Below are 253,147 nucleotides of genomic sequence, written 5' to 3' on the forward strand. Positions count from 1 at the left end.
ATTTAGTGACTAGCTGGTAAACATAGAGGAGCATTTAGCAGCTAAATGAAACGTCCCTCAGGAGTTGGTGGCGAGAAAAACAGAGCTAAAAGGAGAGATACTTTTGGACTTAGATCCGTCAGGTGGACAGAAGCAAAACTCCATCTGAACGCTAATGTTGCTCCGTGTCTGCTGGATGTGTAAATATCGACTTAAAATCGGATAATATGTCAGCGTCGTCTTGTTTCTGCTGTCAAAAAAAAAAAAAGAAATCAGTTATTGCACGTTTAACATAGCAAAGAACACAGGAACTCACATTTTTACGCAACCAAACAACCATCACCAACAAAGACTTTCAGGGTACCACAGCTGTTGGGGAAAGGGATGCACACTTGATCTTCACCTCCTTCTATTAGTCGTCCATCAACCAACCAATGGAAATTTTTCACAGCAGACAGTTTATCATGTTAACTGCTGACACTCAACAAGCCTCTCTATAGCCTCAGCTAACATGATCAGAATTAACCAGAAGGTAACTGAAAAATTAAGTACTAAAATTACAAACTATCCCCCTAACAGTTAACTGAATGGTCCACTTACTTTCTGTCATCTACATACACAACAGATAAGGTTGACTTTGATAAGGTCCTTTCAAAACGACTGACTGTGTGTCTGCTGCGTGACACAGGGGATTTTTCCAGCCTGTCAGGGCTGGCGTTGCTATGGTGATTATTTGGCTCTAAAAGGAGACTTTTCTACACATTCACCAGGTCGACATTAAAATAGGCGTGGCATTAAAATTTTGCTGCATTCATGCAATGTCGGGAGAGTGGGAAGAACAGGAAAAACACCCCTTATTCCTACTTTGGGGTGTTCACGCATTCTTCCAAAGTGGTTAGCCCTAGTGCTAACCTTGTAGTCACACCCAGTCAACAGCCTAAATTACCTTATTTTGTTACGTATTTGTAGCAGTTCGTTACCAAGTGAAACCAGATACTAACAGTGTGTACTTCCCAGGAAATTTGCTCAATCAATTGTATTAGTGTTAATACTGAATTTTATTTGGATGTAACTCTCAGCTTTGATGCATTTGTTGAAATTCTGCCAACAGGTTTGTTGACATGTCTATAGTTCTTTCCACCAAGCGGGAGATACCATCAGTCAGTACGTTTACGAGCACACTACTATTCCCGTATTATTTCGACAATATTATTATCATGACAGTATTTGGAATTGGATATGGGTCATGTAAACAGCATACTCCATTTGTATATTTTTCCGAATTTAGCATTTTCCTATTAAGATGTGGGATATGCCAATATTATTTGGGTTTTAGGAACATTCTTTGGACAGTTTGGGAAACATGGCCTCTTGCCTTAAGATCAGCTCTGTGCGTTGTACACAAACCAGCGACAACAGTTTGCAAGACTGGGGTAGAGATCCATACCCAAAAGGAAAGCACACATAAGGAGAACCAAACCTATTTTTAAACATTATGAGAGACTTGGATATCAACTGGTTTTTGGATATTTGCAAATAAATCAAAGCTGACCTTTTCAATACCTGCAAAGAACAATGAACTTTAAAAAAAAAAAGCATAGCCATAGGATGTACGTCATGGGCGAGGTTTACATTAATCGAGTATTCACAGCTGCGTTTAAATGGGAATTCTAGGGGAATATTAATTTTCATTGCACTGGGCTGCTTGTAATTAAGCTTTAAACAATATGCGTTTGTTTATTTTTAGAATGTATAATCCCTCTTCTAATTATTTGTTACTAAACATCCACTTGAGTAGTTTTTCCTCTTTGAAATTACTGTCATGAATTTTGATTCTGATTGTTATGTTACTTAATTCTAATTGATGTGTGGACATACCTATAATAACAGTGTGTTCCTTTAGTACTCACTCATATTAATAAAATTACTGAGAAGCTATTTTCATGGACTTTAACACTGAATAAATTAATGAGTTACTCCGAAAATTAACACTCAAAAACTTCTAAGTTTTAAATTTTTTAAATATGGTACCAGTTAAGTAGCATCGAAAATCAAGTACATCGCCGTTAATCATGATTTTATATTGATTTCCAGTCATCTTAAAGGGAAAAATGACCCAATCTCTAATAGAATGACGAGAATGCAAAGCAGTCACAAGGCACGCTGCATTTGAGGAAGGTCATGATCAGACTGTGGGAAAGTGGGTGCACCAAACGAGACAAAATAACACAACACATACACAGGAGTTTAAGGACTGGAATTCTTTGGCATTTTCTCCATCATCGCAGCTCTGCAACATTCATCCAGAACTTGAGTCTCTCTCATCCAGCCTCGCACATCCAGTTACACACAGCACTTACATCCTCTCTCCATTATCGCCTCCTGTCTGCCCGCCACCCAACCCCTTCTCCATTGTGTGAACGTCGATTCTCCTCTCTCTCCCATGGTGCCTGGCGTTACACAAAGAGGAAGCTGCCCTTCCACTTCCTTCTTCACTAGTGAGAACAATTCATGCCTCTTCTCTCACCCCCGTCTCTCTCTTTCTCGCAGGCCCAGACTACATTAAGCTGCCAGGTTAGCTTGTTTCCTGTTGCAGGCCCTGGTCATTCAAAACTGCAGAGGAATCTAATAACAGGCCTCAAACTGTCTGTGACATATACATCCACTATGACTCCAGAAAATAAAAATTGTAATGGGAAAGTGTATACAAATTGTTAACTACAGCAGCTTTAATACAAATAAAGTAAAATATAACACAAGGTTGTAATCTGTGAGACCAACATCTTTGTACAGGTGTTTTTGGCTTTTTTTTTGCCTGGTGGCATATGCAAACTAATAAATAAACTAATGATTACAACAAACTTTATTTATAAAGCACTTTTGTGAGCAAGAGTAACAAAGAAAATTACATTACTTTACATCATAAAAATATAAAAACAGACAACAATAGTATAATGAAATACAGACTCAAAACATAACAATCTTCAAAACAAAGGCAGTTAGAAATGGCTGGCTGAAAATGTGTAAAATATGTGAATCAAAATTAAAATAAGAGTAAGTTATACAATGAGTGATTTAAAACAGGGAGCTGAAGTACGGTATTGTAGCTACAGTAGGTACCAGTTCATGCAGTGCTATGTAAGTAAGCAATAAAAATTTAAAATGAATTTGAAAATGAAAAGGCAGCCAGTGTAGAGTGCATAAAACAGGTGTAGTGTTAGCAGTTGCTAAGGCCCCCTCATCCCCCTAAAGGGTCCTCCAAACTAATCTAAAATGTGAACTCTCGTTGGGTGTCTATTTTTTTTTTTTTAGTTAAAATTAAGCATTTTAAGACACAATTTGGTATTGTGCTTGGAAGTGCCTCTAAATCTCAATGTCATGCTGGACACACTGGGCATAGTGACTTTTTTGGAAACGGGGCCACCATCTTAAATTTTGGGATCGTAGCAAATTGCAGGTGGGAATAAAACAGTCAACTCTTTTCTTCATTATTTATGAGTGTAATGCACAAGAACCTCAAAACTGACACATACTTAGTTAGTTAAATCCTTTTTCACAGCACTGTACATGACAGAGACCGCTAATGTCAGACATCAGACCACACACAGGTGGCAGCAATACACAAGCACTGAATTTGTTAGTCAGAAAGATAATCTGGTGGTTTAGCAACAACAGGATCAGGGAATAGAATTAAATTAAAAAGAATTTCACAATGAAAGCATAAATAAAAAAACAACATGCACAAAATATACCAATGGTTTTTAACTTACGACCCTTACAGCCATGCAATGCCCACTGGTGAACACGTGTCACATGTTGCATAGTGAACAAACTGAGCAAAGTTGTTGTTTACAGGATAACCCTCTTTAGATGCATCAGTGTTGGCCCTGACAAGTGATTCATTGCATAAGTCACCAACTATTGGCTGTTGCATGTATCACTGAATGAGTGACAAAAAAAGCCCATTACAAATAAAAAACTCATATGTTTATGAGCTGTGAGCAGTTCAACCTAAGAGCCCCAGATAGGTTAAGCTCCCCAGTATTTCACAAGACAGACGCATTTTTTTTTCATATTCTTTGCTAACTTGTTAATCATTTCCTGTGCTCTGAGATTTACCTTGTGACCCTTTTGGGGGTCCTGGCCCCAGGTTGGGAGTGACTAGTATACTGTATACAATGAAGTTTTAGACCCTTTGTGGATCTCAATACAATCTCAATACAAATAAAACCATGAATCAAACCATTTAGTGTGAGAGTAATCAACCACTTCAAAAGGGTCCTCTCTGAAAAAATCATTTTTCTCCATTCTCATTACATCCGGGCATGTCGGCCACCTCTGTGTGCATGAACTTGAGAGCATCATGTCATGTTGATGCTTGATTTTGTGTCTGTGTTTGTGAATAGCTCACTTACACTAACAAATCCCTGTTTTCATGCTCTCTTAGTTTTACCAACAGAAATAAAAATACATTAAATTATAACAAAATGACTGGAAATTTTTTGAATTCAGGGATGCTTCATAAATGTTTAGGTTAATATACTAAACTGTTGGATTTAGGGAGATTAGGACAAAAAAAACAACAATGGGGGATGCTGTACTAGATTTTGGCATGAGGGGCTGCTTTCACCAAATTATGCACTTTAACGTACCTTTTCCCCAAACAGGCACTCTTTAAGTTCTACCAGTCTTTTTCTAATAATTTGAAGTTAATGTTTGGCAGTCACATTTGACAGGCTATCCAATCTTCCTTATATGTTTACCAAATTTCAATGGTGGCACATCACAAGCATTTGAGATCGGAACGCCAGAGTCATCGACCCAAACGTATGCACAAGACAATAATGGCCTTTAACGACCGGATCCCCTCACAGACACAGGAGGGTGGTGTGCGCTGGTGTTGTAACAGGACATGGAAGGGGAAACTTTTAGCACAAATGCAGGTAGTGAGTCCAAACAGTCCAATCTTCTCACCATTTAAACACACTGCTCTCTTTTGTAATCTTATCAACCATCAATCTGTATTTAACTCTCCAACAAACTGTCATACAATAGCCGGTGAAAAATATTTACGGAGGAACAAACTATAATTTTTAAGCGTTACTTTTCCTTCATAGTGACGCATTTTTATTTCTTAGGTCTCAAATTTGTATGTATTTGAGTGTTTTTACATGCCAATTCCTGTAGTAAAGCGCTGGTTATGTATTTTCAGGCTCTAAATGACCCTGTCCCATGAGACTATCGTCTGTGTGAGCAATTGAACACATGAAGGACAGTGGGCTGGTCCAAATTCAACAAATCTGACCTCCCAAACACAATGGTAGAACCCAAGTCCAGCTGGGTGACAAGAACTTAGCCCTGAAAAACACAATGCTATGGCCCAGGACCAGATGTGACACATGTTGTAGGGCCTGTGGGTGTGTGTGCATTCACGTAGCTTATAGACTGTATGTGTGTGTGCCTTTGTATGTGTGTGTGTGAGTGCATACGAGCTTGTATTCAAATTCAGTCCGACTAACTGGCATACATTTCTGTCTCAGTTTTAAGATCAAGGGGTCAAGCCTCTAGACTGCAGCTTTTTCAGTCCTCTCACCAGTTTCCACTGGCTAATACTGAAGCGAGTGGCTGCAGTGTCAGTGTTGTTTACTCAGCGAATTCTGGATGCCTTTGTGAATGGTTTCAAACTTTCTCACCATTACAGGAAAGAAATGACTGCCTGGTTCTCAGAGGAAATGAGAAACTGTCAGGGGAAGAATGTTCACACTGGAAAGTGCAGAGAAAAAGGTGTGTGTGTAAAAGTGGCTGCAAAACAAAGAAAACTGCTGATAAATTGTTGGTCTTTTGATGTATAATACCTCCATTCAAAACAGAAGAAGTGGGACGATTCATGGAAAAAAAAAAACGTACAAAGAAAAACTAAGGCTTTGTCACTGAGGTAGTAGGTCACTAAAACACAAAGAGGAATGATGAAACTCACACATACGGACACAAATATGTATGGATTTATGTTTACACACTAAACAAACAAATGTGTAGAAACAAGTCTATCTCTGTCTTTAAGCATAAGCCATGTACCATTGAGGTCTTAGTGTTGTGCAATGTCATGGGACTCATCACTGCCCCCAGGTCAAGTTGTATCAGTGAAGGGCATCGCTGAAACCATCTCTTTAAATCCACTGTGAATGCCCGTTTCTGTGTATGTGACGTTCATGTGAATAAAAGAAGTGGGTGAGCAAAAGATACAGAAAGATCACGAGCTTATATGAAATTTGAGGTTTTCCCTCATACTGGGAGGTCAACCCAGTTTTGAAGACAATAATTACAATTCCCTGACAAACTAGACTGCCACTCGGCAGAGCCAATACCTCCGCCGAGGCGAAAAATTAAAAAATTCCTGGATCTGTCCCTTTAACCAAAGCCGCACCAAAATTTAATGGGTTCTTCCCAGGCCCAGGTCCAAGTTTGGTGCAAATCGGTTTTGCACGTTTTGCATAATCCTGCTGAAAAATAAACAAACAAACACACACAGTTGAAAACATAACCTCCTTGGAGGCAGTAATTATTTGAAAGCTTTTATAATATAATATAATACAATACAATACAATACAATACAATACAATACAATACAATACAATACAATACAATATAATATAATATAATATAATATAATTTTACTCATGTAAAAATCACAATACTTCAATAAAAAAGCACTGTATTACAATTAAAAGTACTACATTCAAAATTTTAATTAAAGGTTCAAAAGTATAGTATGAATTACCAACAATCAGTTACCTTTGATAGCAAGCCCACGGAGCTGACTGCATTAATTTAAGCTTACAAACTGTCGGACTGTGATTTTAGCTTAATTATGGCTTTAATGACTTGTATATATGTACTTCTTTCTTCTGTTATTTCAACTTAATTTGTAATTTTATTTTTCCTCTTAAGAATTATGTCTTTGCGAGACCAATGGTGCGTTTACTGTAAAGGAATATTACAGAGTGCATATTTTTCAAATCTGCTTCAAATAAGAAACAAATAAGTTTTCAAAAGCATGAAAAGTAATTATCATGACTGGCATTTAACTGTGTAAGATGAATTCTAATCTTTTACCTTGTCTTGGTGAAGCTAATCTTAACTACTTTATCTGCTGTTGGGAGGCTTTGGTATCATATTTTATTTACAAGCTGATCAAATCTTTTGTTTGTATAATCTTGATCTTGAAAGAGCTACAGTGGTCAAATAAATATAATGGACTATAACAAGTAAAATATTTTCCTCTGAAATGTTGTGACGTAGCAAGCATAAAATGGAAATACTAATCTTAAAATTTTCCTTAAGTGCAGCATTTGAGTAACTGTACTTTCTACCTGTTATAATAGAATAGAGAGATAATATGATTGGTAATTTTCATCTATTAAATATACATAAAATGCAGCAGCTCAGGCATCAAATCTACCATTATAATAATCATAATATTCAGTTTTGATTGGTACTATTAATTCAACTATATGCTTGATATATCTTTTGAGGTTGTAGTTTGCCGGGGTGTTGAAGTGGGCTGCATTGCATTGAGATATGTTGCTTATGTTTTGCCCACAAACATGAGGGAGGCAGAATATTAGAAGCATACTTCACTATTTTGCAGCCCAATACAACACCAACCCTAACAACAACCTTCTGAGAGGTGTTGAGTTAACACCTCTCAGAAGGTTTTATCGAAAACTGGCCATTATACGTTTTGTAAGGGTAGAATATGTGGCAGAGCTGTTGTACTGGATTGATTTAGATTGAATAGGTGTACTTAATAAAGTGACTGCGGAGTGTGTGTGAGTGTCCTATAGTCTAATACATACTTGCTGCACAAAATGCAAAACATTTACTTTGCAAAGTTACTAGGAAAGCAAGACTCAGATAAATAAGAAAGTAAAAAGTGATTATTGTGTGTGATGGATCACATGTTTGGTGCATCACTTCTTTGCTGGCAGCTCTGCTTAGAGGATGACAGTGAATACAAACTTAAACGAAGGGCAAGGAATCACTCTGACTTCAGTAATCTCAGTCTATTCATCTGATGTTTACAGCTAATATTAACTCATGTTGAGAAGGTTCAAAATAATTGCTTGAAGTGTCTGAACCTCCTTTGCATTTCTGGACAGGCTCAAATCTGCTGGTTATATGTCCTCTGCTGAGTAAAGGTTGCCCCCTGTCGGCTTCAATAGATTATTCAAATAAAGTTTAAAGTGTGTAATACATGAAGACAGCTGCATCTTATGCCCTCAGCACCCTCAGAAGCAGATTTGTACATTAAAGAATAAGACTGGCGTTGCTCTCTATTTTCCTTATTGCCAGCAAATGCCATGAACACGAGAGTACCCATGAAAAAATCAAAACTAACAATATGTTAGTCTGGTTCTCAGTACTTTCTGACCTTCCGACCCTATCTGTAGAAATCTGCCCCCAGCCCATTAGTTCTGACTGAGACTGGAAATCTTTAAAAAAAAATCTTCTTCTTGTAAAAACAATTCATTACTTCTGCTTCAGAAGGCGCTGGATGAATAAAGTTTGCATGCTTGCTTGCTGTTTGCAACCACTTCCCCCTATAATGCAGTTCTTGTTGCTGATAACTCCCGCTGTTTACCTGAAAAGAAAAGTTGCAGCTAGGCCAGCCGTGTGCTGTCACAAGGACATGTTCCCTTTATGGGGCCGATACCAAGGACACAAAACCCCTAAACTATCGGAAACTACTTTCTGCTGGATCAAAAAGTACGCCTTTAGTTCAGATGAGCACCTATTATCAGTACATCTGTAAGAAAAAAAGGTTATTTTGAGTACAACAATATGCTGTTTTTCCTCAGGGGGTGGTGGGAGATGTTCATTGTGTAAGAGGAAACCACGAGGCCAAATCAAACCAAACCCCTGCCAACATGTTAGAATTACACAATACATATTGTTTGATGAAATACACGTCTTAAATTGCATCACATTGATAAGGTCGTTACAAAAGTAAGATTTCAGTTACTTCCTGACTTTCAAAGGCCCTGCGAGCAGGAAGCGCGTGGTACCATCGCGCCGTAGGCAGATCGCCATACGATACGTTTGTTAGCGTGTTAGCATTCTGATTAACAGCCAGTTGGTGCCCTGCTTCGGTGGTCTAATCTGGCCTCACGCCTCACTGCACGTGCTCAATAGAGTCTGCACCCTGCATCATGACATCATGTCTTTGTGTGAAATCCCAGTGCCATTCACGGGCCCAACCGTAGGGCTTAGCGTGCAAGCGTCCACTATACCAACACGCAGCTCTTTAAAGGGTGTCCCCTGGTCCCCCAGATCAGTGGATACACCCTGATGCCTCCACAGAGCTCTGAACATGGCTTCTGTCCTCTGACACGACGGGCTGAGCCCGTTTGCCATCCAGGGCCCAGATGTTTTTGCTTTGGGACATTTTTATATGAGAAGATATCATTGCTCCTGGATGTACGGAGAGTGGTTTTAGCTATCCAGTCAGCTAACATATGCACTGATGGTCCTGGACTCAATGTCATTCATAGAGAAACTTCAGCAAATGATTTGGGGACATTCAACACGGCAAGATAGTTCCTCACTCAGGCTTTTGCTCTAACATTACATCATCCATTTTAAAAAGTTATGGGCTCAGTGGTGCTAAGTTTGGAGGCCAAATCTGCCACTAACCAGCAGATCAGAAACAGACATCAAGAGGTGGACTTTCTAGTTTACCAGCCCAGTGATGTCACCTAGGACTATGAATGCTATTGGTTGAGAGACGGTAAGGGAGTGTCATAATGATATGGGCAGAGAGGAGATGCATCCATCTAGGGAGCCAAATCTAATTACAAATATATCTACATATATATATAAATGTATACACACACACACACACACAGATATATATATATATATATAGTATATATAATTGTAATTATACTGCAAGGCCGTCTCTTATATGTGGCCTTGTAGTGAAAATGAATGGAAAAAAAATAATGATATAATGTGTTTCTCCTTTTTTTTATATATATTAAAATGGTCCCTATTTTCTGTAAATTAATTCATACTTTAAAGGCTGTAATTAATCAGGCAGTTTCTCAAAAACTGAACGGGTCATACCGCCTTAAAAAAAAAAGCAAACCCTTAAATACTTTCATTGGTGTCACTGGAAAATTTTTAGGTCCCATGATGGTTTGAGTGCAGATTCACATGATTTCGCATTCAGATTAAAAAAAAATTCGGAATAAATAACAAATCATCTATTGATACATATTTTTTAGATTAAACATAAATATGTTTAATATGAGCATTATATATATGATTTACAGATAGTTCCATCGCAGAAATATTAGTAAGGTACGCATATTAGCCTTCAAAGAAAAAGCCATTGTTCAAATCTTTTTCAGTACATGACAAAATCCTTGGTGGAACTCGGATATTAGGATGTGCAAAGGGAAATGACTAGTTGAACTGTAAATAAACTGTCTGTTTCTGACTGCCATGTAATTGTTGAGTTCTTTCCTTTAATTTGTGCATCAGTGGTGTACCAGGAGAACAAGTTTTCAATATTTATAAAACAGACAAACAAAAGCTGTCTTCAAATAAAATGTTTAAAAGTCCACACATGGTTTAAAATGAAAGTGTTAAATGTTGGCACAGAGAAATGACATTGCTGATACACAGCAGGGCTTAGTTTTTCATGATGGCGAAGTTCAGCATTTCAACACAATGTGCTGTGTTCACTGACTGTGACAGACTCTTATTGAAACATTAGGACGGAGGAAATCCTTTGCCGAATGTTAATAATGCAACATTTTTCGTGTCAAAACAATTAAAACCATCAGCTTAAAAAAGGTGACTCTAAGTTGTCAGTCCCATTTTCCCAGTTTGACAAAAAAGCCACAACAACCAGTGAGCAATGAAACAGCAGCTGTGAAACTCCAATACTCAAACACATGTCTAAATTATTTTCAAAAATGACTAGCAGTGGTTTGTTTTCACTTGTCAAATTCTACAAGAGCATTGAGCTTAATTTTCTATCATTATTCTGTTTTAGCTGGGGAAAACTGTATTGTATATATTAGATAACAATTATTAATTTATAACTTCTCTCATCTTTTAAGTTGGTATATTGAGCTATTTAAAAAAAAAATTTAAAACATTTTTCAATCAGTCAATATGAGAGTGAATTCTTGTAAAGAAAGACATGAGAGCAACTCAAACTTACAGAAAACTAAATACAATTAATTAAAGTTTGAAAAAAAATCAGTTATAAGTTCAAGAGGTTAACATAAAACAGTCGCAGTTGTTACTTATAACAAGTTAAGTAGTGCTTATTAATTTTGCTAAAACACCTTATAACAAATATAAATTGTGATTATAATAAGCCAAATCAATTGAAACTTCATGAAAAAAATTACATCCTTCTAAAGTCATCGAGTGCATATGTCTTCACACGCACAAAACTATGTATTTAAAGGATACATTTAAATGTATTTGTCAGGTGATGCATCGTGAAGCTGTACATTTCCAGTCAAATTCAAGAATCAGAGCCACAGAGTCAGGATCAGAGGTCACATTTGTCATTTCACATTTTGTGGTTTCTGTTTGCAGTTGTAGAGCCCGTATTTTAAAGTTATTTAACGTAGCTGTGCAAACCTGGAGCTTATTTCATAATGATAATTCAAGAGATTTAGACAGTGGAAACAAGCCTCTTTGGGCGCAGCGGTAGCTTTCCCTCTCTTCAAAGATTGCCGCTGAATGTTTTTCTTTCCTGAGCCAGGAAAGGTTTGACTAACGTCCCTCATAGAGACATTTCAGCATGTCCTTTTGCTCAGTGGTACAAAATTCTTCACATTCCAGCTATGTGACACAGATATGATGATACGCGCACACAGACAAACACATAGAGGTGGACTTAGTTATCTACTGTGTGAATACTCACGTTTGATAGCACTTCGATTTTCAAGCGAAGCTTTACTGAAAAATTGTTTTTGTTTTTACATCAACGAAAGATCACAATGAATAACAAAAAGCAAAAATAAGCACACACAAACAAAATGTGTAAATGTGATTTCCGTCCTGAAAACTAAACTAAGGACGTACATGCACATTAAACAACAGTTTGGCAGTCCATCTTTAGTTACACAGTCAAGAACTGGTATTCTTCTTTTGGCCATGGAGGTTTGCAGACTCAAAAATATTGCTGAGTCAAAACAGAATAATGTGAGCTGAGTGATTTGGGAGAACTGGAGAGTGAGCCCCATTTTCTTTTGCCCTTGCACAAATTATCAAGAATGTAGATTTGCCATGAAATGGCTCAACAACACCCTGAAATATTCAGGTGAACAGATGATCAGGAATTTGAATTGTAAATTTTGTGGTGGTTAAGTTCATTAAATTTGTCTCAAATACCCGGAAAGGAAGCTGAGACGGACTATTTAGTTAGTATTTACTCTGATTTCTCCAGTACTGTATTATAAATGCCTTTGTTAGTGATTTATGAATTTTGCTGTAAACATAAAGGTCTGAATATTTTATTGTGAAAAAATTAGAATTGGATTAGACTTTGTTTGAAAAAGCATATATGGCATTCTGGATGTAGCTTATATTTATTTGTGGTGTCTTGTAAAGCCAATGCCGGCTGGCTATAGCTGTGGCACTTTAATGAAAACTTTATTTATTCATCCATTCATAATATTAACAAAAAGAGAAAGAACTGGCCATCACCTCTTCTGGACAAAATAAAAAAAAAAATTTCCAAGGTTCGACATGAGAGTATTTATCTTTTTTAAATCTTTAATATTTGTTGGAATTAACTCACTGCTGCCTCGACTGTTAATGCATGAGGACATGAACTCTCCTTCATCTCTGCCTGAGCCGATAGTTTGTCACTGACCTGCCTCTCTGCTCTAATGTTGGGCATGGCAGTACAGCTGGAGGCACATCAGCTGCTGTTGTTGTTTCATCTCCTGTATCTGTGCTTGTACATACAGCACATGTGTGTGAGGAAGTTGCATGCGTGGAGCTGGACTGCTCTGCTGTGGACCCGGTTGCCCCGGCTGTACAGTGTCCATGCTGGTGTGGGAGCCTGAGGCCTGCTCCCATACATCCCTGCTCGGGCTCTGTTGATCCTATTGTCTCCTGCGTCACCACACGTCGCCCGGCAAATAAAGGCCGTCTGGCTCCAAGCTTAAATATTGCAGCAAACTAAAAACCAACCATCAGAGCCGATTCATTCACATCTGCTCAGTGGGGCGACAAGGACAGGGCTTTAGGTGGGAAAGAGGGCAGAAAAAAGTTCACTTTTCCCTGCCGGGTGCCAAGAGAACGGGACAGGACTCAACTTCGCCGGAGCCGCAGCTGTGGCAAGTTGCCCATTTGATCACATTTAACCTGTATCATACCTTACAGAAGAGGGGACTAAATATTACTTATTGATCTCTCTTTGTTGGTTTTTATTCGTGAGTTGCTGTGCGGAATTTTTTTCGGAGCTAGAGCAAAAGTTTTTTTGGTTGCACCTTTGTTAATGTTCACATAGTTAATAATGTTTACATTTAGAACAAGCAGCCTTCACTACAGCTAAATTGTTGTCTCGTTAAAAGTTTTAATTTAATATTTGAGAGACAGCTTTTTATCTTCTTCCAATGGAAACAGAATGGAGTCAAAAGCCTGGATTTCAGCTCCTAAAAAGTTTCAAATTCTCGAGGTTTTCTGATAGAAATATGCAGTAGCATGTTATTAGGGCTTAGGTTTGATTTTTGACTTTTTCAAGTTTTCATCTCCTACATTTTCTTACTTTTCGTAATCTCTGTTCCCCTCCCCCCGTCTGTCCTGCCTGCCCCACCCTCTCTGTCTGTCTGCACCCTCCATGTCCCTCCCTACCCCACCCTTCATTCTGCAGTGCTACGGACCGATCATGGGTGACTGGAGCTTTCTGGGTAATATTTTAGAGGAAGTTAACGAGCACTCTACGGTGATCGGCCGAGTGTGGCTCACGGTGCTCTTCATCTTCCGTATCCTCATCCTGGGAACAGCGGCGGAGTTCGTGTGGGGCGATGAGCAGTCTGACTATGTCTGCAACACACAGCAACCTGGATGTGAGAATGTGTGCTATGATGAGGCCTTCCCCATCTCTCACATTCGCCTCTGGGTGCTGCAGATCATCTTTGTGTCCACACCTTCTCTGGTATACGTGGGCCATGCTGTGCACCATGTCCACATGGAGGAGAAACGTAAAGAGCGCGAGGAGGCAGAACTTAGCCGGCAGCAGGAGCTGAGTGAGGAGCGTCTCCCTCTGGCACCCGACCAGGGAAGTGTCCGCACCACTAAGGAGACCAGTACAAAAGGAAGCAAGAAGTTCCGTCTGGAGGGCACCCTGCTGAGGACCTACATCTGCCACATCATCTTCAAGACACTGTTTGAGGTGGGTTTCGTGGTGGGCCAGTACTTCCTTTACGGCTTCCGCATCCTGCCGCTGTACAAATGCAGCCGCTGGCCCTGCCCCAACACGGTGGACTGCTTTGTGTCCCGCCCCACGGAGAAGACCGTCTTCATCATCTTCATGTTGGCTGTGGCCTGTGTCTCACTCTTCCTCAACTTTGTGGAGATCAGTCACCTCGGCCTTAAGAAGATTCGCTTTGTCTTTCGTAAGCCAGCCCCAGCCCCAGCCCCAGCCCAAGGTGAGGGGTCGGCCCCCTTGCCGCCACAAGGGAAGAGCCTGCCCCCCCTGGCTGTGCCCTCACTGCAGAGAGTGAAAGGTTACAGGCTGCTGGAGGAGGAGAAAGCTTCCCCTGTACCTCACCTCTACCCACTGGCTGAGGTGGGTATGGAGGCTGGCAGAGGGGCCCCACCCTTCCAGGAACTGGAGGAGAAGGCGGAGGAGGTGCTGCCCATGGAGGACATCTCTAAGGTGTATGACGAGACTCTGCCGTCTTACGCCCAGACCACCGAGTCACCGGGGGTGACATTACACGAGGAGGCAGAGGAGATGCAGCCAGTAGAGGCGGAGGCAGAGAGGGTGGAGGAGGCTGTGGATGAGGAGGTGGAGGTAGAGGAGGCAGTGAACAGGGAGAGTGTAACTCCAGTGGAGGCAGTGATGGAGGCCACAGATACAATAGAAGACACCAGACCGCTGAGCCGACTGAGCAAAGCCAGCAGCAGGGCCAGGTCAGACGATCTCACCGTATGAACCTGTGAGAGAGAGCGCATGTACACCTGCACATGCAAAATGTTCAACACAAGAGAGAGCACACACACACCTAACTCAACGACAACGCACACTCTTGAACAGGCAGGTCAAAAACGAAGTGGATGAAAAACCAAATCAACAGGGATAGATTAAAACCTTTAAGACACGGGCAACAATTCTACCAATCAACAAAAAATCTGAGTGTTTGTGATAAAAAATAAATATCATAAAAAGTAGAAGTTAAAGAGGGGAGGAGTAGGTTTTTTATTAAGCGTGTTCTTATATTTAAAAATGTGGAAAGGACACATGCAGGTGGGAAATGTTTTTACTTGATGAAAATCCATGTTCAATTTTTAGAAACATCTTTTTCTATTGAAAGAGTTTTAATCATATACAATGGAGGATTACACATTTTTACATGGGGTTTGAGCGGACAGGGAAAAGAGAGTTATAATATACTTGTGTGTCTGCAAATCAGTAATTTCGCTGTAGTTAGGCACTGACTTTCATTCCCATTCAGACAGTGACATACTGCAAATGCGGCATGTGGCTGCAAATGTTGCAGGTGAGAGGGCTCTCGCATAGACAAATCACACAATAAAGAGCCGCTACATTTACAGATATAAAGCTCTTTGAGAAAGAATAAGAAAAGTCCATTTTCAGGTTGAGAAGAGCATAGCTTTTTTTTTTTGTTTTTTTGTTTTTGCACAATCAGAGGTTTAGACTCTGTGCAAGGCCTTTAACTCTCATGACACCTCATCTATGCATCCATTTACACTGGATTCTTTCAAGTGAAGAGAGATGTGCATGAATTTCAGAGCATTTCTCTCCTTTTCATGTTTATATACCACGTAGCGCAGCCAGAGCTGAGTTAGTGAGAAAAAAAAAAAATGAAAAAAAAAAGACCACATGTTGAATGTCTTTTTCAATGTGAATCTGCATCTCTTCATTTTAGATTTGCTTATGTTTTATAGCTTTTAATTAGAACTGTGTACTGTGATATCAGTTGTCCACGGAAGAGCGCAGGGCTCATTTTGCCCTATCAGAGAATGAACTATAGTAGCAACCTCAGGCCAAATCCTCTCTTTGCGTGCTGTACAAACAGGCGTCCGGGTGATAAAGATCATGCACCATCAGCACAAAGTATTGTTGGAGGCGAGACAATAAAAGAAACCACGCTCATCAATGAAAACAAGCATCCTTGATCTGGCTGTGAAAAAATCTTTCTACTTGATTTTATGTGACCGTAGTAGGTCCTTACCCCACGAGAAAACACAATAGTTGTGATATGCTTTCAAATTCAGAGAGAAACAAACAACTAGGGGCAACTCCCCCTGTACATAATGCCCTATCTAATGTCTAATAATGTACATAATGTGCAAAACAGCTCTTTTTAGTTGTTTCACTGTCTAGAGGAATCACACAAGTTATAACTGTGATCACAAGATTAATTTAATTTCATAAACTCATAAGAGTAAAGACAGAAAATGCCCATGCTGTGGTATCGCGCATCTATCTGAGTAAAGAGGATGAATTTCTTTGCAAATCATTAGCAAGTGTTTTAATAAAAAGTGCATTAAGCCTTAAAGTATGCCTTAGGTTTATCGGAAATCTTCCTCTCACATTCTCTGGCTGTATTTATTCAAACAGCTGCCACTGTATGATTTCCTGTGCCTTATCTGTAAATGTAAGTTATCAAATGTTGTAAGATTGTAGCAAGTGCTTATATTGCTCTGGGACCTATGTGAACCTGATGTATTATTTGCTATTTTTTAAATCTGAGTTTCATTTGTGTATGCAGCCCCGCAGCACACACACAAACCCACCCACACACACATAGAAACATGTCTCTATTATGCAGCTCAAATATTTAAATAACAAGTATTAAAAGTATTTCCATCATAATTTAATGAAGTTAAGAAGATACTATTGAATAAAGTTGCATGTTTGCGGGCATAAACGCTCACACACACACACGCACACACGCACGCACACACGCACGCACACACACACGCACACACACACACACACACACAGACACACACGCACACACACACACACACACACACACACACACACACACACACACACACACACACACACACACACAGAGTGTTGGTTGTGGGGCATGATCAAATGGCTCTAGAGAAACTCTGAGAGAGAAGGCAGCTTTTACCCCTTTGTGACCCCCAGCCATCCCTTCGCCTCCCATAATCCAATGCTATGTAATCTGAATCAAAGAGCGCCTTCAATGAATCAGAAATTTGTTGAGTACATTAAAGCATTTAACAGTGTTTCAATCAAAGCATGATGCTGGTCCTTGTGTACATCGATATGACTGGTAATGTATGTTTTTTTTGTATTTTAATAATATTGCATTGCCTGTATGTTTGTAAGAAGACAAGATTAATCTTTGGAAAGAAAAAAAATCCTTTTTACTAACTTGTAGTCTTCTTTGCTGATAGATGTGTGGCAGTATCTTCATTTGGAATGTGAACCAACGCAATAAAAAGTCACGTGGTCTAGAAGTGTTGTGTCAGTGTTTCTCTGCAAAACAGGCGCCCACAACCACACGCCCCTGCAATCACACACTAACAAAATAACAAACTGACAAAATGACTCAAAGTTAAACTATAACACTGAATTTTATTGAAAAAAAAAATGAACAGACAGACATGTTCTGTATAAATACATGAAATTAATACAAATTTTAAACCAGTCTTGAACTTTGGCTAAACCTCTGGTACAGAGATTTTTTAGCTCTCTAATAATGCTGCAATCAACATTTTTAGTTTTAGGAACTCTTGTTCTGCCTGAGTAACACCACACTGATAAGATTTAGACGAAAGAAAAAGAAAGGGATATATAAAATACTAGCAGTGCCTATGTAAATTTTTGTTACTTTGGATATAACCATCTCTTTATGTGCTCACGCAGGGGAGTTTGAACCTATGCTAGCCCACTGGCGAAGATGCAGGGTACTACACAAGTCTGTCAAAAGCCTGACACACAAAGACAAGCAATCACATTCACATCTATGGGCAATAAATGTACATCTTACCCAGTATCCATGTCTTTTGACTGTGGGAGGCAAACATCAGCATTTAAAAGTCTTAAAAACATTCCATGCATAGGGGTTTACTCAGTTGACTTGAGTGAAACCTGTTTGGTTACAACAGGATCTGTTAGAACAAATAGGGTTTATTCACAAAGTATTATGATTGATTCTTGAAGAATGATGAAAGGTTGAGCTATGACTATGTTAAATCACCACTAAGGGGCAGTATTGTAAAAGGCATTCTTTTTAATTCCCGGACCCATGCGGCCACACCTCTCTTTGTTCACAGAAATGCTTCTAACAAAAAAAATGCAGATCACAAGGGAAAAGTAACTGAGAACTGAGCTTATATCTATAATCAGTTTGGTTTTATTTTAAATCTGGTAATTTGATATTATTTGATATTATTTCAACATTCGTACAATATTACAGAGACATTCCTTATCAAAAAATATCTCATTTATGGAAAAAGGAGAAATCAGCTTTGCATGTAAAAGTTGTAAATTCTCAAATGACGAGATGATAATTTTTGTGTTTCTGCAGTGGAAGACTGATCGCTATTTGTGTAAAGGAGGGGGACATTTTGTTTACACTGAAGCAATACCAGGTCATTAGACATACATCTTTATGAGCCTAGAGTCATGTGTTAATGAATGACCGGAAGCAAAGCAACTTACTTTACACATCGATTGTAGGTTCTTCGCAGAATGGACAGAGTAAATATAAAGATCAGGCAGCACACACAAGGAACAGTAGCTACCACAGCAACCGTTAACTTATTCCAGTTTTCAGCTTCCTCGTAGTCTGGGGGAAAAAAAAGTTTGTAACTAATTTCACTACAGGTGTGTTATGCAGTTATATTAAGCCCACAGTCACATAAAGGCTGTTTATTCTTGTGTATGTAAGATGACTGTTTTATAAAGGAAGCCGTGGTGGTGCGCTCATGTCCTGTGGTCTCCCCAAGCACTAACATTGTATGTCATAATGGTATCATGTGTAGTTATACTATAATATCCAAACTTGAACCTTAACCATCTTTCTTTTAAACCAACATATGTGTAATGACCTTGTATTGCTTCAGTATAAACAAAATGTCACCCTCCTTTACACAAATAGCGATCAGTCTCCCACTGCAGAAAAGGTAAACACAAAAATTATCATCTCGTCATTTTAACTTTTACACAATCTATAAATTTATAAGGAGTTTTCTGAACTTTTTTTTAAAAGTTGCATTCAATTACCAACAATGTGAATTAAAAGCAATCTCTAGTAGGATCTGTTTTGCAAAGAGACTGAGCTCAAACCGTAGCTGACTGTAGTAACTGTAAAGTGTGATGTTCAGTTTCATTTTTGCTCTGTTCCTGTTTTTTTCAATGTTAGGAACGAAAAGAGGATATTTATGAGAACTGCCTGGAAAGGAATGTTAATCAACACTGATTCTATTGTCAGCATCACCATTACAAGGCCAGAGTTCACTGATATATAGTGAAATCCAAAAACTGAAGAGGAAAACTTTCTTTTTTATATTATTTTTTATATTATTTTATATGCTTTCTCCAGAAATGTATTATATGTAATGAATAGCATACTCATCACTTAAAGCTGCATTAAATGTTTTTCTTTTTTTTTTTTCTGGCCACTTAGAGAAAGCTGAGAAAGCTGAAAATACACCACATCACCTTTGAAAGTGGTTATGGTAAATGTGTTATCAAACAGTTGCATGGGTCCATGGAACATAGAGCATGTATCAGTTGTTATGTGAAGTGTCATAGATGCCTGAGATTATTTTATAAAAATAACCAGAACTCACTCAAGATAACCATCTGCATAAGTTGCACTGATGCCGGTGGCAACCAAACTTCATCGGCCATCTTAAGACTTTTAGTCTAGTTTAGATCCACTGATGTGAAATGTAATTTCTTTGTTTGTTATTTGTTATGTTCAAAGTCACAGAGGTGGCTTTGGTTGCAGGAGGGAGAGCGGGTTGTCCACTAACCGGAAGGTTGGTGGTTCGATCCCCAGCACCTCCAGCATGTCTAAGTTTCCTTGGGCGAGATACTGAACCCCAAATTGCCCCCAATGTATCATCGGTGTATGTGTGTAAAGCATTTTGGTCGATAAGACTAGAAAACCTCTACAGCTGCGGGCCATGTAAAGAGTATGCTGCTGCAAGTTAACTCATTCGGTCGGAAAAAAATAAAGTCATTCTTTTCTGACTGACACAGAGGATTTTTTTGTTTTCACGAGAATAGCCATAATTGCATAATAGCTGTAATTTCTGTTCAACATGGTCAAAACTGAGCCACGAAACTGCTATTTTGTATTATTTTGCATCTGCTATTTTGTCTGCTATTGTCGCTGTATTTTTATTAAGTCAATAAAGTTGCCACTATAAGGCAAGACAAAACACTGAATCCCTGAAATACTGTGTGTGATACAGGGAAAACTATTCTAGTACTGTTAAACTTACCAAAACTGCAGATTATGTTGTGTGTACAGTACACACTGTAAACAAAGACAGACAGACATTTGTAATGTTTAACTTGCTTTATTTATACTGGCAAAAAAGTTCAACAGTGCTCCCTTCAGCAGAAGCTTTTCATTTTAAAATGAAAAGCCACACAACTTTAAAAAAAAAAAAAAATGTACACATCAGTGTGGGAAGTAACGCATCTCCTAGGTCTGTTCTGTTCTAAAAACTTAAATAAAAAACTACATGAATAACTAAACACACAACACACTTCATTAATGATTAAAGGAGTTTAAATTTTAAAAAAAAGAAACAAAAAAAACCCCAACTGTTTGCTCCTACATGAACTATAGTGCAACTCAACTTCCAACAGTTCAGTCAGAAATTTGAAATCTCTTCAGATGTAGTTAGTATAAATTTTACATGGCATATAAAGCACTTTGTGTTTCTTTTATGGTGTGTAGTATATTAATAAGTTGGCCTTGAATTGGTTTGCATAGGTGAAAGGAAACCAGCTGATGACCTAATTGTTAGACCTGCAAATTTACAGCTTCAGCGAGAATAGGCACACGTCATCTAAATAATTATGTGATCATGTGATAACCAATAAACTGAGATATTCATTATTCGAACAATATAGAAAATTGGCTGTGTGATGCCACTTTAATGCGTACTGTGTGTGTCTGTGAGTGAGTGTGAGTGTGAGTGTGAGAAAGAGAGGGGCAATAAGGCATATTTGATTTATTGTTCTGCCCTGTCAAATTTTTTTCACCTTGAACTTGCACTTTATCTCAATTTCTGTTTATCTTCCTTATTTATATGGTTTGATTAAAGTTTCCGTGTAGAGTTTTTGACCACATGCAGTGCTATAGTGGTAAGTTAGGACAAGTTTTATTGGGGAAATTGGGGAAAAAGATACAGATTTTCTAACTCAACGCTTCAATAGCTCAGTGAAATATCACCTCTGCTCCATGGATTGACATCAATTTTGGTGTAGCCATTCATGGTCCCTATATGGTATACCCTAATAACTTTAGTGCTCCCCTAATTTTTTCCCTAGTACTATTAACAGGCTGATATTTTTGATTCAGAGTGAATTGTCTTAATTAGATTGATTACAAATTGAATATAACTTGTTCACCCTAAGTAACCACTCATTTTTAAGGATTCTGTAAGGATTGCAATCTTGGCTAGTCGAACACACTGCTTTGTGACTTGGTAATTATCTAATGTTAGCTTGCTAACCAACTAAGGTAACGTTGTCAACATTGTAAACATTACTTGCTAAGCTTTAGCAAATTTACATTGTGAGATTGAGTATGTTAGCATGCTTTTATTAGTTTTAAGTTAAAAGTAATGCTGTGCCTACGTATAGGCTAGCATGGCTATACTCGAGTTGACTACTCACTAGCTCTAACAAATACAGGTTATGCACATGTCCACTATTGACCTGGAAGCGTGCTTCTTTCTCAGATCAATCAGCAAAGTTATTGGAACAGGCACAAGACGGATTAACGGATTATCATAGAAAAGAATTCTGCATTGATTGCAACAGAACTTAATTTTGACCTTCAATGAACTTGAACATGTAATAAAATCCTTTTCTTGCTGACTTCAGTCTGTCTTCATATCAGTGTGTATACTCGTAACTGAGGAGCTCAAAATAGAATAGGTACCAGACTTATCGGAAAGATAAAAGCCTGCTTCACACAGGGTTTTATCGACCTAGTTATTAAAAAAAAATAACTACTAAAACATAACCACATGTGGTAGACACACTTTTTTTTGGCAATTTTTGCAGTTTTCCCTTTATATGATACCACGCAATAGATGGTACGAGTAGAATATCTCAAAAAATGCTTTGCCGTTTCAGAAGCAGCTCAAAGCACTGAGTAAGTACGTTCAGTGTGATCATACCTTCAGAGCACAGACATCTACTTTAATAGATAAATAGAGATGTTTAAGTTAAGTGTTATTATAAATAAAATCGGTTGGGGACCAGGCAAAGTAATACACCGATCAGCCACATCATTAAAACCACCTGCCGATATTGTGTAGATCCCCTCATCTGATTTCTAAAAGAGTCATGTAGATTTTGGTAACTGAGGTAAGGATTAGAAGGAATAGCTAGATTCTCCTGTGATTTCATGTATACATACAGTATAACCAAGTTTCTAGTCATAACAAATAATCGCCAAGGAAAATATTGCTGTGACAGGTGTGGGGAGAAATCTGAATAGTTACCTGCTGCATGGATACTCTGATTTACAGTGTATGTAAACAATTAAGTGTCCAATTTCGAACCTGGTTTCTTGTGTACATGGGAACCTGCTGCGAGGTCCCTGGATACTTTTTTATCAACAGTTAATCGGGGGGGGTATGTAAAGCAGCCAAGTACCATTAGCTCTGTCTAAGGACAGACCGTTGAAACCACATCCTACATAAAAAAAGCAATGGCTTCAACAGTGAGAGTCAGTTAACTTTCCCTTCTAGTCAAACTATAACGTCAAGTTCTTCTTGACAAGTTCTTCTGCTGTATACTAGCACTTTATAGATTTGTGCCAACTGCACCAAATAGACATCAGTAGACATTACTGAAGTATTGACCCATGACCACAGCAGGACAAAAACTCCAAAATTAAAATGTACACTAGGATAAAATAAGCAATATAAAGCCAAACATATAAACAGATAAACAGCACCTGGACTGTTGTACTTGTTCACTAACCAGCTGACTCAGGAATGACACATGTTTCATGGTGGAGCCTGTAAATTGCCTGCGGATGATCTTCTTGCTTCCAAGGATGTCAAAGAGATCTCTATGACAAACAATTCAAAACAATTGATTAAAACAACATTTAATATCAAATGAGTTTTTAAAGCGTTTTGGGGTATCTGCAGATTTCTCAAAGAACATTTAAAAATAGAGAATACTTTAAAAAAAAACAAAACAAAAAAAAACTGCTGTAATATTTTAAACAAAGGTTGTAAGAAGAAAGATTATTAGTTTAACTGTTTAACTGTCCAGTCTGTCCAGAAAAGTAGACATAATGAAATGTGCTGTACTACTACGCAACTCAAACTACAGCACACAGATTTTGAGGGAAATTAAAGAGCCACAATGTAATGCACCAAAGTAAATATTTTACCGCTTCTTCTTCTTCTACTGTTTCTTGTTCTTCTACTCTCTGTGCCTTTTCAAAGCCACTGGAAGTTTTGCAGACCCTCTGCATCTGCTCACGTGATCCCTTTAATGCCCTAGATAATGAATCATCAATTAGTATACCACAAAAGACTTAACAGTAGATACAATATCCAGTACTACTGTACTTGGTACCTGGGAGACATCCTAGATTTAGGAAGATACCATACTGCAGCAGCAACACCAATGACAATCAGGGAAAGCAAAATACTAAATAGCGTCCAACAAGCGGTGCATGTTCCTGCAGGGAAACAGAACACAATGAAAAAAAATTAAGAGGAAATAACAAGTATAAACAACTATAAATCGATATTTTTATAGTAACAATGTATCAAATGACTATATGAAAATAATGTTAAAATGTGAAAGGGGTCGCTTGAATTGAACCTACAGCGAATTATCACCTGAATCTTCAGCTCCCTTCGGCATTGCAAAGCTTTCCTGTATATCAAGTTTCAGCTCATGGTTTAGCTGTCCAGCCTGCAACTTTACTGTTTTGGTTCACTCTCAGTGCACTTAGTGTCATTTTTTTGGCCGCAGCAGTCAGCTGTGTATGTGGAAAAGCTCTAAAACGCCGCTGTACCATACCTGCTCAGCACCAAACAGCAGAGTAGCGACTAGCTGGTGATAACAGTGGAGCATTTAACAGCTAAAAGTTTTCCTCAGGAGTTGGTTGAGACCAAAACAGAGCTAAAAGAGAGTGAAAATTGGACTTCTATTTGCCAGGTGGCCAGAAACACAGCTCCAAATGAAGGATAATGTTGCTCTTTAACTATTGGATGTGTAAATATACAATTTTTTGCTAAAAAGTTCATCATATTGACTTAAAAGATGAAGAATGCTGTCATTTTTATTGTCATTCATCCATTACACCTGTGCTTATCCTGCTATGACATGCCAAAATTTCTTCTATGAAGGTCATTTACAAATGAAAGCAGGTTCCCTGTGTTTTTGTTTTCTTTCATCAATCTATATGGTACAATGTTGTACTGACACGTACAGTTGTTTAGTGTATTTAATATTTGATGTATGTTTTGTCTGTTTCATAGCATTTAGTGTTATATTTATATATATATATATGACAGTGAGCATCAAAAAAATTTGTAAAAAGGTTTTCTGAGTTACTAAGGGAACCAGTATGTGAAATGACCATAACCGGGACACAGAACATTTCACAAGACAGGACGAGCAACATTTAAGTTGTAAGTAGCTGTATTCATAGACTTGAATCATTCCCTGTAGTACAGTGGGTGGAGTACTGCATGGGCAGTAAGTCATCCATCCATCCATCCATCCATTCATTCATTCATTCATTCATTCATTTTCTTCTACTTGTCTGGGTTGTAATGGCAAAAGGTTGAAGGAGCTCCAAGCCATTACTCGGGCAAAATGGGATATATGATACTGAGTGTCCTGGATTGCCGTTTCAGTTGGACATGGCTAGAATACCTCCACAGGGAGCGTTCAGGAGGAATCCTGACCAAATACATGCCAGGAGTTCTAGTCCAGACCTAGATGTCTGAACTTATCATTTCTTTAGGGATGAGTCTATATTACTTACTACCAAACTTCATTTGGACTCCAACCTTTTGTCTTTTCTTAAATTAAAACACACACACACACACACACACACAAAACATGACAACCGAATGAAAAAAAAATTCTCAATGGACTCAAAACATAAAACAAACAAACAAAAAAAAACTCCCACATCAACACTGGTTTTTGACAAAAACCTCCACCAACAGACCAAACCTGACCTCACCTGAAGTCACATGCACATAGAGGTAACCATGGTCCTTTCCATATAGGTTAGATGCTTCACACTGGTAGAGGCCATTCAGGTCAGAGCTCATGCTCAGAAACTGCAGCGTTGATCCCTCAACTCTGACGGCAGACTGAGGCCAAGACTGGCCAGATCTGAAGCAGACATACACGTCTGAACATGAAATATGCAGCTAAATAAAGACTTACAGCCAAAGGGCAGAAAAACATTGCGAACTGTAGAGGGATGTGGTACAAGTCCAATGAATTTAAATTATTAGTTCTCAGTTTGTGTTCTGAAAGGATAGGCTCTGTGTTGTTCTGACTCAGAACTTAATGAATTGCTGCTTCACTTAAAGGTAGAGTAAGCAATTCAAACCTGATACACCTTTTGACAAATTCAGTGAATATCTCCTCATGGCTTGCTAGCTGACCGTTCTGTGTGGGTGCTGAAAAAAAGTCTGGTGTTCCTACAGACGCCTGGCTCTGTAAATATGGGATTTGTCCTGTACTGGATTCATGTCACTCTGCTTTACATTAAGACTAATAGTTATGTTCATTTATCTAAAAATTGTCTGTTATGTATATTATATAGCTTGCCACTGAAAGGGCATTTCCCCTTAATGTAGTAAAAACATCCATTAGAATAATTATAACACAAAGATCCTGTTTTTGACAACCAAAAAAGGTGCTTTTCAATAACAGTCTCTCAGATAAATTTGAAAATGCCAGCTGTGTGTTTTACCTGTTGTCTTATTACCTACCTTTCCACTGCGCTAACTTCATCATGGTAAATGGACTGCACTTACATAGTGCTTTACTAGTCTTAATCAACCATTCAAAGCGCTTTAAACTACATGCTACATTCACCCATTCGCACACACATTCATACATCGCATTCACACACGCACATTCATTCTCACACATACTGATGGCATAGCCATACGGGCAATTTGGGTATCTTACCCAGGGACACTTGGACATGCAGACTGGAGGAGCCGGGGATCGAACCAGAGACCTTCTGGTTAGCAGGACAACCTGCTCCAGCTCCTGAGCCACAGCCACCCACATCGGTACAACAGAGTCATGTTACACTAACAACTCTGCTGTACTCAGTTTCTCTTTTTAAAATGAGCATTTTCTCAATTTGAAGAGACAATCATTTGACAGGAAGGCCACTTTGGAGCTACTTTGTACTTTGAGTCAGCCCAAAGGCCACATGCAAGACCGCTCACCACGACTTAGATAAAATTTGAATATACGTGCGTAGGGACTAAATCCAACAATAACCTTCATTGTGGGTTGCATTTTTTTATTGACAGAAAAGAAACAACCATGACTCAACCAAAAACATATGTTAAAGACACATGGCAAGTTTATTTTTTTCAAACTACAAAAATTAGGGGTCTCTGAGGATTTTATAATTTTAAACAGTGCATTCTAGGAAGTCTGCTAATATGCTGATAATGGTTCTTTAAAAACTTTAAAAATACAGTGAGCTGAGTAGACTCTCATCGCTCTATCCATTCAGCTTATCAATTGTAAGTCAAAAGACTTCACTTCATAAGAATTCATGTTTATAAGCTCTGAAGTCAACCGAAAATAAAAACTATACATTTTAAGTTGAATTGACTTGAAATTACTAAAACTTGTATCTTTACCTTAAGTTAATGAAAAAGATTAGTTGATTCCATTTGATTCATGTATGGTGTTTTACAATGCAGTTTTGTTGTTTGCTGACTAAATAAGGACAAAGAAGAGGAGATTTAGCCATTTTCCTACTGTTCAGGGAATTTCACTGTACAATCAGATATTTACAAAAACATCCAGAAAATGTTAGTGCGCTCATCCAAGTTGTGTCTGAGTTAATTTTATGGCGTGGAGTTTATTTTTCGTAATTCACTCTCAATGTTATTAAACTTGATTTGTGTTATATGTCCTTCAAAATTGCAAATAATTCATAAAAATAGTCATAATTACAAGCTCTCAGACCTTTTAATCAGTGAAACATTGGAGCAGTTAGAAATGGTTCATTGCAATTACAACTATAATCCAAAATTCAGTTTCAGAATATAAAATTCAAATGCAGTGATAAAATTATCTTGTTTGGTTAAGAAAATTTTCACTAAAACCAGTTCATTCTATCTACTGTACCTTCTCCAGGTAAAGTTGGCCTTTGGGTTGGCTTCAGTCACACACTGCAGTGAGTCTTTGGATCTTTCACCTATGTTCACTTCCATGGGTGAAACTGCAAGAAACAAAGAGAGAGGGAATCAGCTGTGTTATTGCTGTAGCTGAGAAAGTCATGACATCAAAAAAAAAAAAAAAAAAAAAATCAACATAATAATGAACACACTGTTTTGATCCCACCTAATGTGAACTGATACAGGGTTATCTAGCTTAGTATCTGCATTTTTGTTTCAAGGTCATTTTAGATCAGCAAACTTGAAAAATAATTTTTTGGTCACATGTTGACACTGCTCAGTATTGGACATTAGCAGCATAACTGCTGCTATAGAAATAGCAGTTTTGGGTGCTTCTCAAAAAAAATGATAAATGTCTATCCATGATCCATACATTAAAAAAAAAAAAAAAAAATCTTTTAAAGCTTGTGTTTCTCATATTGACAAACACCTACCATTCACAAGGATCTTAAACATTAAAGCTGGCAAGAGCTCAGAGTCCACGTTGACAGTGAATTAGCTGCATTCGCAAGAATGCATTTGTCTGAGTTTTCAACATGAGCTGCTGTTTCTCAGCACTCTGACCAGGTAAGTAAATCAAGGTCAAGGTTAGATGTCACACAGGTATGTTTCAACAACAAATGGTTGGTGAAACTGGATCTGTTCTTCTTTCAAGATGAGGCCTGGAGACAGTGTTATTACTGAGTCAGCTTCGTAAGTCTCAAGGCAAACTTGTTGGAAAATTGGAGTGGTTAGTGTGTAATTTGAGATGGGGGGAGGGTTCAACAGCCTCTATGCCCACAGCTATGCCTGTGGCTATGGAAACACGACAGGTGCTCTCTACATTTGCCTGCTATTTAGGCTGCTGGACAGCTGTTATCTGTGTTCCTCCCCGTTTTTCTCTGTTCTGCTTATCAACGGTTTGTTTCATTTTGGTCAATTGTCAATGGTTTCACACCCCCTTTGCAGATGCCTCAGCATTGTGGTTCTCTGCCAGAAGTGGTCAAAATTGACCTTTAAATCCATTTTTAAGCCACATCGCTGCGACACACTTCTTAGATCGTGGTTGTCTTTAACTATATATTTGAATCGGATGAAGGATTTTAGTCATCAGGGTTCTGGACCTTAAGTTATCAGAGAAACAAGCTGAGCAAATGTTAGCGGTAGCTCGGCAGCCCCTCTGAGACGTCCTGTCTGACGAACAGCAACAGAGAAACACTGGTTTTTAATGTGAAACTGTTTTATTCAGTGTTTTTACCGGTTTTAATGACCTGGTCTGTTTGTTTCGGATAGGAGGAGACCTCTCTGGATAAAAACAAAGTAAAAACCTCCTGAACGATTAACTGGAGGCATCCTAACCATGAGAAACAGAGTGCCGTGATGGCAATGGTGGTGAAGACAACAAATCCCCCCCTGTCTTTTGTTAATGTTTTGATTGAGAGACTAGCGGCAGAAAATTACATATTGTGCGTTTAAATAACTACATTTATAAGATATTACAATTTATTTATCTCCAGCCTTCCTATGACTCCTGATTGATGACTCTGAACACTCAGTTGAAGATGTTGCTGGATACTTGTTATCACTTAAGTGGCATAATGACACCCCAGCTCAGATTAATGAAACTCATGTGCTGTAACACAACTGTAACCACAAGACAGGGACTCAAATGCACAACTCAGAGACAAAAGGGGTTCCAAAATCTCAAGGTCTTGACCTAGAAGAATGGTTCGGTAAACAGGCAGGCAATCGGGACCAGGCAGACAAATCCAGAGGGCTAGGCAAGGCGAGGTCAAAACACTAGAAAGATGTCAACAGGAGAACACTAACACTACGAAAAGGCCTAAACGCTTGTCACAGAGACCGGAGATGAACTGGCACAGAGGGAAGGGAGCACATGGATTAAATACACTAGGAGAGGGGAGTCAATGAGACAGAGGTGCAACAAATCAGTATGTATCAATTTAGGCCTGCGAATGTAAAAATATACTTCAGTAGGACTGATAATGTCAAGGACTGATATGAACCTTCTCAAGTATGACATTCCACGCTTCCCAGAATTATGCATCAATATTAATGAGAGAAGCAACTAAATTTTACCACTTTTGCATAAACTGCACATTTTTGTTGTGCAGTTGTGTTGTCGATGACATACTGCAGTAATGACCTTTCCTCCAAAATGAGTGAAGAAACACACATGCATCTGGGCAGAAGGGCACTACTTGCCTCTAGACTCTAGATTGCCAAATACCACACAATAGCCATACAAATTCCTCCACTGTTGTCCTATGGGACAACTGCTGCTTTGCTGCATGTGCCATGTTGTTAGCTGACCTGGAATGGCATTGCTCTGCAACTTCCTGGCGTGACGGCGCCCATTCACAGCCTGTCTGTGCAATTATTAAGCAACAGTACTTGAGAGAACACAGCCATGAGACCAGTGGAGAGGGCATTACAGCAGGGATAATGTCACAGTCCCATTGAGGAAGGGATATTAAATAAATCTGTGGTTTAAAGTCAGTGCGGAGACATTACTCTTTTTATAAAAAAACTAACTTTAGCTTTAAATGACCAAAGTGTGCATCCTCTTCTGCCCCCTAAGATCACCATAATAAATTTGGTATCTCAATTTCATCTCTTATGCACAAAGAAAATAAAAGTTATCAGTTAAATAAACACAAACGCCACAAAAGAGTCCATTTGTAATCAGATGAGTCTATACAAACAATTTTTACCCTTGCATTTCAGGGTAAAAAAAAGAATTTTAAAGAACTCTCCAGAACAATTAGACCAGCAATCTCTCACTATATGTTCACACATACCAGCTACATGGATAATTGAAATAACCAGTAAAACGCTTTCTGCATCATATGTGAGCAAATTACTTGGAGTAAAATGAGCCCCAGTCTTTTTATTCTAAGCTTGTGCAGTCTGATTGTTTAAAATGGGCAGCAGAGTTTAGTCATGGATTGCACGGAGTTCTTTTTAAAGCAATCCCAAGCACAGCTTCGACCTATAACCTGAGCAGAGCAGAGATCGAATATGCCAGTTGAAAATAAGTATGCAGGACCTTTAATAGATTTAATCATGATACAAAGTCTCTCTTTCAAAACCAATCTTTTTTCAAATAATTAATGAAATTAACTAATTAATCGAGAAATTCTTCAATTGATAATGCAAATGAAAAAGAAAGATGAACTTCATGAGTAACTGATGTAGGGAAGTATTTGTATACCCACAGTAGACCTGTATGGTGAAGGGCACTGTTTCCTCTTTCGACAGGGCGGGACTGGTGAAGACACACTGGACCAAATGATGGTTGATTTCTCTGGAAGGTACTCCGAGCAGCGAGCTGACTGTGGTAGTCGTACCGTTGGCATGCTGGATCGAGCTGGTTGTTGCCCTCACTTTATCCGCCAGGGTACCAGTGAGCCACCTCACCTCTGCAGGAGGCCTCGAACTAGCAGCCGTGCAGGTAGCGAGGGAAACTTCATCGTCACCCAAAATAGGAAGATTATCCTCCACATGTGTGACTGGAGGCACTACGAGTTACCATACACAAAACAGTCAGCGTGCAAACAAGAAGGCATAAACAAGACTCTCACTCCCTCTCTTTCTCTCACAGACACACACACCCGCGCACACACACACTAAAGCCAGAGCATTTTTACCTGCCGCGACAGTGTGGCTGGTATTGTGTGTGTCATCATGGCAAAATGTGGTCCTGGAGACAACTACTGTACCAGGATTTACCACAGAGGCAGTTTTGAATAATTTGGCAGGTGTTTATCCTGCCTGCCTGGAAAGATTTTGTCACCACGATAGCATCACAACCGTTCAAGATGCTGTCATGAAACTTTACTGGTGTGCAGTTGAGATCAAAATGAAGGCTGAGTTCGAAGATGGGTGTGCTTGGACCTATGAGTACTGAGTACTTGTGTAACAATGTAGTAACGACTACTGAATACTCATGGGTGGGAACGTCAACATGTCATGGGTGTCACGGCTGGTGTGATCCAACGTAGCATGGTCTCTAGTTTAACACAATGTTTCACATCACAATGTTTCAATTTACCTAGTACGTTTAGAGGTATCTCAGTCTTGTAATTTCCACTGGGGAACAAAGTGAAGATGCACGTGTAGATGCCTTCATCCAGCAATGTGATATCAGCTAGCTGGAGAGATCCATTCTTGTCATCAAAGCTCCCAATAAATTCAAATCGCTTATCGTGTCCATTGACAAACTGTGGTCCATCTGACATGATCGTAAAGAAGTCGTCATTCTGGAGTTTTTCTCTAGTTTTCCTCTGCCATGAAATCTGGGTGAGGGATTCCGTGGTGTCAGTGAGTTTGCAGGGTAAGACAATGGTCCCCCCTTGCACCATCGTAATGTTTCCTCCGATCAACTGGACAGCTGTAAGATGCATAAAATCTCATCAGGCTATTGGAAAGCACAAACAGAAGTAAAAACCCACATCCAAGAATTCGCACCGGGTCTGAGCAGAGTATCTGAGAAAATAACCCCAATGATGTCATCAGCATTACCTAAGCTTTGGAAAAAATTTTCAGATTACGTACTGTCTGTATAAGGCAGACATTATTTTTAATGGTATCATTATAAAGATGATAATGACAGAGGACATTTTTATCTGAAATCTTATCTTGAATGCTACATTTTATAAAGATGAAACGATTATTTGGTCAATTGATAAGTCGACTGATAGAAAATTTAAAACAAAAACAAACTATTTTGATAATTTAGTTGTTTAAATAATTTTGTACCAAAAATGTAAAAAAAATAAAATAAATAAAGATTCCAGGTTCTCAATGTGAATATTTTTTGGGATTCTGACTTTTACAATAAAAAAAAATTAATATATTTGGGTTTTGGAATGTTTGTCGGACAAAATAAAAGAATCTGTATCAGGAAATCTGCTGACATTTTATGGGACAAACGGTTCAATAAAATGCCTTGAAAACCTGTATGTATAATCACATTTTTTTTGATTTAACCTCAACTTTGTATGAACAATTTACTCTGCTGCTTTGCTCAGCACAGGAGAGTGGAGAGTTTGTGGGGGTTTGTTACTGACAAACAGCAATTTGTGTGACTTGTGTATGCAATTTGAGGGAGGACAGAAACGGTTCTAACTTGTGTAGGTTTCTGTTCAGAGGTCAAAACAAGCAAGTTCCCTCCCCTGATCTTGTGACTCCCGCACTACTTCACTCCTTCACAGCTAATCATATGTCCTTAGTTTATAAGATTCACATATCGCATGTTGTGTGCATCTTCTTCTTAGTAATGGACACATTTTTCTTAGTCAACGGTGGCAGACTTAGAGTTTATTTTTCAGTAACCAAACGTGATCTGATCTGATTACCAAAGACCTACAGGCTACAATGTGAGGGGATCTCAGCTGTGGAATAGGTACCATCATCTTGCAGCAGAATCTTCTCTCTCAAAAGCTTAGAGTTTATTTGATGAGACAAACGTTTGTATGTTGTGACCAAATTTCTCCAGGTATCTTTTCTACAAGTTGTACAGTATGCTATACTTGTTATTAGCAACTGACATGTGTGTCTTGTGTTTATTTTAATTGTTGGCATATACACTCACCGAGCACTTTATTAGGAACACCTGTACACCTGTCTATTTATGCAATTATCCAATCAGCCAATCGTGTGGCAGCAGTGTAATGTATACAAATCATGCAGATACGGGTCAGGAGCCTCAGCTAATGTTCATATCACATCACTATACTATACGAAGCAAGGTCAACACACACAAGATATCTTTTCGTTATCTGCCTTCACTGAGCATAACAGTTTCCTAGAAAACCTGTATCACTAGGCTGCTTAGCTGGCTCTGGATCAGTTACTCGGGGGTTTCCGGTCAGGCTGTGACCGGAAACCCCCTGCGACGGGGTCGTTCATTAAAATACAGATTAGAAAAATATCTACTGACCTTTAATGTCAATTTATTGTCAATTTATTCTAAACTGTTCTGTCAATATGTCAGGATCCTGTAGTAAAGATGACTCTGGTTTTCCAGTGATGTGACTGGTCAGTATTTAGACAAAACGCAAACTCATGTGCCCGCTACCTCCTTGTTAATGTCCGCTTACAGGGGTTTTTTTGTTTGTTTGTTTGTTTTTTTTTTTCCAATATAAGGACTGCGGCTGCTGTTAAAATGCTGTTTCCGTTGCAGTATTTAGAAATTAAATCCCACTGGACACTAAATGCGATACAATACCAGGGTCTCTGGGGAAAATCAACTTGGTCCTACCGTTGGAAAAGGTGCTCAGGAGGAACGCTGGCATAAGCACTACCCTGGCGAAGCCCACGGAGAAACGGGACGGTGATGGCTGGCCGTAAAGGTTTCCGCCAGGGGACACGAAAACAGGGTGCGTCTCCATTCATCCCTCGTTTCCTCTCCTCGAGAAGAGATCAACGGAGTGCAGCAGTTCACATCTGCAGAAACAACTCGCTTCTTCGACTGTGCGCCTGCAGCCCAGCATGCCAGGAATTACGTAAGAGGTCATTTTCAAAGTAAAACTGAATCGACTGCATTAATTCAGTCTTCAATAATGAACGGACGAATAAATAATCAAATATATAAATAAAAATAATCAATTAATTACGTAAAATGAATTGATATTAAATAATAAATCAAATTAATATTTATATATATTTTTTAAAATAACTACCACTTACGTTTTTAACCTGAAATACCAGTGAATAATGACAACGTTAAGGTATTTTTGAATGGGATTTTAAAGGGATAATTAATAGATAAATGAATGCATTGTAAGGTATTTAAATGCATTTTATCAACAGTTCAGTGGGTTACAAGGAGTAAAAACTCTATGATCTATTATGAAATGAGTGAATATAATCCAGTTAAAACACCTTTATATTACAAATAATTACTTTAGTCATTAATTATCCCATTTTGGGATCAAACCCTTTGCCACTGAACTGAAAAATTAAGGTGTTTTGTTCAAGGGGAAGGAAAGTTATAGTTTTATCATTCATATAAAAAGATATTAGTGTTTTTTTTTGTTTTGTTTTTACCCTGGTACATTTTGATTTATGGATTTTCTGGAAGAAAAATTAGGTTTATCATCTAATCTCTTGCCTAATGTCTGTATACCAAAAATTAAATTTCCAACTATTTTCAACACAAATGCAAAGTGATGTCTGTGCCTGTTTTCCAGAACCTCTCCATATAGTAATGATGAGATCAAAGTAATCACAATAATCACAGTACTACAGTACTATTCCCAGTACCATACAAGTGAACTTCAATATGAAGGTCACCAAGGAACAATAATGACCAAAAACAATATCAGTTATTACAGCATAACAAACTATCACTCTATGTCATTAAATGTTGACGAACTTATAGTTTAGCAAATCATACACAACATACCCATGTCAAACACGTAAAGCCTAAAAACAGGTCTGGCTTTTGTCTTTAAAAAGAAATTAGATTTTAAACATCATCCTTAGGTGGCACTGTGGATTTGCCCTGAAAATTTGCAATAAAACTTTGCCACCATCTGCTGGCTACTTAACACACTTACATATATAATATATTAGCACAAAAATTTCAGCCAAATGTCATCATTTTTAAATTTTAAATCATATGTTTAACGTGTAGGCTGAATTTGACCATCAGAAAAAGAAACATGGATTTTACCTTTAGTGCCAGTGTCTTAAGATGATGATTCTGAATGAAAAGGACATGGCATCATTGTAATGACAGCTGTAGGTCAAAGTAAAACTTATTAAGTTATTGTTAAATCTGCGTATATACACTGTATATTTGAGCACCCATGAATTCATCTGAATTGTAGAAATCGGATGTCATTTTAAGTTTGGCCTTTTTGAAAAACAAAACAAACAAACAAACGAAAAAAAACATTTGAAAATGTTTTTAACAGCAGAATCATATTAATATTAAATGCGTAGAAAATCTGCAAAGTCCAGTGCTAAACACATTTTAGTCTGTGACAGCGTAGATGGCGGTGTTTTACGTGATATATGTACTATCTGCTGAGTAGGTTTTAAGAATTTCAATTTCAGTCTCGTGCCATGAAGGAGAAGCGATCAGGAGAAATAATGCAAAACAAACCAAGAGTTTTGCATGTGATTTCGTCATGGAAAAGATGTGATCCTTGTATCATAAAGTAGAATTGTACAACAGGGATCAGCTAGACAGCTGTAAACAAAAGTTGTGACCCTACATTCAGATATTAGATGTTGAAATTGTGATAACTGTGATAGCACAAATTTTAGTCTTTAGATCTGTCTCTAGAGCACTAATCCTTCACCTGAAAATATTTAGTGAACACCTCAGTCTCAGTTGATCCTCTAGCGTTTTTAAAAATGAAAGAAAAAAGAAAAGGAGTTCTAACCAATTTAAGTCTCACATTTCCACTGTAGCTGGACGGGAAATAGTCATGCTTCAATACAAGATTGATGATGTTTAAATGCTTTAATGCATCCCTCCTACACCAGCACTAACAAGGGGATTGTTTCTTTGGTTTTTTTTTTTAACTGAAAGGAGGATTACCAATATTATGCTGTGTTAAATATATTCAGTAATTGCAGAAAATACAGAAATGATTAACAATGCATTGAGCTCACCCCACGGTCACACGATGACAACAAATGGGGCGGGGTGGAAGAAGTCATTGAAATCAACGATGAAGACAAGGCACACAAATTACTTTTAACTGTTTAAAACTAAAGCACATGCAAGATGTAACTTTTGTACTTACAACAATCTTCACACATAGTTCAAAATTGCTACAAATCATCTACCGAGTGGGCTTTCTGGTGAGATTATATTAACTGTTTCCAGGGTCAAGAGGGAACTTTCAGTTTTAATTAAATCAATGCTAGGAGCCCAACAAAGAAAGTTCCGATTGCATATTTTTTATTGGGGTGGAAGCAAAATTGCCGAAATTTCAAAACCAGGACATAATACACCAAGATGGAAAGACATCCCTTGGAATAAGTCAATAATGTCAGTAATGATTTGTTTGCAATTTGGGTAAACTAACCCTTTAAATGTGGACCCACTATCTATGATTGAGCTTTATGGTGAAATCAGCCTTAGTTCCCTGTACCTTCAACTACTCTGCACCGGAACAGAGAAGAGTAAATGAAGTGAGGTGAATTTGTTCATAGTTAAAATTTGAAAGCTAAAAGGTGTTACTCACCTGCAGAGGCAGAAAGCTGGAGTGATGCCACACAGAAGCAATCCAATTACAGGCGTGAGAGTGTATAGAAAATACCACGACTGGAACGATTGGGTGATTTCTGCAAAAAATTAGATGAGAATTAACTCAATTAGCGTGCAGTTGGAGCTCCGAAGTGCACTGCTTTGTGCTCTACCTACCTTCAGGTTTCTCAGCCACGGTTAAATTCCACTCGGTACACTTTGTGCCTTTTCTGTCAATTACATCACATTTATAGAGTCCTGCATCATCATACTGAACATTAAAAATATTCAGTTCAGAAGATAAGCCAAAGTCTATTCTCACTTTGTGAGAGGAAAAATTGGAACTTGTCTTATTCTGTACAGCTGAATAAGCAAAACGAAATCTGCCTTTGGTCCAGTTGATTTGTGATGCATACCTAACATAGGAGGAAACAATCAATCCATACACAATGAAACCAGGATTTTAGGTCACAAGTCTGTTATATTGTGTATAATTTTTGTTTGCCAGCCTGAAGTGCTGAATGCTGTTTCAGTGCCTGCTCCACACTTCCAGGTAAAAAATAATGGTTGAGATATATTGATTCTCTTTCATGGATTGGTATCAAATCTCAATACTTGAGCACCGATCAAATATAAAAAGCGTCGGGTATCAAAATTCAGTATTAAATTCTTTGTCAGATTTTAGGCTTTTTGACTTATTCTTTGATTAGATGTTCCCGGATTCATGTAAGGAATTTGACTAACTTTAAATTTTATTTTATTCTATTTAGGAAAATTTCTATATTTTCATAATACAGTGAGCAATTTGAAATATTTTGTTAAATTAAGAGGAAAGGGTCAAAACATGTTTGTATTCCAGAGGGTAAGCTGTGCGTTTGGACTGATATCGATGCCCTTATGTTTTTTATTGATAATTTGCTGGCGTAAATTTGTCCTGTCTTATTTAAGAAGTCTAAACGTACAGGACTGGAAAAAAAAACACACCATGAGTACGTTTTTTAGCTTTAGGACCCCAGGTTGCCACAAATACCAAACAAAAACACAAAGAACATGACCACGGTGACAACAAGGATAGCTGTGGCCCTAACCCCATTTTCATTGGCAGCATTTTTTGTATTTCCTCCCAACATTGTACCCTCCAGTGTGCAGAAAAAAATGCTTGACCAAAGGACAAGGCACATTTCAAGGTCAATAAATTACTTGTAGCTGGTTGTGTCATTTTTTTGTACAGCCATGAAAATAGAGCCATAAACAGTTGATTCACCCAATGCAGATGAACGAGGCTTTGTTTGAAGTGATCACAGCATTGAAAATAGGTATGAGGAATATTATTTATCAATTGATAAAACAATCTCACCACAAGGCCCATTTAGTTGCTGTTCTGGAGCTTTTGATAGGATGCTTAAAGTGAGAATTGTAACCGTAAAGATGAAATAAAACCTTTTTCTTCTTTGAAATGAAAAGTTAAATAAAATGTTAAACACTCCTTTTAATGTCAGCTAATGTTCTCTGGGTAGACATGTCTGTTTAATTGACTTTCCTGAGTCAGTTCATTGACCTTCTGACTCTGCTTTACTTGTGCTATTCTTACACTATATTTTGGCATTTAACATTATCTCATAATTGTAACTTGTCAATATTTTGCAGATGTTACATACTTTTGCTTTAAAGAGCTCAGAAAAAATAATAATGTGAACATCCAGGATAGCTGGGCAACTTGGTCAAGAACTACAAAACATCTAACGAGTGGGCTCTACATCTACTTCTGGTGAGCTTATATTGTTAACTGTTTCCAGGGTCAAGAGGGAACTTTCAGTTTTAATTAAATCAATGCTATGAGCACCGCAAAGAAAGTTCGATTGCATTTTTTTTTTATTGGGGTGGAAGCAAAATTGCAGAAATTTCAAAACCAGGACATATTACACCAATATGGAAAGACATCCCTTGGAATAAGTCAATAGGGTCAATAATGATTTGTTTGCAATTTGGGCAAACTAACCCTTTAAATGTGGACCCACTATCTATGATTGAGCTTTATGGTGAAATCAGCCTTAGTTCATTGTACTGACAACTACTCTGCACTGGAACAGAGAAGAGTAAATGAAGTGAGGTGAATTTGGTCATAGTTAAAATTTGAAAGCTAAAAGGTGTTACTCACCTGCAGAGGCATAAAGCTGGAGTGATGCCACACAGAAGCAATCCAATTACAGGTGTGAGAGTGTATAGAAAATACCACGACTGGAACGATTGGGTGATTTCTGCAAAAAATTAGATGAGAATTAACTCAATTAGCGTGCAGTTGGAGCTCCGAAGTGCACTGCTTTGTGCTCTACCTACCTTCAGGTTTCTCAGCCACGGTTAAATTCCACTCGGTACACTTTGTGCCTTTTCTGTCAATTACATCACATTTATAGAGTACTGCATCATCATTCTGAACATTAAAAATATTCAGTTCAGAAGATAAGCCAAAGTCTATTCTCACTTTGTGAGAGGAAAAATTGGAACTTGTCTTATTCTGTACAGCTGAATAAGCAAAACGAAATCTGCCTTTGGTCCAGTTGATTTGTGATGCATTTGTCACGGACGTGTTGCAAGTGAGCATGACAGAGTCTCCCCTCGACACCACTTTACTCCAGTGATTAACTTGATTGATACCTAACATAGGAGGAAACAATCAATCAATACACAATGAAATCTGTAATTAAATCCAGAGAAAAAAAAAACACACATCATGAACGCAGATCTCCACCGTACCTGCAAGGATATGAGACGTAACTGCTAGTTGAATGGAGAGCAGAGCTGCTTGGTTTAGGTGAAACATGTTGGCCATCAGACGGCGAAAAACCGACTGGAGCTACGCAGTCGGCCTTTATATGTCTTTGTGGAGGAGGCACAGAGAAAAGGAAGTGGTTTGCTTCTGTTAAACTAAGCTAAGAACTAAGATATGTGTCACACCTTTGACTGAACATAACGTTAAGTCATGTAGTACTCATATACATAATAATTCATGCTCGGTCTTTCTTGAAAATAAACTGGGAATGTGATTATTTTACAAATCATTTTTCCAGTTCATTTTAGTTACTCATGTAATGAATTGCACCATAAAATGCACATTTGACATGTGCAATGTTCAACTGCAGGAAAAATACCTCTGCATATTCCTCTACACATATTGACCACAGAGTGTGAACCTACAGCAGCTAAGAACTAACATATGTGCAACAAGTTCAATGGAACTTGGCTTTATGTAAGAACCAGAAATACAATTATTTAATTAAAATCACAATATTGAGAATTTAAACTCTGTCCTTTTTGAAAATAAACTGAAAATGGCTTCATTAGCAATAACATGATAAACAATGCACATAATAGACATGCTCGACTGCAGGAAAAACACATCTGCATGATGCTAAAGACACGCTAGCCACGAAGTATGACCCTACTGCTGCGTGTGGTTTCAGAGCATGTCAGAGACTTTTTGATGCTTATAAGAAACATAATAACCAGGTCATGAAAGACTTTCTTGTCGTGCTCAGTGAATTCTCAATACGTTTCACCAGAGGAGTCAACAGCTTCTACTTTGGAATAGTTCAATGTTAGTAGTTCACAAACCTCTTAACTTACAGTTACAAAATGGCCTATCTCTCTGCAGAGGTCCTTACAATAAGTCCCCTGATGACATATAGTGCCTAACCCTGACCCTATACTGAACACTTGCACTATGAAGACATTCTCACCAACTCATTTTATACTGTTTTGTGTGCCAGCATAATTAGACTATAAATCTGTTGTGTCCATTGAGTAATAGTGGAATGATTGAATATAAAACTTTATTTGACTTTAGTCTTTGAAACTTGATTTTTTTTAATTGAAAAAACTAGTTAAGGACTTGCCTTGGTGAAGCTCATAGTGTAGAACAGACAGGACAACATTCAACACAGCATGGTAATAATAAAACCATCATATACATAAAAACATATTAAAATACACAGTACCAAGAATATAAAAGATTAGATAAAACAATATTCCTTAAAGTGAAGGCCCAGGTTTTATTGCATGAATGATAGATATGCTAAAGACAACAGTGGGCCAGTTTTCCTCGCTGGAAGCACCTGGTTTGAAACTGAAAAAAAACTTCAGTGTCTCTTGTTTAAGTTTCATTTGAATGGCCTATCAGCTCAGTAGAGACCATAGATTGAATTGAGCCTCTCCTTGTACTGACTCCTCTGGTTGTTATTTGTTCTACTGTCTGTGCCAGCTTGCGGTTGAGGGAGGACCACCTGTAGAGACAAAATGGTTAAGTAAAATCCAATGATTTCTCAGAGAAAGAAAAGAAGAGCACAGAAATGTGACAGTGTGAAGATGACACAGTTCCTCTGACCTCTCCTCCTGACTGAAGATGAAACTGGTCCTGGAGTGGTTCCTGATTTGGTCTTCTGGTCCTGAGTTTTCTGTAGAGATCAAGCCCTGACATATAAAGATACCCATCCCATTCTAGGTGTTGCAGGTATTTTATATATTATTAAATGAGAGTTCACACATGGGACAATGGAGAATAAACCCAAAGAAACTAGTAAAGAAGTAAAGCAAATAGAAATCTTGTAATAACAATAGGCTGAGCTGAAACGAATAGCTGATGAATCGATTAGTCCATTGACAGAAAATTAATCAGAGACTGTTTTGATTATTGATTAATCATCCTAATCATTTTTCAAGAAAAAAGACCAGGAGTTCCCTAGTTGTAGCCCTCCATGGTAATGATTTGCGGCTTTCCTCTGTTTTATATCATTGTACATTGAATATCTTTGGGTGTTTTTCGGATGCAACAAGATGTCTGAAGACATCACCGTGTACTCTTGGAAACCATGATGAAACCATTTTTTTTTGCTATTTTCTGACATTTCACAGACTGAACAAGAAATTAATTGATCGAAAAAGTAATTAGACGATCAGTCAATGATGAAAGTAATTATTAGTTACAGCCCCTTATTAAAAAAGCACAGAGGCTACTATTCCAGGTGATATTGTGTGTTACAACATAATGTTGCTTGCGCACAAATACACACAAATGCAAACTGGCAAATTATGGCAAATTAAACAGAAAAAAAATGATGTGCCTTATCAAAGTCAATTTACATTTGCAAAGATATTCTGGCCATTTCTTTTGACTTTTTTTTAAGTATTGTAACACAATGATCCATGTGTTCAAGTACAGTTAGTGAATCCTGTAAATTTTGTCAAATACAGTTTTTTTTGATATGGTGATGACAGTAGTGGGGTTACATTTACTACTATTTGGTTATGTTTACTTTTTGACAGTAATGCATTTGCTAGCACAACTTAAAGTTTGGCAATAGTTTGTCTAAGCCCATTGCATGGCTGTCAATTCTTTACAGGAAATCTGTTTGCATGACTTTACAATTAAATCCAAGTATCCATCAATGCTCTGTGCATGTAGCTACACTGTAGCTGCATACGACACACGCTCATGCATGTAACCACAGTGTAGCGACATGCTACATGCATTAGCTCTGTAGCAGCCATCGCCAGGGCCAAAGCCAGGATTTTAGGTCACAAGTCTGTTATATTGTGTATAATTTTTGTTTGCCAGCCTGAAGTGCTGAATGCTGTTTCAGTGCCTGCTCCACACTTCCAGGTAAAAAATAATGGTTGAGATATATTGATTCTCTTTCATGGATTGGTATCAAATCTCAATACTTGAGCACCGATCAAATATAAAAAGCGTCGGGTATCAAAATTCAGTATTAAATTCTTTGTCAGATTTTAGGCTTTTTGACTTATTCTTTGATTAGATGTTCCCGGATTCATGTAAGGGAATTTGACTAACTTTAAATTTTATTTTATTCTATTTAGGAAAATTTCTATATTTTACGCAATACAGTGAGCAATTTGAAATATTTTGTTAAATTAAAAGGAAAGGGTCAAAACATGTTTGTATTCCAGAGGGTAAGCTGTGCGTTTGGACTGATATCGATGCCCTTATGTTTTTTATTGATAATTTGCTGGCGTAAATTTGTCCTGTCTTATTTAAGAAGTCTAAACGTACAGGACTGGAAAAAAAAACACACCATGAGTACGTTTTTTAGCTTTAGGACCCCAGGTTGCCACAAATACCAAACAAAAACACAAAGAACATGACCACGGTGACAACAAGGATAGCTGTGGCCCTAACCCCATTTTCATTGGCAGCATTTTTTGTATTTCCTCCCAACATTGTACCCTCCAGTGTGCAGAAAAAAATGCTTGACCAAAGGACAAGGCACATTTCAAGGTCAATAAATTACTTGTAGCTGGTTGTGTCATTTTTTTGTACAGCCATGAAAATAGAGCCATAAACAGTTGATTCACCCAATGCAGATGAACGAGGCTTTGTTTGAAGTGATCACAGCATTGAAAATAGGTATGAGGAATATTATTTATCAATTGATAAAACAATCTCACCACAAGGCCCATTTAGTTGCTGTTCTGGAGCTTTTGATAGGATGCTTAAAGTGAGAATTGTAACTTCGTAAAGATGAAATAAAACCTTTTTCTTCTTTGAAATGAAAAGTTAAATAAAATGTTAAACACTCCTTTTAATGTCAGCTAATGTTCTCTGGGTAGACATGTCTGTTTAATTGACTTTCCTGAGTCAGTTCATTGACCTTCTGACTCTGCTTTACTTGTGCTATTCTTACACTATATTTTGGCATTTAACATTATCTCATAATTGTAACTTGTCAATATTTTGCAGATGTTACATACTTTTGCTTTAAAGAGCTCAGAAAAAATAATAATGTGAACATCCAGGATAGCTGGGCAACTTGGTCAAGAACTACAAAACATCTAACGAGTGGGCTCTACATCTACTTCTGGTGAGCTTATATTGTTAACTGTTTCCAGGGTCAAGAGGGAACTTTCAGTTTTAATTAAATCAATGCTATGAGCACCGCAAAGAAAGTTCCGATTGCATTTTTTTTTTATTGGGGTGGAAGCAAAATTGCAGAAATTTCAAAACCAGGACATATTACACCAATATGGAAAGACATCCCTTGGAATAAGTCAATAGGGTCAATAATGATTTGTTTGCAATTTGGGCAAACTAACCCTTTAAATGTGGACCCACTATCTATGATTGAGCTTTATGGTGAAATCAGCCTTAGTTCATTGTACTGACAACTACTCTGCACTGGAACAGAGAAGAGTAAATGAAGTGAGGTGAATTTGGTCATAGTTAAAATTTGAAAGCTAAAAGGTGTTACTCACCTGCAGAGGCATAAAGCTGGAGTGATGCCACACAGAAGCAATCCAATTACAGGCGTGAGAGTGTATAGAAAATACCACGACTGGAACGATTGGGTGATTTCTGCAAAAAATTAGATGAGAATTAACTCAATTAGCGTGCAGTTGGAGATCCGAAGTGCACTGCTTTGTGCTCTACCTACCTTCAGGTTTCTCAGCCACGGTTAAATTCCACTCGGTACACTTTGTGCCTTTTCTGTCAATTACATCACATTTATAGAGTCCTGCATCATCATTCTGAACATTAAAAATATTCAGTTCAGAAGATAAGCCAAAGTCTATTCTCACTTTGTGAGAGGAAAAATTGGAACTTGTCTTATTCTGTACAGCTGAATAAGCAAAACGAAATCTGCCTTTGGTCCAGTTGATTTGTGATGCATTTGTCACGGACGTGTTGCAAGTGAGCATGACAGAGTCTCCCCTCGACACCACTTTACTCCAGTGATTAACTTGATTGATACCTAACATAGGAGGAAACAATCAATCAATACACAATGAAATCTGTAATTAAATCCAGAGAAAAAAAAAACACACATCATGAACGCAGATCTCCACCGTACCTGCAAGGATATGAGACGTAACTGCTAGTTGAATGGAGAGCAGAGCTGCTTGGTTTAGGTGAAACATGTTGGCCATCAGACGGCGAAAAACCGACTGGAGCTACGCAGTCGGCCTTTATATGTCTTTGTGGAGGAGGCACAGAGAAAAGGAAGTGGTTTGCTTCTGTTAAACTAAGCTAAGAACTAAGATATGTGTCACACCTTTGACTGAACATAACGTTAAGTCATGTAGTACTTATATACATAATAATTCATGCTCGGTCTTTCTTGAAAATAAACTGGGAATGTGATTATTTTACAAATCATTTTTCCAGTTCATTTTAGTTACTCATGTAATGAATTGCACCATAAAATGCACATTTGACATGTGCAATGTTCAACTGCAGGAAAAATACCTCTGCATATTCCTCTACACATATTGACCACAGAGTGTGAACCTACAGCAGCTAAGAACTAACATATGTGCAACAAGTTCAATGGAACTTGGCTTTATGTAAGAACCAGAAATACAATTATTTAATTAAAATCACAATATTGAGAATTTAAACTCTGTCCTTTTTGAAAATAAACTGAAAATGGCTTCATTAGCAATAACATGATAAACAATGCACATAATAGACATGCTCGACTGCAGGAAAAACACATCTGCATGATGCTAAAGACACGCTAGCCACGAAGTATGACCCTACTGCTGCGTGTGGTTTCAGAGCATGTCAGAGACTTTTTGATGCTTATAAGAAACATAATAACCAGGTCTTGAATGACTTTCCTGTCGTGCTCAGTGAATTCTCAATACGTTTCACCAGAGGAGTCAACAGCTTCTACTTTGGAAAAGTTCACTGTTTTGACCACAGAGTGTGAACCTACAGCAGTAGTCACACTTCGCAGTTGCTCAACATGTTGCATGCTTTATGATGCTTACAGCAAGTCACATCGACCAGGTCTTGGCAATAATCCTCTTTTGTTTATCAGTGCACAAAAGAAACAACAAAAAACAAAAAAACAAAAAACAAAACAGATTTCTTCAGCAACCAAATTGTTGAACCCACCAATCCCAAGCATCAGTATTCAGTGCTCATCCATCACAGTGGTCCCAAATTATGGCTTGCCTTTACAATAACTTTATGTCAGTGAAGTATAATTTCATTCATATAAATGAAACATATGCACAGAATTCAAATCTCTTGGGTCTTTCTTCGAGGATATCAACATATCTTGGTGAGGGAAGCACATAGAAAACTTTGACCTTTTTTAAAATCTTTTTTGAGAATGGCCCCTCTCTCTCTCTGCCAATTTCATGCACTGACCATAGCCCTACATCCTTGAACTCTAGTAGCTACGGTATATGTTTTAATGAAGCAGTTGCAGAAGAAGTACGATATCTCTTTATAAAAGGAAATATATTTGCTCCCACAGTATACAGTAAAACTAAAAAATAACACTCTAGTAAAATAAATTAACTCATAAAAAAAGATTGTAAAAAGGCAGAATTTGTATTTTGTTTTATTTGATCATAAATAAATTTGACCTTTTCACCTGGTGTAACTTACATTCTTGGTGCTAATGCATTGATAACTTCATTGAGTCTGTATGTACTTTGTCAGATTCAGCACAAGTAGTTCATAAACTTGTCATGAACCTACATCTTCTCTTCATTTTATCTGTATATATTTAACCTATTGGAAACTGGCTGTACTAACTGTATATACTAACCAAGAACTTTATTAGGAAAACCTGTATACCTGCTTATTCATACAATAAGCCAATCAGCCAATCATGTGGCAGCAGTGTAATGTATAAAATCAGGCAGATACAGGTCAGGAGCTTCAGCTAATGTTCCAACATCAAACATCAGAATGGGGAAAAAATGTGAACTCAATGTTTCAAACTGGTGTCATGAACATAACTAGTTGTTCAATAGAACACCTTTTGGATGTGGTAGAATGGATCCACTACAGATAAAACAGATCTACTTATTCAAGCAAAATGTGTTCCAACAAGTCATTTAGTTCACTTGTCATGAAATGTCGTGGTCTGTTAGCCTGTAGATCCCATACGGTTCATCTGTTTAACAAATAAGAAAATATGTAATATGAGTAAGGCTATAGCTTAGCTGACACAAGGTGTTATCCCAAACGTACATGAAGGCTCTGACAGAATACAGGCTGACTCTTGTTTCCTTTATTTCTACCCATATACACATCGAGGGACTCAGACTCTGCTCTCAGAAAAGTACAAGAACAGGAAACTCACTTTTCAAATCTGTCAGAGACAAACATGTGGCATGTGATCTACAGTACACTTCGCATAGATACATAGGATTTGTAAAGCCTCTGGATTGATCACAGGTGTGTAAATGTATGTAAAAGAGGTAACAAACACAGCATGTATGATACGAGAACTAATGTGAATTGCAGGACACATTGATCATTGATACTTCGAACGCACCTTGCGGCCCCGGGTTCCTACGCCTGTCTGAGGGTCGCTTCTCCATCAATCGGAAACGTCCCGCGTTTCCGCGGCTGGGGGCAGTCGCAGGCGGCCTTCCCGCCGCCTTCGTCCCCCTAAGTGCAGACTTTTCTCTCTGGGATTTGTTTGTTACCTCTTTGGGACCTTTTCCGTTACAAACACTAACCTTGCCAGGACCAGTAGTCCTCATGGGGACCAATCCCAGTCCAAGTGAAGCAAAATGTCATTTCTCTGGTCCTGGTAAAGGTTAGGGTTAGGGTATCCACAATAAATGGAAGTCATTGAAATGTACTAACAAAGATAGCTGTGCAAAGTTCTATCTCTCTCTTTCTCTCTTTCTCTCTTTCTCTGTCTGTGTGTGTGTGTGTGTGTGTGTTTGTCTGCGTTTGTGTGTGCGTGTGTGTGTGTGTGCATGTGTGTCTGTCATAGGCTGGTGGTGGTAGTTTATTACAAGGTTGTTTTATTAAACTGTATTAGTTTTAACTATGTGTACCTAATAAACTGGCAATCAAGTGTAATTGATTTCTCCTTTCCTACAAAATGCCTTTTTTTTCTTCCGTTGTACCTGCATTCAACCAGTAAGTATTTTTTCTGTATTTTTTTCCCCTTCCTTTCTCGCTCTCTCGCTCTCTCTCTCTCTCTAATGCAGGACTGATGGAGCAGAATTTGATTATAGGCTGAAGATCTATTTAAGGGGTAGAGGATGACAAAAGGTCTGCAGATGGCTGGAGCTGCCAGAAGAAAAAAAAAAAGGCAAGCTTCTTCAATTTATTTGAATGATGGGAGAGACACGTTTTAAATGTGTGTCTCATATATTTGTGTGTGTGTGTATTTGTGTGTTAAGGGGTATCAGTGCTTTGTAGATTTTATATGTCTGATGTGATACACTTTCTTGTTTGGATGCTAGCCCCCTCCCACTCTGTATGACTTGTTGAGTGTATTTCCTTGTTGTTACTGTATGTTTTTGTATATGCAAATGTGTCTGTGTGTGTGTGTCTGTGTGTGTGTGTGTGTGTGTGTGTGTGTGTGTGTCTGTGTGTGTGTGTGTGTGTGTGTGTGTGTGTGTGTGTGTGTGTGTGTGTGTGTGTGTGTGTGTGTGTGTGTGTGTGTGTGTGTTTTGTTTTGTTTTTCCCCAAATGCCAGGTTAATGAATGAGGCCTTTGGTAATGGTAGTCTGCAGGCGCCCTTGGCCATATGCACCAGAAACTGAGTGAGAAGAGGCTGCAAAGAGAGAGAACACTGCTTTTCACCAACAACATGTGAACTTTTCAGCATCATCTCATTTGTTTCCATTAGGACAGAAAAACCTCTCCAAACCATCTGTCTTAACACAACCATGAGTAGCACTGACTAACTGTTTTGACTGCATTCATTATCTCTCCTTCCCTCTCCTCAATACGCGCAACCGGGAAATTATGACGGCAGAGTGATACCGTGCACAAAAGATTGAAGTAGGAGTCCTGATCATATTTTCAGATTCTGAAGGGTCCTCCCACACACAAATGCACCTAGTACAGGAAGCCTGGACCCTCAACCCTTTACCACACACTTTCGCACTTATTTTTAATCAAGACTTTAAGAGCTCTTGAGGTTTACACACACACACACACACACACACACACACGCGCGCGCACACACACACACACACACAGGCTGCCTCTGAATCACACTTCAGTAGGCCTTAAGAAAAAGACATGATAGAAAAAACGTGATTAAAGAAAACTCCAGGAGCAAAAAAGTGTGTGTGTGTGTCTGTGTGTACTTTTTCTTACTCTGAGTGTTTCTGTGAGAGTGATTCGGTGTGACCATGGCTGGTCTGACCCTTTCAGGCATTGATGGATGTTTGTGAATATTTGAGATGCCTCTCGGAAAGCCCCTGGAAGAACACAGAGAGACATCAGAGGAGCTAATACCTCTGTTCTCCATCCTGAATACTGCATGGTTTGCCCCTATGTACGTGCACAGTGCTTGAATTTAATCTCAGTGGTAGCAGAACACAGTTTTGATGGCTTGGAGAGGGAGTATGTAATGTTTGTTGGACGTTGCAGCAATAAGAGAGATTAAACAGTTTATCTGATTAAGTATTCATTTTCCCCCATCTGACTACAGAACGTGGTGAAAGTCAATTCGTTGTAAATGTGTTTCCTTTTCTGAGCCGGTGCTTAAGATTTCACACATATCTGTGGGTGTGTGTGCAGAATAACAAGAAACAGATGGCAAAAACTGATAAAGCAGATGACAGAATGAACTGTCTGTCAGCTTTTGCATTACATATTAATTAAGCTTCTCATAGAAACATTCTGTTTCCATTTTTTCTATTAATTTTAGCATTATTATTATTTGTTGTAAGAGGTGGACATAAATAGGGGAAATAACATACATATATTAAAGGCCTGTAACACTGGAGAGGGTGTATCGGGGATTAGGAACAGAAATGCCAACTGTTGATTTCAATTAATCTTTATATGAAAATAAACATGTGCTGATGCTGTTTTCACGTCTATCAGAAAATGTTCATATATAACTAATTTCTTCCGAAAACTAGGTCTAGGCCAGGGTTGACATCCTGAGTTGCACACGTGAGCATCTGACCAAAACCATGAAAAACACTTTGCATGCTTCAATGGATATTGTATTGCAAGAATGGAGATTAAAAGGAAAACAAATATACGAAAACGAAGATACATTGTCAGCGTACAGTGAATGCTTTGTTATAATGTCAAAAGAGTACTCTATAGAGTTATGATGGCACTCACAAGGGATAATTTTTTTATATTATCAAAATTGATGCAGCAGAGCCAGAAATGTTGTTTTTTTTATTCCACACATTCTTTTTCTTTTCAAAACCTGGTGTCTACATTACCCCCAATTCCCAGGTTTCGTGTCGCTCTCCCTACAGCAACAGAAGACTTTGTACAATTTTACATATGCAGTAGTACTCCCCAAGATCTGTAAACAAACTTCGATAAAATGGGTGGTTTTCCCCTTTAAGGATTAAAGGATAATTCTGGTATTTTTAAACCTGGGCCCCATTTTCCCATCTTTTTGGGTCTAAATGTTATTAGGGACAAAAAATTTTGGAATCAGTCCAATATTGAGCAACAGCGCTATAAGCGGATGCCGGACAAATGCCCCTTTTGGTTACATTGTTTCATGGTAAAGACAGTTTGGAGTCCAGGTTGGTTGCCAAAAAGTCATAACACTGAAAAGTTAAGTAGCAGTTTAGTTCAGTCATCTTACCAACATCAAATTTGTCTCTGTTGCATTGTAGCCTCGCTTCACAGTTGAAGATTTGTTTCGTAACTCCCACAGGGAAGCACAAAAAAGAAAGAAAAAAGAGAACACGTTTCCTCTTCTTTTTCACAGCTTCCTGCATGCCAGCAAAACAGGGAGGTAATATGGAAAAATATCCATCAACAGTAATATGCAGGAAAACTAACTTTTTCAAACAAAAAGCTGCAATGTTTTCATGTTTTTCCCTGCTTTATATTCAACATCAATGCAGGTAGAATGAGAAACACCAGAACACACACACACAAACACACATGCCCACACACACACACACTCTCAAATAACACAAACACACACTCAACAGCGAGCCCCAGGGTGTCGAATAATCACAGCATCTATTTAAACAGGTATGTTTCCACAGAGGGGGATGAAGTTATATATAATTGATGGCTTGCAGTGGGAAAAAATCATTCATCCTCTTCTTTCTATTCAAAATTCAGTGTGCTGCGGTGTTCAGTGCCTTAGCCTGTCGTTCTTAATCACTCTTTAATTACTCCTCACTGGAGCATGCACACCAGCAGTGGGTTTTAATCCTGAAATACTGAAATCATAAGAACCTTTGAACAATAATCTTTCAGCACATGGGGAAAAGGGTCTCTCCATGCAGGACCTCTGTGGATGTGGGTCTGATTGAAGGACACAGCCAGAAAGGGACATCGTGTGAAATTGTTTGAATTGCCTTGTAGATCAATGATGTGACAGTCGGCTGAAATAGGATATCACATGGAAATTGTAATAATAAGAAATATGATGGGTATACAACCAAAACTTTGCATACCACATGGAACTACTCAAAGATTTGGCATTTGTTGAGGCTTTAGACAGAGATGTCTGATCAGACTCTTTCTATTTTTTGCTTGTGTTGGAAGTCGCGGCAGTTCATTGTAAAACGTCAGAATTTACTGAGATCTAAGCATGTACAAAAGAACTCAAATAAAGCCAGTTTGCTGATGAAATGTTATTGTGTCTAAAAACAAGGCAGAGAAGTGTACTGATGAATGAATGAATGAATTATCACAAATTAGTAAAAATGTTATATTTCATTTTATATGTAAATAATAGAATAGTAAATTTGTGGTGCTTTGACTCGAAGAATTTGTGAAGAAAAAAGAAATTTTTGATTTTATCCGTGGTTACTAAGAAATGTGTTATTATGGTCAAGTTTAATTATCAAAAGCACAAAAGCAATGTGAATATTAAGGTCTGCATATGTTTCTTGTTCTCTTGATGTTCCGTGTTACATTAGTCAAAATTCAGATACTATACAAATTAATTTAACTGTGTTAAATCCCTGTTTGAAAAAAAAAAAACGGAGTTATTCCAAATAATAGAACAAATGGCTGGCTGAATAAAATATTTAGACGTTTTCAGTTTCTACTTAAACTGAACTTCTCAGCTGACAAAAGCGCTGGTACTGTAAAATATATTTTAAAAAGACACTTTGTTTAATTAAAAATAAATAATAACAACTGCTTCATGATGCCCAGATGAGAATAGAGATTTACGAGATTAATAGGGATTTCGACACAGTTTCCAAGTGTCTGTAGATAAACAGTATTGCGAAAAGAGAAGTAGATCTAATGGGAACTTTTGTTGTTTTTTTCTTATCCCCTGTAAATTTAATGTTGTACCACGTCTGCTGGTTGTATAAAGGGAAATACTTGCACTTGACCCATAATAATTTTATTCCGTCAGCTTGGTTCGGAGTTCTTCTGCCCCTAGTGGCCAAAAATGAACTAATACAGCTTTAACAAACTGGATAGACCAACTGGACCATTGGTGACTTTAACTGTAAACAACCTTTTAAAAGTAGCTGATGATCATAATAAGGGTCGCTAATGTATCATTTGGGTCCGATCATAGAAAATGACTACAGGAGGCAGACGAAATCATCCTATGTAAGACCAGGGTGGCTGATAATGTGTCGGTGACCGACACACACACAGTGCCAGTCAAAATAATCCAGGCACCCATAAGGTTTCTTGCAAAATGCATTTGGAGGAACCATTCAGTAATACATGAACGTGATTTTTAGGAGACCGTGGTTGCACACACTTTCTCCGGTGCCCTCCCTCCTCCACTCTTCTCCAAACGTCCCCTAAGACTCCAGACGTTTTCATTGGCCGCGGCGGTGAGAGAGGAGGAGGAGAGGCTGACGGACTGGCACGAATTCCTCAGCGCTCCTCAAATTTCTTGAAATCGCGGACCTCCTGCTAGACTCCGTCCCGACAAACATCCAGACCAGCTCCCACCCTCCGAACAGATTTCCCGAGCGGAGCAGCTTCTCCAAAATGGTAACGTAGAACACCGAAAGTAGGATTTTCCACAAGTTTCCTCAGCCTGCTAAGGAGCTGGTGCGGAAACGGATGGAGATGTTCTTTCTTTACTAAACCTTACTTTCTCCCTTTTTATGTCCAGATGTTGCGAAGTGTCGCTGTGCTCCTTCTGCTGTCCCTGGCTCTCTGTAACGCCGAGGTAAGTTGGGCTCAGGCGGCTTCATTTCTGCTCTTATAGTGAAATCCTTTTTGTTGTGCGGTTTGAAAATCGCACCCAATGTTTCCTCACATGTGTACTAAACGCTGTACTGTGCGCCTGGAGTGACATTAACGCACAGCAGCTTTGTTCACAAAGCCAAACCAGCTAGAGCACATCTGGAACCAGTCAGTCTATTATCTGACACAACACGGTGCTGTGGTGAAAACGAGCCATTTACAGCTTGGGTTTTCAGGACTGTACAGAGTCTATAGCTTGTTATGGTATTTATCTTATTAAGGAGAACCAATTATACCATTATTGTTGGCACTCTGCCATATTATGAGCTTCATTATGGAGACAATCAAGCTCACAGTTGAACTAAATTGCCATCGGGAGAGTTCCTTTCAACAGGGACATCATTCTGATAGCTAAAAATCCTTTTTTGTTTTGTGGTCTGTGAAGTGAAACAAACACCAACATTTGCATCCTTGCTGGACCACACACAAAGAAATACTCCTCATAGTTCCTAGTCTCAGTTTTTTTTTTTTTGTAGAGTTGAGAAGTTAACAGCACAGCAAAAGCTTTGGAGGAGAGTGACAGACAGCTGTGAAAAGAAAAGAAGGGAGGGCTAGTGTCTGTGTATACCCCACAAGCCCTACAGGCCTTTAGGGGTTTGATGGCCCTCATCACCAATATTGTTGAATGCTCTGGTGCAAAACTCTCCGCCAACTGGCGTCCGCTCTAATGGCATACAAACACCATGTTTGGATGGCCAGTCAGAGAGCATGTGTGTTTGTCTGTGTGCTCAGGGGTGGTGAGTGTGCTCAAGGGTTGGGAGAATACTCACCTTATGGGTCTCACACTGCAGCGCTAAGTAGTCCAACCTCTGAGTAAACACAGAGATAATGTGCTGTTCAGTTAGCTGGTCTCATGGCACACGGGGATGACCAACTCAAATAACACAGAATACATAAAGTTTCGGCGCTTCAGCACAGGAATAGTTCAACACGTTGGGAAATTTGTTAATTTTGTTTGTTAAGAAGGTTGTTGAGAAGGTTGATACCACTCTCATGACTGTGTGGTAAATATAAAGCTACAGCCAGCGGCCAGTTAGCTTAGCTTAACATAAAGAAACAGCCGTTTCATATTCACTGTACAGACAAGACAGTTTTATCAATCATCTCATCTAGACCTGGGTTAGAAACAGATTAAGTGTATTCCCCAAATTGCCAAACTATGCCTTTAAGAAGCAGAAACACACATAAACATAGCAGGTGGTGTTTGATGGGCTTAACCTCAACGGACACAGCTGTTGAACACCTGGCTTTGTGTTGACTCCTCTGTTGACCTGCACAACAGTTACAAGCTGAGGAAATAAACAGGGAACTGACTTCCTTTCATTTTTTTCCAGATTAGCTGTAGCCTAATTCGAGGACAGATTTTTTTTCAAACACTTACTGCTCCGGCAACTTAGTCTATCTTTCTATCTTGATCAACTGCCACAACATCACTCATAGGCTGACATGCAGGCCCTCCCAGCTGACTTTCCACTGCCCTCCCTACCTTTGCTGGCTGGAAAATGTGCTATTGTGTGCATCTTTATTGGATTCATGGCCCATGCAATCTGTGAGGTATGGCATGGTGAAGACAGAGCACACAGCAGAGTCTGTTGAGTGTCCCCATTAAGTTAATGGGGAGGTATTAGAAAGGCATGTATTCTCCAAAGGTAATTACCCTGATAACATATGGTCTGTTGACTGGCTGTGAGAAGCGCCTGAACTGGCATACCAGTGAGCTGTCTAAAGGAGGTCAACAAGTTGGAGCAAAGCTCCAGTAGCTAATCTGATGAGACTTCAGGGTGTGTAGTTAGGTTGTGTTTAGGTGATCGGATGTATGTTAAAATGACTGTATACACAACATAAAAGAGATCCATGAAAACAGGAATCTTTGTGTGTGAATTGATGTTTTTATATTCTGGTAAGACTGTAGGCTCTTAAAATCTGGATGCTAACTCCTGATTTATTATGAAGGAGAATGCCCGCCTGCCTCCTGAGGGGAGAAATTGCAGTGTTTGAAGATAAGCGGCTCAGAGATGTAGTGTGGCAGGGGTTTGCCAGGGTCAAGACTCTGTGTGGAAAACTCTGTGTTGGCGTGTGCAGGCTGGAAAACGAGATATGTATCTTGTGAATAAATATTGATGTTTTACTCAAACACACCGGGAGCTTGATATGCAAAGGAGGTCCAGATGCAGGTATAGTGAAAGTCCTAAGAGTTTACAGCCTCAGGGGACATGTGCACACACACACACTCGCATATAAACAGCAAAAGAAGAGTGTTTATTTCTGTTTTTATGGCATGCAATGTTTATTGCATCAACTGGGGGGGCAGGGTGGAATGACATAGTGGTTAATTTACTTATCGGCGCCGGGTCTGGATCTGGAGTACAAGAGCTGAGAGGATCAAGAAGACAGGCTGAAAAGAAGAAGATGACGACGATTCTCTTGTTGAGACCTTGGATCTGTAGCAGGCGCTGATCGAGCCACGGCCACTCGGGCACCCCGCCATGTCGCCATGTTGATGCCTGTTCTCCCTCATTCAAGGTGGGCTAAAAATATCAGCCCAGGTGGAGGAAACATGAGCTTGAGGGGACGCTGTGTCCTCTGTCTATATCAGCCTGCTCTAATTACTGTAGCTCAACATCCAGTCATGGATCCTGTGCATTCCTCCTGATTGTAGAGGGAGGTGAGATAGAGTGATGTAAAACAGAGAGGCGATGGAGCCACAGTCATGCAATTATAGCAGGGGAGACTGGGGTTAGGTAAGTCTTGGCTGTGTAGTGAGGAAAGGAAGGAGTGGGGTGTACTGTGTTTCATGTCCCTGCAGTGTGTTTTCTTCACTCTTGGCTTGGCTTAAAAGGAGTCCTCATTTAGCTTACCAGCTGTACTGGTATCTTATCATTACCAGCACTCTGTACTCAAAGGCACTACACACATAAATTAAAACACACACACACACACACACACACACACACACACACACACACACACACACACACACACACACACACACACACACACAAATGACAAGGAGCAGTACTAAAGTCTACTCAAAGGGGCCGTGAGTAAGAGATAATTAATATGTAACATACTAACATGCACACTCAAAGTTAGGGAGTTGAAACCATATAGGTAGCCTGGCTTAAATGTGTTCACTGAGCAACCTAAAGAGGACTCAGAGATGCCAGCTGAATGCAGGTTATAAAGGACAACAGTCTCCCATTGTTTCCCACTTCTCCTCTCACAACCAGAGGCAGTAAATCAACATCACTAGTGCGATGTGTTAAAAAAAACAGTTTGGATTCCAAGGATAGGTCACTTCACTTTAGTTCAAAGTGACCCAGACATGTCACAGAGTTTTCTGATAAGATAAACTGGTAAGGAAATTGTATACCACCCATTTACTTCCACCAGGGATCATCCTGCGTCCCACTGGCAGTGCAGATGGTGCATCTTGAGATCAGTTCCTGCATGTGAAATGCAGTTTGCTTGGCGTAAAAGAGGTCACCGTTGGATGAGGGATTAACTTGCAACAATTGTGCTCTTTGATGGTCATTATAAAACCTAGCGTTAAGCAGAATGCCACTTCAAAGTGGCTCACTTACACTGTTGTAACTCTATAGTCGATTGTGCAATAAATTTTATTTTCTTGTAATGTGTGTGGCCTGAGATAGATGGTATAATACAGATACAGATATAATACAGCTGCAAGAAAAATGTAAGTGTGTTTAGCATTTGAAAAAAAGCACATACCGTCTTGTGTGTTGTATTATCCAACCAGCAGTGTAGTTGTTTTACAGAAATAAAACAACAAGGCTACACTTAATATAATGTTTCAGTTTCTGAGTGTTTCAGTAATGTTGGCTGTCAATTTCGTTTCTCTTTTTTAGAAACAATAAGTTGATTAGTCAATTGACAGAAAAATAATCTGCACCTATTTTGCTTTTCCAGCTAAAATGCCAAACATTTCCATGTGTCAGCCTCTGTGTTGTTTGGATTTGCTGCTTTTGTTTGTCCTATGTGATACTAACCTGAATATTAGGTTTGTGCCTGATGAGACAGCGATGGACATTTTTCACTTTTTTCTAAAATTTTATTTGTTTAAACAATTACCCAAGAAAATGACCCACAGATTGTTTGATAATGTAAATAATCATTAGTCGCAGCCCTGGTCTTTTTCAATTTAAATGATCAGGATCAGATTCTTTTTATAGGAAATATATACTCAGCGAGCACTTTATTAGGAACACCATCCTAATACTGGGTAGGGCCTCCCTTTGCTCTCGTAACAGCCTTAGTTCTTCATGGCATTGATTCATCAAGATGTTGGAAACATTGCTTTGAGATTCAGGTCCATGTTGAAATAATGGCATCACATAATTTCTGCTGATTTGTCAGCATGCTGCCAGTCTCCTGTTCTACCACACCCCAAAGGCGTTCTATAGCTATTTGCTTTTTGACGTGGTGCATCATCATGCTGGAAGTAGCCGGTTGAAGTTGGTAAATTGTGGCCATAAAGGGATGCACATGGTCAGCAACAATACTCAGACAGACTGTAGCATTAAAGCGATGATTAATTAGTATTAAGGGGCCCAAAGTGTGGCAAGAAAATATTTCCCACACCATTACACCACCACAACCATGGACCCAGCCTGCCTTATGTCAACAGTCCAGGCTGGGTCCATGGATTCATGACGTTGATGCTAAATTCTGACTCTACCATCTGTGTGTCTCGGCAGAAAATCCAGACTAATCAGACCAAGCTATGTTTTTCTGCTCACACCCATTTATGTGAGGCATTGGCCGATATGTGTCTCATGCCTATGTCTTGTGTAAGTGTCTTGACATGGAATAGTGCAGGTCATCAGGTTTTGTGTAAAAGACTTCAACAGAAGTCAGCCTCACATTGGGAAAAATGTGTTGATCACAAGTCCTCAGGGAACATAGATCTGTTTAATTTGATCAACGCACTGAGCTGGTGAGCCACTCCCATCAAACTATATTATTGTTTGAGCAGATATTTTCATTCCTGATCTTTGGGAGCAGTAACAAAAAAAGCTAAGCTTCCACTTACTAGGCTTTCTGAACTTTCAGCCACACATTGCGGTCTTCATTTAGCAAATGGACATGTCATTCTAAGAGCCGAGGTTATTTTTTAAAAACATTTTATTGTTGCTTTAGTGTCTTATGGTAAAAGATATAAAGCAGAACATCCTATGTGACTGTGATTGTCCTAGAGCCAAATTCAAAGTAGAAGTATCAACAGTTACATGGACAAGTGCCATGAATTAATGTGATCACTGAGTTCTTACGACAGACTTACAATAGACACTGAATTACAAGTAACAATTATTTCCATTATCAATTAATCTGTTGATTATTCTCTCAATTAATTAATAAATAATTTTGTCTATAAATGTCAAAGAATAGTGAAAAATTAACATTATATTAACATGATATAATTTCCCAAAGCCGGAAGTGAAATATTGCTTATTTTATCAGACCAACAGTCCGAATATATTCAGTTTACTGTTATACATGAGAAAGAAAAGCAAAAAGTCCTCACTCTTGAGAAGCTGGAGGTAGTTAATACTTTATGTTTGAAAAAATTGATTATTAAAGTAGTTTTTGATTCATTTTCTTAGGATCTGGCGATCAGCTCATTGATTAATCACCGCAGTACCCTATCTGAGACAATAAAGGTTCTGGAAACATACATGTTTGCAGTTCAGCTGACTTGAAATGGCTGCAAAGCCTAATCACATCCTGGAGTCTGTAAATGGGCCTTTTCCTTCAACAAACATGCTCTAGCCGTTAGCCCCAATACTGGCCTCAAAGAGGGAGCAGAGAAGAGGGCAGGGAATCTGCTCATTCCCCTGGCCTGAGCCTTGAATGGGCCCTCCCTCCCTCTTTCCCTCTCTTCCTCCCTCCTTTCCTCTCTGGCAGTGGAAAAATGCCCAGAACAGAGCACGGGTGGGGGATAGGAGAGAGAAAAGTAACCAAGTGGGCAGAGAGAGAGAAAGTTAGCAAAGGGAAGATTTGGGGGCAATGGCAAAGGTTATTGGGTCAAGGATGAAAAGGGAAGGGTGTAAAACAGAGGATTGGATGGATAGAGGTTGGACAAATGTCCCATGGGATTGATGTGGGTCAGGTGGTGGGGACAGGGGACAGTTTTGTCCCAGCAGTGTGACAACAGGGTGAACAGGGGAGGGGAGGCCGGGGGGTGGTACTGTGTTCATCGCATTTTATGTTCTATGGTGACGTTTTAACTGCTAGCAGATGTGGCTCTGCTCAGACCATGGCTTATTTCCTGCTTTTCTTTAGTCTGTCTCTATCTTTCTCTTGCTCTCTTACTTTCTCCGTGTTTTCCTCTGTCACTTTCTCCCTCTTCCTTCCTGCCTTTCTTTCTTTTTCTCCATCTCTTTCTGTCTGCCTTTCTTTCTTTTGTTTCTCCTTCTTGTCGTTTCTTACAGGGTGTAGTTGCTACATTTCAGCTCTTGAACATGGAGGCTGGTGGGTGTAAAATTAGAGGCTGCAGACTGGGGTGACATCATCCCATCCGTTGGTGCATTCCTTTCACACTGAATAAGAAACAGGGAGAATAACAACAGGCAGATCAGTGTAAACTGGTCGTTACCCAGGGTCCCTTTGTTTCTGCAGGTTTAATCTCTGACCTGGCCCCCCTGAGGGTGTTTGAGACCACCCATAGAGACATTACAAAGTGCTCAAACCTTATAACACACTCAAATTAGTCTTAATTTGGCCTCATTACTCCAAGGACACATCCTTCCGATTCCACTATCAACTCGCTGTCATATACATCCATGATATACTAACCAGGCATTTCAGTTCAAAGGAAGCATGTCAGTAGATTGTGTCATTTTGGGGGTTGAATGTGTGTTTCTCTGTGGATTACTTTACTGTATGTCTGATCTCAGGAGGCTGTCGAGCACAGAAGAAATTAGACTGAACCTGATTTGATATGAATGAGGATACAGTTGAACAGATTCAGAAGGAAGAAAAGGCTAGAGAGTTTCAGAATGGAGGAACTTGAATTATTGAGGGCGCAGCAGCTTTCTGTAATGACTCAAAGCCGAAACTGATGACGGTCTGTGATGTTTCTCCCCTGTGCGATGGATTTATCCACAAGCTCACATATATACATATACCTTAAGGGGGGAAACTGGATCATAGTTAACTTATAGTGCGCGGAGTGACAGTGGTTCTCATTCTTCTATGGCTCTACGTCTCTTCTGGTAAGGCCTCGTTAGAGGCCAAGAGAAGTGAGAGGGAGGTTGAAGAGATGAGCTGTTCAATTTGTGCCCTGCCTGTCCTCTTTGCTCCTGGCATGAGCCCACATCTTATAATGCTTAAGAGTGTTGGGCAATCTGGAGCTGAAGAGACAACAACAGAAAAAGCAGGAATTGCTGGAGAGGGGGAGAGCAGGGGCACTTCTCTGACCTAGATACTGAGGAGACTTTGGCTCAAGATGAACTCTGTCGGACCCCAGCTGAGGCACAGCATAGCTCAGGAATGTACCTCCCTACCTTCTCATTCTCCCGATTCCGTCTCTTGTCTACAGCCCTTGCCTTCACATCTCGTTTTGCCCCCATTATTTCACCTCAGTGTCATTAAAACCTGTTTGTAAAACATTGGGTTGCACCCTAAGGTTTTGAGGGTGAAGTTGCCTTGCTGTGCGTGCATTTGTCTGTCCATCTGTCGGTCCGAGTGTGGAGTTACTGTAGGTAAGAAACACACAATATCAGTGTTGTTCAGCTTTTAATAACATGATGTTTGACACAAATCAAAATATGTTAATACGTGTTAATACGTGCGGTTAAAGATGAATCTCTCTCTCATGTCTGTAAAGTAGATATGAAGTTACAGGCAGCAGCTTAGCTTAGCATAAAGAGTGGAAACAGGGGGAAATAGTTAGCCTAGCTTTGTCTAAAGGTAACAAAATCCACCTACCAAGTACAAAACTATTTCTTTACCAAGCACAGGACTTCCTGGCACATAGCCCCACTTAAAGCTACAAGTTGTCATTTAATTCTTTGGTTTTTGTACAGACAAAATGTCAAACTATTCCTTTAATACTTGGGTGCACATTGTATCCCAGCAATTGTAAAGACAACCACATGCAATAATATGTTGAGTATTATCATTCTGTTTTGAGCACAAAGTTTTAAGTTTTGCTGATTATAATTGCCGACTGCAAAATCTCAAAAGGGAGACAGACTGATGCCTTCAGGCCACAGCTGGGAGCTCCAATGCCTGCCTTGACTTGACTGCTTCATCTGTTCATGTCAGCAACATTGTTATAGCTCCCTAATGACTTCTGGAATATCATTTCTTTGATAAATAACTGTGAGCTTCTTGGGGGAGGGGGTTAGTTACCAAATAAAAAAGATATGAGCAGTTTTTCAAATCTCATACTGTCATTTACGCTTTTCTCTTTTCTCAATTCATCAGTCATTATTTGGAAGTATTTTTCCCAGTCATTTACAATTAAAACACTATTAACTGCTTTCATTCAGATTGTCCTTTTTTTATTCAGATTTATAGTCTTATGCTGTGACAAATCTGAGTGAGAGGTAGGTATGAGAATGAAATTCTGAGCCTTTTTTCTTTTGTAGTACACACTGGAAATGTATACTAGCGACTAGATTAAATTGAAACATCATTACTTGTCCACCGACGAGGGTGAAAGGAGATATATCTTATGTTTTTTCAAGTTGTCAGATACCACAATATTTTATTCATGAAAACACACATCAGACTTACTGTACCTTAGGAAAAAGAAAAAAATGTTTTTATCTTTTACAGTGAGTTGCAAGCTTGCTAGATAAGTCGAGTAAACCCAACACAACAACGTATGAATCCTAACTTTATGAAGCTTGTCACATTCAGTTTTTGTTGAAACTGTGTCATAAAGATGTTGATGCAACTCAGGCTGAATCACCTTTCATCTTTTTGTAATGCAGCACAAATCAACAACACCAGAAAGTACAGCCTCCACAATGAGCATAACGCTGAATCTACACCTCTCAACCGATCTCAAGAAAAGCTCAATATGAAAAGGATTTGCTGTAGGGTTCTTGTATTGGAATGCATTAAACTAATCTTTTTATGCCAAGTAAACTTATCAAGCTGATTAAAGTGATCATGATTTCGACAGAAATTCATATTCTTTTATAATTCATAAACAGAAAGGTTAAATTCAGTGTTTAATGCACTCATTTTTTTCAAGAAACATCCATTATGCTGTTTGTTATTGTGGCTGTACCCATTGCAGGGTGTTAACCAGCTGTAAATCAATGTTTTCTATGCTAATGGTGGGCAGAGCGCACTGTGGGAATGGATCCACGGTGGCTATAAAGTGACACCCACACCAGAGAAGCATTGATCGGTCTGCTAGATCAATGGTGCATCTTCAAGATGCACCCGCACACACAAACACTAATGCACAAACACAGAACATGCACACATAAGCGGATAGGCTCCATTATTCATTCTGTTTTGTGTGTGTGTATGCGGGTAAGGACCCAGAGATGCAGAAAGAAAGATCGATAGATAGACAGATAGATGTTCGAAAGTGATTTTTTTATGTTTTACTCGTGTGCAGATTTGGCTTTGCTGTTGTTAGACTGTCTTTGGAAAGAAGCTTTTTATTTCTTAATTTATTAACTGAAGCAAGAATACATTGCCCTTTAATTCTAGTGTGCCTCAGCATGGAGCCATTCAACACATGGCAGGGGTGAAGTTGACTTCTGAGTACACGCACAGCCCCACCTTTCCTATGTATCTCCACCATCTACCTGTTTCTCGCTTAATAGTCACTCTCTTAAAGGCCTGCACCTCTTACTCTTCCTCTCACTGCTCGTCTTATATTTTCCTCCATCGACTTCCACTTAGCTCTCCAAGGCTGGTCTTGGTTCACTGGAACATCTCTTGAAGCCATAAAAGGGTATGGCACTGGGAATAAGCTGACAAGAAAGAGAGAATTACAGCATAGCAGAAATTAAAGAACAATAGACTTGAATTGTGAGGCACCACGCAGCGATAGAAAAATGAAAATGATGCACTTAGGGGTGTATGAAAAATAATTCAAATAGTTCAATCTTATTTAAGCTTTTAAATTATTTTAACCTCCTGACAAAAAGATAGAAACTCTAAAAAATGGGGGGGGGGGGGGCAGGAGACGAGAAAAATGAGCTGTGAAATGTGTGTATATGCATCAGTAATATGCTTGAGGCAGCTTTTCATTTGAAAGGCTCTGTTTAATCTGTTATGATTCACCAGTCACTCATCGGAACTCTGGCTTCTTTGATTGGTTTTTAAATGGGAGAGAAAGAAAATAAGGCCGCATTTGTTGGCTGAAAAATGTATGTCATTTAAGTAGGACAGTCACAGTGGGTTTGTTTGTTTTTGTTTGTGCTGAGTTTGTACATTTTTTCTAATGTCTGCTCTATTGGTGATTTGGTTAATGAGCGTGTTTACATGCACTGCACTATCTCAGTCATCGTGCTGTTTCTGGAGAATCCATGTGTTTGAGCATGTTAACGTTATATCTTGGTTTCTGAAGCCTGGATAAGAAAAACATATTAAGTATTGAACTTCAGTGGAGCTGGTAGATGGATTTGGTTTTTATGCTAAGCTAAGAGAACCGGCTGCTTTTGTCATTTAACTCTCACAAAGAAAGCAAAGATGCGTTCTCCCGAAATGTCAAAGTTAAGCCCAGCAGAGTTAGGTATCATACAGATGATCAAAAACCTGGATATTGTTATATTCATATATACATATGGGTAAATAGCAACCTTTCTCTATATTGCACGTAAATGCCACATCCTGAATTCTGATCAAAACCATGTAATTGTTCTCAGTGATGGTGCCCTTAATGGTGCATGACTGCCCACTCCCATACATAGTAACAATGAAGGCTCCAAGCTAAACAGACATGATTTATGACCTCATAAGGTTGATCGGCTACAGCTCCAATATTCAGCCTAACTTATCTGGCTTCTTGAGGGCTGATTGGGTCGCATTGCAGTCGCTCTGTTCATTGTTTTCTACAGTCTTGTGTTGTATGGCTTTGTCGATCATAAAATCTGAACAGCACACTCGGCTTTGGTCTCATTATGGGACTTGCCTCCATTTGCCTCATTTGATTGACACTTCTGTGATCTTGCCACAACAGGGGCCTATGCATGCCCTCACCATAGCAACAATCCACTTGAATCAGCAGGAAAAAGAAGGGCCTTCTGCCTCGGTATTCATTAGCTAAATGTCAGCAATCCTCTGTTGGTTCTACTCAAACAGAAATGGAAAGACAGAGCTCTTCGTTTATACCAGATTCATTTAAGGAGCCCGGCCATTATTCATGTTCTCATTGGAGGCTTCTACAGGTTTCAACAGGCGTCTAGCCCATCTGTGTCTAACAAACTGAATTGTCCAACATGCTCAAGGCCACAGGGAATGCTTTGAAGATTTTCCATGACCTCAACTTTGGAGTGCAAGTGTGCGTGCGTGTGTATTTAACTCATGCATAGAAATGAAGTGAAACATACAATCCCCCTCCTATCACCAGTTTTGAGTTAAAGCTGCTATAGTGTAGTGATAACCCCCCTTCCCTGCATCCATCTTGTTATATTCTATCATTAGAGAGCTTGCGAGAGTTTGGTCACGAGAATCCACCTTCATTTTAACCTACATACCAGACACTGCACGCACAAACACATTCAGACGCTTGAAAGCCAACTCACGTGCAGTCATACACAGAAGGCCAACTTTCTGTCTCGCTCTTACAGGAAACAGTGACTTAAGGAGGAGGAGGGGAGTCTGGAGAAACAGGGAGGAGAAAAGATTTCACAGAGCATGGGAATGGGCCCAAAGGAAAACACAGCTCAGACTCCAGATGTTGAAACACCCTGTACGCAAACGCAAACCCAAATACACAAATACAAATAAACCCACACATATACAAAGATACACAGATAGGAAAAGGTGGAAGTAATGAGGGTCATAAAACAGTTCTTGGAGTTCCACTTGGCATCTTGTGATTGGTTGGTTTGTAGCTCCAGTGAACTCCTTTTTTGGCAATTCCAATGGTGATCTTCCACAACAAACAAATGATAAAGATAAAGAAACATAGGCATGAAAACATCAATAAGAGAAAGTGAGACCAACTAAATGAACTAAATGAGAGCGTTTAACTGAGACAGAAACACTACAGACATTTGAATGAAAGGAAGGAGGATTTTTAAGATGACGGTTTGGTTGTAATCTAGAAAGGTCCTATACTGCTTGCCAGTAGCACTCGCACACTAAGTGGCGTATGGTCAGCTGTCACTTCTTGAGCCAAGTCTGGCCATCACTGACATGGCAACTACTGGCTAACATTAATGGGTCTCCAGAGACCTCAATAACATTGCAGACACTCAAACATGAACTAGGTATTAAAAAGCAGGAATAAGGCTATAACTAGGCAGCATTTAGAGAGCACAATCCTCTAAATTAGTTTTTTTAATTATAGAAATGTTTGGATTGTTCTAAAATCTGCCAAAAACACATGGTGATAGACAATCCCACTGGCCAAGAAATTGAAAGTACTTAGATTCTGCCTCCTGCATTTGTACAAGGGTGAAATGTGCAAAATTGCAAGTGAGTCAGAGTCATGACCACAAAGTTATGGCCATTTAAAGTGATCACGTCGGTGGCTGTTGTGGAAATTCATGGCGTAGAGCGACCTAGGGGGAAATGCTGTCAAATTTTGAAGGATTGCCCAGAGGTCATATGTCCATGTGTCTTTTACATTACACTGCAATTATACGATGTTTGATAGAAGCCATTTATGTCAAATAGGCCACACTTACAGTTATGTACCACAGTTAGCAAAGAAAAATTGTGAATCGTGAATTTTTCCAAAAAAAAAAAAAAAAAAAGGCAGAATATCTATGGGTAGTATTTGTTGTACAGTGAAATTCAGAATAAACCTTTTTTTTTTTTTTTTTTTTAACTTTGCAGTTCTGGAGTTATGAACAAAAACGTAATGTTTTTTTTTACAAACAGCTACTGAAAAATAAGCCGGTTTATCTTCAGGAGAAAGAGTCTATACTATCAATGCAGTCTCTTTATGTCTGTGACAGAGATTTGATCGCACGTGGTTTATTATGAAAGTACTTTATATTCGCGGTTGAAGTACCATATGCAAATTTGTGTTTGGTATGTACCATAAAATGTGGTCAGCACCATCACAGTACTTTCAAATAGGCCTGTGCAACAGTGCCGCCCTGTGTGTGAAATCAGTAGAAACCAATGGTATTTCTAAAGCAGCAACAATGTGTTTTCTTTCAGGAGCTGCAGAGCAAGAGCAAAGTGTGTGCCAATGTGTTCTGTGGGGCTGGCAGAGAGTGTGCCGTCAATGAGAAAGGGGAGCCCAGCTGTCTGTGCATAGAGGTGAGTATTAGGTGCGTGGCTCTGCAGCTCAGCAGAGACCATTGCATTGTGTATTACTATACTGGAATCTTATGCACCCCCAGGTTCGTGGTAATTTAAACACAGTTTCCTAGTATGCACCATGTAAATGAATTTAATCTTGAAATTTGATTTTAACGTACAAACCCTATTCAAGACTTGTCCTGAAGATCAGGTAATAAGGCAGGACCTGTCACGACGGCTTTATTAAATCCGGGGATATTGGGCTTTAGTAGTCCATATTTCCAATATTCCCAAACTAAATTACAATTAATCAAATTACCACACAGCAAGAAAATTAAAAAGGCTTAAGAGATTAAATTTTCCTCTACTTTTCGTTTCATTTACCTCCGTCTCTCTTTTTCTCTCTCTTTCCAGAGCTGTAAGCCCCACAAGAGGTCAGTGTGTGGCAGCAATGGTAAGACCTACAGGAATCACTGTGAGCTCCACAGAGATGCTTGTCTGACTGGCTTGAAGATCCAGGTGGCCCACGATGGACACTGCCAGGGTACCAGTGTCAGCACAAAGCACCACATCACAAGATAAAACTGTTTACAAAACTGTCGAACCACCACATCGTCCATTAGTATCACACAATCTTCCTCAGCAAGGTTTAGCCCGGTTGTCATGGAATTTTAGATGTCAGAATTTCCTTTTTTTTTGAGCACATTAAGTGTCAGCTGCTGTTTCCAAGTACACTTTTACAATCCCAGTAAATTACACCTCCAAGTGTGGTTATGACTATAATAATGTTATTATTAATAATTAAAAAGATGTTCTTATCAAGGGCAATAAAGTGTTCTGATAGTCAAGGTTACTGTGTCAAGAGAAGGTGCCAAATCTGAAAAGGGAGCAAGACTAGAGGGCCTCCTCTAAAACCAAATTCCTACATGGATATTTTACACATGACTTGAGAAACTTTTCTGTTGTTATTGTGTCTTTTGAAAAACGCTGTTCATCTTATCCACCTTTGGAAGGATGAGGCAGGGGTTGAAAGTACTCTTTTACCCTCTTAGACGTCCCTCTTGTATGTTTTATGTTCTGATTCTGAGTCCTTATTGAAATTGTGTGATTCAGTGTGACAGCCATACAGATGCAACTGACAACAAAAATTTATTGGTTGGCTTTTTTTCTCTCTGATACCGATTCCGATAACTCAACCCAGGGTATCTGCTGATACCAAGTACTGATCAAATACCAGTGCTCTCTTCTTTTCCAAATTTAAAATACTGCATAGAATTGAATTCAATGGGATTGTTTTTTTGTTTTTTGTTTTTTTATTGAAAGGTAGAATGAGACTAAAAGTGAAGTCGCGGGCCTGAAATGACTGAATTAATGTTACCAGTTGTGGAAACAAATAATCTTTCTTATGCCACTGACCAAGAAACTGTATTCACAGTAGATTGGTCAGTATAATAAGGTCAGTATCGACACCAATAACAATCCGGTGTATCAGAGCAGTGCATCCCTATTCAGAAGTGTTCTGTTGTGGGGTGTCAGGTGTCAAGTGCAAGAGGGAAGCTCAAATATTTTAGTCTAACTGTCTTATTGCTTAGTTATTTCAGCATTCGGCCAATATGGACAGCAAGCTCTTAAGTTTATTATCCTAGTATGACTTTCTACTGGCCCTGAAACATAACACAGCAATTTTTGATCAGACCACAGTCTGTTAAGTAGTACATTGAGAATTTTATATTCTCTCTGAACTCTGATTTGTAAAAGGTGTAAGGCAGAGAGGCAAAAAGCCAGTTTGCTGATAACTGCATATAGTCAATTGAATTGATCTCTGAACTAGCCCATATTTATGAAACTGATATGTGAGTTGAACCAGTTGATAGTCGACCTTATAAGGCTACCCACACACCACTGCACTGAACCCATCTGCCTTTACTTTCACATTTCTGGCTTGACTGACTAATCTATTAAAACATCTAATATTAGGGTCTTATCTTGACTGACCTTTCACTGCTCATATTTACCGATGTTGCACTCTTTGTGTCCCTGCTGGCCTGAACATTGATTGTAGCTGTGGCAGAAAAGGTAGTCGAGAAAAAAAGTTATCTCACGCTGTCATCTTCACAGACCTTTGGCCAAGTGCTTAGTCAGAGCCCAGTTTAGCTCCATTAATGTGAATCAAGCCAACACTGTTCAATTTGCCTCAAATGCTCTATTCTTTCCCTCTTTTTAAATCACGTTTAGAGAAGAAAACAGACCAGGCAGCTGCCAGCCCAGGTAAGTTTGTGTGTGCGTGTGTGCGTGCGTGTGTGTGTGTGTGTGTGTGTGTGTGTGTGTGTGTGTGTGTGTGTGTGTGTGTGTGCTTGCATATATTGCATGTATATATGAAATTATGTTCTGTGGATTTCAAGTGTTTACAATTTTAGTGGGATAATAAAAAACTCCAAATTGAATTCTTTTCATTGAGGTTCACTTTAACCATTTAAATTCAGGGTTATTTTTGCATTTAAGTCATGGTTCATAGATGGGTTGAGGCTAAGTATTGGGTTTTAAGATTTGGTTGTTTTGTCTGTGCAATAACTTTAGTTTAAGGTTTAATGAAAGGAATGAACATGGTAAAATTGACGTATGCACAAAGGGACAGGGGTAAATGTGAAATAGCTTACAAGATAGATTTTATCCTTTGGATTATTTATTAATGCTGTTGACCTATGGAAATGTTCCCATCCCCAGTGGTATGCTATGCTGCTGCTGACCGCAATGAGCTGAGGAGTCGTGTGATTCAGTGGCTGCAGACTGAGGTTGTCCCAGATGGCTGGTTTGCAGGCAGCTGTGTGTGCGTGTGTGCGTGTGTGTGTGTGTGTGTGTGTGTGTGTGTGTGTGTGTGTGTGTGTGTGTGTGTGTGTGTGCTTGCATATATTGCATGTATATATGAAATTATGTTCTGTGGATTTCAAGTGTTTACAATTTTAGTGGGATAATAAAAAACTCCAAATTGAATTCTTTTCATTGAGGTTCACTTTAACCATTTAAATTCAGGGTTATTTTTGCATTTAAGTCATGGTTCATAGATGGGTTGAGGCTAAGTATTGGGTTTTAAGATTTGGTTGTTTTGTCTGTGCAATAACTTTAGTTTAAGGTTTAATGGAAAGGGAATGAACATGGTAAAATTGACGTATGCACAAAAGGGACAGGGGTAAATGGTGAAATAGCTTACAAGATAGATTTTATCCTTTGGATTATTTATTAATGCTGTTGACCTATGGAAATGTTCCCATCCCCGCAGTGGTATGCTATGCTGCTGACCGCAATGAGCTGAGGAGTCGTGTGATTCAGTGGCTGCAGACTGAGGTTGTCCCAGATGGCTGGTTTGTCAAAGGATCCAACTTCTCTGACATCCTGCTCAAATACTTCAAGGTGGGCCTCTTTTCTCTGTTGGGGTGCAGAAACACGCAGTGGACCCTGGTCTCTATTAGGGCACACCATTGCTCCTGAACCATTCTTTTTTACCAAATACGCTGGTTTATTTATCCATGTGGGCCTCCTCCAACCTACCTGATCCTTAAAGCTGGCCCAGACTATGTCTAATTGTTCATATGACAGGCCTTTTAGAGAATGTCAGCTGATGGATATAATTCAGTTTAATGAGGATCTCTGTCCTGCAGAGGAGGACCCGTGCCACCCTATGGGCTGACATGAATGACATAAAAGCAGAAGAGCAGATGGTTCTGTGAAGAGTTAGTTTTAATAGCAGTATATATTTGTCTGGTGTTCCCCATCATCATCACTGGGCTGCACAGTTTGAGAGTTTACTTACTGCTAACTTTATATACCATCTCATGAACGTTTTTAGTTCATCCGTCTTCTACAAACACACCAAATGGTCATATAATGGGTCTTTAATTATCTGAAAGCTCCACCACCGTTACTGCCAAACTATTTCAAAAAGCCTCTGTTAAATTTCCCCACAGACACAGTATTATGGAGCCATACAGTAGGTAACAAGCAGCAAGCAGCTCTGATGTCGATTCAATGTGAGCCATGAATACGCATTCATATTAAGATGTATACCAAAAATGAATATATGAACTGAATTTTTCATGTAATCCAAAACATATTTCTGCTCCAGCCCCGTTTTAAAAATCTTACAAAACAAATACAGGCTGTAAGTAGAGTCGGTACTTGAGGCACTCATGCCGAAATTGAAATCACTAAACATCAGGGTTACGGGATGATTGTCATGGCAACTAGTGTGCCCCTGATAACTTTTTTGGCAGTGACTTCAAATTTGCTAGCAGCCTGGACTGACCTGTCTATAAGAAACACCAGGGATTTCTTTCAGAGTAACATTTGCAGTACAAACGTGCACATGACACAAACTGATAAAACTATAGTATGTCCCCTGATTATGTATTATTTGCATCAAGCAGTATAAAAGTTGCGAAATACCTAAATGTTAACTTCGCCACTCCTATGCCTGTCCGTGTTTCTGCAGTCTTATGACAATGGTGATTCTCAGATGGACTCCTCAGAGCTCCTCAAATTCATCCAGCACAATGAGTCGGTTGTGGAGCTGCAGTCCTATGCAGACCAGGAGAGCAACAAGCTGCTCAGGTTGGTGTGTTTGTTTGCAAGGTTGTATGCTTTACATGAGTGTCTATGTATAGAAAACGGCTAGTGTTTGCAATCTTTTTTTTGTTTTGTCAGTATTTAATTTCCCTTCAAACTATGTGATTGGTAATGTTTGTACATACAGACCCATATCTGTGTCCTGCGGTGCTATTTTAAGGTACACAGTGAAAGTCACTGAACCCTTTCTGGGCTTGTGCAAATTTTACTGAAGGCCTCCTGTGGGAACCGACGCTGGCATAAACATCTGCGCTCTGTGAAATAAAACACTCTAAACAAATGATCATTTCGAGGATATGCTTATTTTTCTGTTTCTGTAATGTGTTGTTCTCACTGTATGGAGCAGCTAATTTTTATTCTGTCTTTGCATTATGTGTGTGTGTGCTTCCCAGGAGCCTGTGTGTTGATGCGCTCATCGAGCTCTCTGATGAGAATGCTGACTGGAAGCTGAGCTTTGATGAGTTCCTCAATTGCCTGAAACCTGGCTTCAATCCACCAGAGAAGAGTGAGCCAAAAGTGTTTTATGTATACTTTGCCATATTGCAACATAAAGTTACACACCGATAGATATAGTATATGGATGCACTGACATAACCTTAGTCAGGCAGTCCTGACATCCAGCCAACTGTGGAAATGAGCCTCAAACTGCTGCTCTTATCTGAATAGTTTGAGACACAGTCTTGTGGTAGTCAGTCCAGTCTGCTCAGTCATCTGATGCTGATAAAATTAAAGGATAAAGTTCACAGGATGTAGAGGCATTGCTCACACAAAGACAAAACTAATATACACTATAGAGCACCGAACCCTGGAGTTCAAGGACACAACCTCACAGACATGCACTAGCACACACACACGCACGTTTGGCTAGCCTGCTGGGGATTTTTTTGAAACTCTGGGTTTAATACACTCGCAGGACTCCATACTTTGTTTCACAGAAATCCTGATTCTCATGCCTGGAGATTTTAAGAGAATGACAGACATATTAAATGTTTTGGAAAAGTCCTGATTTTTTAAAATGGTCTTTCCGACACACATGATTAGCATGAGTTTTGGCAGATTTGCTGACTTTTCATTCGTAAGCCAAAACTAGTAGAGCAAGTAAGGCATGTGGCTTTAATATTTCAACACTAAAGTCTATTATCCGTGATATTGGCTGAATAGTTTTTCATGTGTCCTTTTGCAGAATGTGCCTTGGAGGATGAGACATATGAGGACGGAGCAGAGACCCAGGTGGAGTGTAACCGCTGTGTTTGTGCATGCGGCAACTGGGTCTGCACTGCTATGACCTGCACTGGTATGTTAAAATACTGGAGTTGATCTTAATGCTTTTTAAAAATTTGAATCAGCTCACACATGAGGACAAACACCCCATGACCGTTTTTGACTATTTTGTTATATGTCCAGACAAAATGGCAGCTTTGGATGATTCAGCAGATGCTGGGGCAGAGATGACTGAGGAGGAGTGGAACCTCCGTGTGGCTGAGCTCAACAAGCACCAGGTCTGTCTTTGCAATCTGGAAATAATAATAATGAAAAATGTAATCAATCACATTAAGATCAAAATAAATCAGAAGTGCATCCCAGAATTTCTCTACAGAGAAAGACAAAGCCCCATCACTGCCCACTCATAGGATTCCACCCAAGGTCCATGAAATATCACTGACATGAGCCATGACCCCTGTGTCTGCTTTTAAATTCCTTCAGGATATAACCTTGATTACTTGCAATATGTTTCCGGACAAAGAGCATTTGAATCAAACTACTCAACACAATACAATTCACACAGGAATTGGTAGGTGTAAATTTTTATGTGACTGTTTGCCAGCCTAACACAGCTCAGTGAGCCTGGGTATGAGCCTATGAGTTTATGACTCCTGGCACGAAAAGTGGAACAATAAATCAAAAGCTGTGAAATAAAGAAATGTTTTCTGAATTAGATCGATAAAACTATGAAATGGCCATGGATATGAAATAGGGTTAGTGGCAGGAAAAAAGAACCAAATGATCACCAACATTTCCCTTTTTATTATACAGTGTAGAATGGTAGGGATGTCTTTAACCAAAGATTTTGTGTGGATGATTCAGAATCATCAAGTTATATACTTAGTTTTTCCTAAGATTGAATATCAAGTAACCTACTATACATTTAAAGGGAAATACACCAATTTTACACATCAAAGTCTGTTTATGTCTTGTAGAGTACGACTGCATATGTGAAAAAAGTTGTATGAAGCCCTTTGTGGCTCGAGAAGTAGCTGTGCAAAGTCTGATGTATTGCCTCAAGCAATGTCATTTGAGTCAGTGTCAGGTGATGCTGAAGACTATGAGCTTGAAAAAAATCTGGGAGTGTGGAGTTAGAAAAAATGGAGCTTACTAGACCTCTGTAGCTTCTCATCTCTATTTGAGGCTAGCAACATGAAGCCAACGTAGGCTACAATAGCCACTACTACCAAAACACATCAGAATCTCTGACGGAACTGCTGGTGGTTAAGTTGCACTGTGGGTAATGTAGGAGCCAGGCCTTGACATGCATAAAATCAAAAAATGCGATATTTGTAGTTCTACTACATTGACTTTGATACTTATTGTTATAGGAGTGCAATGCTAACTTGGTTGAAGTACTCCTTTAATTATATAGCCTGTTATGATGTAGAACAATCATACATTGTATATGCACAAGTGCTGCCAGTTTTATGGAAACAAACAAATGAAATGACCAAAAAAGTAAAGGGGAGCACTTACGATTTATAATTTAGTAAAAACGAGTAATTAACATCAGTTCTTAAAGACCTAAATACTTTACAATTAAATTCTATCTATAATAGACTACCAGACTGATGGGCTGTCTTGAAATGAAAGGTGCATGGTGATGCAGTGACGCAAGACAGTCACTGCAGTTTTAGAACCTCTCGAGACTGTCAGCACAATACTGCAGTCTGTTATATCAAAATAGCTGTATAGTCTCTCTGGGCAAAAAGAATTGCAGTTGTCTAACAGCTCAAACTGAACAATTACTACAACCTTTTCTGAAATCCTACAACCTCCCCAGACAAAGAATAAAGATGTGCAATACCATTCTAGAACCTCTGTAGACTAAGAATAGAGTTCTACAACCTGTCTAGCCCAAAAATCAAGTTCTAAGTCCTAGAACGTAGTTCTAAAGCCTGTCCAGAAAATCAACACGCTTCTAGAACTTAGAGTGTGAGAAGTGTCTGTGTCTGTGTGTATGTGAGTGTGCCTGCGTGCGCAGGTGTGTGTGCTTGTGTGTGTGTGTGTGTGTGTGCTTGTGCGTGTGTATGTGTGTGCGTGCGTGCGCACGTGCATTTGCTTTTATGTGTGTATGAGGCTCACAAGGTAGCACTAGGGCTCTGGCGTGAGGCCATGGCTGAGTCAGCAAGGTCATGTACTCTGTACTCCAGAAGGCCAGCATATAATGCCACTGTAAACAAATGCAACTCTGTGGGTACAAGTTTAGTGTGACCAGGGTTACGCTGAATTCTGCCACGAGGACCTTGCTTCAAAATACAGTGTTGCTTTTAATTTAAAGTATTTCAATAATATGTGTACTTCCAAAATTGTTAAGAAGAAAAATCAAAAATAAAGCTCATAGATGCTTATACAAATACGTACTAACATTATTATTTATTCAGTATGTTAAATGACACATTATATCTAATTTTTCTGTCAACTTTTTAAATTATTTTAAATACAGGAAACAGTTGAGAAGATGAAGACCAGCACAAAGGAGGCCTAAAGAAGGATATAATGAAGGAGAGGATGCACACTCTTGCTCTTCTTCCATACTTGATTTATCTTATGGCTATGTGTTGTTGTTAAACTGACTTTTTCATGTTTCTCTGCTATGTTAATTATTATACATTTTTTACATTGTTTAAGTGTTTGTGTTGATGTTTGTTAGATCCAGGGGCTATCAAAGTGTATTATAGGATTCCCTTCTGTTCAGTTCTGTCATGTTTGATTGTATTTCTGTGCCCCTACACTAACCCTGGGGATATTTTTTTACTACAATCCTTCTATTTTTACAGTTATTCTTAAACAAACTGTCAAGTTTTCACTGTTTTTGAAACGTGGAAGTCACTGTTTGAGAAGGTAGTGAGGTTAGGAACTTGGAGAATCCACCTGTTGAAATGAGGGAGCTGTTGGAGTACGGAGAAAGCTGACTACTTGACACCTGATGCAGCGTGTTTCTCAACACCCTCGAAGGTTTTTTTGTCAGGAGATTGGTTGAAGAAGCTGGGATACGAGGGTAATGCTACTCGCTGATATTTTGGTTTGTTGCCATTTAGAGTTGCCACAGTAGGCCACTACTTGACCAATGCACTTCTTTTTCTTTCTCTCTATTTTTCCTAGGCTTTAGTTTATCAGAAGCCTGAAATTTGTTTGTGTCTTAGTGCTAAAGTAATCATTTTTTTCTGCTTCTATGTACAGTATGTTATTGGCTTGATTTGGAACTCATCTCGTTCCCATGTTATGCTCAGGCAAGTCTCTCTGGTTCTTTTCGGTCAAACATTTTTCTATGTGTGTCCTACATTTCTGAGACGCGAGCATAGTGGTCCAGCTTTCAGGGTGAAGCAGCACAACTCTACCCAGGTGAGACCTGTTCTGAATATAGCATGGTGAAAACTGAAACCAAAGTCTTTATGACGTGTTTTTAATGATGTAAGAAATTCTCCAGGTAAAACATTACTCTGGACCCAGCAACAACACTATACCTGTGCTTTCAAAATCACTCTAACAGCAGGACTAGCCTCACTGTCAACTAAAGTAGCTTAGACGCATCGATAACTGGGTGCATATAAAGCGCTTGTGTGTGTGTGTGTGTGTGTGTGTGTGTGTGTGTGTGTGTGCGCGCGTGCGTTTGTGTGTGCTCGCGTGATTGTGTGCGTGCAATTAAAGCGTGATGCTGAGAGTAGTTTGGTTTGTTAAATGTGTTTATTTGTTCAATCTTGTGTCTAAATTGGGAGGTTTGACAAAAATCAGTGCCTTAGACATGCAAACAGTATTGGTCTCTACCTTTGCCTGCACAAAGGCTATTACGCCACGTGGTATACCAAGAATGAGTGCGCTTTGCTGAAGTTTAGCAGTAAACTAGTGCTTTGTGACCTTATCCCTGACAAATGGCTGTGTGAAAGTTGCATTACTAGGTTCTAGCTAAACCTTTATATTCCACTAAAAGTGCAGAGACTGTAAGGAATATGTATTTATGCCAATAAAGCCCATACACCACAAACTAGCTTTGTCACTTTGTTTGTGTGCGCTTTTATCTGCCAAACTTCAAGTTTCAAATACTGTGTGAAAGGAAGAAGAACATCCCTTGGAGGACAATAAATAATATTTGGTTGACATCGAAAGTGTTATATAAAGTATTCGATAAAGCTATTATTTTTATTATAGTAACTTAAAGTCTCTCAGTTCGGCTAATCATTGTCTGACTGACTGGCTGTTCCCAGGTCTAGTTTAATAAGACAGCTCATTTCCTGTCTTTGCCCTTAAACTCTGGAGCAGTTTAGCACAAATAGACACACAAATAGACTACTGAATCAAAGTGACATTTTTTTTTAAAAACTCACAAAGACTTACTCATATTCCCTCACTTTTTACTCATGTACTCTTGGCTGTTATTTCTGTTATGTCTTGACTCTATTTTGTTGTCCTTGAGTGCATGACTATCCTTACTATTTGGTGTTTCGCCCTAAACAGTCACAGTGCATCATATGCTATGAGTACATGTCATGTTTTGATTCTGAAATCTTAATCTACACATTAAGTTCCTCGAAACTGGACGGTACACATACTGTAATTAAGTAAACCATACTCCCCTTTATGAAAAGTGCCCTTCTTCTCCTAAAGTAGCACGGATAGAACAGAGCAGCCCAGTGTCATGCATAGGTCTGAATACAGCGGGAGGAACCCAATTATCCTGTACCTCTTTCCCATTCTATGCACATCCAAGTCAGCAGAGCATTGCATAATGTAACAGAGGAGGGGGTTGCATAATGGCATATGGAACTGGGCGCGCTGGCAAGGATGGATCATCGGCCACCGTTCTCCCGTTGTTGTAAGACTTAAAAAGTTAAACAGCGCAATCACACCCGACAACGTGTAGTGTACAGCTATAAAAAATGTCGACAAATTGTGCAATAAACCTGTTACAATTCCCTTTTTTATAATATGATAGATTGGGAGAGTGACCAATCAACGGCTGGGTGGGCGCGGTTTGTCGCAAGAATTAGCCAATCGCTAATATCCACCACCACCCCCACCCCACCCCCACCCAGAAGAACTGCCGTACTGAGGCAAGGCTGCAAGGCTTTTAAAGTTACATGTAGCTACAGTAGCTTGTCCTTAGTCCTAAATTAGTGACCTAGATTTTCACTAGAGATGCGGTTAAATGTTACGGGCGGGTGCAAAGAAGTATTTCCGTTCTCCATGTTGAAAACAGACAACAAGTCCTGTAGCTAAGTCGCCGTGTACGGGGGCGTGCAGCTTATAGCAAAAGTTTTGCAAGGCATTTGTTCAGAGTTAAAATTCACGCTAAAATAGCCAAAATGGAGATTCACGAAGGAGCAGCGGCAGCAGGCGACGGCGTCCTTGATTTTTCACGTTTGAGTTTAAACACTTTTAGTGCTGATAGTATCAGCGAAGAGAGGAAGAGGGACACCAAACAGCTCTACCTGAGCTACAACCGGCTAGCCTTGCTCCCATCGTCGGTCAGCGTTTTTTGCAACCTCGAGTTTTTGGACATCAGCAACAACGGACTGTCGATCATCTGCGAAGGCGTTACGCGGCTGACCAGGCTGAAAACACTGTTAGCCAAGAACAACCGCCTGGACGAGTTTTCGCTGCCCAAGGAGTTCGGCTCTCTGCAGCTGGAGGTGCTGAACTTTAGCGGGAACCGATTTGAGGAGATCCCACTTCAGTGTACGAAACTGGTGCGTCTGCAGTCACTTTCACTCGGCGGAAACAGACTGAAAAGCATACCTGAAGAGATAGAGAATCTAACCAGGTAGGTACTACCGCAAACTGTAATGATTAGCCAACTTAGCGCCATCATTCAAAGTCAGAAAAAGCAGCAACGAGATGTCCAGCGAAGGGTCAATGTCAGTTAACGTAACTACTCCCTTTCTAGCTAGCTAGTTTGCCATTTAACTTTATCGATAATGTTCCCCAACCACATATACAGATAAATCACAGTAACGGACTGTGTGGAGACGAAGCGGCCAGCTAATTTTCCCCTTTAGTCCATTATTACACACCTCCATTATATTAACGAGTTCAGTTAATGGTAAAACCTATCGTTTGTAGTCGCATTATTCTGTGGTTCGTGTCAATTAACTGCTAAAATAGTGTGGAACCCAAGCGCTGTTGCTATGGTTACCTGCTGTTAAGTATACCTTAGCACAATATATGAATGTGCAGCTGTTTTGATTATTGATTGATCTGTTCTGATATTGATCTGTTCTATTATTGAATTGATCCAATTTTCAAGCAGTATAATGTGACCAGCTTAAATTATTAGTTGATCATCAAATATTTTGATAATTGGTTAGTCATTTATAAATAATAATTAACCAATGTTTCCTAGTTCTGGCTACTAAATTGTGAATATTTGCTGCTTTTCTATATTACATAATAGTAAGTTGAATATCTTTCGGTTTGGGGCTGTTGGTCAAACAAAAGAAGCAATTTGAAGAGATCACCTTGAGTTTTGGGAAATTGTGTGGAACCATTTTTAGGCATCTTATAGACCAAATGACTAATCGGTTCATCAAGAGAATAATCAGCAGATTAATAATGAAAATAATTTAGAGCCTCAACTATTAGTTGGTTGAGAAAATGGAATCAACAACTATTGTGATAATTCATCATTTTGGTCAATTTTCGAACAATTTTTCGATATTTTTGATATTTTACAGAAAGGGCCATTAAATGAGAAAATATTCGACACATCAGTCGATAATGCAAATAATTGATAGTTGCAAAATAGTTGAATAAATTCTGATGGGCATCTTTAATAAATGTCTAACCAAATAATTAAAAAAATTGAGAAAATGATCTTCAGCCTAATAAGCTGTGAAAATAGTTTTTAGTTGCAATGCTACATCAGGTCCATTAACTACAATGTATTTGGAGTCCTATTAAGTCAATGGCAAGGTGCCTTTTCTGAGCATACCGTCATTCTGTGTTACTTCTCAAACCATGTGGGTCCGTAGCCAACCATCAACAGCAAAGTTCTTTTCCTGAAATTCAAAATGTTTGGTTCTGTCTTGGTTTGCATTTGCCAGAGTGAGCTTTTATCTGTTGCAGTTGTTATCTGTATCCTGCATCAGGTTTATAGAGATTTTTATCAGTTGTGTCATAGAAAGTAATGTAAACCCTCTTTAATCACAAACTGCTGTCTCAATTGAGTCAGCGGAGCTTACCCACCTATTTAATCTGGCGAGAATCTTTCATTAAAGTGTCTATATTATCCATAATAGTCACCCTTAATTAATTATTAGTTAATGGTACTTAACCACTTATTGGTTTAATGCTATTTACTTTACCAAGACTTTTATGTCTGAGTCTCTGAGACGTGTTAATTTCCAGTCAGTTTATATACTGTTAAGATGATGATTCATAGTGTCTGCAGGATAACGGTGTACTTAGATTGCTCCACTTACTATCTGGGAGTGGTTTTAGAGATATACAAACTCACAGTACTTACTAATGGAAGGAACGTAGTACTGAAACAAATTCATTATTATAGTAAAACATATTCAAAGTGAGTGAACAAAACATTGCAGCAATTAAAGGCAGAGAAACCTCTACAATTACCTGTGGCCACACTGGCGAAGGAAAAAAAAATTCAAAGTAGGGAGAAAACACGAGTCGTGATTAAACAGAGAAAAAATACCACGCAATAACAGATTAATTACTGTTTTTGCCAGTGGAGTCTGTGGCTCTTTGAACAGAGCAATATAACAGGTGTTTCTGGTTAAGCAAAAGTATCGCAGTCTTTTACTCATCGGTGAAGAAACAAGCACTTTTAGTGGATTTACTTTGATGCGGACAAATGCACCATTTGATTACTTTGCAGCAGCTGTTTAGCAGTTGTTGGGTATACTGTTCTTGCTTAGTAGTAGACTGATTTCAAAGATTTTTTTTGTCCCTATCAATCATTTACACCCAAAAACATGGGAAAAGAAGGCACAGGTTAAAAAATCCCAGAGTTATCCTTTAAGTACAAATATAAGACATAAACATAATTAATTTGCATAAGTATTCATTCACCCTCAAGCCAGTACTTAGTATTGTTTATGTACCTCTAGCAACATTCACAGTCTTGAGTTTATGTGGATAGGTCTGTAGCAGCCTTTCACACCTAGACAAAGCAGTGTTCCCCCATTCCTCTTTGCAAAACTGGTCAGATCATATCAAGTTGCATGGCAACTGAGTCAACAGCAGACTAAGAATAATGGGCTTTATTGTGAAAAGCCTGCCTTGGTCCTCTCTCTGGTTATGTGGTGTTTAGAATCATAGCATTTAGTAAAGACAGCCGAAAAGTTTCACTCTGGTCTCATCAGGCCTACGAATTTTGTTCTGCTTTGTTTCAGAGGCTCAGAAATAACTAACAAAGATGTTAGTTTTTTTTAAATTAACAGTTCCTTTCCCTTTGCCACTCTGTTTTAAAGCTGCAACTGCTGAAGGCAGCAGTTTTTGACTAACCAGGCACAGATGTATTTAATTAATTGTCATGCTTTGATTACACACAGGTGATCCTCGTTTCACCTATTAAACATCTTGCACAAACAATACACCTTATTCTCGGAAGACATTTTGACATGTCACATTAAGAAAAGCACATGTGTAAATAATAAAATAAATGATTGGTGAATTCCATTTTAGCTGCTTCAGTTTCAGGGTCCTGGCATTGTGTGTGCTCAATCACTCTCACGCTCTCATGGCTTAATGGTCCACTTGAATAGAACAGAGCCATTGTTAATGTTACTAACACCTTTGCTTTTCCTATTATGAAAAGTCAAAACAGCTGCTGTGATAAAGGCCTATTTGCGTGTAATTTTGATATATTTCTAGAGACTGTTTACACTTTGACATTCACAAGTTATTCCTCTTGGTCCTTGTTTGGACGGTAAAAAGTCCAACCATGTCTAACACCAAATTGATATAATATAACCCCTGTCTCGATGTATCTAGACAATAAACCTTGACCTGGTGTTTTTTTTTTTTTTTTTCTTTTCGGATGAAAAAAGGCTACAATTTTTCTTATTGTGAAAATTGTTAGATTTGTAGATTGTCCTTGATACACTCCGTAACCAACCATTCGTAATCTCTGGTGGCTGATTTGTGTCACTGTGTCGGTGAGAGCATTGAGCGGACCCTGAATGTCTCTGTTCCTATCAGAGAGGGGCTTGCTCAGTGCTCAGCCACCAAGGACAGCATAATGGCTTCCTGTCTCGCAGTCGCTGTGTCATCAGTTCCAGCAGGCAGATGGCCTGATAGCTTACTTTTGCTGACCAGCCATCCATTGCACTCTCCCTGTCTCTGTGGTTTGCTCCCTATTGCCCTTGTGTGTAATTCATACCTCCATTAACCTAGCAGGGACCTTTTGTTGTCTTAATACAACAAACATGAGCATATCAATTTTGCTGTCCACTCAAAATTTAATGCAGGCCATCACATAAATAGTCCCGTTTATCTTAAAATTCATTTCATGAATTGTCTTTGTACACTTTCCTATGAGTGGGTGATGCATAAATGCATTTATAATACAAGAAACATCCTGAGGATCTGAGATAATTTTGGACATCTTGTCACGTCTGCTCACCACTGTCTTTTTGAGTTTTTATAAATGTAGACACATCGAAAGACAAGCACAAACACATGAACTCTTAAGCATGAAACCATGCATCGTGAGCTCCCCCTTGTGGTATGCATTAAGTCTTAATTAGGTGTCACGCCGCTTTGTTGGCCAGAGCAAACTACACTGACAGTGCAGCAAATTTAAGTACAAACTACAGATGTTGAAGCTTAACCTCTAAAAACCATGCATTCGTAAATTTTGAACACAGCTTGTTGTCTAAGACAACATAAGGGTACTAAGACAACAGCACAGTACTGTTTTCTATGTCTGGGCTGTGACTCTTTAATTTTTATGGGAGATTATGAGAGAGTCACAAAGATGTTACTGTTAATACAAAATAAATGTTAAGTTGTCTTTCTTCCAACTTGTAGTGTAAATTAAAAATAAGTTTTCAGTATCTTGGTGTCTGTTTAAACTTCTTTACAGCCAAATCAGTAGTAGTAGTAGAAGCAGGGGTGGCAGTAACGTGTTACATTTACTCTACTTTCTTTGTGCACTTGTACTTTTTAGGGTGTTTCTAAAAATGAGCAATTTCACTTGTGTTTTTTTTTTGACTCGAGTATTTTACTTCACTGCATTTAAAGTCAAAATCGTTACATAGTAAAAACAAAAGTCGCATGATGAAATTAGATTAACCCCGTGAGAGCACAACAAATGAAATGAATAAGCTGCTGGTGAGTCTGCAGCATCACGGTCTTTGGCCACTGGAGGACAGAGCTCCGTGTTCAGAGAAGAGCCGCTCTCAGCTCGTGGTCTACATACATGTTCTAAATGTTTACGTTCACTGACCGAGGGTCAGCAGGTGCAACTGGTGCATTCGCACCTTGGCCAGGTCTGACTGTGCAATAAAATTAAGGATGGTGTCTTTATACAGCCAAATTTAAGATTAGAACTACCTTGGCATAGATATATATAAAAAAAAAAAGAAAAAAAAGAAAAGATTGCATCATGCCTTGATTAATCATTGATTTAATGCAACATACGGCGACCACAGCAGGTGTCCCAAATCAAACACACCTGCCATGTTGCGTGACCAACAGGTGCATGGTGTTAGCAATGTTTGCAGTGCTAAAATAGTGGATACTTCATCTGTGACTTCTACATTCACTTCTACCATCAGTGAGGTGCACACCACCGTACTGCTTTTTTTGATAATCCCTGTTGTGACTGGTAATTTTGTCCAGCCCATCAATGTGGGTAGGACAAATAAAAGAAACACCTCTCTGGATGATGCAATACAGCTCAACAGCACCACACACCACATCCTCCAAAATGATCAGACAGTTGATTCAACAGCTCATTAAAACAATTTTAATAAAAACATTCATATGAATATTATAACCTTCATGAAAGTTTATTGGTTGCTTTCAGTGTAGTTCTCACCTGGAAACGGTGTATATGCATTGAAATACCAATTTCAAGATTTTTTTTAATTTAATAGTTTTATCTTATTATTATTATTATCACTGTATAACATTTTCCCCCCTTTCCCCTTCCCTTCTAAAAATGTAACGCAGTAACGTTTATTCAGAGTACATTTAAACTGACCTATTTGTACTTTTATCAGAGTATATTTTTGCACAAGTAATTTTACTTCTACGTGAGTAAAATTTCTTTTAAGTAACAGTACTTGACCCCTGAGTAGAACTTCAGTCAAAAAAAGTTGATTAATCATATGTATCCACACATTTTGTATTTAGGAGGAAAATAAACACATAAATAGCATTAAAAATCACTGTGAATCACTAGCAACTACCGGCTACTTTATGCTGATTGCACAGGACATAGCTCCCACCATCCTGAGGCAGCCGGGCCACTGAACACCGCATCCTGCGATTGAGTCTTTTAAAAATAGTCAGCAAGCAAGCAGCAAAGCTGAACTAAAAGTAATGGATAAATGGTTGAAATGTCCAACATCTGTCACTCCGATAGGAAGTGGTACAGATGCAAACTTAACCAACCCTCTGAAAAAAGTAAAAAAAAGAGACCAAACCTAAACATCAACAATTCTAGTATCAATATGTTTTGTATGTAAAAACATATTGTAACAATACCTACTTTACATAATTACTAGTGTAAAATCAAACAGTTTAAATTAATTTAAATGCACGCATTTGGAACAGTGTGGGTATACGGGGTACACCTGACAAAAAAAGTTGGGAACCCCTGATGAAGAGCGTTTAGAACCAAAACAAACTTAAATATTGTATGAAAATTGCCGTTAAATTGGACTTTGGGATATTTATTCAGTAGTTTTTAAACACACTTGCTGATTAAGAATGAACCCTTTCTCTGTCTCTTTTTTTTGTCAGTCTGGAGCTGTTGTATCTGGGTGGAAACCTAATATCAGCCATTCCTCCTGAAGTGGCTAACCTGCCCTACCTCAGCTATCTGGTCCTATGTGACAACCGCATCCAAAGTGTCCCCCCTCAGCTTACCAGGTGACTGCAGCCCTCCACCACTGTTCTACCAGTCTAAGATGCAGTATATGATATCCTCAGAGATTATATAAAAGCTAGAATTGTACGTGCTATTGCCCTCTCTGTCTCACTTTAGGCTCCACTCTCTGCGATCTTTAAGTCTCCACAACAACTTGCTCACTTACCTGCCGAGAGAGATCCTCAGCCTGGTACACCTGCAGGAGCTCAGCCTCCGAGGAAACCCACTGGTGGTGCGCTTTGTTAAGGAGATGACCTACGACCCCCCTTCACTGCTAGAGTTGGCAGGACGTACCATTAAGAGCCGAAATATTCCCTACTCTCCCTGTGACCTGCCCTCAAATTTGCTGCGCTACCTTGACCTGGCCAGCAAATGCCCCAACCCCAAGTGTGCCGGTAAGACAATGTGTTTGAGAAAAATGCAGATTTATGTTGAAAGGTTATAATATATGAAATGTATATCAGGAATTGACATTATTTAACTGCAGCTCTGCCATTTTCCACCAATATTTGATAACTGTTAGGGACCTGAAGAAGTAAAAATATGTAGTTATTAACAAGGAAAAGATTGGAGGAAAATCTGTTTAAAAAAAATAATTAAACCAATAAATAAAGACACATAACTTTGTAAATCATAAATGTACCTTTTTCTTTTTTCATCGTCTGGTAATGATGTGGCAACAACTCAGTTTTATCTTATGACCTCTTGTGGGGGTCCTGATCCCCAGGTTGGGAACCACTGTGAAAACATATCCCATACATTTCTTTCCCTTCACTGTTTCCTGCCTGGTTCTATGGTCTGACTTTGTGATGGTGATTTAATGATTTAATAATTTTATATAATGATGATGTATACATCTGTCACACAACAGAACAATATAAGTCACTGACCTGCCACTTGAACCTGGCTTGGTTTTTCACTCTTGACTTTTTCCAGGCGTCTACTTTGATTCATGTGTGCGCCAGATCAAATTTGTGGACTTCTGTGGGAAGTACCGGCTGCCCCTCATGCACTACCTGTGCTCTCCAGAGTGTACCTCTCCCTGCAGTTCCAACCCCCAGAGCGATGCCGAGTCGGAGGACGAGAGCAGCGTGCCCGCTGACCGCCTGCAGAGGGTGCTTCTGGGATAGTACGACATGGAGGAACCTCTGACCTGCCCCAGTCTTGTCAGTCCGTCGCTGTGTTGAGCATTTATACAGACATGAACTTGGCTGGCAGACTTTGCTACACATAAACACACATACACAATTTTACACACACATTCATAATTTTACATAGAGCCACTTAAAAACACAGAATGTGGATTGTAAAGAAATGTTTTCGCTCTCATCACATGTGACTCCACATAACATGAGGAAAGGAATTATTTCCCATGCAGCCGTGTAAATCCACAGGCTGTCAGTCATGACTCCATCAAAGTGCTGGTCTCATGGTGGATCATAGGAGGGCACTCAAACTCTTGTTTGTACTGCGAACATTGAAGGGGCATACTTTATCTTTAATACTGCACATGGTGCTTTTTTGTAACTACAGCACGTCATTCTGTATATTCTGAGAGTTTGGATATGAACAGAGTGTTTTTTTTCCAACTACTGGAAACACACGGCAAGCTTTCATCTGCAGTCCTTTTACCAAGGGAGCATCACAGCTGCTATGCTAACTGAGAAAAAAAGTCTGGGATTTTTCAATATGTCAACAGAAACAATAACATTCATTTTATACTACAATACTCTAAATTGAATGAGTACAATTTGTGACACTTCCTTATTTACACTTTACTACCTTATAAACACTGGTTTAGTTAGGCTGTCCCACGCAATATTAAAAAACCAAGGTTTGTCCATATTTGTCAGCACAGTGGTCATTTCACACCAGCCTTGACAAATTTTGCCATGTTGGCATAGTTGTTATGAATTAACCCAGAATAAGGGTTATGTGCGTATGTGGAAGATTGCTTTTCCAGGCTTACTCACAGGAAGTGGATGTGGGGTGGACCAGGGAAAACCATTTCATTCTGTTGGCACAGAAACAATAGCTATTCAGCAAAACACAGTGGCACCCTCCATGTTTATGTTCAGGGCTGTCGCTTTTCTCTGGCCATAACTATATAGATGTGAGCGATTTGGAGCCTACAATCAGAGAATCATTTTTGAGGCAGAAACGCGACTTCATTTCTAAACAGAGATGATGGTGTTTCTGTCCCTGGTTACATCACCGCTTCGTCTTTCAGCTTGTGTGGAAGGCTGGGAGGTTTTACCCTCCCAGCCAGTTTGTGTTGATTACGGAGGAGGAAAAACTTCCTCACATTAGACCTTTTAGTGTTTAGAGAACAGAGGAGCGCTCCTCTATGTTACAGTAGAATCTATACGCGAGCATTTAAGTGCCTTACTAATGGTGACTTCTAACACAGTGAAACAGAGTCTGAAGAAATGTGATTCATGCACCCTGAAATGTGACAAAATTAACATTCTTGATTATAAAGTCCTTTATAAGTGATTTTGTACTCATCAGCCTAGCAATAATAGAGAAAAAGTAACCTTTTAATACCAAAATGAAATGCTTTTATACAATTCCCTTTCCAAATGTTAAACAAATATTTAAATGACCTGCAGAATAGTTGGCACTTAAACAGAAAATATATTGATATATATTAATTGTAAGTACTTTTACCCAATTCAGATAATGTATGTAGACTGTACAGTTTATATAACATTAATAAAGACTGATTGTAATACCTTTAAAATGTCGGTATTGTTGTGTGATTCAATTTAAGCCAAATGTGAGTGTTGATATCTGGAACAACAGCTTGGAGAATCATTTTTATTATTATTTATTATTATATGTACAGTACAATGTGTTTGGTTTTTTGTTGTTGTTGTTGTTTTCACACAGGAGATGCACAACAACTATTGGAGAGTTTGAAGTATGTGTTTTTGTGTGTGTGTTTTACATGAACCAGTCCAACCATTTTGTAGTTTGAATGTGTCCAGTTTGCATTTGCATATGAAGGTAAGTTCATTTTCGAGGCTGAATACTGAGAGGCCTTTTCTGTAACCCAGAACCAAGAAATGCCAGGGCGAGTGCATTCTGCCTTGCACAATCTGCTAATCCTTTAACGTCACCTGCCAAGTGCCACTAACTACTTTGTTTCTCGTCTCTCGTCTATTTTTTCACACTCTCTGTTCCTATCTCAGGGCCTCACTCGGTTTCTTTTCACCTCACTGTTTCTTTCAGTCTGGCTGGCAAGAACGATGCTTTGAGTTTCACATAATTTGTTTATTTTGAATGGTCTTAGATCAGGTCACAGCTGGGTTCCTGTGTTTTTGCAGTGTGTCTCCTCTCCCTCATTTTCACTCTCTTTCAAACACGTACACACAGGACCCCTGTAGCAACAGCAGGCACCTAGGAAACACTCCCAGCATGTTGTGTGGATGTGTAGCTTATGTTACACCTAAGGTTTGTGCACACATAAGCATGCACGCACACGGCATGCTTTCTTAGACGAGGATGCTGTGGCAGATGCAACCTGAGATGCAACTCTGATGCAACCACTATGCACTGGAAGAAAAGTGACTGGCAGATGAGGAGAGTAGCTATCACAGGCACTCAGAAGTCAAATCGGCTACAGTGGAGGTTCCTCTGAGTCACAAAAAAGAAGATAAGTCTTGAATTTGAGCCTTCAAAACCAGGATTTGAAAATGGAATGGTGTCAGTGAAGGAAGATGCCGTCTGTTTTAGTCATCTGCAGCTCTGCAAGGTAAATGTGTCTCTGTGTGGTTATGTAGCTCATACGTGTAGTTGTCATATTTGTTTTATCTGCCTTTTAAATCCATGTAAAAAGTATTTTGGGTGTTGAATTTCATCAGGGCACCAGTCTCTTTACCTTCACAGTAACTGTTAACAATACATACAGTGTTGTAGGTTATCAGTGGATCAAAGAGCCACATGAGGGCTTTTTTGATACCCTAAGCCTCTTATCACCCTCAGTCAGAGACCTACCAGCCCAAATCAGCTCTCAGTATAGCCAGTGTGCATTAACATGCATCCCAGACCTCACACACGAGAAGTTTCAAATTTACACTGAGCTGAGCCTTCGCACACGACAGCCACACACTGCACCCTCACCCTCACAACAATCAAACCTTGTCTTTACACTGCTAATCCTGCACGGAGAGAGTCTGGTTGCAGCCCACTGCAGGGGAGGCGGCGGAGATGGAGGTGGAGGTGCTTAGAGGGGAAAGGGAAGAAGTGGTGGGCGAATAACCATCCGCTGTAGTGTAACCATGTTTGATTGCCATAGTGAATAACTTACCTAGGATGCTTTCCCTTTCCACTGCTATGTCACAGTCAATCTTGGTTAAACTACTACTGAAAGCTTTGGAAAACACAAGAAAGTTGACTTAAAGTTAGTGTTTTTGTCAAACTACTGTTGAAAGTTCCATAAAAAAAGCTAAAAAGAACTTTCTCATTACAACTCATAATTATACTTTTTACAGTTTGAAGAATTCAAATGCTTAATGTCACATTATTAGTAATAACTACTATTGCAACCTCAATAAAACATTGATTGTTGTTATTCTGTACATCATGGTAAGTAAAACTCATTTATGGAGTCACCTATCACATTATCTGGCAGTTATTGCATCATCAGTTGCTTTGCTGCTTTTCAGCGCTTAAACTAGAAAATCATTTTTGAAAATAGAGGGAAGAGGCTGATGCTTTGATGCTACATTTATTATAATCGCCGCCTTCAGTAGAGACACCATGACTGGAGCCTGCTGGGGAGCTTTGATCCAGCGCAGCTAATCTAGGTCCATGGCAACACGGCAGGAGGAGCTGCAGTGTTCCATGGAAGGGATTTGTCTCTGGGTATGCTAGTGGGCAAAACTGGGCATGTCACAAGGGGAGCGTCCAGGCTCTGGCAGTGGACAGTGCTGGGCGGGAAGGGGACGGAGACGCTGCACCCACAGAACAATGCATTTCCACCCACACAGAACAGTCTACAGAACGGTGGGACTCTTGGGCACTGTGGTCAGGTGTAGAGTCGCCGCTGCAGATGCCTCCATGTCAGGAAACAGCGGTGCTGCCTGTCGGGATCGGTTCAACAGGAAATGGTGTGTCACTGGGTTAAAAATTTGTTTTTTTTGCTTGTTTTTTATTTTGTTTGGTGGACTTCCAGCTGATACGTGCTAGAGCAATATGATAGTTCTGAAAAAGATGGACACCTTTAGTGACACCTGTATTTGTTAATTATAACATCTTAATGTTAGAGCTGATCCCTGGTAACCTCAGTAAAATGATGTGTCCTGTTTCACCCAGTTCACTCCTCTTTGACTCCTGCTTTTTGAGTAACAGCCCCGTGTACCCAGATAAAATATTCAAGCTCACAGTAATCTGAGCATTGGTGCGGTCCACCTGCTGCTGATACAGTCTATCTTGAACCTGATCTTGAAAGAAACCTGAGAGTGATTGCCACGCTTTGGGTGAAACAGAGCTGGCAACAGTGAATCAGTCCTTGAATGGGATGCTAAGCTGGAGTCATTTGATCTCAACACACAAGTCAAAATGGACTACTGTCCCACATTCTGCTGGAGTTCACTATTTCTTTGCCTCAGAGCTTTTTTATCTCTGATATGTTCACAGATGATTAGCTCAGTATGGTTATTGCTTCTTGGTGGCCTTTACCCTCATAACATGATTGTAATATACAGAGTTTCCATTAGGAAATGATCCTATCAGTTAAAAGAGATAGATAACATAAGATCCTGTTGTCACTAATGAACACCTAATTGCTTTTTATTTTAATTTTATTTTCCGCTTTCTGCTGTAGGTTCTCACTAAGCATATTCCAATGATAACTTTACTTGTAGACAACAGGAAACACCCAGAATTTTCAGACATGTTTTCATGCGACCACTGACAAAACTAGCATCAATATCCATGTTTTGTATCAGAGTTTAACGCCAGTGTTCTTAGTTATCAATACACATAGTGAAATGTGCCAAACGTTGGGTAAGCATTTGGAAGCCCAGTACTGTGCAAAATAAAGTCCATCCATCCTGATAGAAGGCATTAGTGCTGGTTTCACCTGGTTCCCCTTTTCCCCTTCGTGGACATTAAAGTTAAGCTGAAGTTGAAATTAAAAAAATAATGCTTATCATAGTGTTTCAATAATTTTGTGTTTAAGCCCCAAGAGAAACTGCAGCAGCCCAAAGTTTTTTCAAAACCGAGACCAGAATGTGATATAGACTATTCTCAATGAGAGAAACCAACATTTTATTATGTTTTAACATGGAAAATCAGTGAACCTATACCACATCCGGGAGAAAGAAAAGTGTGTGTGTGTGTGTGTGTGTGTGTGTGTGTGTGTGTGTGTGTGTGTGTGTGTATGCCTGTGTGACTGAATAAGAAGTTGATGAGTGCATGAATGAATATCCGCATATTTTACTCTTCTTTAATAATCTCTGTATGTTTCTCTCCCCACATATAGCTGTCAGTAGTGGTGACACTCCCTCATCAGGAATCACCCTGTGTGTAGGCTCACACTGTAAATCTCTGTGACGTCTTAATAACACCTTCATGCCTCTTATTGCTGGCGGAACAAATGCAGAAATGTCTCTGCTGGCTCTACTGCATTTAGAGAGAAACTCCTTGTATCTTTTGATGTGAAAGACCAGCCTGCAGAACTACAACCCTGGTCAAAATTAATGCCACCCCTGAATTTCATGTAAATAACTCAGAATATCTACAGAAATCAATGCAAATGAACCAGTTTTGTATAACCAGAATTTTTTTTTAAAATGGCTTATGTTACTGAACAAAAGAAAAAACAAAACTTGCATAATGCTGAAAAGATACAAACACACAATGTACCCCGGACACAATTATTGGCTGAATTTAAATTAGTCCCTCAAACAAAATAAAAAACAAATAAGACTCACCTGTGCTGAATTTTCAGTGTTCACATGACCTCAATTAAACAATGAACAATGGTTTTACTATATAAAAAGGGGCTGATTGTTTCCAGTTTTTTTTTTTCACAATGGCAGAGACAGAGCTGTCTGAGAGCATCAGAAATGCTATTATCAAAAAACACAACAATTCCAATGGCTACATGGCAATCGCCAAAGATCTTGAAACCCCTGTTTCAACTATTCGTAATGTTATCAAGAAGTTTCACAGTCATAAAACTGATAAGAGGCTTCCAGGACGTGGTGCTAAAAAGAAGTTCAATGAGAGAAGTCTGTGAAGGTTGAAGCAGATTGTGGAAAAAACACCACGCAAGACATCTAATGAGCTTCAGGCTGACCTGGAGCAATGGAGGGCTGCTTTCAGCCCATAACATACACCGCAGACTAAACCAAGTAAGGCTGCATGGATGGAGGACACCACTATTGAGAGAAAGACAAAAAAGGCAAGACTAATGTTTGAAAAAACTGTCATAGATAAGCCACAGTCTTTCTAATGTTGTATGGACAGATGAAATTGAAGTAGAACTCTTTGGGAATCCAGTGCATCAGTTTGTTTACAGGCGACGAAATGAAGCCCATAAGGAAAAGAACACCCTACCTACAGTAAAACATGGTGGAGGTTCTGTCATGCTGTGGGGCTGCTTTGCTGCCTCTGGTAGCGGAAGCATTGAATGTATCAAAGGAACGATGAAATCAGAAGATTACCGAGGCATTTTAGGGTGAAATGTGTTACCCAGTGTCAGGAAACTAGGTTTGAGGCGAAGCTGTTGGGTCTTTCATCAGGACAACGACCCAAAGCACACATCGAGCAGCACAAAAGAATGGTTGAAAAGGAAAAGATGGACTGTTTTAAACTGTCCAGCAATGAGTCCTGACCTGAATCCCATTGAAAACCTTTGGAGAGAGTTGAAACCTGCCATTGCACAAAGGACTCCTGAAAACGTAAGAGCTAGAACGCATAGCAGTGGGAGAGTGGCAGAAACTACCAGCAGAGAGGAGCAAGAAGCTTCTAGACGGCTACAAGACACGTTTAGAGGCTGCCATTGTTGCTAAAGGTTCTGCAACCAATATTAGTGAAGGTTGCCAATAATTGTTTTCTGGGGTACATTTTGTGTTTGTATTATTTCACTATTATGCAAATTTTGTTTTTTTTCTTTTGTTCAGTAACCTTGGACATTTTATTAAAATATTCTGGTTATACAAAACTGGTTAACTTGCATTTATTTCTGAAGATATCCTGAGTTATGTACTGTACAATTCACGGGTGCCAATAATTTTGACCAGGACTGTATTTTGCCAGGCTCTCTCCCTAGTGGAGGTCTGCTTTTGAGAAAACAAAATAGAGATGATGTGTGTTTGTCTTTCCATTAAAGCAAGTGCTGTTTATTTGCACTGTGGACAGAGTCTGCCGCCCTGTCCCATATGCCACCCAGTCCCGCGGGGTCCCCGCAACATGCTGCACCCACACTGTCACAACCCCGCTGCACTACGTGGGACACATCACAATCTGACGCAATTTGTGGAGCAGTTGGAGTTGAAGAGCTTGCAAGACAGATACAGAGAGAGAGAGAGAGAGAGAGAGAGAGAGAGAGAGAGAGAGAGCGCACACACACACACACACACACACACACACACACCTCCTCCCCTCCATACTCGGATCAGAACTCTGGCAGTCTGGTGAACATTTTCCTGAGTGACAGGATCTTCTCGGGCTGCGGACTGACAGTTTGATGGACGGATAGGGTCTTTGGGATTCCTTCCAAGTATGCAGCTTTGGGAACCTTTGCAGCTATGGTAGCTAACATATTATCCAGTCATTTGTTTTCTATTTATACCAAAACGTTTCCGAGTCTTGCGCGATGGAGTCTGGAGCGGGACGAGGAGATGGAATCCACCGTGCGCTTTGGAGACCGAGGTTTGAGCTTTAAAACTTTATTCCTTTACGTATTTGCGTGTCGTTTTCGATCTCAAGCGGTCGCGGTGATTACTTTGTTTCTTTTACCGTGCACTGGTTGCATCTGCACGGATGCAGCTGTGAGTGAGCACATGTTTTTACGCATCTTTTCCACCGAAATGCGATCGCTTACCGTTACCGGTGGAGATCATACAAGACGTAAAACAGTCTGAGCCTAGGGGCTGGCTTGGTTAGTCTAAAATAAAACATCGTGATTTCCCAGTAACAATTATCTTGGCCTGTTATTCCAATGATATTTTCTAGAATGTCCTTTCATATTAGTGAACTGATAATTACTATTTTTTAAATGTTCATCTGTAGGTCGCCTGTTGTTTGGCTTGAATTGGACGCATGGTTCCGTACAGCACCGGTGTCGGCTCCTCAAATCAAATATGTCTTTTGCTGAAATTTACACATGGTGTTAGATGACCAAATTTCCAGAACCAGGCTGTAAAATCGGCGTGCGCCGGGCCTGAGGCGGGATTTCAGTGTCAGTAAATTGCATTCTAACTCAGCTTAAAGAATCAACTCATGAACGGATTAATGACTGAGGAGGAATGTTTCAATATTGGCCCCTGAACCGGGCTTTACATCAGGCAGCGCCCGTGGTTCCACCGCTCTAATCTTAAAAGCGAAACCGAGAGATTGACAGGACAATAAATGGGTTTAACTCAATTTTTTTTTGTGAGAAGTTTTATGCTAAAACTCAGTTGTGTCTGGCTGAGCTCAGAGGCTTGTTAGATAAAGGCTGAAATATTCCTGATAGGTCAATAAATGAAAGAAGAATGGGACATAAAGGGCCTCCCTTTAAAAGTTAAGGTTAAACTGCTCATAGTTTAGGCCTGTCCTACATTTAAGTAAGACAGCCAAGGCCAACGGTAGCTCAGGTAGGCCTCCTACTTTTGGTTTAGACTTGAGGACTTAAGAAGACACTCCTCATGACTATTCTGAACTGTCAAAACATGTCCATAAAACTTAGCTCAGACTGGGGACGGGCCCTGTGCTTGTTGCTTACACATTAATCCCCGTGCTAGATGTTGGCCGACCTTTGTTGACCTCTGCAGGGTGGCGGGTTTTCTCCCATGCTAAAATCTACGGAGGCAGGATTTTGAAAAACCGGCGGAAATGCCTCTCTCTGCCGGCTTTTCCTGCGGGAAGCAGCAGAGCTGTGATCTAAACTTGGAAAGTGACGAAAGGACATGAACAGGAACTCCAGACATTTCCCAGATATGCAGCCCGGAGAGCTTCATTGTTCTGTTAACATCATTAGTTTTTGGAAATAGGTCACTTTGGACTTCATTTCATAACTTATATCTACAAAATGTTTCACATAGAAGACCTTCATGTCTAGAGTGGATTACTGCATTGAATGTTTCCTTCTCATATCCCAATCCAGTTTAGTTTCTCAGTACAGATTTCCCACACTTTTTTTAATGGATCCCATAATCTAACTATAACAGTGCCCTCAGGTTACCTTAGTCATGTTACAGACAATGACGGGACATGATGCCAAATAACACGCTATTCCAATAAACACTTACCTGTCTGCAAATTTGTATCAATACAAGTGGTTTTACGTTGGCCCAACAACGTGTAGCTGAGTCATTGCAACGTTTATACTGTTCAGACTAAGTCTGTACTAGTTACAGCTCAGAGTATCAGGTGATACCATGCTGCATAATTAAATCTGCAACATGTCAGTGCAGCTTCTGAAAAATGCCTGTGGCAGGAGTGACAAGCAGCTGTTTGATGATACTTTCTAAAGTTTACGTTTTCAGTCTCCGATGCCTTAAATAAACGGGCCAATTGCAGATTTTATGGCCCTTGGTGAAACTGTAAATGATAGCTCTGGTATATTTCAGTTGCAGTATTTTTTCCTAGTCTCACTCCGTCTTGTCCACAGATGTGTGTCACAGCAAAGTGTGATCATGTGCTGGCTGGTTCACCTCAGTGATGACTTAGTGTTGGTCGAAACTGCGGATAAGCAGAATCACTCAAGCTTCCTGTCACACAGGTCAAGTCCTGAATTCTCAATTTGTTTTGTTGTTGTAGAAAATAATGAATCCTTTTTGATGCATTTTCCCTCTGACCTTATTCTAATCTTAGTGTCCGTTGGATTTATTTGTGCCTCTGGTCTCTTTTTTCTATCAGTGCAGTCGAAAACGACATCCATGCTCCCACTATTTCTCCCCTCTGTGAGAGCACCACACTGTGGTGGCCACAAGCCTTACAACAGTTTTGTGAACTTTAGACCTAGAAATAGAAGCAGGACTTCATATAAAATGTGTTTGTCTGGTCTCTTGCAGTTCAGTGGGTGCTCTCATATATATATATATATATATATATATATATATATATGTGTGTGTGTGTGTGTGTGTGTGTGTGTGTGTGTGTGTGTGTGTATATGTATCTGTGTATATCTGTGTATATATGTATCTACCAATCTAGATATAGATAGATAGATAGATAGAAGCTGGATAGCTGGCTTTGGCGCAGGAGGTCGGGGGTTCAAATCCCGGCCAGGACAGGGAAGATGGCACCCAAAGATCAACTGCTAAGTGAATACCTCAGGCAGCAGAAACCCGATGATGCAGAGGAGGAGGAGGAACCATCATGGAGGGACAAGCCCCCACCAGTGGCTGGAAAAGGCTGGACTGAAGGACAGCACAGAAGCACTAACCATGGCAGCACAAGAACAGGCACTCAGTACAAAATCAATAGAGGCGGGGATCTACCACACCAGACAGGACCCCAGGTTCAGGCTGTGCAAAGATGCTCCTGAGACAGTTCAGCACATAGTAGCAGGGTGTAAGATTCAGGCAGGAACAGCGAACACCGAACGCCATAACCAAGTGGCTGGCATAGTGTACAGGAACATCTGCACTGATTATGGGTTGGAAGTCCCAAGGTCACAACAGAAAACACCTCCTAAGGTGGTTGAGAATGACCAAGCCAAGATCCTGTGGGACTTCCAGATCCAGACTGACAAACAGGTGATGGCTAACCATCCCGACATCGTGTTGATCGACAAACAACAGAAGAAGGCAGTAGTGATAGACGTAGCGATCCCAAGCGACAGCAACATCAAGAAGGAGGAACACAAGAAGATCGAAAAATATCAAGGGCTGAAAGAGGAGCTAGAAAAGATTTGAGAAGTAAAGGCAACAGTGTTGGCAGTGGTAATTGGAGCACTGGGTGCAATGAAAATGTTGTGACTGAACAGGGGACGAAGGATTTTATTGGTTTTCTCCCTCAATGGCAGTATTTACAAAGAATTATGTGTTTGATTTTGAAAGGTCATCACACCCATCATATCATCTTTTTGCTCCTTAGGATGTGTGTGTAAAAGTGGACAGACAGGGGCCAATCATGGAGCCTGAGCTGAACTGCAGCTCCCACTGCAGCTCCCCGCTTTGCTTTATCCACTCGGGAGTCAACAGGCAGGAGGGCCTCGACATTCTGCAGAAACTATGCAGTCTCAGCAAGGTAATTTCTCTCTGTCTACTGTGCACACACACAACCTCACATGCACATAAACACACACGCATGATGTTGAAATTCAACACTATCAAGTATTTAAATATAGTGAACATATGCTATCTGACGCATGCAAGTGCCATGTGCACACATACACACACATTTGTCTGTGTATAACTGTATACGCATATGCACACACAAATGGAAGATCCACACAGTGCTGACATATGGCCAGGCTCATACATATACACATGTTGGCAGACGTGGCTTAATGACATCCAGGAGAACTGACCAACAGAATATTTTTGGCCCCTCGCAAAGGTTAAAGGGTTAAAAGATATATCCTGTAGGGTTGATATAGATATTTCAGTTGAATATGTACTGTAGTCTACTATTTCGACTCTGCAAATTAATCAAATTTTGTTAACAAGGCTTTTTTTACAAGACTGATTAATGACAAGACTTAAACAGTTTAATCAACATCAGACTAACTTTTCTATTGATGTTGGTGAATTTTTTGAATTTCTGTAACTAAATGCACCGTCTTGACCATCTTGTCAGACCATCAGACCAGAGAATCTTACTTCTCACAGTCTGAGAGTCCTTTAGCTGCTTTTCTGCAAATTCCAAGTGTGTTTTCATTTTTCTTTCACTGAAGAGAGGCTTCCGTCTGGCCGCTCTGCCTTAAAGCCCAGATTAGTGGAGTGCTGCAGTGCAGTGATGGTTGTACTTCTGGAAGTTTCTCACAGGATCTCTGGAGCTCAGCCAGGGTGACCATCAGGTTCTTGGTCACCTCTCTTACCAAGGCCCTTCTCCCCTGATTGCTCAGTTTGGCCGCTGTGCTCTTGGGAGCCTGCAATGCAGCAGAGCATTTTTTTTTTTTCTTGCCTTCCCCAGAAATGCGAATTGACCTGAGCTCTGCAGGGAGTTCCTTCGACGTCATGGCTTGATTCTTGCTCTGATATGCATTGTCAGCTGTGAAGCCTTTCTATATCGACAGGTGTGCCTTTCCAAATCATGTCCAATCAATTGAATTTACCACAGTCGGACTCCAATCGAGGTGAAACATCTCAAAGCTGATCAAGAGAAATGGGAGGCTCCTGAGCCAACAAAATGTGAAAAAAAAAGGGAAGGTATCTGAATACGTTCCGAATGCACTTTATATCAAATGAAAACATACTAGAAGTTTGGTATTAATCCCCTCAAGAAGTCAGTTCAATGGTAGAGATCAGGGTAATGGGGAAGGACTAGTGAAGCTATGTTTAGTATCGTCTCGGTCACTGGTGCCTTTTAGGACAAGAGTCAGTAGAGATCAGCAACATGAGGCCGGCACAAGAGAGTGTAATGTGACTTTCCAAATAGAAACTAAAGTAGCAGAGGAACTGTGTCAGGGAATACAAACACTTTCCTTTCCTCTCCGTGCTACACCACATAGAAACGAGGTGAGTTATCTCTTTGATTTCATCTTCACCCGAGCGGAAGGGAATCTTGAGCTGCACTGTGTTTGCTTTGTTATGGTAATGGATTATGTGGACAAGATAGCATTTTAATCTACTGTTTGATTTTATTTTAATGTCTTTATTAATGTGTGTTTAACTCAAGTGACATGAAAACTGTCAGCTAAAATGAAACATCCTTTGATGAAATGTAACACCGTACGTTTGTTACTATTCATGGAAGCAGACAGCTCAACGGGCACAAATGTTTCTAGAACTAATAGTATAGTAAAAAATATATATAAAAGGAAAAGAGACAACTTATTCCCTAAAAACCCACCTGCTTTTCTGTCTGGATCTGTTCCCAGGTATGGCTACTGCTGGCAGTCTGCTGTCTATGGAGCAGCTTCTTTGTCCCATCTGTCTTGATTTGTTCAACCAGCCAGTCTCCACTATTTGTGGGCACAACTTCTGTAGGGATTGCATACAAGGATACTGGCAGGATGCTAATCTGTCGCAGTGCCCCATGTGCAAGCATGAGTTCTACAGGGGGCCTGAGTTCAAAGTTAACACATTAATTTCAGAGGTGGCCTCTCAGTTCAAGAAGTCGTTGGCAAAAAAGGGCAAAAAAAGACAAAAATGAAGCCGACACTGTGGACCAATATTCAGGCCATGAAGGTGACGTTTCATGTGATGTGTGTGTTGGAAAAAGAGTCAAGGCTCTTAAATCCTGAATAGAATGTTTGGCCTCCGTCTTCGAGACTAACCTGGAGCCCCATTATGTTCTAGGTACCTTCAAAAAACACCACCTGATTAATCCCATGGTGAACATGCAAGACAGAGTGTGTAAAAAGCACGAGAAAAACTCCTGGATCTGTTCTGTAACACTGACCAGACATATGTGTGCCAGACCTGCATCAAGAGAGACCACAAGGCTCATCACACCGTTCCTATAGAGGATGAGAGCAGAGACAGGAGAGCTCAAATTGGAAGGATAAATGAAGAGGTGGGAAAAAAGGATCCACAGTCAACTGCAGAAAATCAGTGAAATCAATCAAACCGTTAAGGTCAGCAGAGGAAACACAGAGAGATTGAGGAGAGTTTACAAGCCTTCACCAAACTGCTACACCTCATCCAGAGAGGCCGCTGAAGTGGTGGAGGTGATTATTGCAAAGCAGAGGCAGGTTGAAGGCAGGGCCAGCGGAGTCATCATGGAGCTGGAGCAGGAGATCGATGAGCTGATGCATGGAAGCACAGAGCTGGAGCAGCTCTCTCAAGCTGAAGACGACATTTACCTTCTCTAGAGCTTCCAGCTTTCTCCACACTGCCGGCCGCCAAAGAGTGGTCTGACACCTACGTACAAAGTGCTGAATACGTGGGCACGGTGAGGAGAACAGTCAGGAGAGTAGTGTGTCAGCTAAAGGAGACTGTAAAGGCTGAGGTGAAGAGGCTGTGTGAGAGCGAGTTACTGAGGGCTCAGCAGTGTGCTGTGGATGTAACTCTGGACCCTGACACAGCCCATCCCAAACTGGTGCTGTCTGAAAACAGTAAACAGGTCTATCATGGTGATGTAGCGCTGAGCCTCCCTGACAATCCAGAGAGGTTTTACCCCAGGGTTGGTGTTTCGGGAAAGGAGGGTTTTTCCTCCGGCAGGTTCTACTATGAGGTCCAGGTGGAAGGGAAGACCGAGTGGGATATTGGAGTTGGGCTTGAATCTGTCAACAGAAAGGGAGGGAATATGCTAAACCCTGAAAGAGGCTACTGGACCCTGGGGATGAGAGAAGACGAGAGCTACAGGGCCCTCAGCAGCACTCCTATCTGTGTGCCACTGGTCGAGAAGCCCCTGAGAGTCGGGGTGTATGTGGATCTGGAGTGGGTTACTTTTTACAACGTGGACGCTGCTTCTCATATTTACTCATTCACTGGCTACTCATTCAATGAAAGACTTTTCCCCTACTTTAACCCCCGGCGTAATCATGGTGGCATCAACTTTGCACCTCTGATCATCTTGCCTGTCAATTTCTAAAATCTGCTTTACTGCTTTCATCTATTAAAAAAAAAAAAAAATCGTGTACCAATTTCACATTAAAGGTAGCAAGGCTGTAGCATGATGTTTGTTGCTCGGTTTGCCTTAATAAAGTTTTGTTTACTCAGATGAGCCTTGTCTACTTTTTTTTCCCTTTGTTTTAACACAAGTGAAAGTTTAGAATACATATACACAATAATCAAACAATTTAGGTTTATAAAAGCTACATTTGCAATATTTCATATGTGATTTTTAAAGCATTTGCATGTGCATGTGTGTGTTCAGGTGGCAGTGGAGCTCCCAAGGAGGTCCCTCTCCCCAGCGCTAAGCGCTGTGGTGTGGACGCTGCTCTCCTGTGGCATCCTGCTGGCATTCTGCTTCCTCCTCTTCACCCTGCGCTTCAAAAACAACAGGTGTTGTGCAAAGTGAAACACATACAACATATAAACACAAAGAGCCATTTAATGAAGTTTTATGGATTAATTGTTGCACTTGTTTTATCGTCAGGATTGTGAAGATGTCCAGTCCAAATCTGAATGTCCTGACTCTCTTTGGAAGTCTACTGACTTATAGCAGTGGCTTCTTATTTGCCATTGATGAACGAACACATTCGCAAGGTGGACCATCTACAGCTGTGCTACAAGTAAGCACCCATGTCACCCTCAGTGCTCCATTATATTGCTGGATAAATCATCATTAGATAAGTATGCAGTGCTTTCTCCCACAGGCTCGAATGTGGACTCTTTGTGTTGGCAGTACCCTGGTGTTTGGACCAATTTTGGGGAAGACATGGAGACTGTACAGAGTGTTCACCCAGCGAGTGCCTGACAAAAGAGTGGTAGGCATGCGCTTCAGGCCTCCTGGCGGTCTCATCTGTTTTCAGCATACAAAGTCCAGGACCTTGTACTATTTTTATTTTTGTTACCCAGTCACTCTGGGATGCATAAATTCGATTAATTATTACATTAGTATTTTTTGCAAGGTTATTTAAACCTTTTTAGAATTTATTTTAATTTATTTGGTGAACAGTTTTAAATTGTGGCTGATATTGTGAATCATGTGGAACTAATGCAAACATGGGTTGAAAGGGGTAAAATGGAAAAAAAAAATGCATGACAGACATTTTCAGACCAAGTGGTGCACTGATAGCATCTATTTTTAATTGCTGACTTTCATATCTTCCTTAGTCAACGTATATTATGTAATGTTAATGTCACAATTTTGGTCTCACTTGATTTTGTGTCTGTTTCCTTAATAGTTAGCAGGACATCTCAAACTAATGTGTAGAGATTAATTTCAGTAGAAATTAAGGCCATTCGCCACGGGCAAAGTGATAAGCTTTTTGTGTGGACTCTGTTTTCTGTCTCAGATCATCCGAGACATCCAGCTGATGGGCATGGTGGCTTTGTTGATCCTGGTGGACACGCTGGTTCTCACCACCTGGAACCTCACAGACCCCATCAGATGCTCACGATCTGTCGGAGCTGTTGTCAAGGTAAAACTTAATGGTGATTCTGTGAAGCTGTACAGCAAGTTGTAAAACAAGTTATGAGTTTGTTTGTCTTTTGATAACAGGACAGTGTGGGAACTATAATTGCTGACCGTTTTTTTTCATGTACTTTTTATTGCTGCCAAATTAGGATTATTTGATTTGTATGAAATTGCTGGAAGGTTTGATTACGTGACTACAAAATACAAACTCCCTGATCCTCCTACCTTAATGTAATTATTTACAGTCACATTGGTGACATTGCCGAATATAACTAGGTTTAAACTCACTAACAGAATATTGTTTTGTATGATGTAGGTGGCGGAGAGAGACATTTCCTACTCTTTGTCTCAGCTGGACTCTTGTTCTTCTGTATACTCGAAACTGTGGGCTATCATTATTGCTGTCCAGAAGGTAAGTTATCTCTGTTCTATTCAAATGCAATGATTAAAACCTTACTTTGAGTTATGATAACATGATTTATCTATTTACATAGTACTTAACGTGTTCTCTTTATGCAAAATTACTTTGTTCAAATTTAGAGAATAAAAAACTGAGTTAATCTCAGGTAAAAGAGAGGTTTCTTCATATTACTTAATTTATTTACTTATATATACTAGAAGGACTGCAGATGGTCAAGTCAATATATGCGACATGAACAAGATCAAAACCAACATGTAGACTCAAATCTGGACAATGGATGACATATACATTTTTGAACCAATGTAATTGTTTGAGGTCCTAAGTCTGTCATTAATATATCAAAAAACAAAAGGTATCTCCAGCACTTACAAGAATTTAACAGAACCCAAAAATTACAAAGAGATGGATTTCAACATGTTGCTTTGCATTTTCTTTGTCCTTTGTCTTTACTTTATCCCTGCTTCTCTCTTCAGGGTTGTCTGCTCCTCTATGGCACTTATCTGGCTGGACTGACCAGCAACGTCAGCCACCCTCCAGTCAACCAGTCTCCCACCATCATAACAGCCGTTACTTTAGTCACCCTCTGCTCAGCTGTGGTCGTCCCCGTGTCCATCTTCTTGCAGGCCTGGCCCAACCTAGTCTACAGCACTGTGGCTGGAGCTATCTTCATCTGCACATTGGCCACTAACTGTATGCTGTTTGTGCCTCAGGTTAGAAAAAAACACCCACAGATACATATAGCAGATGAAACTGCTGAGGAAAAGGTGTCTCAGAAAAAAAAAAAAAACACACCATATTTATTTATTTATCTATTTGATCAAAAAAAACAAAACACGTTTCCTTAGCCTTGGAAAAGACCTGAAATTTCCTTGTGTCCAGTGATGACAGTGGTACTTTTGTACCAGCTCTTCAGCACAAACCACAAGGAAGAGGAATTTTATTTTTTAGTCTTAAATGTCAGGCAATCATAGGATACTCTGTCTGGAAACCAGCAACAAACACAGGCATTCAACCAGACAGGCAGAAACTGCAGATAGACAGACGTATGACAAACAGACAGATGAACAACAGATAAGGGGTTTTGACAATACCAGTAAATTCTATGATTGACATTGGTGCCCATTACTCCCTTTTCCATATGCCTGTCAGTTTGCCATATCTATCAGTGGAGTGTGACTCACACAGAAGGTGTTTATGAGTCATAACTACGTAGGCTGTTGCAAACAGGTTTATGACTCTCTTCGTGTCTGGCAGTGGGTTTATGTTATGATAAAGGAATGCATTGGAAAGGAAAAGGAAATATCTGAACAATGAGTAATATGCTCCAATAATACCTGGTCAAAAGGTCCCATGTCAAATGGTCCGGGTAACATTTACCACTACTGTGTGCATTTCTATAGCTGAACGTTAGTGTAAAGATCTGTACTTTCTTTCACCCATCCAAAATGTCATACTCACCACCATGCAGCTGACCCAGTGGCGGCAATTTGAAGAGGATCAGAACAACCCGGGTCAGATGGCAAAGTATTTCAGCAGCCCTAGTAAGAGCCAGCTGTCTGTGTATAGCCAGGATGAGATCTACTACCTGCTGGGGGAGAACAACTCCATGAAAAAACTCCTTAATGAGGTACTGCATCAGTCTTTCACCATACTATCTGCCATTTAATAAGGAGGTCTGATAGGATATCAAATAGAATTTGTGTGAGCATGTCATGTCAAGTGAGCATGTCATGTCATGAACCTAGTTGCTGAATTATCTCATAATGCAACAATTTGTTATTTTAATTTGTTGTCAATCATCCAGACCACACTTCTCTTAAACATTTATTCCTGGTGTTGTTTGCTCTTTGAAAGCATAGCTAGAAATAATGGAGCTCGTTTTTAGTCATACTAGTGGGTTGGCCAATGGCAAAGTGGCAATGTTGATCTGTCGGTCAGTTGGCCCAACCCTTTGGTCCAGACTGAAATATCTCAGATTTTTTTCATGGTCCCCAGAAGATGAATCCCAATGATTTTGGTGATCCCCTGTCAAATTTGAATTTTTCTAATATTTTGGTTTATGTCAGAAAACTGCAAAACTAATTATTCCCATCAGCCTAAGCTGTTCTTTGTGTTTAGTGCTAATAAGCTGATTTTATCATACTAACATGCTCAATTAAGATGCTGAACACGGTAAACATTAAACCTTGTCATTGTTATGCTGATAGCATTTAGCTCAAAGCAATGCAGTGCTTGTTAGCATGGCTGTAGCCACTCTTTACTTTCAGTCGTCTTCTAACACTGATTTTCCATCCAATATAAAACACATCTCAAGGCATAAAATTGCCTATCGTTGATAATTCATTTTAGATACAACGCCTTTTCAAGTCAGGCCAACAGAAGGAAATTGTGGTCTCTTGCTGGCAATAATCCCTCAAAAGCATGTTGCCTGACAGACTTTACTCTGTTATTTTTTACCGTCTTTTCAGAAGGGGTGTCTGTGTTCGCTGAGACTTTCACTTATCAAAATGTAATAGAATGCATTGCAAATTGGCTGGGAATTTCTTTTTAATTTTTACTTTAATTGAGTCGAAAATAAAGCGAAATGACACCGGCTGTTTAACAATATATTGACAGTTTTCTCCTAGCGCTTGACTCTGCTGTTTGTCTCCCTTCAAACCACATCCAGGAAACTGTGCACATTTTGTTTAGAGGAAGACTACACTTCAAGATCCTATTTCTTGTGTTGGTTTTTACAATTTCCAGAAAAACGCTGTGATTGACAGTCTGCAGGAGCAGGTGAATAATGCCAAGGATAAACTCCTGCGACTCGTGTCAGCCAGCCAGACCTGCGAGGACCAGGACATGGACTCTTCTGCCACCAACCTCAACTCCTCCTCCACTCGGACCACAGAGCTTCAGTCTGATGGCCCCTCCTCTTCTTCTCTACCTCAGAGAGACACTAGGTCTCAACTCTCAACCCCTCACCTGACTGCTGCTGCCGTTCAACCGTCTTCTGAGCATCCCACAGCTCCAAACTCCTCGAACCCCATTACTGCTTCCTCCCCTCTCCTCGATGATATGTATGTGGGTGATAATCAAAAGAGTGCGTCTATCTCTGGCCCTACAGACAAAGACACAGCTGAGTCCAGAACAGAAGATGATCTCAAACAGCCTGTGTCCCTCCCGTCTGCTGGATTACTCAGGACAGCAGAGGAGACCGTTAACTTTGTCACTTCCCTACAAGACTGTAGAGGGTTAAACCCCTTTCAGGTTGAAACTTTCGGCAATCACAGTGGCCTAACATCTCAGCTGGAACCAAACGCCAGACCGCCTGGTTTTGTTAGCAGCGAGCAGTTGCAGGAGATCCTCCAGGAGCTGAGCTTGGATGCAGTAACGGAAAGCACACTTCGATCTCCCGGTCAAACAGCCAGGACGCCCTCTCAGCTAAAATTTACAGCAGACTCCACACTCTCCCCTCTCTCCCCGTGGACACCAGGCTGCCCTCATCCTCCTGTTCTCTTCCGTTACCCCAGCATCTCACCCTACGCGATGAGGAAACGTCGGCCGCCCTTCAACTCATCTAGAAGAAGTTTGACCCCTCTCTGCTTCTACACAGGTTGTGGGAAGCTAAGGGAAAACTGTGAACACCCAAATCCAGGCAAGCACCATGATGGGGTCATTGTGGATGGTACCCTCCTCCAGGTTCCCCACTGTGACCTTGAGCTAGAGGAGGAGGAGGAGGAGGAAGCAGAAAGGCAGGAAGTGATGAGAAAATCTCGGAGGTGTGTTTCAAGGTCTCACAGATGTTCAGTGTTGCATTGTGCAGAACACAATCACACAGCGCGACCTGATGTGGAAGCGGTTGGTGATAATGAGCAGCACCACAGACGCATCAGAGACTCCTGTGGGTACTGGGACTCAGACTCAAGCAGCTCAACAGACTATTGTTACTACCACCGTCCATACTGCGACTCCTGCCTGCAGCGTGGCTCGTTCCTGTCCTCTGACAGCTCTTCAGACTCCTCCGACAGCGAGTACGAAGGCTACACCAGCCTCTACCGCTCCCCACACCCTGTGGTATTCAAAGAAGACCTCAAACCCACCTTTGTATGAATACAGGTTTACTGCACTTTACAGGTTCATCCATTTCCACCTCTTGAATTCATTTCCGAAGAACATTAATATTAGCTTTGAGGATAGGACAAAATTTGAGTGTGCATTAGGATATTGTGCATCTATATTGGGAGATAATTTGACAGAAGCTTTCAATAGGAATGTGTTTATCATTCTGTATGAAGAGAGGGTTGGTATTCTTGAATCTTGCATCGTGGGACAGACACTATTAGATTTGTGAGATTTTTTTTGTAGCTCAAAAGCACACAAAGCTGTTTTACTTTTTAATATTTCTGCTGTCAGATGAAAACCCTTACAGTTTGACATTTAGAGTAACAAATAAAAAAGCCCAGAAAGCAAAATTAATGGTTTTCACAGAACAGTTGAAATGTGCATTATATTAGCTATTATGCAGATGTTTTATTTATTTTAATATTTATTAGATGTTTTGGTTTACAGAATTATTTTGTGTCCTTTTTACCATTTTACATTTTCATACATGTAACTTAAAATGTTGCCATGCCATTTTATTGCATAGTCTGTATTTTGTAGTTTGAGTTTTGCTTTAATTTTCAAATGCCCTACATTGTCTACACAACACTCTGCATTTGCTATCACATGCTTCCCATCTACAGCTGGTTTATGAGACACCACACCCTGTCAGAGCACTTGGGGAAAATAGGTCACTGCATTCGCGTTATACTCTTGATTATTTTCTCTGTATTTATTTAATGTGCAAAGGTCACAGTTAGCTGAAATGTATATCACGTGTGTGAGTGTTTAAGTGTGCGTGAGAGAGAGAGAGTACCCTGCTGCCCTTTGATCTTAAAGTCATCACCTGGTTTTTTTTTTTTCTTCTCCTTCAAAAGAAACTCCACACCACGTCATGTTCATTCTGTGTCTTCTCCTGTTTTGACCTATAAAAGAGCAAAACAGAAAGTGTATGGAACGTTGACTTGATGCAGGCCTGAAATAACCTGCAGGGGTATCACAGGGGCAAAAAGGAGCCCCTATTAAGACCAACGTTCTCACATTCCCTCAAAGCATTTTACCTAGAGACTCACAAACCATAAAGGGTTTCTATGCAGGAATGCTAACCTGCCCCAGGTTTGCTGCTGTTATAAGGTTAGATATGCAGCATGTAAGCATATTAAAAGTAGATTTTGACACAAGACCCCTGTCATAAGACAGGGCCTCAAGTTTGGGTGAAAATGCAGGAGCCACCTTAAGGCTCTTACCATTTCAGTTTTTAATTGTAGTGTTGCATAATACTATTTGTAACTGATCAAATTGCCACCAAGCAATTTACATGCAGACAACCTGAGACTTCTGGGGCCCCTAAGTGTCAGTTGACCACCGTGCCCGACTTGTGATGATGAATACAATACTAAATTTGACATTTATTGGCCTTTCCGTGATAAAAGCAATATCTTTACTGGATTAGAATATTTGCCAGCATCCATTTCATGTGACTTTAATCAAGACCAAAATACTTTCTAAAGACAAATTCAAGAGTTTCTATGATCTCTCTTCAACACAGACAAAAAACAAAAAACTTGCCTTTCTCTCTGTCACTCCCTCCCACTATCTCCTCTCTGTGTTTTTTCTCCTCCTCTAATGGGAAAATGTGTGTTTGCCGGGGGAGGTGTTGCTACGAAGGGAAAACGGAGTCTTGCGTTACTTCTGCTCAGCTGCCTGTTTTTGAGATGCTGCTGCTCTCTATTCTGCATATGAACCATTGAAGGGCAGCCTGGGAGAAATTCCCTTTGATATAGAACATAACAGAGTATAAATAAACCACACAAAAGACCAACTAACAGCATCCTTCTACAGAAGGAAAGACTTTCCTGCCAAGCCACTCTGTTTAAGATGAGGAAAACTGGCAAATTGAGGAACTGTGGAATAAAAATAGTTGTCAGTCAATCACACTTATATTTTTTTTCTTCAAATAACACAATAGTCCATGGTTATCCACTACATCATTCAAAATTTAATACAAAATCTTCTGGTTTTAGGTCATCAGAGAAGGATTTCTAATAAGTCACTATTTTTAATGGGTTAAGTTGTAACTAAAGGTTTTATTGATGGTTAATAAAACATCTGCTAATGCTCTGTTGTTCAGTTAAAAGCCATTAATAAGATCATTTTTTGGGTCGCCAGATTGTGAAAAATCTCTTGCTGATTTGACTACTTACTTTGTGAAAAAGAGCCGCAGAAGATTGGGACTGACAGCCATCTATAATAACTTATTAAACATTTATTAAATATATTTGTTTTTAATTATTGGATTACCACAAGTTTGTAACAGTGTTCTTACCAAACAGAAATGAAAAACAAAAGCCACAGCGATTTTTTTTTTTTTACAACTTGGCAACACAAAACTTGCTCTTATTAACTGATATTAAACTGATCTATTAAGCATGACTAAAGGTTCAAGTTCTAGCTTTATTGCAATAGAGGGATGCACAATGAAATGTAACCTTCTTCATACATAAAATGTACAAATAAGTCAAAGATATTAAATTAGAGTAGAATTTTAAAAAGTAATAAAAAACAGAACAGATAAGAGTACACTCCAGTAATAGTACGACATGGCCTGTTGTACAAGATGTGCAAAATAGCAGGAAGTTGCAGTGCAAAGAACTGAGGGAGTAGTGGGACAGAAGGTGTAATAATATAATAATATATTATTAATAATATAATATATATATATAATATACATAATATGATTTCCAATAGAGAAGAGAAAATAAAAATAAAGGATTTTTAAACATTAATAAAGCAATAAATTCCAACTTTATAACCCCTTTATAAATCTTGCCTTATTATAAAGTAGTAGGCTACCGCATAAATGATAATAAGAATAATAAACTTTATTTATACAATAAAGCTTAAAGTGCTCCATAAAAATGAAAAAGAATAGAGATGACAATTTAAACAACAGTTAAAATGTTAAGGATATAATAGATATGGATGTATAGGCCAAATTTAACTGGGTAAAGAGTTGTAGTGACAGGGCAGCCATGCAAATATTCGCACATACATTATCAGGAATTATTATGAATTAAAAAGTGTCGAGGAGAGACAGAGGATGGGCTTTTGTAACTGACATAGCAACAGTGCTGCATGACCACCGGTGCACTGTGACAGCCGGGTCCGTTTGAACTGACAGTCTGGATTCGGAGATTCCATTGGCCGACGAAGTCATCAATCCCGGGAGCAGCTCCGCCCCCTGTCCCTGTCGCGGCGTGGGGAAAAGCCTTTGAAGTCGCGAGGGCGGTGCCAAGCAAATTGTGCCATGTGGTGCTCAAGAGCGGCGGTCTGATTGAACCAGAGGAACACGGTCAACGCCCATTTCTGAAGGATACCCCCTCTGATTGGCTCAATCGGCCACCCCAGATTCACTGTTTGCGCGTTCACAGTTTTCCTATTCTCCGTCGCGGGTTACGTCAGTGGCGTGAACCTCCTCCCGACACAGCGGAGCAATCCCTGTAACCTTTTACAGAAAAGGCGTAGCTAAGGTGCGCAGCGACAAAGACAGCGAGCCCGAAACCTATGGGGAAGGAATAAAAAAAGAAATTCAGTATCGTCGCACTCTGTACGTAAAGACCATCATTTTCGGAAGAGCTCGCTGCCCCGGGGCCTCGGTAAAGACACCGAAATTTGACGGCAGCGAAGGCGGATTTTAGCCAGCGTAAAGCCATTGAATTCGTTGAAGAAGACTGTGGCAACTGGCAGATTTTCCGTTGGACGCTCTGTAGGCTAGGGTATAGCGAGGGAGCCGCCATGGCAGTCGGATCATTGAGCCTCCACATCGGGATATGAAGAGAAACTGCATGCGTCCCGAATCGTCAAGAAAACGCCGCATTTACCTGTGATCCGCACCGGATCAAAGCTCTTAACATCTGAACTCACCCTACTTCATCTTTGTGAAATTGATTCCGCTTCCAGAAAGAAATCGCAATTGGTTTTAATCGGGGGGCCACAGGGAGAGGCCAGATTCATGACTATTTTAGTCGGAGACGTGTCTTCAAAGGGCCGCTGAAAGAAAACCGGGAATATAAGGAAGAAACGATGCTCTGATTGACCGCTGGTGGGAAAGAAAGGGTAGTTTATTAGGTGATAAGAACTAGTGTGAAGGATCGTGGGATTTCTGCCTGTCCTCCCCGTGAATTACAGTGATATTCATTTACTGGCATCCTCTTTGGATGAGAAGGGTCGGCGAATCGATCAGTCCTGCCGTTTAGCAAGTCACAGTCTCCGAGTCGAGAGAATCAAAGGGATTGGATCATGTCGGGTCGGCCCAGGACCACATCCTTCGCGGAGAGCTGCAAACCAGTGCCGCAGCCCTCGGCTTTCGGCAGCATGAAAGTCAGCAGTAAGTACACCGATGTAATCCTAGAGTAGCCTACCTTTTTCTGCATGCACCAGGCCCAGTGTGGGCTACATATCCTCGCTAAATGGCTCGTCACTAACCAGGCTGACAATGTGTCAAGCGAGTATGACGTTAGCTCTGGATAGCTTAGCCCTGCCATATATCTGTGTCACTGACTAAGATTGGCCAGTGCTGAGTGGCGCACACACACACACACACACACACACACACACACACACACACACATGCCCGCCTCGGTGTGAGCACACACCGCTGCGCTCTGATGCGCCGCCCCGGGGCCGGTCAGCCTCGCCAGGGTTTAGCAGGCCGCGCCGGGCAGTGCCGGGCCAGAGGAAGGTAGTGTTGGCACCGGCCCAGGTCATAAACCAAGCCGTCTCCCTTTACCGCATAACCCGTCTGATTACTGTGCATCTGAACGTAGGTCACATTTCATAGCGGTGTTACTACTCGGCACCAACCATATGCGTAATGAGGTTAAAGCTATAGGGCCGGTCTATTACGCAACTGTCAAAGCGGAAGGTGCGCCCATAGTTGACTCGGGCGAAACTGACGTGAACCGGGAGTGGGCTGATTCAATGATCCTGCATGCTGTGGGCCATGTCGAAATCAGACGTCGCGACGACTTGAGGGAGTGTGACACACGGTATCCTGTTCATGGAGTGGCACCGTGGCGAGGCTGGTTATAGCCCGGCTGCAGAGATGAAGCCATGTGACTGTCCAGGCCTACCTGCTGAACAAAGGAGGCTGGCAATGTTGGTCCATAGACAAATCTCTTTTAATTTCTGCTTTATAAGATCTCTGCCAGGCATATTACACTCATTCATCTTTCAGTGCCTGTCTTGTGTCAACATTTCTCTCTTCTCAAACTGGCATCCTGCTGCATTTTATCACAGCCTGTGTGTTTCATAGACTGCAGATACTGCAAGTTAAAGTAATCAAAGGAATGTTTCTGATATGGTGACGTGAGACTAGATATCATTTAGGAGTCTATCTAAAATAATATAGGTGAAATTAGTGCTTTCCCAGTCTACATGTTTGCATTACAGTTGTGTGACACCAATTTAAGTTTATTAGACTTTTAAAGCGTAGTGAAATTCATTTTTAACCATAATATCCACATTATTAATGACTAATGACTGTCCTGGCTGGAAACGTCTACCTACCTGGCTACACCCTTTATATTATCTTGCATGCAGACACCTCTGGGTGTGTGTGGGGAAAATTTGAGACTTTTAGGGAACGTTAGTGGGGCTTCGGGCTTTGATTTGATCATGATGTGTGTTAGTGAGGTGAGGTCTGAGGCTGAGGCTCTCCTCTGGGCCTTGGCACTGAAAACCACTTAGTGGACTAGGGTGCACACACACACACACACACACACACACACACACACACACACACACACAAACCGAGAGAAGCACTCCCATCTCTAACCCAATACTTCTCTTGCCCCAGATATGGGTGTTGAAGCTTTGGTGTGTTCCTGTCAGTGTGGATCATTCATGGTTATGTTGCTGTACAAAGAAAAATTCTGTTCACTCTGAGAAATGTTGTGCTGGTCAGTAAGGTGGCTAAAGTTAAGAACTCTAGGACTGAGAGTCTTTGGCCTAATTGTTGTGCAGACATAAGCTACATAATTAGCAGAAAATGTGAGGCTGACCTTGTGGTCTTAACAGTGCGTGAGTTTAACACCAGTGTTTCAGTGTGGTTTCTCAACCTGAACATAGTTTTCTCTGAGAGACTCATCTGGTGAGTCAGTATATCATTATCAGTCATTAAAGGCTGAAGCTGGACTTGCAAAATTAACTGGGTGTTAAATAATCTGATTTTTACAAGCAGGTGGTTTCCAGACCTATAGAGAAAAGTAGAGTAGTTGATTGCTCAGTTGTTCCCTGTATAAAATTTCAATACGTGAAACATTCCATGCAATGATCTCTCCAGCTCTATTTTACATGGAAAAACATTGAGAGATTGTGACACCAGGCAATAATTTGGTTAAATTCAAGAAAATGTGAATGTTGAAAGGAAAGGTCTGCTCATGTTCAATTATGGCTTTCTTTGCCTACTTTCTGCTGTCATGACGATTGATTGTGTTCAAACAGTTGATACTTAGTTGGTACTGACATTGGTGGGTTCCCGGTTGTTTTTACCGTTCATCTTCATTTGGTCTTCACAGTTTGAGACATTAGGTCGAATTTTTAAAAAAAACAAAACTTATTTTTGTGCCATTCACATCTGTGTAGTTGTCAAGAAATCAATTGATTCACCCAGAGAAGGATGCTAATTGGATACTTCATGGGCCAAAAAAAACAAGGACACCAGAACAACTTCGCCTGATGATCAACTTTTATTGGTTTGAATGATGTGGCACCGTCAAGTTATTCAGTTCTCTTAATACAAACACAGAGTGAAGTGGTTAAGTAACATATTTGAACACAATCCATTGTAATCTTGGTAAGGACTGGGACAAAAAGGCACTTGTTGAAATGATCAGGCTTCTTCGTCTATCTGGCTTCCAGCTGATGAACAGGATTCAGGAAATGGTTTGATATCTGCTGTACTGGCTGCACAGATCCTCTGGGTTTGTAGTTAGACAAATGTACATAATAGAAGCAATTGTACTTGCTATCTTAAATGAAACCTGTAATATAGAACTGGTTGAGGCAACCCCTTGACATAATATCAGTAATGGAGACTAATGAGACTAGATAATGGCTTTGGCTAACATTGTGAGGCACTTTAGATTAAATATTGTTTCTTTCTGGTCTTACCGGTTGAATTACACTTAACTATATAGTTTGTTGTGACTCTGATTTAATGGACAGGGACTGCCCTTTATCTCTTCGTAATCATATCCATAGTACTAAAGATTTTTGTTAGATATCATATACTGTATCACCCACCCTTAGTTTAATCTAAATGTAGCATGACAGGAACCAACAATCAAAACCACATAAATATTGTTGTATTATTGCTGACTAACTACTATTTAATCAGTAACTGAATTTATATCGTGACATGTTGGTATCTACCTGGACCTGTTTTCTTCTTTTTCTCCTGTATGACACCTAGTGTTAACCTGACCTCCACCATCCTGATACACACGCTCTGACACACACTTCCACTCGTGTGTGTGAATAACTTGGCGGATGATCTCAAGCAGCTGGAGCCAGTGTGTATGATCCTGGAGAGAATACTCCTACCCCTTCTACACAGGCAGACGGAAACACACACACACACACACACACACACACATATACATACATACATTCACACACCCACATGAGCACTCAGGTTTTGTTTTTTGGGGTGAGGCAGCTGGCCAAGAACAATAAGCGGCTTGTTTAGCATTTTCAAAGCCACAGCTCTCTCACTCTCTCTCTCTCTCTCTCTCTCTCTCTCCCCCTCTTTCCCTCTTTCTCCCCTTTCCGTTCTGTCTCTTTCTGACATTTAGCAAGTGATGATGGGAACAAAATGAACTAATTATATATATTTTTTATTTCAAATGAAACAGCAGTACTTGCAGACAAGACAAGAGCAATCTGAATCACTCAGGCTTTAAAAGCGAGCTGAATTTTGAAGGAAAGAGACATGAGAAGATAGTCAGTCTCTGCTCTGTCCACTGGGTGTAGTCAATATCGTGGCAGGACAAGGCGGCCATGGCTCTGCAGGTGGTGGTTGAACATCACTCTGATATCTAAAAATCTATGCACCCACATTGTGTCTGGTCAAAAACACACTGATACCCTGATGTCTCGACGTCAGCGACGCTGCTTGGCCAAGCTTGCTCTGTGTAAGCAGCAGCAACATTCCTGTGACGGGATGTTTCAGCAATGGAGTGAATTATCTCATCAGCCTTGCAGCAGTGGTGGAACACTTTGCATGAGTGCGTTGTGTACCTGCGCACGTTAACACAATGCTTGCATGCTTTCGCTGGTGGTACAGTCTGTTTTGTTGTTGAGGAATTTAGCAAGTCTCTTCATACATTCCTCACAAATGTCTCTGACCTGCAGTCCACAGCCACCATGTACCAAAACCCATTAACATTCTGCACATTTTGTATTTTGAAACCTATAATACAACAAGTATAATAACACGGTCATAACCTAAGCAAGAAAATGCTTTTGACAGTTTCAAGTAACTAAAAGGGTACGTAATTTCATAGTAATTAGCCTCAGTGTTTGAATCTACAGTGTGTGTGATATTATAATTTACCTGCAATAGTCATAAAGTTAATAAATCGAGTATGCATGCATGCACTTGTATGCATTTGTTTGCTAAATTTCAGGGAGGAATGAACATATGGACGGTTTGGAAGGTCCACATTCCATGACATTCGCACGCAGTGATACAACATGACTGGTGTGAAAAATCTCATCACTCATCTTGCAGGAAGTGCTTGAATAATGTTACCACTACAACCTGGTGGTGTCTAATATGTTAACGTTGCAACTTTTCCCCCTGATACTAGCTCTAAAGTGGGTGGCTCATCATGTCAGAGTATTCAAGTTTTAAATCCCCTGACTTTAGCAAAGAATTTCTTTGTTTATGTTAGACAAAATACATATACATAAACTCCAAGGAGGAAAAATGTACCCAGAGGATTAATGTTCCTCTGGTTAAAAACAAAAACTGGTGTCTTGTTCAAAACTTTCTAACTTTAAGGTGACAAATTGCTGAATATTTGATTTTATGTTAACGTAATTTGTTAAAGACCCAGTCAAATTTATTAATAATGCTGGATTATTTGGGCATAGGCCTTGAACAGTGGGCAAATGCATGTCAGAATGTTATTTTTTTTTTTGTCTAATGCTTTATTTGTGAGGAAGTGAGTAACAAAAGATTTATGGGCTCAAATAAAGGTAAGTAAGATTTTTAGCTAGTAAAATGATGTTCAGAAATAATTTGACAGCCAGTCATTGTATGTGACCCTTTGTAAACCCTGTGGTAAAAAATTGCTGTATAAATTGCATATAAAATTCACGTTTGTGAATGCGTAGAAAAGATACTTAGATGTAGAATTTTTTTTAAATTTTGTCTGAATAACATGGTCCAGGTTACAGACACAAAGAGAAAAAGAAATGCTTTTGTGAATATCAGAGTACAGATTCAAAGCAGAAAACTGAGCGCTCCCACAATGTGTAACACTGAAGTTACACCAGAGACGTTATAAGAGAGGAGAGAAACCATGCAAAGCATTTTGAATAGATGGCAGTTGTATGACACATCCTGCCCCTTCCCCCCAAGCCAATCGTCTGCTTTATAACAGCTGAATAGGAAACATATCTAGCCAATCGTGTTGTTGCATTGATGCAAGCAAAACTTTGCGCATACATAGTAGAAGTATAATCTGTGGGAAAAAAAAATTCATTTTAAATCTTATTTTGGGGCAAAGTCACCAAACTTTTAAAGCATTTTTTTTTTTTTTTTTTTTATCAGATTTGACTGGTGATTCTATACAGGCAGTTTTTATGTCCCGGGGACCACTGAAAGTGAAATTATGGCTCTCTCCCCATTCATGTAGATACGGGCCTGGTCTTGGTAGTCCAAAATAACTGTCCGGGGGCGCTGCCAAGATGGCTGCCGAGTGGCGAGACCTGCCTGAAAGACTTTGGTTACACATGCCCATGCACATTTCAGAAAACAGTGAGAATGAGAATCTCAGATCATCATTCAAAAAGCTCAACCTTTTTTTTTTTTTTTTTAACCCTCATACAAGCCCATAATAACAATAATAGAACCACAGCACCTTATCTTTTATTTGTGGTGTGTGTTTGTGGTCTCATTTTCATTAACATGGCACCATCATCAGTGCATTTCATTAGTCATAAATTTAGCTCAGGAAACTTTAACCGCTTTTGAGTACCAGCAGAACGGTGTCCATAAGTTGGCAGCAAATGCTTAGTGTCGTTGAGGGCTGCAACTGATGATTATTTTCATTATTGATTAATTTGCAGATCTATTTTATCGATTAATCGTTTGATCTGCTAAATGTAGAAAATGTTGAAAAATGCCCATCACATTTTCCTAGTGTCCTTGTTAACATAATCAGATGTCTTCTATTTTCCAAACAACAGTCCAAAACCCCAAGATGTTCAGTTTACGACGATATAAAATGGAAAACTAGAATATCCAATTAAATTAATCCAATTAAAAGCCAAGTAATTTTTTTGTTGATCAACTAATCAGTTATTTGACCAATAGTTACAGCTCTAGTCTTGTTTACTCATACTTGGATCTTGTTGGTTTATTTAATAATTGATCAATTTTGCTCATTTTGTTCAGACTTTATAGAAAAACATGCTTACACATTTTGGTATCAGAGACAAAACTGGTAACTTTGAAATATACCCAACCCCACATGTGTCCAGTAACTGCTCAACAATAGTGTTGTTTTGACCTCATTGTGTACACACATTGGTGGCCATATTCAGTTGTGGCCTGAACTAGCCTGGTGACCTGAATTAACTATTGATGCCTCAGGCTGAAAGTTCCAGCAGCTGTCTCTACTGTCTCACTTTTGTAGTTTAGGAATACAGCCTATGTACATGAAATCATGCTCTTTGATTAGTCATGCAGGTTATAATACTGTGGCAGGCTGATTGACAGTATCCATTGCAACCCTACAAGCACATGTTTCAAGGTGTTTGATTCATGATATTTGGTCCGTTTTCGGATGGTTCACTATGGGAATAATTTATTTTAATGGAAATTTCATTTCACATGTGAAGTGAAGATAATCCTTCAGTAGTCGGTTGTGATTGTGACAATTTTCTGTCAGTATAGAATGAAGGGAAATCTGCATGAAGTTTGACAGATTATGAAAATGATTTTTCGTCTTTACCAGATTAGTGTGTGAAAGGTCATGCCTCACACAGACTTCCAATCAGTCACTTACAATGCAAAAATGCCATTTCTGATTGCTTGGTCATTCCTTATTTGCACCAGTGTGAGATCTTACTGTGAGCTGTGTGTGTGTGCGCGTGTGTGTGTGTGCGCGTGTGTGTGTGTGTGTGTGTGTGTGCGTGTGTGTCAGTGTGCACAGACTTTTCTCACGGTTTGAGGAAGTGCAGAGGCGTCGTAGAAATGGCCCTGTTGGAATATGTAGGCAGTCATATTCCTCTCTCTCTCGCACACACAAGCGCTCTCTCTTAGAAAGTCTATTTCTGGCGGTACAGAATCCGTCCTCAGTTTCTCTTTCTAGACTCGGTCCTGGAGCGTGAAGTCCTACTGGTCTCTCAAACCCCTCAGCTTTTTTTTTTTTTTTTTTTTTTTTTCTTTCTTTCTCCAGCCCTTTCCTCATTCTTTGATCGTAATCACATCTTCAGTAATTGGAACACTCACTGGTGTCAAACACACACACACACACACACACACACACACACACACACACACACACACACACACACACACACACACATACATACATACATACATACATACATACATACATACATACATACATATAAAATTATTATTTTATGCCTGGTCTGGACACTGAAAGGGTTTTTATTTTTGCTTTTGCTGACACGTTAGAGCGTGTGTGTTGACACAGGCACTATTTGCATCAAAATCAATAACCCTGCTTGAAAATAAGCCCAGCCAATGAGTATGAAAATGGATCAGACCAGTAAAAAAAACCTCTGGGTTGCTTTCTCAGTCAAAACATAGACTTTCTACTGTTAAAATAATTCACACCATGTGGGGTTAATTAACCTAATCAGTTTGTTGATTTAAAACTCACACGAAGAGTAGTCACAGCCTGGTCGTTTGCCAGGTCAGCACGTGTGGAGGTGGTCTGCTACCACAGCCTGCTGCATGACGTTTCTATTAAATAACATCATGCCACGGTTATTAAGCAGCACTAATCCACTCATCTGCATGATTGTGTACCCGCTGTGAGCTGTTGACAAATGTGTTTGACTCTGTCTCAACAACTCACCTAAAGTTAAACAAATTTAATAAAGATGTTTTGATTACTTTAGATGCATGGATCTTCTGGCTCATATACAACCTTTTTCTGCTACAGTTTGTGTGAAAGAGACATATGCTATTAAGACATGAGCCATGAGCGTCCTAGTAGGGGTATTGATTCAGAGGGAATGCAGGTGTCATGTTGAGGATTTGTCACATAGTTTGTAAGGAAGTTATGGGATTTATTTGAGAATTTATGTGCCCATGACACTGCTATGGAGGGGGAGCAGAGGCAGGTCCTGACTGTTGGGAGAGGAAGGTATAAAGAGGACGGTTGGGGTAGGCATATCAAAACAGATCCCCATCTATAGTGCATTAGCATCCCAAAGATACAGTCTTATTAGTTTAGGACTTTTCAGTGATAATAATATAATAATAATAATATTGCTATGGTCGGTCTATACATCATGGTTGGTGAGTTTGTCAAGTGGGGATAGAACAAAGAAGCTAGGCCTGCTGTATGCTAATCCCCATTTGACGCATTAATTTGTATAAAAGCACCTATGCTTCTTGTTTTAAAAAGTAATGATTTATAGTGTCAAACAGAATTCGAGGGTCTTTCTGCCTATAGCTGTTAAGATAAAATTTGCGTGAGTTTCATTGTCTTTGCTAGATATTTATTTATTTTTTTTTTTCCAATGTCCCACCACCCAAAGTAGACCTAAACACTTCAAACATAGTTCATGGTGGCTTTCAAACAGTTGCAGTGTTTGTTTACAATCTTTTTTTGGGACATGTCTTGGGGCTTGGATACTCTGTTTCAGCTCAGCCATGATTCACTGTCAGTCATTTGGGAGCATATCAGTACAACCACAGCTGTTGACCAATTGGAAGTACTGCTGGAACCAGTGGGGTTAAACTGGCTGTATCTAAAGAAGGAGGCCATATTGTTCTGTCTCTCCCAGCCAAGAAATTTGACCGCAGACATTCAAACCGGCAACTTGTCAATCACAAATTGGCTTCTGGAACAAGTAAGCTATAACGCCCTTAGATGCTCCAGTTTGAGTCTGAGATAGTGACTAGCAAGACTGATGTTGTAAATTGTAAATTTTTTAAATCGCCACTTTGTTCTGAGAATCTGCCTCTTTCTGTCTCTCTATCTTTAGGGGATAAGGATGGAAGCAAGGTAACAACAGTTGTGGCCACTCCGGGCCAAGGCCCCGACCGGCCACAGGAGGTGAGCTACACGGACACTAAGGTTATTGGCAATGGCTCGTTCGGCGTTGTCTACCAGGCTAAACTCTGTGACTCTGGAGAGCTGGTGGCCATCAAGAAGGTCCTGCAAGACAAGAGATTTAAGGTAAAACATGCACACACAATATCCAGTATCTTTCAGATTACTCAACCTTCTCACTTGTCAGGGATCAACAGAAAAAAAATAAAAAGGAGAAAACAGCATGTACAGTATAAATGATGACGATGCACATAAACTCATGCTATTTTGTCCTTCTCTAGCTCTTTTTAAACAATATAACCAAAAAAGAGATCTGTTGGATCAATGAATGTGACTGAGTAACTGTGAAAGAGACATGAATGGAGTGATCTTTCACAAAAACAGTGAAATCAGAGAAGCTGCAAAAAAGGAAGAAAACAAAGGAAAAAACATCTCAGTTTTTTACTATTGACACATCCCTGCTTTAACGCGTGTATTTTTTTTTTCAGGGTGTGTGTGTGTGTGTGTGTGTGTGTGTGTGTGTGTGTGTGTGTGTGAGTGTGTGTGTGTGAGTGTGTGGTAGTAGTGATGGGAGGGTCTTTTCTCCCACAAACAAACTGGAACCCATTAACTCTCTGTCATCAGTCAGGTTTAGTTCAGTTGCCACCAAGGAAATGTCATATTTTCTTCCAAGCCAAGCTCTGCTGGAATCCTTCTCCTGTGCTTTGAATAGATTTGACTGATGGCTTTTGTTCCTTGGCTGGGGCGACATTGTCTCTGCTCCCTTGGTTGGGGGGCCTCAGTGTCCCTGCTGCTTGTTCGCAGCTCACAGATAAAAGAGCTGAGACTGCCAAGCCTGCACGACAGCTGCTTAGATTCTCATTAAGTTTTATAGGCTTAGGGGTTTGGGTTGCACTGACATGATCGGGCTTACGTGAAACTGGATACCTGTTCAATATCCTATCCAATGAGGACGAGTGTCAAAATTATGCCTGATATTTTGGACATATAAACTACATTTAGTACATCTACCATAAACTAATGCAACAGCCTCGCAATAAATCGTACCTTCATGAAGGTTATATTAAGGAGGGTGGCCTACCCTCATTTATAAGAATGAGGTGGACAAATAATTGGTAACACCTCAGTATAATACCATATAATTCAACAGCAACACAAACTACAAACTCTTTTTCAATCAAAACCTCTTTTAAAAACTTTCCACAAAACTAAACAATATGTAGGCTTTATTGCAAAGTTGTAATTGACTCCATTAGTTTTAGATGTATGCACCTAATACACTAGTAAATGTGATATTCAAAAAAAAAGATACCTCTTGAGGGCTCAGAGCTGAGTCAGTTTTGTAACGGGAGGTTTCCAAGGAATCACCTGCTATAGAAAAAAGCAAGAACAAAGATTTTTGTAAAAGTTATGCCCAGTATTACAGTGAACTCTCCTATATGCTCCACACGTTAGTTTGTTCTAAGTTAATATCACACGTGCCCTGGCTTTTACAGAACAAGGCACGCACAAGGGCTCAGTTAAGATGATGCAATATGATGTGTGACTATAAGGTTTTCCACGTGTGCACTGTCTGTATGCTAAATATGAAGCTATGGCGAGGAACCAGTTAGCTTAGCTTAGCACAAAGAGTGCAAACATTGGGAAACAGCTAGCCTGGCACTGTCCAAACATAACAAAGTCCAGCTGTCAGCACCGTTGGCCCGTGTTATGTTCTTGTCCCCATGAAAACAACCATTAAATAAATAATGTAATCAAATAATTCAGGTATATAGTGTGAACTAGTTCTGTCAATGGATTAACTTGATTGTGATTTGATTCAGGGTTGTCGCAATCTCTTGCGCATTATTTTATGTCTACTCAGGAGAGTCACGTTGTGTTAGCGAGAGATGACAAGAATAGTGATGGCAGGGCAAGCTTCATCTCTTGTGAGACTTGCTGAAGTTTAGTCACATGTGTTTGCTTGTTGCTTTTCACCTTGGGACTGTTGTGCTGAGCCAACCGGTTCAGCTAAATACTTTTAGCAGCTCAATGCCACGGGTTTATCCTTTTTGGAGGTGCTAGTCCGTCACTACCCAAAACCAGACAAGATAAACAATGTCACTTTAGGGTGTGGTTGTCGACCATCTGTCAAAAAATACACAATGCTTGTTAAGGACAAACACACACTCTTTTTGACTTTGCATGCTGGTCATGCTGAAGTCATATCCTTGGTTAGCCTGTGGTTACCACACACTAGCAGGTTGCATTTTTAAACACCTCAGTGGTCAGCTGAAGATCACACATTGTTTTCTTCTTTTGGTGCTCAGATGAAGCAGACCCTCTATCTCAGCAGTCTTTCTCTCTGTGTGTCTTGTTTTCTACAAGCTCGGCCTGTCCTTCCTTGTGATCAGCTTGTTACAAAAAAATGAGGCAAACAAGGGCTAAGACTCCTCACATGACTGCCAAGCACGTGCTGTCAAGTGTTACACACAAACACAAACACACAACCAAACACCTGTGTTCTACTTTCTTCTTATTCCTCCTCTTCAAAAGCCTTTTCTCTACACTTCTGTTTTTTTCTGTCTGATTGGGTGCTCATCTAAGAAGCGAGCCTGTGTAAGCAGAACCATGCTCGTCCAACATGTGTGAATGCTTTATCTTCTCTCACTGACACACACACACACACACACACAAAAACACAAACACACACTCAAACACACACAACTTAAACATCATAATCATGTGAATAGACTCTCTGTTAGGGTGTAGCTGATGAATGTGTGACACAATCTTGGTGGGCTTACAGTCTGCTCCTGGTGCATTATGGGATGGGTCATTCTCCTCTCCAAACTGAGGGATCACATATCAGCCTATTGGAAAATGGATGCTCGCATTAGAACCAACACTCGCTATCAAACACACAAAGTGAGAGCATGTTGGTAGTTGCCCTTATGCAACATTGCTTTTTTCTATATTTTTCTTATTGACAACAAATCCCATAAAAGGAACAAAACCACCAATTAATTTATCTGACTACCAGGTATTGTCTGCCTCGTATAGCTTCTTGCACTGTGTTAAAGACCTCCATTGTTGTCGAAAGACTCTTAAAAACACATCAATGAACCACACTGTTGCACTGGGTGACATGTTTCTTCATTATGATAAAGATGGACACAGTAGTTTATTCTGAGTACACCGTCCTGCTGCTGTAAACACTTAATGGAGACCCAAATGTGTATTAATATGCAGCTGAAAATAGTTCCCAGTAAATGCAAAATTAAATACTATTTGACTTCTGACATATGCTATAAAATTACAGCGCCTAGCTGTTTTAGGAAAATACTTAGTTCACATATTGGTGATCATTTTTTAATGATTGATATCTTCAATGAACGGGCTGACCACAGAAAGGGTAAGGGGAATTAATGTACTGAGAGACAGACTGAAGTAAACCTGCAAGAATCTTTCTCCTCAGGTTTCACTTTGGTGAATTTGACACATGAATTTGTGATTGACCGAAAGCAAGCTGCACTGACAGGGCTGATTTATAAGCGAGATTATAAGCTTTGTGTCATCATCCAGTTTTATTTAACCTTCTCTGGTGTTGGAGTATTAACTGCTCAACAAAGGAGACATAGTTTACAGACAGGAGTGGATGGTACAAATACGTCTTTTTGAGTAAATTGTGTGAACTCATTGTCCTGTTAGCAACTAAGCTAGCAAACAGGCTAACTGACAGTTTACAAGCTAGCTAGCTTGGAGTGCTTTTTCCCACTCTTTATTGTATGAAATAATGTGTAAGAACAAAATGCCAGAAAGGGTTGTACAGCCAGTTCAGAGAAAACAGAATGATGCTCAGAGAGTTATTGTAACCGACTAGTGCCAGCATGTTCCCAGCAGGCTAGCATGTTAGCCGCTAGCTCGCCAGCTATAATAGTCTACCAACTATTTCTGTGAGTAGTCAGGACGTTACCAAGCCTCTAGAATGAAGTATGTTGTGTTTTACCTGGTATGAGCAGGGCTTTACACATTGTTTTGTGTTTTTGTGGGATTCATTGACAGAATGGAAAATATAGAATAATGCTGGCCTTATCCTTTAATTTTGATCCACCATCTACATAAATAAGCTGTTACCTAACTGGAGCAGCAAAACATTTTGTGTGTGGGTGGTGTGCAATTGCTCTATGCTGTTAATCTTTTTGGAAACTGGATGTGGATTTGTCTGGCAGAATGAAGCGCTCAGGTATAGCACTTCTAGCAGCCTGCAAGTGAAGCATTCTGTCTCTTTTTCTCCATCTGTCTCTTTCTGTCTCTCTCTGTGTCTGCTGGCTAGTCTGCTGAAACACTTGGAGGATGACAGGTCAGCAGGAATGACTGCAGTATAACAGGAGCTGGGCAGGGCGTTACTGAACAGCCCGTCTGCTCCTCCTCCATATGGTACCACCTTTCTCACACATAACAACACACACACACACACACACACACACACACACACACACAGCGTAACACAACCTCAAACGCTCCCACTAAGCCACTGCAAGAAGATGAGGGCGTTGCCTGCAGTGCACGATGGTTCGTTGGCTGGTCTGTGACCCACACATTATGTCACTTTATGATATGGGGGTTGTGTGTGTACGTGTGCGCTGTGTAAGGTATGAAAAAGCAGGGGGAGGACTGTGGGAACCACATGTGTTTGCCTGTAAGTGAATTAGGCTGCGGGGAGGGTTGTCTACACCAGGCTATTGACCCACAAGATGCTCTGCCGCTGAGATGATGAGGTGTTCTTTAGTGGACGGACAGCTCACTCTGCTCTGTTTTTTTTTTTTAAAAAAAAAAAGAGAGAGAGAATGAGAGGGGATTAAATCCTCATGAAGTGGCAGAAAAGTGTAGAACGACAGCAGCATCTCTGCAATATCTCCCTGCGACAGCCAGCATGGTCCTGACCCACATAACGGGGGATCTCATTAGTCAACCAGTCAGTCAGTCAGATGGCATCACAGACAGTTTCTCACTATTTTGTTAACCAAATTCAGAAAGTCAGTTAGTTGGCTTTTCAGCTTGTCAAATCATGCACATAGCTACTGTATACAATCTGAAAATTGACTATTTTCAAATAAAAAAAAAAAATTCACTGGTTCTAGCTTCAAAAATGTGAATTCCTGCTGTTTTTCTTTTTGTCTTTTATGATAGTAAACTGATTATTGTGGGTTTTAGACATTTTATAGACAATTACTGTTTTAGGCCTGCAACTAATGAGTAATTTCATTATCATTTAATCTGACAAATAATTTTTCAATAAATTGTTTCATCTATAAAATGCCAGATAATGGGGAAAAATGCCAATCATGATTTCCTAAAGCCTAATTTTACATCTTCTTTTTTTTTTGACCAGCAGTCCAAAACCTAAAGATATATAGTTTAGTGTCACGAAAGACAAAGAAAAGCAGCATATCCTCACAATATAAAGGCTAAAACAAGAATATTTGGCATTTTTTCTTGAAAAATTACTTAAACAATGAATTGATTTATCAAAATTGTTAATTTTTAATCATTCAACTAATAATTTCCTCTCTAAATTAACGAATCTGTAAAACGATTGTCAATTAAACGATTAATGAAAACAAATGTTATTTGCTCCTCCGCATTATTAGTTATATAACTTAAGTACTCTAGCTAAATATGTTTTCTTCTGACCCTAAACAAAAAAATGTGTTCCAGATGAGCAGCCAATATAAAGTTATGATTTTTATTTTCCACCTTCAGTCTGTTTTATCTGGTCAGACACTGGATGATTTGTATAGGCTTTAAGTATTCATTACTGTACATGCAGAAAATGCCACAAAAACAAAAGCCCAACAGATTTATCCCCCAGAGTTACATCTTTTTATACCTTCCACAAGTTATTATCTAAACTTTAGTGTCAGTGGGTTAGTCGGCCATTCAGCCAGCCTCTCTTTGGCTTGTCATTCAGTCATGTGCTTTCAGTCAGTTAAGGCAGCTCATGAGCTGGTCTCCTTTTACATCAGTGTCCCACGGGGACACATTTTAACCAGTACAGGGCTGACCTGTGTGCTATTGCATCACTTTTGCATCAAAAATGGAGCCTGTGTTTACATAAGACCAGACGGTGCATCCAGTCACTGCCTGCTCTGTGTGCAGCTAGTTAATTGCACATCTTGCAAGGGTCTCACCCACATGTTCTTCCTAGAAACCCACGGCACGCACTGTCTAGGTTGAGTGGTTGAAAGTTAACATCTTATCAGTTAGCTAGACAACCACACAGTTCACCGGTTTGCCTGTCAGCCACTTACCTCAGTATTCACTCTGTCAACCAGGAAATTAGTTAGCAAGGTAGAGTAGTGGCAAGTCACTTTCCCAGTTGGAATACACACCTGGATTTACTCAATATGAGTAGGCTATGAGATGATTGTATTCTGGTTACAGTCCTTATTTAAATTCTGCACTACAAAATCGGGTTCCTGAATGTAAACACCATGCCGTTTACAGAAAGCCCTTACTCTACCATTAAAATTGCACATGGCTTCTCAAACAAATGTCAGAGTATGATGTAATGACTCCACTACTCTGCCACTGACTGATTTTTACTTTCCTCCCTGTATTGTGCTTCCTTGTCTGTTTTCTGGATTCTGACCATCCTCCATTCAGTCTCTACAGTGAAGTCCACACTCTCCAAATGATACACAAGTACTTTAGATCAAGTCAGCACAAAGCACTGTGATAAAAAGGGCGAGGGAGAGAAGGAGAATGGAGAAGGGGAAAAAATGTGAACAATAATGGAGCTGCTAAAGCTTTATGTAACACTTGAATTCCTGCCCACCCTTGAGAAAGTCCATATGCACAACCATTTTCTGCATGGACACACTGTATATGAATATAGATTGAGTGCCCTATTGGGTTTCAGTGCTTACATTTTGTTTTAGTGGCCCTGTGAAGGCCTGTGGCTCATCACACTGCAGGATCAAGATTTATAGGACCAGTTTTCTACTTTAACACATTTATTTTCACATCTTTCTCTCAGAACTTTTGCTTTTGAGGTTTTTTTTTCTGTAGTTATTGGTGCCTTTGATGGGAACAGGCAACATGCCACACAATACATAATTGTGTCGTCATGTTTTATCCCATGGGATCCAGCCTTCCATGACAGGAATGAATGTCCATTTTTTTCTATTTATTAACATTCTTTAGCTCCTACCACATGAGATTTTTTTTAAAATCCTGATTCCTGACAAACTGGAACATTGAACTTGTGACAGTGACGTGGCTGACAACAAGATGATTGTTTTTGCAAGATTATTAGTAGCATGTGTATTTTCTGTCATAAGACCCAGCTGTATAAAGTTTTTTTGTTTTTGTTTTTTTAAGCACTGTTCGATATAACACTCCCAGATTCTTTTCAGGTAGACAACACTTAAACTAAACTGTCCTTCACTGTGGTCTTGGTCCAATAGAAAGCTTTCAAGGTCCCCTAAATGACCACAGATTCACTTTAAAAATCATGAGCATGACAAATGTCTGAAGCCTCAATGTAACGTGTCCTTCATGTTTTTGTTTTGTTCAGAACCGTGAGCTGCAGATCATGAGGAAGTTGGACCACTGCAACATAGTCCGCCTGCGCTACTTCTTCTACTCCAGTGGAGATAAGGTCAGTTGGTTGTGTTGGGAGTGTTCTTCTTCTTGTTCTTCATTTTGTGTGTAATCCCATACTGCAGTATAGTTTCACAAATAGTAGATGTTGGTGTAGAGTTTGGGTATTTGGTGGGAATTTTTACTCACCAAAAATAAATGTTCTTCAGGACTGCGGACCTACTCGTTCTTGATAATAGGGGATGCCTGTAAGATATCTTAGGATGCTCAGAAAAAAAAACTTAAGCATGGTGCAACTTCTGAGTATATCACAAGTGAATCTTATGATTTTATTTATTTGTTGAGTCTTAGCACTTAAACCTATCACTTGAAGCATTCCACAGCCTTTGTTGATATAACTGTTAATTTTTGAAGTAACTGACTGAACTTTATATACTTTGCCCTTTTTTAGCACTACATGGAAAAGCTGTCTAAAAATCAGATTTGATTTGTTCTTCTAACACTTTGAAATCAACCATATTGTATTTTATTTTTAAAAGGAAAAGGTGGAATGAATCATAATGTAGTAGTTGTGTAGTATGTCTAAATAGCTAAATAACTCTTCTTGATTGCCTAAAAAAGAGAGAGAAAAAGAATGTTACCCTCTCTCCTTGCTCTACGTGAAAGCGCTTGAAGAACATTTCTTTTTTCATCTTTAAGAGCACCTTAAGTCTCCCCAGGCTTAGCGTGTGTTTAAATGATTGAGCACTTGTCGTCAGGGAGAGTAGTCAGATAACTTACCTTTCTCTTATGGTCATTAAACTATCTAACATACCAGCACGTGTTATCATTTTTGCCATTACTGTGCAGCCACTGTCTGACTTTTGTTTTCCTGGGAATTTTCTGCCTATTTTAGTTTTTTATGTTTCCTGTGTTGCTGTCTGTGCCTGTCAGCTGCACCATCTCCAACTGTGCTGTATGTCTGCCTCCTGGCCTGTTTGGCCGTACATACAGTACATCATGACAGGGAAGTCCCTCTCTCTGCCTTTCTGTCTGTCTATGTCGACCATTAGAAGCCCCCTGGAGACTACAAGGCTGGACTATGTCATTCAGCTAGCTGACAAACAGGCAGAGGTCCATGCGTCAAATATAGACACACATGGAGCTGGCACACATGCTGTCAGGACTATACCCATGGCACTGCAGTTAGGAATGCTTCCCTGCTGCACACCTACTGAGGCCAAGGAAAGCTGTTGGGGATTATAGGGGAGAGGTGGTGGTGAGGGGTGGGGCTGAGGAGAGAGGACTGAGAGATGGGTAGGGGGCATTTATTTGCCAGACTAGAGGGAGTCAGTTAATTATAGACTCACCCGAGGCCTCCCCTCCATGCTGTAAACTCCACACCTTTCCCACCCCTCGCGTCATGCCAGGAGTCCACTTACCTCTGGGAATCACAGCTCATTCTTGGTATACTGACACACTGACAGCGGCAACTTGCCACAGGAATCACAGGATCTTGTTATTTTGGCAATCGCTTTTGCTTTCACCTTTACACCCTTTAAACCCCCCCCCCTCCTGTGTCCCATTTCATGTATCCATTTCTTCTCCCTCCTCGTCCCCCTCACCGTATGACTCAAGGCTAATTATGGAGACTGGCACCATGTTGTTGGTATGGGGATTTACCACCCATAGAGGCCAGAATTAAAAAAAAAAAAAAAAAAGAAAAGAAGGGGGGTGAAGTAGGCAAAAGGGAATGTCACCTGGAAAGGGAGGTTAGTGGATGGATGGATAGTATGTATGAATGATAGTGGTGTGTATAAAAAAAAAAAGGACACGGTGACAAAGAGATAAGATGAGGACAGATCAGGTGTGTGTAGGTGCGGTTCATGTCCCTGATGTGAGGGTTCATGCTGGGTGCAGCTGTGAGACAGGCTAGGACTACTGCAACTGTAGCTGTCAGCATATGCACAGGTAGTCTTGCGTAACTGCTGCCGTGTTGTGTGCTTGACACACACAGTGTGCTTTTGCTTTTACCCTTTAACCACTTGTATAATACTGTTCAAACAGAAGGCCACTGGTCCAAACAGTGTAGGCAGGTCAGCAAATAGCGGGTTGATTTTTACCTCTTCAAAATATGTATTCGCAATGAGAGTGCATGTAAGACATCCAGCTGACACAGAGTTGCCCTCCGCTGTTATTGCTTCTCAAAATAATTTCTATGTATACATAAACGCACAAAACTGCTTTTAGTAACCTAGTTTGAGTCTCTGATATACAAACATATATTATATCATACAACATTCTTGGCAGCAGGTTGAAGTTCCAGGTTAGTTGTTAGTTGTTAGTTTAAGTTATCTTTCCAGACACCCAGAAACCACCAGTCCTCCAATGTAGTAATACTATTTGATCCCACGTTATGTGTGACTATGTTAGTTTGATTAAATGCGACTATAATGAAGACTAGGCAACACGGAAGTGCACTATAAAAATAATAAATCTCTTAAAACAAGATTTTTACACCAGGCCTCTCTAAAACACAGAGCTACAAGATAAGATAATAATTCTGCTCCCAGCTTCGTTAAAAACTATAAACATTTCCGATTAATCAAATTACGTGCAACTTAATGACACTCAGTGAACGTAGAGCTTTTGGGGTCACTGGAGGTCAAATGTCCGCTTTGCCTGCTTGGTAAATGAGTCTTGATTGGAGGGAGGAGCTGTCTGTGCTGTTTTTTTTTTTTTTGTTTGTTTGTTTGTTTTTTCTGCTGACGAATCTTCGTGACTGTTTTCTTTAGTTATTGGTGCCTTTAAAGACCTTTGGAGAACAGACTCATTTTATCAGCCATCAATACATTTAGATATTTTCATGTTTGATATAGTGAGCTCTCACATTTAGGATAGATTACCAACTGGGCAAAGACGGCAACTGCCCCAGGGCCCTCTCAGATACCCTCTTGGCCCCAAGTTCTCTGTGTGGCAGTTACTTTGTGGTAATTTGATTAAAATTTGTTTGATAATATGGACAATTAAAGCAGAATATAAACTTACAAATGATAAAAGCACTTCATTTTTTCCCAATCTTGAAACCCGCAATCGTAATCTGTGTCTAGTCTTTGTCTAGTCTTAAATCATTTTTAAATAAACATGTTTACTGAGAGTACCACAAAGTAATTAATTCACAGCAAGTCTGGGGCATGGTAGTATCCCAGAGTATTTGGACTGGTTGGTTTCTGGGGCTGAAGACAAAATATACTGAAACTAGGGTGAGTAGTTTGCTTGTTGCACTTTATATGCTGGGCCCTTGAAAATGACTGGGTACATACTCAATGTACAGAGAGTTGGAGCAAAAAGGGCTGGAGGGGCCCACGGCTCATTTTTGCCCTGGGGATCACTAACCTGGCCGTGACCATCCCAGTGGGCCTTCTTGTGTAAAGGGCCATGGGGCAGCCTTTATTGTTGAGCCGTACATACAGGAAATGTATTCCAAAATATACACCCACATACAGATGTTAATAGACTAGCTGTGGTTGAGCAGCATCGCTTCTGGGTAATAAGCAGGGTCTGGTGAGTAGTCAGTAGAGGTGCAACTGGATCTGCCAAGAGACAGTGAGAGACAAGTGAGAGTGTATGTCAATGCCTGACATGCATCTGGCTGTGGCCCCTGAACATATTTATAAACTTATTCTTAGATGTGCAGTGTGGTGTTACAACTGTCTTCAATGGTGTGTGTCAAAATAAGGATAATCCTCTCACCGTATGTCTCTCTACCTCTTTCTGTCGTCTTCCTTGATTTCACAGATTCATTAACACAGACTGTTGTGTAAATTTCTCTAATCATAAGGGTTTTACATATGCATTATGTCAAGTGCTGACTTGTAATATGTTATGTAATATGTTAAGTACGATTGCCATACTCAACAAGGGGCACACGACCAGGAAGCGCAATGCACAGATTCCATCAATCCCCTTCTTTTACACGACGTAGCATGGTGATTGTTGTTGATAGATAGCTGAGCCAGTTGTTCAGGTGCAAGTGATCCTCTCAGCAAATTAGAGGCTGAATTATTTAGCTGGGATTGAGCAAGGAGCCAATCAGATCCCTGCCCGGCTAACCATCTGGGAACAAGCCAAGGAAGTGGCTTCGTAGTGAGGCAGGAAGTGAGTCATCGCTGTTGCTAGGCTAAATATAGCTTTGGTGGCGCTAGCAGGAGGCGGAGCGGGCTCTGTAGCCGTCACAAATGTTATCAATGGGAGTTGTGCTGGTGAAGGAGGAATGGGTGCACACACACAGCTAGAGGAAAGAGACACTGAAAAGAAGAGTTAGGAGGGAAGGAGGATGATGCCAGTGAAAGATGAGCATGTAAGTGGCTTGAAAGCTGTTTGAAAATGCTGTAATCAGTATCTGCAACCCTATGCTTATGCGACTGTCTGCGAGTCCTCCCGGTCCTCTTTTTCATGTGTCTAATTGTCTGAGTGTGAGCGGGAGAGAGCAGTCACTACAAAGCAGGGCATTGATCTGACAGAAGTGTACCACACAGTCTGTCTGGGAGCTCCTCACAGGCCCAGCTCACTCATTGGGCTTTGCAGACCTGCAGGGAGCCAGCTCTGTTCACCGCCTTAGCTGCATGTTGGGCAGACTGTTAACACCGCTAACAGATGGAGGAGAGGAGGCAAAAGGATACGGACACTGATTACATGCAGCACTAGGTGTTCACTTCCCACTGGTGCAATCCAGCTCTCTGGTGATATTGTCTCAAAGATTTAGTCTCCTTTAAACATATTACGTTCCAGATATGTTTCCTGAAAGCCAGAATGACTCTGAACTAACAGTTTGGCAGTACAATAAGTCTGGTTGATAAGGCCAAATTTTCCTATGGGCGATAGTCACCACTTCCGCTGTTGATAGCAGATGTACTTGGTGTGTGGCATGTACAAAAGTAACAGTTTAAGTACAGTTTATCACAGGATAACAAGCACCTAAACAGAGCATGCACCCATGTGATGTCTCCTGAAAAACCACAATAAGGTGCTTGAAGATGAGCTAAGGTACGCTGCATAGGACATTTTTGTAGGCAATAAGTAAAATAAGTTCTATACTGTCAGTTCTGTTGCTACTACAGAATGCACACAAATTGTGCTTTTAATGGTAAATTATTTGAGTAACATTTAAACCTTAAAGGACAAAGCTGGTGTTATTCTAAGTTTTTCTTAGTGTCAGCAAACCCCTTGAAAAGAACAAAACCATGAATTCATTTTTCCTCAGAACAGCATTATGAGTACTATGAGTGTGATTTGCAGTCGTGACTTATAGGTCTTGAATAATGGTTTCACAAGAAACACCCAATGACTCAGTGCTGGCTAACTCGGATCAGAATCAAAGGAAAGAGGAAGTCCTAGAATAATTGGGTGGAGAAGTATCAGAAACAGCATCCTTTCAGGGTCAGTGTGCTCGAGAGTAGAGTGTGCAGAACCCCGCCCACCAACACAGGCCTTGTCCAAGCAGGAAATGAGGAAATTATATCATTGTCTGCGGCCACTTTTGGAGTACAGGCAGTTATGATGCATGCTTCTGTGTTTCCTGCCCTTGGGGGAGAGCCCTGTACAATGGATCCACAGTTAGGCGGTGGAAAGAATACACGAGGGGGCGAATCCCATGGTGAGCATTGAAATGAGTGCTATGAAAGAGAACATCAATTACATCAGCTTGAAAACAGCTTCTTTCATCAAGGAAAGATACTTGACAGCTTAGAGGAGAAACTAGAGGCAGAGAGACGGAAGAGGAAGGGATGGGAAAAAAATATTCTCCAAAATAATAAATTGACATAACAGGCAACTGACATATGTGCATATGTAGGCCATGAATGGGATTTTTTTTTTTTTTTTTTTTAAATTTATATTGTAGGATTTTTATTGTTGGGAATTGCAGATATTTTCTAGTCTTGTAGGGGTAACCGTTTTGCTTGACTTGAATTGACTTTGCTTGAATTCTAATTTTTCTACACTGCTCTCCTGATCTGTGTTTGTGCATGTGTAACCTCTGTTTTCTTGTTTGTGCTTCTCTCCAACAGAAAGATGAAGTGTATCTGAATTTGGTCCTGGACTACGTTCCTGAGACTGTCTACAGAGTGGCCAGACACTACAGCCGAGCCAAACAGACGCTACCCATGGTTTATGTCAAGGTGTGTGTGTGTCTGTGTGTCTGTGTGTGTGTCCGTAACCATAATGGTAGGAAGTAGTGCATTTCACTTTATTAACAAGACCAGGGGGAGGTGATATTTAACCGAACTCCCACATATTTAGTTGTCGGTATCTTATTATTAGCATCAATACTGTCCAATCAGAGGGCCATGAAAATGTCAGGGCACCCCTCATGTTTTTGCACAACTTTTACAGTTGTTCAATAAAATGTTAAAAAAGAAATTAAGTGAAATTTTTTGAGATTTTTATAATTATTTATTTACAGTCAAATGAGAAAACACTATGTAATATTTATGAAGTTAATCATGTTTTTAAGTATGTATTAAACAAAAGTGTGGGCTTTATTTTGTTAATATAAAATATGTGATAAAACCCCCGTAGTATCTATAACTAGTAATTATAACTCTATAATTTTCTGTCAGTATTGTAATAATTCTGCGTTTTAGTCATCTAATCATAGATCTCTCCAGAGTCTCTGTGAATTTGAAGGTGTAGGATGTATTCAAACGTAGTATTAGTTTGAAATGTGAGCTTCACCTTTGGATGGCTGTGCGGTCCAGGTCTAAAAATTATAGATGCAAAACAAATTATCGTCCCCTTCTTAGTTTATCCGAGATTACACATGGGATAGTTTCTGTGAGGTGACATTAGACACTGGACAGGACAGTGTCCAGTGAGTTTAAATCCCAGTTTAACACGTGCAGCCACTGAATAAGTGAGTTATAAGCAATTTAAGATGTAAAACTTTGATCAAAGGTCTCACTGACAAATCCCTCTGTAGACAAAATTCAATTTCAATTCAATTTAATTTATTTCACCAGGCTATTCCACACAGTGTCAACACTGGTACTGGTTACATAAGGGTGTATTGACTTCCACTGACACTATTTTTCAGTGTAATTACTTTATAAAAATGAACAAATTCTTCTTACTTTACTGTAAAAATATATAAATATCATCAAGGATGAATTGTTAAAAAAAACAAAAAAATGCAAAAAGTGAAGTAACCCATCAAAGTAAAGCTACCCATCTCTGCCTCTAATATTATTTCTCTGTTCCACACTGTGTAAAACTGTCCTTTTTGTGTGTTTTGAATGTGGTGCACACAGATCAGTCGTCACTTTTTAAGTATTTCTCTGGCTGCGATAGATATGTGAAACAAATGTGAGAATAATTTGCAAAGGAACAATAACTCATTACACATTGTCTGTCTCTTCAGTCTAAATGACTTTGCCATTGCAGTGAAATAATTAAATTAAAAAACACCTACAGTTAATCAGTCCCGCACAGCAAAAGAAGCACTCACAGTTACCTTTGTAACTACACACACCATTATAAATATTCATTAGCACAGGAAACGTGGGATGAGAAGACGTCACACACACTGGCTCACCATATTAACACAAAGAAGAAATTTTTGTAATCTCAAGAGACTATAATGACCTTGAATGAGATGCCAAATTTGAAAGAATAAATTAAATACAGGCCAGTTTTTGTATACATATATCCCCATGCACCATCTACCAAAATCATCAGTTTTTGATTGAATCTGAGGGGAGAAATAGGCCGTGCAGTCGCAGGAACATGTTTCATTTTATCTCTACGAGGCCTGGCTAACATGATTCCGGAGTTTGCGGCAGCATGCGACTGTCGTCTTAACATTTGCTGATAAAACATTATGTACTTGACAGGGCTGAAATCAATTCTTGAGTGGTTTTTTCCAGACTTAAACCCTGAAATGAAATGAAAACTGAGCTCTCTGTTTGTGTAGTCATAACCTGTGTGTGTGTGTGTGTGTGTGTGTGTGTGTGTGTGTGTGTGTGTGTGTGTGTGTGTGTGTGTGTGTGTGTGTGTGTGTGTGTGTGTACGTGTACGTGTGTGTGTAGTTGTACATGTACCAGCTGTTCAGGAGCCTGGCCTACATCCATTCGTTTGGGATCTGCCATCGGGACATCAAACCCCAGAACCTGCTGCTGGATCCAGAGACCGCTGTGCTCAAGCTCTGTGACTTTGGCAGGTGAGACGCAGTACACACGTTTTGCCAAGTTTAGTAGACTATGGCCTGGTTTTTCCTGGCATTTAAAGGAACAGTGTGACATTATGGAAATTAGCATTAGATAATAAGATCAATACCACTCTCACATCTGTACAGTAAATATGAAGCTATGACAAGGCACCTCGGCCAAAAATCATTTTTGCACTTTTAGTTCTGTCTTTGGAAAGAGCCAAGTCATCTGTTTCTGGGCTTTACACTAAGCTAAGCTAACTGGCTGCTGCCTTTAGCCTCATATTTACCATACAGACATGAGAATGGTATTAGTCGGAAGCGTATTTCCCAAAATGTTGAACCGTTTCTTTAAAGACATTGGTCCTTAGGATGGCACATATGGACTCTGTAAAGTGTTAATATTGTTGCAGACCTATGGGTAATAATGTATGCAACAACCGATAAATCATATAAAGGTTACAGTGGTTTCAGTGTGTGTTCCTGATGAAAGATAATTTTTTAGGCCTACTGATACTGTTACCCAGTGTAGTTTGGAATTAACAAGTGGGCAGTACTTTACTCAGTTCTCACTAGTGTAAGTCCTAATCACAAGGTTTTACTTTCGGATCATATTTCCTTTCTTTTGGCCAAAATGCAGCAGAATATGGTGATTGTGATGACTATGTGCTTTGATTTTGCATGCAGTGCTAAGCAGCTGGTCCGTGGAGAGCCAAATGTGTCCTACATCTGCTCTCGCTACTATCGAGCCCCTGAGCTCATCTTTGGTGCCACTGACTACACCTCCAGCATAGGTAGGCCGAAGCTGCCGCTCATCCAGACTGAGCATTAGTAACATAAGACCGGTGGATTATGGTCATGTTGGTCACTCTTTTGTTTGTATCTTCTGGTGACCTGCCTTTTCTTTTAGATGTGTGGTCAGCCGGCTGTGTACTGGCAGAGCTGTTGCTAGGGCAACCGATCTTCCCCGGTGACAGTGGAGTGGATCAGTTGGTTGAAATTATCAAGGTAATGAAGGGGGTAACCCACAGAGTGTTAAATCCCTCATACACGACACTAAGGGATCTGTTTCTTTTTCACAAGTGAAGTGAAATTCAAGTTAAAAACATAATGATGCGTCCCATCTTTCCTGTTCTGTCCAGGTTCTCGGCACCCCAACCCGAGAGCAGATCCGGGAGATGAACCCAAACTACACTGAGTTCAAGTTCCCCCAGATCAAGGCACATCCTTGGACTAAGGTGAGTCAACAGGTACAGGAGCCCTTTTACTTCTCTAAGATCCACTGCTGCAGCATCTTTCCATGCTTGTTAAGACATCATGCCTGCTTGCCGCTCCACAGCCATCCAACCTCATCATCTTCATCCAACAGAGCTGCATTTGGACTTAATGGCCCCACACTTGCCCTGAGTGTTTTTTAGACCCTATGAAGAAGGACTAATATAAAGAAGGGATATGCAGTTTCCAGGATAAAGACTCAGTCTTACAAAGTTGTCATAAAACTCTTCTCTTTGGTATTTTTTTCTGCTGCATCTGAAGCATTCTAAACGTGATTAAAGATCCTCTGAGAAATGTTTCCTCATGCAGTGTGGCTGCTTTATATTCTCATCAAATTGCTTCTTGCTCCTTTTTTTAATATCGTTGGGAATGCAAAGGTATTACCCGTTACATTTATATTTACATTGTGGATGTTGAATGAAAAACTTTAAGAAACTTTAAAACTTTACTTGAAGTTTGGTTATTTTCGTGTTCCCTTTCTATTTGAAAGAGTCCAGAGTCCACTACAGCCACAATAATTTTAAAACCTTTTCAGGTCTTAATGGTTAAACTATTAAAATGTGTTTCTCCCTTTGTTCTCAGCAATTTGTATCACAAAGTTTTCACCCATGAAACGCAGCATGATGGATGAAGGTATGGGTTCGGGAACAATGTAAATAGGCTGTTCAACATGTTTTTAGGGTGGGTTGCTGGTGTTGAATCTGTGTCTTGAACCACTGGGGCTAAACTGAACAGAGGATTGCCCAGAAATTAGACCCTCTGTTCTCTCTTTCTGTCTGATAATGATATGTGAACCCATCTTTGACATCTTTAACTGTCATATTAGTTCTCCACTTCATGCTCTCATCATAGTGCACGTTTGAAGTTATATTGAGTATAAACCACATGGTAAAAGGTTAAGGGACATTCTCTCTTCCTGACTTCCCCTCAGCAGTCCCACCCATAGCTGTTGCATGGGATAACAGAGTCATTCAATCAGCAGGCGGCGGCAGCGAGCCCTCCTGCTGGTCTATCAGACACCCTGCATTCATAGATTCACTCATATCCCTTCATACAGACTGCTGAAGATCAGTTCTTCAACTTCTAACCCTTCGGAGGAAACGTGTTTGTTTTGTGCACATCAGCAACACTGGAATGTCTAGACAACACTGTGGAATAGCCTTCATATGATCTCTGCTGACATCTGACTTTGTGTGTAATTGGCGTTCAGGTGTTCCGGCCGCGTACCCCTCCGGAGGCCATCGCCTTGTGCTCTCGCCTGCTGGAGTACACGCCCACGGCCCGCCTCACCCCTCTAGAGGCCTGCGCACACTCTTTCTTTGACGAGCTGCGCGACCCCAACGTCAAACTGCCCAACGGGAGAGAAAAGCCCTCCCTCTTTAACTTCACCACCCAGGGTATGCGCACAAAAGTGTCACTCGAAACAGATCCATTAACATGTACTCAGAGGAGGAAAACATTACCATTGAGTGTCATTTATGCAGTGTAAATATAATTGAAAATAGTTACATTTATTAAAATTCAGAGGATAGTGTAGGCTTGGAGGTGTGCAGTCTCTGAGTGCTGTCTAGGTTGAATAATGATTGACTTAACCAATTTATATACATTGATTTACCCCATCATTAACCTTAAATCATTCTTTGTGTTAAATAATGCACTGGTTGTCTATGGGGAGCCCTCAGCCCAGTTGGATTCTAATGTTTTACTGTACATTTTAGTCCATAGCTTCACAGGTCAGTCGGGAAAACCTGCCTCACTCAAAAAACCCAGAAGAATTTTAAGTGTCACATCTGAATGATTTGTTTTGACAATGAAATAAAACTCCAGGAGAAACATTGAAGGTGTTTAATTCTAAAACATACTGGTATCACTGTTCCTGCACTTTCAAAAAAAATCAATGAGTCACAGGTAGCCTTATAAAAAACATGACACAGCAACATATCCCATTCTTTCTCTTTCAGAGCTATCCAGTAATCCCTCTTTGGCCTCCATACTCATCCCTGCCCACGCCCGCAGCCAGGCCGCCGCCTCGACCCCAACCAATGCCCCTGCCACCACAGGTCAGAGCAAGGCTTTCTCCACCAGGCACTTGTTTTCTGTGTCTAGCAGCTGTTTTGATCAGTTTAAAGCACTGGTAGTGGCTTCTGTTGCTGCTAATTTGGATAAGTTTTTCATCCTTTAAGGGTCAATATATTTAATTCTAAGATGAGTAAATTTTGAGTTATGTTTAATGTTGATGTGTTGTATTGATTCGACGTATCCAACATACTGGCTCAGTTTCACATAATTACACCGGGGAGCTGCTCAGTACACCCTGAAACTTAACTCACAACAGTGATTAGAGGAGGAAGCATTACTCATTCACTTTCCCTGCTTTACATTTTCCCAGTCCACTTCCAGAGTGCTATAAAGGTTGTTTACTAATGAACACAGAAACTTTTGCTTTATGCTCTCACGGTCTCTCTGTCGCTCTTTTTTTTCTTTTTCTTTTTTTTTAACCCATCTTCTTCTACCTGTCCGTAGATGGTAGCAGCACAGAGCGAGGTCCCAGCACCACCACCGCCTCTGCCTCGGCCTCCAACTCCACCTCCTGAGCCCGCAGACCAACTGCCCCGTCCCGGTCTCAGCCCCAGCCCATGGCCTCTCCATTGCCCCGGCCAGGGGGTGAGCTGTCCTCAGCTCTGCTCTGCCCTGTTCTCCTCCCTGACAGCAGCGGAGCGATGCTGACACAGTCCGGGTTCAAGAGCTAGACAACAGCCCTATGAGACCACGACCACAAACCAAGCATCCCTGATCTGCCTCTTTTATCCCCGACTGGCCCCTCATCCAGCTGTTTGAACTCTACTCTATCCTCCATCAAAGATGTCTCTCCGTGCTCTTTCAACGGGGAAGCAAGGTGCAGGGCCAGAGGTGTTGTCCACTGTACTATTGATAAAAGTACACTGTACATGTATACACAATGCTAGCCTGCTAATGTTTGTAAGAGGACAATGTGTAGAAAAAGTCCTAAGCTGTTCCCTTTGGCCCTCTCCCTAAATCCTTTTGTCCTCCCCCGCATTGTTCCATTTCTCTGCATCCTCATCTTCATCCTATGAACTCTGAACCCTGTGTCCCCTGGCCGACCCCCCCCCCCCCCAGTTGCTCCTGTAGTGCATGTCCTGAGTATGGTTAGGATCACCTGGGGGTCACCACGCCCTCTTACTTCTCAACCTCCACTTCCGCAGACAAGGCATGAGGCTCACACACGAATATACAAACATACACACACATAAACACACACACACACACGTTAACACACACACACACACACACACACACACGGATGCATGACGATCCTGAAGTATGTGGAAGAAGCAGTCCACTTGCGGGGGTAATGTTTGGACAGGTTGTTTTTTTTTTTTTTTTTTCCTTTTTGTGGGGAGGGGGGGTTCTTTGCCTGGGGTTGTTTTTAAATGGTTAGCAAGCTGTTTTACTCGACCTTGTTTTTAATTTTTTTTTTTTTTTTTGTACTCCTGGGCAGATGTTTTTGGATTGCCATGTGCGATGTGACATGTATCTGGTCCTGTGTGCTTGTATAATATATACATACAATACAAAACAAACATGCATACATACACAGTTTATATATTACTTTTCCTTATGTATAAAAAGTATATATAGATAAATGTATATTAACTACAATGGTTCAGAAATCATTTATGGTGAGCTCATATCTGGCAGAGCAGTGGCAATATTTGCTGCTGCCTAAAGACAATAGATTTAGATAAGGTGGTGTTTTGTTTTTTTGTTTGTTGCTGGAGTGTGGTTAGATTCCAGCAGTCACTTCCCTGCTCTCCTGTGTTGTCTGTATTAAGGCTGTAAATGGATTTAGGGCATTGCTCTATTCCGTCTTTGTACCGACTGTCTGTAACAGTGTTTCTGTGACAGTGCAGCATCTAGACAAACATCTTCCCCTGTCTAGATCTTCCTCTTTCTCTCTCTCTCTCTCTCTCTGAAGATTTCAAGATGTTTCTTAACACTTTGCTTTCCTCGACTCTTTGAGAAGTCTCAGCGGTGGTTCTTGGCTCACCCCTGGCTTCCTTATGTGTTGTGACCACTGACTGAAGTGTTAGCCTAGCGTTCTTCCTCCTCCACCTGCCGCACATAGAGCCACTCGGTACAGTCTGTTGAAACGTCTTATTTACAGAGAATACTCACTACATTTAAAAAAAAGAATAAAAGAAAAAAAAAAAAGAAAAAAGCAGAATTTGTATATACAGTATAAATGCTCCTCACCAAAACTTGTATGACTTGTATGTTGTTTTTTATGTTGTTATGTTGATTATTTTTTCCATGTTGTGTTCAAGGTATGTATATATGCAGACCCATGTACTGTTGATGAGCAAAAACAAAGATGACAAAGGATAGAGAGAAATAAAAAAGCTTAAAAAAAAACTAAAAAAAAAAAAGCAGAATCAGGGCAAAACTGATGTTGTTTATGGATATTGTAGATGACGATAATGATCAGCTTTATCCAGCCATATGTTCAATCTTACCTGTACAGTACAGTAGATGACAGCTGTATTATTGTAACAAGAAATAGTCATGTATAGTGTAACTATAGTTTGGAGTGCCTTTGCTTTCATACACCTTCGCCTTGTTTCCCCCATCACCAAGCCCCCCCCCTCCCAAAAAAAACCCGCTATGGTGACTCTCCCTTTGGTGCTGTTGAATGTCCTGCTATCCTGCAACAAGCTCACACATGCACACAAACACACACACACTATTCCACTTGACGTTCAATCCCCTCCACTTGTACGTCTTTCCCTTTTTCGCTGCACACTTAATGTAATATACAGACATTGTTAATTGTAAGGATATTTTCCTTAACTGAAGATAAAGTAGACAAGTGTTTATTTTAATAGATGTTTTATCTTGGATACACATGCACGCACAAACGTGTATACCACAGTCCTGGCACAGACTCCCGGGCATGAAGTGGGTGGGGTGGGGGGGTTGTGGATGGCAGCAGGGGTTTAAAAAAAAAGGGCCTCATATACTGTATATATACAATACAGTGCAGATTCTGTATTACTCGCAGTGTTGGTCTGTTACCAAAGCCAAACTATGATGTAGTTGTGATGAGCCATCCTCAGAGGCAATAATGTATTCTGACTCTCTTCTTCTCTCTATGGATATTTTGTCGTTTCTCCTCCCTGTCTGCATATTCGGGGGGAATTCAGTAGCACCTAAAGGGGTCAAGTCATGTAGCCTTTCTCCTGTCTCCTGCTTGCTGTAATTTAGCATTCATGAACGTGTTGTTACCCTCCACCAGAAAGTCTGACCACTTCACCCTACCCCGAACTCCAGTTGAACAAAAACACCAACAAAAGCTACCAAAAAAGAAGACACGCAAGTCTATATATACTAGTATATTATTATACTAGCATATATACTAGTTTATTACGCTAACTGGGGTTAAAGAAAAGAAAAATCATAGAAAATACTACAAAAACATCCTGTATAACAGTACTACTACTTGAATGCCTCTGTTTGTGACTGAAATTTTTATTTCATTTGTTTTTTTTTTTTCTTTTGTTCTGTGAAGGTATGCTAAATGTGCGCCTCTGTAAATATTCCCTCTGCGTGCTCTGAGGAATAGTTCCCTGGTACTGTAATTTGCATTAAATAAAGAGTAGGATAGCCTGGAAATGATACAACTCTTGGTCTGTTCCATCTTCTTTTAGTGGGTGTGCTTTTGTGTCCTTATAAAGCAAATTTTCTGTCAGGGCCGGTATGTGTGAAGCCTCAGACCAATTTTGGTTGCAAGCGCATCAAAATATTAAGAATGGTGGAATTCTGCTCTTATTCCTAGATAGAAAATACAATCGAATGCTCACATTTGTTCACAAGCTGTGATTCAGCTCTTACACACAACCCCTATTGCTACTAATTCTACACAGTTCGAACTACATACTAACTGGCATAGTTTGCTCTTGTGGTGCTTAGTTTACAAAAATATCAACATACGTCACTACAGCCTGTCCTTAAGAGTCATGTTTATTAAACTTTGCTAAAAGTTGCCCTAGCGTCTTTATATAAAGCTTCTAAGTGCTACTTTCTTGTCAAACAGGTCAAATTTTAGGACCATTCTCAAGTTTTACACATACCAGCCAGATTTTTGCAGTGACACCAAGAGATCAGTCCCATATTTAATGGATTATCCTTTGTATAAGCACAGGGGGGCACTGTTTGTCTTGCTGCTAATGACCCTAGAAGCACCATCATTCATTTTTAGTCAGTTTTATTTATTTAACATAAGTATAGAGCATTTTTGATTTACATGGTCCAAACACAAAACTAAACACAAACTGAGGTAACAAATGTAAAAAGTAGAGATTGTCTTTGCAATTACAGCTCTTTCCATTTTCTGACACTTCATGGTCTCTGACAATTCTGTGCAACAAAAAACATTAAACCTCTCAACTTTTAGGTCAACAATCGTTCATAGACACACAATATGTATTCGCTATAAGCAAAACAATTAACACAGAAGTGACAAACTCACTATAATCCAGCAAATGTGTAACCAGTTAACAAAACAAACCGTAAAACTTGATGCTGCTTGACTTTTGAGTAGTGTGGAGAGGAAAGATGAGACTTGACTCAAGTCTGTGATGTTAACATGCATTCTACGCTTAAGACTGTTGCATGACAGAAATGCGTTCTTTAGTATTTTGACACTTTTGTACAATAACAGAATACTTAGCTTTAAATCAAGGAGCACATTCAGCTTGTATAACTTTTCAGTTTGGGGTCTCCATTATTAAATAACAGAAGTGAGCCCAGAGTGCTTCAGCTGTCCATGTACAGTAGGCGTCTGTATTAAAAGTCATTACAGGGGTTTTTACTGACCACCTCCAATATGAGAGGAGAGATATCGTCAGGCTGGATGTCCTGGATCTGCAGAACCTGTTTGCTGTACTCCTCAGTCATTGTTCTCATCTCTGTGAGACAGGCCATCACTTTGGGGTACAGCAAGCTGGAGTCACAGAGAAAACAGATGCAGATTGGTTGGGAAAGGTTTCAGATTGAACTGACTGCTAGTGGCCTCTGGTATTTCACTCACTGTTTTTCTGGGCCTTTTCTCTTGCAGTCAATCCAGGTCTTTAGTGTCAGTGCCAAGTTTTCATGAAGCTCGTCGATCACACTGTGCTGCAGCACACCTGGACGATCTGATAGATCAAATAATATAATCTGTACTTAGTATCAAATCTCTACTAATCCAAAGCAACTTGAACCCGAGGACGTCTGAAAATACATTTTTATGCTGGGCTGGATACAAATGCAAACAGTTTTTAGGGTTTAAATATTTACAGGGTTTATAAATGATTGATGAGAAAGGACTGGGATGAACTGATGAAGACCTGCTGCTACCTGGAGAAAACAGGGACATGGCTTGCATGAGAACATACTCTTCCTCCTGCAGGCCCAGTTTGCGTAGTGTGTGGTGAAATTTTAACAAAGGCTCCAGTAGGAGCGGCTGGAAACCTGCTACAATACACAGGAGAACAGAGGTCAATGACAGACAGCAAAGCTTTTATTGTGACACATCTTCAGGAAATGTCGCAATGTCTCATTGATTGTGATTAACGCAACAAACACAAAATAGAATCAATTTTAATAAATAAGGAGTGAGAACAGCATTTCTGACATGACTGTGGTCATACTGAAGAAAATAATACAGTGGGAATGTATATTAAATTACCACTACAGGTAATTTTTCTTTCTTTTTTCCTGCCTTTTTTGGGACTGTATATGTAGACCACAAACACAAACAGTCTGCAGCCTCAACTATTATGTGAATAAAGGGTTTTCTTTGAGAATTTCAAGCTATTTAAGTAGAGGTGAACAATATAGATGGAAATGCTGTTTCCTAAACAGAAATATTTGGAAAAGTTTGAAAAATACATTACATTTCCTTTACTTATTGGCAGACACTTTTGTCCAAAGCAACTTACAGGTTAGGGACACCAGTGAAACTTCAGTACAGTAGGAGACTACGAGACTCTTAAGATTGAGAGTGACACCCCTACTCTGATAACATTTGGCAGCTCGTTCCACCACCTGCCTTGTATGCAAGGATGGCAATGCTCGACAACATTGGTTGGTGGAACGCAGTGGCCAAAACGGGGCATAAGTCTGTATGATTGAGTTCAAGTATATGGGTGCAGACCCCAGAAGTCAATCTGTGGGCAAGCATTAGTGACTTGAATTTGATTCGGGTGGCCAAGGGTAGCCAGTGGATGGTCAAAGAGCAGCAGAGTGACGTGCTCTTTTAGGCTGATCGAAAACCAGATGCGCCGCCACATTCTGGACCATCTGTAAGGGTTTTGCTGTGCGTGACAGGAGGCCCGCTTGGAGGCCTGCTCGGAGGCCAATAGAGTGGTCGAGGCGAGAGATAACCATGGCCTGTACCAGGAGTATTGTGGCGTACTGGGTCAGGTAATGCCTGATTTTTTTTATGTTGTATAGTGCAAAATGGCACGACTGGGAGACAGATGCAACATGGTCAGAGAGGCGTGGCTGGTCATCAAACATGACACACAGGTTTCTTACAACCTTGGTTGGGGTGAGACATGAGGAGGTGATTTTGATGTTGATATTGTGATGGATTGATTGATTGGCTTGAATGACTAAGAGTACAGTCTTAGAGAGGTTAAGTTGAAGGTGGTGTTCCCTCGTCCATGTTGATATGTCTGAGAAACAAACCGAGATCCACGCCGAGAACGTGGGGTCATCTGGCAGGAATGATAATAGGAATGGTACAGTTGGGTGTTGTCTGCGTAGCAGTGATATGAGAAGCCATGCGAGCAGACAACGGGACCCAAGGAGATGGTGTATATTGGACAAAGAAGGTGCCCCAGAACTGAGCCTTGGGTCACCGCTCTTTCAATAGCGTCAAAGGCTTTTTGAGCAGAGATGTTACCCGAGCCTGTTTGAATGTGGTCAGAAATGTTCCCAAAGACAGTGAAGCAATGGCAATGGGGTCCAGCGCACATGTAGTAGGACGGCTACCAGTTAAGATTTTAATCCATGCCACAAAGTTAAATCAATGCATTAAATGACTGTTATGTAAGGTTGAATTCTGCACTGTCACCGAGCTGATTAAAGACATAGCATTTTGATAATGGACATTTCATTCAAAACTAACCAACAAAAAAAAAAAAAGTCAATCAAGAGAAGAAAAATGCCCTAATTTTTTTTTAAAGAGATGTCATGCTGTGATGTGCTTAAACCGCAATATCTCAATGTGAAAACATTTGTCACGATAAGATTTTATGGAGAAGAAATGGTAATTGGTACATAAGCTGTACTGCACAAGATGTCCTGATGTCCTGATATTGCATAGTACTGTTTCCTCTGCCATATCAATTTATAATCTATGCAGGACACCTCGGAGTTCATTATCATTCCTACACCACAACTATTTACCTAAAGAAAAATAAGAGACCATGTTCACATCACCATCTTTTTTTTTAGCTTATATGTTGTCATTATGTCATGGTTAGGTTAGCTTGACCAGTGAATACACTGGTAATGTAGCATGAAAAATAAGCATTGTTGCTATGGTTTACATGGCAGTTTAATATAACTTACACACTAACCTAGAGCAGTGGCAAAATAGTTGATCCCTGACTATGTTTGGAGTGATCCAAACTATTCTCTGTAATCTGAATTATCACCTAATTCTAAATATTTTTTTTTAGCATTTTTGAGAGACAGTACACAAAGATGCAGTGTTACAGAGAGTCTTCCGGCCAAAGGCAGAGAATACAAGGCAGGAAGACAATGAATAAATGCCACTGCATTTTGTTTCATCTTTAGAAAAAGCAGCAGACAGCACCAGTTTGACAGCATTCTAGCAAATGTTCCTCCAAGAGTCATGTTACGATAAGAGGTGTAAGAGAAGTGCACATACTTGTTATTACATGTCTTACTACTCACAAATAAAAAGTACAATATCTGCAGACATATCCAGAGCATGAAATTTGCTTTTATATTAGTACTTTGAAACTTCACATATAACTTAAACGGTTCAAGGCAAAGGGAAACCAACACAAGTGAGACGAGAAACGCCCCCACAGTGACTCCTTCATGAGCTCAAAAAAACTTTTTTTTCATACTGGAATCGAAATGTCAGTGTGCAGGTGCTGCCTTTTTATCATCACATGAACTACATCTGTAAAGCAGAGGTACTTGACATGTCTGAGGGTGCTTTTGTTTAGATAACTTTCACACACTGTCAACTATAAACTACATTACTCACACACAGGACATACCTTTGTGTTGCTGCTTCTTTAATCAACATAAGATCATATTTGTGCCTTTAAGACACTTACCTATCCTCTCTCACATTATCCTATCACATCCATCGAACTGTTTTCTATTTCCAATCCATGCTAGGTAAGCTACAACCATTACTGAATGTATTTTGTAATAAGTAAGTAGACTTGATTCTAACTACTGTTGTACTGGCTGACTCAGTAAGGTGCCCAAACTTTTGCACATGCCACAACTACTGTTACTCCTTTACTTCTTATCACTTCAAAAATCAACAAAATATGTATTTTGCACAAAGCAAACACTGACAAATCCAATGGCACTTAAGCCTCCCTGTGATTCCACCTCTTTCCTTATATAATGGGTCAAATAACTACTTTTAGGTAAAATCAGTCGATTAGTCGAGGCGGCACAAAGAATTGTCTCACCTTACCAAAGCTTGTTTTCAGTAGCAGGTAACTGTTTTCGTAAAAAAGCTTTCATAAACCCACTGGACACTACCTGCTCAGCACCAAACAGCAGGCAGACATAATGAACATAGTGTTGCATTTAGCAACTAAAGAGCCAGATAATTCCATCAGAAGGAGAGCAAAATAGGGCTAAAGGGAATGTAAGCTTCACATTCATCAGGTGGCTAGACACACAACCCCAAATGAATGCTATGCTTGCTTTGTTTCTGCTAGACGTGTTAATAGACAACGTTTTGCTAAAATGTTTTTGGACCAATTTATCAACTTTTTAAGGTCTTAATAATATGTTAAGTGAGCAAAAATTTAATTAATGCAGGTTTCAATATGACCTCTCTGTTTAAATGCAGCTCTCTCAAATTAGTAAATATTAAAGGAAAAAAAAGTGTTTTTATGAAGTATATATGGTCATCTCTACATTTTCACACAGAAAGGTAGAAACAGCACAGCCTACCCCTCTGACTATAAAAGAAATGCTTGTTTGTGTTTGTGTGAGTAGTCCCACCTCGTACAGCGTCATCTATGCAGTATGTTATTTGGCCACATTCCCAGATACTTGTTTTTGCGTTGAACACCATGTTGAAGCGGATCTGCATTATTTCAAATGTGGCCCCCTTCAACAGAGCAATTTGGTCCCCCATTGTTAGAGACCTGTAAGAGACCGCCGTGACATGACACACGCCAAATTCTGCTGAATAGACATTGGTCATATAAAACATGAAAGAAATACCCACTGAGACATATCTGAATATGCGCTGAGTCAAAAATTTACCGAAAGTCCTGTAGACTTTTGGAGAAACTAATGATGTCCTGGATCATGTAAGTGGTGAGGTCAGTCATGTGTGGAAGAGCAGTAAAAACACTGCTTTTGCTAACCTCTTCTCCTTCTTGGTTCCCTGGTTTTTCAAAGGAACCACTGAGACTGGAGGAGGAGGAGAGGGCGTTGGCATATGAGGATGTTCTGGGGTTTGTGGCAGATTTTCTAGCTTTAGTGCAGGTGTTTGTAGGGCAGTTGGTCAGTGGATTAAAGGGCTCACTTGTAGGCCTGTTGTACTCACTCATAGAAAGGAGGATTCTGTCCATAGGCTGAAAAAAGAAAAAGTCGGTCAGACAAGTTATGACAATGAGGATGATGAACACCTCAAACATGCTTGCAGTCATTCACACACCCTAAAGCCACTGAAGCTGGAAAAAGCTGAGTCAAATGTGCTGCGGTGGCCACAGACTAGCTCCTGAATGATTTCTTTCTGCTGGGATGAAAGCTGTATTGGAGCATCAAGCATCTTTTTCTTCTTGATTCGGATCCTCCTCTCCAATACCTCCTTCTCCGACATGACCACTACAGGGACACAGAAAAATACCTGTATGTACCGTATGTCACCGTACAAATACAGATTACTGAGTAAATCAAGTTTTATATTCTTTAATTACTCCTGCAATGACATTTAAACTACACTTCTAATGTTGGATTATGTTGAGATAGTATAGCAAACCTGAGATAATTAAAGAATTTTCTTTCTTCAGGCTACAGCGAAGAGAGTCTGATGTACCTGCTCAATTTTAAAAATGTATTTTTCACTCTTTATTTCACCTAACACACATGATCAGGATGCTTGTTGTCTTTTTACCACTGTAAATGTATTGCTTTATATACTATGTTTAACAGATTCAAGTGGTATGCAGTAATAACTGAATGATGAGCTCCTCACAACATTATGTACTTTCTTACAGTTGTCTTAAAAACAATAAGGGATATTTGTTGTGTCTGGATGTTACTTACTCTCTTTGCGCATGCCTATGGCCTGGCATTTACGAAAGCGACAGGCTTGACATGACCGGCGGTTGTTTTTGGTTATAATGCATTTATTCAGGAATGGACAGTGGAGCTGCGTTGACCTCTTTATGGCACGTCTGAATTTAAAAAAAAAATCCACTTAGTAACAGCTTACAAACTTCAATCTGAAGTTAGAAATCACCTGATGTTATTATACACATTACATTATACTGTAGTATTACTCTGGGCCATTCATGCACCAGCCAGCAAATAATTCATTAGAAATGGTGATTGATGAATGAAAAATTAAATGCATGTAATGAATGTTCCCCCCAAACCAGATGATAACATCACACTGGCACCATCTTTTGTTTCAGAAATGTAATGTTACCTGACCACACAGGTCAAAGGTAGCTACAGTGCACCTTAATTAGTCAACGAGAAATCTGTTGGCAACACTAGTGATTAAATTGTTATGTATAACAACAACTAACTACATATAGGCTAACTATGGCAATGCATGTATGACACAAATTTTCTGGTTCAGCCTCACCACTCTAATTAAGCTTATTTCCAGCAGCAGCAGCAACAGCAGTTATTTTCAATGGAACCCCCCTCCCCAAAAAAAAAAGTCAACAAAACAAAAAAAACCAAACAAAAAATCCACTGTACGCTAACTGCACAGCACCAATCGGTAAACAAACAAAGTTAGCAACTAGCTGGTGAACATCGTGGAGCATTTAGCTACTAAAGAGGCAGATATTTTTCTCAGGTGTTGGTGAGGACCAAAACAGAGCTAAAAGGGTTGTGGAAATTTGACTCCACACCACTCCAGTGGGATGATAATGTTGCTTAGTGTTTGCTGGTTGTATAAGTTGGCACACATTAGCTAGAACAACTTTATCATCTGGCCATGTAGTGGCAGCTGTGTATCTGTCAGCTCGTTTTAGTGATTTCTACCCCTTGTTGCCAATGCAGCTGTAATGATTCATTAATGATCAACATGCTCCAGCAGATGAGTATTTCCAAATGAAACACCCAAGCCATGACAACTAATCACAATACCATCCATACATCTGTGTATCAAAACCAAATACATTTCCACACATTTTAGAAAGGAAAAACATTCCACAGTTTTTCTCAGCCACTTTTGCCACAATTCCTCAAATAAAAATCACACACTGACAATCTTCAGCATTTCTTGCACAAATATGCAATAATATGCAATTATTGTTGCTTTCACACATAATTCAAATGAACTGTTATATATACCATTATCTTCTCCAGACTTATGTATTTCCCCGCGTAAAACTTGGATTACACTGCTTTTCTAATAAAGTGTATTACTCTCAAACATGTTGTTCATTATGTAAATCTTCATATGCTAAATGCTTCACAGCCCCAGTACTGTGTTATTGTTATAAAGCCAAATACTAGATTAATCACATGCATTTACACATTTTTCTCAGTAGCTGGCAGATTTCCTTCTGCCAGCTGTTTTCTAAAACTGCAAAAGGCAGTGATGCAGCGTTCAAAACTTCAAATGCACTTAACTTGTTTTATAATGTAGTTTTTGCTTCTTTTCACTCAGTTCTCTTTACTTTTCATACAACTATCACATAAAAATAAAAATTAAATTAAAACTGTAAATTTACCCTTGACCCAACTGAATTTTATGCTCCTGAATATGGAACAAGCAGACATCAGAGAAGGACAACAGCCTGCTCATGCAGGGTAGATGTGTATATGTGGAGGTGTGGTAGGAGGAAGAGGTGGTCAAGAGGGGAAGAGGGAGAGGGTGGAGAAAGAGTATATGCAACCTGTGAGGACATCACAGCAGAGAACTGGAGAGGAAAGCTGCGTTATGCCAAAAGATTATGTCTATTGTAAAGAGAAATATCAGATGTTCGGCACAGTAAGACACGATTTCTACAAGTCTCTTATAAACTTGAATTTTTGGTGTTACGACATTTGTCTTTGGTAGACAATACTTTAAAATCTTTCATTTGATGTATTTTACATTAGTAGGGAACATATTGGAAGTGTGTACACAGACAGTGAGAAATCTGTGATGACATGAGGTTTGATGGATACAAGGATATTTGCTATTGGCTTACACAAACACAATTGCCATATTGACATAATTCCTTGAACAAAACTGGCATTTCTTAACGCAAGCAATGATTAAGGAAAATTTCATTTTGGCGGCAGTGATGTATTCATTAATGAGTGGGAGTGTGTTTTTAGCATCTGTTCAAAGATTACTAGAGTCAAACAGAAGGATGTGATTTGTTTTTTTGAACAACAAATCATAAGTAAAGCTGTCTTCAGGATGTGACTATGCTCTACCTGGTTGTTAGAGTAACTGTTACTCTAAGTGTTCTATTCTCTCTGCTATCCATATTCTCAATTCCTCATATGTAAGTTTTGATGCTTTTGTACGGCTACATTAGTTTGTGTAAATTTATTTATAAATGTATTTACAATTCCACATATGCCGTGCTGCACTGTATGAAGTTAATATCATCTGATGATTTCACTCGCCTTTTTTGTAACACTGTTTCTGAAAATGTGCTTAAGCAACTGAGAAAATTGCAAATCAGTCTTGATGATAAGTGTTTCACTTTCCCGGATTCAAACCTACATGCGTAGCTTTATTTAAGAAAGGTGAGAAGCATTTTATCACCTCTGCTCAATATCTATATCTATATAATTAATGCCACAACCAGGCGACTGGGATGAGGGAAAAGCTGCAGCATGTGTGTGAGATGAAGAGAGTGAGGGGAGGGTGGGTGACACAACCTCACCTGAAGAAGCCCTTGCAGCCTTCGCATGTCAAGGCATTGAAGTGGTAACCTTTGGCCAGATCTCCACACACACCGCAGGCTCTGGACTCCTCATCCTCTGACCCCCTTCCCTCCTCATCCTCTTCACAGATGGTCTGCGCTCCAGTGGCCTTCTTGCTCATTCTCATCTAAAGGAATCATTGCATAATTTTAGCATGGCTGACATCAGATGGATTCATTTCAAGTGAAACATTGCTTTTTGTGGCAGGGTTTGTTGAAAGTGAAGTTTTCGTGTTGACAACACCAAGGCAACACAAACAACACTATGAGACCAAGTTTACCTGTTCCTGCAAATTAAAATAACAATAATAATAAGAAGAAAAATAGTAATATCAAAATTAATTTGCAGAAGACATTTGATTTGCAGTACTGAGCCGTGATACTTTTGGCTTCAAATGTAAGGATAAGACAACAATATTGTGGTTCTAGGGCCTACCATATTTTTGAATAAAAGCTCAGTGGAGTCATTTAAGTCTATTAGAAGCCTTTAGCTCTTTTCCATTCCCTGAGGCTAAATGGTCACAGCGGGGACCCATTTCAAACTCCATCAAAGAGTATTAACGAAGCGCTCTGAAGTGTCCGGAAACTGCAGCGGCGCAGTACATTAAATAGTACACAGTTTTCTCCAGGACTCAGCTCCCCTGTAGGGACTCTCATTACTTCCCGTAACACTCCGTTAGGAAGTTGCCAGGGCTGCCCCACTGCTTGTCATTTTTTAGTTTTAGGTTTTTATCCAACACTTAGATCAGGTATAGAAAGAGGACAAATGGCAACATGCCAAATGGTTTTGATTAATCATTAGTACAATTGTAACCGTTTCAAATCTTCAAGCCAATAAAGCTTGTTGGGTGCAAATGAACTGGGAAGACCTGAAGAAAGAGTGCTTTATATATATATATATATATATGTGTGTGTGTGTGTGTGTGTGTGTGTGTGTGTGTGTGTGTGTGTATTTAAAAAAAAAGAAAAAAAAGGATTTTCAGTGTCCAGAAATCAAATACATCGATTTAATCTAATCGCTCTATGATTTATGACATGAATGCGAAAGCACAATCATTTTTTGTGGCTTTATGCCTTTGACTTGACAGGTAGCGATAAGACACAGTAAACTGACATAGCTTAAAAATAAAAGTAAGAGGCGCTCTGTCAACTTTACTATAAACAGCTGATTTTCCTAGCCCTCCTTCACCTGGTTAAAGGTCGAGTTTTAACCAAACAATGATCAGGATCATTCAACTCACTGACTTCGTTGTGATTCCAGATGTATAAACAGCTGTATGTAGTCCACGGGGTTTCACCTCACAGCTGTTAATCCCGGTGGACTTTTGGATCTACTGAACACTCAACAGGTGAGAATACTAGTATCGCACTAGCTCTTCCTGCTGTGCTGGACGTGTTGTTTGATACCGTGCTGGCTGCTACATGCATTCCTGGCTGCAGCCCGCGGGAAGGCGGGGTTAGACGTCTAGCACCGCCCACGTCGTTTACAATGTGTCACCATGGCACCGGTTGAGACCTCGACACCCCCAGCGTTGACGTAGGCTGTGCTGATGAGGTCAAACGGGGCTAAACTGTGACCCGTGCTGGACTGACAAGTGGACGTTTTGAAAATACTGAGAATCCAGCCCTGTCTCTGTCGCATGCTGCATTTATGACAACCGTAAACTGTACAAGTTTTCCTTAATTGAATTTTTGAGAGCATAATATCTGTTATCAGAAGTCGTTAGGCAGTTTATGTGACAGTTGGATGGGACTTAACTACCATATTCTTCGCCTTTGGCTGTTTGGATTGGAGTCGTTCTGCAATTTAGTGGTGAAAATTCTCTCTTTTGTTCAACCCATTTATTTAATTGAGGGTAGGCTAAATAACAGAAATACCTCTCTGTATAATGCAAAACAAACTCAACAGCACCACAAACTACTTCCTCTAAAATGGCCATGCAATTAAACCATCCCCACTCTAAAACATTTAAATCAAAAACTGTACAGTACAACCTTCATGAAGGTAGGATTTATTGCAGGATTTTGTATTAGACTGCAGGATCATGAAAGAAAGTAACTGACATTATGAGGATTGAAGAACATCTTTTATACATTTATACAAGAGCAGTTTAGAGCACAGAAAAGCACATTTACGTCTGTGTCAACAGATCACTGAATGCATCAGCTGGCCAAATTAAGATGAAAAGGGCCTCAGAGTGGCTGAGGAATTGAATTAACTCCTTAGGGGTTGAGTGCAGGGGCATCACTAGGGAAATGGACCCCAGCACTCACATAGTAAATATCTACAGTGTGATCTCTGTCTTAGTTCAGTGCACCTATAAAGCGCTGAGTGCCCAGATGAAAATGTAGCTTGTAGTTGGACCCTGTCAGCAAAGGTGGGAACACACTGTACATTCCAGATCAAATACACATACTGCATCTCAGTGCACGTTTTATATTTTGGTCCTCTCTTTACTCAGTTTGATTGAGGCGCTGCTCTGCTTCCTTCCTCTGCTCCTGCTCAACTTGGCTGATCATCTCCTCGAGGACTTGGTTGGAGGCTCTTTCAGAGGGACAGGTCAACTGTGAGGCCTCCAGAGTACTAGGAACGATCCCAGAATGCTCTGCAGTCCCATGAATGATATGCCGAGCTGCCTCTAAGTGTCTATGCTGCCTCAGGTGCACTGAGAGAGAGAAATCACAAGGATAGACTGAGTATTTTCTGCCTTTTCATTTATTTTTAATTGTTGCTGCAAGTACTGCCTACTTTGGATATAGTTTCTAATAATTATTTTTTAAATATTATTTAATTTCATTTAATTAGAATCATAGCATATAACTTTAACTTATAAAACATTTGAAAACATTTGTGAATGTAGTGCATTTGCATTCTGTGTGTGGAAACCTCTTTGTCTGACACTGTTCTTCTCAACTTCTGGGATAAGGAAACTGTACACCAACTCTGACACAATCTCCTCCGACTGAAGATCGTTCCGGCTACTCACACACACATACAAATGATTTTTTTTTATTAATTTAATAATTACATTTCTGAATACAAAGCATCAGCAGACATGCTGAGGTGTCCATTACCTTTCCTCCATGGCGTAAGCGATGTCATTAACCTCCTTTGCCCTCCTGCGGATCTCCTCTCTGGCCTGCTGGTCAGCTGTCTGCTCCAAAGTCTCAAAGATGATGTCCTCTAAATACAAATCCACAGTTTCCTGGTGTACCTGCACCACCTGTGACACAGTGTTAAGGACATGCACACACATGCTAAGCATTAACATGTGCACCCCCATCACTTGTATTATTCTAACAATTTTCTTTGCATACTCATAGCAGAAAACATGTACACACTTGTCTAAAGATCTCATCTTCTTCTCTGCGTCTGCGATCTTCCAACTGTCTCCTTCCACTCTCCTCAGCCTCTCGAAGGCGACGGTCTCTCTCAGCCAGTATTGTGAAGGCATGGATCCTGCGCTCTTCCTGGAGACGAATCAGCTCCTTGGACAGGTTGTCGAACAGGTGTTCAAGCTCTGCACCTGCCACTCTCGCCTGAGACGCTTCCTCTTGAGAGGTCTGGGAGGGGAGCGAGAAGGCCTAATGAGACTCTAAAATGTGTAATGTTTGTAAAATTTTGTATGTGAATGTGCCTGTGTTTCACCTTGTGACTGTTTTGGTCTCTCTGTTTTTTCAGGGTGATTAAAAGCTCTTTATCAGCTTTCTGTAGCTCCTGCTCCTCCCTCTGCAGGGCGTGGACCGTCCTCAGTTCCTGGATAAGCTCCAGATGGTTCTCCTTGCCCTTAAACATCTGTACAACAACACAGACATAAGTGACTAGAGATGACCTTACAACTTGAAAAAAACATGCAAATAGTTCTGTAGAGATTTTCATACATAACAAGACTTGCAGGTAAACACACACACACATGCATGTGCATGCAGACATGTTCAGACCTCATACTGGATACTTCTTCCTCTCAGTAGTTTCTGCAAGCTGATGACTGCAAGCTCTATCTCCTCATCTCCCTAATGAGGGACATATAAATTAACTAACAAATACCACCTCTGATAGATATAGGATGAACAAGGTCAGTGTCAATTAGACTCAGAGACATTAGCTGACCTCTGGTGGCTGCTCCACTCGGGGAGTGACAGGACGAGGAACAGGCTTCTCCTTCTTGACAAGAAAACGCAAGGACTTCTTTGTCACTTGCTTGTTCTCTTCCTCCCTCAGGGCCTGTGGAGCCACAATTGGTAATCCATGTGTATCTAGAACTTAAGCAATATGCTTAATGAACATATTTCTTTCTGCTTTACCTTGTATTTCTTCATCAGTTGTTGTTCTGCTCTGCTCACAGGGGGCTTGACCATGTCCTTGATGATGTTAACTTCGGGTTTGGGTCTTTTCACCCATGGCTTAAGGGGTGAGGCAGAGAGTCCTGCTTCTAGCTCTACCAAGCCTATGATTGACACGAAGTTAAAATTGACCTTATAAATAAAAAATAAAGCGATGTTGTCATAGATGCTATTATGGAAATTACATGCTTCTATTTGTCAAAAGCAATTAGATTCAGACCTTCATATGTGTCTAAGTAGTGGCTTTGTAATTCATTGTTGCGGGCGCTCCTGGTAAACCTATCCCTGCGGGTCTGAGGGGCATATGTCTGAGAAGCTGTATAGTCTTTGGCAATGCCACGTCGCTCTAGCTTCTCCTCCACATTTCTCCTCTTAGCTTCCAGTTTTCTCAGTGCTGTACACAAAACAATGATGAGAAAGAAGAGACAGATGAGAGGTGGTAAAACAAAGCCTTGAATAATACATTTATCATTATTATATTGAGTATTATGTTAGAGCAGAGGCAGCAGTTGTCTTACACCTAATGTAGTCATTGTGGATCTTGTGTAGCTTGGTCTCCTTGTCCTTTTGGTGCTTAGAATATATTTGGTTCAGTCTCTCGTTTGTGACTTCTTTCTGGGCTTCATCTCTCTGCCTCAACAGGTCCTTCAGCACAGTAAGACGCATCTCTTGCAACCTGGCCACCACCCACAGAAACAAAGTATTGCAGTCATTACTGTATTTTTCATGGTAGAGACAGCACTAAAATCAAGGGGAGAGGAAGGGTTCACCAAGATTGCTTACTAGGCCAAGAACTGGAAATGTCCCACGTATCTTTCTTGGCTATACTTAATTCAAATCTTCTTCAAACTCACGTGTCGGCATGTATTCACTCTGGTTAAACCTCAAATAACAAATTTTTTGGACCACTTGGGGGCAGCGGAAACAAGCTTGAGCACAAGACTGACACTGAGTGTATAGTAAATAATACTGATGAGAGCAGTTAGAGTGAAACGAAACAGCAAAGTAGCAGCTGGAATACCAAAACGGTGAGCTGAAAGAGGATAAATGGCTCCGTAGAACTGAGGATAACTCCAATGTCTTGTGAAGCCACCCCTTTCACATTTACACACAGCCATTTGATCTTTTGCCATATTAAATATAAAAATATTGATTATAGCTGCTTTAAAGCCAGTATTTGTAAAATTTGAACATTTTTAACTTTGGTGTCCCCAGCGGTAGTATAAAAAAAGACAGCCGCTACACAATTTTGGCAACTTTATGATTTGCTGTAGGGCAGTTGTGTGGGTAGATTGTCTAAATATATAATACTTCTTCCCCCAATAGGTACGAGTAAACAGGAAGCTTAAATCTGCACAAACACTGCACCAGCGACATTTTAGGTAGGTAGTGGTTTACTTCACTATTTATGTCTTTTCCGATTAGGGTGGTTGATGTGCAGTACCACTCACTTCTGGATTTCTCTTTCTCTGAAAGCCCACTCTTTGGCCTCCATCTCCTCCATCATACGCCTCCTCTTGTCGAGCTGACTCAGGTCATCCGGTGGAGGAAGGCTGGCCTCCCAAACTCGTTTTGCACGTGCCCGCTCTATCATTTCCACTTCGGCCAGGCCTGCAGGCAGACCACGACCTAAGGGGAATTGTCATCAGAAGCTTTAGATGTAAGTAAAGGCAAAGGTGCAGATAGACTGTTGAGCTGGTAGACACAAGTCGACTACTCAGCTGAGAGCACTAGTAGAAGGCTCGACACTCATGGTTTTAACAAGGTAATCATACAGTATAGTCTATGACGGGTTCTTAACGGTTGACTTTGTACCCCAAGTGAAAGCGGCCAGTCTCAGGAGCTCCGAGGGACTCGTCCCAGGTTGTACCACATACTCAGGGCTATATGGGTCTGTCTGTGCTTCACTTTCCCTGTAGTCTGTCTGGATGCCCACAGTGAAGTGGGTGGGCTGTTGTTCAGCATTCTTTCCACCAGTTGTTACAAAATCTCCTCTGAGATGGCAAAAAGAGAGGATATACCCTCTACCAGTTAAAAGGGCACAACAGAAACGGATGAAAAATAAATTCATATGAGGAACCTGTTAAACTTACTTAGGCAAAGCAAAAATCACATCCGGGGGAATCTGCTGCACGAAGGGAATTATAGGGCTAAAGGAAACAGAAATCAAAAACACAAAATCAGAGACTACGTCAGTATTTACAGTCGAAATGTGGGCAGTATGGCAGTTATCTTTTGAAAGCTGTGATAATATCAAGCAGAGATAACTGCTGCACAATGAAGTTAGTATGATTGTCTTCCACCCTATTCACAGCTTCAAGCTGTAGGCTAATCAAACCGTTTAAAGTATTTCCAGCGATCAACTCCAGTCACATGGCACTCCTCCTTTTTCAGCCCTGAGTAAGCATTTGGAATAACCCTGTCAAGAACATAATCAACAAGCATAGCCACAAACTGATTAATATGACAAAGGACACCATATGTATTTGTAATGAGTTACAAAGTTAACATTTAATTAATACAACTCAGTAAATGTTGCTGTTACCCAGCCAGCTGCTGCAGTGCCTCTTTGCGCCGCTCCGTGTGGCCTCGCCAGCGACGATCAATGGATGCTGGTACTGGGTCTGCAGGGTCCAGCTGAACAGTATACCGTGGATGGTGGGACAGGTCACTGAACAAAGACCCAAACTCAGGCACTTTCCGCTGAGTAAGGGAAAGAGGAATACTGTCAGTGAGTGCATTTCACTGCCAGTCCATTTCTTTGTTCTCATGTGTAAACAGTAACAATATTGGCCATAGGTCATAGTTTGGCCATAGGACACTTCAGGGACCAACTTTTACCAAGTGGAGGAGCAGTAAACAGAAAGTGGGTAAATTATGACTTGCTTGTGTTCAGGGGTCAAAGTGTGAAGGAAAATACATTAATTTTACTTAACCCTATTCAATACAATATTCCTTACTCTACTTTTTATTATTTAATAAAGGTATTTGTCAGCTTTAAAAAAATGGGTCAACAAAATTCTCAGCTAACATACTGGGTGAAGTTCCAAGATGGAAACTGACGACGACAAGTCGTTTTTAACAAATCTGTGTACATTCTGAGGAATGGCAAGCAACAAAACTTAAACAAAACCAAACCCAATGACAATACAATTTAGCATTATATGTCTTGTATTTAAGAGTTATTGGGCCAAAATGACTGTTGCATCTGACTTAGTACTTGTACTAAATGAGTCACGTTAAAATTGCTCTTTTTTTAATTAAAGAGTTACAGGCCCTTGCTAGAGTTTAACCTAACCAGCAGTTAACTTCATCTGATGACTTATCTTCAATATCAGAAACACGACCGATATTTCGCTGTAGGACAACCGTGGACTCAACTTACGACTCGGTCCTTAGACGCATAGGCCTTGAGGCCGGACCGGGCATGGTCTACCTCCGATGACACGGTGTAAACTGGATCTGCAGCGACAGACTGACACTTCAGTTCATGTCAACCGATATAAGCCAACACGTTTTCAAAGTTAGCTGGTTTTTAGTTAAGGTTACTCACCATACAAGTAGTCGTAAACCCGTTGCCGCCTGACAACTTTATCAGCATTATTTTGCCTGGGAATTGTGCGAGTGACGGACACGCTCATTTTCGTATCACAGTTTAAAAAAACAAACAAACCGTCTTCTCCGCAACGATTTTCTGTCTCGGCCACCTATGCGGTACTTAGCAACGCAACCATGGAGACGGTAAACTGACCGTCTGGAAGTGGGAGGGGTGACTGTCGTTCTTTTTCTGCATAGGACGATGGGCGACTGGCAGTTGGAGCATCTAAGACCTGGCTGGATTTGAACCTCAGCAAATGATGGGCAGCTGCCTGGGAAAATACTTGGTCCTTTGACTGAAAGTCAAGTAATTTATGTAAATTATCTTTTTTTTTTTTTTTTTTTTTTGCCTACTACTAATTTTCAGAAGACACCTTTGTTGTTTTGCTTCATACCTCACGTTTTTCTAGAGCAAATTTTTTTTGTTAGCCAAAAGGTCGATTTTGACATAAACAGGAAGTTGGTGTTATCAAGGGGAAACACACGTACACACACACACTTGCCAGACGCACAAGTTTGCACAGCTATCCTTGTAAGGACATTGCGTTGAAATCTATTCATTAGGGACAAGCTAACCCTAACCCTAACCTTAACCTAATTCTAACCAGAATCTCAACACCAAGTCTTAACCCTTAAACAGTCCTTTGATGGAGTATCCGAAAGTGAGAACCATACTCCCAATGTATAAAACGAACTGAAAACTAGTTCTCACAAAAATAGCCATAGAAGTGCACACACACACAAACACACACACTCCTCCTTAAAGTCCTATCAACCCATTCCAGCTAGTTCCTTCATGCCAAGTGTGCCAGCTCATAGTCAGCTGAACTTCTGCTGCCTATATGTTAAACAAACACTGTCTAATATTAGATCTCAGAAAAAGGAGAACAGCTGTGTGACTGGTTATAGCCGAGATTACTGCAGATATAGCTTCCTCACGTTAGTGTCACTATTTTTTTTCGAAAATCCTCAACCCATTAGCCGTTAGCTACCCAATGTGCTCTGTCAGTCCATATCAGAACTGCAAACTGGGGATGGAGTCAGAAATGAGGCCAGCACCCACATTAAGACTTCACAAACAGCACATGTAAGCAACTCTGCATTGTGCATCCCTTACACAGCAACATGCTCTTATACGAGCCCACAACCAAAAGCTTGCATTAAATTAAGCTTACTCAGCATGAAATATTTCTTTTGTAATCTCTAATATCTATACAGTTAGTGAAAAGTGTTATTAGTCACAATTTAGCTAAGATTATTGCATTCTAATATAACAGTCCTGAAATAAATTCTACCTTCATGAAGTCTGTAATGTTACTTTTTTATTCACCTCTTTAAGAGAGGTGTTTCTTCAACTTTATGGTGATTTTGGAGGCTGTATAGTTTGTGGCACTGTTAAATTTTTTTGTATCATATAGACAGGTGTTTCTGTTTCAGTTTGTCCACTCCATTTATATCAATGAAGATAGACTAAATGTTAGAAACATCTCTCAATATCATGCAATACATTACCACAACACCAAAAATGTCCATAAAGAATCATCATCTCTGTCTGAGTTTCAACAGTAACTGAACATTATAACCCCTCGGGAAGCTAGTGTTTGTTTCAGGACTGTTGTTTGCATTCGTTTTAGTTGCGTGACCCCCAGGTAGGAATGCATTAATTTGGGTGAGGCCACTGGACAGACAAATCCATGCTTGATTTCATGAATGTGTACTTAACGCCAGAGTGGAGCACATTGTATTCGGTACTAGCGTAACTTTAGCGGGTTTAGATTACACCAGCTTCATAATGTTGCCTGGCTTGGAGTGTTCATACATACTGCTTTGAAAGAGGCTGATCTTGTGACTGGCAATAAAGGAAACTGGTGTCTTGACTTGCCAGATGACATCCTGTGTGAGTGGGGGGAAAAGGCAGCTGTTTGGGTGGAAAGCAGTTTTGGAGAGGGGGAGGAGAAAGAAAGAGGGAAGGATTTTGCCAGTCACATGTCCCTTAGGTTTCTTTATCATGAGAGGTGTGAAGGTTGTTCAGTTTGTCTGGATGGGGTGGCGAAACCTGCTTTACCCAAGCCCTGAGTTTATTGGACATAAAAAGAGAAAGTGAAATTGCCTGAGGAGGGTAAATGAGAGGATAGCGGAGGAAAAGTTCAGAACTGAGGATTTACTTAAAGAGTAGACTTGATGCTTCTCTTACTGGCGTGAGAGGCACTAGTAGCAACTTTACAGAAGAAACCTGAAAACAACTAGGGATGAGGGACGTGATTTGGATTTATGCTGGGATTAGCCTCTTGGTGTCTGAAGCATGGAGCGTGAAGCCAGGTGTGAGCATTAACACATTTTACTCGCAAATGGTTTCAATACTTGATCTTTTTCAGCTTTCATAAGATACAGATTTTTGATACAAACATGGTTTTTTAGAGATGCACATATCATCCACAAAGATGACCTAACAAGTAGTTGTCTTCACTTCCTGACAGCTACACTACTAAACAACATCATATGTTTTACTACACTATTCTTTTACTGTATGAATGTGTCATTTGCGGTGCTTTATACTGTATGTTAATATGTTGTCTGAATGTATTGTTATTACCTGTAATGTAACTCTTAATATCATGCTGTCATTATGATTTTATTCCACACTGAGTAATCTGTGACATGTTGGGAACATTTGAACAAGCAGTAAACTGTAACTGTAAGTAGAGAACTGCTCTGATATTTGTGAAATTGTCATTGTGTGACTCATAGTGTAGGTAGTGGAAATAACTTGCATGGAGTTGGGGTAATGCAGAAGCTGACTCGGGAGAGAAATGTTCCGTTAGATATGTATGAAAAGATTGCCCTATATTTTCTGAATGAACAGCCAGCACGGTGCTACTCGTGTCTCCGCTTGAAATCATGATATCAGATCAGGGTAACATGATGCAGCTTTTCTCGCTAAGGGGTCTCTGACAGTTGAAAGAGACACTTCTGTTTGAAACCCGTGGTTTTACTTTACCACTACATGCATGCTGTTTTGCCCTTTCAGAAGTAAACAAGTCTAATTCCCCCATAACACCGTGCAGTAAACATCAGTCGTTGAACCCTGAACCCCTGTGTCGACAAGTAAATGGGGGAGATTATGAGAATAACATTTGCCTATTTTATAAGTTTCCCTACACCAGTCAAGTTTTTGTTTTTGTTTTTTACAAATCTCAAGAAACCTCACAATTTTCCCAATTTTCACAATGGCAAATAGTGCAATTTTTCACATAGCTGTTTGCTTTGTAGCTGTGCTGCAGATTAGTCCGATCAGAACGGTTTTAATCAGATTGCTTTTCACCTTAACTAACTATTCAAACTAAATGATGAAATAACACACAGAGCACCGTGATTGTTGCTTTGCTGATTGAATGCTTCCAAATGAATCACTAGCTGCTGCTTACTCACTGAAAAAAAACAACACTATTTTACTTGCTTTTTCCTTATATTCCATGTCGTCTCTCTCAGAAACTAATCAAAGCACCTCTGTGAACTCCAGCGCTTCTGCTCATACTCTTACTGATGGTAAACTCATTTTCTTACTTTTCTCTCCAGTTAATTTGCAGTATGAGAAAAATATTAAGTAAGACAATTGATATCAAATAAGACGAGCAAAGGCACAGCAAGCTGAACACAACAGTATACATTGTTATCCCCCATTTCTTCATGAATCCTTATTTTAAACATTAAGCACTTTTTTAGTTTAATTGAAAGAATGAAAAAACGCTTTAAACCAAGTTACTTTTGAAGTAGAAAAGTTCAGTAATTACTTTTAGTTTATTTTGGAATGTAGTTATGAAACATTAAGAAGCTATACCAAATGATTTTGTTAGCCTTGCATCTTTTTTCGTCGTAATAATTTATTTTGAAAGATCACAGTTTATAGGTTTCAGTTTATTCCAGATGAAATTTAATCATTATCATTTTAGACTGAGGGTTATCAAATGTTTAATCCAAAATAATTGCTAAGAAGGTTTTCTCATGGGACAAATCTTACATAACATCAACATGTTATATTTTTATCCTGTGACATGCTTCTGTTACCTGTTATTTATTGTTTGTGTTATTTTATTTTTTATTTTTTGTCTTTGCATGTCCATGTCCCATACATAATTTAATCTGTTTTTTCTTTTAGTTTTGCATGTGCTTTGGGGGGGTATACAAGAGCATAAGCACTGTGTATATTGTTTTATGATAGAGTAGATCCAAACATTTTAATCTGCACAATCGCTGCACCAATATGTGCAAAAATAATGCAACTATTCCTTCCTTTTTTCAGCTATCAGAAATTTAACTTTCAACCCGGGGAGTGATGTTGACCTGACATGCAGTAATAAGACATGGAATGAGATGATGTATGTTATTTGGAAAATAAAATTGGAATACAAAAACTGTAAGATAGGCTTTAGTAGTACTGGCCAAAGCACAGACACCTGCAGTGATGGCCGGTCACTCCGAAACACATCCAGATCTCAGTCATACCTGCATATCCCAAACTTCACAACTGATGACGTGGGGGTTTACAAGTGTGAGTCTGCTTACAACGGGGGAAACGAAAATTATGTGATCAACATGGCTATCGCAGGTAGGACTTTATTTTTCCTTTACCAGTCAGAGATGACTGTAAACAACCTCATAATCAGTAAGGGTCACCTCTTGAAAAAAACCTAATAGAAGTATGACTTTCTAGACACGGTGTCCCTGTCACTGTGGATAATTGATCAACCTTACTGTTGACAGTTTTCATCTCGGATTATTTCATATTCAGTGTACGAAATAGTGAAATTTTAAAACAGTAAAACCTAGGCAAGCAAATTAAAATGACTTTATCTGCAAGGTAAGGTATTGCTACTTGTGAGTGCAAAGCTTATTCCTCCTTTTTTGTCTTTCCTGGCTCAGTTCCTCCCAGTATATCAGCCTGGTTAGAGCAAAGGGACAAGAAGATGGTGGCTGTGTGCAAAGCTGAAGGAGGCAAACCTGCAGCCACCGTCAGCTGGAGTCATAAGGGAAACTCAACATCTCTGGAAACGTTGCTTGGCTCAGAAGGATTTATTACTGTAGAAAGTCGTCTGGAGCTCACAGAGGACGTGAATACAGAGAACCTGGCCTGTACTATCAGGCATATATACTGGGACAAGGAGAGGATTCTGATCCCAAAACTCAAAAAAGGTCGGGCTGCACAAGAGAAAAAGCACAGAAGCAATTAGTTTAAGTTTTTAAGTTTAATTTGTTTAGGTTTTTTATACTGTAGTGGTATTTATTATTTGCAAATAGGTCTTCTAAGACATCTCTCTCACACCGCAGGTTATATTCCTTGGCTGGTCGTCCCTACTGTTGCGGTAGTCTGTGTATTTTTGGTGGGATTATTTTTTGCACAAAAGAAATTAATAATGTGGAGGTAAGATGTTTCATCTGATGAAAAATAAATGACAATGACCGCTTGCAAATTTTTTTGTTGAGTCACTGAGCTTGTTTGTGTATCCACGTTTTACCAGGCGAAGCCAGCAGTCTGACACATCACAATCCAAATCTCCACCGGTGGGCAATTTCTCTGTAACTTACTCTGTATTTTATAGTTCTACTGTACGTTGCCAAGTTTTGGTAATGACACTTATCTGTTTTTGTTTTTGTTTTGTTTTTCAGACCGAGGATGTGGATGAGGTGGAACCCTATGCCAGCTATATTCAACGTGTTAACTCTATCTATAACTGAGCTGCGGATTTGTTAACAGAAAAAGCCTACACACACACACACACACCTAAATCTACAAGGCTGTTTTTGAGAAACGAAAGGGTGTGAAACTGAGAAGCGCTGAAATAGTAAAGAAGGAGGAATGAGATGAAAGACTTCCTATAAGACAAGGGGACCTCTCAATTCTGTCCTAAAAAACACTTGACTAATGGAACAGGGGCTGTACCTAATGTCACACACTGGCACCCATGCACATTACATGCAGCTCTCCACTCTGTTGGTAGGTGTCATGGGGAACGTTACTAATAACTACAAATGCAACTGCTAAAACGGAAAGAATGCCGTCTTCAGCCAGACTGAGCGTGTCTAGACTACGGAACTGTGTGCTTTGATTTTGCTGGTGAAATACATGGGCTGTAATTAGCTATAATTATGCATATTTATAGGTTAACTGCAAAGAGATGATCACCTTTTAATAGACTCTTGCTGCAGTCAGCCCAAAAGTGCCAAGCAGAGAACACACGTGTAATTCGTATGATTTGGACAACATTATGTAAAAATATTATGTAAAATATTCATATTAAGTGTTAATGTGTATTAATGCAATGAAATATATTAAAAACACATCTATACACATTGATCTCATTTTAGCTATGCTCTAACAGAACGAATAAAATCACTAAAATGTTTACATAAGAACAAGTAAGCAACTACAAGTTATACTTGTTTCGATTAGACTGAATTTGAATTTTCCGATGCTGATAATGTGTCAAAAGTTAAAGTAGTGTGACACAAAGTGTGAAAAGCAGTCAGTCATTTAACAATACATTGTTTATCCCTGAGGTTAATATTTAGAAAGACTAAATGTTAAGATGATTTTTACATTCTTTGTAGACATGCAGCAAAAACATAACCGATACTTCATTAAACGTCCACCTTATGTCATCTGATTGATAATTATCAGCACTGAACTATCCAAATAAAAGGAGGATTATTAGGGGGGACTAGGGGGATATGAAAATGAAAATGGAAAAAAGGGACCGTTCTGCCATCTACTGGTGGAGATCCAAACATAGTCCATCATCATAAGATGATCATGCACTGTATCACAGTCCACGTTAAGAAGTCTGAATAATGTCAATAACATACACTTAAACTGCTTAAAGGTTAGCTCTGCAGTTTTTCAGGTCTTAAAACAATAGTCAGGTGTCAATATGTTCAGTGAAACCGTTTTTGCTTGCTGTAATTATTCCTCCTGTTCACACCGGCCATGCAGAGATCCCTTACGCTGGAGGGGACCCACTTGATTTGTCGAGCTCAGACTGCTGAAGCCTCGTATTAGCTTCAGCTAAACTTTGGAAAATATTTTTGCATTGAATGAGGTCTTTGGAATCAGCATCCCCTCATCTGTGACACTGGAAGGGATCTCTTGATGGCCTGTATGAACAGGATAAATGATCAAAGCAAAAATAGCTAAGCGAAAAATGTTTAAATGTTCATATAGGCGAGTGAGTATTGTTTCAAGACTGAAAAATGGCGAACCTATTCTCTAAGGCTTCAATAGCACTAGTTAATAATGGACATTTGATTTGTGTGTGGGGGGGCCTGATACTTGAAAGCCTAATGCACAGTCAGGGTCTAGACTTTTTTTGAATTATGCTATTGAATCATCTTACCCTCATGTTGATTAATTTTGTTGTATAGAAAAGAGGTAGCTGTCAGTCTGGTGAACACATTAATATAATTTCCTCTCCCTGAAATATAGCAAAGAATCTCACTTAAGATTTGACCTTAAAGTCAAAGAGATCATTGCTGTGACCTCTTTCAAACATTGATTATCGATGCAGTTGATTATTGGAGAAGAAAAATGAACAAAAGTGGTACTTTTAATCAGTAAAAATGATCAATAAAACCACAATGAAACAAAGACAATTTACAGTAAATTACTATCAAACATATAAATAATCCTGCAGCTAGATACAGGCTTAGACATGTATTTTCTGTATACACATAAAAAACATAAAACATATACATTTTTGAGCCTTAAATATGTATTTGTAGTATATTGAGGTGCTGTGCCGTAGTTCTCGGGAGCACTGTGTTGCAAAATGAGAAGAAGGTATGTGTTGTGGAATTTAGTAAACATTACAATCTTCCAGCATGGCTTTGATAATGAGGCAATGGCACACGTTGCATGCAGATCTTGACCATTTGTGACTGTGCGAACAGTTGAACTACATTTTAAGTCTGGGCATGTAAACGGTGTTAGTAAAGCCTGGCTGATGCAGCGTAACACTCGATTAATGGTTAAAGATGGAACAAAGCTTTGGCTCAGTCACAACAAAAATAAACTGTAGATAAGGATCAAACTTTCATCTGCAGTAGAAAACCACAGAGTGACAGCAGATGTACTCACATTAGTCAGCGTGACTAAAGTATCTGGGCTTCTTCAGTGTCCACTTTCTGTTAACAGGGTTACAGAGCTGTTCTTTTCCTGTCACGGCAGAAAAAAACACAACAGTTCCTCTACTTTTGTAGCAGATACACCAATTGAAAGCCAATTTTGATGACTTATTTCTTTTTTTTTTTTTTTTTTTTTTTTAGAAAATCTGAATAACTTACAGATAGTGGCCATAAAACCTTCAGTCATTCAGGTTGTGTTGTAACTAGCAATAGCTTTTGGAGATGCTGCTGTTTTTGGAAAGTCTGAAAACTGGTGAGATTTGTTGCCTGAATGGCAAAACGGTTTTAAGCCCACACCAGGTTCTGATTTCTTTGTATTATTACCTGAAGATAATGTGCTAATTTTGCAATATTTCAGGAATCCAGGCAAAAACCATAAGCAATATAAATTCTTAAATCTTAAAAATCTTTTTGTGGTACATTTTGGTGGTCTACAGTAATTATGACTAGCAAACACACTTATTGACATCAATTTTGTTGACTAATTTTTCTGAAAACAAAAACCTATGCATTTGGAATCATTGTAAAAGTTATTTTGTTGTATGTTTCCAATACCAGGTGCTGTTGGCTGTGAATTTTTTTTTTTTTTTTAAATTTTGTCACAACTTTTTCACTGAAGATCAAGGTTTGAGCATTTAAATTGGAAACTTGACAGTTCGACTGCAAATGAGAGCTTGTCAGCCATTACAGAATTTTAGACACTTCCTGTTTATGTTTACCCCATAAGTACATAATCATCTGCACATTCGTCTTTAGATGAGTGCTCAGATTCAGTTTCGGGTTGAAGTGATGCTGGGGCATTAACTATGGCATAGTCGCAATCATTGTCAGTTAGAACTCTGGTTGTTCTTGATCCTTTGGCAGTGCTGTGGTCAATAGAGGCGTACGTTACATCCTCGGTACACTGTCATGAGATAAAACACAGAAGGAGATGGTAATTCCACTGTCCTGAACATATGTCACGAATAATGTATTCTATTTTTCCACACAGTGCTAATGCATCAAGCGCCCTTTTTGATGTAGTTAGTGGCTATGACTCCCTGTGGATGAAAGAAACATCCTCTCTCTTTCTTTTACGGCGGAGGGCCTCACGCTAATGCTCACCCAGTATGCAAATCTAATGAGGCAGCACCTGTGACTGGGCTATCATAAAAGCACAGTAGCACACACATGTCCTAGGAAAAGCTGCAAGTGATAACTATGAAGATTTATGCTCATCAAAAACAGACTCAACATTTGTGTGGGCTGGTCAACCTTTTTATCTCTGCTGCTTCTATCATCTGGTGCAGAGTCCTCTGAAAGAGAAAAGGTCAATTTATAATTGGAGCAAATAATTATACTAAATTTAATAAATATTACAAATACTGTTATACTTGTAGTTTTACCTCTCCTTTTCTTCTTTGTCCTGACAATGAAACAAATTGAAATGAAGAGACCCCAATAAGGACACAGTCATCCAGATCAACATAAAATTAGACACAGAACAATAAAATCCATTAGTGTGGGATACATTTATTTAAAAGGCTTGGAATGTTAATTTAACTTCCATTTATCTGGTAATTATGACGTTCACATGAAACATCATGAAATACCATAAAACATAAAATAAGATCTGCAGCGGCTTTTCAGATGTGTAGCTTTTACACCACAGCAGTGTTTCCTTGACAGCAACAGTGTGTACTGGAACAGGAAACACTCTGCATATTTCTAAAACCCAAAGCTGCCTATGACCAACTGTCTATGTCAGTGACTAACAGCACAGGACATGGAACTTTGCATGCCTCTAGGTCAACATCTCAGATCACGTTAAAGCAAGTACATAGTGTAGTACACATGAGAGCTCTTTAGTCTTTATGTTTGACAGTTATTGACAGAGACACTGGCTGAAACTATTTTTGTCCAGTAAACACTATTCCCTTGCTGAAGCAAATGCAGAAGCTGCTCGCTTCAGGGCCAAAACTCATCATTCATTTAAACGAGTATCCACAGCCTCCCCATTTTGCTGCTTTTTGAATGGACTTGCCCATATTTTCTTCTAATTTACTCACGTCCTGCAGCAGTTTCAGCGAAACTTTACAATATAATTATCATGTGACGAAATATTACTTTATAATGAGTGAGACAGACCTGTCCTATTGTGTGTGTAAGGGTGATTACTTACCTTGAAGCGCAGTTTCCCATGATGAACCCGCAGAATCTGGATGTTCACGCTGTATTTGTCAGCAGGTGGCAGTCTGCCAGGTGGCCTGGTTGCTTTCAGAACAACTGTAAGCCTGAAACTGCAGTAGACACTGATATGGCTGATCTCTCCACTGCTGCAACTGAGTGCACACAGGGCACAGTAGAGAAAGAGTGAGAGAGAGGGAGGCGGAAATTGTGCTATTTTGATTTCCTGTGTGCACTGGCTTTAAATGCAACACACACAAACACCCAAACGCATGTATTCACGTTGTGGGGGTAAACTTCAAATACACTAACGAGTCACTTTCCGTCAATCACAAAAAAACAGAACATAGCCTAACATTTTTAAAATAATGAAGTAAAAAGACTTTAATTCTAGAAAGACACACTGTTGAGTTCAAAGGTAAATTTTCAATGCTTTCCTCCCACTGTATTGGGTTGGTGGCAGAAGTATCAGCAGCAGCTATCTCAAAACGTCTGCGCTGCTAAATACTGCATGGGGTATGTAGATAAAGGTGAGCTGACCTTCACTGTAGTGGGTGCTGTTGTTGCTGTACCTTCTCATTTGCATGATTGTGCAAATTTTCTTAGTAATAAGAGGAAGCCACTGCCCTTTTTTCACTTTAGTGGAAAGCCCAGTTTACTTCACAAGCCATGTCTTTGTCAAGAGTAAAAAATAGACCTTTATGGATGTAAAAATCATAATGATCCTTTAGAGATGTTTTTACATATGCACAGTGCAGTAAAATCAGTTTGGGAAGGTCTCGGAAAAGCAGCTCACTATGAGGATGGTCTACTGAACTGCAAGTATTCATGTCAGCTGTCAGGTTTTAGATGTCTGAGACTGGATAGATTTTACAACTTAACTCGTACATTCATCAATTATACATACAACTGTGCATTCAAATGCAGTAGATGTCTCTCGGTTATACACTGGAGGGCGATGTTGGAAAAGTCTGGGTTTGACTCACGTACCACAAGCAAAGGCCCTCAGTCTACAATAGAAAGGTGACTGTCAACTTACGCCATCTGCTGGTTGAAATGAAGGAAAACGAAAAAAAAAAAAAAAAAGTCACCCTTGGTAAGTACAGTGTCAATGCACAACTTCTCTAGTCTAGTGAGAATGCACAAAGTGATGCCATGATGAGGAAAACAAATAATTGCCATATATATTTGCTTTTTTGGAGGCAGGTCTGTGTTGAACATTGTCTATCCATTGTCTATCCGCCAAGCTGCTGGCAGACATTTGACATTTCTTCATCTGAGGGAGCTACAGATGTTTGCACAGATTGGATAAGGGAAGCCAGCAAGCTTCATATTATTTCATAAAGATGATAACTTCCAAGCGGCCTCCAGTGCACATTGCTGACTAATGTAAGCTGTTCTTTTCTGTACTTTACTACAATTTTTGTGTGGAATGGATTTGATCCCCTTTTCGTCGCTAATGGAAATTACATGCCGCTAAGGTCACGGCCTGATTTTGAAGCCAGGATGTCACAACCTCTCTCTGGGCTCTATGGCCACTTGAGCCACGTTGAGAGAACATGGTTGTTGAGATGGTGAATCTGTACACATTGCAAAGGTGATCCCAGGTCCCCCTGACATAAATGACAGGCCCACTTAACCTTAAAAACTATATGTCTCAGTTTTTTTGTGAGAGGGTATCTTTATAAATCTGTACAAATTACTTCTGTAAGTGTCCATTACAGAATTACAAAGATAATATGCATAGTGCAATTTTCACACATGCATGTTGGAAACAGTGTTATCTCCTGGCACACTATAATGCCAACATGCAGGATGGTCTTAGAATGTATGTGGGAGGCCAGGAAGTGGTGAGCTTGTCACAAGCGAAGTGAGCCCATGCCGTAGCTACCGTTTCAGGCCATGAACATGTTGAGCCTAATGTATAGACTGCCACACACCTATCTGATGATATTTTGCTTATTTGTTCCCGTCTATGGAAGAGGTGAAGGTAAGCCTTAGCACGCTTTTATCTGGGGATATGACTTTCAAGACGGCTTTAGGGAAAATTTTTACTAAAGTGGTTATTAATTGGACAAAATAAAATGTAACAATTGCGATTACAATGTAACTCTTTAGTATATGAGTATATGAGGTATAAATAAAATACGTATTGGGTACCCATATGTAAGTACAAGTGAAGAAGAAAAAAGCTCAGGGAATCAAGGGGTGATAAATTACACTTTTTTTTTTTTAAATCACTGAGTATCTAATTAATAATTCCAGGGTACATTAATATTATTACGTGGTAACAAGAAAGAAAAATGGTGAAATGGGGTAACAGTGTTGATATTGCAATGAAATTATTAATGTTTTCATTTATGTTAAAATTACAAAAATAGTTTTTAAAAATAATTTGCTGTTAATGGGAAACAAACCAACAAAGGGTGTGACTTGAAAGCTATAAAATATTCATATCTATGTTTTTAAAATGATGATAGAATACTGGAGAACTGTAATGCTGTTTTTGGATCCAGTGTCGGAGCCAACTGATGATCAAAACTGATGTCGGAGAAGAACAAAGATGAGCTTTTATGTCCAGTCATATCATCAGATTATACAAAATAAATAAATAAATAAAATAAGCCAAACACCTGTCCTCTCACAAACAAACTTTATTGAGGTTTATTGGACAACATAGAGTATAAGGATTGGTGTGGTGAGCTACCTCTGAATTCAGCATGTGACATGTCAATTTCCTGTTTTTTTTTAAAGGCATGTATCAGGAAATATAGTCAAGGTAATGGGTGTTACTTTCTGGTGACAATACAATGCAATAAGGGCGAAGCATTGACTGTAAGTTCACTGTAAAATACATACAGGCTAACCCTTTTGCTCCCCCTTCAGTACCTTATAATTATTGGATTTGTAGTGGGTAATTAAAAAAGTATTCACAGGCTGCAGTAATTGAATTCTGGGTCCCCCCTAAATTCACATTTGTTACCCCGTTGGTCCCTGTACGGCTTCGCTTAGTGAGTATTTCATCGGTACCGTGTATTTACACTGTAATTTGTGAGCTGTATAATTTATCAATAAGAAGCAAAAGGTACAAAAATATAATATTAATGTGTATTACTGGGTTGTGCTATAATCTATATACAAACCACAAAAGTTCAGATTTATACTCCAAAATAAGAAAATGTAGGTACATTTCCTGCATTAAAGGAATAGTCAAACACACTAGAGATGTATTCGTCAGAATTGACTATAGCACTGAGAGAAATGTTTATGTTATCTTGTATCAGCTCCTGAAATGTTTTACGATTTAAATGATTTATTTTCAGACTTGTTTCGTTCATGTGAAGTCAGGCTGACGGTCCACAGAGGCACGACATGGAAAAGTGCCTCACAACAGCCTGTGACAGTCAGATGTCCTGTCAAACACTGTGGAAAGTCCCTTAATGTCTCCTGGTGTAAACTACTCGACACAAACAGCTGTGAACGGATTAATAACACAGAGAATGTAGAAATAACACAGACTGATAACTATGTTGAGGATGAACTGATCTCATATTTAACTTTCAAACGGATTTCTATTTATGATGATGGCCTGTACAGATGGGATTTAAAAGGATACGAATATGAGCTAATCAGTCATATCATCAACATCTCAGTTTCAGGTACGCAGTTTATTTTTCCTCCCTCAGTGCCAAAATATACATGGAATATGTCAAATTTCAAGTGTTAGTTCTATCTGCTATCTATCATTCCCTTAAGACCTACACCAGGGGGTTGAAACAAATGACAATACTGACAATATTGAAGGTAAGAACCTTTATAAGTTAGATAATATACATGCATTCATACATCGATACAGACGAGGACTATTGATCTGGTTCTTCTTCTTTTGTAGTTACGTCAATGAACGCTGCTGGTGACGAGGTTGTGTCCTGGCTGCCCTTCCTCTATATCTGTGGTGGCATAGCTCTTCTGGTTGTCACAATAACAGTGTTAACCCTCCTGGGTTTTTATGGCTGGAGACGTAAGAACACTCACAAGTATTCACATTTTGGATTACTGTAATGAAATTTGTAGATTTTACCACCTAAACAATGGAGCATTTGTTATTTGCCCTCTTCACAGAAACACCGACCTACAAATCAACAAAGGGACAGGTAATGTGATGCTTTGTTGCTAACTTACAGGAACAGTTCGACATTTTGTGTTCTTGCTGAGAGTTAGGTGCAATGATTGATCCAGGGGCCAGTAGCAAGAGTGGTACCAATCTTCTCATCTACCTCTTGGCAAGAAAGCGACTAAGCGAATTTCCCCATATGTTGAACAGTTCCTTCAATCCAATGTTTAAGAGTCATAATGGGGTCAAGGAGTATTTCGCTGGCTTATTTAATCTTGTTCTGGTGTTTTGGTGCCATAGGAAATATCCACTCATATGATACCTGACCTCCCCAAAGGGCATGCTCCCTCCACTCCTGTCCTGCAAGCCCACTTCATGCTGAATGACATCTACTCTCCGAGTACTGCAGGGACACCACCATCGGCGCCTTCCCTGATCACCAATGGGGACCAGCCTTTGGCAAACACGGCAGACGAAAGTCAAGTGTCAGACTGTGCAGTGTATGCTGAGATCAGCCATACAAAGTGTGGGATACGTGCCAGAAAACAGCATGCTGCTATTAAACAAGATAAAGACCCAGAATATGCAACTCACTGGAACTTTTTTGAATGGACGGAAAAACGTACACATGTACATGGTGGTTACATAGAACAGGCAAAGAGGTTAAACCATCAGCCACACTGTGGAAGAGGTGAATGGAGGAGGCTTGTTGTCATGCAGATGCACACTGTGTCCTCTTAAATTAACCCGGCTGAAGCAAAGCAGTGATTTTTATCATTCATTTCTTTTCATTTCTCCCTCCTCATTCATTTAATTTCTGCGACTCGAAGAGCATCCTGGACTTATTTAACACTGCTGGATCAAGCTTTGGTGGTTTGTGTGAAAAAAAAAAAAAAAAACTCAGTGAAGAATTACTGTGCATTCTTCTGTCTGATTTGGTAGTGTGAAGACTGAAGTTTGGGAGGCATCTATGTTTCGTAAAAAACATTTCAGCATTTCAGTATGATTCTTGGCTGACATGTGACTGTAAAAGCATTTTGTTCTTTGGAGGGTAGTGGATGTGGTGTCTGAAAAATTCACTTTGGCCTTCCTTTCAGTTGAGATATGAATATTTATAGAAAATATAAATTGGCCTGCTCATCCTATAATTCCTTGTGAAAGAATCCTATACTAGAGATAATGAGCAAAAATAATTACAAGTCCAGTATTTTATCTCGCAGATGTTCTGTCCCACACACAGTGCTCTGTGTTTTTCACTGCTGTCAGCGGAAATGTAATGTAGTACCCGGCCTGTTGATCACACCAGTGTGGTGGTTTAGCATAAATGTGCAGGAAGTTAAAGAGCATATCAAACGTTTTCTGTCATTATCCTTTGTCGTAGCAGATGCCATGCCTCCACTCAACCACATATAGTTTACATATTGAGATACTATAGTTACTTAATGTCAAGTAAGAGCACTGACTGGCTATTTGAAGTCACAAGAAGTCAACCCCCAGAGAAAAAGAAGAGAGAGGAATAGGGGGAACAAGGAATTTGAAAAAAAAAACTTGAGGTTTTATTACAGAAAATATGTCACAGTAGACTACTGGTTCCCAATCTTTTGGGCTTGTGACCCCTTAAAACAAATCGATATCTACCTGCTACTCCCCGTCACAGATTATGACCTTAATGTGGACATGAGTTGTGAACAGTTCAACTGATGGTTTTCCCTCTCAGGCAGTTCAATTTGAAGGTATGTAGGAGGCAGAAAGAGGTGAGATTATTCAGCATTTCCCTAGAAAAAAAAGGGAAGAAGTAAAGAAGTTTAAACAAATAATAATAAACCAACATTTCTGTAACTGAAATAATCAGTTTTCCTTCTTATTCATTTAAATATCTTGTGACCACTTTTGATTTATCTCGAGGTCCCATGGAGGGTCCAGACCCCTATGCTGGGAACCACAGACACATCCATAGATGACATAGCAGAATATCTAATCATTGCTGTTAAGGAGGTTTTACTCAATGAGGCCATCAGCAAATTCACAATTTAATAATTAGAAAGCACAGACATACTTTATATGTAGTACTTTGTTTACCTAACAAAGATGTATTCTGATGTTATTACTACTGATACAAATGCACAGAAGGATTGGATCCACTGTCGGTTAGCACAATTATTACTGATATGAATAAAGACATTCCAAGTGTGATCTCCCAGAGCAGTGAACAGCTGATGAAAACTGTGATAAACTGTGATATATGAAGCTGTTTTCTTCTATGATCTACTATTATTAGTGACCATCTCCTGCTGATATGTGTGGGGATTACTCAAAAAACAAAAGCCATACATTTCTGTTTTATGTAACTGATGCCCACAAATCCCTCGTCACTGCCGTCCTGAAAACTATGTGAAACGAGTCGGTGAACTTCTTTTCTGTCTCTTGAGTGGCCATTTTGCATGTCAGCAGTGGTGTCTGGTAGTCACAGACCCACACACAAGTTCTGCGCTTATAGTCTCTCTCTGTCTCTCTATTTTCTCACACACACATCAGTAGTTGTTGTTTTTCTCTCGTGGACAAAGCTCCGGTTCAGACAGCAGAGAGATAAAAGCGTGGAGGCATGTGCGAAGGCAGCGTTTGAGACAGGCCCGATTAGATCCAGCCTGAGGTCCCTCAGAGAGGGTGTGGACTAAAAACCATTTGACTAGGTGTGCAGAAATGCTGAATGCTTGTGGTCCTGTTCCACAATCTAGTGTATACTAGTGTAATACAGAAAATTATTAGACGGAAGTATATCAGTTGGGATTTATATTTGGGATAGCCATGACATTCAAATTTAAGAAATCATAGAGGCATTTCTTTATGAGAAGAAACCCCTTAACAGGCTGAATTTTAGCAAAGTGAAGAGAAATGACATTGGTAGCTTTTACATTATATCTAAGATTTGTAGGGGTTTTTCTTAATGGACACTTTAGAGGACCAGAGATGCTCTTGCGGGGGTTTAACCTGCAGCCCTCAAGTGACAGGATCATTTGTTGAATTAATGACTCATTTTTCAGGGGGCCTTGTGAAAGTCACATACAGAACCACCACAACACCTCACCACAGCCTGAACTACACGCTTACACTCCTTACACACATGCACTCACCCAGCTCTAAAATATACACGTGCAATAACACATGCAGACCTCTCAGGGGAATGGAAAGTTTTAGCAGTTCAAACTTTCCGACTGTGGAATTTAACATTTAACACACATGCAGAGACACACGTATTATCTCACAACTCATGCTCTCTCTCATACTTTGAAACCTACAGAGATGTAATCTGATACGTACCTATGCTATATATGCATACAAGTGCTGAGGTGAACACATAAACATATCTAACAGAACTAATAAATACTGTATGTTATCCCAGAGTTCAGGAACACATCAGAAGTGTGCAGCAAACTGTGTGTGGACAACATATGTGTTGGTTTTTTTTGCTCTGCAGGGTCCAACCGCGCCCGCCTGGCTTAGGATGAAAAAGGCCTCAAAAAATGAACATCTGGCAGGCAGGTCTGGCAAACGAGTCAGGAATTTTATGTTTTTATGAATCTGAGCTGAAAAGCTGAAAGGGTGTTGAGATTTTAAATTGATAAAAATTCAGAAACGTATTATGTTTTATATTTTTATTATTGTTTGTTGCATTTATTATACATGTTTCCATAGTTGTTCAAAATGTCCTATTATATCTTTTCTTCTTTTTTTTCTGGACTACAGTTGCTCTATACAGGAATGGATGCTGCGACATATTTTCATTTATTTAAAAAAAAAAATCTGAAACTACATTTCAGAGTTATTCTAATGTAAGATCTGAGCTCATAATCAGTGTTGTAGGCATATACTGAAACTCCACACACAGAGGAACAATACTGAAAATCATTTTACTAATTTGGAAGAAATGCGACAGAAGTACTGAGCTTGAAGTCTGATAACCTGCATTGCATTCTTTTGTTGATAAAGTAAATAACTGACAGATTCAAATCATATGATTTGATATGCAAGACTATTAAAGCACAGAGCTTACATTTTTTAAATGCATGTACACATACAAACATAAAATATCCCAGAAGCATCATTACATTATATCTTAGGCATGTCGGTGCCACTTTGATCCAGAGCAACAGAAACGTGAGCTGGCCTTTAGAGCATATTTAGATGAGCAGAGTGGCTCTTTGGGGGGGGGGTTTACCTGCAGCCCTCAAGTAATTAAAAAAAAATAAAAAATAAAACCACTTAGCCACCCCAGTTCAACACCCCATCACAGCCCAACCTGAGTTCACACAGGAACTCATCCGACTCTATGATGTAGACAGGCAACAAGATACACATTCCTTTCAGAGGCACCAAAAAGGTTTCAGCGTTGCTTCCTCCGGGAAGTGATTCAAGCTATGTGTCCATGGAATTTTACCTCCACCCACACACACACACACACACACACACACACACACAAAAACACACAGATCCATATGGAAGTGATGTTTTTTACATAATGTCTTGTTTTTTTATACAAACAAGAAATAAGAATGCAGACTTTTTAGTGTATCTAATGAAGACTACCCAGCTTTCCCCATTACACAGAAGTGACGGAGGCAAACGACTGAGGTACGAGAAGAAGAAAAACCTCAAAGGGAAGCTCATAGTCCCAATCAGCTGCGTTACTTTAAGGATAAGGCTGTCAGTATTCTGTATTTTTCCTATTGTCAAAATCCCATGAAAAATGTCAAATCATTAGTCCATCTCTACAATGCTAAGACATTAACTAAGACATGAATCTTTAAAAAATAAGGCACTGTAGTTTTTAGCAAATGTTATTCAAACCGCAGTATTTTCAGCTACAGATTATTACACATTTGGTGCACTAGTGAGTATTTATGGAAGCAAAATGCTGTTTGTGGGATCAATTTAAACTAAATTACAGTGCCCATGTTCATGTCACTGGTGCATCATATGGCTCATTGATGTACTTTTTTTTTTTTTTTGGTCTTTTCATGGGATTTATTGAATAAGAAAAATATAAAATAACACCAGAGTTATTCTTTACGGACCAGGTAAAAGACAGAGACAGAGGAAAGTATTTTAAGGACATGAAATATATGTAAAATACAGTAAAATCACTGTACTACTTTAATTTGCCTCACAGTGACTCTGCTGTTTGTTGGGGAAACTGTAGCTAGACTCGAGTCAATCAATTACAGAGCCAGAAAGAAAAAAATGATCCGTTCAAAATTTCCTCACAGACTTCATGTGAGGACAGCCTGGAGATTATATAAGAGTCAGATAATGAGCAGAGCAGAATTGAATGTCCTATGGTTGGTGCTCATAAATAGGATTGTGTTGGACACACCTACAGAGGTGTGTTAGAACATCTCCCCTTTGTACCGAGATGACGATGATGATGGTGAAGATGATGATGACGATGATGCAGGCAATGTGTTCTGCAATGCTGTCTATGAGAAGAACCGCCTCTGCTTTTCAGGCTCTGGTCTGTTCTGAAAAATTAATCCACTGAAAAGAGATGCATGAAGAGAGCAGGAGAAGTAATGACATAAAATGGAAGAATACATTATACAATTTTGAAGCACTTCAAAGTTCATTTTAATGTTTATTACTCATTGCAAGGAAAATGCAGTTTCAAATCTGACTTGGCGCTGCTGTGACAGCATGACAAAGCTGGTAATGAGGACCATCAAAGCATTTCAGTTAAGATCCCTTTTCATACCTGAAACTGTTTCAACTATGGAAAACTACTGCTTGTGAAGAAACACGTGTAGAGACATCACAGCTGCACATTCAATAGCTAGAATCATACTGGTATGGAAAAATACTAATTAGAAAGAACTATATACTGTGATACTTCCACTGTCTGAGCTTGCACAATACATAATCTGGAGTGATTACGTCTGGAGCATAGAGTTATAGCTTCAACTTTTTCATAAGTTGCACTGGTGCAAGGCAAATAACATTTCAACGTAAAGCATGTCTGCATCAGAGCAAGATGAGGCAGCAGCGATGGGAGACGGGCTCACGTTTGAGGACCCAAGGTCTGTAAGCCAGTGGGAAGAGAGTAGGGTCCCTGGCATGAAGTAAGTCACTTCCTTTTCTGCCACTAAAGTATAAAAGTAAATAAGCTTAATTTCGTGGTTACTTAACTTATCACAAATAACCGTGTGCACCAGACCTCATCACTCCAGATCGTGTCTCAGTTGTCCTCTGCTGAGGCATCTTTTTGAGCTCTGCTTTGTCTGATGTCCAGATAGACCCTATTTCTGTTAGCACTACTATAGTTGATGTCCTTGCACAGACAGAGAAGCAGTGATTGGACGTGTGAGTAAAGTGCAGATGGAGTGCAGGCAGAAGAAATGTGATTTTGACATGGCTATCATGTCCTAAATGAGACTGAGGGGAACTGCAAAGTCAGGTCATAATCTGGGGGTTCGACACACACCTTTTTTTCACCTTACGCATAATCATCTCATCCATTATTATTATAAAGGTCATGATTAGTGCAACTTTAAGGTTAGCTCATGCTAATATTACTGCCTGTTTACTAAAATCAGCAGATGTGAGTATTATGTCTATACTCCAATTATTTAAAAAAAAAAAATCGCAGGGCATAACTGAAACAGGACATTCCTGTCTGACTTCTATTTAATAGAAGTCAGAAAGTGGGTCTGGGCAGTTTGCCATGACCCACAATAGGGATGGAGCCCTAAAAATTAAATTTTATTAAACTTCATATGATTTCTTGAGGTCACGAGAATGACGTTGGCGTGGATGGAATTCCGTAGAAACTTTCCCCAGGAAGCCAGAAGAACAACGTCAGTGTCAACAAAGGTGCAGTACTACTGCTCTAGTGTTTACTGCTCTGTATTGCTCCACAAAAAACATGGACTGCTGTTTCATTGTGTCTTTAGTAATTCTCCATATTTTTGAGGAGGAGAGTAGTTTTCTCCCCAGTATTTTCAACACATCCCTTTCTAAATGGCCAAACAGGTGTGTAGACATATCCGATCAGTTGTGTTGTTTTCCCTCAATGCTCGATGTAAACCTTGACACTGACACACTTGAAAACATACAATAGGCCTCGCACACTCACCGTCTTTGCGCAAAAAACACTTCCAAAGGCAGAAGCAGAGGGACATGACCAACAGAGCTGCTACTGTGGTGACTGAGATCAGGATGGTGAGAGCCGTCCCAACTAGGAGGGAGAAAGACAGAGAGCTGGTTAGCAGTCTAAGGAGTTCACATCGGTAGATTAAAAAAAAAGAAGTTATAAGAAGCTAAATGTATGTGTTGGTATTTGTGTCTGTGTACTATAAGGCCTGTGCTTGTCTGGATACTGCTTCCCTTTTATATACCATCACTGATTAAGTTTGAGATTTAATTTCTAGTGTTGCTGTGTGATTTTTCTAATATGTGCACTCTTGACCATGAAACCAAGGTAAACTAAAAGTTATCAGCAAACAAAATGACAGTCATACATGTCACATTACGTCCTGTCCATCATAAGCAGCATTAAAACTAATAGGGAGTTTTAGTTAAAGGAATAGTTTGACATTATACACAGACAGACACACAGACACACACACGCACACACACACACACACACACACACACACACACACACAGATCCACATGGAAGTGATGGGTCACTGACACCAACTCACTTTTAGTGTTCATGGATACAGCAATTGGTGACTCGAGCCCTCTGTGGTGCACCAAGCATTTGACGGACACGTCTTTCAGCAGCCCCGACTGGACAGTCAGTGTACTGATGACCAGGGTGGTCCCGTCAGCCTGTGGGAGCTGCGTGGTCACAGGGGGGCCCATGGTGCGGTTATCTCTCTCCACGTTCCACACGATCTCTGCTGGGGGACGCGACACAGAGGTGCAGTTGGCCTCGATCACACCTGGAGAGGTGGTCTTGTAGCTCACCTGGGGTTTGGGCAGCACTGAGGGAAAAAAAACAGAAAGAGCTAGAGCTACCATCATAACACACTAGTGCATATTTACACACATACTGCACATAGATGTACTATATATGGTACATATGAAATTCTGAAGTTCTCTGAAATGCCCTGTGCAAAGGTATTAATATATTCTTCTTTCTTCCTTTGTTCTCTTGTACTCTGTGTGAAATGCATGATCCGGAAAGCTCTGGAAATATTAGCGTATTATGATAAAACACTATGTGAAATAAGTCAAGTATGCTGTTGGGCACAGACATATGAAACAGTGTGTTAATCCACAAATTGGACAAAACTCAGATTTTAGTTATGTTTGTGTTTGTATATCTTCAACTTTTTTTGGGGTAAATTGCTAAGATGATACCTGAGAGAGACGCTTGATGCCTTTGGATCAGTTAAGGTATTTGAATTCCTGCACACTTAAGATACATAAGTAAATCTGTGGCTGTTTTCAATTCCCTGTTCTCTGGGCTGAGCGAGGAATGCGATACACTGTAACTAAGAACATTTTTGTTGGCAAGGACCCGTTTAGCCGCAGACATTTGGCCCTCATAGCTCCATCGTCTTCTCAGAGGTCAAGGTGATGAACTTCACCCAAATTGGTCTGGACAGTATCAGATTTTGGGGTGGTTAAAACCACAGTAAAAAAAAAAAAAAAATTCTGATAACAATCCAAACCATAATGACCTATGAATGAGCACGAAGCTGGTGTGAAATTTGAAAGATTTGTGGCTCTTACTCAAAACTACATTCCACAGTTTATCCATACAGTATCTTTTCTGTATCTTACCACTCAATTTATAATAATATTCTCTACTGCTATTATTTAAAGGCATACATTTATAAATGTTAAGGTATTAAATGCATTTTATTTTCATTCTACTATACAACTTAAGAATGACACTTTCCACTGAATGTTACCCTTAAAGTACAGAGACAAACAAAGGAATTCAACAAAAATGTAAATTAAACAATTTCTTCCAAAAGAATTATTTCATTTGTTAATTTTATTAATTATTTAATTGATTCTGCTTACTGCAAATGTATCAGTAAAATATTATACTGTATAATAACATTAACGGGGGGGGGGCATTTTCTGCATAATGATTACTTTTACTGTAGTTACTTATAGTGTACTCAAGTGTATTTGTGTACTTTTATACAAGGACTATTTTGAATGCAGGACGGATGTTAAGAAGTATTTTTACACTGAAATAACATAGCCTGAAACTGTACAAATATGTCTGAAGTGGTCCCTTCATCCCATGTTGAATTGAAATCGAGACAAATTAAACTGTCCCATAATGACTTGTAGAGCCATTGCATTACAGCACAATTTTCAGGTTACTAATTTTTGTTGTAATTTAAGTTATTTAAATACTTAACTTTGTATCACTTTTTCATGAATCAAATACCATTTTTAAAACCTTTCCAAAAGCCTAATGATGTTTCCTTAGAAATTTCCAGGCTTAGAAAACAAGTTTTCTAATTGCATAAATTCTTGCACACACACAATCTGGGGTAATGTCCTCACCTATCTTAGCTTATCTTAGTAAATAACAAGAAGAATGTGTATGTGTGTGTATTGGCGATCATTGTTTTTGGACAGTATGTGTGAGTACAGGAGGGGGGCATCACATCATCCGGAGTGGGATGAGGGTGGACGACTGTTGGCAGCAATGAGCAGCAAGAAAAAAAGAAAAAACATTAATGCTAATGGAGCTCCACTATTAGAAACACCTACTGTACTGTACAGTTCAGTTTCAAACAAAAGCACATCTGTTTTGTCGAGATAACTGTGAGAGAAAGGCAGCGGGAGAAAAGTGGGTAAACGAATGAGCAAAAAGAGCGTGAGACAAAGCACAGAGCGAATCACTGTCTGCTGCAAACACTGACACAGTCATGCATCAGGACCTCACTCCCTGCCTCCATCATTCTTTCGAATGGCCCATTCTTCACATGGACACACTGCTCTGTGTTTGTGTGTTCACAAATCACCCGACAACTTAGCTTTGCCGCTGTATCATGAAAGCATTCAGTGGCTCCAATTGGGAAGGAAAGATCAACATTCCTGCCTAAATCTCAGGGGTACTGCCCAACCTACAGACACAAAGTCCAAGGTTAAGTCTCCTTGCATTTACACTAAAGCCTGCCTCTGTTCATATTCACTCACAACTACTGTGCAAGAATGTGCATCTGAAAAACTCATACTTACTACGGATAAAAACAGGAAGAAAGATTCTCTCACTGAGGTTAACACAAAAGTGACACTAATATAAAACAAAGCAGCAAAAGACTGATAACTGCAACAATAGCATTGGCAAAAAATACATTTATCTGCCCTGAATGTCAAATTTTTTGCCATTTTTGCAGCATGGCTTCTAGGGCTGGAGGTGTGGGTCAATTTGGTCTACTGTAAACTATGTCAATTTGATTAACTACCTTGAAACAAGGCATGGAATTTTGTACAGGCTTTCATGTTTCCCAGACTAAGGGCTGGTTTACGGTCAGCCAGAACTAGTGTGTAAGATGTGGTGTGTGACTATGTTGGAAATCAGAAGTGTTAATATTTGTTCCGAACAGCCATACTGGAAGGCAGAGTGAAAAGCCGGCCATCATCAAGAGTGATAGCTTTTAAAGAAGGGGATAACAGTGCACATTTTCAATAAAATTTTTTAAAAAAGGCTAGGGAGAAAAGGACAATGCCTGCCCCCTCTCTCACCTCTGCATACCTGGCCAATCATGCCGTGAAGTGCGTGTGAATGTTGGCTCATCGGCTTTGAAAAGTTACAGAAATGATAGCAAACAGACATCCCCTATCCAATGGCAGAAAGGTTTGGGGGGAGTCCTATTGACTTTTCATGTAGCGCTACAAACAAGAAAATAATTTGGGAAACTCTGACTGCAAAAGCCTCATCTTAACTCCAGCTGAACGTAAAGGAAGTTTATTTTCAATTTGTTACCTTTGTGCAGAGCCAGGCTAGCTTTTTCCCCGTCTTTCTGATCTTTATGCTAAGCTAAGCTAACCAGCTTCCGGTGGTACCTTCATAGCTGCCGGTCGGGGCAGACGGCCGCCCACCATGAGCCGGGTTCTGTTCAAGGTTTGTACCTGTTAAAAGGGAGCTTTTCCTTGCTGCTGTAGCCAAGCGCTTGCTCATGTGGGAATGTTGGGTCTAGACCCCGCAGAGTATGGTGTAGACCTGCTCTAAATGAAAAGAGCCCTGAGATAACCTCTGTTATGATTTGGCGCTATATAAATAAAATTGAATTGAATCAAACTGAATTTATATTTATCATACAGATATGAGAGTGGTATCAGTGTTCTTCTCTAACTCACGTCACTCACATCTCTTGCCCTGGAGTTATGCTAGGATTTGGCAATCATACGAGGATGTGAATCTTGTATTAAGACAATTTTGAAAAATTCTGAACATATCCTTTAACCCAGCTTTATGGCTGGTATATTGTACATAGCCTGCTCCTCAAAAGGGGAAAATCAAGTTTTGCACACCCTCTGCATTTCTGTGTGGGCATTTTGTAAATATTGTTTGTGATGTAAAGTCATCACCAGTAATAACTGGTTGGCAAAAAAGATGGTTACCATACGTGGAGAGGCAAACCGTGGAGCTCTTTTGCTCGTCAGGATGTGTGTTGTACAGGCAGGTGTAGCAGCCCTCGTCCTGGATAGTGACAGGTTGGATGGTGAGCTGGCTATTGGACAGGGAGGCACTGAGCCAGACCCTTCCCTGGTACGGTGGCTCAATCATGGGGTCGCTCCGCTTTGCAAAGGAGGCCACTTCTGTGGAGTGTCCTTGTGCAGAAGTGTATTTCCATATGATCTGCTGCACCTTTTCAGGTAAACCGTAGGAGCACGAGAGGGACGCCCTCTTGCCGCTCGTGGCTGTCTTGTTGCTGTCAATAGTGATTTGCGCTGTGAGAAAAAATTATAAAAAAAGGCCACCATCCAGTGAAAGAATGATGAGTGGGGAGGAAAAGAAAAGAAATGGGAGACAGGGTGAAAAACAGGACAATGTTAACATTCAGAAATATGAGCCACCCAAACAAAAACCAGTCACTGGAATCTGCACCAGGTGTTTCTGGTTAGCAGAATGAGCCCTGCTTCTCCCTCTGCTCCACAGCTCTTTATTAACATGACTGGCTGAGCCTCAGCAGGCTCATCAACTTGTGTTCGGAGGCTAGGGGTTGTTAGGGACGTCTGTATTCACATATTTTCTCAGTAAATCCCCACAGCAGATTGATATTCAGGTCGTAGGGAGGAGTAACTATCCCTGGAGTCTACTGGAGAAATGGTTTTGTTTAATTTTAATGGGTGGGTGCAAAGGACAGGCATCCAAGATAAGTTAAGCCAAACACCTACAGGGGCAGAAATAATGGAAACTAAATTCAGACTACTGCCATTGTATGATTCTCATGTAAGCACATCTCTTGAGCCGTGTGATTCCTCACTCCCTGTATATTGGCAACTTTCTCTAACAAATCTCTCAAACTCAAAAACAGATCATTTGTTAAGGATACTGATTCTGTATCAAACAGAGTATAGGGCATCCCATCTGATTCAAGCACCTGGTTCTGGATATCTGAGCTCCCCAGGTCATCTCATCTCATCTCAGGGGTGAGATTGGTCTCCCTTTAGTGTGTCACCAGGATCATTACTCAATCTGGCCACAATGGCAGTCATTATCTGTCTTGCATCATAGGCTGACAACTCATATTTCATTGAGCATTCAAGTGTGTCAAAATCAAGTGTGTTTCATGCAGTTTTTTGAGTACCTAGTGTATTTTTAAAAAGCAGTAAATCCACTCATCTATAGAGTATTGTTAGTGATCCTAGGGATTCTCAGATTAGACATACAGAGGCATTATCTAAACAATAACATTCAAGCGTTCTTCTATTTGCCAAAACTGCATTTCTTTTTTTTTTTTACATTAAAATCAAAACAGTCGTCATTAACAACCTTACTCACAGGTAACAGTGAGGCAGGTCTGTCCCTGCTTTGAACCAGGAGGATGCATGTCAAAGATGCAGGTGTAGCAGCCTTCGTCGCGGAAGCCCACCCTGCGGATGGTGATGGCCGAGGTGTCCTTTGGGGAGGAGGCGAGCTCCACATGCTGCTGTCCACTCACACTGTCTCTGTTGCCGGGTTGGTAGCTCAGCAGGGTCTGGTTCTGGACATCCAGCCAACGCACCTGCCGCAGGGATTCACCTCGTTCCCTCGAAACGGTGCAGGTCAGAGTGAAGGGCTTCTCCACTGGAGCTTCCAGACGCTCTGGTGCTGTTACCCTGCCTGACACACCCACCATAATGTCAATCACATACTTTGACTAAAAATAGTCCCATTTGGTGTATGATGAGGTCTCAGTTTGACTTTCCTTATCCCCTCAGCTTGGCATACTCACCCTGTAGTCTTCCCACCACCAGCAGGACTAAACACACCTGCAGACCTTTCCTACAGGAGGCCTGGATCATCATCTTCTTCATTGTTCATTTAACAGGGAAACACAAGAGTGGTGCTGTGATATGGTGAAACATCAGCTATCATTAGTCAGCCCAGCACAGACTCATGTGCTATAATTTATCCAAATGGTGACCCAGCAGTGATACAGAAAGAATGTTGAGGAGCTGAGCTAACCTCATTATCCCTACTCCCAGAGCCAGTTCAGCTCCTGTGCTCACTGGGAGCTGTCAACATGTTTGATTGCATTAAAGCATCCAGAAAACTGTTCGGTGAGATGCTGTGCATATATATTTTCCTCAGTTGCTCCAACGTCCAGTGTACAAAGAATTTCAGAGTAGACGTAAGTCATTAGTTGTTTTCAAAGTTATGAGGGCTCTTTAAACATTTGAACTGATTTTTTCTGCAATTTCACTGACTAAATCGACTCTAGGGTGAATTTAATCCGAACATAATGACATTCAACGAACTTAATAAATAAATTCAAACCTTATTATAGGTAATTGATCACCAAAGATATGCAGAGATTACGTATAAATTCAAGCGTTTTGATTAAATTGAATCATCTGTTCTTAATCAAGAGAACTGGGGAGTACTGAAATATCTGTCATATATTGAACATTCCCCTTATAATGCACCTATTAGTCCCGACACTCACCTCTACTTATGTCCTGTTGCAAAAGTTCAAAAGCAGCAGTCGGAGATGTTCTACCTCTGCATCATCTCGCCCATCCTTAAGATCCAGCAGTCTTCTGAGACATCACCCCAGTACAGGCGAGAGACTATTTTTTACTCATGCGGGTGTTTTCTATTCTGCGTACTGCCAACACAATGAACACCAGCCGGTGGCAGCTCCCGGCTTGACTTTGTTGGACGTAGTGCAGCTCCGCAGGCGGGCAAAAAGCCAAAGATCCTGTATTGGGCTCGCAGCGCCCTTCACTGTCACTCAGTGCGCATTGCTTTGTGCGGCAGGTGGAGTCGGTTAAGTTTCGACGCCAGTCCTCCCTGTCACAGTCGACCTGAAAAGATGAGGTGGCGTAAATGTGGATGCAACCTTCTTGTCATTTAGATCGTGTTATTTAGATCTAAACGTCATTTATGTTTGCTTTTTTTTTTTTTTTTTTTTTTTTTAATTATTATCAAAAAAATCTCTCATGCGAAATAACAAAAACAGCTCTAAGTTTGGCAGGAAATATTGTGTTCACGTACGATTCCCCTTTTCATATTAAGAGGATGATCAAGAAAATAGCTATAGGCTATAGCAGTAGCACACATACTAGAAGTGGTATAGTACTACAGCTCTGCAGGTAAAAATAGTATTTGTAACGACTGGTAGTAGTAGCACTAGTATTATTATTATTATTATTATTATTATTATTATTATTATTATTATTATTATTATTATTATTATTATTATTATTATTATTAGTAGTAGTAGTAGTAGTAGTGACAGCAATAGTTGGAGTAGTTTTAAAAGTAGCAGTAGCAACAGAGATTACTGTTTTGTCGCCATCTGCAGGTTAACATGGTAATTACAACGACCCTGCAAACTTCCTCACAGCATCATACAAAGACGTAAAGTAATCAAGGTCACGATTTTCTGTGAATCAGAAATGTGTATTTGTTTCTTTTTTGTAAAAAATTATCAAATTTGTGACTGTTTTTATTTACTCTTTACGCTTGTTATTTCGTTTGCTTTGTGAGACGTCACAGTTTTGCGACGGAAGTGTGTTTGTCGGACTCATCTTGGTGACGCTCTTACATGGGCTACCGTTGTAACTTGACAGCTGGAAAACAAATGCTGCTAGAATGAGCTCGTTAGCAACAAAACAAGCGTTTAAAGATTTTCAATCCTGATCTTATTTTTATATCATTATAAACTGAAACTGTCCTCGACCCTGCTTCACCCGTACAGTGAGTTTTCGAAGGACAAAAGGCTGTTTCTTTATTTTTTGTAACAGATATTATTATGTCGTTCCTGGTGGACTCAGTCATCATGTTCACCTCACAGGTAATGTTGAGTTGGTAAATTTACATATATAACAGCAATGTCTTGCTTTGAAAAACATCCAGACCATGTCGTGAGTTAACATTTTAATTAATGTTATCTAGCTAGCTGTGTGTAAATCTTGAATTGTTAGTACAGCGTTGCACATTTGTTTGTTAATTTCTCATTCCTGAGTTCACCATTTCAAAACTCTTTATCCAATAAACACATCAGCAGTCTGTGTGGACAAAACTGTAGTTAAACTTAAAAATTTAAAATTGAAATGCAGATGACAGGATTGACCAGTACTGTGCAAAATTTCCAGGCAATAAAAGTTAAGTGAGGATGCTTTCAAAACTAATGCCTTGTTTTTATATATCAGTTAACTTCATACCACTGTCAGCAAACAGAAAAAACCTAAATCAGATCAATATTTGGTGTGGCCACTCTTTTATTTTAAAGCAGCACCAGTTCTCCTCAATACATTTGCACTCTTTTTTGCAGGTAGGTTCTTCCAAGCATCTTGGAGAACTTGCTACAGTTCTTCTGTGGATTTAGTCCGCCTCAGTGTCTTCTGTCTCTTCATGTAATCCCGGACTGACTCAATGAATTTGAGATCAGGGCTCTGTGGGGTCCATACGATCTTTTGCAGGGCTCATTGTTCTTCTTGTCTCTGAAGATAATTCTTTATGGCTCTGGCTGTATGTTTGGGGTGATTGTCATGCTGCAGAAGGAATTTGGGACCAATGAGACGCCTTCCTGATTGTATAGAGTGATGGATAAGAATTTAAACCTCCAAAGTGCCAAAAACCTTTGCACATTACTGTATCTCTGTAAAATTTAGTAGCAATCCTAGATTTTTATACATAATTTACATACATATGTTTGTGTATACATAATATATAAAAATTTAGCATAGCTGCTATCCTACATATAAGTTTCTGTACTTTGTGGCTAGAATTATTTTCCCTTCAATTTGTGCATTTTAGAGTTACTCCTTGCAGAAATGGTAACAATAACAACAACGATATCTGATAAATTTCCATAACATATTGTCAGGTAGCACATTACATACACTAAAGAGGAGCTGTCCTGGTCTTGTTTTCTAAGGGAGTGTTGGTCTATACAAAAAACGTTTAAAAATCATTTGAAGACAGTAGTGTTATACAGTATTGCAATGTTGAGAAATGAGTGCAATAAACTGTAATTACGTTTAAATAATTAAGACGTAATGTTTTAAGGTTTTAGATAAGATCTAATACTGAAGTTATAGTTAGATCTTTTCTAATTTGGTTATCAGGTTTACTCAAACTCACTACAAACTTGGCAGCTTGATGAAGCACAGACAGGAAAAATATATTTTTTCTAAGGCTTTGCTTAATCAAAAAATGACACTTTAATGTTCACCTTGTCTTCTTCCTCCATATATTTTCCATTTAACTCATGACAGGTGCTGTTCTTTGGATTTGGCTGGTTATTCTTTATGCGGCAGCTGTTCAAAGACTATGAGGTACAGTGTAATCCCAAGCCATTTATTTCCAGATAAGCACTAGGATAGATGTGTAGACCAATGGCCCAGGCATACTATAATAACGATTTCAACAAAAACAAACAAGGGCACATAATTTGAGCCTGCATCAGCCTCTGGATACCCTTCCTGATAAAGATCTCAACTGTTTGCTCATGTGTTTGTTGACAGGTGCGACAGTATGTCGTTCAGGTGGTTTTTTCTGTCACCTTTGCTTTTTCATGTACCATGTTTGAGCTCATCATCTTTGAGATTCTGGGTGCCTTAAGTAGTAGGTAAGTACATTTTCTATTGGATTTAACTTTATTTTATTGCTGCTTATCCCTGATGATGATTTTTACCCCTCATGTCTTTGCCACAGTTCCCGGTATTTCCACTGGAAACTGAATCTGTACGTGATACTGCTGGTTCTAATCTTTGTGGTGCCTTTCTACATTGGTTACTTTGTTGTCAGCAACATACGCCTGCGTAAGTATAGCCAGCTTTAACTACTGAAAATAAAATATTTTAACTAGAAATGTCTGATGCTGTTGGAAAAATGTTACAGTAAACCGTTTTCTGTGTGTCTGTGTAGTCCAGAGACAGAGGCTTCTTTTTGCCTGTATGGTGTGGTTCACCTTCATGTATTTCTTCTGGAAGTTGGGAGACCCATTTCCCATCCTCAGTCCAAAACATGGTAAATGTAAACGTAAATGTGCGTCCTTATCCTGTCTGGATATTAGTCTGCAATGCATATTTGAACCATTGTGCATGTGGTAATTTATGGATGTCTTATTCCTCACAAGGCGAGAGTCCTTTATCTGCAAATAGTGTTGAAAGGCAAGAAAAATAGTGGCGTTGCTGTTTTCAGTCAGTTGTTTTCTTTTGTTTAGGCATCCTGTCCATTGAGCAGCTCATCAGTCGTGTTGGTGTGATTGGAGTAACTCTCATGGCTCTGCTGTCTGGGTTTGGTGCTGTTAACTGTCCCTACACGTACATGTCCTATTTCCTCAGGTAAGATCAGCTCTGCATTTTCTCTGACATCACCCTCAACAGCTGAGGGTCTGTTAATCTGAGTATGCTCATGCATCAGTAATTGTCATACTCAGTTGTATCTCTGTTTGCCTGGCAGTACTCAACACACAAGCTCATGTTGTTTTATGCTTCTTGCTTTTGTTATGTTCACAGAAATGTAACAGACAGTGATATCCTTGCTCTGGAGAGACGGCTGCTCCAAACTATGGACATGATTGTGAGCAAGAAGAAACGGTGAGCAAAGAAAAAAAATATTTTAAAGGAAATTACTCAAACAAATCATCGTGACACCACAATGTGTAAAGTTTTGGTACTGTGTGTGTGTGTGTGTGTGTGTGTGTGTGTGTGTGTGTGTGTGTGTGTGTGTGTGTGTGTGTGTGTGTGTGTGTGTGTGTGTGTGTGTGTGTTCAGAATTGCCATGACGCGGAGGCAGATGTACCAGCGTGGGGAAGATCAGAACAAACAGACAGGATTTTGGGGCATGATCAAGAGTGTTACCTCCACCCAGACAGGCAGTGAAAGTATCCTTTTAATTAATATTGAATATTATGACAAAAGGTCAATTTTTGTTTTTTTGTTACTAGCTAACTATGTACTACTAGTCTGCAGTATGTGTAGTAGATGTCATCCTTAACTACCTCCCTCCAGACCTCTCTCTGATCCAGCAGGAAGTCGATGCTCTGGAGGAGCTGAGTCGACAGCTTTTTCTGGAGACTGTGGACCTGCAAGCCACCAAGGTAACACGTGTGCATGCATATACATGTGTGCACACAAAAGCGCGCTGTGTTCTACTTAACTATGGAGAAACACTGACTGAATTAAAAACAAAAATATTGAGCAGCATGAAGAGTGTAAACTTGGATGAAGTTATACAGGTGAATATTAAAACCGTTTTGACTGATTCAAATATGGACATGGCTGCTTGCAGCTTTCGTAAAATCCCTTCAAGTGTTGTTTGGAAAACATAAACACCCCTAGACTATCATAAGAATTGTTTAGAAAGAAACGATCGATTTAAAAGAAATTAGTGATAAGCAGGTTTTCAACACTGACCTTCTGTCTAGTTAGCTACCGTAACAGCCCATTTAGCTTTACTTTTCAAATCCAAACGGAATAAAAACATTCAGATTGATGCTTACCTTTGTCTTAAGCGTACTTTAACTGTAGTTGCTGTTTTGACCTGCACTGTTGATAGCTTTATTTTATGACTCCTCTGAAGGCTCAGTATAATAAGTATAATCTGTTGTGCAGTTCATTCGACTACCAAGGACTGTCTGTTCCTCCTGAGAATCAGTCAACAAAGGCCCATCTCCTAAAACAAATTCACAAAAAATTGCTGAATGTTATCAGTTTGCAGCTTTATCACCCATTAACCTGGGTGCAGGTGTGTATGCTTGTTTGTGTTCCCCATCAGTTTCAGTGTTTGTAGTTTGTCCCACCCCCACCCCTCAGTTAATGTTACAGTGGGCGGAATTGCTGCTGAGAGAGGCCCAAGATAGTCAAAGATTACAAAGCTAAATAAATGTATCTGTCATGGGGAGAATTGAGGAGGACATAACTTTCATGTGTACACTTGCTTCCTTTTTTGCTGACAGACGTGAGTGATGTCTAGCACTTTCTTTCAGCTCCTTACCTTGACCTTACAGCTGCCTTTAGCTACGCCTCTTTATACAGTTGCTATGGCTAAGGTGTCAGCAAATAATTAAGTACTTTCACACCTATGATGCCCAAAGCAACGTTATCCAATATCCCATTGGAGTAGTGCTACTGTGCATGTTATAGTAGCGTTCAGTGAGTTAATCATAGCTTCTTCTCTGAAAATGGCACTACCGGGGTTGATTAGAGTGGCTAAGACTAAAAAACCAAAACAATGAGCTAAAAGAGGCAAAAAAGTTCCATAGAGCTACAGAGTCAATTCTCTATTGTTCACCTTACACAGTCATCTGATTCAGTGGTAATATCAGAAATACTAATCAATACTGGCTAAACCACACCAAACCTACCTAAACTTAGTGATCTCTAACCTAATACATAAATGCAGAGTTTTCCGGCCTATATATATGCCTAAACTGAAACATCTATAATATAATACATAGCAATTTCTATATATAATGTACAGGATTTCCCCTACTGTAATTTCAACCAGGTTTATTGCCACCCTATACAGTATCATCACATGCAGTGTTACATCACAGGACCTAATAAAAGAAAATAAAAGGAAGTGTTTATGAGCTTTTGATAGCATTCTGTGAGGTCTGCACATGGTTCATACAGACCATGTGAAAAAGTCCTTTGCAACTAAGTATCATTATTATCAGTGGTTTTCACTCCAATGGATGCCCGATTATACTGTTTAAACTTAAACCAGGAGTGACACCTGGACTAAGAACCATTAGCCTGTGCCACTGACTGCCATTACGGACACAAACTCTTATCTCTACACACTACGCCCATTTTAATTACCCCAGTTGCATACTTCTGATAAATAATTTAATAATTCTTTACCACCACCTTTCCTTATCTGTAGGAGCGAATTGAATATTCAAAGACATTCCAGGGGAAATACTTCAACTTCCTCGGCTACTTCTTCTCCATCTATTGTGTTTGGAAAATCTTCATGGTGAGAACATTCACCCTTGTTTTCGAGCATTGTATCTTTCTCTCGCACTCGCAGATGTGCTTAAAAAATGACTTTGATTTATTTTGAAAATCCCTACCTTGTCTATCATAGGCCACTATAAACATTGTGTTTGACCGAGTAGGGAAGACGGATCCAGTGACGAGGGGTATTGAAATTACAGTGAACTACTTGGGTATCCAGTTTGATGTAAGACACACACACACACACACACACACACACACACACACAGCGACAGACACTTGCAGAAGTAAAGTCACATGTCATACAGCATGACCTCATGTAAAGATAATTGCCAGCCCATTATCATCTCTCTGCTTGATTTCTCTGCAGTGAACTTGGACATGATCGCTTTCAATCTTATTCCACGTAGACAGATTATTTGATTGAATTCTCACAGCTCACACTGACAAAGCTTGGCATTATATTTAAATTTGAATGAATAAATCATGAATGTAAAATTGAAGCTGTCATCCTCTTTCCCTACTGTAATTTTCTTCTCCATTGCTTTGCTTCATGATGCCTTTGTTCTCTTTCTCCCTGTCACAGGTCAAGTTTTGGTCTCAACACATCTCTTTCATCTTGGTAGGAATAATAATCGTTACATCCATACGTGGCTTACTCATCACACTTACTAAGGTAAAACTATCACAACAGGTCTCGAGGATAATAAATCTGTGTTTTTAAAAAAAAAATGGTACGTCTTTTAAAATTTAATCTTTTAATAATTTTTAGTTCTTCTATGCAATATCAAGCAGCAAGTCTTCCAATGTCATCGTGCTTGTCCTCGCTCAGATCATGGTGAGTGTGTTTGCTTTATAGTTGTGTTATAACAGAGTACAGCCTACAAACAACAGATAAATCAGAAATTTCTCACTGTGTGTGTTACTCTAATAGGGGATGTATTTTGTATCATCTGTACTGCTGATGCGCATGAGCATGCCACTGGAGTATCGCTCCATTGTGACTGAAGTTCTGGGAGAGCTACAATTCAATTTCTACCACCGCTGGTTCGACGTCATCTTCCTGGTCAGCGCCCTGTCCAGCATCCTCTTTCTTTATCTCGCCCACAAGCAGGCACCAGAGAAACACATGGCCCTCTGATCCCCAACAGTGCATCTCGTTTCTCTTAAATACAACATTTTTTTATAGGATGTAATATCTGGATTGCCTATTCCTGAATCAGGAATGGCTGATTGTTGGATACAAGTAATGGGGAACTACTAGAGCACATCATGGAAAGGCTTTTGAAAGTGTGATCTCTTAAATTTAAAATAATTTTCAGAACAACACTTCTACTAGGAATTTAATTTTACCTGCAAATTAAACACTTCATTCTCTGTGCTCTTAAATTTTCATTCTTTTTGGCCAAAATGTTCTTTTTCTTTTAGTCTGTCTGAACACACTGGAGCTGTATTGTTCACAGCACATCCCTGTTTCGCTCACACTGTGGTGTAAATGGACTATATGAAGAAAATATTAAGATGTCACTCATGGTCTCCATCCTGAAGCGGCTGTTATTTTCAATAAAATATGTCAATTAATTGGGAAGAAAAACAGATACTTATTAGTAAGTTTAATTCAGATGGTATGTGTTCATTTATTTGTTTTCATGGAAATTGCCACTCATTTACTTTCACTTTATACATTGGAACAACAAATTTTTATTTTTAGAACATTAAATAAAGGCAGCAGTTTTTTGAGATAGAGAATACATGAGTATTTACTGGCAGCATTGATAGTTATCTTAAGGTCTATATGCTGTAGTTTTTAATCTTAACTTTGGTAACATTATTAATCTCAGGTATGGAAAATATATTACTCTAGTCATGGCACAGGCATCTATGAGTAGATCCACGGTTTTCAGGAACATGTTTCTGTTCTCAGCCCTTCATACAGTTGATGGAGCTATTCTATGATTCAAAGTTACAGTAGATATGCGACAGTGAATTTTTGGTGCTTACAGTCCCCATTAGTAATTGGAAGAGCTGAAACTCATAGAGCTGATTTTAAAAAACAAAACAAAAAAACAACAACAAAAAACAATGGATCAACATTAGATCGTCAAAGAATAAATCAGGAAATGTGGCCTTAAGGTGGACACTCAGAGTCTCTCCTCAAAACTTTCCTGAGATGAAGATGATGAAACCGATGGGTTCTAAAAGAGAGAGAGAGACAATAATAATTATTTCAACCTTTTTCTAGGTCAGCTTTTAGTTAAAAACGTAAATGGGCATTGACATGGTAGGTAATGTTCAAGCCCGAAGTAAAGATTCAGCGAATACATGGCCACATATAAACAAGACCAAGAGTCTACAGCCATGCTAGTGGCTCTTTGAGGCTCTTCTTCGTACAGTATGGTGCTTTGAGCTAAATGCTACTGTCAGCATGCTAACATGCTGATGATTTGTAGACTTAATGTTTACCATGTTCACCATCTTAGTTTGGTGAGTTAGCATGCTAATATTAGCTATCTGACACTAATCACAAAGAACAGCTAAGGCTGATGATAATGTTATTAGTTTCAAGTATTTGGTCATAAACTAAAACATTACACAAATTCAAATTTAGATCTGAAGATGGCGCTAGAAAAAAAGCAAGCATCACTAAAGTTTTTACAAACGTGAGGGAACATGAATGTCTGAAGCAAATTGGCTGTCTATCCAATTGCTGGTGACACATTTCACTCAAAACAACAAATATCAAGCTCATGTTGACACTAGAGGAAAAGTCAAGGGATCACCAAAGTCGGTAAAATACCAATTTGTGTGGTAGAGCTTGAGATATTTTACTGGATAAGTGAAAATTTTGACCTTCTAATGGTGCTAGAGGAAAGGTTGGGATCACCAAAGTCGCTGGGATTCATCTTGTGGAAACTATGGATGTCTAAAAAAAATTTCATAACAATCCATCCAACAGTGGTTTGGATAGGACCAAAGTGGTGGACAGATGAACAAACTGACATTCTCATCCCAATATCCGATAGGATGGTCAGAAACGTTATCTGTGAACACTGAAAAAGCACCACTCACCCTCTCTCTTGCTTGTTCAGTAGGGGTTTCAGGTCTAGCCTCCTCATGATGTCGCTCCTCCTTGATGCCCCTTGGAGTGTCTGCAGTGTGAACTTGAACTTCGGATGTTTCCCTAAGCAGTAGGCGTGTGATGGTCACTTGTTTAGCTTTGAGCTGGTCATAGACACTCTTTTTAGCCACCAGCATCTCCAGAGAGTTGCCACTGTTGCGAATAATTGCCACCACCTCCTCATGGCCTTTCTCCTCCACATTTACCCCATTCACCTCAACCACAATGTCGTCGTCCTGCAGACCTGCCCTGTCAGCCGCTCCACCCTTCACCACCTGAAACAAAGTGCGTCTTACCCCTTTGATTTGAAATGGTAAAGATCAAATAGTGGACGTTCTTTTAAGTCTTACCTCCTTGATGTGCTGACCAAACACGCCTTGGATGCCGTTAAGGTGAAAGCCATATCCAACTGAGGTCCTCTCCATCTTACAGAGTTTAGGCTTGAGTTCCTCCTCCTCCTCCTGAACAGGTGTGGCTGGTCGGATAGTAGCAGGTAAACTGATGGCCTCTGTGTAACTGGGGGGAGAGTTGGAATCCTTCATCTCCTCCCAGTAAAGCATAGGAGACACTTTCCCCTGTGAGGGACACAACTTGACATTATAAACTGTAGATTTCTGCAGGATATATTCAGGTTTGGCTGATGCATCCTTGTACTCACCTGCTTATACATTTCATCTGTGTCTTTGTCAACAACCAGGAGGCAGCATTTTTTGCCACTCTGCCTGATCCTATCCACCACTTGCTCATGGCTGCAGCCATCCACCTCATTGCCTTCCACAGCCACCAGTCTGTCCATTTCCTTCAGACCTGTTCTTTCTGCTGGGCTTCCTCTGTCTATGTCCTTGATGAAGTGTCCTGCATGGTGTTAATGAGCACACTGTCAGAACTTAGCCTCCTCTCCCCAGATTGCAGATCAATGTTAATGAAAATAACAGTTATGTTTAAATGAACATGATTGATTATGATTTTGCCTGTTTGGTTGGGCTCCTCTCTGAGCAGGAAGCCATATCCATCAGTTCCTTTGGTCATGTCGATGATGCGTGGCTTGTGAGGGAGGTACTTGGCTGTGGCTAACCACGATCCTATCTTCACACGCTTGTTCTGGTAGTACTTGTCTGTTTCCTCATCAACCAAAAGAAACATAATGCTGCTAACCGCCAGCTTGATCTTGTCCACTGCTTGATCGTGTGTCTCTATGTTCTCCCCGTTGACCTCCAAAAGTCGGTCGTTGTCTTTGACCCCGGCTTTGTCAGCCACACTTCCTGGGATCACCTCATACATAAATAAACCCGGCTCACCTAAAAAGGATGTTACAGAAGATATGAAAAAGCAAAAAAGAAATATTCAAACATAGAGATATTTCAGCTAAGTTCTCTTCAGGCTGATAAAAAAATAATAGTAACACTTTATGATAAGGCACCCTTAATAAACCATTTAATAAAACTTTATAGGTAAGTTATAAGCAATTAATAAGAAAAAGTTTTGGTCACCAGGATGTGAAAATCAGCATGACACTCTCTTTGCCTTTAATTTTGCTCCTGTTTCACCCACAACCTTCTGGAAAAGAGCTGCAGAGCAACTAAACCAAAATACCCTTATCAAAGGCGATTTGCAATAATTTTACACATTAAAGATTGTTTAGAGGTATTGGGGAGAACTACTGCTTATGTGAAAAGGGTTGTATAAAGGCAAATGTGGCTCCAGAGGGAGCTGCGCAAAATCTGATATGTGTCCTCAAGGGACGTCACTTGAGTCAGTATTGGTTGGGTCTGAAGACTACAAGTCTGAAAATGGAAAGAAATTGGCAGTGTGGAGTTAGAAGAAGTGAGCTTACCAGACCAATGTAGCTTGCTCTTCATCTCTGCTTGAGGCTACATTAGTCCTTACTATCATAACACACCCAAATATCTGACCAAACTGTTGGCAGTCAAGTTGCATTGTGGGTAATGTGAGCACCAGGTTTTTGTTCATCATGAGTCCAACAATGTTATAGATGTGCAAAAGCTAAATCAGTGGATTACTCTTTAAATTCACCTCAGGAGACTTGACTGATTATTGTTTGGTTTACTTTCACTTTCAAGTAAGATGTTTTTAAAAAATAATGTCACTGACAATGAGTTTTTACAATCATCCATCAAGTATGCAATTGTAAGTATAAGTAAACTGATATTAAAAACTGGTCAAGTTGCCCTGCAGCTGATTTCTAGAAGGAAAATCGTCAAACAGTCCACTTAAGGAGTCTTCATGTTGAATTAAAGGCCTAAAGAGAATTGGACAAGTGTGACAGTCCCTCTAAAGGAGGATGTAAACAAACAAAAGAGCTTTTTCACACCCTGGGAACCCAAACGTTGTTCATTTTAATGGCATATGGCTTATCAGTAGAGCCATAGTAAATGTTTCATTAACCATTAATAAAGCTATTAGTTCCAACTTAATAACCTTTATAAAGGGTGCCCTGTTGGCAAGCTCAGGAAATCTAAAGTTCCAGTTTCGAACGTCAGATTTTCTCTTTCATTATCCTGAGAGGCAGATATATTTGTGTGTCATAATTTGTGTCTCTAAGCATTTTCGTAGTTTTATCAGCATTTGTCGTAATTGTGGTATTCCAACCCTGCCCCCTGAGCTCACCGTTGACTGAGCGAAGAGAAAACCCATAGCCTGAGCTGGACTTGACCATGTAGCAGAGTTTGGGTTTTGGAGCCTGTTTGGCCACACCGTTGGCAACTGTTGTGCTTTCAGGTTTGGACAGGTTTACTCCCTGTGCTTTTGCTTGCTTGTAGGAGGCTTCATCCAGGATGTGGAATGTAACAGATGCGCCACTATTTCTCACCAGGTCCACCACCTGTTCCAGGCAAATATAGAAGGGTCTGAGGCAAGATGCTTGTCACAGGATTAACTCATCTGTCTAGGAGTCTTTATTAATTTAAATAATGCACTGCAGTTATTCCACATCCTACTCACCTCTGAATGGGACAGTCCATCAACGAATGTTCCATTGACTCGCAGGATGCGGTCTCCATCTTTCATGCCAGCCAGTTCAGCTGGACCTCCCATTTCCAGGCAGCGGATCAGGTGACCTTCCTCGTCACGCTCCACCCTTAGATAAAAGCCAAATGTCTGGCCTGTCCTCTTGGTTAGAGAAATCACCTTTGGCTTGTACCCAGCCATGCCCTGACAAGGACGAGAGTTACCAACACACAACAATCACAAATTATACTGCATCTTCTAATGTCTTTCATAAAATTTGCTCTCTTTATTCATAACATTTATCTCCAAATGTTACCTTGTCTAGGTGCTTTGAGGCTGTGATATACACAGATAAACGAGACAGACATAAGCGCAATGTTTTTGATTTTTCTTAATGTAATCTTTCGGTAAAGAAGCAGTAGCAGTTATTGGATTTACTTATAACCCCCCCACCCCATCACTACTGTCACCCTTTCAATATATTAATTGAATAGCAGAGAACCCTGGACCTAAAAAAGCCATAGAGTTGCTGATAGCTTCAGATGAAAAGTTAATCTTCCATGTCAGCGCTGCAGTGGCGGTTAATGGTTAATAGCAGCCATAGCTGAGTGTGGTGATGACCCTCTTTTAAAAGGCAGCTTGGACTTTGAATTCCGCACCATGAAAAAGTGCCTGCACGCTGACTCCTAACAAAAAATGTATTTAAATAGAAAGATCTAAATGGCCCAGACAAGATCCAAATGATTTGTGCTTTGGAATTAGTGGTCAGTTTTTACTTTTTTCACTCATGCTGTTTTCCAATAGCCTTGCACCTTCATGTGATATCTGCATAAGGACATAATTAGTTCATGCTATTTTATCAAACCTCAAAACTTCAAATCATTGATTTCCCTGTCAACAATCTCCTTAATTTAGTCAGAATTTTAAAAAATAACATTTTCCCTACTGCATTGGAGTATAACACATATGCAGTTAATCCTGCATCAGCCAGTGCCAAAATGTGGCTGACGGATGCTTACATTGAGTGCGATATTCAAAGCCAAGACTGTTTCTGACATAAATGTAGATGTCCTGTAAACAATCTTATCAACATTTACCCCAAATTCAACCAGATTTTTATCTTTAGAAACTTCTTATTCTGCACAACCATTTAAAATAATGTTTTGTGGGTTTGAACAACGCCTGGCTGAAAAATGCGAATCTGTGAAAACGCACCCACAAGAGAGCAATCAGGAGAATATAAACTTAATGGATCCAGTATCAGAATTCCTAAAAAACTATATAACTATATTGCTTTCTTAAAAGTGTACTCTATTTTCAAAAGCAATATACGTTACCCTCAACAAATAAAATACTTGACTTATTTATACAGTATACAAGAGTAGAGGAATTTATATTATACTATACACCATTACCATGCTAATTTTAATAATGTAGCTGATCGGTGTATATATATGTGTGTGTGTGTGTGTGTGTGTGTGTCTGTGTGTGTGTAAGTGTGTGTGTGTCTGTGTGTGTTTCCTGGTTCCTCTCCAGTTCATCATGTCCTAACCCTTCCGAACCCATTTTACAACCGCTTGTGTGGGTCCCGACCCTTAGTTTAGGGACCACTGCTTTATGTGATGTTAGATTATTTTAGAAATTTGAAATTGGCCCTTAAATACATATTAAAGTAATTACATTTTAAAGTAATAATTATGTTAAAGTAATAATTATTTAACATTTTAAGTGTTAAATAATGATATGGTATGAAATCATACAGCTCAGGTAAAATTGTACACAGTATGGCAGAGTGTTTGAAATTAAACTCACCAGTTTGTCTCTGCTCAGTGACCCAGTCCAAAGCAGGAGCTCACCTGTCACCGCTTAGCTTCAACCCGTCCTCCTCCTTCTCCTCCTCCCTCCTTCCCCCCTCCCCCCTTCCCCTCTGCAAGGACTTTGACAAGCCAAAGGTGAGCCTAAAGGATGAGTTATTTAACAGTTTCCCGTGTAAGGAATGTCTCGGGAAACGGTGGTGCTGAGCAATCTATTCTCAGAAAGAAATATGGACCCATGAAGCAATCATCTGTATGGGGTGGGTGACACAGGTGGCAATCAGCAATCTAAGGAATCCTGACAGTAAATACATCACGGTGGGCACTACATCATGGGAAATGCATCTTGTGCATATAATGTATACTCATTTGCATACATTTGAACTCTCTTCTGCATGAAAATGTTTCATCTGAAACATGGATCATAAAAGCCTATTGAGACATAATCAAGAGACAAAGAGACAGTCACAATCTAACTTAAGAAACAGTAGTGGTCCTCCATACAAAATTCCTTAGTGTACTCCACACAAAAATGGGCACATCCCAACATGCTGATATAGAAGTCATAATAAACATTATAAGAGTTCAGTGAGTGTGTTAAATTAGTCTTAAACTAATTTTCCAAGAAGCAACTTCACTATTTTCACCTTAATGTCATCCATGGTTAAAGTTTTACCTCACTGCAGTCTTGCGACATACATTTTCTGTCTCGGTATGATACGAAAGTAAGAATAAAGGTCTTTAATAATCCTGTACTTGAGGGGGGTCAATGGACAATTATTTTCAGTACAACATCCACAAGGTTCACAGAGCTCACGGTAAGCTGTAGTGTAGTTTAAGGTGTAGTTTAGTCATTCAGTTTTATGGTTTTGCTCCGTAACTGTGCTACAGTTCTGTGGTTATAAAAGAGGATTATGATACCGCTGTCCTTGGGATGGGACAAAGGTGACAAAAACTCAGCCAAAGTCAAGCAAAACAAATCTACTAACTGTAAAAGTTAAATAATTACTGTGCTGATGTCTACTACAAGCCTTTTTTTTTGTTTAATAATTGTATTGACCTTAGTCAACATGATTCTAATACTATCCGTCCTTTCTCAAAGCGTCCAGGGAGACGCAGTACACAGTGATACACGATGATAATAACGTGTTCCTCCTAATTTTGACACAAAGTAGACAAAGTCAAAACAAAGACGTGGCTGCTGTGGAATGAGGAGACATCCCCCTGTAGCACCCTTTTAAAACCTAGAAGGTGTTATTCCACTGGGGTGAGACTTGGGGTGCTTCACCAAACATGCTTCTGATATCTACTGTTGTCGTGACCATTATGACTGGACATTCCTTCACTTGAAAAATTGAGATGAGAGTTTGGGAGGAAAAAATGATAACTTCAACCTTTCTAAAGTTCTGTAGCTCATTATGCAAATAATGCACTGCGTTCAAGCTGTTTTATTGTAGTTCCTGAAGTGTTCACATTTTGACTACACTGACAACAGTGATACTCACCAAGATCTTACTTGAATAACCAAATCTGTTAAATAAACTCAGTAAAATGTGAATGTTATAAAATTTTCAAAAATCTCTTTGAAACAATGGATTAGAGTTATCAGCTCTCCTAGAACGGAACAACTAAAGCAAAAACAGTATCTAAACACAATTATTCAAGTACTGTATCTATTTACAGTTTCGAGGTTTGAAGTACCGTCACAGAGTGTTACTTGAATATTTCCATATTGGGCTATTTTATATTTTTATATCACTACATTTCAGAGGGGAATTCCTCTACATTAATCTAATGGCTAGTCACTTGCTACAGAACAAACAATGACTTACATAACAATGAGTTTGTCAGTATGAGGCAATCATGTAGATTAGAATAACCAATGGTATATAAAGCAGTCAGGCTTAGCACCACCTGGCCCAACTGGCATCATGATGTTTACACATTAATTAAGCAATATTTACACACTATGTACAGTGGGCCCTTTACTGACTGATATTTTACTGAATATAAGTCAAACTTTCAATGCATAATAATGCCTCATATTTGAGTATTTTTCCATGGTGGTATTGCTACTTTAATGCAAGTAAAAGATCCAAATACTCCACCAATGAGTACCTCAAAATTGTACGTAAAGGCACCATAAAATACACTTGCAAACCCTTTTAGCTGATGCTTTGAAACCTGCATTAGTTGCATGATTATTTTTTCCTTTTCTGCTGGGCACACTGCTCCCTCTCACAGTGCATTTCAGCCACCAGCAGTAATTCGTATCAACAGATATGCAAAAGTGTTGGTGGAAAGATGGATAGATATCCATTACCGTCCTTCAGTATGCAGAAATGTGCAAAAACATCCCTCTACAGCACTCCACCTTTAAGAGTAAACTGTGTACATTCGTTACTCTCAACCTCTAGTGCATTGAATATGCATGGTTTCACCAGTGGTTGAAGAAGTATTCAAAGCCTTTCCTTTATTAAAAGTACAATGTACAAATACTCAAGTGCAAGTAAATGTCATGTATCCAAAATTTACTTAAGTAGAAGAAGTATTATCAGCAAAATGTGTCTGAAGTATCAAAGGTAAAATAATCTTCTTTTTGGAAAATTTCCTCTCACCAAGCGCTTTATTAGGAACACCTGTACACCTGCCTATTTATGCAATTATTCAATCAGTCAATCATGTGGCAGCAGTGTAATGTATAAAATCATGCAGATATGGGTCAGGAGCTTCAGTTAATGTTCACATCAAACATGAGAATGGAGAAAAAAATGTGAACTCAGTGATTTTGACATGATTGTTGTTGCCAGACAGGTTGGTTTGAGTATTTCTGACACTGCTGATCTCATGGAAGTTTCACGCACAACAGGCTGTGATGTTCACTCAGAATGGTGCCAAAATAAATAAATAAATAAATAAAGTGAGCAGCAGTTCTGTAGATGGAAATGCCTTGGTCATGAGAGAGCACAGAGAATTCAACAGCATGAATCCATGGACCCAACCTGCCCTGTGTCAAGTGTCCAGGCTGGTATAGTGTTGGTGTAATTGTGTGGGGAAAGTTTTCTTGCCACACGTAGTACCAGTCAATCATTGTTTGAATGACACAGCCTATCAGAGTACTGTCGCTGACCATGTGCAGGCCAGAAGTTACCATCTTCTAATTGCTACTTCTAGCGTGATAATGCACTAGGTCAATGAGTTCAGTGGCCACATGCGTGAAGGTGCAGCTGACAAATCTGCAGAAATGATGTCATGTAATCAAATGTGATACAATGTCAACATGGACCAGAATCTCAAACGAATGTTTCCAACATCTTGTTGAATCCATGCCATGAAGAACTGAGGCTGTTTTGAAAGCAAAAGGAAGCTCTACCCAGTATTAGTATGGTGTTCCTAATAAAGAGCTCAGTGAGTGTATTATTATATGATATATTACTATATTGTAATAGTAATGAATGACTGCATTAGTAACTTTCTAATGTTGTAGCTGGATGAAGTGGAGCTAATTGTACTACTTTATAAGTGTAAAGTTTGGTAGTTCAGTTCAGTGATTCCCAATCTAAGGTTTGGGCCCCTCCAAAAACTTGCATGATAAATTTAGGGGATCTGTACTCATTTTTCGGACTTTTCTCTAATCTTTGCTTATATTCAATAAGTGGTTATATGTTGAAAAGGTTGGAGATACTGGTTAAATGGTCTTTAAAAATAAGTCGCCCTTTAGAAGATGATCATAAGATTTTAATGTAAAATCTTAATCTGTAAAATAACTAGTAACTACAGTTGACAGATTGATGTAGTGGAGTAAATGGTACAATATTTGACTCTGAGATGTAGTGGAGTACAGTATCAAAATGCAAATACTCAATAAATGTCCAAGTACTTCAAATTCTACTTAAGTACAGTACTTAAGTAAATGTACTTAGTTACTTTCCAACACTTGTCTTCATAAGACACTCAGGGAAAAATGATGAGGGGGTGGACTGTCTGCTACAGACTGAGAACAACAGCAGGAAATGGAAGAATCTCCGCAGGCTTGGGGGCGTCAGTCTCCCTGTCGGTACACACAGACCCTCCCATACAGGTATGTGTACCTTCAGACCAGGCACTTATGACTGCTGATGACTTGGTGCTCTGAGCTCCCCCATTACGACACATAACACACACACACACCTCCAACCCTGCAGCCACACACTCACTAGCAGCCCGGAGCCATTGTTTGAACAATCGATACTAGTGGTCCAGGAGCCACAACAACAGGAGAGATGAAGCAAGTGGAAGGAGACAGAAATCCTCTTCAGCTCGGCTTGGCACTGATGCATTCACTATCCATTAACCTCAGTCATCACCTTGTGTTCTCCAAAAAAAAAAAAAAGAAGCATTTTCTGTGACGCTGACTGTCTGGCCCGTTGAATCATCAAGTGGTGCAGTTGTTTATTTGATCTGAAACATAATCTCGGTGGTGTTTACCATAGCGGCAGCAAAGTATGTATACAGTACACTGTAGCACCAGATACAGACATGAGCTGTAAAGTGCCATCCCAGAAGTGATTATCTCCAACCTATCTTCATCAGCATTGGAGCATCAGTAATCAACAAGTCATGCCAGTTTGTGATTACTGCACTCAGCAGGGCGCACTAGTCCCCCTTTTCATCTTGATTGGCATCCTCGCATGGCTTGTTTGTCCGGGGTAAGTGGCCCGGCACATGACCTGCCCGAGCCAGCTAATTAGACCAGGAGAAAGATTAAAGGTGGGCCGCTGGAAATAATGGGAGCCATTCGCTGGGAGTCATTTGAGCATTCCAAAGCAATAACATGTCTCAGAAAACAGTGACATTTAAACCTCCATAATGTACAGGTGGCACAGAAGACACAATTTCTCCATTGCGTTGTAGGAAAGACTTGATAAAGACCAGCAGAAATATTCTGTCATTATTGTAAATGTTTTCAAGAAAAAAAAAATCGTATTAATAATCAAAATAATCAGATTCTTGATAAATGTCTGTATAGAAGTGCAAATTTAGCTCCTGTTATGACCACAACTGAAATAATCAAATCAGTCTGTCAATAATCAGAACACAGAGCACAGCCGTGAACTTACTGGTGTTTCCTTTTTCCTCTCAATGTCTTGTGTGTGTTTTTTTTTAACTCATTTCCAAAACATGAAGCACACTGACCTATATTACTGCTGACATGACTTTGGATGGAACGTGAGTACAGCAGCCAATTTCTTCTATTTATCTATAACTTTATGATGAAGGACAGATTTTACTGAGTCATTCAGCTTATTCAGCTTATTAAATGCTAGACGGTTGCAGTACCAGAAGGAAGGACAGGAAGTAACAGTTTCTTAAAATAGTACTGTCCCACTCATGATGGACAGTTTAAAAAATAGATCAAAATGGGTGAAGCAGAACCTGAGAAATTATCTTTTTTTCCCCCACACATTCTGCTTCAGCTCTACTTTGGCTGCAGCGATAGAGAGAAATCTCATTTCTTCGCCCAGTTTCTTCGGTCCTCCAATCTAAATGTGAAAACCGGTGGTTTGTCATCGCCTTCCAAAATGTCCCATATGAACCTTTTCTCATCTGCTGCTCCTAATGTCAGGACGACATTGTTTGTCATGTGCCTCCCAAACGCAAATGACTGGTACAAAATAATTCTTATGAGTGTCCTGTCTTAAGGTTTGCACAAGTTAAGACAGAAAAACTACTAGGTTAAGGTTATGGTTGTGGTCACGGTTGAAAGAAACCAACCGTGACTGTTGGTAGGAAATAGATGCTCTCACTGCACAGTGGGTCCCACATCATGGTAAGAACACAAAACAGGGATGTTGAACATTTTAATATCATTGGATTTAATACATTCCTTCTACAGGAGGGGTTAATGGAGTAATGATGGTGATTTTAATGGAGGATAACCTTCTTAGACTAACCTATTCCACTTCATGTTCATGCTCTGAGACAAGAATGCAATATGTATTAATATATTCTGCAGGATCAGACCCTTCCCCATCAACACAGAGCTCTGCAACAACGTGTTGATCCTTCACTCAGCCGGCAAAGACAGGAATTGCACTCCCACACCACATGAGGGCTGCAGTGTGCATCTAAAACCACTGCAGTCGCTTTGACTTGGTGGGCATCAGATCATGAAGGCTAGAGTACGGTGGGGACATTCCTGCACCTAATTTAATTTACCAACAAACCTGTCAGATGTTTTGGACCTACCATACCCTACAAACCAAAATTATGAGGACAAGTGGAGCGGTGAACGAAGACTCTAAAATGATCATAATGCCTGGGCACAGTGCATCATATTTTTCTTTCTTTATTTTGTCTACGCATTCTCCTTAATTTCATTTATTTAAAATGCTCTGCAGTTTTCCAATAGATTGTAAAACTGAAAGGATAAAACTTAGGTGTGTTAGGCATGTCACTATTTAGATATGAAAAAATGATATGATAGGATAAAATATGGCAGATACTGGTGGGGTTGTCACCCCAAAAACCAAGGCATTGAGTTATTATTCCTTAAACAGTGTAGCTACCGCTTCCAACCCATTAAACTCCTTAATAACTTTTATCCCCATATTGCCCTCTATTTCTTCTTTTATATCTTAATTAGGAAATGGGTAACCTCTTCTTGTGAATGATTAATAATATTGTTTCAACCTATCCGAATAGTCACACGGGGCAAGGTGTATATGCTTCCTACAGGGAAAAGCGTTTGTAAGCGTTTACATTTTCTATTTTCAAGTCCTTTTTACCGACAGAAACAATAAAACTTCCCCGTGAACTTCTGTGATTGTAGAGGTTAATTTCATTCGGTGCCTTAGTATACGTGTTGTATGAGTTATGACATTTGGAATTTTTTTCACGTTAACTTGCCCAGCGCTGATGGTAAGTGTCCTCAAACTGACCGCTGACTTTTTTCTTTTCTTTTTCTTTTTTTTTTTCTTTTTGCTGTCCAACCCCTCACACACGTAAAGACGCACACCACCCACCCAGTATGGCATTAGTCCTCCACCCTACCCTGCGCTCCCTTGCTCTCTCCATGCGGTTCACTTGGCAAAGGCGCGGCAGTGCGCCGCGGTCCTCCTCTCTCCTCGTGCGCACCGATCGATCCTTGATTAACGCGCGTGACGCCAAGTGAGCATCTACAGAAACGGCGGAAACTACTGTTTTTGTTTGGTTTTGTTTTTGGACGCTGGGAAGCCATAACTTAGCTCATTCTGCAGGCCAAGTGAGACGGACTATGGGTGCGTTTATTTTACCACTTTAGAGGCTCAGACGAAAATTGACAGAGGGTCTGATTTGAACTTCTTGTAACTCTAGACGGCGTCGAAAAACAAAAACATGGATCTCTATGCGCAGAACGAGACATCCAGTTCAGCCGAGTGCGTCGGAGCGCAGACTGACGTGCCTCACGACGGAACCGGCAACGGGAGCCTGGAGACCTCAAACATCACCTGCGGCAACGCCTTCACACTCCTCATACCTCGGCGTGTGAGGCAGAGAGGTGAGCGAACACACTGGTAATTCAACGTCTATTACCCAGAGATGAAATCAAGGAGCAAGCATAACCTCATTTTGGATTGTGTATCTTTCTGTCTGTTGCTTTTTTATTGTGGAGCACTTTCTGACATTTGCTATCGAAAGGTGCCACGTGAACTGACTTCACTCGCAGCCAGCCGGGGAGCAAAAGGAAAACTACATTACTGCAAGAAAGTTAACCGTGGCTCCCCTTTAAAATACCCGAATTCATCTTAATGTTACCCCCGTCAGTGAGATATGTCAGGCTGTAGAGGCAGATGATCTGTACATTCAAAGGAAGGCAAACTGATTGTTTATGGTTTTCACTTCCCTCGAATAACTACAGATAAAGAAAATATTTGCGCAACTATTTCACTTGTATTCAAAATTGAACTGAAGACACAGTTTACACAACGTTTTAGCCATTCATAAAAACTACAGGCCTGAAGCGAATAACTTTGAATGAGGGCCATAAACTAACCGGTAAAACAACCCAGTAAATAAATTGCAATCTCTGTAGAATAGGCTTTTAGAAATTCACTAGGACTAAGTTATGATCTGCCAATGTGTCAGCCTCTCTTTCTCATGGTAAAGCTGTGTTATCACCTCCGCCAAGGAGGTTATGTTTTCACTCATGTCTGTTTGTTGGTTTGTGTTGTTGGATTATTTGTCAGCAGGATTATGCAAAACGTACTGAACCAATTTGCACCAAACTCGGTGGAGGAATGGCGCATGGGCTAGGGACGAACCCATCAAATTTTGGGGCAGATCCAGATCATCTACAATGAATTTGAATTTCTCTGAGGTCCGGTGTATGTTGTTTGAAATTGGCCTTGGTGGAGGTCTGCGCTGTCTGAGCGCCTTTCTAGTTAGGCTCCATTTTGCTTTATTTTAAGGCCAAATCAATGGGGTTACAGTGACATATGAATGAACATATACACACACACACACAGAGTCACAGTCAGGAGTCAAATCCTGGCTACACGGGATTTATTCATAAAACACAGTCAGGTGGCTTTATATCTGGACTGAGCCTCATGCTGCTGCATCCTGCTTTTTACTTTCAGAGCATTTCCAAGGACTTTCCTCTCAGTTGTTTCTATACCTGCTACCTTATCAATCAACACTTGCTATTTTTTTCACTAACAATTGTTTTTCAGTGTTTCCATGTGTTAATGAAGTATGTGTGTGTTTCTGTGTGTGGGCTGTCTATAAGAGACACTGCAGAGATTGAGCTCCTTCATTGTACTAGTGAATGACGTCAACATCATAAGTGAGGGATAGGAGTTTCCCAACCGTTGATACACACTGTATTATTACTAGCAATTTCATTCAACTTCTCTCATTCCCACCATTACCTGAAGTCTTCTACACATGCCAGTGACGAGTAGTCAGCACTCAGGCATGAGTATGTCTCATTATACTGAGCTAAATCAATACATTGCAAATTACAAACCCACCAAGGACACATCAGCAGCATAGTTAAGGTGGGAGCTTAATCCATTTTTATGCCGCACTATGAAGTTATTTTGCACACGCGCTCAAAGATTATCTCTTCATTCCAGTCAGGCCTTTCACTGCCTGATTTCTCTCTATTTTGCATTCCCACTGTATCTTCTAACAGGACCTCACACCCATCTAAGATCATCATCTAAAGAGAAAAAATGAGGATGTGGGACCCTTTATAGCTGCTGTCACCATCATTACTCACTCTGTCACTCCAGAAATCGATTACTTCCCCACGATGTTCGCTCATTTTTCCCATCTACTCTTTCTGTCCATCACCCCTCCGCCCTGTCTTTATGGAGGGGACTGATTTGTCTCACAGTCAGATTCCCACCTGGTCTCACTCATTTTTTTACTATGCCAGGGATGTCAAAGCATATGCCATGAACTACATCACTTTTCACATTTTTTCTAATCAGTGAAATAACGTGTTCAGACTGGCCAAAACATTTAATGCACTGTCGGTACTGGTTGCCACTGTGGCAGAAAACATAGGCAGCTCTGTCCTCATCAAGTTGTAAACAGTGTGTTTAATGTCTACGATGTCTTCTGTGGCTCTGAAGGAGCTTTGTCAAGGTGAAGTGAATAACCCTAAAGATTTCACCAGGTTAGGGTTCTGCGACCACAGTATATTAAAGGAAAGCCTGAATTAGTAACTGATTTTATAGTCATAAGAAAGAGCCAGATAGTCTTAAGGTGAGATTTTCACCATGGATACTGGCATACACCCCTGACACAGCCACCAAATGTGAGCAAACACATCTCAAAACGAGGGGAAGCCTTGCCCACTGCTGAGGTGAAACATATCGCTCAGGGAGGGAACAACAAAATGTTTTCACATTGAATGCAGCCCAGGTGTTTTCTCTGATTTGGAACAAAAACCCGCAGGCTCTAAGTGCTTCATGGCACATGGTTAGACACTCCCTCCGTAGACTTGATATTATGGTGACTTTAAGGGATGCCTATCACACCTTGTTTACTGCACAAGACATAGGTGAATGACTATATATTTAGATTCAATAAAAATGTTTATAAGCTATCTACGATGGTAGCTGATTGCAGTGCAATTCATCATGCACCAGTGAGAGATCATTATTTTGGGGATGATGATGACAGAAAAAATAGAGGGGTTATCACTCTCTCTCCCACCACTTCTCTCCGTGCTCCACCTCTCCTGTTTGTCTGTACATCACTATCTCCATCATTCACACTCTCTCATCTCAGTCTGCCTGTTGAGAGCTGAGGTGTTTAATACATGCCAGCACTGTATGCCAAGCAGTCAACATGTTGTCCTGTATTCCGACCGCCATGACCGAAGGCACTGCGGATCATCTGTTGTAGTCCGTCAGTCGGCAGAAAGTGGTTTCGTAAGGTGCCTCCATCAACTGTTCTGGGGTTCGCTAGGCTTAGTAAGAAGGTTTAGATGACATTTACCATGCTGGATTAACCACTAGCTGTGACATTTACCGATACCGTGGTCAGAAGCAGAGCCGACATTTCTCTGATAGGTGCAGCGACACGACGGCCAACTGGGATAGAAAGTGACACACACTGCATATGTATTACACAGAGAGGGGGAGTGTAATTCATAGCCAATATAGCGTCTGATATACTCAGTGAGGGAAACAGATGAAACCCTAAATATTCATAAATGGACTATGAACCTCATTATTAATTCATCCACTATTTTGCTGTATATCTAATAATAGCCTCTGCCCCTCCAGTTAACTATTCACTTGAATCACTTTAATGTTATTGTTAGCAGGGAATCCATTCACCAGCCTTTCACATCTAACACTTAAATTGCTGGTAAAATGACAGTAATGATGTGCAGTAATGATGACGTTACACAAGCGGTGGGAAAGTATGTGATGCAAAAAAGAGATCCTGTATGTTGTTATAATGAGAAACCTTCTCAAAATAATGACCTAGTATCAAAATTATGAGAAACTTGATTTTGAGCAAGTTGTTATTTTGAGATTCTCAGTGATTATTTTGAGGACATTTCTCCTTTATTATAACACACAGGATATTCTTTTTTCATCTAGTTGGTGGAAATGAGCTTCCATAGCAGTTTTTAACAGAGTAGGCATTTGCACAGTTGAACTAAATTGTGTAAAATGTGTATCACGTATGTACAAAAGGGTGTCTAATATAGCAGACTGTAAGTATGTGATGTAACCAAATACAGATACATTACTGAGATATTATGTACAGGTAATGGACTCTAATAAGATATACACCAATCAGCCACAACCTTAAAACTAGTTACTGGTTTTAAGGTTGTGGTTGAATGGTGTGTGTGTGTGGTGTATATATGTAGTATAGCTATCTATCTATACAGTATATATATATATATATATATATATATATATATATATGTATAAACACCATTCAACCACAACATTGGCATATGGCTGAACCGTTGATCATTGTAAAGTAAAACATGATTGGTGTAAATGGTATATAAATTGAAGTAGTATACTCCAACCTGTCAAGATTATTTCAGATAATTGCAACAAGAAAAAAAGCTCTGGAAGTTGCAACAAAGCAATTTCTTCCTGCGACCTGCTCAGCTGCTCTCTCTCAGTGCCTCTAGTCTGTAAACAGAGAGCAGACTGTGTTCCAGAGCCAGTGGTCAGATATTGGCTAATGGGCACTGCACACACACACACTCACGAAAAAAGCTACCCGCACCTCCAGTGCTACAGGCTTCCCTTCTGTCATTTGGCTCTTTAACCTGAAAATAGCACTGTAGCCTAAATAAATGGTGGAGCTGAGTGCAAACAAACCTTGCCAAATGGTCAGTGTTGATTTCTGTGATGACTTAAAGTTGGAGTTTGGGACTTTTTATATAAATGAACGTCTGTTACATTCCAGCCCTTGCCAAACTAGTTCACACAATGTTGTTTAAGCCTGTCAGCATCAGGTCAATCTCTCTGTATTTTGCAGTATAATGGAATTTTAAATCTGGTGTCTGTGGTGACATTCCCACGCTTACATCAACCAGCAAGTTTGCCAGAGCTGAAGAGGGTAGCAACTGTAGCGACAGAGACGGAGTAGGCTACAGCAACTAGGAGTATGGCGGAGCCTATTCCGGAAAAACCTAAGTAGCGTCCAAGAAGGGTTTCTGATGCTACAGATAAAAAAGAAACTTTCCGAGAAAGGATTAAATTCTAAAAAAGCAAGCGACTGATGGTAAGGATAAACACAGGATGGAAATGACAGTGTTTGTGTAATTACTCTCACTCCCAGAGGGGGGAGACTAAAGCTCTGCACTGAAGCTTTAATCTAACCTATGAAGTTGTGGAAGGCGGTAGCTTCAGTGTCTAATATGATGCAACTATGGAGTATTCATCACAATTTAAAGGAATAGTTTGATATTTTGGTAAATATCTGCATGCTAAATATAAGGTTATAACCAGCAGTCGATTAGCACTGCTTAGCATAAAGCTGTACAAAAACCAAAGTGTTAAAACTGCAGTCTGTGGTTTTACAGAGGGCTGGGTGCTGGACTTGTTCTTGGTCAGGTGCATAAACAGTCTGGAGGCTTACTGTCAAGCCTCCAGTCATGAGAACCAACATTGCATACAGATATGAGAGTCCTAGCGATCTAACTCTCGGCAAGAAAGCACATAAGTGTATTTCCCAAAATGATTAACTTTTGCTCTAATATAAATTTATCTGAGATCTGTAAAATGTCAGTTGACGACTTAAATTGATCTGCCTCCAGACAGACAAATCTTATTTACCTACAGCTCCTGTCAGAGATAAAAATAAGGAAATGTGTGTCTAAATTATTTGTTGTTTTATTTAGTTTTTTTTGTGTTGCATTTTTAACCAATTTTGCGAGCATAAAAAATAAATGTGAAATTTGTAATTGATTGTGTCCAATATATTTCTGTGTCATAAAAGTGGAAGGAGAATCATCATATTCAAGGACTGCATCTTTATGGTTGACCATACAGCCTGCTGGATCAGTTTTTTGATGCAAGCACTATATTGGCTGGAATTGTAATCAAAAAATGCCACAGCTCTCTCTCACTCAGAAGTTTATCAGACCCTGTATAATATTCCTATAATAGCCCTACAGCGACTTACGTTATCTGGTAAGGTTTAGTGACCTTACAGTGAGCTTAATAAGTTGAATATTTTAAAAATAATCCTAGAGTAGCGTATGGGAAATCATAAGCTTATACAAAGCTCATTAGCTTTGTATTTATAGCTCATGACTTTCTCGAATTTATTTTATAACATCATATAGTAACAGGCATCCTGTTTTAGCTACCCAACAGTGAGTTTGTTTTCTTATATTGGTAGTGTAATTTTTACAAGTCTGTCAGTCTGTACGTCTTGTCTAGAGGCTCTCCAGATAAGAGATATGTCTGGCAGTTGTGTGTCATAGGCGGTGATACACTAGTCAAAGCTGAACACTGTAGATGGAACGCCCAACAGCGGACAGTAACAGTTAGCAACTAGCTGGTGAACAAAGTGGAGCATTTAGCAGCCAAAGAGCCGGATATTTTTGAAAGGAGTTGGTGGAGACCAAAAACAAAGCTAAAAGAAAGTGAATATTAGACTTTCATTTATCAAGTGGCCAAAAACATAACTGCCAGATGTGTAAATAAGCAACTGTTTGCTAACATGTTCACCATTTCAACTTAGATGGTGATGATATGTCAATGTCACTGTTGTACTCACACCTTTTCCTTTGCCTCCTAATGGCCAAAAAGAAAAAAAAAAGGTTTCAGGGACATCCCTCTCTGTGACATTACCTTACAGTCACTGTAGAGAAACTGCATACCTGTCAGTGTGTATGTTACCAACTATATAGCTCTGTCGAGAAAAAAACATTCTGGTCAACCCCGGGCTGGAAGCTAACAATATTAATTTCAGGATTTAAACTGTCTTGTTGAAGGAAAGAGTAAATGTGCTTAGGGAGTTATCAGTGTTTCCTTCACAGCCAGTGAGCACACAGGAAGGCTAATTGGCTTCGATTAGGCAGAAACCAGTGTAACATATTTCATTTGGGGGGAGAGAGAAAAACAGTAATAAAGGAGAGAGTATTGGTTCTTCTCTCTTACCGATCATCTGTCTGCACATTTCCATTACACTAATGCAGATGTATGTGCACCCTTGTGGACACACAAGCACAAAGTTAAACACTGTTAACTGCTGCCCTTTGCAAGCCTGTTCTCGTAAAGAGACCCTGATGATCCGTCAGCTGCACGGTACCCACCATACTCCTATGCTTTACATTTGCATAGGAGTGTGTGAGACAGATGGTGAAGCCACATATCATTAGATGGGTAGACTGTATGTGAAGACTGTCTGTGCTTCTGAGAGAGAGAGATGAGAGAGACAGGCTGACTTACTGATGTTTGCTCACCATGCTGAACCTGAATCCATCATTAAGCCTGCAAGTGATACAAAAACATTTCAGAGTGGCTGGGACAGGCAAGATCACTAAATCAATCAAGTGACATATTGTCATCCTACTTTTATATATGAACCAAATCTTACCATATGGATTTGGAGAAGCCAAACCCTGTATTTGATGTTCCTCTTTCACTTCATGCTCGACCCAAACTTAACGCAGCTTTTTGATAAACAGGTAGATGAGTCGTCCTCAGATTATGTGCCCAGGGCAGTTGTGCGCAATTCACATATTTACAACCGAGGCAGATTACTATAAATCAATATGCGTCAGATTCAGGATTACTTTAAACAGATGTGACACAGGCCAGGGGAAATATGGATATTACAGTTTTTGTTCTGAATGCCATCTGCGAGGTTGAGAGTCAATGATGTTTGACCATTAAGACAAAAACTTTGAAGGTATTGATCAGCTAGAAAACATGAATCAATCACGGCGTAATTATTGTTAAATAAAACATTCAAATGGCCTGTGGTCAAACTACAACTCTTACCTACTGTTGCACAGTCTGAAAAGCTCATTTTTTCTGACATGATGAAAAACGTCATCATATATGAGTCATGTAGCTGTGTGGCTGGCTTTGTGGGTTTGTTCCTTTTTTTTTAAGCTTTCCACTTTTAATTGAAACTGGAAGGAGAGGAAATTGGCAGAGAAATAAAGCCAAAGAGGGCAAACCGCAGAAAACTCCTTAGGATGGAAAAGGGTAAAGATCAAGACAAGACTTCTGAAAGATGAAAATATACTGTGAAAGTAGCCTAATAGAAATGGGATAGCAGTGACTTGAAAGAAAAAAGTTAGAAAAAGTAATATAGAGATAGCAATAAATTTTGGTATGGAACAGACCTTCTCTAGATGTATGTAATTTACCATTCCTTTAAGGAACTGTTGGAGTATTTTTCAGGGGATTAAGGCTTGAGTGTGTTGGGTTAAACATGCCTCCACAACTGTGTCAATGAACTCTGGGTTTAATGTGTGTGATGTGATTTGTGTCCTGTGGATGTGGCTCACATGGGTGCCTCTAATCCCCATGATACAGGCACAGTAGGTAAACCATGGAAAAAGTGGTGTGTCTAAGAAGGGGGTTAGGTGAAGATAACAGAGGAAGCAGACAACATGGATTTTATAGGGTATAATCCAGTGAAGCTTCTAATGGCTGAAGGCACAGACAGGCTTTGGGCTGCAGGCTACAGTATTTTGTACCTTACAGTATTCCGTATTGAAGACAGAGCGCTCTACTTTTAGGGTGGAAAATATTAATGTTGGTACTCAAATTTGATTCACATTAAGGCATCTGGTGATGGCATTGAAGGACTGAAAACATGGAGCTAATTAATACTAATTGGGTACCGTGGGCTGTCTTTGTACCGGCTACAAGCAATTAGCTACTGATCTGAGCTTTTATCACAGGTAGACGTAATGTTTTTCAGAGTGCTTCTGAGATCCTGCAGCTTCGAGACAGATCAAGTCACAAAATAACTAAATGTATATGTAAAAGGATAATCAAAGAACATTAATTAAAAAAAAAATTTAAGTTATGTATAACATCATTGCAATGCCTTAAATATTAACTCTTGTTGGTATGTTAATAGCATGTCCCCCTGGCTTTTATGGACTTTTATTTCAGTCTGTGTGTCCTATCCAGATGCTACCCAAATAAATGGGAAAAGATTTGTTGGTCATTTGGATTCAGCTGACAGAGTCAATAGTGAATTAGGGGAAATGTATAACAAATCCACATCCTCTGTTTGTGACAGAGGCAATGTAGTCGGTTTAGTTGATACGATATGGTAGCAAAAGAAAGAAAATGATGGTTGTTTGTTTAAAAAATGTTTTGACATATAACAATGTGAGCTTCCACTGATGCATAGATGTACAGAAGCACGGCCCACGGCAGCGGCAGTGCGGAGACACAGTGCAACATATAGAAAAATTGTACTCCATTATATATATACTCACACACTCTTCTCTCAAAACTCTCCTCCATGTTGCAGTAAAATATTAGCCAGTCTCTCCAGAAGTAGGGAGGGGGTTAAAGCCCCCTTCTTTTGCAGCAGGAGTGGTTTTGTTGCCACAGGTACTGACAACAGGGAGGATATGAACTAGACACTGCACCTTTGGTACATTATGGTTGCAAGCAAACCCACCACACCAGACATGGAGTTTCTCTCTGAATACTTTTTAGTCTTCCCTTTGTGTACTGGTCTTTAAAATTCAATGAGCTTCCTAAAGATGAAATCCACAACCTCAAAACTTCTGAATAGTCCTGTTACTCCAATGCTTTTCCACTTGGTCACCATGACCTGCCACAGGTGGTACCAGCTTCTCCTTTGGACAGCACCTAAAGGAAATAGCCAAGAGCCATGGAAAAAAAAGTTAAACAATGCTTAACTATGTAGCTCAACATGTTAGAAAACTGCTTGGAAATCCTGAAGTTTGATTTTTATGAATCTCAGTTAAATTTGTAGTTGAAAAAGTGAAGACTCAGAGGCTCTAACAAATATAGCTATACTGTCTAACCAAAAGGCTCAAGATGTTAGAAGACTCTTTTGAAATTTTCAGGTTGTGAGTACAATCCTCAAAATTTTGTCTGACTTCTAAAGGACAGACACAGAAGGTCTAAGAAAGACTGCTAAATAGGTCCTGACCAACTAGCTCAAGAGGTCAGAGAACTGTTGAGAAGTTTTTAGGCCAAGGGCTCCATAATTGTAGTGCTCCTGAAATTTTGAAAGCCTAGGTCCAAAAGGAAAGACTCAAAAGCTTCAAGAATGAAGCTGAAGTGTATCAGGTCAAATAGCTCAGGGTGTTAGATGTCTCCCAATTTTCTGAAATCTTGAGTTCAATCCTGACACGGTGCATAAGTAAATACTCAAAGGCTCTAATAAATATCGGACAATTTTTAGAAGAGTGCTTTGAAGTTTTGAGGTTGTGGGTTCAATCTGTGGAGATATTTGAAGTCCAACACCTTGATAAAAGACTTAAGGAGTAATGGAGCTCAAGTGTTTCTGACCAAATAACTCAGTGTGTTAGAGGACTGCTTTGAAGTTCTGAGGATGTGGGTTCGGTCCTTATAAATTGAAGTGAAGTCCAACCCCAAAGTAAAGACTGAAAAGTACTCAGAGAGAAGCTCCTAGTGAAATCAGTAGCATGGTAAGGCACCAGTAGTACAGCATTTGATTCAAATCCTCTCCCTTTTTGGTTTCTGGAGTGTTAAAACCAGCCCACTGTCGGTAAGGTAGGAATGTTTGTCTCTGTATGTGTGTGTGTTAGTGTAAGAGATTTTGTTATTTTTCAAGCATTAAATCCAAACTGTCAACTGAAGTTACAGTTAGGAACTTCCGTTTTAAAGCCTCAGTGTTCCTTTCCTGGTGTTATGTCGGTCTATAGACAGGAATCAAAGTCTTGCATAGCATAATTTTCAGGAAAAGCACTGGGCCACTGTAGAGCAGGCTACAGAGCAGCAATAACATGATATTGCTTTTCCTGATCTAGCTGTAGTTTGTAGCAGGGCAATCACAAACTCCAAACTTTACAGACAAAACTAACAGACTAAAAACGATCTTGGCTTTTTAAGTTTACTCAACAATTAATACAAGTGTATGTAAAGCTTATGTACAAAACTAACCATACACATACAAAGAGACAGCTATGAGAAATAATTATACACAGCAGGGTTGGCTCCAGGGTACGAGGGTCAATAAAGACAGGCTGATTGTACTGATCATCGTGTAAAACAGAATCGATGAACTGGTTCAGTATAACACACATATTCACACCCTAACATCCCCCTCCTACTGTCTTTTTCTGTGCCAGATGAGGACCACACGCTGCGGATCCTGCTCTACTCGCTCATCTTCTTCCTGAGTGTATTTGGCAACCTGCTGATCATTGTGGTGCTGACAGTCAATAAGCGCATGCGCACTGTGACCAACACTTTCTTGCTGTCGCTCGCTGTCAGTGACCTGATGATGGCTGTCTTCTGCATGCCCTTCACCCTCATCCCCAGCATCCTCAAGGACTTCATCTTTGGAGCCGCTATGTGCAAGATAGTGTCCTACTTCATGGGTGAGAGAAGGAGGAGTGGTGAGGGAAAGAGATGGTTTGAGGAAGTGAAGAATGAAGGTTGATGAGTGATGAAAAGGCAAGAAAATCTGGGGTGAAAAACATTAGCTAGAATAAAGATTAAGGGGTTTTTATTTATATATTTGCCAACAGACCACTGAAATCACTTCTTTGTTTACTCATTCTTCATTGCCGCTATCCAGTAAAACACAATCAATAGTTCGCTCTATAGTAATTAGTAAATTAAGATTTCGGATATATGGACAGTACTTTTTTCATTCTTTTGTTGAAAGATTTGTGGGCATTAAATATTGCATAAATATCATGCTCAGAAAATGGCAGAGGATGAATGCAGGGCATGTACTGTAGATAGTCAATAGGGATTGATGTCTAACACAGTCCTGGATTCAACTGTTATACCGGATTCATCAAATGTTGAGACGAATGAAGGCTTCTGGGCACTTTCTACGCAGCAAAGGTCACATTGATTAGTCAAATACCTCAGTCAGAGCAATTCAATCACTTACAATATACAGATAAACCAATAATAGGGAAGCATTTGTTATTACGTAGGGCTTCTTTTACTTTCTTTTACTTCTTTTACTTTCCTTCATATTAATGGTCATCCTTTTTTAAATTTGAATTACTGAAGTGAACAAAGTCATTATAAAACAATACATAAAACCACAAAAAGTTCTGTTATTTCTTTTTTTTCTAAAATTCAGGTTAAAATGACTTCTAAAACTTATGTTAGCTTTAATTAAATTGTCATTCTGCAGGATAATTACCATCCTTACATCTAATGCTGTTCTGACATTCACTGATTCATTTAAGTATTTTTGGTAAAATCCCTAGCAAAATTCATATCACAGGGGCATGTCAGTATATTAATAAATTAGTTATGTTGAAGGTAATGCAATGATTCACAGAGACTTTTCAACCACTTTGAGCTACACGAAAAACAGGAGCCTTCATTTATTTGTTAAAATTAATACAATCCCAGCAGGGAACAGTATCTTTTAGAGAAACCAGTGATATCTACCTATGGGGTAGAAGTGTTAATGGGTTGAACCACCCAATTTCTGAGCTTGGTGGCCTTTATATTGTTGGTCAACTAAGCTTTTTGAAGAAAAAAACACAACAGTATAATCTTAATATAACAGGACTGAGATGAACATGTGGAAAGGGCTGATATTAAAACCCTTTTTTAGATAGAGCACTGCTGTACATATCTTAAGTACAATGGGAGCAATAATCTTTTCCCTCAGACCTGGGCTTCATAGCAGAAGCTTTTTCAGTGGAATTTGCTGTGAAATGCCATTTGTATCCGATCTAACTGAACTTTAGGCAGCTCAGCCATATTTCAATCCTTTGGGGTGAGCACTTGCAGACTGGAGGTCAGTCGCCTTTTGATGGAGGTACGTCTACCATTGGGAATTTCAGTCAATGGGAAAGACATGGTAGGAATAATTTTCAGGAAAAAAATGTGAATTCAAGATTCTGGTGAAGATACAAAAAGATTAAACCCTACTTAAATGCCTTGAAACTTTAGGGAATGTGGTGCAAGAGTTGATTTATATTTGATTTTATGAATAGTAACAGACAGTGAACTATGGAAGGTCATGAAAAAAACAAAATTACTATAAATATTGCTTCCATCTCTCATAACAATGACTCAGCATCTCGTAATTACAAGAATGCATCATTACTTCTTTGATTAAAATTTTTTTTAATATTTACATCCACATTGCATGTTATATTACTAGCTCCACAGCTACACAAGAAGCCAGGCAGCTAACTGGTTAATTGACATATATTGTAGTCAGCTATAAGGTAACATTTATAGCTTCGTATAAATTTATTGCTTTGGGTTTTGGATTGTTTCAGCAAAAGCAATTTGAAGATGTCAGCTCGGCCTCTTGGAAATTGCCATTGGCATCTTTCAGTAAACGATTAGCCTAATTGATCAATCAAGAAACAATCAGTAAAGTGATCAATAATAAAAATAATCACTAGTTACAGCCCTGCTTGATGTGTCAAATGTTGATGCTTGCATGTGTTAGCAAACATCGCTTCAAAGCATTGTGTAAATAAGCAACCCACTGTCTCCTCCAACAATTTTCATGAACTTTAAGCAGCACTTCATTTTGGTTTGTCTTTGTAATTATAGAAAAAAGGGTTTTTCTTAGCTTTTTGTGTTTCTCAGTTTTCAAAACCAAAGATCTTTTAGCCTTTCCCTTTTTCTAAACTCGCACGCTGAATTCACATCATCTGCTGTGTAAAAATGTTACATACAAAGTAACTTTTAACTACCGCTGTCATAAAAATGTCGGGGAGTAAAAAGTACAATATTTCCCCTAGTACCATAGTACAGCACTTGAGTAAATGTACTTAGTTAATCTGCACCACTGACTTTTGCAAAAAGTAAAAAAAGACAGTTAGGAGAAAAATTTTTAGAGGAATAGAGTAGTCAATTAAAAATAAAGCAAGATCTTTGGAAGATATACAGCTTAGTGTAGAGGTAATGGAATATTTTCGTGCTCTCCTGCACTTGGAAATGAAATTCTACACTCATCTATGAGGAGGAATAAATGTAAACATGAAAATTTAGAATGCATAAAAATGTAGAAGTAAATAAAAAAGAGAATCACTGAAGTTAGTGACAGAGAAAATAACAACACAATGATTAATACTGAATAAATATGAAACTTAGAGACAAACAAAATGACCAAGAACAAGAACATTGTGTAGCTGCTGAAAGAAAAGCCAACTGAGAATTGCATAGAAAAGGTGGATTAAGTAAAGCACAGAGCTTGTGAATGAGGAAGAACCATCAGCACAATGCACTGAGTGAAAATAAACAAACCCCAGGGAGAGACTGCTGGCTGATTGGTCTTTGATTCAGTGAGGTCCGTCTTAAGCTTCCTACAAGGTAGAGATAACATAGCGCACCTGACTCACACACACACACACACACACAGACACACACACACACACACACACACACACACACACACCGTTTCACAGTTTGTATTCTTGCTGAGTACAAGAGTAATTTCCCGTCTTGCCATGTCAGGAGGGAGATGGCAGATCACATCATGATTTCTTCTACCACAAGACTCAGACAACCATCCCCACCTTGCATCATATTCATTTTCAAGCACATCTCCACAGATCACCGTATTTTGTTCTCAGTTATGATTGCAGATATTACGCGCACATGAACAAACATATTTTTGTTACTCTTTATTATGGGTCCAAACTCCGAGCACTGAGCGGTGATAAATTTTCATTAATCAAAATGAAAGATATCTGAGAACAGACAAGAGCATGTATGTTTATTACTTTCCAAATAATTTGTTTTCTTTCAGGCATATCAGTGAGCATCTCTACATTTAGCCTGGTTGCCATAGCGATTGAGCGTTACAGTGCCATCTGTAACCCCCTGAAGTCACGGGTGTGGCAGACCCGTTCCCATGCCTATCGGGTGATTGCTGCTACGTGGGTGCTGGCCTTCATCATCATGATCCCCTACCCAATCATCAGTCACCTGGAGTCTTTTCAGCGCCCTGACAACACCACAGCGCACCAGTGTCGCCACAAGTGGCCCCTTGCAATGGCAGAGCAGACCTGGTGAGTGTTTGGGTTTAAAATGGTGTGTCTGTTTCTTTTCCGTATCCTTTAACACAGTTTTACTACTATATTCAGGATGACAGTGTTTATCTGCAACAATGCAAAAAAAGTTTTTTTTCAGTTTGTCATCATAATGAGGAAATGTTATTACAATGTTTTTTTTTTTCTCATTATAAAAAGATGAGCAAGACACTGTGGCCACAAATGGTCACTACAGGATAATGGCACATTGAATATGCCTTCATTTCCCAAGATTCTCTTGAGTCGGTTGCTTTAAAGACTTTATCAGGTTTAACTGTGGCATTCAATAATGTAGTGTAAACAGGAGCATAAGTAGAGAAGAGCCACAAAATCAGTGAACTTACTTATTATTGTTGCAAAGCATCTGTCTAAGGTTTGCCTGCATTAACTAACATTTGCCACCGTAAGCTACAGGTCGTACCAGACCAAGTGTGGCTGTAGCAACAAACCTCTCCTCTGTATTGAAATGAGATAATTAATTTAACTTTTCATTCTTAACAGGAAAATGTGTAATTTCTTCTTTCAAAAGTTTCATAGTTTTGCTTTAATTTTATGACATTTTTCCCCCTTAATATTGCAACATAAAATCTTTTCTCTTAACATAACAGCCTGTTAGAACAAAAAACTTTTCTCACCCTCACATGATCATCCTAAACATTCTTTAATATAAAAGAGACAGTGGTGGAAGGAGTATTTTGATTTTTTACTTAAGTCTAAAAATACTCCATACCAAGTAAAAGTGCTGCATTTGAAACGTTACTTAAGTAAAAGCAAACAAAAGTATCAAAAGTAGAAGTATTCATTATGCAGAAACACTCCTTTCAGAATGTAATATTACTCACAATTCAGTGTATCATCTGATATTATTACTTAATTTGTCAATATGTTGCCAGTTTTAGGTACTAAAGAACTACGCACTCATGTTTAGTTTAATAATAAAGCACTGCATCATATTTTATCGGATCCTCATATCAGGCAAAATCTTAATCCAAAAAGTAAATAGCTGTCAAATGAATGTATTGGAGTAAAAAGTATGATATTCTAGGAGTAGAAGATAAAGTAGCCTGAAATGAAAACACTCAAAACTTTGGGTTTAACTCAGCGCTAAAAAGTTTTTCTATCAATAACCAAATGAGAGGTCACTTTAATTTTCAGTTAGAAATAGAATTCACTTCACGCAACTGACAATAAGGCTGAACATACGTCACACAACGCAGTGTAACGTCTTGCCTTCCAAGATCCTATTAAACCTCTCACTGTTCAGTTCATCTCATTAACAGGGTAAAACGCACAAAATCGGGTCCTGTTTTAGTGACATACAAACTCACCTTCTGTGGTGAGAAAATTTTTTCCTGCCTTTACACGTAATTTTAGTTCAATTCAAAGAATATTTATTTAAAAGTTGGGGTACTTGACGGATTTCTTAATGGGGAAGATAATAAAACAGTTTGGTAGTGTTGTAACTTTAACTGGAGATATACAGTGGCTGTTTTTCTTTTCTTGACCGAGCTTCTTCAGTTTAATTTACAGGGTAACGCAGCCCACAGCAGCACATGAAATGCAACTTATCAACTTACATTCAGGTCATCCATCTTTTTTACTCTCCCAGAGCTTGCCGTGTGGACAATGTGCTGTTTTCTATCAAATAAACTTTAGATGAACTGCGTCTTAACTGTGTCTAAGAGGTGTGTGTGTCTGTGTACTTTCAACAAAGCGCAGTGTGCCTTGTTGAAATGTTTTTAGCAGCTCTCACGTTCGGTCTATAGGGGTGTTTTCATGGAAATGTTAGGGCAGATGAAGAGAGCAGACTGATGTTTCAGTGTGTTTTTTGTTCTGGACTTAAGATGGAACGAGCTTTGGGTTAATATCAGTCAACCCTGTGTATATCTGTGTGTATTTGTGCTGCTGAAAATGATGGTTTGTTTTGTGTGTATTTTAGTGCCTTGTGTTTGATTCTATGTCTGTGTCTGTCTGACTGGCTTGATTATGGGTGTATACATTTTAATTTATTACCATTACATTCCCATAGAGCTCAGCATCATTTACCCCTGTTCTGACGGTGCTTCCAGAAGGAAAGGAATATCCCTGCCAAGACAGAATAAAAACAATTCTCTGTCATCTGCGTGATAAAAAAAAATGTATGTTATTATGTATGAAAATATAAATTAATAGACAGTTACATAAATACAGGTGATTTTAGCTGAAGATATAACTTTTTATTCAGCACGTTTTGGTTCAGGTTGTACAAACTCAGCGATATGTCATTTCTGGCTACCATTTTTGTTTTGGATTAGCAAGGAATTGCAACTTGGGAAACAGGTTTTTTTTTTTTTTTTTAAATCAAGCAATGACTGGGTTTTTTTTATTTATTTAAAGAGGTAGAGTCTTTGAGGATTCTGGAAATGCCTTTAGACCATTGGTAAGTTTTGGTTGCAGGATATTCTAGTCCTTCTAGGTGTTTCAAAGATCGTTGGATATTTATTTTTCTGAATAAAACAATCGTTTGCTCTGTACCTTGCATTTAGAGGTAATGGTAATACATTACACATGAGATATGCAATCTGAGGCTACATGAGTGCCTACATGTCCCATTTTCCTTATGCATTACCACTGGGATTTTTACCTCTCTCATTTTTCTTTTAGGTACATTCTGCTTCTGCTTGTGCTGTTTGCAGTCCCGGGGGTGGTGATGATTGTGTCTTACGGGCTGATCTCCAGGGAACTTTATAGAGGCATCCAGTTTGAGATGGGCTACAAAAAAGACTCAACTGGTGAGGCCATGTATACTACATGTGGAAAACAAAAGAAGAAAACTGTTGTCCCAGAGGGCAATTTGGCTGCCAATGACAGCTTTCAATGAAGAATCATATACAGAAAAATGTAGCAATGAGTAAAAACAACAGCAAAAACAAAAAAGTAAAAAAAAAAAAAAAAAGCTATGCAGGCTAACGCCAACATCGGTGTTGTCATCGTCACTTGTAACCAAAACTGTCTAGACTATCTAAACTCACTGTGTAGAGGGTGCCACTCCAGAAGTATGAGCTCAGCTGTCTGCCAGGTTTTGACTGGGAAACACCATTGAAATGTACACCAGTAACTTTGCATGCGTGCAGTCACAATTTTTCCTAGTAGGTTTTTGTATTTCAAATTGAAATTACCAACCCAACAGATAGCAGTACTTGTAAGAAGTGAGTCAGTAAAGAAAGTATGGATATTTTCAACAGAGCCCTGCCAACATTTAAACTTCTAAGCTTCCTTAAGAAGAACAATCTTTGCTTCGACTTTTTAAAAATAAAATCAGTGTTGGTATTTAAGGTAAGCCTATCATCCAAAGTAGTTATTAGATTTTTTGTAGTAAACTGGTTCTGTGGGTCAATCAATGTGAAATGATATGATCCTGTGTATTTCATGTAATAACTACACCACAGAGGAAAGAAGGTATGTAGATGAATGGGAGCAGAATGAATTTTTCAAGCTTGATGGAACTAAAACTTGAACGTCATAATAGTAGGACAGTCGCTCATGCAGGTACTGTACGCACAAATAACTGTAATAACTACTAACACTATCACCAAACTTACATGTTTCAAGAGGTCATTAGTGTTGTTCAGTGGCCTGTCTAGCCTAGAAAAAAAAAAAGAACCCAAAAGAAACCAAACCAAAAAAAATGTGTTTAATACATTCTATTAATTAATAAATAAAAAGCCAACTATAAGTCATGCACCTTGAAATGGGGCCAATAAAACTGGCAATAAATATGAGGCCAACAAAACCTAAAAATAACAATTGTAAAAACATTAAGTATGAAAGAAAACACTAAAAAATATGTTTAAAATGTCATTTACATGTCATAAACAGTCTCACAGCTGAGGACAGAAATTGTTCCTCAACTCAAAACACTTTTTAGACGACTTAAAACATCAGACAGGGGATGACCTTGAAATAAAAAATGGCCTCAACTCTCCTTTTTAATAAACTTGTTACCTCTGTTCCTATCATTGGCAGTAATGCTGTTACCTCAACATAAACAAGCATAAAACAAGTCAGTGGCCGCAAAACTCTAGACTGTACCTTTGTAAACACAGCATTAACATTTTTTACCAGGTCAGTACAGTAGCCTAGTATATTGGCTAGTCATTTTGATAATGTATAAATACCGTAAATATATAAATGTGTCTGATCAAGCAATATTCCTTATTTAACTTCAATGATGTTTTGATTGCAGTGTAATTAAATTTTTGAGTCAAATTGTGTCTCTTAAATAAACAAATGTCATCAGACCATCCAGTCATCTTCAAACCAAGCTCTACTGTTGGAATTTAAATTTTCTTGCATGATTTATGTTAATGATAAAGAATTTCATTTTACTCACAACAATTTAATTAGCGCCACAATCACAGTAATGTGTGCAGGTTAAGTGAAACATAACCTTTTGTGTGCATATGAGAGTGTGCCCGGATGATAGCAGCATTAGGGGGATGGCATTGGCTGGCAGCTGCTGGCCTGGACATCACCATCTGTTTGGTCTCAGAGAGCAAGTGGTTTTCCAAAAAAAAAAAAGAGCTTGAGAGACAAGAGCTTGGGGTAGAAAACCAACAGGAAGTAAAGGGGGAAAATGATACATAATTTTCTATGAGTTTTTAAAATAACCTGTGTTTTATTTAATAATCCAGGAATGGTTTATCAAATTGTGTGCTATCTCTATAGTACCAATTCCTGTGTATATTTACTTGCTTTAGGGCTGTTATTACTGTATTCAGTGCACTTTGTCCTTTGTAAAAGGAGAGCAACATTAGAAAACTTTTATTAATAAACTGCAATATCCGCTGATAGATGATTACTGTGGGTCACCAAGAATTGCTTGTCAGTTTTCCACCCATTAAGCTGAGCAGCTAGTCTTTAATGGACTACGGTATGAGTTTACTCAAAATAAACCATACAAATGGGTGCGTGTATTATCACAGAGCTGTGGTGCTACTCCGCTAGAAGGGAATGTTTTAAGATAAGAAACTGGAGCCAATAAGTCAGGCAGGCATGGAAGTCGTTGCATAGTCACATGTTCCATCCACTCGTATATGTCCATCTCGTACCTCCAACAAAAGGCAATTCGTATAAACATTGAGCACTCACTCTATCTGCATACCCAAACACTGAGCTCTATATCCTCGCTACTTCAAAACTTTGAGCAATTTCACTCCTTCTGCCCCCACAGCCGCCTCTTTTATTGGCATTCAGTTATACGTGGAGGTTCCTTTAAATACATGTTCATCACATCGCGTATCTCAGGCTCACAGCCACATTAAAATATATATCACATTGTTGCAACAAGCGGTTAAAAACTCAACGTGAGGAGAGGAATTGCTTCAAGCGTTCAGTTTATCTAAATGTACTGGAATCTAGTCATACAGAGAGTATTGGTTTGAGGGGGCTGGGTTTTAAGATGTCCACCACTGGCAGGCATGTTCACCCAGCACTGCAGCAGCTCGTAGTGGGTAGAGTGGAGTAGAATAAAAAAACATAATAAAGTGATGTAATAATATAACATATTATAACAGTATCATATTATATTATAACAGTACATTATAATATCATGACATATTATAACAGTAAGCTTTTGACACCATTTTCTTCAAACTTTATTTTCTTTCCCAGTACTGAACCCCGCAGGAACACAGTTTTACAAAAATTCTCACTTGTTCACCACAGTCGTGTTTGCTTCCACTGTACATACATTTAAGTGCCAGTAAGAGCCAGTAAGTATTTTGTTGGTGTCTGTGTCATAACAAAACTGTTTTCTAATTCTAAAAAGTTTGACTGCCAGAGTTCTAAGTACTTTATACTAGTTAGACTTAGTAGTACAGAGGTGGTACGAGTACATACCGTACTTTGTTGTACAATTAGTACCAGATCTAAATACTTCAAATGCTGATGAATCCTACTGGGTACTTTACATATTAACGACACATATTTTTCAGAGATTTTTGTGTGTTTAATCATGTTCTACAAACTTAAGTGTAAATGATACTTTCTGTGTCCACACTGACCCTCCACATGCAGCCCAAAACGTATGACCATGTGGCACTAAAGTGCCAAATAACATCAACTAGGCCAGGGCCACGTGGACACATCATTAATTTGCCAGTTCTAAATACATTTTCATTGCTACTGAGTGATTAGCATTAGGCATTTCTTTTTATCATTCCCTGATAGATACTTAATCCCCTGCATGTCAAAATACAAGACAGTTTTTCATGGTAAATTAGAAAGATTCATTTTGTGAATTCTCTGAACTAATAAAGCAATTGCCGCTCACATACACATAACAGCAGCAGAGGAGCAGGGAGTTCATACACTAAGAAATGTGTGCTCGTGCCCACAAATTGACTTAGACTGACCGTTAGTCTTGTTAATATCAGTACCTCAGGTCCTCATCACCCCACCCCTGCAGTGGCGTGGATGGAGTACATCTGGTCCCCAGATGTTGTATCTGAGTATAATGCATGTATAATGGAAAAAATTACTCACATATTAGGGGGTCAAAAGTTTTTGTTACATTTAATTCACCCTCCTCTTTTACTCTGCTCTCCCGTACAGATGTGAAGAATGGCCTGGCGTCCACTGTGTCTAATGGTAGTGATGAGGGAGACGGTTGCTACGTTAATGTCGTCCAGCGGCCGCACTCGATGGAGATGTCCACCATGGCTGCATCGGGCAGGGCAGTCAAGGCAGAGCGGCCACGCAGCAACACATCTGAGGCCAAACTGGAGGCCAAGAAGCGAGTCATCCGCATGCTGGTGGTAATTGTTGCCCTGTTCTTTCTCTGCTGGATGCCAGTGTACTGTGCCAACACCTGGCGGGCCTTTGACGACGACTCTGCCAAACACGCCCTCTCAGGGGCCCCCATCGCTTTCATCCATTTGTTGTGCTACACCTCTGCATGCGTCAACCCAATTATTTACTGCTTCATGAACACACGTTTCCGCAAAGCTCTGCTTGCCACGTTCTCGTGCTGCGCCGCACCTTGCCATCGTCGTCGTCGTGGTGCGCTACGGGACAACGAGGAGGATGTTATGGCGATGGGAGCGTCCATGTCCAAGTTCAGTTACACTACAGTCAGCACCATGGGAACCTGCTGAGGCAGATGGATTCAGGCACCATCCATGAGAGACAGTTACTACGGCAACACCGCGCCCCACATCCTTTGTCTTTAGGCCAACTGCTCACAGGGACCGTAATGTGGAGTGGAAAAAACAGGCCATGTAATGTAGCAGTATAGTAGAAGCTTCACGTATGTCTGTGAGTAAAGTTAAGTAGGGATTATTTAATGACACCCACGCTAACAGTGTAAATACCCCCATAGCTATATTGAAAAAGCACAAAAAACTAGAGTAGACACAGTGGTCACAGTGGACCAAGACAAATTATTTAGATAGATATTTACAGCAGGGGGTGTGTGTGGTGTGTGTGTGTAGCGTTATTGCAGAAGATATGAGTAGTGGTGAGCTGTATGATATGTGAAGGAGGCAGTCTTGATAACTTAGTAGTCATTATATAGCTATAAAAATAGTGTTTACTATTCTGCTGTCAGTTGTTGAATGTTTATCCGTTGTTCATATTGGTATTCTACCGCCTTGTGGACTAAGTGCCTGCTACTAAATACTATGTTGTATTTGTCTGCTGCTCATTTTGCCTCATTCATTATGGGTGACCATAATCACAAGCAAGTTTTAACCTGAGGGGCTTGGATGTAGAGTTTAAAGCCTCAAAAGATCTTCTAAGCAAACTGATGATCCGCCTCAGAAGTTAGGAATTTCCTCCAGATGGGAACTCATAAATTAGTAGGTTGTATGTTCTACACGGCTTCAAGGTTTGCAGAAAAAACGTCGGGGGTATAAACCGTTTACAGTACATGGGCAGTGGTGATATATTGTGTTGTGATTGTAAACTGTAATGCTAGCCACTTAGTTTTTAGAGACCGATTTTTCTCAGTATGCTGCGATGTTTGTTTGTGTTGTGTCCTTGCCGCTCAATACAATAGCAAATAAGACAAGATTGTCTTGACACTTTGAACTGTACTCACCACTTTGAGGAGGATATCTGGAAACAAATGTGAGCTATTTTAAGAGACTATTTAACGCCCCCTACATTATTATAGTCCTGTTACCATGGTAGAAAAACTCCATAAACCCCCCTGAGTACAAAAGAAAGAACAAAAAGGATAATAAAAATAGAATAAAGTCTGATGAAGTCACTAGGAGCAGGTTCAATTTTCGCAGGGAAAAATTATGACTTTTTAAAGGCTGTCTTTGGATGTTATATATTAGATTGAATTATTTAGAGTATATTATGGCCAGGACACTTTTAAGTACATATATGTAGGTATACAGTATTTTGTTTCTTTTTAATACATACTAATTGAAATGACAAAACAAGTGACCATATTTTGAAATGCTAATGTATTGTGCACCGTAATTAGGTTCATGGTACAGTGTCAGTAGATTGTAGCTTAGAGCTGCAAAGTACACAGACAACCCACCACAGCTCCTAAGTCCAATAACACCAGCTATTCCCTCTATTGCTGAGTCAAAAAAGTTTTTTTTACGGCTTATGAACAGTCTAATTTACCTCTCTAAATCTAGAGGCCTCGTGGGTAAAAGCTTATTTATGACACTAAATTCAAGCCAACCTAAACTGTGTTTAGAGTAGGACAGGAACAAGTTTTGGTTTTTTTTTTCCTACCAAGTAATTTATGTGATTAAACTTATTCATGCTAATTTGGTTGGCTGAATAATAGTCTTGGATGGGTAGGTGTTAATCTGTTAGTCACTAGTCAGTAGTGTGATTTTTTTTGCCTTTGCGTTAAGTATGTAGTGCTCGGTGAAGCCAAAACTTAATTATTATTAAAACATACCAAGCAACTCATTTGACTCATAATGACATAATTTATGATCCAAACACGAGGATCACGTTAAGGCTAAAACAAGGAGACACATGTTGTGCATTAGCTTATACCTACAGCAAATGTAACCTATGTTATATTTGTTACCATATACGTATTGTATGAAAATATCGAAGAGTGATTTTCAGGAACAATAAGTTCACTGCAGCCTTACAGCCTTTTAACAGAGGAAACAATAGGATCAAGTACTGTCCCTGTTTAGCTCACCTGCAGGCTACAGAACGGCAGCCAGGTTCCGTCAGGCCCTGTCTAGCATGCCTGACTCTGGCTCCCACACTCACCTTGCAGTAATTGTGTTACGACCTAAACCCTGCCAGGCTGAGAGGATGAGCATATTTCACCGATTGCACCCAAGCACAATGCTGTCAGTCTCTCACCTAATAGATGTATGACCTACACTTGAGAGCGTTTTTTTCAAAGACTCTACATCAGCCTGCAGCTTTTGTGGTTTAATGTGTACTCTCTTCCCTTTGTGTATAAAAAATAAATCATACTGCAGGAGACTACATGGCAGTAAGGCAGAGAATTTTATCAGCTGAAACCTCAATCTGTGTTATAGAATGACTATCAAGTGACAACCTTGGCGACATACCTAAACTAGGACAATAAAATCTTATGCTTATGTGCTAATCAATTAGTATCTGCTACTCCTGCGCCTCTATATTTAATACCGGGACACATCCTTACCTTCACACATGTCTAGTGTAGAGAATAGGACAAAGCCCCATCATCTTTAAAACACAAGAGGCACACACTCATCTAGCTGCTGATGTGTCTGGGCTCGATGACCTCTGTGCTGCATAACGCAGAGTGATGAAGCCTTTGTATGTATGGCTTTGATCTTAAATATGCACATAAACTAAAATCAAAGTGAGATAGACTGTGTTTTTTAAACCCAATTCCCCCCTAATCTTTCAGTCCCATTGTTAAATTCTGGAAAAGGAGATATTTCTTAATGTGAATGAGGTTCTCCTGCAGTAAATAGCAGCGAGGAGGCATTTGTGGGTCTGCTTTTAGCATTTCACAGCTAGACGAATACTATAATGCAGCCGTCTCTGATGTTGTTTATGAGTGACACTTGGAAAGTGTTTTTTTCTGGAAAGCTGTGAGAGGCTGATTTCCCTGTGGTGTCACAGAGGCCGTTTGACGTTATGACTTGCTCCCCACCTCATTTAGTCGCCACAAACACAAACGCTAACCAGAGTACTCCAGCTTAAACTGGTTATTATGCACTTGCTCACAGCCAATTACAGCCAGATGCCAATAATTAGTTCTCTTCCTTCTTCACAAAATTAATACCGGCCATGAAAATGAAAATACCTGTGATGATAAATTCTCAGTAGATAGTGGCTGAATGTCTAATTAGCATATTCCACTTACGTAGTATAGTTAAATGTCAGCGTGAACAGATGTACTAAAGGTTGCTGTAAATGCTACCTTCAGTCCTCTTTGGAAAATGGTAAGTTGGTGTTTATATTCACAAGCTTCATGTTATATATAACATGTAGTCTTCAGTTAAAAATGGTGATGGCAGAAAATGGCTTCCTCAAAATCACACATACAGGAAAGTCATGCATCAGGGAATTTGATTTGTTTAAGGGCATAATATGGTCAGATGCATATTTAAATGTCAGTTAAAGAGACATAGTAAAAAGAGAATTTAGAGATACAGAGAAATCCTTCATGCACAATATCCACAGATAGTGTTGCCCAGGGCTCCATGATTTTAAAGCCACACCAATCAATATTTTTTATATTACCTAGGGATCAAATTACTATGTGTAATGTGGAAGGCATCAGTCATAAGGACCCACAGAGAATTATCACCCATCTCCGCAGTTCAACTCGGCTCCTCAGAGAGTTTTTGCCTATATTGGATCACTGTTTTGGTTTTCTTGCCCACAGCTCCACTCTCATCACATGAGGCATCAGGCTGCTGTTTTCAGCAAACAATATATCCCTTAAGAGTTGGTGGAGACCAAAACAGAGCTAAAAGAAGAGTGAATATTGGACTTGGAGTCATTGGGAAACAGGAAATATGGCTCAAAATAATTACTAAAATTGCTCCTGTTTGATGTGAAAATAGGCAACTATTTGCTAATTTGTTAGTCATATAACTTATATGAGGGGATAATATGTCAATGTTGTTTTTTAAGCTTGTAATATAACCCCAAAGAGATAAAACAAATCAATTACTGAAGCTTTAAGGTTAGGCTTGCACTGACTAGTGAAGTAAATTTGAATGCTTTGAGCATAACAAGTGAAATTCCATTTACCTCTGCTGTATTCCAATGGCAGCAGAAAACTCATAGGCAAAAATACTAGAGACATCTGAGATATCTCAAAATCTGGAGAAATATTACTTATACTTACCAGGTATAATTGAGAATAAATAGTTGGTCCCTCGAAATTATAAACATTGTCTCTACATACTGAGCATGTCAATCTTGCAGAATGAGAAAAATGAGACTCTTTAGGTTCAAGTACAAATGTTCTAATGTAAATGTTCTTATAATTAACACTACAGAGTGTGAGTACACAAAAAAATTATAAGAGAGGTAAAAGTGTCTCCACCACAGATTGTAAATGCAATTGACTGATCGCTATCAGGGACTCCTCTAACATTCACACAAGTAATCAATCCTGTTCAGTCAAGACAATGAGGTGGTCTATAAAATTACACGCCCTCACTCATCATTTTGATTATTATACCCCTGCTGCTGGTTAAACTACCCTCTCCTCTCCACAAAGACTAGCTGTTAGTGATTGTGTTGATTCATTTCTCCCACTTCCATCCTTACCTCCCCCTATTCTAGCTTCTTATTGTGACGTTTGATGATGGCATCTCTTACATTTAGCATTATGTGTGCCCAAATCGCAGCAAACTGTTTTTAGGGCTCTTTATTGGTTTCTCTGTTGAAACTCTTACCACTATTTGGATTGCAGAGCACCCTCATGAGCAGAGCCCGATCCTCCAAATAAAAGCCTAAACATTTGTCACAATACACAAGTGTTACTGACAAATACTGCAGCTGTGCTCAGGTGGAGCGCTGCTGGAGAATGACAAGGACACTGTCGACGGGTGCTGCAGAGGAAGTCTCTGGGACGTAGGGGTTGGCAGTTTGAGTGGGGTCATAATTGTTTAATGTGAGCAAAGCTGATATTTGAGGAGTAAATTGCCTGACTGGGCAGCACTGCCAGGTGAATTCATGACAACTCAGCAGTATTGAGTTGATTAAACAACCCGTGGTTATCCAAATAGCAAATAAAACTTCTTGCCTAAATGCCCTGGCAATGTGAGATAGTTTAGATTCCCTACTTAATGTTTATTGTTGGGATTTCAATAGATTAGTGTTAAAATCAGCTTGCCATTATATGGGCAGGTATTTGATAATCATGGTAGTTTTAAAGTAAGATTTTTATTACTGACTGTATATTAAGGAAGATTAATTTTAATCATTCTTTGTCCCTTTTGCATGGCTGAATTTCCCTGTTGAGCTTTTGAGCTTTCAGTTAAGTACAGTGCAGTGGCCTTATGCTGGAATAAATACTTAAATAGTTTTTAACTTTGGTAATTAGAAAAGCAACAGTATTAGGAATATGCATCGTGGGACCCAACCCTGTCTCCTAGAAATTATGTTTATATAGTACTAAACTGTTTTTCCAACTACGTCGTGATGGCAAACGTAACTGTTGCCTGGATTATGTTTAGAATGAATTAAGTGCTACAATTATGTACTGCAGCGGAGATACATGGAGGTGGTCTGGGTGGATGGAGGGTGTATAAAGCAAAGTCTGTGAAAGCAGGGACTGGGACTCACATCCAGTGTGTCTAGGTTTAGGTAATAAAAGCACTTTATGTATGGTTAGGAAAGACTGTGGTATATCCCTAACCTTAACCAAGTGCTGCCAGTGTCTAAACGTAACCATGCAAAAGTTTAATAGGGTACATATTATATTGCAAGATTAGATATTTTGGTGGACAGAGACAGTTTAATAGTTATATAAAAACATAATTTCTGGGAGACAACTAAACTAAAATAAGAAAGCATTAACTAGATTTTTATACAAGACCTCTCTACAAGAGGGCCAAACCATTAGGTAACAAAGTATGGCCTGCTGTGTTAATTGTACTTTTGTAGTGCAAATTCACAACAAATGTCAACAAATTTGCAATTAATCAAACTACCAAAGCTACACAGTGAATTTGGAGCTTTCAGGGTCTATGGAGGTCTGGAGTCCCAGGATAGTTGCCAGCTTTGCCCTTTTAATTACTTGTACACATTTGCTTAATAAAATGAGGAGCTCATATCTGGCATAACAAATGTTTCATTGTCCCTTGAAAGAGCTAGAAAAAAGAAACACAATGCTGCCTTTTTTTTAAGGCTCTCATGAGCATCTTTGCTGTTGACTCATCAAGATGAACAGAAAGGGCAGTTCTCAAGCAAATGCACATCAGTTTGCAGTCTGACTTATGTTTTAATATAGTCTTCAGGATTGTATAGTAATCAAGACGTATTAGTCATTTCAGCCATCATATTATGATCCATGTGGAATATAGAAATCATATTTTGGAACATAATGATGAGGATTAAAGACGGTGGCGTTTGAAAGTTAAGGATCTGGGTATTGTCTCATTGATGTTGTTGTTTACTGTCTTTGGGGCGGATTTTAGGTTAGTGCGGCCAAATTGCTGTGAATGTCGGTGACAATATGTGGAGACACAAAAGCCTTCAGTAGGAAGAGGCAAATATAAATTGAAACCTCTTCTTGTCTGTACACATAGCTGCTCATCTGTATCATGAATATAAACATATTATTCTGAATTGTACTGAAATCAGGTGTTAACAACATGAAATTAAATATCTTGTAGATTTGCTTATGTTCTGTAAAGGAAAGAGCTGATCTTGCGTTTCCGTGACTTATAGTAGTGTGCCATGTTTCTAAGCAGCTTCTTCAGGCCGCGGGCTCAAATGGGATGAGCAGGGATGAAGGATTAGAGAAGCATACAAGGGCATATTTAGATTTACTCGAATGGTCACAGTTGACAGGCCACCATTGCCTTAAGTGTGTTTTGAGTGTACAGTATCTGTATGTCTTTTTGTGCACTTGTGTGCGTGTTTGTGTATCTGTCCCTCATACATTTACTGTGTAAATACATGAGTCGCTTTTGTTTGAGGAGATGAAAGCATTTGGCAGTGTTGTTTCTCCGTCACTGGAAAAGAATATGGGCAACGGCAAACACTCCTGACAATGACATATTCAGGGTTGCCTTGACATTGTGGAATGTGTATGGGTAAATGGTCATGAAACAGGCTTATTACAACTATTGTACCGTCTGAGACAGTGAGAACTTCGGAGAAAATAACCCGTGAAATACATTCCATATGATTTTCTTGGCTGCTTTCCACGTGTCCTGACAAGTACCTTTGTGCTGCTGTGACGCTGTAAGGCCTTAAGTGTTTACTTGTAGCTTGGAATGTGCAGTTTTCCGTTCTGGTTTATGCTCTAGATGGAGGAGATTCAACAGGTCTACCTCCCTTATGACAGCGCAGATTCATTGCTATTGTGATTGTTGTCACAGACACTATTCATTGTTTCTGACTTGGCAGACAGGAGAGCTGTGCTATCTCTTAGCACAAATATCATCTGGTTAGCATTTGTATATTCTATGTATGGAAAGTGTGCGTGAGTCTGTGCGTCAGAGAATGAGCCAGAATCATAAAGTATAGGCAGATTTTGTGGCGTTTGTTATATGTGATCTTTGAGATTTTATGCTGGCTACTGTGGCTTATTAAATAAATGATCTGGCGGATACACATTTTGTGTTTTCCCGTCTCTCTCTGTCTTTCTCTCTCTGTCACACACAAACACGGAAACAGTTTTAAATGTGTATGTGCAACTGGATGATTATCCAGCTGGTAGTGATTTGCTTTTTGCTTTTTTGTGTACTGTTATTTAATTCCATTAAAGTCTCTATTTCAAAGTGTACCAAATCTCCTTATTTAGTCTTTATATGACTTTGACTTTGACATTCTACTGCAATTATAGTGATTACTATAAGTGATTTTTTTTTCTGTGCTTTGGATGCTCTTCATGAATTTTTAAAGTACTTTACTGACCTTTTTACTTGGAAGAGAAGAGCAGCAATTTCACGTAGTCAGGCGTCATCTGAGTCAGTCGCAAATCCTTTGAGCACTTTTAGCCTTTCAGCCTTAAGTTGGAGCTAATGCTGAAATTCGAGAAGGTAAAGTTAACAGGCGTTGCCACTGACCCATTCTGTTGCTTACTTGGTAGTTCTACTTGTAATGGTCTTAATGGCATCAAAAGGAAATTAAATTTTGGGTTACATAGCTCTTGTTTACCTCTCGAAACACCATCAGCACATGAAATGTAAATATATCTATGTCATATACTTTAAAATAGCCGCTTGGCCTTAATGGACAATAAAAAACACAAAAACCTCAACAAGAGCATTCTATCGCTCGCAGTAATGAAAGACTTGAGGGCCGAGCAGAGGTGTGCTGATTTAGCAATGCTAGGTTGACCTTCCAAACACAGTTCCTTTCCAGTAATGGACTGATATCACTTGACAGCATTTTAATTGATATAGATAATAAGTGTGTAAGAAAGGATACCCAATGCAAACTGCAAGCTTCTGTGTAATGGATGGCTATTGATTAAGGGAGTACTTGTTACCAATAATCTGGCTCTGATGAAGATTAGCACTGCCTGACTGATTCATGAAAGGACGAGCACTTATCCCAAAAATCAATGTGGAGTTAGAGGGATTTCATCATTTCTACCTGTGAATAATGACAAAAATTCTTTCGGGTCCAAATGAATAGAATGATTTATTTTTTTCCTTGTCTATGATTAAAACAGAGTTTGTCGAGGGAGCAATTACCAACAAGAGCCATTAAATCCTGCTGCACATCCTCCATTCACCACTCAGTGCAGTCCAAGCGTGGAAGGTCAGGGAGGTCACAGAGGCTGTCTAAACACTCCCCCCCAAAGTAGGTGGGGGTGTCTCTCACATTGCAGAGACACATTCTATATAATAATAATACAATATTAAAGGTGAATTATGTAGCACTTATAAAAAACAGATCATACAAAGTGTTTTAAAAAACAACAGAAAATACCCACATCCAATGTTTCACATGTAATTATACATACATACTGTATATCAACCTACATACATATATAAATACACAGATGCTGCATTCTGCTACATGTGTCAAAATACAACATCTGTACACCAACAATGTCTCCTGACGTTGTCACATAGTCTGAGGTATAACCATTGCAAGCACATGCGGTCAGGGATTCTCATGCTCAAACATATTTTATGCACATGTAAACATTGTCTTTTCTACCCAATCAGCATTTTTAAGATCTGTATAAAACTGGAATAGCCCTTCCAAGTTGTATCATTCAGCCAAAAACAGTACCTTCAATAATATCACTTTGAGGTCGTTGTGAGAAAGATGCAATTATCACAACTGTATTGCTTTGTCACATCACCAGATATTGAAAGTCTATTGACCCATTGTACCAACAATACACCCAAATGAAATGTCAAAACAGAGCATTGATCTGGCTTTGCCTGGCACAGACTTGTTTTCACACCAGTTTGATACATATTTCATACATAAACTATCTCCCCTGAGTGTCAGCTTTTACTAGGGTGGGAAAAAACATGTAATGGAAAGCACCATTATGTGGGTTTGTGATGTACTGGTTTTCGAGAGGTGAGGGCTTACTCCTGAGACCTAGAGGCAGCCGAATATTGTATGAGCAGGTCACTTATGTTGATGCTTTGTACATAAAATGTTCTAACGTTGTTCTAGTGTTTATTTGGTCAATGAAATTCAAGTAAACTGTATGGACACCCCTAACCCTTTAGTTCGAGTCAAGGTCAATCTTATCCAAAAATACTGCACTGTGATAACCAGTGAAATATGTGCAAAGTAGAATACCTTGTAGCTTGTTGCTCGTAGCGTTGTGTTTATTTGACTTTTGACCTTGCAATGATCAGAGAGAGTATTGCCGCCCTGATAATTTTCCACATATGTACAATCCTGCCTCAAAGGAGTACCAGACACATTGCAGGGATGTGTCTAAAGGGGGAGCCCCTGGTGTGCTTTCTTACTACGTACAAGGCTGCTTTAAAGGGTAGGTTTGACTATTGCTAGCAGCATGGCTCTAGGGATGGCAATGCTGGTCTGTCAGTCAGTCCATCACTTTGGTCCAGACTGAAACAGCTTAACAGCCATTAGATTGATTGCCATCAAAGTTTGCACAGACATTTGTGGTTCCAAGACAATGAATCTGAATGAATGAATCTCCTGATATATAGTGTATTAAATCTGTTCTCATCTCCTTGGCTTGGATCTCACAGTCATTCTGACATGATCAAAGTCCTACTCCCATGGGATTTCATCAGTACCTCTGCGACATTATATAGTCATAGGACAACTTCTGCTAATTCTGAGGATTGATACATCTTTATAACATTAGAAGCAGTCGCCGTCGGAGGTTAGGAACATATAGTTCCCCTAACTGCAATGAATAAAATAATTGCCCACTGTATAGTTTGAAAGAACATCACAGAATGTGGTTAAGAGTTTGTGTTCTTAGTGTCATCACTCTTGTGTACTGAACCACAGGCAGTAAAACAACTACGCAGTGAAAGAAAAGGCTTCAGGGCCTTCTTATTCCTGCTGCGAAGTGAAATTTCAGCGCATGAACCACTTGAGATCCCTGGAGAATGTTTTGACAAATTGTCGGGACTTAGTGCCCCAGGGATCGTCTGAGTGACGATCCCAGAGCTTTGTTGGCTGAGGTAATAAAAATTAACGCTCATTTTGTGCATGATCTCATTGTATATTATTCATCAAATTAATATTGCAAATATTAAAATATTCTTATGAGAAGGAATGAAAGGAATTTACAGTATATCAACGGATATAATAACATGGTGTATCAAAGGCCAACGGTGACAAATCAACACAAAATGTAACATTTCTTTTTATTCGATGAAATATCAACAGCATCAGATCCGTGCTGCTACTGAAGGGTTGATATTGGCTAACAACACAACTCAGTTTAAACAAGTTGTTCGTTAATAACCTCCATCCAAGCAGGGAAACAGCAACAGAGTCTGAAAAACAAAATGCACAAAAATGCAGACAGGTAGTCATGCTGATCGGGAGACTCTAACAGGCAGGCATGTAGAAAGACGGGTATACAAAGCAAAATAACGACTTACACCACTTTTACACAGCAGCCTGAAGTTTACGGAGGTAAGTACAAGAAGACCCCCCACAGAACAAATAATAAAAAAAAAACACAAAGCACTTGGGGGAGTTTTTCTTTCAGTAGACTTGTTTTTGAATGGAACATTTCATTAGTCAGTTTCAGTAGCTTAGCAACCAACTCTGGGATAAAAAAGAGAAATGGCATATTCTGTGTCACTGTGGTGGGATGCAAGCTTCTTACCAGGCAATTAACATTATTTGGCAGCTTGGACAAATACTAGCACATGTGTATATGTCAAAGTGAATGCAGATTATAAATAGATTATCTTATCTTATCCTACTGTAGTCAAGCCTTATATATAAACATATTGTAAAATAATAGATTTGAAATTAAAACAGCACAGTGCCAGTTTGTGCCATGATTTCCACTAGTTACACCATGGGAAATACTGCTCTAAGACATTTATTATGTTGCATTTAGGTGTTTAGTTACATTTTAATACAGTGGACAGAGGCAAACAGTACCAAACTGCAGACCAGTGAAAAATATAACTGCATCAAGGTGGTAAAGTAATGTTAAGATGCTTAAGTTGAACGAATATAGTGAATAAAATATGGAAGAGTGTAAAATAAAATTAAGACTAAAGGTACGACAGACAATGGGCCTCATGCAAGAAAATTTCCATGTTGATGTCCTAAAATTCTCTTACTTGCAGCTTGTTCATACCAAGTCAGACTCCCCAGACTCTCTTAACTGCACCAACTTGTCATAAATCACTAGTTTCGACTAATGAATACCACCTGCTCATGAGGTTATGCATCATTCATGAGATTTGATCCCTAGCATAATCAACACCCCTAAAATTGACATATAAGCCTGCCTGTTCCGCTTCCTTTGTGGGACAGTCCTTGGGTCCTGCTGTCAGAAATTAGCCATCAAAAATGTACCAAATTTAGCAGAGACAGTAGTCAGGACCCAAATATTAAGAAAATAATAACAATTAGTACATCTGTCAGTAACGTGTTAACAGAGCAGTGCTGTACTGTGACAGAAACAAAGTGGCAGTGGCACTCTTGAGGCCTGAAACGTGCGCTTCACTGAATACTGGAAAATTTCAAAATACCCAATACAATTAGAGGTTCGCACCTGGTATATACTGAGGGGAAAAACACTCAAACATAACAGCACTAATCTGTTCATGAGCACATGATAGGTCTCACGCTCATACCTAAAAGAAATTTTTAAATACATGAATCTCCTTGTATGACTTGTTCTTGTATGAGGCCCATTGACATAATTTGGGAGTATTTTCGGATAATTAAAAAAAAAAAATCTGTACTCAGATGTTTGACAAATGGGCTAAAACATCTGGCACAGTTAAAAAATGAAGCACAGAAAAGAAGACTGATCTGGGAGGGAGATGACCACGTAAAACCTACAATAAAGGGACAGCAGAGGAAAAAGGGGCATATAGCGGTAAGTGGTCAGTGACTCTTCCATCTGATCTTACTTCATTGCTACATTGAAAGACAGGATGGTATAATGGACAGAATGAATTGAGGGCCATGGAAATAGAGACATGAGTGAGTTTCTTTTAGATATTATTACCAATTGGCTAAGAGCCTACCCCGGACAAGACTGAGCTCTCTTATTGTCAAAACCTACTACTTTAAAATCCATACAGGAGCCCTTGCAGTCCTTTCCATAACATAGTAGTACTCCAGTGACTAAAGTTGATTTACAAAATTGGGCTGTTTGAGGGATTTGACAACTATTTGTCAAAAACGAGTATTAAAACAAATTTACCTCTGTCCTTACCTCTGTAAAAACTGTTTTGCAGGTCCCCTTTGTCACAGACAAAGTCAGAAGACACTCGTAACCTAGGCTGATGATGTGGCAGGCATTACTGAGGAAGATGAATCATGCATGAAGTTAATAACAAATTCATTAGTGATTAGTATTAAGGCCAGAACTGCTTGACAAATTAAACTGGAAATGAAATGCCTGTGAAAAAAATCTATACCTGGAAAGTTTTTTGATAATAGCACATTCAACATTCAACATGTTTTTATAATAATACATACTGTGTGATTTCATATCATGTTTATACAGGTACTTTAAAAAAAATCATCAATAAAATTCACCAGCTTGCAGCACCTCACGGCAATAAATGATTTATTCTCTCCTCTTCTCAAAGATTAAGGCAAAATAAATATCCTAAAAAAAATAAATTCACCAACTCAGTGTTAGACAGGCTTGGCACATTCATGTGCTTATTTGTACCCACTTGTCATTCATTGCACACCAAATAAACCCATTTGGTGGTGACAATTACACCTAATTCACCTTCTATAAATCTACATCTACATTTAGCATTCATCTAAAAAACAGGACAATTTGATTGTGCTATGTCAGGGAATGGAGTCTGACACCTAGGCCTCATGGGAGTTGCAGTTGTCGAAGGCTACAAAATTTGAGACAAGGCGAGTGTTTCAAATTTCACTAGCTAGCTGTTGATCTCTATGCCCAGTAAGTTCCAAACAATTGCTCCACCACTATATCCCTATATACTAATTCCAGCAGCGCTCCAGGGCTATTACATAATAAGGTGATAGTGCAAAACACAAGTAGTGTTTTTATGTTAATGAGAAACTGTGAGCGCAGGGGACCTACTGAACATACGGATCCCTGGCAGAGAAGTAGTACGCTGCATTGCTTGGTTTGAGAAATTTCCGTGAACTTTTTGCCACGGTTTGAAATTTTTCTTGCTGTGACGCTGGGTCGCGTTGGAATTCTTTATAACTGATTGATTGCAGTTGCTGACTACAGCTGCAGCCATTCCAACTTTCAAGTCTACAGGGGGTATTTGATAATCTAAGGATAGTGTTTTTTTTTAGAATTATATTTGATTATGTTTTTTCCCTATAATTAATGAGTTAATTTCAATGTATGAATGCCAGATTTCCAGATAAAAGGTTGATGTCTACCAAAAGGTAACAGTGTGACTCTCACTCTGAATTATATGGCACATACTAACGTTGCCTTATTATAGTAGTGGCAGCTGTCTCATTGGGGCCGTGGGTTGTGAGAAGGTTCAGGGATAGGAGGCCTTTACACAAACCTGCAAATGATACAGACAGGTGACCTTTAGGTCTCTTCATCATTCTAACAGGATATCTCCATGGGGAGAAGGGTAAAGTGCATTAGAGTCACGGCTGCCATCATCGGAGACGTGATGTGATGGAAAGGGTGATTACTGTGACAATCAATAGTTTTAAGCCACTTAGAGGTCACCCGGTCCGTGGATGGTGACACGGAGCTCAACCCTCAATAAGGTGTTAGCAAAGTTTCCATGCATTCAAGTCACTGTAAAATAAATGAGCAACAAAATGAATAATTCTGTCTCTGTTTGATTTGAAAATCTATATCTTAATTTTGCATTAATTTAATCAATAATTTAATTAGTCATACTGCAGTTGTTGTCACTAGGAGGTTTTTTTGTGTGTGGATGTTTTACTGTATATGTAAGTTATGTCATGTGTAGCCTGCATATGTTGCAGTACCATACAAGACATTCCTACTTGAAAAAAATATATATATTTTGCAGGTTCAAGGATAGGGTTTCCTTGCAATTTACATAGATTATGTAATGGATCGTAGTTGATTATCTTTCAGATACTGAATACTCAGATATTTAAAACCAATTTCTTTCGTGTTGGAACTGTTTTGCTCTATATTTGCGTGTTTTTTGTGCATTTACTGCACACTTCTTAATGCCTCAAATGTGTTCGCAAATTGGTAAAATGACTTTCTTTATGTGCTCTTTATTTATGTGTAGCATGTTTTTGTCCGTTTGCATATGCTTTCACTACACTGATCCCTCATAGCAACTGTAGAGCGCAGCCTTGCAGGGCTTTTAACATACAGCCGGACAATTATAGACTTGCTACACTAAAGAGCACATAGCTTTGCAAACTTTGCTTATAAATAGATGACTTTTGCCTTCACATTCAATTTTACGAATAACATGGATCAAGGGTATGTACTGAACGCCAGAGAAACATATCTGATTGTTCTATAAATGGCAGACACATCACGTAGAAAATTGAGCTGAGAAACATTGAGATAAGTGTAAGGCACATCAGAGTAAAGAAGGTGGTTTAACTTTACTTTATAGTATAGAATAGTAAGCCTACTCATATTCTCACTTCTTGATCATGCATGACTCTGCCAGAGAATATAGTTTGTGCTAAGGTACCCACACTGCACAAACATTTGTATACGAAAACAATTTACAACCATTTTGTTGTGGAGGAAGTAAAGTCCTATTGAAGGCAAACATTTCCTACTATGTGGAATGAGGCATATCAAATTTGAGGCATATCAAATTTGAGGCATATCAAAGTAGGCTGACAGCAGCTGAGTTTGCTATTTTGTTCCCTCTGTCCGTGTTAGACCAGTTAAGACAGGGTATGGTTCCTTATTAAATAAGCCAAACTTTAAGATTCAAAGATGAAAAATGACAAGTGGAACTTTGACTCTTCATCTAGAGTATTTGATTATATGAAGCGAATACCAGCCCGCTGAACGGTAATTGTTTTAATTAGTCTCCAGAGAGACATACACAAGCACTCCAAACATTCATGTGGGTAAATGTTTGTGTGTGCTTACATGCAGACACAGACACACACAGACACACTGAAATCCTAAGTTTAGTAAGAAATTCATCTAATCAAAATAGTTAAAGGTAATTAGTGATGTCACCTGCACCTCATTCCCTAATGATGATTGATGGAGGGAAGGGAAGGAAAGGAAGAGGGAGGAATGAGCAAGTGCAATACTTCCGCACATGTTCGACATCTTCTCTGTCTTCCTGTGAGATGCTGGTAAATTACAACAACAGAGCTGAATTCTAACATGCTCATCAAAGATTGAGACCCTTTCTACCAAAGGGAAGCCAGCAGTCAATTTAGCACTGAGCAAAATGAGCACAGGCACCGCAAACTCAGGTAATATGGAAGCAGGCACTCAGCAACACTCGCATACATACTAACACACTGAAATTAGTCTATTACCCAGTTACAGAAGGCTGATCCAAAGAGCTGTCTGCTTCACCATGAAGACCTTGCATCTCCAAATTTGATACAGTATGGCAGTCCAAAGAGCTGTGTTTCACTGCATGAAAAAGCGGCTCATAATGTTTTATGGACTATAAATGGCAAGATAAATTACCTCAATCTGTAGTTACAGCAAAGAACAGCCATGAATGGGGCTGGCCTGATGACTGAGCCAAGGTGTCATGTTTTATTAAACATTAATATGTGCTTTCTGCCTCAGGCATGAAAGATCTCATCAACCTTCAATTAACCTTGCGGCTCTTCATATCCTCTGCCCCTTTCCTCTTGCGCTCAGAGGCGTAGATGACCAAAGGCTGTTTTTATAGTCACACTGTGGGTCGACAGCTCAGGTAATCATATCTATCAGCACTAACTGCCGGCTTCCCCTCAGTGCCTCACACTGGAGGTGGAATCAGTGCCCGGATAGAACAGAACACTTGTGAAAAAGCAGCAAGGATGATGCCACCAGTTAAGGGGAAGGAGGTGTCTTTGTTTTTCATTCTTCTGCCTCCCCTTTGTACCTTTGGAGTCAGCAATTTCCATTTCTAACCCATTTGACCTCACTTCCTGCTTCTGATTGGATTTGACTGCTGCAACTTTACACTTTCTTACACTTCTCTTTTGTCCTACTTTCATTCTTGATAGTATGCATGGTGTCTGAGTTGAAAAATAATGAAAAAAATTTAAAATCAGCAAGCTATTTCACTTAATTCAATTTACCTGGTTATTTGTATCAAACAAACAACTAAATTACGTTTGGCTCTCTTCAAGGAAGAAGGTGTTGAAATAGTACTGGTAATCAGATAACAAGATTAGATGCAACTATGGTTTTTAAAAAAAGGTTTGAGGCGCTGGACAGGGTTGTTTGGGACAGAAATTTGGTTGAAGTAAAGAGGAGAACCTGAGGTTCCTATAATGCACATTTACAGTATCTAAAACTTTAATAAGCTATGGAAATCAGAGATTATTAAAAACCAAATGAAAAACACTTTAAGTAAAACTGGAAATGCATTACATTAGAACTTTATTTGTATAGGGTTATGAAAAGGTACTCAGTTTTGTTAACAAATATCACTACAGCCTGCTGGAAAAAGCAATAGATCAGCAGACAGTAAAAATAATGCTGGTCTATTGTAGTTTTTCCAGCAGGGTGAAATTCATACATTAATTAATGCAAAGTATCAATTCTTACTTGATGAGGATCTTACTTAAAAGTAAATCTACATATTTGTTTTTAAACAGCCCTACAGCCCCACACTGGAGGGGCGGTAGGGATCAGATTTTTCCTTTAGCACTACCATTAGTATGACATTTTTGATTTTCTGTGAAATATCTTGAAAAGCTGTTTTCATGCTTTGCCACATTATTTGGTTACGACATTCAGTGTCTCCAGGGGGTTAACTCTGTACCTTATTATGTTCTTTTTCACTAATTACCTTCTCACATTACAAGTAGACGAGCTAGCAAGGCAACCAAAAAGTAATGCCTTCAGCTGTCACATGACCCTTGCCATGCATGTCACAGCAGTCGCTCGAGTCTCCCATTTTAGGGCCTTCATCCTAGTCAATTTGACACAACCACAGACAGCAGGCCCGGCTTCTTCATGGACGATGACATGTCTGGACGCATGCAGCCGCTCCTAAGTGTCACACACAAATCAGGCTAAAACTGGTCCAACATATATCCTACACATTCAATTTCATCTGGATGTCAGTGGGAGGGCATGTCAGGGATGCAGAACAAAAATAATTACTCTGGAAGCTCCTTGCTACTGCTCTGCATGAATAAAAGAAAAAAGAAAAAACTATGTAAATGAGAAAAATACAATGACATTTTGTTCATTTAATTTTTTATAGACTTAAGTTTTAAATTATTTTAAATCTAAAATTGTGCACATATCAACGAAGGCAAATACGGCTGTTTTAAATGATTATATAAATGTAAATGTGTATGGATGTTGTTGTATATGGTGTTTTGCGCTTCTTTTTTCCTTCCTTCCTCTTTTTGACTGTTTTTTCCGAAATCTTTCGTTGATTTGATGTGGAATATGATATGATGTGATGTGTGTCTGTATCAGAAAAAAGACATTAATCTTAAGAGATTGTGCAGCTAGAAAGTTTTAAAAATACAGCGAAATAATCTAATATTTCTATTTACATTTAGATAAATGGCAGATGGAGGTTTTTTTCTGTTCAAATTTTCGAGGACATGGTTACTTGCGATGTCCCAGGTGAACCAGGAACCTGCCATGGAGACTTATGGTAAACATAGACTCTGATTTCTGTATTCTACCCAACACATAACAATAGCCTGGCCTTGGAACATCTCATCAGCCTCTCTGATGGAAAACACTGATGGTAACACTGCAGGCTTTGATAAGGACTGAATAAGTGATAAAGTTTCCACCTCTGGATGGAAAACTGCGTGACATGGACAATGCTCAGCCTTGACGGGTAGGCGTCCACCCACAGCAGCTTAACTGGCTGGAATCCCCTGTTGACACACTGATCTGGCAAGGCTTAACTGGTGACTCAATACAGCAAGTAGAAGAAAGATGAACATGTCCAGGGGGCTTTACCCACTGTGCCCTTTGCATTACACTCACAATCAACCACATCAAACAGTGCATATACATGTGTGTGTACCCATATACATATAAAGACGTTCACAAACTAGCAAAAAGAGAATGAGTGACTCAGAGACAGAGAAAAACAAAGAATGAGAAAAGTACATCTGTTCATAATACACAAAAGAATGGGTAGGACCGAGAGAGAGCAAGAGACAGATAATAATCTTATCAAGCTAGTAAAAAATGAGATTCTCAGAATTTGAAAATATTCTGATCTATCTGACACGGATGATGCCGGGCTGCCTGAACCACAGCACTTGGATTTCTGATGTGCTTTGATTTAGGTTCAGTTGACTGGTGGGGAAAAAAAAAAGCAGTGGCTGGCAAATTCAAGAAATGTATTGTCTAAAAAACTTAAGTAGGTTAACTTTTGTTTGGATTAAATTATTTTGAGAGTGCTTCTTAAAGTGTTCTTTAAATAAATACTGACACCAATGTAGCAGCAGGGAGCCTATAATGCAAGTGTTTTATGTATCAAGCAAAAACCTTAAATATATAGCACTGGCGTGATGCATCAAATGTTTTGAGGCTGTGTGAAAAGCCCTTTTGTTGTGAATGAAAATACTGAGAAAAGAGCCAAACTGTGTTGCCAGCAATGATATTTAGAAGGTCGTAGTGTTAGAGAGCACAGCACTTTGAACATAGCAGGGGTCAGAAAAAACACACTCGTCGCTATTTTTTACTCACCAAACCACTCAGAAGAATTTTAAAACATCAGTACATATTATTAGACCACCGCGCAAACATCTGCTTTGATTCAGTTGGCTCTGAGGATGAGAAGTCTAGGTTAAGAGGTCTTGTGTTTGTTTACCAAACTGTTTTCCTCACTTTTTACCTCTTTGGAATGAATATTGTTATAACAGTACTGATTGAAGACACTGTCTGATACAACTTGAGGACATCCAATCAGAGTTTTAACCTCTTGTTTTTAGTGTCCATTGCTCTTCTACAAAAACATAACCAACTAGTGGAGTATAATTATCAGATTGAAAGCCTAGGTGGCTAAATAAAAACCAGCTCTTGAAGCTTTCTGGCATTCTGAGTCTTTACTGAGAGGCCCTCTGCACTACTGTGTCAATGAAAACACCAAATTAATCCCTGCTCTGCCATTCTGGTCTTTCAGTGTGAAAGCTTCCAAAATCCTCTTTTACAATCACATCAGCCCATCCAGCAGAGCAGAACGCAGGTTAGACGACAAGAGGTTTTTAAAATATCCAATGTGAAACCTTATTTTTGCTCTGTGTAACAGGTTTGTCATTGTTCGACTAGATTTAGTGATCCAATAGATTTTTTTGGAGTAATGCTGCCATTGTTAATTGAGTACTGATTCCAGACCTAACTGTTTTGAGTTGTCTTGAAATTTGGCTGTATGAACTCACAATGCTGATCCATTTCAAAAAGATAGTTTTAACTGGGGGTATCTTGTATTTGAGGCATATAGTATAGTACATACTGTGTATATCTAATCCATCTATGCCTTAACACATCTTCTGAAGAGATTTCCCTCTTCCCCCTTAATTTTCCCATTCAGAGGGAGACATTACTGTTTTTAGTGACAATACATGAGAAATAAGAACTTGTAGGAGATTTTTACATCTGACTAAAGTCAGTG

At 39.6% G+C, this 253,147-nt stretch overlaps 16 protein-coding genes and 2 long non-coding RNA genes across 38 annotated transcripts; 11 read left to right on the plus strand and 7 right to left on the minus strand.

The window, feature by feature from the left end:
* The first annotated feature begins 13,903 nt into the window (after window positions 1-13,903).
* Window positions 13,904-15,175, plus strand: LOC120801454 (gap junction alpha-8 protein-like). Of its 3 annotated transcripts, none has more exons than XM_040148500.1 (2): window positions 13,904-14,989; window positions 15,077-15,175. In XM_040148500.1, the coding sequence occupies exons 1-2, from the start codon at window positions 13,904-13,906 to the stop codon at window positions 15,173-15,175; spliced, it is 1,185 nt and encodes a 394-aa protein (XP_040004434.1). The 3 variants fall into 3 exon arrangements, with proteins under 3 accessions (XP_040004434.1, XP_040004435.1, XP_040004433.1); XM_040148501.1 differs by having other exon boundaries at window positions 13,904-14,947; window positions 15,044-15,175; XM_040148499.1 differs by having other exon boundaries at window positions 13,904-15,175.
* Window positions 15,176-20,790: 5,615 nt separating this feature from the next.
* Window positions 20,791-34,289, minus strand: si:ch211-214p13.3 (nectin-3-like protein). The gene is made up of 8 exons (XM_040148793.1): window positions 34,139-34,289; window positions 31,928-32,266; window positions 31,092-31,394; window positions 27,824-27,917; window positions 25,671-25,825; window positions 24,041-24,146; window positions 23,853-23,961; window positions 20,791-23,522 (listed from the first exon to the last, which is right to left on the minus strand). Exons 1-8 carry the CDS (start codon window positions 34,266-34,268, stop codon window positions 23,511-23,513), a joined length of 1,248 nt encoding a protein of 415 aa, XP_040004727.1. The 5' UTR covers window positions 34,269-34,289; the 3' UTR covers window positions 20,791-23,510.
* Window positions 33,599-48,412, plus strand: LOC120801637. Its single transcript, XR_005709119.1, has 3 exons — window positions 33,599-33,915; window positions 34,024-34,389; window positions 48,065-48,412. It is a non-coding gene; the product is annotated as an uncharacterized LOC120801637 (long non-coding RNA).
* LOC120801636 lies at window positions 41,044-45,064 on the minus strand. The gene is made up of 5 exons (XM_040148794.1): window positions 44,947-45,064; window positions 44,530-44,847; window positions 44,351-44,450; window positions 41,466-41,535; window positions 41,044-41,364 (listed from the first exon to the last, which is right to left on the minus strand). Exons 1-5 carry the CDS (start codon window positions 45,020-45,022, stop codon window positions 41,263-41,265), a joined length of 666 nt encoding a protein of 221 aa, XP_040004728.1. The 5' UTR covers window positions 45,023-45,064; the 3' UTR covers window positions 41,044-41,262.
* Window positions 48,413-52,860: 4,448 nt separating the features above from the next.
* On the plus strand, window positions 52,861-76,545 carry LOC120801498 (follistatin-related protein 1-like). 2 transcript variants are annotated; one of them, XM_040148580.1, is made up of 12 exons: window positions 52,861-53,000; window positions 53,125-53,181; window positions 66,591-66,692; window positions 67,089-67,218; window positions 68,910-68,942; window positions 69,399-69,466; window positions 70,017-70,082; window positions 71,161-71,279; window positions 71,687-71,799; window positions 72,478-72,588; window positions 72,699-72,793; window positions 75,007-76,545. In XM_040148580.1, exons 1-12 carry the CDS (start codon window positions 52,998-53,000, stop codon window positions 75,046-75,048), a joined length of 939 nt encoding a protein of 312 aa, XP_040004514.1. In that variant the 5' UTR covers window positions 52,861-52,997; the 3' UTR covers window positions 75,049-76,545. The 2 variants fall into 2 exon arrangements, with proteins under 2 accessions (XP_040004514.1, XP_040004515.1); XM_040148581.1 differs by lacking the exon at window positions 69,399-69,466 and having other exon boundaries at window positions 52,864-53,000; window positions 69,952-70,082.
* Window positions 76,546-77,594: 1,049 nt separating this feature from the next.
* LOC120801949 (leucine-rich repeat-containing protein 58-like) lies at window positions 77,595-87,346 on the plus strand. The gene is made up of 4 exons (XM_040149317.1): window positions 77,595-78,321; window positions 84,492-84,620; window positions 84,736-85,013; window positions 85,555-87,346. The coding sequence occupies exons 1-4, from the start codon at window positions 77,864-77,866 to the stop codon at window positions 85,746-85,748; spliced, it is 1,059 nt and encodes a 352-aa protein (XP_040005251.1). The 5' UTR covers window positions 77,595-77,863; the 3' UTR covers window positions 85,749-87,346.
* A 5,915-nt stretch (window positions 87,347-93,261) lies between these two features.
* gpr156 (G protein-coupled receptor 156) lies at window positions 93,262-108,694 on the plus strand. Of its 7 annotated transcripts, none has more exons than XM_040148491.1 (10): window positions 93,262-93,504; window positions 96,877-97,029; window positions 100,768-100,895; window positions 100,990-101,125; window positions 101,195-101,320; window positions 101,852-101,977; window positions 102,290-102,385; window positions 102,868-103,104; window positions 103,863-104,021; window positions 105,140-108,694. In XM_040148491.1, the coding sequence occupies exons 2-10, from the start codon at window positions 96,913-96,915 to the stop codon at window positions 106,487-106,489; spliced, it is 2,475 nt and encodes an 824-aa protein (XP_040004425.1). In that variant the 5' UTR covers window positions 93,262-93,504; window positions 96,877-96,912; the 3' UTR covers window positions 106,490-108,694. The 7 variants fall into 7 exon arrangements, with proteins under 7 accessions (XP_040004425.1, XP_040004426.1, XP_040004429.1 ...); XM_040148492.1 differs by having other exon boundaries at window positions 101,210-101,320; XM_040148495.1 differs by lacking the exons at window positions 93,262-93,504; window positions 96,877-97,029 and adding exons at window positions 97,772-98,153; window positions 98,825-99,134.
* Window positions 108,695-109,968: 1,274 nt separating this feature from the next.
* gsk3ba (glycogen synthase kinase 3 beta, genome duplicate a) lies at window positions 109,969-142,777 on the plus strand. Of its 2 annotated transcripts, none has more exons than XM_040148489.1 (11): window positions 109,969-110,867; window positions 119,963-120,156; window positions 127,592-127,675; window positions 133,665-133,775; window positions 135,681-135,811; window positions 136,487-136,593; window positions 136,710-136,807; window positions 136,942-137,049; window positions 138,285-138,471; window positions 139,036-139,134; window positions 139,598-142,777. In XM_040148489.1, the coding sequence occupies exons 1-11, from the start codon at window positions 110,780-110,782 to the stop codon at window positions 139,666-139,668; spliced, it is 1,278 nt and encodes a 425-aa protein (XP_040004423.1). In that variant the 5' UTR covers window positions 109,969-110,779; the 3' UTR covers window positions 139,669-142,777. The 2 variants fall into 2 exon arrangements, with proteins under 2 accessions (XP_040004423.1, XP_040004424.1); XM_040148490.1 differs by having other exon boundaries at window positions 109,971-110,867; window positions 136,942-137,037.
* Window positions 142,778-143,366: 589 nt separating this feature from the next.
* On the minus strand, window positions 143,367-153,910 carry nr1i2 (nuclear receptor subfamily 1, group I, member 2). 7 transcript variants are annotated; one of them, XM_040149302.1, is made up of 10 exons: window positions 153,726-153,910; window positions 152,446-152,612; window positions 149,645-149,775; window positions 149,034-149,203; window positions 148,923-148,950; window positions 148,741-148,786; window positions 148,370-148,515; window positions 144,431-144,607; window positions 144,183-144,288; window positions 143,367-144,095 (listed from the first exon to the last, which is right to left on the minus strand). In XM_040149302.1, exons 2-10 carry the CDS (start codon window positions 152,610-152,612, stop codon window positions 143,939-143,941), a joined length of 1,128 nt encoding a protein of 375 aa, XP_040005236.1. In that variant the 5' UTR covers window positions 153,726-153,910; the 3' UTR covers window positions 143,367-143,938. The 7 variants fall into 7 exon arrangements, with proteins under 7 accessions (XP_040005236.1, XP_040005231.1, XP_040005235.1 ...); XM_040149297.1 differs by having other exon boundaries at window positions 148,637-148,950; window positions 153,730-153,910; XM_040149301.1 differs by having other exon boundaries at window positions 144,431-144,490; window positions 148,637-148,950.
* Window positions 153,911-154,465: 555 nt separating this feature from the next.
* On the minus strand, window positions 154,466-160,711 carry cfap91 (cilia and flagella associated protein 91). 2 transcript variants are annotated; one of them, XM_040148367.1, is made up of 17 exons: window positions 160,382-160,711; window positions 160,214-160,290; window positions 159,374-159,531; window positions 159,167-159,247; window positions 158,922-158,978; window positions 158,644-158,822; window positions 158,280-158,457; window positions 157,347-157,504; window positions 157,049-157,222; window positions 156,790-156,932; window positions 156,596-156,709; window positions 156,427-156,498; window positions 156,134-156,280; window positions 155,827-156,048; window positions 155,560-155,708; window positions 155,372-155,463; window positions 154,466-155,150 (listed from the first exon to the last, which is right to left on the minus strand). In XM_040148367.1, the coding sequence occupies exons 1-17, from the start codon at window positions 160,467-160,469 to the stop codon at window positions 154,939-154,941; spliced, it is 2,301 nt and encodes a 766-aa protein (XP_040004301.1). In that variant the 5' UTR covers window positions 160,470-160,711; the 3' UTR covers window positions 154,466-154,938. The 2 variants fall into 2 exon arrangements, with proteins under 2 accessions (XP_040004301.1, XP_040004302.1); XM_040148368.1 differs by lacking the exon at window positions 159,167-159,247.
* Window positions 160,712-162,759: 2,048 nt separating this feature from the next.
* Window positions 162,760-168,149, plus strand: si:ch211-214p13.9 (cell surface glycoprotein CD200 receptor 1). Its single transcript, XM_040148369.1, has 6 exons — window positions 162,760-163,971; window positions 164,726-165,031; window positions 165,346-165,615; window positions 165,751-165,844; window positions 165,942-165,984; window positions 166,090-168,149. The coding sequence occupies exons 1-6, from the start codon at window positions 163,818-163,820 to the stop codon at window positions 166,156-166,158; spliced, it is 936 nt and encodes a 311-aa protein (XP_040004303.1). The 5' UTR covers window positions 162,760-163,817; the 3' UTR covers window positions 166,159-168,149.
* Window positions 168,150-168,715: 566 nt separating this feature from the next.
* Window positions 168,716-170,972, minus strand: si:ch211-214p13.7. Its single transcript, XM_040148370.1, has 4 exons — window positions 170,762-170,972; window positions 169,986-170,005; window positions 169,855-169,895; window positions 168,716-169,504 (listed from the first exon to the last, which is right to left on the minus strand). Exons 1-4 carry the CDS (start codon window positions 170,779-170,781, stop codon window positions 169,316-169,318), a joined length of 270 nt encoding a protein of 89 aa, XP_040004304.1. The 5' UTR covers window positions 170,782-170,972; the 3' UTR covers window positions 168,716-169,315.
* A 1,714-nt stretch (window positions 170,973-172,686) lies between these two features.
* On the plus strand, window positions 172,687-175,621 carry si:ch211-214p13.8 (B- and T-lymphocyte attenuator). The gene is made up of 6 exons (XM_040148828.1): window positions 172,687-172,756; window positions 174,090-174,425; window positions 174,523-174,570; window positions 174,659-174,787; window positions 174,889-174,920; window positions 175,181-175,621. The coding sequence occupies exons 1-6, from the start codon at window positions 172,687-172,689 to the stop codon at window positions 175,619-175,621; spliced, it is 1,056 nt and encodes a 351-aa protein (XP_040004762.1).
* A 4,241-nt stretch (window positions 175,622-179,862) lies between these two features.
* Window positions 179,863-189,114, minus strand: zgc:113337 (uncharacterized protein LOC503741 homolog). 3 transcript variants are annotated; one of them, XM_040148196.1, is made up of 7 exons: window positions 189,007-189,114; window positions 188,293-188,368; window positions 187,860-188,180; window positions 186,476-186,805; window positions 182,575-182,859; window positions 182,004-182,105; window positions 179,863-180,412 (listed from the first exon to the last, which is right to left on the minus strand). In XM_040148196.1, exons 2-7 carry the CDS (start codon window positions 188,363-188,365, stop codon window positions 180,405-180,407), a joined length of 1,119 nt encoding a protein of 372 aa, XP_040004130.1. In that variant the 5' UTR covers window positions 188,366-188,368; window positions 189,007-189,114; the 3' UTR covers window positions 179,863-180,404. The 3 variants fall into 3 exon arrangements, with proteins under 3 accessions (XP_040004130.1, XP_040004131.1, XP_040004129.1); XM_040148197.1 differs by having other exon boundaries at window positions 188,293-188,365; window positions 189,007-189,087; XM_040148195.1 differs by lacking the exon at window positions 189,007-189,114 and having other exon boundaries at window positions 188,293-188,404.
* LOC120801332 lies at window positions 187,048-187,969 on the plus strand. Its single transcript, XR_005709083.1, has 3 exons — window positions 187,048-187,307; window positions 187,393-187,507; window positions 187,862-187,969. It is a non-coding gene; the product is annotated as an uncharacterized LOC120801332 (long non-coding RNA).
* Window positions 189,026-196,867, plus strand: si:ch73-390b10.2 (Golgi pH regulator). Of its 2 annotated transcripts, XM_040148193.1 has the most exons (15): window positions 189,281-189,380; window positions 190,310-190,359; window positions 191,786-191,845; window positions 192,035-192,138; window positions 192,225-192,331; window positions 192,438-192,539; window positions 192,736-192,856; window positions 193,031-193,111; window positions 193,289-193,398; window positions 193,526-193,614; window positions 195,405-195,497; window positions 195,609-195,704; window positions 196,065-196,154; window positions 196,251-196,316; window positions 196,413-196,867. In XM_040148193.1, the coding sequence occupies exons 2-15, from the start codon at window positions 190,318-190,320 to the stop codon at window positions 196,617-196,619; spliced, it is 1,368 nt and encodes a 455-aa protein (XP_040004127.1). In that variant the 5' UTR covers window positions 189,281-189,380; window positions 190,310-190,317; the 3' UTR covers window positions 196,620-196,867. The 2 variants fall into 2 exon arrangements, with proteins under 2 accessions (XP_040004128.1, XP_040004127.1); XM_040148194.1 differs by lacking the exons at window positions 189,281-189,380; window positions 190,310-190,359 and adding an exon at window positions 189,026-189,122.
* Window positions 196,868-197,116: 249 nt separating this feature from the next.
* On the minus strand, window positions 197,117-203,419 carry pdzk1 (PDZ domain containing 1). Its single transcript, XM_040148191.1, has 8 exons — window positions 203,376-203,419; window positions 201,558-201,767; window positions 201,225-201,438; window positions 199,568-199,894; window positions 199,255-199,451; window positions 198,947-199,171; window positions 198,548-198,871; window positions 197,117-197,673 (listed from the first exon to the last, which is right to left on the minus strand). The coding sequence occupies exons 2-8, from the start codon at window positions 201,762-201,764 to the stop codon at window positions 197,620-197,622; spliced, it is 1,548 nt and encodes a 515-aa protein (XP_040004125.1). The 5' UTR covers window positions 201,765-201,767; window positions 203,376-203,419; the 3' UTR covers window positions 197,117-197,619.
* Window positions 203,420-210,733: 7,314 nt separating this feature from the next.
* LOC120801767 (cholecystokinin receptor) lies at window positions 210,734-232,702 on the plus strand. The gene is made up of 5 exons (XM_040148993.1): window positions 210,734-210,896; window positions 221,664-221,915; window positions 225,284-225,545; window positions 228,210-228,337; window positions 232,161-232,702. Exons 1-5 carry the CDS (start codon window positions 210,734-210,736, stop codon window positions 232,700-232,702), a joined length of 1,347 nt encoding a protein of 448 aa, XP_040004927.1.
* Window positions 232,703-253,147: the final 20,445 nt, after the last annotated feature.

Source organism: Xiphias gladius, chromosome 16 (genome assembly GCF_016859285.1).
Source record: "Xiphias gladius isolate SHS-SW01 ecotype Sanya breed wild chromosome 16, ASM1685928v1, whole genome shotgun sequence".
NCBI lineage: Eukaryota > Metazoa > Chordata > Actinopteri > Istiophoriformes > Xiphiidae > Xiphias > Xiphias gladius.

Bases quoted from the DNA above. Each gene is read 5' to 3' on its own strand.
- zgc:113337 (XM_040148195.1), bottom strand. From the start codon at position 188,374: ATGAAGAAGATGATGATCCAGGCCTCCTGTAGGAAAGGTCTGCAGGTG. The intron at 188,181-188,292 runs GTGAGTATGCCA...TGGGTGTGTCAG, and splicing joins GGTGGTGGGAAGACTACAGG to GCAGGGTAACAGCACCAGAG. The intron at 186,806-187,859 runs GTGAGTAAGGTT...TTTTTCTCACAG, and splicing joins GACCTGCCTCACTGTTACCT to CGCAAATCACTATTGACAGC.
- si:ch73-390b10.2 (XM_040148193.1), top strand. From the start codon at position 190,318: ATGTCGTTCCTGGTGGACTCAGTCATCATGTTCACCTCACAG. The intron at 192,332-192,437 runs GTAAGTATAGCC...GTGTCTGTGTAG, and splicing joins TGTCAGCAACATACGCCTGC to TCCAGAGACAGAGGCTTCTT. The intron at 193,112-193,288 runs GTGAGCAAAGAA...GTGTGTGTTCAG, and splicing joins ATTGTGAGCAAGAAGAAACG to AATTGCCATGACGCGGAGGC.
- LOC120801949 (XM_040149317.1), top strand. From the start codon at position 77,864: ATGGAGATTCACGAAGGAGCAGCGGCAGCAGGCGACGGCGTCCTTGAT. The intron at 84,621-84,735 runs GTGACTGCAGCC...GTCTCACTTTAG, and splicing joins GTCCCCCCTCAGCTTACCAG to GCTCCACTCTCTGCGATCTT. The intron at 85,014-85,554 runs GTAAGACAATGT...GACTTTTTCCAG, and splicing joins CCCCAACCCCAAGTGTGCCG to GCGTCTACTTTGATTCATGT.
- si:ch211-214p13.3 (XM_040148793.1), bottom strand. From the start codon at position 34,268: ATGGAGACGCACCCTGTTTTCGTGTCCCCTGGCGGAAACCTTTACGGC. The intron at 31,395-31,927 runs GTAAATTGAAAC...GGTAACTCGTAG, and splicing joins GATACCTCTAAACGTACTAG to TGCCTCCAGTCACACATGTG. The intron at 23,962-24,040 runs GTACCAAGTACA...TTCATTATCTAG, and splicing joins AAATCTAGGATGTCTCCCAG to GGCATTAAAGGGATCACGTG.
- LOC120801767 (XM_040148993.1), top strand. From the start codon at position 210,734: ATGGATCTCTATGCGCAGAACGAGACATCCAGTTCAGCCGAGTGCGTC. The intron at 221,916-225,283 runs GTGAGAGAAGGA...GTTTTCTTTCAG, and splicing joins GATAGTGTCCTACTTCATGG to GCATATCAGTGAGCATCTCT. The intron at 225,546-228,209 runs GTGAGTGTTTGG...TTTTTCTTTTAG, and splicing joins GCAATGGCAGAGCAGACCTG to GTACATTCTGCTTCTGCTTG.
- gsk3ba (XM_040148489.1), top strand. From the start codon at position 110,780: ATGTCGGGTCGGCCCAGGACCACATCCTTCGCGGAGAGCTGCAAACCA. The intron at 127,676-133,664 runs GTCAGTTGGTTG...TCTCTCCAACAG, and splicing joins TCTACTCCAGTGGAGATAAG to AAAGATGAAGTGTATCTGAA. The intron at 133,776-135,680 runs GTGTGTGTGTGT...GTGTGTGTGTAG, and splicing joins TACCCATGGTTTATGTCAAG to TTGTACATGTACCAGCTGTT.
- pdzk1 (XM_040148191.1), bottom strand. From the start codon at position 201,764: ATGGCTGGGTACAAGCCAAAGGTGATTTCTCTAACCAAGAGGACAGGC. The intron at 199,895-201,224 runs GTGAGCTCAGGG...CATCCTTTTTAG, and splicing joins TTCTCTTCGCTCAGTCAACG to GTGAGCCGGGTTTATTTATG. The intron at 199,452-199,567 runs GCAAAATCATAA...AACACCATGCAG, and splicing joins AGAGGAGCCCAACCAAACAG to GACACTTCATCAAGGACATA.
- LOC120801636 (XM_040148794.1), bottom strand. From the start codon at position 45,022: ATGGCCAACATGTTTCACCTAAACCAAGCAGCTCTGCTCTCCATTCAA. The intron at 44,451-44,529 runs GTAGGTAGAGCA...AATTTTTTGCAG, and splicing joins CGTGGCTGAGAAACCTGAAG to AAATCACCCAATCGTTCCAG. The intron at 41,536-44,350 runs GTGAGTAACACC...TGATCTCTACAG, and splicing joins CCAGCTTTATGCCTCTGCAG to AAAACTCAGGACCAGAAGAC.
- si:ch211-214p13.7 (XM_040148370.1), bottom strand. From the start codon at position 170,781: ATGGGAAACTGCGCTTCAAG. The intron at 169,896-169,985 runs GTAAAACTACAA...TTTCTCTTTCAG, and splicing joins GACAAAGAAGAAAAGGAGAG to AGGACTCTGCACCAGATGAT. The intron at 169,505-169,854 runs GTTGACCAGCCC...ATCTCATGACAG, and splicing joins GAAGCAGCAGAGATAAAAAG to TGTACCGAGGATGTAACGTA.
- si:ch211-214p13.8 (XM_040148828.1), top strand. From the start codon at position 172,687: ATGTATAGACTGCCACACACCTATCTGATGATATTTTGCTTATTTGTT. The intron at 174,571-174,658 runs GTAAGAACCTTT...CTTCTTTTGTAG, and splicing joins CAATACTGACAATATTGAAG to TTACGTCAATGAACGCTGCT. The intron at 174,788-174,888 runs GTAAGAACACTC...CCCTCTTCACAG, and splicing joins GGGTTTTTATGGCTGGAGAC to AAACACCGACCTACAAATCA.
- gpr156 (XM_040148491.1), top strand. From the start codon at position 96,913: ATGGAGCCTGAGCTGAACTGCAGCTCCCACTGCAGCTCCCCGCTTTGC. The intron at 97,030-100,767 runs GTAATTTCTCTC...GTGTGTGTTCAG, and splicing joins AACTATGCAGTCTCAGCAAG to GTGGCAGTGGAGCTCCCAAG. The intron at 100,896-100,989 runs GTGTTGTGCAAA...TTTTATCGTCAG, and splicing joins CTGCGCTTCAAAAACAACAG to GATTGTGAAGATGTCCAGTC.
- LOC120801454 (XM_040148499.1), top strand. From the start codon at position 13,904: ATGGGTGACTGGAGCTTTCTGGGTAATATTTTAGAGGAAGTTAACGAG.
- cfap91 (XM_040148367.1), bottom strand. From the start codon at position 160,469: ATGAGCGTGTCCGTCACTCGCACAATTCCCAGGCAAAATAATGCTGAT. The intron at 156,710-156,789 runs GTAAAGCAGAAA...GTGGCTCCACAG, and splicing joins AACTGATGAAGAAATACAAG to GCCCTGAGGGAGGAAGAGAA. The intron at 156,281-156,426 runs GTCTGAACATGT...GTTGTTGTACAG, and splicing joins GAAGAAGTATCCAGTATGAG to ATGTTTAAGGGCAAGGAGAA.
- LOC120801498 (XM_040148580.1), top strand. The intron at 71,280-71,686 runs GTTGGTGTGTTT...TGTGCTTCCCAG, and splicing joins GAGAGCAACAAGCTGCTCAG to GAGCCTGTGTGTTGATGCGC. The intron at 71,800-72,477 runs GTGAGCCAAAAG...GTCCTTTTGCAG, and splicing joins CTTCAATCCACCAGAGAAGA to AATGTGCCTTGGAGGATGAG.
- si:ch211-214p13.9 (XM_040148369.1), top strand. From the start codon at position 163,818: ATGCTTCCAAATGAATCACTAGCTGCTGCTTACTCACTGAAAAAAAAC. The intron at 165,616-165,750 runs GTCGGGCTGCAC...CTCACACCGCAG, and splicing joins GATCCCAAAACTCAAAAAAG to GTTATATTCCTTGGCTGGTC. The intron at 165,985-166,089 runs GTGGGCAATTTC...TTTGTTTTTCAG, and splicing joins CACAATCCAAATCTCCACCG to ACCGAGGATGTGGATGAGGT.
- nr1i2 (XM_040149297.1), bottom strand. From the start codon at position 152,612: ATGAGAATGAGCAAGAAGGCCACTGGAGCGCAGACCATCTGTGAAGAG. The intron at 148,516-148,636 runs GTAAATTTTTGA...GGTCTCTTACAG, and splicing joins AAAAGTCTACAGGACTTTCG to GTCTCTAACAATGGGGGACC. The intron at 144,608-148,369 runs GTGGGACTACTC...TGTGTATTGTAG, and splicing joins CATAGATGACGCTGTACGAG to CAGGTTTCCAGCCGCTCCTA.